The sequence below is a fragment of the Ictidomys tridecemlineatus genome, chromosome 1 (assembly GCF_052094955.1).
Source record: "Ictidomys tridecemlineatus isolate mIctTri1 chromosome 1, mIctTri1.hap1, whole genome shotgun sequence".
Taxonomy (NCBI): Eukaryota; Metazoa; Chordata; class Mammalia; order Rodentia; family Sciuridae; genus Ictidomys; species Ictidomys tridecemlineatus.
In genome coordinates, this window is record NC_135477.1 from 32,748,361 (window position 1) to 33,036,718 (window position 288,358).

The 288,358-nt window shown below is 42.3% G+C and overlaps 4 protein-coding genes, 2 long non-coding RNA genes and 1 pseudogene across 7 annotated transcripts; 2 read left to right on the forward strand and 5 right to left on the reverse strand.

Annotated features, from left to right (window-relative positions):
• The first annotated feature begins 620 nt into the window (after window positions 1-620).
• On the forward strand, window positions 621-8,578 carry Rbp4 (retinol binding protein 4). The gene is made up of 6 exons (XM_078037957.1): window positions 621-776; window positions 884-1,012; window positions 1,122-1,258; window positions 1,400-1,506; window positions 6,684-6,896; window positions 8,272-8,578. The coding sequence occupies exons 2-6, from the start codon at window positions 902-904 to the stop codon at window positions 8,304-8,306; spliced, it is 603 nt and encodes a 200-aa protein (XP_077894083.1). The 5' UTR covers window positions 621-776; window positions 884-901; the 3' UTR covers window positions 8,307-8,578.
• A 3,033-nt stretch (window positions 8,579-11,611) lies between these two features.
• Window positions 11,612-31,869, reverse strand: Ffar4 (free fatty acid receptor 4). The gene is made up of 3 exons (XM_078037948.1): window positions 31,136-31,869; window positions 22,177-22,305; window positions 11,612-12,256 (listed from the first exon to the last, which is right to left on the reverse strand). The coding sequence occupies exons 1-3, from the start codon at window positions 31,700-31,702 to the stop codon at window positions 11,867-11,869; spliced, it is 1,086 nt and encodes a 361-aa protein (XP_077894074.1). The 5' UTR covers window positions 31,703-31,869; the 3' UTR covers window positions 11,612-11,866.
• Window positions 31,870-37,166: 5,297 nt separating this feature from the next.
• Window positions 37,167-37,891, reverse strand: LOC144366211 (small ribosomal subunit protein eS6 pseudogene; annotated as a pseudogene).
• Window positions 37,892-52,855: 14,964 nt separating this feature from the next.
• Cep55 (centrosomal protein 55) lies at window positions 52,856-74,953 on the reverse strand. The gene is made up of 9 exons (XM_005333725.4): window positions 74,669-74,953; window positions 72,025-72,219; window positions 69,280-69,555; window positions 66,499-66,567; window positions 59,642-59,789; window positions 57,973-58,277; window positions 56,672-56,743; window positions 55,570-55,695; window positions 52,856-54,000 (listed from the first exon to the last, which is right to left on the reverse strand). The coding sequence occupies exons 2-9, from the start codon at window positions 72,205-72,207 to the stop codon at window positions 53,800-53,802; spliced, it is 1,380 nt and encodes a 459-aa protein (XP_005333782.1). The 5' UTR covers window positions 72,208-72,219; window positions 74,669-74,953; the 3' UTR covers window positions 52,856-53,799.
• Window positions 74,954-86,470: 11,517 nt separating this feature from the next.
• Window positions 86,471-87,912, reverse strand: LOC144375014 (uncharacterized). The gene is made up of 2 exons (XR_013434276.1): window positions 87,816-87,912; window positions 86,471-87,007 (listed from the first exon to the last, which is right to left on the reverse strand). It is a non-coding gene; the product is annotated as an uncharacterized LOC144375014 (long non-coding RNA).
• On the forward strand, window positions 87,309-238,555 carry Myof (myoferlin). Of its 2 annotated transcripts, XM_078037965.1 has the most exons (54): window positions 87,310-87,606; window positions 107,097-107,152; window positions 109,397-109,488; window positions 128,836-128,944; window positions 132,062-132,149; window positions 144,217-144,383; window positions 145,262-145,390; window positions 145,870-145,932; window positions 146,022-146,072; window positions 147,168-147,198; window positions 147,696-147,811; window positions 148,559-148,685; window positions 149,906-150,009; window positions 152,612-152,680; window positions 152,776-152,819; window positions 155,505-155,587; window positions 158,425-158,463; window positions 162,657-162,781; window positions 164,314-164,430; window positions 172,951-173,128; window positions 174,663-174,787; window positions 177,387-177,493; window positions 179,909-180,101; window positions 181,619-181,774; window positions 184,776-184,907; window positions 187,638-187,801; window positions 189,972-190,086; window positions 191,890-191,995; window positions 193,104-193,249; window positions 194,721-194,894; window positions 195,777-195,885; window positions 197,529-197,606; window positions 199,991-200,172; window positions 200,265-200,423; window positions 200,535-200,633; window positions 201,579-201,740; window positions 203,606-203,771; window positions 206,667-206,743; window positions 210,067-210,078; window positions 211,785-211,883; window positions 213,669-213,794; window positions 215,653-215,808; window positions 216,300-216,391; window positions 219,743-219,913; window positions 220,623-220,771; window positions 222,800-222,939; window positions 225,322-225,410; window positions 225,498-225,593; window positions 228,733-228,874; window positions 231,415-231,514; window positions 233,761-233,951; window positions 235,834-235,943; window positions 236,324-236,471; window positions 238,005-238,555. In XM_078037965.1, the coding sequence occupies exons 1-54, from the start codon at window positions 87,519-87,521 to the stop codon at window positions 238,041-238,043; spliced, it is 6,186 nt and encodes a 2,061-aa protein (XP_077894091.1). In that variant the 5' UTR covers window positions 87,310-87,518; the 3' UTR covers window positions 238,044-238,555. The 2 variants fall into 2 exon arrangements, with proteins under 2 accessions (XP_077894098.1, XP_077894091.1); XM_078037972.1 differs by lacking the exon at window positions 158,425-158,463 and having other exon boundaries at window positions 87,309-87,606.
• On the reverse strand, window positions 155,032-157,961 carry LOC144375013 (uncharacterized). Its single transcript, XR_013434274.1, has 2 exons — window positions 157,780-157,961; window positions 155,032-155,605 (listed from the first exon to the last, which is right to left on the reverse strand). It is a non-coding gene; the product is annotated as an uncharacterized LOC144375013 (long non-coding RNA).
• Window positions 238,556-288,358: the final 49,803 nt, after the last annotated feature.

The following is a 288,358-nucleotide window of genomic DNA, read 5'->3' on the forward strand; positions in this document are numbered from 1 at the left end:
GTGCAGCAATGTAAGTAAGCAACTAACCGCTCCAACACCACAGTTGCTAAAATATTTCCCCTCCTGACCGGAGCAGCGTTTCTAGAGAATATTTAACAGGGAGCATTTTAATGCTTCTAACGATGTTGAAACTAAAGAACAAATATTGACGCAGAGGGCACCACAACTCTCCCCAAAGAGTAAAATACATCCTTTATGAAAGGAAAAAGCACTTGGCCAAAATATCCCCCAAACCCTGCACAATTGGTCCTTAGAAGGCACAGGAGCCAATTTGGCACAGCCAGGACCTGGGCACTAATGCGCCAGGCAGCATCTTAGGTCTCTTCTCTCTCTGTGAGGCCAAGGTTTCCCCACCAAGCCCCACTGAGCCTCCAGCCAGCGCTACTGGGCTTGGAGGCCACCCCAGGCCGCAGCTGGCGGCCGCTGGCACAAGGGCTGAGTAACTGGGCCAGGACCTGGCCACGGGGCTGTAGAGTTTGGCCCAGTGAGGCCACCCTGCGCGGCAGCTCCACCAACCCCGGGCGGGCGGCCCTGGAGGTGAGGCTGGCCTAACGGGACCCTCCCTGCGCCCCGGGTGGCGGTGAGTCAGGGCGCGTTATGCAAGTGCTGGCCGGGCCAGCCCCCGGCGCCTCCCCTAGGTCCTTCACCCCGGGCGGTTACGAAAGCGCGACCCCCTCCCCCCGGGGCCATAAAGCCGCGGGGCGCCGGGCGGGCCTCGCCTCTTTTGCTCCCCGCGCGCCAGGACGCGGTGGCTAGGCTGGTGCGCGTCTCCGACGGTGAGCAGCTGCCCGGCTGTCCTCGGGGTGGGCGGCGGCGGGGAGGGCAGCGGCGGGCCGGGTGGTCCGGTCCGGGGCTGGCGGTCACGGCGACGCGTCTCCCGCAGGCTTGACTCCTGGGCAAGATGGAGTGGGTGTGGGCACTCGTGTTGCTGGCGGCGCTGGGCAGCGGCCGCGCGGAGCGCGACTGCAGAGTGAGCAGCTTCCGAGTCAAAGAGAACTTCGACAAGACTCTGGTAGGTATCAGCCCAGGAGGCCCCGGTGGCCCAGCCCCCGCTTCCCCTACTTCCCGGTGGCCGGTCGTGGACCCTCAGACACACCAAACCCCGGCTCTCCCTTTGGCAGTTCTCCGGGACCTGGTACGCCATAGCCAAGAAGGACCCTGAAGGTCTCTTTCTGCAAGACAACATCGTCGCCGAATTCTCCGTGGATGAGAATGGCCACATGAGTGCCACTGCCAAGGGACGTGTTCGCCTTTTGAGGCAAGTGGCCTCTGGGTGGCCGTGTGCGTAGCGCCGATCTGAACGCCAAACCCTTACTGGGGAGGGAAGGGAGCACCAGGGTGGGATGGAGGGAGGAAGCTCTTTGCTGGGTTTGGCTGAGGATCCCCTTGGCTTTTGCAGTAACTGGGAAGTGTGTGCAGACATGGTGGGCACCTTCACTGACACAGAAGACCCTGCCAAGTTCAAGATGAAGTACTGGGGCGTAGCCTCCTTTCTCCAGAGAGGAAGTGAGTAGTCAGCTCAGTGGGACCATTTTGGGGATGGGAGGCATACCTGCCAAATCACTGGGTTCCTGCTCCAGCTGCACCCTTAGGAAGAATGGCCTAGGGGAAGATGTGTGGGTGCAGGAAACCTCAGCCCCGCCTGAGGTTAAGGGATTGGGATTGGGAGCAGCTAGTTCAAGAAACCTGACCCAACTCAAAAGGATCTTTGGGTTGCCGCGTGCCAAATTCCAGTCATCTACTGTGCCAGGGTGTGTAACCTGTTCCACACTTTGTCCTCTTACCGCTCCTTTGGGCTGAATTCCTGAGACAGCTTGACTGGGAACCCTAACAAAGGCTGAGACCCCCATCCAAGTTTGTAGGGAGCATTGTGCATGGGGTAGGCTCACTCCTCAATGTCCTGCCTGTTGATGCCGGGGTTCTGAGCTAGGCAGGGTGTTCTGAGTGTCATGGCCTCTTCTCTTTCTCCCAAGTACTGGAGCTCTGATGCAGGGTGTTGAGAACTCTCAGCAGGGCATCTTAAAACTTGGCCTACTCATGAGAATACATTATTTGCTCTTTCTACTACCCCCCCCCCATGTGTCCTAAGTTTCGAGTCCGGAATCTTCTTGGTAGCTAGAGAAATTTCAGGCCAGGAAGAGGCATGTCATGGAATCTTAGAGGAGAGTAAACCCTAGAGAGGGGATTCAGTATACAGATGAACAAACTGAGACCCGGAGAAAAAAGTGCTTTGCCCAAGATAACACAAGTTTGAGAGAGCCAATTCCGGAAGTCAGACATTCCAACGTCCAGGCCCAGATTGGGTGGCTCTGAACTGCAGTCTCCTAATACAGAGGGACCTTTGCAAAGTACCACTTGTGCTTTCTTGTGAGATAGGACCCAGGGACTCCTGAGGGGCCTGCTCTTCCATTGGTGATCCAGGGCAGAAGTGTCCTTCATGTCATTCATTGCTCTGCATGTGATCTTTGACTTCCTATAAAGTCATGTTAAATGAAATTGCATTTTTTATCAAATTACATTTTAGTGCTGATTTACACTGTATAAGAGTTGCTTATCTATAAGGAGAGAGAGCTTTTTTACCTTTAGAAATAATAAAAGTTATTTCAAATAGTGCAGCAAACTTCTTCAAGTGATTCATTTAGAGTAAAAAATACATTGTTTTTCTGGTAATGGATTGCAAAAACCAATATTAAGAGGTACAAGTTTCCTAATTTTTAGAAAGAATAAACACATAATTCTCATCAGCACTTTGAGGTGTGCTCCTTAAAGGGACAGAATATGGTTGACAATGCATTTAGTAAAGGGATGGGGTGAGGAAGGACCTGATGAGGAGGTAGGGTTTTGTCTCTTCTCTCCTGTCCCTACCAAACTATATTAGCTCCACTTTTAACTCTTGTATATTGGGATTCTATCTAAGATTTCATTTGGAGGTGGAAAAAAAAGTATTGAAATCTTGAAAGTGATTGCTATAGATATTAAGTGAGATAAGTATAATGTAGAAGGCTTAAGGATGAATTCCTTCTTAGGTTGCCTTTCAGAAAAGAAACAGTGTCCTGCACAGTGGTTAAGCCTGCCCTGTTAAAGTTATGCTACCTGAGTTCAAATCCCAATCCCACCTGTGGGACCGTGGATGTTTTCCTTGGCCTCTCTATCACTCATTTCCCTCCTCTGCAAAGTAGAGGTGGCCATAGCACCTACCTTATGAAGTTATGTTATGAGGATGCCATGAGTTGACATGCAGAAAGCACTTGACCAGTGCTGGTGACACAAATTCTCTGTGCCTCTTTGATATTGTTGCTTCTTGTTACCTCTCCAGAGAGGAAATCATGGCTTTACTTTCTGAGTCTGGAGTGAGAAAACATACATTGGGTTCAAATCTCTTGTTTTACAAGCGAAGAAACTGAATTACTGGCCCAGGAGACACAGCTGGTTGGTGGCACTTAGTGACACCTCTTAGCTGAAGTAAAAGGGACCCTTGTCAGGCTGCATAACAATGTCAGCCTGAAATGTTTTCATTACTGTTTCTCAAAGTCAGGGTCCCTGGATCATCCATATCTAAATCAGCTGTGGTGCTTGTTAAATGCAGATTTCTGGGCCCCAATCCAGATTTATTGAATCAGAAACTCTTGGGGTAGCCCCTGAAGTATGCTCCTTGAGTATGTTCCTTCCACATAAGGCAGTTTGAGAATTGGTGTAGATATTTCAATCCAGAGGGTTATCTTGGTCACTCAGGTATCAAGGCTCCAGATACCACTGACTTTGCTGGTCCATTGGACTAGTCAAGAATAGCATAAAATCTGTCACCTGCCTGGCTCAGCTAGACTGTGAAGCCTGAGAACCTCAGGAAGCATCTCCCTTCGTATCCCTACTTTGAATAATTGGCAGGTGCAGGTTTAGGGAACTGAAGGGAAATTGTTCCAGAACTACAGCAATGAGTGTCCCAACTGGCAGGACACATCAACGTGGGCAGCGAACCTAGATAGGGAGGAATGAAGGGACAAGAGACACGAAGGGTGACAGCAAGACAAAAGTTCTGATCAAGCTGCAAACTTTTATTGTTCACACAGGGGTATTTATGGGCTGGGGATAGGGGGAGCTCTCTTACCGGCAGTTGCTAGAAGTCTTCACAAGGTGAGATAGCGCAGGATGTCTCAGGAAGACAGATGGCCGCAGGGTGTCTCAGGGAGATGGATGGCTGCAGGGTGTCTCCCAGGCGAGATGTCTCCTAGGGGGCTGTTTCTTGTAACTGTCAGGCTATTCTTTGAAGGAGAACTCCCTTTTGGTCCCTGGCAAATGAGTGACAGATTTTCAATAGAACCAGGTCACTAAGACAGTTTTTGATACCAGGCATTTTCTTTGATTGGGGACTAGCAGTCCAAACCTCTAAACCAGTGTATATAACCAGTACAGTTGTAGACACAGCTGTAATTCAGCCCCACTTCCTGAGGTAGTGGAGGGTAGACAGGGGCTCTGGCTACATAGTTGCTGCTTCCAGCACTCTGCTTACCTAGTCTACTGCATGCAATTATTAGATGCTGTCTGGAAACAGTTGGGGTTGTCTGGCTCTCCAAAGGACCCTGCCTAGCTGCTGGATGCGAGGAGGCTGGAGAAGCAAGATAATTGTTGCTGCTCATGCAGAGCCTCTCTTGCAAATACTCTTAGAAAGGAGAGTTTGGTCAAGGTTGTTAGGATTGAAACTCTTCATCTTTGAGTTATCCTACCAAAAAGAAGCTGGAGATAAACCAAACCAACTTAAGCTTTCTTTAAAAGCAAGAATAGTAGTCGACTTTACTAAAGCCATACATTGAAAGTTAACTTAGTTTCTATGTAGGAATTCACTCTGGCAACAATATTGGAAAAACAATTTTTTTCTTTTAAGCAGCAGATTTGCCAAGCTAATAGCTGCCTGGACCAGGAGTGGAGGTAACACTTTAAAGGCTGGTGCTTTTGTGTCTGAGGGGCAGATTTCTGGGGCACCCATGATGACACAGTGATCCCATAACCAGGGAAGAGATGATTTCATCCAGGGATAAAAAGACTGCCCAGATCTCAGGGGCCTGGGAGGGAGCTCGCGGTTAGGCTGAGGCCCAGCAGCAGGCCCATGGCTTCTATTCTTGGCCCATCCGCTGAATAACTTTGCGGTCACTGCTGAGCCGTCTTCCGTCTGGGTCATCCTCTGAGGTTGGCCTCTGACATTCACCCAGGGACAGCCTGGAAGGTGCGGTGGTGTCTCATTCTTCCTCCTGCCAGGTTGGATGTGAGCTGAAGAAGTGGCCCCTTCCCTGTCCTGTGTTAACTTTCTTTCCTGGGCCTGGGTTTGTACTAAATCCCATCTAGGCTGGTACTCCAGAAAGGCACCCCCAGAGGACACTTAGGGTGACCTCTAGAGCTGGCCCCACACTCTCCAGTGCTGAAGTCTCCATCCCCTCTGCCTTCCTCCAACATGGAGCTCCACGTGGGCAGGTCATCCCTTGGGTGCAAGACACAAAGGCCTTTGGTTTGTTGTCCCTTCTGGTCTCAATCTACCTAGTATCTGGAGTCTCTGGTGTAGAGGTTAGGTATGTGGATTCTGGAGTCGCACTCCTGGGTTAGAATTCCATTTCTGCTCTGCTTTCTGTGATCCTAGGTGAATTATTTAATTTCTCTTTACCTCAGTTTTCTTATCTGTAAAATAAGAAATGGTAGTATGCCCTTTGGGTTCAATGTGAGAAATAATCGAGGCAACACATGGAAAGTGTCCACACAGTGACTGGCACATAATTTAGTGCTCAGGAGGTAACAGCCACAGATACATGTCAATGAGAATGTCGAATTAAGTAGAGAGATGTGGCATTTTTATCCAAATATACTATATTTGGATAAAATATTCTATATTTGAATAAAACTTGAACACATTGTTCCTTCTCTGTGGTAAATCACTCACATATATTCATAGTATTTTCCATTCTGCCTTTGTTGATATTTTTACTACCTTTATTTATACTTAATCTTCATTGCTTATATCCAACATTTGAAGAATAAATGTGGTCTATTTATTATGCTACTGCTGGAAGTCCTGAAGTCCACACGTTCTTAGAAGGAGTTGCTGATGCTAGATAGTCGCCTTTCTGTGTCCCAAAGCAAAATCTTCTCTCTGGCTAGCACAAAGAGTTGGGCTCCTAAGCAGGAAAGAGGGTGGATCCAGCAGAGCCAGGATCATCAGAGAGGCGTCCTCCAATGGACTGAGGTGGGAGGGAAGTAGGTCAGTGAGAGGAGTAGGAGCTAGCACCTGTACATCATCCCCAAAGACAGGCCCTGGTATTGGGGCTAACATAAGTTGGTGGCAATCACACATTAGACAAAGACATAGATACTATTGGAGGGTAGATGGTGAAGATGGCGGTAGATAGGTTTGTTCTATGATTTTGATGGGCTCACATTCTCAGCGGTCTTTTCTCTTGGAAAGACGCTGTGTTATTTACCATCAGGGAGAGAGCGGATCCTGGACATAAATGTGGCTTCCTCTGTGCCAGAACTTTCTCCATAAAGAAAAGCAAGATCCTTTCTTGTTTTCCTGGTTTTGCAAAAGTTGTCAGAAATCTCCTGCTTCCTAAGAAAATGCAGTAGGGTCCAGGTAGTGAGTTTCCAGGACTTCTTTCCACTGAAGGCAAGGTGTCACTTAACACTGGCTTTCTGGCTTGCAGTTGATGACCACTGGATCATCGACACGGACTACCACACGTTCGCCCTGCAGTACTCCTGCCGCCTCCTCAACTTTGATGGCACCTGTGCAGATAGCTACTCTTTTGTGTTTGCACGTGATCCCAATGGCCTGACCCCCGAGATACGGAAGCTGGTGAGGCAGCGGCAGGAGGAGCTGTGCCTGGACCGGCAGTACCGGTGGATTGAGCACAATGGTGAGTGGCCTTTCCCCAGGGCTCAGGGAGACAGGTTCCAGCCAGAGAATGAATGCCTTGTGTCTGTAATGAAGAGAAAGCGGGAGTCTGGCGCCCTTCTGGGCCCTTCTTGGTCCTGCTTGATCAGGTCTTTCCTTGGCCTTATCCCTGGGAAGGTTGATCAGACACTTTTTTCCAAAACCCTGGCACTTTTAATTAAGTAAAACACTTCCCTTTTATTCTGCTGTCTCAAGCCATTTCACTCCTGGCTCCTCTGCCCAGAAAAACCATTCTGATTGAATGAATATTTGGGGGGATTAAGTGTCCCTGCTAGAGAACTGGGCAGTGAACATGACCATCAATGTAAAAATGTAAACAGAGACATCAACATAGCAAATGCAGACAAGAATGATGTCAACAAATGTTCTTTATTCTCTATGAAACCAAATAATCATTATATTGATTAGCTGGGTTTCCTCACTTTGGTTTTATGGGGATCCCCTGGAACAACCACAGGATCTTTTTATAGATATTACCCTTGTCTGATCTGGACTTAAAAACTAGAGTGGAAAAAAAAACGTGCTGTCTATTTTGAATCGACACTCACTCCTTTGGTTTCAGAATCCAGATAGGGTCACCCTAAAGTGTAGAAAAAGGGAGTGAAACTGAATGTTTCTGTTTGGTGTAACTGACCCATTACACCAAAAAAACAAAACAGACCAAACACATAAATAGGCATGGAAGCCTCACCCTGCAGGGCAGCCACGTGCAGGGCTGGTAAAGCATTCCTCACAGGCACCTCCCGGAGCCCTTCACCTGCCGTCACCTCCCTTAATCCTCAGGAACACCTTGAAGTTTACACTCATTATCCACATTCTGAGATGAGAAAATGGAGGCTAAGAAAGATCATGAACATTGCCCAAGATCTCCAATAGGTAGCTGAGTTGAATGCAAACCCAGATGTCCCTTGTTGGCACCACCTGTGACACAGGACATGGGACATGGTGAACACTATGGAACTACCAAGAGTAAGACTGAGATCAGGTTGACTTGGCCCTCATGTCCTTAAATAAGAGGAGCTCCCTGCACCCCCCCCCAACCAGAATGCAATGAGGCACATTTGACAGAAACAAAGGGAAGCACTGTTTCATGCAGTAGGTCCTGTGCTGTACGCCCCCTGACCCTGGAGACTTCAAAGTGGTTCAGAAACAGCCTGGAGAGTGTTTATGAATTGCAGCTACATCTGACTTTGAGGGTTTCCATCTGTTGTGGTGCATTTGAATGAAGAATCACATGAATGGAGCCGAGCTCCAAGGCTACCATGGTGTTCATTATTTACAGAAACACCTGGTCCGTCTTTCTGTTATTATTAATGGCTTTGTTTTCTGCATTTCAGGTTACTGCCACAGCAAAACAGAAAACCTTTTGTAGCAACATCAAGGACATAAAAGTTTCATTTGAAAATTTCTGATTAACTTTCAATCTTCACCTCTATTTATCTTAGGAGTTTAGCTTGTCTCCACTCCCGCCCCCCTCCCCGCCCCTCGAATCCCCTTGCCTTCCCTTGGTGAACATAAAACATCATTGCACATCAAAATCCACGTAGGAATGAGTGAATCTGCATCACTGTGGATCTTATGGAAGTTTCCTGAGACTTGGAATTCCAAACTTTGATTTATTAAAATATAGCTATCAGCTTCCTATGATTTGAGTTTTCTTTGTATTCACAGATTGCAGGTGGAGGTGCACTCTTCTATACCAACAGGGCATTCTCCCTTTGTGCTCTCTGCAGGACCTTTGACTAATTCTAGCATCTAACCTCCATTATTAAAGACCGCAGCTTCTCCCACTTCCTGAAAAGGAGGTTTCCTCATTAACCCAGGAAGGCCTTAACTACCATCCTGGCCAAGGCACTGAGGCCCAAAGAGGAAGTGAATGTGGCCAGACCAGGCCAGCAAGCTCAGGCAGTGCTGGGCCTCTGAGACTGGCCAACCAGCTGGGTTTGGGAGGCCTGGATGCACGGATGGGGTGAGTTCCAGGAAACAGCTCCACTCTCCATTGCCTCTGGCAGGTGATTCTCTTGTTTCATGTGTGGTCAACACAAGGAAGGAGGCAGTCTCAGGGTTTTCAGAAGGTGGGGAGAGAGAGGATATGGAAGATGGGCTCTGAAAGCCAGGTCAGTAGGAAAGTTCACAATGTCCCCCACCTGAAGTATGCATGGAGGGCGAGGTGGGAGCAGAAGCAGTCAGGACTGGGGCAGAACACTAGTGTCCTACACTGTTAGCAGCACTTGTGAGTTTGCATACAAACCCACTTGCCTCAGTTTCCCACAGGTTCCCACGGGTCTCAGTTTCTCATCTTCAAAAAACAGCTAGTCTTTTGTGCTAGATAATCTTGGTTTTAAGTTAAACTCCAATTTATCTGTGTGTTTGGGGCTGGTTACCTGGCTTCTCTGAGCCTACACTTCTCTTGAAATATAGGGAAGCAGGCTCTGCCTGATGGGACGCAGTGGATTCAATGAGGCGATGTCTGTTAGAGCTCTGAGGGGCTGTGCAGATCCTGGCCATGCCAGGCTGCATGTGTGAAATGCATCGGAAGGTGGGGGGTTGGTGCTGGCACTTTCTAGGGACTAGGGAGGCTTCTGTGTCCCCCACCTCCATTTGCCTTATTTGCCACCAAAGATAGGGAGACTGGGGACCACACATGGGAAAGCTTCTGCTTTCCATTCTCAGGGAACAGCAGGCTGTCACAGCCTGGGGTCTCAGTCTCAGTTTGGCAGCCCCAGAAATCTATATGATATCCAGGTATTCCTTCCCAAAAGAGCTTAAAATTACCAAGTCTACTAACTAAATCTTTTTTTTTTTTTAATGTGGTGATGGGGATTGAACCCCGGGCCACATGCATGCTAAGCAAGTGCTTTACCACTGAGCTATCTCCTCAGCCCCCAAGTCTACTAACTAGAGATGGGCAAAGACTCCTTGTCCGTTTGTCCCTGAGCTTAAGGTCGCCATAAATCTTCACGTCAGAAGCGAGCTACTCCAGAAACTTCACGAGTGATGGCAACAACCCTGGGTCTGATTGGCCTTGGAACAAAGCTTTACTGAGCATCTATCTACTCCATGGTGGCCCTGTGATCACCCAGCCATTGGCCCAGCCCCCAAGGGCCTGTTTGTCACTGGGCTGGCTTTGACTCTGATCTCTCCCCTTTCCCCATTTTCTGTCAGGGTGTTTCATAAAACTGTAGGTCTCCAAACACCATCTGCATCTCCCAACAACACTGTACCTCCAAGCCCCAGCCCCACAGCTCTATATACACTGCCTATTGTGTTTGGATGCCCCCAGGTTTCAATTTTCTTTTAAATTTTTTTTGTAGTTGTAGATGAACAGAATGCCTTTATTTATTTTATTTATTTCTTACACGGTGCTGAGGATTAAACCCAGTGCCTCACACATGCTAGGCAAGTGCTCTGCCACTGAGCTACAGCCCCAGCTCCCAGGTTTCAAATTTATAGGCTACTACTGAAACTTGGCTCTCTCACCCTGTTTTTCTCCCAGTCTTCTCCATTGATGCCTGCTCCACTATTCAACCAGTTTTAGCTAAAAATCTAGGAGTTGCCCTGGAATCCTCTCTTTCTCTCACATTCTACATGCTTTCCATCAATAAATTGTCTTTGTGCCACCCTCTCTAAGAATATCCAGGATCAGTTCTCATGATCCATCAGGAATGACACCCACCTCCAGATCCCCAGCAGCTGCCTAATTGCTCTCCATTTTCATTCCTGCTCCTCAAAGTCGGACCCTTGCATAGCAACCAGAACGATATTTACACTCATTCATCAGCTCACGTCAGTCTCCCTTTGCAAACCCCAGTGGCGCCTACTGAACACTGACTCAGCTCCTTAGGGTGGTCTCTCAAACCCTCCCTGACCTAGACCTGGACCCTCTGGCATCCATTGAAGGGCTCCAGCAGGGCACCCCTCCATCCCAACATCAAGGACAGTGTCTGGTACAGAGGAGGCTCAGTCAACAGTTCTTTGCTTGACTCAGTCCTCTCTTCTTCCTGTCCCACAAGTCAGTCTCTTTGTACCGACGTCTGTCTCTTCTGCCTGAAAAGCCCCTTCCCCTGGAGCCACGTGGCACACTCTTTCTTGCCAGTTACCTTTCCCCACCACATCTAAGTGGCCGTCACTCCCACAGCACCCTGTCCTGTCTTCCCGGGGTGCTGTTCACTCTGGGATACTATATTTATTCACTTCTGTTTAGCATTTGACCTCCGGAATGGAAGAAGCTCTCTGAGAGCAGAGGCCAGGGCCATCTGGTTCATCACTGAATTCCCAGCTCAAGAGCACTGTCCAGCCATAGTAGTGCTTAAGAGGCCTCCGATGGGTGGATCAATGAGGGGACTCACTCCAGATCTCAGTGCCCTTCTGAAGCCCACTCATCTTCTCTCTGATTCCATGACACTGCTTCTCCTCAAGGGGCCCATAGCATTTTTAATACATGAAAAATAATAATCACCTTTAATTATTCCTTGGAAATTCCTCAATATCAAATACCAAACACCAAATTCAGGGTTGATATGAATGAAAGACCCTGAGGCCTTTTGTAAGGAGCCCAAGTTGAGTATCCAGAGTGGCCCTGACCCTTTAAAGGAGAATCTGAGTCTTCAGTCAGTTCCAAGACTCACTTTAGAAACCATGAGGTGTGACCTTATATGCAGGAGATGTAATTGCTGAACAGGTATAAATAAAAATTTATTAATTTCCATCATATTACAAACACTGAAAAAGTTCATTATTTCAAAGGAACCCATCATGAGTCCTCTTATAAAGGAAAAGTATGTTTACATGGAATGATCGTCCCCTAATTTGCTGCTGCTGCAGATGTATGTTTGCATAGGTTGTTTCCGTAAAGCAGGGTGCACTGGTGGATGATCAAAGCACACCGTGGCTCACCACAGGGAGAGACTTCATGTGTCGAGAAAAAACGAATTAGCTGGAAATAACAGACAAATCATTTCTTCTGACAGATGTGTCTGTAAAAATGGCTCCTTTTTCTGGGAGGGAGAAGCAGCAAAAAAATTTCCGCCACTCGTTCCTAAACAGTGACATGTTGTAGAGAATGGGGTTCAGGGCAGAATTGGCAAATGTGAAGGCCACCACCCAGAAGAAGAGGGACGGCCAGATGACCAGGTCTTGCTGGAAGTTCTGGATCAAGATGAGGAGGATGGTGATGATGATGGGGCTCCACATGATGAAGAAGGACACCATGAGCAGGAAGAGGGTGCGGAAGAGCCGGAAGTCCTGCTGCGACACTCGGATCTGGTGGCTCTCCGAGTACGCCAGGCTCATGGTGAGCCTCTTCCGCGATGCCTTTGTGATCTGCAGGAAACCCAAACAGAAACAGAGCCACAATTTACCATGGATGCCAGAGATTTTTGGAGTTAGGAGCCCAGAAGCTGGAAAGTGCCATCCCGCTGCATTGGGGTGTCTGTCTTTGGAACTCTGTGTGGAAGGAGCTGCCTCCTCTGCAGCAGGCCTGCTGCCCACACCGAGGACGCACTGGAGAAATGGACACCTGGCTTGCTGCCCCAGGAATAAGGCAGAAAATCACCCACGATATAAAGAGAATGGATGAGGGGAAGTGAAGAGCCTGACTCGGGTGGTTTAGAGGAGCCAGGTGCTCAGAAGCACACCTTGGCTGTGACTGTGGCTTTTTAAAAGGTAAATAATTGTGCACAAGCAATACATGCCCAAGGCACAAACTCAAACTACAAACACTGAAGGGGAGCAAATGAAAAATACCAGGTCTCTTCTCTAGCCTTTGTACCCTCTATTTCCATTGCCCAGGGGTGACCAGAGGAGGTGGTCTCCTGCATGACCTTCTGGAGGGTCTACATACCAGCTCTACACGCCTTCCCAGGGATGGAATGTATGAGACCCTATCTCCAAAAAAAAAAAAAAAAAAATGGATTCTGGTCTTGCCTACAGGCCTGAGTTGGGGCCTTTGAAAGGTAAATGAGATTGGAGGCTGTTCATTTGCTTGGGCAGCTGCTGCCATGGTCAGCCCCAAAATGAAACCAAGTCTGGGAAGAGTCACCAACACCTATGGGGTGTGGGTGCTGCTTGGGAATGATCCTTTCATCAGCAGGACCTGTGGGCACCCCCACAGCCACGTGGACGTCAGAGTCAATTACCAACAGAAGGGGACAAACTCCTCACATGGGCAATTGTGAGTTCCTTGTCTTTAAGGGCAGTCAGGGGCACGGGCAGGACAGCCTGTCCTTCTCCATTTCATTCCTAGCCCTCGCACCAACCCATCCCCCACTGCAGGCACCTGAAGCATTGGAATGACTATGAGATCCAGGTTTTTAAATAAGTAGGCACAGGGATAGGAATGGGAAAGACAGTAGAATGAATCCAGGCCTAACTTTCCTATGTTCATACACACAACCAGTGAAACTATGTGAATACACAACCAGTGAGACTCCACATCATGTACAACTATAAGAATGGGAAGTTATACTCCATGTATGTACGACATGAAAAATACACTCTACTGTCATGTATAACTAAAAAAGAACAAATTTTAAAAAGCTTTTAATTTAAAAAAAAAATAAGTAAAATAAACAGGCACAATCAAAAAGCAATTGGAAAGTTATGGAATCAGATGTGTCTTTAAATGTGTCTGTCCCCAGCAAGAAGGAGAAGCTTGTCAGAGCATTTATGGTGACATTTGTTGAAAAATTACAGCCATTTGATAATGCATACCCCACTGAGGGGTGGGAATCAGGAGAATAAGCACCCTTAGTTACATCTTTCCACATCTATATGAGAGTATCCATGGAATAAATTCCTCCCAGTGGGATTTCTGGGACCTCGTAACATTTTGCACTGATGAGCAAGGCCAGCATGACAGCAGAGGGACTGTGGGTGATGAAGGGGACCCTGGTTGCGAGGGCTACTGCAGGCACCGTGCCCTGGATCTCCTGTCCAGTCTGTTCAGCTAGAGGGTCTTCCTTCAGCAACAGAGAGGCTTTAATTTGGCAGCAGGATCCTTGGACACAAGAATGGCCCATCAACTGATGTAGACTGGATAGATTAGAGTAAAGCCCTACGTGCACCCCCATCCCACTGCCCCACCTCAAAACACTGTGTCTGAACCACATGAAAACTTCGTGACATCTTGGAACCACAGAGCTGGAGAGGCACTCAGTGTGGTCTCCTTTATTTTAATATAGATTCTTCTTAAGAAGGTCTGGGTCTGGGGGCTGGGATGTGGCTCAAGCAGTAGCACGCTCACCTGGCATGCATGGGGCGCTGGGTTCGATCCTCAGCACCACATAAAAATAAAATAAAGATGTTGTGTCCACCGAAAACTAAAAAATAATTAAAAAAAAAAAAAGAAGGTCTGGGTCCAGCTGAGATTCTGCATTTCCAGCAAGCTCTTGTGGAACAGCAGCCACCCATGCTTCCCATCCAAAGACCCTGCTTTGAGTAGCCAGGGCCTCCGTTGCCCCTTCAATGCACAGGTTAGAAAACAGCTCCCTAAGAGATAGTTTGCCCAAGCTGCTTTCAAAGCAGGAGTCTTGCAAGTGTTCACTTCAGAGAGCAATAAGGGTTGAGTCTGTGAGAGAGCAGGGGCTGCCATTTAAGCCCTGCTCCTTGGCACAGGGTGGTGGGTGGCTGGGTGAGTGACCACTGAGGTGGCTGGAAAGTGTCCAGTACTCAGGCTCTGGATGTCCAGGGGAGAAGGAGTGTTTAATCTCTCTTGTGCATAATTCCAAATATCCTCTGGGCACAGCCAGAAGGGAGAAAGTCTGGCTGTTCCCTGTGACTTACTCAGGTTCCATAATGCCAGCGAGATGGGTAGGGTAGGGCTAGTGATGGTAGGGTGGGGCCTGGCTGTGAACAGCCAGCCTGGGCTGGAACAGATGCTGATTTTTTTGAGCCTGAAATGCCAGCCTATGACCTCTGCCCCAGAGAAGAGAACCAATGAGGACCATCCTGACCACAATGGCAGTCCTTGCTAAATTCCACTTGCTTGGGCCGGCCTTTGTCCTGCCTTTCCTACAGGAAGAGGCTTCTGGCCACACAGGGATGCTTACATCATCTGGAAACTGGCCACACTGTGGGCTCTGTGCTGGACCCCTGGGTCCATTCCCCTACGATTCCTGAATCTCAAGAGAAGTAATTAGAAGGTTATTAGCCACCTTCTCAATTTGGGCAAGTTTAATTCCAAGATCAGCATGGCTTAAACTGTTCTCCCTAGAATACTTCTAATTGTCTAATTAAAGGAGAGCTGTTTAATTGTTTCGTGATTCTCCATGGTTGCTTGCTGGCCCAGCGTGGCAGTTCAGGGCACCTGTTGGTGATGGGGGACGAGAGCAGCAGGTGTAAGGTGGACAGACCTCTGCCCTCCGGAAGCTCCCGACAACCAGGACAACAGGAATCAGCTTTCCCAAGGGCTCCCCACCTGTTCCATCCACTGTCACCTCTAATCCTCACAGCTCCTCTTTGCATTCTGTGCCATTGTTATTGCTGCTTCACAGATGAGCAAATTTATTCTCGGGAAATTTAAGTTACTTGTTGAAGGTCACTCCACAGATAATAAATGGTGACAGCTCCCATCTGTGAAAATCCAGCTCAGTGGAGTTAACGATTAGCTACATCATAAAAGGCTCAGGAGGGGTTGTATAGCCAGCCCTCCCCTCCACGCCCCTGCTCTGCAGGTGGAGTCACTCAGCAGAGGGAACCCACCGACTCGCACTCCAGTGCTGCAAGTCCTATCGGCACCTCCACGTCCGGAAGTCACTGTGTAGAGTCAAAGTTAGACCGAGCATCCAGGTGCAAGATGGGGTGATCTAAGGGCCAACAGGTCTGGAAGTGGGAAAGCTGGGCAGGCGGCACCTCTAAATAGGGTATTCCTGGTGAGTGCTCAAGGGCTGATTCCAATAGCAGTGTCATCCCTCCTGCTGCCCACCTTAGCCTGCCAAGAACAGTGTGCATCCAGAGACTCTGGTACAGTGTCTCATAAATATTTTTTGAATCAATAAGGTTGGTGGGAGCTCACTTTTACTGAGCACCTACTATGTGCCAGGTCCTTACCCATCACGTGGTTTGCCTCTCTAACCTCTCCCAGCATTCTGTGAGGTAGGTACTTGCTGATTCCCATTTTGCAGATGAGGAAGCTGAAGCTCAAAGAGGTTGGTAAACGCCCAGCCAAGAAGTGCAGAGTTGAACTTCAAACTTGGTTGTCTGGCTCCAGCCCGAGCTCTTGATCTTAAACTAGTTCCTTCCCACTCTCTACTTCCCATCAATGGAAATCCTTCTGCCCAGACTTTAATTCCAAGCTCTAATGCTAGAAACTCCTAGAAGCCTTGTTGGCTCACCTCCCGCTGCACCCTGCAGCGTGTTTCAGGTACTCTCAGCACCTGCCACAGGAACCCTATGGTAGACACATGAGCATCTTTCTTACCTCCACCCTCACCAGACATGGGCTCCCCAGAGGTTAAGACCTTAGGCAGGGCTCTCTGTTCCCTCTGGGGCCCAGGGCTCTGGCTGCTGCTGTGATGGTCAAATTGGGCTGACTCACTTTGGGGCCAGGTGCATGAGTCTTTGGTTAGAGCTGGTAGATGCTGTTCCCTCACAGTCTCCACAGCTTGCAGAGTCAGGGGCTTCAGAGTCAAATGTATAGCACAGGAAGGATCCCTGCACCTTCCTGTGCTAGGTTTCTAGGCTAAGTCAACATTTATCTAGCATTTCAGTCTCTGGCATTGGGTGGACGCTTGATGAGCTTCTACATTAAACTAAACACTCAATTAACTCCTGAGAATTAACTCTAATCCTCAAAACAAGCCTCTGCATAGGTTCCAGGGTTACCTCCTCAGGTGGAGGCTCTGAGAGATGAAGTGACCTATCCAAGCCTCATGGTCAAGAGGTGGGGTGTAGCCCATGCAGAGATGCTCCCAATAGTGTGGCTCACCACTGGGCCCATGATAAGAGGCAAATGTTTATTTGCCTTCAGACATTCTGATTCTGTGGGGCTGAGGGGACCCTGAGATCTGCATTTTTCCTAAACTCCTTTTTTTTTTTTTTTTTGGTACCAGGGATTAAACTCAGGGGCACTTGGCCACTAAGCCACATCCCCAGCCCTATTTTGTATTTTATTGAGAGACAGGGTCTCACTGAGTTGCTTAGCATCTTGCTTTTGATGAGGCTGGCTTTGAACTCAAGATCCTCCTGCTTCAGCCTCCTGGGCTGCTGGGATTCCAAGTGTGTGCCACTATGCCAGACTAAGAGAGTCCCTTTTAAAACTGTCTTTTTGAGTCTCCCTGCCTTTACACCCACATGAGCTTCGGAAGACTATGAGGGAACTTTCTCTCCATCTCATGCCCCTTTGTCACACATTGCCACCAGACCAAGGTTGCTGCCCAGGTGATTGCAGGTGGAGGAGATTCCTGCTGACAGAGGTTGACCCTGGGGGGTGGGGTCTCCTTTGGAGGCTGCCTAGTCAATAAACAGAATCCTCAGAGGAGAGACTCTGTCTTTCCAGGAGGTCTACCTCCCTTTCCATAGCCAGCACTCGGTCCCCAAAGCTGGGGAACAAAGACCAGGTGTGGAGGAAGGGCTTCATGTTCACTGCCTGAAACCTTCATAGTCACCTGAAATACATTGTTCCTCGGTGAAACTGAGATAGGCTGAGGGTTTTCAAACTGCAAGCAAAAGAGTCATTGGTTCTATCAACAAATGTTTATTGAGCGCCTACTATATGGCTGGGCTACAGGGGCTGGATGCGGCGCAGGTCCATTCCAGTGTAATGTGGGTAATGCTTGGGGGAAGCGGGGAGGGACAATAAAGAGACACAGTTCCAAAGGGTAGCACGGCCATGGTTGCTGGGAGATGATGTAAACCAAGCCCCAAACAGCTGGTGTTCACAGCCTGATCGAAGGCACTTAGGAGTTGCTGGGAGACTATTCCCTTGGGAAAACTGTCAATTGGAAAAAGCCACTAAAAATGTATGGCATGTTTGAGTCACAAGGAAAGAGGAAGCAGAGAAGGCTGACAGCAAATATGGCCACTGCCCCACTACATCAAACAGCTCTTGAAGGGTGATTGACAGCCTTGAAGGATGACCGTCAGGGGGAGACCCAAGGAGAAGCCCACCTGGGCAAGGTTTCCCAAAGAGGGTTCTACGGAGCACCGATCCAAAGAGAAGCTCCGTGGGAAAACGGGGTTCTGTGGTCAGGTTTAGCAATGCTGCCTGGTCTATTCCTGTGCCGAAGAGCCCCTGCCTGCCCGAAGCCTTACAGCAAAGAATCCCACGGAACTCTGATGATCCCATTATTTCCCACACTCACAGACTGTGACTCGTTCTAAAATTTTCCATCCCATGGAGCTGCAGAGAGCACTGAGAGGCTCTGCTTCAGAGCAGTAAGAGATTAGGGTGACTTCTAAGCCCAGAGAAGGGACCTGAGTGAGAGGCAAGAAGACAGGGGAAGGGATATGGCTAATGGACCCTGTTGTTCAAATGAATTTGACAGGTGCTCTTCACCACACACACACACACACACACACACACACACACACACACACACACACACAAAATCTTGGCCAGAAAAGCTGATCCAGCATCTCTGCATTGTGTCTATCTTCAAGTAAACTAGGAAATCCCATCCACACACAGCAGCTACCTAGGGGCAGTTTGCCTGCTTCCAAGTTACCAGCCTGCAAATTCAACGGGCACCAAGTGAGGACAGATGTCACAGTCCTCTGGGGAAATAGGCAACAGTCAGATTTGCTAGTGAGGTAGGAAGATTTTTCAAAAGTCTTATATTTACAGTAACATTTATTTTTGTTATTTATGTATTTTTTTTTGTACTAGGGGTTGAACCCAGGGCTGCTTAACCACTGAGCCACACTCCATCTCTTTTTATTTAGAGACAGGGTCTGACTGAGTTGCTTAGGGCCTCGCTAAGTTGCTGAGGTTGGCTTTGAATTCGCCATCCTCCTGACTCAGCCTCCTGAGCTACTGGGATTATAGGTATGTGCCATGTTCCCGGCTAACACTGTTATTTTTAAAACATCATATCTGCTCTTTTATTTTATTATGCTAAACCATCCACTGAGATATGGTTGGCTTCAGTGGAAACCGAGTCCTGAGTTTTAAGAAAACAGTCCAAGGTCGCATGGTAAATCAAGTTTGGTGAAGGACCCCAGTATGATGATTCTTTGTACTTTCCCTACTGCCCCCAAAGAGCACGCCCTGTAGACCCCTTCAGTGTGATCCAAGGCTTAAGCCTCACTCCTCCATGAGAATTCACTGAGCACCTGCCATGAACAAGCCAGGCTCTGGTCTAGGCACAGGGACGAGAAGCTTGCCTTCCCGTGGGTGAGACAGATGACTGATGCACAAATGAATTCACACATCCAGAAGGTGACAAGGGTTGGAAGTGTTTTGAAAAGAGATAAGTCAGGGATCAGAGATTGATAGGGGGTGTTTCTGAAGAAGATCCTTTTGAACAAGGACCTCTCTGAAGTGGGAAGTGGACCATCAGCAATTAAAGTAGGAGAGACCCGGGAGAGGAAATGGCAGGTGCAAAGGCCCGAGACATAAGTGTGTTGGCATGTGTGAGGGACCCTCCCCAGGCCAGTCTGGACATAACAGAGGGGAGAAGATGAGCTTAGGGGGACAGACAGGGGCCAGATCACATAGGGCTTTTAGGCGAGGGCTTTGGATTTTGCTGCATGTGGGAGGGAAGTGACAGGATCTAAATTCTCTCTGACCCATTACTCAATGCACCATTGCACCACTGTGAGTCACGACAGATGCCACCTTGCGGTGTGTGATGGACAGAAGGCTGGCTGTGGCTCTAGATGCAAAGGACTTGGAGAGCAGTGAACTGTTGCTTGGAGGCAGATGGAGAAGAAGAGACCTCTTCCAGTTTCCTGGGTCGCCTCCAATTGTTCCAGGTGGGCTTTGGCCTTGAGAATAAAATGATGGTGTGGGGATCATTCCTCCCTCAGTGGGAAGCTCAGAAGTGTGAGCTCACCAGGGCCCTCCCAATCGCTGAGGGGCTTGGGAGTGGACTCAGAAGAAGAGCCAGATGCTGCCACTCCCTCCCAATCAGCTCTGCTAAGTCTCAGGGATACCATTTCCCAGCACACTGGAGACAAAGCTTGGGAGAACAACCTTGCCTAACAATAACAACAAACACAATTCATTTGTCCCCTGCCGTGGGCAGGCAGACACTAGATGTCCTACCCATGGTACCTCAACAATCCCTCACTGTTGAACTACAATTGCCATTTTGCTGATGAGGGAATTGAGGCTCAGAGAGTGTAAGTAAGCTCGAGTAAGTGTAAGTAAGCTCAGGTTGCAGAGATTCAAAGTGGCAGATTCAAGACTCAAAGCCAGGTTATGAAAATATCCCTTTGAATCTCTGCAACTGTCTTCATGACCCTTTGCTCTCCTTTTTAGTACCCCTCATCCATCCTTTACATTGGTGCAGCAGTCAGCATTTTGCAAAGTGTTATACACTATCTTGGCCTCTACCTTGTGCTCCAGGGTTTCTTGCTTTAAATAGCAGCACCTTTGGCTTGTCTCTCCTCTTCCCCTTTTGTTTCAAAGTTCCTTCTAGAGAATGGAACTTGTACACTCTTGACCTACCTCTATTCCTCACCAGCACTTTGCACAGAGTAGACATATGTCTGAGGAACTAAAACTGTTGGGAATCTAGGGCTAGGGTACTTGGGTTTATGAGACTCTCACTTCTGAGCTACGTGCATGACCTTGGGGAAATTACCTCGCCTCTCTGTGCCTGGCGTTTCTCATCTGTAATGCTTATTGGGATTAAATGAGGTATTTCTTGATAACACATTAAACACTACATAACTATTTGTTAAGCAAATATAAAACTCTTCCCTCACTTCTTTGCTTTTAACTTAATGAGGGTAGCTAACAATTTTATAATATTAAAATATGCTAGCCCCCTTGGAAAGCCTGAATCTGCTCATGCACTTGAACAAGCCTCAGTCTTGTTCATCTGGTGGAGAAGATTCTAGGGAGTAACTTAGGGGGGGCCGACTTCCACAGGACCAGGGACTAGCAGACCCGGTTGGAGGTTGACCTGGCTTTGGTTTCTGGGCACATAAGAAGGTTACAAAGCCTCAGCCACAAAGAAAGGCTATAAAATTGACCAGACAACAAACAGGTCTTTCCACTTGAATATGTTTATTTAACAGATGACTCCTAAGTAATATGCTATAAAATTAAGATTCAGTGGCTGCATTTCCTCCAAGGGGACTAGGGCACAAATACATGTAGGTGAGGTTTGCAGGGCTGGCACCTGCTGTGCAGAGGGCTGCCTTAAGAGGTGGGGACAGAGGGGGTCCATCTTTTTCACACCCCTGCACATATTCGCTTTGAGGGCAGACATCCCTTCCTGTGTCAATACACATTTGAAATGGACATTCCCAGGTGGCAGGTGACCGGAAGTAAGAGGAGGGGCTTCTGGCAACCTTCTCTTTCGGGATCCGGGAGGTGCTTTTATGAGTGTGTTCAGTCTGTAAGGGGAACACGTAAGCTGGGTGTGCTTTTCTATTGGTATATTATACTTCAATAAAAAGTCTTAAAAAGTGTACATTCTCATCACTGCTGTGTTTGTGGTGGGGAAACGATGGACACAGCCCAAAAGTCCATAAGATAAATTATAGTATGTCGACCTGCTGGGCAGCCATGCAGCCATCATGAGATAAGATACAGGAACTGATATGGAAAGATGTGATATGGTGTTAAGAGAAAAAAGGAAGTTCTGGAGCAGATAGTGTGAGCTCATATCTGAAAAGAACAACAGCCAGCTATTGGAGATAGCTTTCAAATACACACAATGTCGATGATTTTTTCTGCAAATTTGTAAGTTTATCAAATACACACAGTGTCAATGATTTTTGTGCAAATTTATAATAAAAACTAACCTGCAAGGACCTCATTGGGTTGTTAAGAATGACAATAGGATCGATTTTCAGTTTCTGTGTTAAATACTTCTGTGCCTGTTTTCAATTTGACTTTTTTATGATGAACTTGAATTACTTTAGTGATGAGCAAAACAAAAACAAATAAAAAACAAGCAAAACAACAAGAAACTCCTTCCTCTCATGGCAGCAGATCTGGTGAGTGAATTAGAACTCAGGACTGGACTGGTTTGACTTCTACAGTATCTTCTGACCTGGAAGTTCTGAGAATCTACCAGAAACACTGCAATCTGAGTGAAATTCAGTGGCAGCACTGGAAACAAACATACCTGTAAGATTTTGGAGTAACTGATCACAATGACCAGTCCCGGCACCAGGAAGTTCAAAGTAACAAAAGACACATCCCACGAGATCTCTCCAGGGGTGCTGGGCCAAATCAGTGTGCAGATGGGAATTTCCTAGTTACAAAAGGGAAAAGGACAAGGATCACTGCAGTGCTGGCTTCTTCTTTGGCCTTTAGTTCAGCCCCAGTTGGGGGTTACCTGTCACTACACAGTGTGCCACACAACTGGAAGGCGGTACACCCCAGAATCCTTCTCCCTGACCCCCCTCCCCCAAACATATACACAAAGCACTCGCCTCTGGCCCTCGGGGTAGCCATAATCATCACCTCTGCTCTCCATTAGAGGCACCTGAGCCTCAGGGTTCCAGGCTAATAAGAACTAGGGGCAGTTCCCCATGTGGATCTTTCCACTCCGCTGGCTGAGATGCAAAGGGCTCTCAGGCTTTCTCTTCCAAGCCTACCGTTTTTTAAAAAAAAAAGAGAAAATTGCCCTGAGAGCAGAACTGATGTGCTACACACAAACACATGGAAACAGGATGAGGTCTCAGTGCAGTCATGCTTTGAAAGCTGAAGGCAACAGGATCTATGCCAAGGCACCCAAGTGCATCAAAGCCAGGCTTGGTGGCAGGTGTCCTTAAGTCCCAGCTGATTGGGAGTCTGAGTCAGGACAATTCCTGAGCTTGAGCCAAGAATTTGGAGCCAGTCTGAATAACATAGTGAGACCCTCTTCTCAAAAAAAGAAACACCCACATACATAAACACAAAACAAAACCAAAAAATGAGTGTGTCAAGCTGCATCAAAAAACCTGGCTGCTAAGAGTAGTGGTGCAGGTCTGTAATTCCAGTGACTCAGGAGGCTGAGGCAGGAAGATCTCAAGTTCAAGGCCAAACTAGGCAACTTATTAAGGAGACACTGTCTCAAAAAAAAAAAAAAATTAAATAAAAAAGGCTGGGATGCAGCTCAGTGATAGAGTGCTTGCCCAGCATGTGCCAGGCCCTGGATTTGAAACCTGATTCTGCAAAGGAAGGAGTCCGGGAAAGGAGGGCCAGCTACCTCTTACTCCAACAATGCATCTTGAGCCCAGAATTACAGCCTCTAATCCTGTGTGCCACCTTCACAGAGGAACACACTACAGCCCCAAAGCAAATATCAGCCACAATTCTCAGTTCCAGATGGAAAGCCACTGGAGTGTGACGGTTTGTGACCTTGCTTCCATACTGTGATGTGTTGAATTCAAGTGTTCAACTCTAGCTACAAAACTGCAACAGGTGGGAGCCTCACCCAACAGTTACTAAGAGCTGCTGCAACAGTTTCCTCCAACAAAGAAATATGTCAGTGAAAACAGACCAAGGCATTTGTGCCTGTACTTTCCCACCCACAAACTTCCCCGGCCCACTCCACTACAGGAACAAAGCTATTTGGAAAACAAGTCTCCCTAAACCCTTCTAGACATATAGACCAGATTTTTAAAAGAGTGTGTGCTATGTGAAAAGCCCACATATTAATTTTTTGGTGGACAAGGCATCTGAACCCATGTCCAGGAGAAACAATCAACCGAAGCACCATTAAATCAACTATTCGCTTGACCAATATTTATCGAATGGTATACCCTAGACAAAAGCAAAGAATTTTTAATATTTTCCAACATGTATTGTGACGGGTTGTTGATCTCAAAATACGGTCCACTGGTCACTCATTTTCCTACTCAATTTTAACAGAAAATAACAACATCTGCTATTTATTGAACATATCTTCTGCACTGGGAATTGCTTTACATAGATCATCTCATCTAAGGCTTACAACAACCTTATTGAGATGCACATTATTTTTTTGTTCCTATTTCACAGAGGAAGGAACTAAGGTTCAGAAACATCCTCTTCCAACTACAGCCTGAAACGGTAAAGGTGGGGTTGTTTTTAATCATAATACTTTTCCCAAAAAGCTATGTAGTTAGAAGGGACATCAAGGAGTCTATCGAGAAAACTATAAAGCAGGACAAACAGGGAAGAATGTCTTAATCACATTTGCTGTACCTTGAGAAGGGAAGTGTGAGTGTTGCTTCCTTTTCCTGCTTTGTTAAGTGGCTTGCAAATGGACTAGGCATTCTAAAAATTTGCTCCTCTACCCTCACCATCCACACCTGATGGAAGACAGTTTACTAAATCTTCCTGTGTTTTGGTGGTTGGAAAGAAACTTGGGTGACCCTGCTGAATACTGGTAACAAGGTTGTCACTGCTCTTTGGATGATCCTTTCAAACTCCTTATGGCTGGGGGCAGAACAGTAGGTCCCGAAATCATGTGCCTGTGTGAAAGTTGTCAGAATCAAAATGCAGTTGCTTGAGCTGACCCTGACCAAAATTAATTAATTGATTAAGCTAGGAGATTGTGAAGAAGGGCATCTCATGCACGGATGCCTGATAACAAGAACTGTCGTAATGATTCTACCAAACCACAACCTTACACAAAAATCCCTTGGAGAGTATTGGTTCAGCAACTGTCTGTCCAACCATGAACGGAGGCCACCCCTTATTTATAGATCCTTGTAGCCAAGGATTGCTGTTTCCAAATAACTTATGTAATCCTCATTTTTGCCTTTAAAAACTTCCCCTGGCTTCAACCTCATCGAACATGCACTTAGTTTGCCATAGTCCCCTATTCACATTTTTCAATTTTCATGCCCAAAGCCACTATCTTTGGAGAACCTCTCTCCAGCTGTTATTTAGGTCACACCTGCGGGATCCCAGTATTGACGTGTATGTGTGAATAAATGCCTAGACACCTCTGCTCACACACACACAGGCAGAGAGAAGAGACTGGGAGGGTCTCAGAAAAGACTAGAATTGGGACTCGTAAGTTATTTTTATTTTTCTGTTATCTAAATCATCCGCAATGTGTCTATATGTTTTTTATAAGAGAGAAACAAAAGGATAAAAGTTAGTTTTTATGAAAAAAGATGATAGAACATGAAACACACGTCACCATGAGGGCTGAGCCGACCTAACCAACAGAGACAATATGCTCATCCCAGAAAGCTCCCCAATTTCAATAAGGAAGGTGCCCTTTCACCTGTTTGATTTGTGGCTTTCACTCTAGGCAGGAAGTGTGATAAGGGAGTAAGATAAGAACTCTGCACAGCACTCCTCACCCCCATCTGAGCTAAGAGGCAGTAGGATGGGTCTTGCCGGGTGGCCTTGGGCATGAATTTATGTGCTCTTTGGGGGGCATCGTATGGTATTGTTGGTTAATTGCAGGGTCTATGCTCATTTGAAAATAAATAAACAAGGCACCATGCCTTGAATTGAATAACTTTAGGACTGTGGAAAAATCCAGACAACAAATGGTTTTCTCCTGCAGTCTGTGATTGATAGAGGAGTTGGGCAGCAGGTCAAATCTGGAAGGTACAGACAAGTGTTAGTATATTCTGGGGTGGTTTTTTTCCTGCATATTTGATACGTTTCCTGATTTTAAGAAAGAAATATGAAAACCAAAAGTGCTAGGCCTGCCTGCTTACTGATACATGGAAGCGGAATTGGCGGCGGTGTGGCGTCAACAGTAGTGTTAATTGATTTGCTCAACCACTTACTGACTGCAGGCACCGTGCCCAAGCCACTGAAAGGCCACAGTGAGGATGATAGAGCCTCTGTCCCTGCCCTCCAGGAAGCCACAGATACAGTCAGGGAGGAAAAACAAGAAATTCCAACAACAACAAGAAACAAGAAACTCCACCGCAAGACGGGGAGCCAGAACATCCAGAGAACCCCAGAGGCCAGGGGGCAGGTTTCTCAAGAGAGAAATTTCTATGTCCATGAGCACTGTTTCAGCCGGGCAGTGTGGCTTCTGGTCTAGTGGATCAGAAGTCCTCAACTCTAGACTCATGGCTACCTTGAGCACATCTCGGCAGGAGACTTCTCAGGCTTGTTAAGCTTTGAATATCTCACCCCCAAAATGGTTCCACCTCCTGGACATCTCCAATTGGGGCACGCAGCGGCCATCCTCCAGGCTGCCAGAAACAAGAGGACTGGCCTGCTCCTTTCCCACGAAAACAAACCCGCCCCGCCCCCACACACCTCATTCTCACTGGCCACCCTCATGGACCAGCCATCTCTCAGCAGGGGTGTCCCCAGTTCTTCTGCTGGTCCTGCTAACCCGCCGGCACCACCTCTTGCCACCCTAGCCTTCTTTGTGCTCTCTTGCCCCCTTTTGGGATCATTTCCTCTGCCTGTAATGCCCCTCCTGTCCCCCCAGGTCCTTGTCTTGCTCACTTCCTCTCCTCTCCACACCTGGTGGGGACACACTGTCTTTCAGTAGCCTTCACAGATTCTGGGTGTCCAGAGGAGTCCCTTCCAGAGCTTTCGAAACTGTAATAATCACCTGGCTTCCTCTCAAGATGCCCCACTGGAGTGTGCTACAGGGGACAGGAACCATGCTGTCTTATTTAAGGCAGCATCCAAGCACCTAGAAGATGCCTGGTGCCTGACACTGGGTGCTCAGTACAAAGTTACCCGATGTCAGGATTTTCTAAGACTTCCCCAAGGATGGGGACATCCATCTACAGGCGCTGCTCACGTGCCGATTCCTCCTACCACTGGCTGACTTATTGGCAAATGATACCTGGTTCCGACTGTTTCCCATGAAGCTTCTCTGCTGAGTCTTCCTGCAGAACCAGGGAACCCCTTGGTAAATCATCTCCCTGCCCTACCTCTTCTAATACAATGGAAGATTTCAAGGTCATTTTAAGGAATCCTCATTAGACATCTGCTCTTCTAGCAACTTCCCAACAGAAAAGAAAGAAAATACCAACATGAGAGCTGGACTTACTTTCTTTATATTTTAAAAATATTCTCTAGCATTTAGTAACGCAGGCGAGTGAACCGTACTTGTCTCTCTGGGGAAGCCTCACTCCACAGAGACTGATGACAACAGTGGCCTGGTATTAAATCAAGAAGGGAGCCACAGAAGCACCAAGGGCCCTAAAGAAGTGTGAACTCATTGGAGATGACACTAGAGCAACCAGACAGAGCCGGGCTACATTCTAGAACCATCCTTTGCCTGCTGTGACTTTGGGAAGTTCTTCTTTCTGAAAATAAACATAAACAAAAGCACAACAGCTGTGGGGTTACCATGGGCTAAAGAATCAAGCTAGGCCATCTGAGTGCTCAATAAATGCTCAATAAATGAGGGGCATTTGTGACATTAGGGACAGGGGTCAAAGAGGAGGGTGCACGGTAAATGTTTGTGGAGTGAATGGACAGCACATTCTGGCCAGGGTGGACATCTTCCCCACCTACTGGTGGAGGTCACTGCCCGGCCAGGGCCACGGCACACACTGGCAGGCATCCCTTTGAAACAGGCTGAGCTGGCCTGGCTGAGATGTTAATGTTGCTAAGATCATCTGTCCACCCTCTTAAAATGGCTGCTTATTATTCTACAGCAATCAGAAGAATTATAGTGTTTGAAGAATGTTTAAAATGTTTATACCCAAAGATAAGGAAACTTATCATAGCTAGCAATTCTTGAGCACTTAGCTGCAGGGGCGCCAGGTGTTGGCCCATTTATTGAACATAAATCCCCATGGCAATCCAATAGGGTTGACAGTGTCTTCATGTCTATTTAAATCAAGGAAAGAGAGACCTAGAGAGGTGGGGCAGCTCCCCCTCTGTCACGCAACTCTGAAGCGGTCCCGGGATAGGATTCAAATTTCAATGAAGTTTTAGAGTCTGGTCACTTTGGACTACTGGACACCCACTACCCAAAGGGACAAAGGTCACCATGTTCCTGTTTTCAGGGATCTGAGGTAAACAGAAAGCTCTAAGGAGCACTGTTTCCACACACTCTTTGAGAGGAAGGAGCCAGGAAGTGCTTGGGGTTACCTGAGTCTGTCAGCACATGGTTTGGGGAGGAAAAATATCCCTCCAATCCTAATCTTCATTTAGTGTCCTGCTGGACAGGATCTGTTAATATGAGAACTGAGAAAAGAGGCTTTTAATAAAAGAGATTTATCTCTGTCCCCACCCCCATTTTTAAGTGACCGCACTCCCCCCACCCCACTCATTCTTTTCAACTTATTTCTTTCAATTGCTGAGCCTATAAAGTGGAATGTTTCCTACATACCCAGGCAAAAACCCTCAAGGAACTGGGGAGTATATCTATTTTATTCCTTGGAAAGAATACAGAAAATACAGAAACAGAAGCTCCTCCTTACTCTTGGGGCACATTCCAAGACCCCAGTGAGGTGCTCCAAATTATAGATAGTACTGAATCTTCTATCTAGTAGGGTTTTTTTTTCTATACATCAAGTCCCTATGATAATGAGGCACATTAAGAAATTAACCACAAACTAAAACCAAAACATATCAATTATAACAATATGCCCTAATAAAAGATAATTAAAACTTTTAATTTTTTTTTTTGTTTATTTCTGGACTTTTCCATTTAATGTTTTTGGACCTTGGTTGTCCACAGGTTATTGAAACCACAAGTAACTAAAACTGTGGAACCCTGGGTAAAAAGGGACTGCTGAATAGTGTAACTCAGAGAGATAAAACTCGAGGAGATTGGGGGGCTGGGAGGGGGCAGCATAACAGACAGGTAGGGGGAAAACAAGGAAAATGGAAAACAGAAGGAACTGTCTCATTTTTTTTTTCCATTACAAGCCCTCCATGGCACGTCTACTAATTTGAATAGAGATCTGGCATGTAGTTAACTCACCTGGCCCCTTCTGAAGCACTTCTAGCTCATTTCTCTTCCAGTGGCTTTGCCCAAATCCCTCTCCAAAGGTCCTTAAAGCCAAGAAGGTGTTTCTTCAATAAAACAAGAAAAGGCTTGGTGTGTCCAACCAGGGAGCACAGATCTCCACAGAAGCACTCTGTGGTAAGATGCAGACCATTCTAGAAATGCTGTGGAGGGCTCCTGAACACACATGCCCTACCAGGGGTAGAATACAGGATGGACCATACACAAGAAGGTCCCCATCCATGCAAAGGCCTTGCTCAGTCACTGATGGCCATGTTAGCACACAGGAGTTTTCTCTGGGAGGGGACCAGAGCCTCCTTTCATAGTGCTGTTTGGCAGTAAAGCAGGACTATACCTGAAACAACTGTCAAAGGAAGGGTACAAAATACATATCTAGAAATTTAAGATACCCTTAAAATATCTTCTATTTAGTCTTTAATTCTTTGAACCTCATTTTTTTTTTTAATTCTTTGAACCTGCCTCCTGAGTAAGAGCACTTGATCTCCTGAGACCAATAGCACCCACTAGCTCAGCTAATCCTGGCTCTCCTGGGGCACCTGAGTGGACGTGGCCATAAGCATACACGTTCATTGATCACATGCCATAGGCCTGATTTCCTTCCTGCTAATGAGCCATAATCAAACACTCCAAAATGTATTCCACACACTCACAAATAAACTATTCAGAACAGATTTTTTGGACACACACACATCTGCTTGCCTAGAATGCAGCCTCCATCCATTCTACCCCCACCAAAAAAGGCTACGTGATTGGTCTGGGAAATCCTCAGGAGGCCACCTTTGTGTTCAGCCTCTGGGCAGGTCACACATTCAGATCTTCCTAGTGGACCAGTGTTCATCTCATCTCCAGAGTCTGAAACTGTCCCGCAGGGGACGTCCCCCTTGCTATTCTCCTCTCTGTTCAGGACTACAGTTTGTTTGTGCCTGGACTGCTCAAAGTGCTCCACTCTCCTTCCTATGGTCTGGTGTGAGAGTTTGCACCCCAAGGCCGGAAAACCAGTGGCCTGGCTAGGGAAAGGGACAGGGTCAAGAACTCAGCCTGGGTCAGATCTTCCTGGAGGCTGAGCCACAGCAACAAATCATGCCTTGAGGTATTGCTGTCACATATAAGTCAGACAGATACCCGTCTCTCTCTGCTAGGTGCTGAGGAGAATGAAACACATCTGGAATACAGCCAGTCAGGCTGCCACCTTCTCCTACTAGACCTGAGGCCCATGGCCCCACCCTGGAATGGGGCAGCAAAGAGAACAAACCTGTGCCCAGAATTCTAGACCATGGGACTCAAGTCACCAAAGCAAGTATTACACTGTCCAGAGAATCATTTCTAGATCATGAACCTCTCCATAAGTGACAACTATGGGCCTGCTATCCCGAACAAACCCCCAACTTCTTGAATACCCTGAAGCTACAGTCCAAGGCTCCCAGGGTAAGATTCTGTGGTCTGCTGTAATCCTTCCATCTTGCTGCTGGAAAAACTGAGGATTCTGAAGAGGAAACCAGAAGCCCTTCGGGGAAAGCCTTGGGTCAGGGGCTCTGGTTTTCCAATGCCCTTTCTCCCTAGCCTCTGCCTTCAGGCTTTCAATACAGGCTCCTAACCCTTACTTTCACAGAAACTTCTGCTCCTTCTCAAACTAAGGATGAGATACTCTGAACAAGTTATTAATCCTATGTGTCTCAGCTTCCACATCTGTCCTGCAAGTGTGATAACTTTAGGGTAACACCAGACCAGAAAGCAAAATTCAATATAATGTGATTAGCCATCTCACATGCATGAAATTCTATCTGACTCCTTAACTCCCCATTATTTAATTAATCTCACAGCACGCCCTTGCATTTTTGCAAGAATTGGGGGGTAGGGGCTGGGGATGTGGCTCAAGTGGTAGCGCGCTTGCCTAGCACGCATGAGGCACTGGGTTCGATTCTCAGCACTAGATAAAAATAAAATCAAAATATTGTGTGCACCTAAAACTAAAAAATAAATATTTTTAAAAAAGAGTTTGGTAGTGCCTTTAAATACATGCATCGCAGGCTGACACAGCCCTGGGCATCGTGTATGACAGTAGTGCAACAAAAAGTCCTGTTGTTAATCATCACCACCCTCGTTCACCCCCTCCGTTCACCCCCTCCGTCGGATACCCGCCCCTCCCCCAGCCTGCCCGCACAGGGGTCTCGGTGCGCTCACAGGTGCTCACCTGGTCGGCACCCGGGAGCCGCTGCGGGACCACCTGGAAGAAGATGAAGAGCGGCAGCGCGGCAAGAGCGGAGTAGCCCCAGATGAACGCCAGCATCGCAGCCTGTGCCCGCCGCCCCGGGCCGCGCATTCCGCGCTGCAGGCGCACGATACACACCATGCGCTCCAGGCTGACTGCGGCCAGCGTGAGAATGGTGACACTGCCGCTCAGGGTCATCATGTAGAAGAGCAGATGGCAAGCGACGGGGCCCAGCACCCAAGCCTCTGTCCAGCGTACGACTAGCACTAGGGGGATGGAGCTGGTGAAGAGCAGGTCCGCGCAGAAGAGGTTCAGCACCAGGCTGGTGGTGGCCCCTCGGCGCCGTCGGCGCGCAACCAGCACCAGAGCGTACACGTTGCCCAGCAGAGACACCGCAAAGATGAGCGCCAGCACGATTGTCTCCACGGTGCTCAGCACCAGCCGGTGGTCTCTCTTGACATCAGAGAAGAAAGGGAAGCGGGTGCGGTTGGCTTGCTCTAGGCTGCACAGAGGACCGGTGACTGTCGTCTGCGCGAACTCAGGGGACATGCCGCCGGGCACCCGACCTCCAGCAGCGGTCTGCAGGCGAGCGCGCTCATCTGGGAGGTGACTGAGTGCCAAGGCGGGGAAAGAGAGAGGGAGGTGGTTGCGACACCGTCCTCTGGACCCCTCCCGCCAGAGGAGAGCGAGCGTTGGGCGTAGGGAACTGCGTCCCGGACGCACGGGAACGAGGAAGTGCCGGGCCACACCAGCTGGGCTGGGAAGCGGCTGCGGAGGCGGAGGCCTCCAGCTCTGAGGCTGTTTGAAAGCTCCCAAAAGGCCAGAAATTCCCCAGCCCTCGCGGAAAAACCACAGCTTCCTTTAACCTACAGCGATACCAGGTGTGAAGCCAACTATCCTCCCATTTAGCTAAAATTGATTTAAGAATGTCAGAGCTGAACTTTGGATATTGTTTTGGACTGAGTCTTTCAGACTTCACTTAAGAAGCCCCGCTGTTGGAGGTATATCCAAAAACCACTTGTAATGACCCCAAATTTATTGGTAGGGGAGTTGTTTTATCATCACTTAATAATGTGTGACTTCAGATGGATTAATCTCTCTGTACTCCCGTTTTGCACGTGTAAAATGGGAATGATAATACTACCATTAAGTTATTGTAAGGCTGTCATAAAGAGTTTAGCACAAAACTCATGCACAGTAATCACTGATTAAATGTTAGTAGTATTAGTTACTATAATTAAAATGCATGTAAAATTTGCATTCTGAATAATGATATAAAACATTTTCTTGTAGAAAGGGTGGCCCTTCAAATCTTTGAATAAACTTGACGTGGAAGATATATTCCAAGACTGTCAGGTGCACAAGTAAGCTGTGAAAGTTCCTCAGACACCTAGTATGTGGAGCAGTGGGCAATCCAGTTCTGTTACAGATGAGGGAACTGAGGCCCAGCAAGAGTGACTTGTCTAAAGTGGCCCCTGGTCACCTGCCAGGTCACCTGCTCCTGCCCCCACCCCCACCATATCATTGCTGTCTAATAGATGAGCTGGTTAGAGAATGTAAAGTGTGCTGTGGACCAAGACCAGTTCCCCTCCTAGAACACTCTCAGCATCTATGACCTCACCCCTCTCCCCTTTGCCATATTCCCTGCCCTCTCCCAGTCGCCATGTCTTGCAGTTATCTCTTTGTGGGGCTGGATGTGTTAGTCTAAAGTGCTGACTGGGGAAGAGGTGTTATTTGTGTGTCTGCATATCACTGTCATGTAGGTCTGAGTTGACAATGTGACTTCTAACCTTAGGAGCAGATTGTATGTCAGTGGGACGTGCTCAGCTTGAACCTTGACTAGGTCCACATTGAAAAGCAGATTGAAATAAAGGAAACTCAGGGCTTTGGCAACTGTCTGATTGAGGTCAAGGGATATTAGTTTTTGTGTGAGGGAAAGATGAACTGGGCAGTGAGAGAGACAGAGATAGTGAGCAATAGACAGCTATTGATTGATTGTATTATCACAGGTTGATTGACATAGAAACAAAGAAGTTTCCCTAGAATAGATAGCCAGGGTGAGGTGTCTGATAGAAAGCCTTCTCTATCATTACACTAGTCAGTATCCTCATGACATGGTGGTTGCCTCCCCTCCAAACAAGTAATAACAGAGAAAGAGCCAGACAGAAGCTGCATCCTTTTTATGACCTAGTCTTTGAAGTCACATGACATCACTTCTGCTCCTAACATTCTATTCACTAGCAGAACCCCAGGAAGTCTCTCCACAGGCAAAAGGAGGAAAATTAGACTCTATTCCCCGCCAACCCCAGGACAGATTTTTTTTTTAATTTCATGTAGTTCATTTGAAAGTTCATTCTGTTAATTAGTGTGATAATTAAGAACCAATTATATTATATATATTTCATGCAATGAAAGTTTTAGCCATTTTCTTTCTCAAATTAGGTGCCATGTTTTGAAGAGGGGAGTATCAAAAATATTTTTGCAGCCATATTTTGTAACTACCATCATACCTTTTGGGATTTTAGTAAACATTGAATGAGTTAATACAAGTGAGTCCTTAAAATCGTGTCTGGAATATTTACCACCTAAATGATTGACTGCCATTAGTATTATTACTAATGTCACTATTGTTACTGATTTATCTTCCCTACCCATCCGGACAGGTCGCCTGCTCCTCACTGTTCCTTCTATCCTAGAGTCACTTTAGAAGTGGGGACTGATCCTTGCTTGATTTATTGACTCTGAAGACCTCTTCAGGGCAGCAGGGGCCCCTTTAGGACTGGTTTCCCTCCTTTTTTCTGCCTGAGTGACAGTCACACTAGGTCTCCATCCACAGTGGTCAGGTCTGGCTGTTTGGTGTGAAGAAATATTGGTCCACACAGTTGCTAAAGAGCTGGCCCTTGCTCTCCTTTCTTCATCTCTTCAGGGCAATATTCTAGAAACAACGAGCTTGAGAGAATTCCCAGGCCGGTGAGGTTGCCTCAGTGGGAGATGCACAGGGGCCCTTGACCAGGCAGTGCCAAACCCAGTGCCTCAGCTGCATCAACCCCGAGGAAGGGGCGCCTCCTCCTAACTGTTCTGCTCAGAGTGGGCACTTTTAAAAAACACTTACACAAAGTTTTGCGTGTGCTAGCTATGACTCCGCCTCCAGATCTTGTTTAAGGCAGGCACTGCATGAACCCTGCCATTGTGTGAATAAATCACACACAGGCAGCTGACCACTCACTTGTCCAGCATGGCTTTAGCCTTTTCATGTTCCCGCTTCTACCTGGACTACTGTTCTTTGGCTGTTAGGTATGATGTGGACAGGAGACAAGTCTCCAGCTCGAGGCACACGGAGCAGCCTTGCCCAAGCCTTACCATCTTGGGGAGCACATGCTATTTCCTTGGTCTGGGGCTCAGAGCCTTGTCTACCGGGGACCTCTTGGGTTCCTTGAGGAAGGGACACAAGGATCCTTTCCCAGAGTTCAAGAAGGAACCTACTCCATGCCACTCTGGCCTGGCTGAGGAGGCTACTCCTCTATGAAAACTCAGGGCAATGGGGTCCAGGAGTCTTGAGGAGATGCGGAAGCAGAAGGAGGAGGGGACTTAAAATCTTTACGGAGAGATGAGTATCCTTGGCATTCTGCTGGGTAATAGATCCTGTTTAGTTTTGAATATGAAAAGGAACTGAAACGCTGGCCTTCCCTTTCGCTCACAAACCAGACTGTCCATATTTACACTTGGCGGGTCCTCGTCTCTGTTTCTATGGTTTTACCTAAGAGTGGAAGAGGCAAAGGAGCACAGTAATAGGAATTAATGACCATGAGTGATAAATACGACTTTCACAATGAAGGCTCAGCCCTCCGCTGTCTAGTCTCGGAGGAACATGAGAGGTCGGTCTACCCTCGTGACAGTGTTTAGCTCTGGGGATGAAGAAGGGTTGCAGATGTGAAAACTGGAACCACGTCACAAAGCTGAGACTGACCTGGCAGGTTAAGGGGTTTACAGAGGCGGTGTGGAAACCTCTGTGGGAAAGATGATAACAAATCTAGCTTTTGCTTCTAGATGTGAAACCACAACACAGTAAGCAGTAAGAGATAAAGTCATGTCTCTAGAGTATAGGGTTTCTCAACATAGTGAGTTAGACAGTTTTTTTTTTTTTTTACAATAAGAAACAGGTTCTCACTATGTTACCCAGAATGGCCTTGGATTCAAGATCTCCCTTGCTTCCGTCTTCCAAGTAGTTGGGACTGTATGCAAGCATCACCATGTCCAGCTCTGGACAACTGTTTGTCTGGGGGTGCTTTCCTGTGCTCTGCAGGGTATTCAGCAGCATCCACTGGATACCTGTAACAATCCCCCAGAGTGAAACCAAAAGTGCCTCCCGGTATTATAAAATATCACCCAGTGAACCTCAAAGTTGAGAAGATGAACATTTAACTTTTAAAGTGGTGAACCTATGCTATACCTACCTATTGGGAGATAACCAGGTAACTGGGGGTGCTGCCCTGAGAGGGAACCCTGTTTCGTTCCTGTGAGAGTGAGTTGTTATAAAAAGAGCAAGCCTGGCCCTGAATGCCTCTGGCCTCCCGTCTCACTACATGATCTCTTCCACACTCCTCTGCCATTGTGATCCCATCTTCCATGAGGCCCTCACCAGAGGCTGAACAGATGGGACCACCTGATGTTGAACTTTCAGTCTCCAAAACTGAGCTTAAAAGCTCTTTTCTTTATAAAGTACTCTCGTGTTGAGGCAGACTCATTAAAATTGACTGTCCTGGAAATATGAGGGGTGGTGGTGGTGGTGGTGGGTTTTAACTCAGAAAGGAAAGCGGTGTCAGCCTGGTCTTCCACTGAAGTGGCAGTGTTTCTCTGTTGGCTCCTCTTGGCCAGGAGTCACAGTGGCTGGCCTAGTCAGGAAAGCGGATCACTCAACACGCACCGCCTGAGCAGTACTGCATGCCACCAGGCACCGGGCCCAGCCCTAGCAATGTGAAGATAGTAGGTAAGTGACGCTCGCACAAGCCTCGCAATGCCTTCTGCAGCCCAAGATGTGGCGTCACTGAAATCCTGCAAGTCCCAAGGAGACCACTGGCCAAGGTCTTGCACAGTATTACGCCATTTCTTGGGTTTTTTTTTTTCCCCTTGGCTTTTTTTTTTTTTATCTATTCTGTTTCTGATTACAAAATGTAAGAAGTAACTCGGAAAAAAAAATAAATTTACCCATCATTCTTCCATGTAGAAATAACCTTGTGGGATTGTGTTATATTAAACTTCCAGTGTTTTTTCTGCGTATCTGGGACTTGTGGGCATTTTACAAAATGGGGGTCATGGTGCATACATTATTTTGTAGTAGGCTGTTATGGTTTGAATGTAATCTTTGCAAGTTTGTGTTTTAGATGAATTTTTGGTCCATTTCTCCAAATGTATATGTTGATGGTAGTAGGAGGTGTGGCCTTTGGGGAGGCCTAAAGTTGGGCTTCCACAATGGCTGCTATGAATTCATAAAAAGAGGAAGAGACCCCCACAGTAGACACTTGTTTTATCTCGCCATGTGATACCCTCCACCATGTTATGATGTAAAAAAAAAAAGAAGGCCCTTAAAAGATGTTACTGCCCAGAACTGTGAGCTAAATTAACCTTTATTCTTTTAAAACACCTGATCTCAGGTATTTTGTTATAGCAACAAAAAATGGACTAAGACATAAGAATTTAAAAATATTTTTCCCCAACATATTTTATCTTTCTATTTCATCTTTCAGTTTCCTAGATGCACATAACTGTCCCATGACATATTTAGCCTGACTCTTACTGCCCAGGGCTTGGTGGCAACGTGGGAGGAAACAGGTGCAAACATACAAACCCTCCAGCAGTGGTTCCCAGATGTCAGCCTAGGATTGCTTCACTTTCCTCTGGTCTAAAGTAAAATGAGAAAGGTAGAGACCATGTAGTTTTTCCCAAGGCTAATCATCATATCCACTTTTGTTTTTTTTTCAAGGTCTGATCTCATTTGTTGCTCTTAAAAATTTTTTTATTTTTGACTGGACTCAGAAGTAGACATTTTCAGAGGGGACAGCCTGAGTCTCTAGGCCATCTGTTCCTGGCATTTTTCTTTGACTTCTTTCATTCTCTTGGCCAAAAGTCTGGCATATTCTGCTGCTGTTTCTCCAGAGCAATATGCCTGAGCTTGTGTTGTAGGGCACATGGAGTAACAAGATGCTGAATCTTCTTTGGTGCTTTGGTCCTGGATTTTTTACCTTCCTTGTTTAAGGTTTTTCTGACCACATATTGGTGGAATCATCTCCCTCAGAGAGATTGAAAAGTTTGAGGGTCCCAGGAGCTCTTTGGGGTCTCAGCCAATAAGGCCCCGTAGTATCCGTAAGTACAGGAATAGCTTTCTCTCCTTTTTTTTTTCCTCACAATAACCAAGTTGAGAATGCTCAGATTGGCATCCACAATGCAACTTTGAACAGATTTTTGCTTTCTCTCTCCAGTTCGCCTTAGTCTATAACAGGCATGCCCCTTACTCAGTAGCAGGTGAACACGGCCATGGGTCAAGACACCCTGCTTCATGGAGAAACCTTGTTTGTTGCTTCTGCTGGTTTTGGACCACATAACCCTTCCATTATTCACCCTGAGCATCAGCAGTAACTTCTGTGGCCATACACTTCTCATAAAAAGTATGAAGTTGCGTTTATCATCCACTTTGATGAGTTTCTGGCCGCCAATGGCTGGGAAGGAGATATTCAGCTTCATCTTGGTGCAACTGAATGCCTACCCCACATCCAACTGTTTTTTGTTTTGTTTTGTTTCTTTTGGTACTGGGGATTGAACCCAGGGGTCCTCAACCACCGATCCACATCCCCAGCCCTGTTTTATATTTTATTTAGAGACAGGGTCTTGCTGAGTTGCTAAGTGCCTCACTAAGTTGCTGAGGCTGGCTTTGAACTCACAATCCTCCTGCCTTAGCCTTCTGAGCTGCAGGGATTAGAGGTGTGCGCCACCACATCCAGCCCCACATCCATTTTTAATTGCAATATTATGTCCTGACTTTTTGTTAAACTCTTACTTTTGGGACAAGTGTTCATGGAAATTATTAAGGAAAAAAAAGGAAGGAAGGAGAGAAAGAGAAAGGAAGGAAGAAAAAAGAAAGAAAAGGAAAGAGATGGAGGGAAGGAGGAAGGGAAGGAATGAGGAGGGAGGGAGGTTGACACCTGGACAGTCATTGAGATTTATAATAGAAAAACTGATTCTAATCTGTGCTGTGGCCTCCAGGAGAACTCGGTCAAGGCACAACAGCCTGGCACATGGTTCTAATAAGGACACATATATTTATACAAAAAGACCTCAGAACTTTAAAACCCTTTCACATTCATGCTGCTACCTCCTCCTGAATTCAGAGTCTGCCATTTTATAGGTGAAGCAGTGTTAGAGTTGAGCATGGCTGGGATAGATGGTCCAGCTCATATGGCTTGTCAGGCCCAAGGCAAGCTGACTCAGGCTCCTCTTCTCAACTCAGTGACTTTGGAGGGGTTCATCCCTGAGCTGCAAGTTTATGGTGATGCTGCAGCTGCAGAATTGAGCTAGATGGAACATTCTGGAATTCCACTCCAGGACTCTCAGCTATAATGCATTTAAGGGACCAGCAACCCAGGCCTAGGGGCATGGGTCCCTGCCTTCTTGCTCATCCCTTGGCTCTTGGGGTTATGTGCTGTATCACTCTGTTGTTACCTATGAAGGTGCAGATGAAGGGAAAGAGTCCTGAGCCATAAGCCTAACATAGGACATTTGTGGAAGGGCCTGGTCATGTGAGTGGCAGCTCTTTGGTGGGATTCCTTGTTCTGTGGCTTACTAGTGCTGCTGCTCTGTGCAAGGGACATCATATCCCCAGTTTTCTGTTTCTTTATCCATAAAATGGATAAAGAATCAGTGTACCTACCTCCAAACCTGCGTAAAGATAATATAACAAATGTCAGGCCTTTAGTGTAGGAAGAACCTCATAAATGTAAAATTGTGTTAATTATTTAGCATCTGACACATAGCAGATGCTTAAAAACATTTTTAATATTTGAATAGAGTTAAGCAGATGAATGAACAAAAAGGAAAATTTGCAGTTATGTGTACCCGCCAGATGTCTGTCTGCCATGAACGGCATGGCCCTCAGGATGCTGCTATGAGGACAGACAGGGACAAGAAGGGGAGGGGGAGAGCCACCACCATACCATCACTCCCTCCCCCATTCTCCCCCCAAAGACAGTGGAAATTAAAAAGTAGGGCCAGATGAACAGTACGCAGGAGATATAAATTTCGGGATAATTTGTTGGGGGACATGTTCTGAATCTTTCCTAGAAAGTACGAGCTCAAATGAGAGGGGTCCCAAAGGAGAGGAGACATGTCATGGGAAGGTCTTAACCACTAAGGCTGCTGGGACCCTGTGAGGCACTGGGAAGACATCCAGTGATCAGGCCTTGCTTCTGCCCAGAAGGGAGCACCCAGTGGTCCATCTCTTCTATGCCATCTATGTGCACCAGCCAGTGGCCAATGGGCAGCCTCCCAGGAAGGGATCTGGCTGTACAAAAAGCTGCCAGAGGCTTGGCTGCATTGGGACCCTCAGACCCCATGGCGGTGGGGTAACTGTAGTAGAGCAACAAGGATCAGCTCAGGAACTGTGTGACTCTGGAGGGGATATGAGGAAGCTGGGGATATACAGAATCCATTTTCCTCACAAATGAAAATTTCAAACAAAATAAACTCTGAAAGTCCGCCAAACAGGGTCTGGGGAAGTGTAGGAAGGCCTTGAAAAAGCTTCTCTACACTGCCCCCTGGTGGCATTTGGCTACCATAACCATTATCGCTGGAAGCTCAGGTGTTCTTCCACCCACCCATCCAGCCACCCATCCACCCACCCATCCATCCTTCCTTCCTTTTCACTCAAAACCACTAATAGGCACTCTGCTAGTTGTTGAGGGCACCATGGCAAATGGCACACTTACAAATGTAGATAAATATGAGACTACAAAGTAAATATTCCAGAGTGATTTCGGATGAAATGTCCTGGCAGGCAGGAAGAGATCATAGCTTACTCCTGGGGGACTCAGAGCAGGACGCAGAGGACCTGGTCATTTAACAGACAAGCACTGAGTAACATGCAGAAATGAATTAGGAAATGTTAGCCTCCCAGGGTGGAGGCAGGTACAAATACAGGTCATGCTTCATGGCCATGGAAATTGCTAGAATGGCAGGTGTACATCCAGGAAAGCTGAGGAAGAAGAGCATCACCCACCACCCGTTTTGCCTCCTCTTTTCCAGGTCTGTGGGGCAGGCATGGCTACCTCTGGAACAGGGACAACTCTGGGGCATTACCTTATTCTGCTCCCTGAGTTTTTCTGAGCTAGGAGCCTGTTGGGAGCAGTTTCTCAACTCTCACCTCAAATGGGATTTCATCTGGGGTTAGACTAAAATGCAATGATTTATATTTATTATTTTTTTTCCTGTCCCTTGAGTTACTGGTAATGGCACTCAGGGGCACTCAACCACTGACCTACATCCCCAGTCACATTTAATCTTATTTTTATATTTTAAGTCTTGTTAAATTGCCCAGACTGTCCTTGAATTTCTAATCCTTCTGCCTCAGCTTCCCAAATTACTGAGATTACAGGCATATACCACCAGGCCCAGCAAAACCCCATGCCTTAAAACATTATTTGTCCCTGTGATTTATGTGGGCTAGCTGATTATTAGTATCATGGTGCTGGGGATTAATCCCAGACCTCACACATACTAGACAAGCACTCTACCGCCAAACTATACCCCTAGTCCTTCAATGGGTCCTCAGAAACCAGGGATTCTATAGAACTTTAATAAGGCCTCAGGTGAAACAGAAGGTTGAATCCTAAGGGAGAGGAAGTGACTAATCAGAGCCAAACTACCCTGTCCCACCAGGGGCCGTCTTCCCCATGGGCCTGCTAGATCTCTGCAGCATGTGTCAGCTCTTCCTTTCCCATATGGAGAAAAGGACCCAGTCCATGTCTGGGGCACAATGCCAACCTGAATGAGCAGGGCCACAAGAAGAGGGGCCAGATGGTGCTTGGAGCAATGGTCTGAACTTAGGACAAGTGACACCCAAAGGTGGGGACTAGGCTTCCTGCTGTCCATGACAGCCTGAAAGATGGTTCTTCGAATATTTAAGGATGAAAGCATCCTGGAAGGGGGATGGTGAGACATGGGTCACTGGGTCGCGTGTTGACTTCACACATGCACACACACATATATGAACACACTAATGTAGAAGTGTGATTGTGGAGGTGTATATTATACTTGATGATTGCCCATTTGAACTGCAGCCTGGGTCCTGCCTTCCCAAGGTACAAAGCTGACAGTAACTTCCCAGGCCCCTTGCAGCAAGGCTTGCACCCTAAACTTAGCCCATCAGACATACTGTAACAGTCTTGGCTTCACGGGAGAGGATCTGAGGAAGTTGGGGGGTGTAGAACCCATTTTTAGGCCAGGGTTTAAGGCACAATCACGGAGTTTCTGGCACCCAGGGTCCAGTACCAATGGTGTAAGTTGTGCATGGTGTCAGTGCTGTGGGGGAGCAAGAATGGGGGTGCACTGGAGCCTCCCTAATGTGTGGACACTGTCAGGCTGGGACACCTCTGAGACCATTCTTGGGGCCTCCTGTGGACAGCCTGTGAATTATATAATGCCCTTTTCTGTTTAATCCAGGGCATATGTGTGTCTGCTTCTGTGTGTGTTTGGGGGAGTCTTGCTCAGCCCCAGGCCCCTCCAACCTGGCAATATCAGACTCCTGATTTCCTGGCCCAACAACAGCCTTGACTGAGTGTGTCCTGAGTGCAGACACCATGTCCTCTTTTTCCAGCCCACACAGGACCAACGCTCTGAGTTCCAGCTAACTTTCTCCTAGTTTACTTTCCCTCTCCCCAAACTGCATTGCAAAATCAGCATTTCTGTCCTGCCAACCACTTTATCTTCCCTTTCTCCTCCTCTCTCAATTTCTGCAGTTCCTAATAATTGCTTACAAAGCAGTTCCGTTTTCCTTTGGGTCATGTATCACCAGCATCACCTGCCATTTAGAGTGTGTGTGTGTGTGTGTGTGTGTGTGTGTGTGTGTGTGTGTGTACATCCATGCCTGCATGCATGTGTGATAGAGAGGGAGGGAAAAAGGTGTGGAGTTGGTGACTCCTCTGCCATAAATTCTGGAATCTTGAGTCCCTGATGAACTCACCAACAGTGCTTTCTCTTTTCTTATAGCTTGTGCTATAGGAATCTAATCTCCTATTTTCTATATTTTTATGCATGGGGGATATTTTTCACTTCTTTTCTTTGAGAGAAGATGAAACTGTTTCTTAGAAATAATGGGTAGCATTTACTGACCACTTGCTAAGTGACAAGTGCTCATACTGACCCATTAAGTCCTACCACAATCCTGTGAAGGTGGTGAGTATCATTATTATTATTCTCATTTTACAGGTGAGAAAACTGAGGTTGGAAAGCATAATTGTCAGGAGTCTTGTTTATAACTAACAGGAATTTGACTCAAATAAATTAAAAAAGAAAAAGAGGAGAAAGGGGAGGAAAACCAAGGGAAAAAAGATGTACAGTAAACAACAAGTCCAGGAGGCAGACCTACTTTTGGCACACCTGGACCCAGATATCCAAAAAAATTGGCTAGACACTATCTTCATCTTCTGACCCTTTTCTCTGAATTGGCTTTGTGTCGGGCAGCGCACCCTTCCCCTGGTGGAAGTGAAGAAGTCACAGTGACTCTTGTCTACTTCCCCAACTCAGCAAACTCTTTGCTGACACCGTTGGCAAAATTTCCAAGCATGGCCCTTGCTGGCAGGGCTGGGGTCATAAACTTGTCTGGAATCTGCACTGAAATTGAGGGAGGACGGATTCCATAGAGAAAAATCTGAGTTCTGAGACCAAAAGACAGGGCAAGGGATTCTGGGTGAGCTAAAGCAACAGGGAGCCACACCAGGAGATGAAGCAGCACAGGCAGTGGGCTTTCCAAACTGAAGCCAGATGTGACTTCAGGGTCTGCTGTGATCCCATCTGAGGTCCATGAATGACTCAGGAGATCTGGCTCTTGCCTTAAATAGCTGGGTTGACCTTACAGACCCCACTTTTTTCCATTTGCAAAATAGAGAGAATACCTGTTCAATCTCCTTTACCAGGTTGTTGTAGAAATTAAATTAGACCTTGAATTAAAAAGCACTTTGAAGATTCAAATATAAGGTTTTATATTATTTCTCCCTCATACTTCCTCTTTTGCTTTTTGAAATCATCTTAAAATTCTCTACATTTTCCCTAATTCTCTTTCATATTTTCCTTTTCAATTCATTACAAAAGCAATACATTGCTGGGTGTGGTGGCCCATGCCTGCAATCCCAGCAGCTTGGGAGGCTGAGACAGGAGGATCATGAGTTCAAAAGCCAGCCTCAGCACAAGCGAGGTACTAAACAACTCAGTGAGACCCTGTCTCTAAATCAAACACAAAATAGAACTGGGAATGTGGCTCAGTGGCCGAGTGCCCCTGAGGTTACCCCCTGCCCCCCCCAAAAAGCAATATATACTATAAGCAATTTAAAAAATATTTTTAAAAAGTGAAATAAAAGAAAAGCCACTCATAGTCCACCATTTTGAAATAAAATCAGAATTTCAGAACTGTAATTTTTTCCCCTCTTCATTGGTAATGAATGGTCATATGTACATCTTTAATAAAAACAGGGTAATATAATATTCTCTCAAAACATGCTTTTTCTCTATAAGTTATGTTGCATTAATTATAATGCAACATTTTATATAGCACTAAATATTTTTCTATAACATCAATTCAATGACAGAACAGTCTCTCATTGTTTAATAAAAACCCTATTAGACATTTAAATCTTCCTACATAGCATACATTTCAGCCATACTGGTAGTGAAAATCCCAACTCAACAAGTGCTACCTGCATGCACCTCACTTATCTGTCTTCCTTAATTACATTTCTAACTACTGTGCACTTTTTTTTTTAACCCTGTATCAGCCACCATTACATTGATGGCTTCTATGGACACATAAGGGAGTCTTAACACTTTCAATTATAGAGACCTAGTTTTTATAAATTGTGAAGCTAGGCATTTTAAGTGGACTTCCAGAAGTCAGCTTCCTTAAAATAATGTTTTACCTAGATTGATGTCACTAATCAAATATTGACCTTATTTATGACCACAATCCTGAGGTCTGCTTTACAGTCTTGTTTACAGCCGTGTTTGTTTAAAGGTTGAATCATAATTCTCGTTCCTCAATGTTCTACTGGAAATTCTAAAAAATGCCAGGCATTTCTTAGATACAAATGGTCAAAGATCATTATTTCTTAATGACCCTCACTCATTTGGTCTAAAATCATCTGTTGAGGACCTAGGGACAAAGCCTAGGGATGAGAGACGGGAACACACCTTCTCTGTAAGAAGCTCACTGTCTGTAGGGAGGAGAGGGGAGAGAGTGACAGGCAAGTGGCAGACGGCTAGAATATTGAGAAAAGGGCGACAGAGTGCATAAGAGGCCATGAACCCCAGAGGAGCCCCTTCCCTGCCACATTTTTTTTTCCTGGTTGTATGACCAGGCTTCCTAGTTTGATGGAGGAGCAGGTAGAAATGAGTTGGGGGAGGGGGAGAGATTCCCATCCAGTAGCCATTCCCAAGCACCTTCTTTCATGACTCCTAAAGGTGGCCATAGGTGGCTCATGGTATCAGATGTTCATCAGACTGTTTCCTTTCCTGGGCAAGTTGCTCTTCTCAGCCACCTTTGTAGAAGGTGGGGCCATGGGACTAAGTTCTGACCAATAGGAATGAGAGCAGAGATGTGTCACTTCTGGTCTGGAGTGTACCGCTTTCATCTCTCTCTTCCCCTTGGAAACCACATGTTCCAGATGGCATAACTACAAGTTGATAGAGGGCCACCAGCCCACAAGAGGCTGTGAGGCAAGCAAGAAATAAACCTATAATGTGTTAAGCCTGGCTCGCCTGAATACATCATGTGTGTAGTTCTAGTCAGTGAGATACAAGGGACATGTGTGTGGAGTTTCTACACAAATATTACCATTTCTAGTAAGTAAACTTTCTACTAAAAAGATAAAAAGCCTTAACAGTACTCATCCATTACCCTGGTTAGCTGTCTTCTTCTGGATTCTGAGGACAAATTTATTAGATTTATTAGTATTTGGGACTGTAGCAGCCCTGATGTAAGCATGAAGAAAGGACCAACAGAATCAGAGATGAGCACCCAGAGCCCTCACACTGTGAAACTGCTGATCTAAGGTAGGATTGTCTGATTCCCTTTTTCTTTAAAAAATATTCTGATGGTGTGAGTCTTTTTCTGTTATTTGCATTTGAATACTTCTGTACTGATACTAGTTGCAAATGAAGATAAAGAATGTAGTTACCCAAAAACTGCATGGTACTGGTACCAAAACAGGCAGGTGGACCAATGGTACAGAATAGAGGACACAGAAATCAATCCACAAAACTACAACTATCTTATATTTGATAAAGAGGCTAAAAGCATGCAATGGAGGAAGGATAGCATCTTCAACAAATGGTGCTGGGAAAACTGGAAGTCCATATGCATCAAAATGAAACTGAATCCCTTTCTCTCGCCATGCACAAAAGTTAACTCAAAATGGATCAAGGAGCTTGATATCAAATCAGAGACACGGCATCTGATAGAAGAAAAAGTTGGCTACGATCTACATACTGTGGGGTCGGGCTCCAAATTCCTCAATAGGACACCCATTGCACAAGAGTTAATAACTAGAATCAACAAATGGGACTTACTCAAAAAGTTTTTTCTCAGCAAAAGAAACAATAAGAGAGGTAAATAGGGAGCCTACATCCTGGGAACAAATCTTTACTCCTCACACTTCAGATAGAGCCCTAATATCCAGAGTATACAAAGAACTCAAAAAATTAGACAATAAGATAACAAATAACCCAATCAACAAATGGGCCAAGGACCTGAACAGACACTTCTCAGAGGAGGACATACAATCAATCAACAAGTACATGAAAAAATGCTCAACATCGCTAGCAGTCAGAGAAATGCAAATCAAAACCACCCTAAGATACCATCTCACTCCAGTAAGATTGGCAGCCATTAGGAAGTCAAACAACAACAAGTGCTGGCGAGGATGTGGGGAAAAGGGTACACTTCTTCATTGTTGGTGGGACTGCAAATTGGTGCAGCCAATTTGGAAAGAAGTATGGAGATTTCTTGGAAAGCTGGGAATGGAACCACCATTTGACCCAGCTATTCCTCTTCTCGGTCTATTCCCTAAAGACCTAAAAAGAGCATGCTACAGGGACACTGCTACATTGATGTTCATAGCAGCACAATTCACAATAGCAAGACTATGGAACCAACCTAGATGCCCTTCAATAGATGAATGGATAAAAAAAAATGTGGCATTTATACACAATGGAGTATTACTCTGCATTAAAAAACGACAAAATCATAGAATTTGGAGGGAAATGGATGGCATTAGAGTAGATTATGCTAAATGAAGCCAGCCAATCCCTAAAAAACAAATGCCAAATGTCTTCTTTGATATAAGGAGAGTAACTAAGAACAGAGTAGGGACGAAGAGCATGAGAAGATTAACATTAAACAGGGATGAGAGGTGGGAGGGAAAGCGAGAAAGAAGGGAAATTGCATGGAAATGGAAGGAGACCCTCAGGGTTATACAAAATTACATACAAGAGGAAGTGAGGGGAAAGGGAAAAATAATCCAAGGGGGAGAAATGAATTACAGTAGAGGGGGTAGAGAGAGAAGAGGGGAGGGGAGGGGAGGGGAGGGGGGATAGTAGAGGATAGGAAAGGCAGCAGATTACAACAGACACTAGTATGGCCATATGTAAATCAATGGAAGTGTAACTGATGTGATTCTGCAATCTGTATACGGGGTAAAAATGGGAGTTCATAACCCACTTGAATCAAAGTGTGAAATATGATATGTCAAGAACTATGTAATGTTTTGAACAACCAACAATAATAAAAAAAAAGAATGTGGTTTCCATGGGCCAGTAAAATAGAGGTTCCTGGGGGCAGAGAATCTCACTCTCTTCTCTCATGTTTTCTCCACCCTCATCCACATGTTAGTTATTGCTGAAAAAATAAAAATAATCCTGGACAGTATTTCCCATCTGGATTGTTTATGGCATTGTTTCTGGGTTTGTGGTGATGCAAGAGTGGTTGTATAATGCAGGGTTAATAGCTCAGTCCCTAGACGCAGATACACACAGGTTCACATACTGACTCTGCCACTATTTCTGCTTATGGCACTTTGAACAAGTGACTTAAGCTCCCCAAACACAGCTTTCTCATCTGCATAATGCAACAATTATAGAAACTCCAATATAGCATATCATGAGAATAAAATAGCACAAATCATATGAAGACACTAAAAACGATACGCTAAAAACAATACCCCTGAAATTAAACTGCATTGGATATTCATAACATTCTAAGATGACAGCCGGGGTAGGCACTACTATTCCAATTTGGGGGTTCAGGAAACTGAAGCTCAGAGGGGTTAAGTGACTTGTTTAAAGTCACTTAGGTAGGTGACTTTCTCTCTACAGTGCTGGGCTTCCCTGATGTTGCCAAAGTTATAAAACAAAAAGAGCATTTAAAAATTGAGTGCCTCCCTTCTGATCTGCAATATATAGAATCATTATCATAAAGTTTGCTCAAGGGAAGAAATTATTACTACAGCATATACACCACACAGAGTAAAACTGATTTAACAGAATTGAATTCTATAAATTGGGGATAATATACTCTGCAAGGTTTTTTTTTCTTAATCCTCCATTATCCACTTTCCCAACTGACCCCCCCTTTATAGAGATCAAGTGAGGTGGATACTACTATCATCACCCATGCAAAGTGGCACGTGCTGTTCTTCATAATTTGGAATTCGAACAGCATTTGGCTTTTTTCCCCAAGTTTTTTCTTCTTCATGAAAACCTTTATTTATCATTTTCTCTAACCTTTATTTACCATTTCCTAAAACTTTGGCATTCAAAATTTGATTTTTAGCTGGGCATGGTGGCACATGCCTGTAATCCCAGAAGGGAGGCTGAGGCAGGAGGATCACGAGTTCAAAGCCAGCCTAAGCAAAAGTGAGGTGCTAAGCACCTTAGTGTGACCCTATCTTTAAATAAATACAAAATAGAGCTGAGGATGTGGTTCAGTGGTTGAGTGCCCCTGAGTTCAATCCCCGGGCTCCCCCACTCCCCAAAAGCCGTTTCTTTTAGCATCTTTGAAGCTATCTGGTTCTCAACGTCGAGTTACTAGGATATGGGAGAATGCCTTTCACCGGATTGGAATCTGGACCAATGCTATTTCCCGTCCCTTAAGACTTCAGACTTTGTCATCAGAAAGTGACCTGTATAACACAGGCTGTGTTTTCTTTTAAGCTTCACTTAATTATTTACTTGCAGCATAAGTTAGGAACAAACACTATTCATACTTGCATTGTCTTGTTTGGAAAGTATGTCCTCTCTCAGCCTTGGGTGACTTCTGATGGGGCCTTTATCTCACTGTGCTATTACTGATCTGGCCTTGGCTCTGCTGAAGACAGGTTCTGCCCTACTCTTTGTCATCAGAGCCTACACGGCACCTTGCCTGCTGTGGATGTGTTAAATATTTGCTGAATCGAGTGATGAGATCAGTGTGGCATATTCTCTGAAATGGGTGAGATTTCTTCAGGAAGTGTGTTAGTCAATTTTAGTCACTAGAACAAACAATTAAGGTAATCAACTTATAAAAAGATTTATTTTGGCTCAGTTTCAGAGGTTGCAGCTCATGAATCCATGGGTTCCTGCTTTGGGCCTCATGATGGGGAGGATGCAATGGAACAAAGCCATTCACCTTGAGATTGAGAAGTGAAAAGAAGAAAAAAAAAGTGATAAAACAAGAAAGTGAGGAGGGTGAGGGGGAGGGAGAGAGAAGCACCAGGGTTCTGCAAGCCCCTTCAAGGGAATGCCTTCAGTGACCCAAAGACCTCCACTAGGCCTTACCTTTTAAAAATTTCCATACCTCTAAATATTGCTACTCTGGGAAATAAGCTTTTAATACATGGGCAATTAAAGGTATTCCAGATCCAAGCTGTAGCAGAGAATTTACCTGTAACACCTGTTAAAATGTTTTAGCAGGAGCTGTGCTGGATCTTGGGGTTAAATCAATATAGTGAGCCTAGCAGACCATTACCAGATACTGACTCATTCTTTTTGGTCCATACTATTCCTTCTCTGGTTGGTTGGTGTGGATGACACTACGTGAATTCAACTCTAAGAGACCCTACCTTCTTCTGGGCCATGGAACACTCCCCAGGGCTCATCCTTTCTGCACTCCATGCAAATCTTTGCTTGGTTCTGATGTCTCACCTTGTTCGTGTGTCACCACTAGACTGGCAGGTAGTAGACCCCCCAGATGCCACCCTAATGTTTCCTACACAAATATTCAAATTCAAAATATCATTAGACTCAAAAATAGAGAGCACAGGATAGAAGATAAAGAAAAAAAGAGAACTAGGCCAATAAGCCACTAACTAGACTTGCCTTAGAAAAAGAAAGCACTGGGGATCTTGGAAAAAGCAATTTTGCTAGAATAATGCCACACAAGCCATGATGGAAGGGGCTCTAACCATCACTGTCTTGGAGAGCTTGGGCCTTCCTCTCTCGCCTGCAAATCCATTATGTAACTGGGGTAAGTCACTCCCCTCTCTGGGAGCCCTTTGTGTCAGTAAGTCAGTATTGGATTACATCAGCAGTCCTCAAACTTCAGTAATACACCAGAATGCTCTAGAGAGATTGTTAAAAATACACATGTTCCCTTATACTCTGATGTAGGAGATGTGGAGGAGGCCAAGGAATCCACATTTCAAAGAAGTTCCAAGGGTGAGGGGATTTCCTGGACCCGACCAAAGATACTAGAAGGTCTTGTGATTAGTGGCCCCCCACCCCTGACACTCCGTGTTGCTGGCCTGGAGGAGCAGAAGACAACCAGGAAATGTGAGCAGCCAGCTCTTTGTCTGAGAAGTATAGCCATTAAAAGCAGCCAGATGGCAGGTGGAAGGGAAAGGTCAGGGAGGGTCAAATTCACTGTGTCACCCAGACAACGCCTGTTCAGCTGAACTGGATGTGGGGAAACCTCAGCTGAAGATGGCAGTCAGGGACTGGGGGCCTATACCAGCTCTTTATTACTGGAAAAGGGACTAAAGACTTTCTCAGGCTGAGTAAGTCACTCTTTTGCTTCATTCAGATGCTCCAAAGGAGGGCCACAAACTGGAAATGTTGTAACGCACACTGCTAAAATTTTGTTTCTGACATTAAAAAATTATGGAGATTTCACATTCAAAATTCCATATTGCTGAGCAAAGCTGGCCTTTCCAGCCTCCACAGTCAGCACCAGCCTGTCTGACCTGCTTAGATTACTTGCCAGGCCCACACAAGAGGGTGCTTTTGAGGTGGCCCCCCTCACTCTAGAATTTACTCTGGGATAAGCCAAGAACAGCAGAGAACTGAGCATGACCTGGCCCTGAGTGCTATCGAGTTATCTCCGGGCCAGAGGTTTTTCACCTACATGGAAAGATTAAGAAATCAACAGTGTGGAACTCAGTGCTGTATTTATGACAGTTGTTGAGGTTAGAGACCATCACATGGTTTCTTCCCGTGGAGGCACCTGGAGAAATGAGTTTCTTTAGTCTCTGGAAAGTGCAGTCTGAAGATAGGTAACACCTATCTTATGACTCAGCATTCTCCTTCTAAGTATTTCTCTAATAAACAAAAATATTGTCCCACAAAAATACTTGATTAAGGGGCTGGGTAGGTAGCTCAGTAGTAGACTGCACATCTAGCCAGATCAAGGTCTTAGGTTCTACCCTCCACACTGCAAACAACAACAAAAACCTTATGCAAGAAACAATACAAATCCCCTTCAAAAGAATGGGAAAACAAATTATGTTGTATTCATACAGTGGCATAGCTATCATTCAGCTTTTAAAACAGAATGAATTTCTTCACATGCAACATGGAAGAGTCTCAAAGCACTGATGTGTCAAAAAGTCAGACACCAAATCTATAATCCCATTTACAGGAATTTCAAGACCATGCAAAATGAGTCTGTGGTAATAGAAATCAGATTGCCTCTGGGAGGAGACACTGGATTGGAAAAGGGACTAAAGACTTTCAGGGATAGTGATAGAAATAGTACATAACTTCATTTGGCTGATGTTTACAAAGGTTTTTATATTGGCTAAAACTCATCAATTTGTATATTTTACTAAGTGTAAAGTATTCTTTAAAAAACAACACAGCACAGAAGAGAGAAGTAATCCTGGTATAGCAGCCCTAGTATGGGGGTGTGGTGGGGATAAAACAGTAAAGCGGGTGAACTCTCCTCACTGGGGACGCACTGAGCTCATGTTCTATCCTTTATTTACCATTTATTATGGTGACCTTGGGCAAACTGTTTTATCTCTATGCCTTTTTATCATCTGAAAATGGAGCTGCTACCAGCACTGACTTCACAGAGTTGTAATAAAGAGCTGGTATAGGTAAATCAAATATTTAGCAGTTTTTGGCACACAGTTTATAGTCCTCCAGATCCAAACATGCCTTAATGGTAGGTGGTGATCTTCCATGAGAAAAGATGGGCAGTGAGGGAAGGAGAACCCCATCTTTGATTGTGAAGACCTTGAGGATTTTCAGGTCTCAGAAATACCCTTTATTGATCCTTGCTTCAATAACATGATCCAGGAAAGAAGTATTCTTCCTACTCTAAACTGTCTATATAATCAGAAATGTATAAAAACTTGTACATTGGGAGTTCGTCACAGGAGAAATACCCCATTTTGAGATTTTTCCAAAAGATATTTTTTATATTGGTGCCCAGATGTTGGTGGTTGAGGTGGGCAGGGCCAGTGCCTACCTCTAGTCCTCTGGTAAACTGAGGGTGAGGATATTGAAAACAAGCTCCAGGAGATCACCCTGGAGTCAGATTTGGGGGCTGTCAGGCTGGAGCTTCCAGATGTTTAAGTACTGGCCAGGTGCCCATGAGACACATCCCTTGATCCCTGCAGGCCTGATCACAGGCCTGGACCTCGCAGACTCCACCCCCCATTGAAAAACAAGGCATTTTTCACACCTACAAGCTAGAGGTGACACGTGGCTTGCTTAAAGACTCTAAGGGAAACAACTTCCTTACAGCGTATATTATAATTAGATACTAAGGTCTTTGCTGCAACATTGTGGGTTAGAATAAGAACTCTCTGGCTGAAGAGTATTTCTATCTTTTGTTCATCTATGGTTAAAGATATTGTAAACCTGGGATTATTAAAATAAGGGCAAAATTTTATCTCCATAAACAGAGCTAGACAATGTCTGTGGTCTTTCCCAAACTAAAAATCTTAGCACACTTATTATTCCACCTTTGTAACCGATAAAATCATATTTATTGATCATGAGTTGTTACCTGTTCAGCAAAAATGCCTGAAAGCATAGGCATCTTTAACCTCTTTCACAGAGTTGCTAGTTCTGGAGTTTTCTTAACTCCCTTATCATCATACAGCATTTGTTAATCTGAAACTCCCAAAACTCCTTCTGAGGTAAAAATCTTAGCATATCAATGTATGTACATATACACTAGACAGCAAAACTTATTAAATAATTTTATTCTTTTGTCTTTTATATTGCTAACAGTAGCCCAGTGTTAAGCATATTGAAAACCTGAAGAAGTAAAAAATTTTTTGGTTTGCATAAAGCATATATAAAAATCTATTCAGAGAAACAAACAGCTGATAATTATATTGGCCAGTTTTAAGAGTGACAAAAATAAGAATCAAAATAAAATATATTGATGGTTTTATTAAAATTCATTTGCACAATTTTAGCTAACCAATCTGTGCTAATGAAATCCAAGTTAAAGTTATAGCCAGACAATATGAGAGAAGACACTGTGTGTGGCTACTTAAGAATATTTCTCAAAGAGAATCTGCTTTGTGCTTAGAACATAGCTAGGTTTACCATTTCAACAATGAGCAGCAATGAACATTCTCAACTTTTCTAATAACCGTTCTATAATAGCAAGGAAAAAATAAAAATAATATTACCACCTTTTAACAATGGACATAGATATTGGAATTGCAGCTGTTCTAGGTGCTTAGATTAAAAAAAAATAAAAAAGTCAACATACTAAGATCCCTGGTTAATTATCTTTGATTTTTTAAAAATCACAAAATATAAAATATTTGCTTGCCATTGCAACAGGTTTAACCCACAAGCAATAACCTGAATATCTTTTCTTTATCAAATACTTTAACAGTGCAAATGTTAGTAGTCTCAGTACACACTGCTCACCACATTCTGTCTTTGCAGCCCGATGATGAATCCTCCCAGGAAGTGTCTCTGCCAAGAAAGATGTACAACCGCCAAAAAAAAAAAAAATACAATGATGTGCTCGCATACCAGAGTGTCAAAGGTAGAGAGGCAGTTTTTTTATATGCAAGCAAGAGGTGGAATGTATAATCCAAAATGTCATCAAGGCAATAAAAAATAAATACAATATTAAATCTTTCAACACAAAAACAAAAAGTAGTTTGCTACTTTGAACAGTACTCGACATGGACTAGCAGATCTCGATGCTCAGTGGCTGGATACTGTACACTGCACTTGGGACATTCCACCAGACTTTCGTTCAGTGCAGCAGAGGGACTTTTTGGTGAGGCAACCTTTACTCTGTTTTCAGTCTCTCCTTGGAAAGCGACTAACGGCTCTGTGAGGGCAAACTCATGGAGATGTTTCTGAAAAATAAATTTTAAATGAACACCATCTGTATATAAGGCACACTGTTCAGCAATTTTAACTGTTTCATAAATTCCCTAGCTACCTCAGCCCAGACTTTCTTCTGAACCTCTGCTCATCAATATTTTGGTGGTAATATATAAGGTGGTTATAAATGACTAAGATAATGACTATAATTACTCAAATTGCCAAGAAGAGTACTGGGGTTGGGGGTTCATATAAATGGGAGGCCCGTGTGTGAGGCTGACTACATTTGCTAGTTGGGTAAATTGGGAAATGTCAGCAACAAAGAACTATATAAAATTAAGAGCAGCAAAGAATTTTAGTATATCAAAGAGGCTATACACAGAAATGAATAAAATATTATATAATACCTTTGAAACTTTCCTATTCCCAATTTTTTTTCCCTGAAGAACTTAGAATAGTTCAAGTTTAAGGAGTATTTTTATAGCACACTATGAAAACCGTGGATAGTAGGAACATGAAGAAAAGTACAGGAAAATTACAAATTCACATATCCTCTGGTTTCCTATACTTTAAAAACAGGCATTAACAGAAATGATTCTAACCTTTAATTTTAAATATTATATAAGTGCCTGAAATCAATGACATACTAAAAAAATAAAGCCAGATATATATTTTATTTTATTAATATAGAAGCTACAAATTACTTGTTTTTAAAAATCTATTGTTTTTCTCTTTTGAAAATGGAGAGGTTATATTTGTAACATTTCACCTTCTACAAATATTTTGCAGTATTAGGATAAACTGTGACATGTGTATTAAAGGGACCTACACACACAGAGGTACAGACACACTCTCCCATCAGGTTTGATCTAAAAGCTTATTAGTAAGATGAAAATAATTGAAAAACTATTTCCTCATAATAACAACATTATTCAAAATGTTTATGTTTTTAAGTATTATGTTTTCAAGGTAATCTCCCAAAATATGCCTAACCTATAACATACCTAAAAAGCATATTAACAATAACAATCCATTATCCCTAAAATCAGTATCTCTCTCTCTCTCTCAAAACATAATTTCAGTTCAGGATTCTACAGCAACCCCACCTTGCACCCTCTCCCCTAAATTGGGTGCTATTTAGTGCCTCTAGAATCATAGCATCTGGAGTGGGTAAAGAACAACAGTAATGTAATTATTATTTTGTGGCACTGGTATTGAGTACAGTGCACTACACCACTGAACTATGTCCCAGCCTTTTTTATTTTTTTGAGACAGGGTCTCACTAAGTTGCTGAGTGTGGTCTTAAGCTTCAATCCTCCTGCCTCAGCCTCTACAATAGTGGGAATTATAGGTGTGTACCACCACATGGGGTCTGTAATATAATTATTACCAAGAGTTGCATAATGTCTCTCTTTCTGAGCTCTGAATTGATGTTCTATGGGTAGTTGTTTCAAACAAGGCAGGGGCTTGCCTATTTATTTGAGTTAAAGTTAGCTTTTCCTTAAGCTGTATCCTATTGGATTGGGAAATTATTTCACATACAAATAGAAAGACAGCAGAAGAGAAAGAGAGAAATGTTTTGTTAGCCATTCCAAACTCACCAAGGATTCCAACTGTGTTATCTGATTTCTTGCTTTTCGGAGTTCCTTAAGAATTATATGCAATTGATGCTGCATATTTTGACGATCAAGTTTTTCATTTTCAAAGTCTACAGTACATGCCTGCATCTGGCCAGGAAAGACAATTACAACTGAAAGACATTGTCTAGATGCTTGCATTTTTTGTTTTGTGGTACTGGAGATCAAATCCACGATTGTGTGAATACTAGGCAAGAGCTCTACAATCGAGCTACATCCTCAGTCTTAAATGCTTACATTCTGTATTAGTACAAGGAGAAAACATTTTTATACCACCATAATAAGAAACTTATTAGTGCACAGTGAGATGTTACTAAATGTGGCTGAGGACTGGGTTTATCCAAGAAGCAATGCCAAGGCTTGAGATACAGGTAATAAAGAGCAGTTCTGGAAATTGCTGGTTGAAATTATCCCATCCCAATCCTCTCTGTGGGGCGCTGGGGGAAGAGTGGGGGAAAGGAAAGAAATGGCTATTCCCTGTTTTGGAATATACTAAGAATCTCTGCTCTACATTTCTAGAACAGATAGTATATTTTTGAATTCTGCTTAAAGTTATAAGGTGGCCTGTGTGTGTGTGTGTGTGTGTGTGTGTGTGTGTGTGTGTGTGTGATACTGGGGATTGAACCCAGGGGTATTCTTCCACTGAACCCTACCCCCAGCCTCTTTTATTTTTTATTTTGAGGCAGAATCTCAATAAGTTGCTGAGGTTGGCCTCAAGCTTGCAATTATTCTTTCTTAGCCTCAAGAGTAGCTGGGGTTACAGATATGTGTCACTGCTGCTGGCAGAAGGTGGTCTAATTAAGAGACTTTTAGGCTACGTAGAAACTATGGTCACCGGGAAAGAGCAAAATTTACTAAGGTCAATATCAGCTGGTTAAATAAATTGCCATTTCACCTCAAAGAATCTGGTTTGGCTACCCATAGGAATATACGGGTACAAAAGTTCAAGTCATTTTAGAACACTTTTCACAACTTTCAAACAATTCTCTATAAAACAGTGGAAATATGAGGGAAAATTCCATTTCCTAACAATTGAACTAAATTTAGAAGCAACCCCAGTGAGTACCTGTTGTTCCAACAAAGCTACCCTCGTTTGTTCCTCTTGCTGCTTTAACAGAGACGTGTAAAGAAACTGGACCTGTTGGATGCAAAGAGAACCAACATTGTCTCAGCTAATCTTTCATCACTTGACCAGGGAAGCATGAGAAGCTCACATCACAAGTCACATCTCTAACCAGGACACCTGCTAGGTGGGTGACTCATTCCAGCTGGTGGTTTGATGGCTCTCTACCGAGTACTTCCCTGGCTCCTGAGTTCCCTGAGTCAACAGACTGGCCCCTGAAAACAACACTCAACTCTGCGGTGGCCACACCCCTTTCCTGGAGGTTCTGACATCTGCCATCATTTCAGAGTAGAAAAACACAGTGGGTAGTGCCTGGCTTCCTTGGCTGCAGAGCTGGAGCCACATTTAATCCTATCTGAGGAATCTTTCCCAAGTGTCACTTGTGGCTCACCCCATAGACAGAAGTGAGAGCAGTAAAGGTGGAAAATGTTTGACTATTAATTTTCCCTCCCCCGAGTCTTAACCTCTGGAGGATTTTTTATAATTAGCTCTTTTGATAGTAGTGTTAACACTGACTTTTATTTAGTTTACAGAGCACTTTTATGTTCCCTCCATTGCCCCTCACAAGAGCCCTATAAAGCAGGTAGAGGTTATTATTCATTTGACCTATGAGTCAGAGAAAGAGAAGGTAGGTGATCTGCTTAAGACCATATGTCCAGATATGGACTCCAAATGTTCTATTACTCTATGCTTCCAAACAAAAATTAATGACTTTCTGTCAAAGTAGTATTCAATTCTAATAATTCTAACTTAGTAACTCCAACATTACCAAGACATACTGGCTCAAAACTGTGAATATAATGAGACTATGGCAGGCACTATGTGGATTTACTTGAGCACAATCTATCAAGAAGCCAGGATCAACCTTATTCCTTTCCCTACTTCTTCTTTTGGCTTCTCACACATACGTACTTCCTTCTCACTCAGAGGGAATTTCCACAAAGTTACCTTGCTGGTCTTTCTTATCATCAGATCTTTTTCCAAATACCATTTCCTCTAACAGGCCTTACTCACCCCAATTTCTCTGTCATATCACCTAGTTTTATTTTCTTTAGTGTACTCACTTACTTGGGTCATTCTTTATGGTCTGTTTCCATGTCAGAATGTAAACTCCCATGAGGGGGCAGGATGTTATTTCAGTCCTTGCTAACTGGCTAGTGGTTAAAATACTCCCCGACACTTGGTAAGTGCTCAATGAAAACTTTGAATTATGAGTAATGAAGAAACTTTCTGGTCAAGTTTACCTGAGATAAGAGCTCTTCAGATCTCTTCCTCTCTTCCTCAAGCTTTTCCCTGGCAATATCATTCTCCTCTTTGAGTCTTTGTATTTTCTCTGTTTTATGCCTGTCATCTTCCAGATCTGCCTTTCTTTGTGAACACAACAGCTGATTTAAATCTTGAACTTCTTTTTGAGTTTCTTCATATTTTCTTCGAAATTCACTAAGTTCAAAACTCAACTGAGTTATGGTTTGTCGTTCAACTTCAAGATCTTTTTTGGCATTTGCCAAGAGGTGGTTGTAGTATTTTTGCTTCTCTTCTTGGAGGTAACCTATGACAAACAACATCATGGCAAAACTAATTTCATAAAACCCATAATATTCCTGAGATCTTAAAATTCAATCATGTTTCTATAAATGAGATCATACCATTTCTTCAGCTCACAAAATGAAGAGTCAGGAAAGGGAGCTATGGATGATATTTGATGAATTAAGAAATAGTAGTTCAGATACTTTATTTGAAGTCACAAAGAAGCACTAGAAACAGTTATATTCTATAGGGAGATGAAGTCCCTGATGTCTAAAGATAAGTCAAAAAAAAAGGGACAAAAGCTCATAATTTAGCATATGGAATTAATTACCAAAATTAAAGACAGAAGTATGAAGATGGGATGGAAAAGACAGGGTAGGACACTTCTGTACTGTCACTAGATTATTTTAATAAATGCTTATATTACTTTGAAAAAAAAAAAAACAGAAGGCAGGAGGACAAAGGAGGACAAAGGGAGAGAAAGCGGGAGTAGAGAGAGAACAGACTCTATTACCAAATGAAAAAATTAGACTTGGCCCAGAACGAAAATCCTACTTCCATGTGCATATATAAAGGTGCCACAGTAGTAACCTTGTCCCGTTAGGGCTCAACACCTTGAATTACCTCTAGAGATGTTCCCTTGATATTTTCCTTTTAGCATTAGGTTCATTTTAAATATTCAGATGTGAGACTTCAAGATGAGGCTCTGGCTTCCCTTGCTCTAGGCATCGCTTTACATAATTCAAGGCTGTGTTTCCCTCAGGGCTGTCAGGCTTTTAAGCAGTGCTTCTTTGCATGGGGCATCTCTTTGTCCTGGCCTGTCAGCTAGAACTACAGGACCTATTTCTTCATTGGTAAAATGAAACTAATGGCCCTTCCTACCCCACCTCTTAGAGCTGTTGTCACACTCAACTGGGATCAGTGTCAAGTGAACTGCAAAGCACATGGCAAAAAGATAGTACCATGAGTAAGAAATTTCATCTGAAGTCTGTAGTGAGGTTCAAACGACTAGAGAATAATCTACAAAACTTATTATTTCTCCAGGGGTTGACATGAATTGGTGCTGAAGGGAAGCAATGTAAAGAGAGCTGGTGACCAGGGCAACTCTGAGGGAAATCAAGCTGGAGGACTGTGAAGGGGGCCAAGGCATGCACAGGCAGAGGAGACATCATGACTTCAGAGGTGCCAGTCATGACCCTCCAACCCTATCTTGTGCCCTCTTGTCTGAAAACACAAGGCCTGGAACAGACCTGCAGAATGGGATTTCTTACCTCAAACTCAGAAGACTCTTATTTTACTTTTTAACACCTATCTATAAAAACCTAAATTTGATGAATCACTCCTTTTGGAAAATGTCAGGCCTGTCCCCAAAGAACATTTTTGTACCTTCTGATTCAGTCTTTATCTGTTGTGGGAGTGAAGGAGCAGCTGTTTCCGTTTTGTTTTCCAGCTCAAAGATCTTTGCTAAAAGTCCTTTAACGTAGGCCTCTCGTTGCTGATCATACACAAGCCACTGTTGATTTTTCTCCAGAGCCTTATAGTGAAGATGAAAGAAAATCAATGGTATAATAAAACCCAAAAATCTTCAAATGGACAAGGGGGTCCACCTGATGTAATGTTAGTCTTTTCTAACACTTAAAAATTTGTATGGCCCATAGAATAATTATGGTCAACCATTATGTCACACACCTTGAGAATCCACAACAGTACGGCAAAGTCATAATTTACATGGGATTGAGTCCTGTTAATTGCTACTTCCTATATACAGCTCACCTTATGTCTGTGGACACATCATGCTCTGTAAACTACTATGTCTTTGCAGCAGACAAAGAAAAGCTGCTCAGACCCCACTTCAAGAAAAAGCTTTGCCTGGCTGCAGGTAGAGGGGTTAGCTGGCCACCTCTTGCTATTAACTCCTTCAAGACTCTCTGTGCTTTGGGGCTGAGCTTAGCCAACAGCAAATCAAGGACCTGGTGATTTCTGCCCAACACGGGACATTGCTCAGGAGTAGTTTCAGGTCTGAAGTTCCTATGGAGCTGATAAAGACTTTGTCAGGTTTTTACCAGATTGGATGGTCCCCCATGTATTCCGGCCTCCTTCCTTTTCCTGTTACATATATTGCCCCACAATAAATTACCTGCATTTCTAACTCCCCTTTAGTGTCTACTTCCTGGAGTATCAAACTTCAATTGCTCCCTTCTCTTTATTACCAATTTCACCCTTTATATCTGTTAGAACTCAAGTAAAACCCCCAAACTGGGATTGTTCACCTTTCATACAGGGGCTTCATACTTGCAGGAGATTGAATAGTGTCCCCCCAACCTCATATCCATCTGAAACCGTAGAACGTGACCTTATTTGGAAACAGGGTTTTTGAAGATACAATTGGTTAAGATGAGGCCATACTGGAGAAGAGTGAGCCCTAAATACAACGACTAGTGTCCTCATAAGAAGAGAAGACAGACATCCAGTAGTCTAAGAAGGCCATGTGAAGGCAGAGGCAGAGGCTGGCTTGCTGCCACAAGTTCAAGGTGCCTGCAGGTACCAGAAGCTGCCAGAGGAAAGGAAGAGTCTCTTTCAAAGCCTTCAGAGAGAGTGTGGCCTTGCTAACACCTTGATTTCACACTTCTGGCCTCCAGCCTGAGAGATAATATACTTTTGTTATTTAAGACACCAATGTTGAGGCCATGGTGTTATGGCAGCCCTAGAAAACTAATACAGTGCTTACTGATGCAGATTTTAGTAAATGTCTACTTCCTTTTAAAAATGGTTTTTACTTTATCAACTATCTTCAGCTTTTTCTCTGTTGTTTCTCTCAAAAAGATAATAAGAGAAATGGATGGCATTAGAGCAGATTATGCTAAGTGAAGCTAGCCAATCCTTAAAAAACAAATGCCAAATGACTTCTTTGATATAAGGGGAGTAACTAAGGACAGAGTAGGGATGAAGAGCATGAGAAGAAGATTAACATTAAATAGGGATGAGAGGTGGGAGGGAAAGGGAGAGAGAAGGGAAATTGCATGGAAATGGAAGGTGATCCTCAGGGTTATACAAAATTACATACAAGAGGAAGTGAGGGGTAAGGGAAGAATAATACAAGTGGAAGAAATGTTTTACAGTAGAGGGGGTAGAGAGAGAAGAGGGGAGGGGAGAGGAGGGGAGGGGGTATAGTAGAGGATAGGATAGAGCGCAGAATACATCAGACACTAGAATGGCAATATGTAAATCAATGGAAGTGTAACTGATGTGATTCAGCAATCTGTATACGGGGTAAAAGTGGGAATTCATAACCCTCTTGAATCAAACTGTGAAATATGATATATCAAGAAATATGTAATGTTTTGAACAACCAACAATATAAAAAAGAAAAAGATAATAAGATCATGCTTCTCTAAAAGAATTCTCAATCTTCAAGTACAACATATACTCAAAAGTAACGAATACTAATAAAACTAGCAGAGTCTGTTTAACTGAGTGGGGAAATGAGAAGCAATTCACTTGACAATTACTGCTAATATTAGTTTTTCATTTCCATCATATCGTCCCCTCAAGAAACTGGAGATGCTCTCACAGCCTAGTGGATCACCTAGTTTAAGATTCAACTTATAAATCACAACTATGCTTGTCTGCAACAAGATATTGGGAAATACCTAAGAAGCTACATTAACTTTAGTGGCAGAAACAGAGTGGAATGGATATGTAGTTTTATGAAGCACCACACAAGCCCCAACTGTGAGAGCGAGCAAAGAAGGCAAGAGAGTCTATGAAAGAATCTAGCAGTTCCTCACACACTCTAGAACAATAAATTTGGAGCAGCTCAAAAAAACTGCCCTCAGCAAGTTCTCTCTTCTTACAAGCCACCAGTATTTTTACTGCCAATCCAACCTACTGGGCATGTAACTAGTGACCTTAATTGTGTCCCAATGATACATCTCATCTTAACTAGATCATGAGTCCCATGGAAGGTGGGGTCCAGGCTTGTTTCGGTGTTTGTTTTGTTTTATATTTCCATGCAAGCGTTCACTGCTTCCCCAGCAAGGGGCTGTTTGTGAACAATGATGATAACATTAATTGGTATACAATGGCTATAAGGACCAGCAAGCAGGACTGCACCCTTGAGTCTCCAACTGAAGTTTGAGCATTCACAGGAGACAGGAGAGGCCAAGAATGAATCTAGCAGTTCCTCACACACACTAGAACAATAAATTTAGAGCGGCTCAAAAAGAATCAAACACTTTCAGAAGTCTACTAAATAGTCACTGATTAATATACCAAAAATGCAATAAAACTCCTTTGTAATGAAATTAAGATAATTGTTTCTAAAAGCTTACAAGTCTTTAATATGTACTTCTTGTGTCATAATTTGTCTCAGATCTGTTGTACTGCATTATTATCAGGGGACATGGCAAATAGGATGTACAACTCATATGCTTCAGGGCTGCCAGAAAAAGATGACACAAATACAAGGGTCTTGACAAAAGAGTTGCATGGTGTAACTTTAATCAAATAAAACATACATACTGGAATGCATCTTCAAAAGGGTTCAATTCTTTTTGAACCACCCTGAATTTGTACTAGGTATACCAAGGAGGAGGAGCTCCCCCAGCCCACAAGCTTCCATCTCACTCTGAAGGGATATAAGGAGGGACAAGTGGTTAGTACTATTCTTTTTAAAATTTTTTAAAATTTGTTCTTTTTAGTGGTTAGTACTATTCTTTAACCTCTACATATATAACCAGACTTTTCCCCAAAGAACACTGGCTTTGTACAGCAGGAATTGGAACCTATTCATGTATATGCATTGGGATGGGCTATAAATCCAGGGTTCATGGTAGTTCACACCTTGGAGACCTATGACAGAATTCACAGACCTCATTATTAAATATGGATGTCAGATTACTAACTATTGGAAGAACTATACAAATAGCCCTCTTGATCTTAAAATGACCTATCATGCATGGATAAAATTCTATTTTAATCTCAATTTGAAAATAGAATAATCATATTTCCTTTGAAAGTAGCCACTCATCCCAGGTCCCTAGTTCCAAGATGAAGCGTGCTAAGGAACGTGAAGGTTTTAGTTGTGGATCAGGAACTCTGCTTTCTGGCAAGAACTTCTAACTCTTAAAGACACATGCAGTTGAGATTCATACCCACAAAGATCTGCATACATAGAAACTCTCAAGTCTAGAGGGTTCTCTACTGCTTTGTTAGGCTTCTTCTACAAGTCCAGGTATGTGGACTTAAAGGACTTGCAGTGTTTGCTTTTTGTAGGATTAGGAGAAGGGTTAAGTAAACAGAAGCCATCTCCAGAATCAAAGACTTAGTCCAGGCCACTACCCTGTGATATTCTGCTCTCTGTACTCATAAGGCAACTTTAACAATGGTTCTTTTTGCTTGGCTTAAGAGGTCACTATCAGGGTGGAGATACTGTATACCCATTCTGTATTATAACCTAAATGATGCAAAGTTCCATGAATGGATGTTTTCATTGTAGTAAACTGATTTAATGAGTCTGTCTCTTTAGTGAAACTTAGAGATAGATATACAATTGTCCAGTGTACTTTCTTTCAACTTTTCCGTGTGAAAGATTTCATAATAAAATGTTGGAAAAAAATAATCAGCCTCAAAGAAATATGAATACTAACATCTAGACTTCATAATAAACTTAGTATAGTTGAGAAGATGGCCAAGATTCATGGCTTATCTCAGAGTAGGCTGCAGTAATCACTTTCTTATTTAGATACACTGCAATTCCTAGTGAAGTTCTTGTTCATATTCTATGCATCTTTCAAAGAAAAGACTCACAAGGACCTTGGGTTCATGCTCAAATTTAGTTGCTATGAGAGGTAGCATTGTATATTGTGTATATCTAAATAGCTATAATTTACAGTATGTTCAACACTAAAGAAACCTAATTTTACATCAAACTTTACAAATTTATGCCTTTAAGAAGGAAATAATTTAAATCAACATCAGATGATTATGAAATATTTTCCTTTTAAAAGAACTGGTGGATACTTTACTGAAAAATAAAAGACAAAAATGCGCATTGGTATAAGATTTAAGAGGCTTTATCCTAAAAGGCCACATGATGGCGATGTTACTTCAATAAAGTAAATGTTTCTTTATTCCACACTCTGCATCTGTTCTTTCTTCTAATAGTGTCAATAAATGGATATCTATCAATAAATAAATATTGATGTTATTAGTTTTTAATCTCTAATATCAACATTGTATTAGTTATCCCTGTGTCATCTACACATTTGTGCGATATGTACTTAACAGTTTCATCCAATCAATAAAAACATACAATATGGGCAAAAGTGAAGTCCTGTGGAATACTGCTAATGTTCTCCCTCCTCTTTTAACAGGGATCCACTAAATATTCTGTGGGCAAAAATTCCAAAGTAGGTTAAATATGTTACCCTCTACTGGAGGAATTAAAAAAAAATGTGGGTCAATTGATAAAACTGGATTAAGGATGGTAGATTAGATAGAACATTATGTCCATGATAAATGTACTGAAGTTGCAGTTCAAGCTAGTCATGTAAGAGAGTATCCTCCTTCTTAGGAAAGATACATTGAAATATGTCAGCTTAAAGGATGATGGATATGTGAATCCTCTCAAATATTTAAAAAAAATACTATGTGTCTGTGTGGGGTGGAAGTAAAAGAGAAAACAAGAGTACAAAATGAGGCAAAATGATAGTAATGGTTGAATTTTGATAAAGAGGATATGGGCATTATATGTACCATTCTCATGCTTGGAACTTCTCTGTTCATTTGAATTTTTTCAGATTTAAAAAAGTTAGTTATTGTTTATTTCCCTAAATTCTGTTTAAAAATCAGATTGTTAAACTTAAGAGGAAGAAATACTTATTAAAACTTTCTTTTAGCTATTTGTTCTATCTAGCTTGGACATTTGACAATGTTTACAGCATCAACTCCAGGTAATGCATTATTTCAAAATGTTGGTCAGATCTAAATGGTAGCTGAGGAATGATACAGCTAGACCTTAAAAAAGGTATACTATTTTTAAGGGTTGTAAGTATAACAGATTGTAAGCTTCAGTAATACAGGATTGGGAGAGGGGGCAGAAAAAGGCAATAGGAACTATCTGAGAGCTATAATCTTAGACAAGGTGGCATTAAAAAAAACCCTGTCCCAGCCTCCCCCTAGAAAGTGATATTACAGAAACTTCATGAAGTTATCTGGGGGAAGAGCATCCCTGTCAGAAGGAACAGAAAGAAAAAAGGTGATGCTTTCAAGGAGTAGCTGAAAAACCAGCATGGTAGAATTAATGGGAAACAGAAGTTGTATAAAGTAAATCATTCACAAATATGCACATCTAGCAGGGCTAATACGCATAGAATGTGATAAAGTTCAGTGTAATATATAACACAAAAAAAGCCTATTTTGACAGTTTAAAAATTATATTGCTTCTTTATTTTAGTTACCTCTAGGTAAATCACTTTGAGAAAGGTACAGTAGTGCCCTGTCAGACACTCAGGAGATCTAAATTCTTTTAAAGATCAAATAGACTTCAAGGGACACTTATCAGATGAAATAAAGCAGGAATCTTAAGAGCATGCTTATCAGGGTAGACATGCCAGTAACATTTCTGCAATCAAAATATCTACCTACCTTTAATATATCTATTATTAAAACTTGAAGAAACATTGATAGCAGTCATATGTCCTCAGTTTATTCAACTCCTGGAAAAACTTACCTATCCATTTAAGATGTAAGTTTAAAATAACACAGCTTTACCAATATACTTAAAAAAAACTCATATCAAATTCTAGAGAAAAGAGTACTGAGTGTACACAGAATGTTTTTTCTTTTCAAACCATAAAAAGCAAATCCTGGTTCCAAAAGAAAGATTTCAAAAAAAAAGAGAGTATACCTTGCATGCATAAACAAAGAGAAGACACCATAAATTAAATTACATTATAATAATAAAATAGTTGGGCAAATTAGATTTAGGTGGAGAAGGGATGTTGTTGAAATATGTATTAGCAGCAGGTAATTTCTAGGGCTTTCTAAACTAAACAGAGCACTTAAAAGAAATGATTCTCTTGAATCATTGGGAAGAGACTTAGGCAACAACCACAAACCACTCAGTTCTCCTGTTTTACAACTATATTTTTTTCAATACTCATGTTTCAATTTCTATGAAATTTAAGAAAAGATGAATAAGTCCTCTTTACCTAGTAATTAACAAAAAGAAATAAACTTACATCTTTTAGCTGTACTTCCATCTCATGAATATTACTCATTGATGAGTTGAAGCAGTTTGCAGCCACAGTCTGTAAATAACCCAGTTATTAGTTAAAGGTATACTTTTAACAACAGAAGTTTCCTTATTATATTTATATTTAGTTCCATAAAAATATAGTATACTTCTCTGGGGAATCTCAAAATCCAGATCTGGTACGTGATGGTAAAACATCAAGTGATAGTTACCAGAGCACTACTGTCAGAATTAAGATCTCCTGGAAGCTTCCTAAGCAAGCTGTAAAGCCTGAGATTTCAAATCTCATTTGACTTCCAAGATGCTCTGGACCCCAGGATCACCACAACATCCTTTCATGCATAAGAATAAACTAGTGGTTTTTACCAAAAACTGTCAAAACAAAACAACTGCGCTACTTCAATGAAACCTGGAAAATATAAATTGTCAAACAAAAAATTAAAAAGTATTTTTATTTTTCAAGAATTATATTTTGTAGGCTGGGCACAGTAGTACATGCCTATAATCCTAGCATTATTGACATGGGAGTCCGAGGCAGGAGGATTGCAAGTTTAAGGTCAGCCTTAGCAACTTAGTAAAACCCTGTGTCAAAATATAAAAAGGATGGGGATATAGCTCAGTGGTAAAGCACCACTGGGTTAAATTCACAGTCTACAAAATAATAATAATAATAACAACATTAATAAAAATAATATTGCTATTTATAATAATCACAATAATTAGTACTAATATTTTAGATTATTACAGGTTATCTCTTATCTAAAAATGTTAGGACCAGAGGGGTTTTGCATTTCATATTTTTTTAGCATTTGGAATATTTGCATATACATTATAAGATATCTTGGGGATGGGTCTCAACTCTACACACTAAATTCATTTATGTTTCACACACACTTTACACACACAGCCTGGGGGTAATTTTGTACAAAATATTGAGTGTGCCCACATTCTGACTACCACCTTAGTCACAAGGGTTCAAGTGTGAGAATTTATACCTGTAGCATCTTACTGGTGCTCAAAATGTTTCAGATTTTGGAAGCATTTTGGATTTGGGGATTAGGATGCTCAACTTGAAATAATATTAATTAGTATTAGTTCATACAAATTATATAAAATTCAAAAACCTAATTTCTCTCCTCTTTTTTTTCTTCATTTTCTCATACAGGAAAAAAAAAAAAAAGATGGGAATGCACCCAGGCTAGCCTACAAACTAAAAAAAAAAACAAAAACAAAAAAAACTATATTTTGGAGTGTTTGGATTTTCTTTGGCTTTTTTTTTAAATATCATATATAAGGAAGCCCCAAATATTTTTTTTCCCTAAAGATGTTCTATTTGCTCACATTAATATATAGCCCTTTCTTGTTCAATTTAGCCTTCCAGGTAGGAACTATGACAGAGAGGTTTCACTAAATACTTTTCTTTTTTTCCTTGAACAAACTGTAGACTAGTTTCCCAGTCATCCCTAGGGTTAGTGGAACCATGTGATCTGATCCTGTCTAATGTAGTGTAGGCAGAAGTGAAATACACCACTCCCAAACCTGGCCCCAAACTCTCCCAGGCAATTCTCTCTATATCACAGCTGCACACAGAGCATCTAGTGGAAGACTCCCTCCCAAAGGACAGTAGAGCCACTAGAAGCTACTGGATTTCTGAATGATTCTGTGGAGCAAAGCCTCCTACATTCCAACTTGCCCTGGATGGTGACAGGAGAAAAAACAAAAATCAACATTTCCTGTGAAAGACACTAAGATTTGAAGGCTATTTGTCATAGCACCTGAACATACTGATGAGCAGAAATGAACACCAGACAACCCACAAAATTATTTAAGAATACATCTTTAAAAGTTAAGACTTCTACTAATGTTCACATCTCATATTAAAAATACAGAAACTAGCTGGGTGTGGTGGCACACACCTGTCATCCCAGCTACTTAGGAGTCCAGCCCTGGGAACTTAGCGAGATCCTGTCTCAAAATAAAAAGGGTTGGGGAATGGAGCTCAGTGGTAGGGGGTTTCTGGGTTCAATCCTCAGTACCCTCAACCCCATCACCAAAAAAAGGGAGAGGAAGATGGGTAAGGGACTAATTCTTAAACTTCTAGAAGAGATTTTAGAAGCATTTCAAGTCTGACTATAATGTTTCATAAGTTTCAGGTCTGTGGAGTTCTCTAGAAAACTTCAGCTCTTTGCACTCTTATGGAGAAACACTCAATTACCTATATATGAAAGTATGCACAAATGTAGAGGTCAGATTACTAAGTCCACTCCAAAGGTGAGATAAAGTGCAAAGACATGACCATTAATAGCATTGAGACATTATATATTTGAAAGCTACGATTATCTTCTATAGGTGGTATTAATAGCTTTATTAATATTAATCAAATTTTCAAATTTCCAAAAGAATCAAAAGTTTGATCAATAAGTAATCCTTTACAGAACACTCAGTATTGCCAGGTACTGCGGTAGGCACTTTACACTGTCACATTTAATCAGTATTCTTATCTTATTTTACTAATATGGACACTGAGGCTTAAGAAAGAGGTCTGGAGAACCCTGTCACTGTCTCTAAGGTAGAAGTTAAGGAATTTATTCAGTCACACAGCTACCAAGTAGCAAAAATCTTCTGGACCCAGGTAAGTGACCTGTATGTTTACTATGCTATCTCATCATCTAGCAATCATACTTTAATAAACTCACTTTTCCTAAGAATTACAAATTGTATTCTTATAATTTAGAAAAACCCTTAAGTTTAAAGAAATTATTAGCACCTGTGATACACGAAGTGTGCTGGCTTTGCTTTCAAGTTCAGCAAGTCTTGCTGTTGTAGCAGACAATTGTTTTTTCAAAACATCTGTTTCTTCAGTTAAGGACTTCAACAACTGTTCCCTCCTTTCACCTTCCTTTGTTTTCTCTTCCAGCTGTTCAAGCAATGCATTTGTACTATATCTGGCCTTCAGCTGGTCTCTGAGTCGATGTATTTCTTTGTCCTTCTCCATGAGGTGATAAGCATTTTTCTCCCTCTCAGCTTCAAGAACTCGAATTTTCTAGATATAAACTAAGAAGACTCTTAGAACAAAGCCAGGTCAAACATTCAGTGAAACAATGTAATTCAACAAGCATTTATGAAATGTTTATTATATGTCAAGTTGGTTTTATGATACCAGGATCAAAAAGGAAGATAAAACCAAGTTCTATGCTCAGCTCCCAGAGAGATAAACCAATACATCAATTTATGCTCTAGGTAACATACATATACAATGAATGGGCACAGACACAGAGAAAAGAAAAACCAAGGGTGGGGAGAGAAAGCTAAAGGAAAACTGGCACTCATATGAGTATTTTAGAATCTTCCCTCCAAAATACCAGCTTTTATAAACCTAAATGCCAAAAGTGGGTCCCCCAAGATATACATGTTTTTTAGTGAACTTGAACCAGAAGAGTGAAAAGTTATGGACTACAACTTAAAGATGAATTAAATAGCCTACTTATGACAGGTAAATGATCTGGTATTAAATCTAGAAAGTGATCTTTAAAGAAGTGTTCAACATTTTCCAAGATCTGAAAGTAAGTACACTATTATACTGCTGCTGGCTTAAGGGGAAAAAGCCAATAGAAAGATGATAGAAACAATTGTTCGAATGACTAAGCAAAGAATCAAATTAAAATTTGCATTTAAGGAGAAAAAAGCAATTATTCAAATAAAAAACAGGGAAATTAAAGTTTAGGTAGAAAATTAAGAGGAGATTTTAGTTGGCCACAAGCTTAAATCAAATCAGTAGTATGACATAGATACAGAGCCAGACAATTTCTGGTTTTAGTAGAGTAAGGTATTCAGTAAGTACATATAATAGTACCATTTCAATTTGTTTGCCAAAAAACATTTGGGGACTACTCTCAATTTTGGGTGCATAACTCAGAAGGGATACAGACAAACCACAAAGTGTTGAGGATGGTAAGCCAGAGAACGTGTTTTCTGCAGAAAAGCAAAAGGAAGCAAGATTGCTTCAAATGTCTGATAAAATGTATATTTGGATAAAGGATAGGCTTGTTCTGTTTAGTTCTAATGGGCACAATTACAACATATGGGAATAAGTAACAGAACTTGAATTTCAACAGCTTATAAAGGAACAAAGCATTTAGTGCTTGTCAAAGGAGCAATGAACCAGAAAGACATCTCTCAGAAAAGCTATAATATTCCTTTACCAGAATGCAAAATAACATTTGTTTATAAAATGGTGATAGTTCATTTCTCAGTGCTTAAGTAATTAATGTTGTATAAAAGTCAATAATAATTCAGTTCTATGATGTGCCTATAAATGAAATTTAAAAGAATCAAATGATACTCTTTAATCATTTGTTTACTAGATTTGAACAATAAGAGCACTTTTGTAAAATAGATGAAAACCAAACTTATGATTTTTAGATCCTCCCAGATCTAATAAGTTCCCTGTGCCATACAAATTAAAAATTAGAGAATCTGAAATATAGTTAAATAGCATGCAAAATGCCAATGCGTGGAATAATTTTATCTCAAAGCACCTAAAAGCAAAGGTTATGTGGAAAACAGCCAATATGCATGATAAAATAGGTTTTTAAACATTTACAAATAAATTTGAATACTATTTAACATTCTGAAATGAATAGAGGATTTAATATCCTAAATGGATAAATTTGATTTTTTTACTTTTAATGAACTAATAGAAAAAACAGATAGTATGATTATTGCATAAATAATCCTATAGTAAAAAGAGATATAAGAATAGTACAGTATCCTTAAAGTATACACCAATGAATAATAGATCCAGTATTCCAAAAAGCATGAAAATACAACACTTATAGACAATTAAAAAACAGGGGCCTGAAATGTTGCTCAGTGGTAAAACATTTGCCTAGCATGCTTAAGTTCCTCAAGGGGGGTTTGGGGAGTGAAAACATTTATATTTGAATATCTTAAATACATTGTGCCATAATTTGAATGTGTCCCTCCAAAATTCACTTAATCTTCAATGCAATATGTTGGGAGATAGAGCCTAATAAGAGGTGAAGGAGATAAACCAAATAAATCTTTTTCCTTTTTAACTTATTCAGTCTGTGACATTCTGTTACAGCAGCAACAACAACCAAAACAGACTAAGACACAGCAAAACAAAAATTATCAAGAATATTCATGTCATTAAGCTAAATAACCAAAAAGCTATAGGATGAATTATGAATTAGGTTATAACTTTATTTTACGAAACTGAAAAAGAGACTACAGTATTGTGTTGAAGGTGCAGAACTATTCTTTATTTCTGAAACAAACTTAGTATGTGATAATATCAAAACACATAAGCACTGAAGTATGTCTAACAGTTAGCAAAGTCGAACTAGGAATTTAAGATTCTAAATCCAAGGGTCAACTTTCTAAAACTAAAGAACTGAGTAGAACAAGAGTAATGGTGGCATCAGAAAATCATAATACATCATTTTCTAAGAAAGCTTATTACAACCTAAAGGGCTAAAAGATCATGTACCTCCAAAAGTCTGTGTTTGTCTTTATCAGTCAGTTTGCCTTTTCCACTTGCGATTTCATCCACTGATGTTTTTAAAGCTGCAATTTCTCCCTTAAATTTCTCTAATGCAGTTTCTGATTTCGAGTTACCAGGCTTTGCTCCCCATTTACTCTTCATCAACTCTTTGGGACTTTTGGAAGACATCTCTGAAATGGTCTATTAAAGACAAAATTCAATTGTATTTTATAAGTCTAAGAATTTAAATCTCAGGTTTGAAATTAAGTAGAATTTACTTTGGTCTAAACTGAAATAATATATCCAAACCAGTGGAGTATGAAATAAAAGATAGAAGAAGATATCTGGAGTGTTAGGATTTTTTTTTTTTTTAAATCTCAGCAGACACATGCAGAGTAGTAACCTTCTAAAAATATCAATTTGCATACTTATGTTTTATGCAGTATTCTGCACATGTGGTAGAGTTTGAAAAACAATGGAGGGGTCCCCACAATCATTACAATGAAGTCTGAAAGAAGTAGGCCACAATCAAGGACATATCATATCCAAGTATAAAAAGTGGTAGCAGGGCTGCGCTTGCCTCGAATGCATGGGGCTCTGGGTCTGATCCTCAGCAGCACATAAATAAAATAAAGGTGCTGTGTCCATCTACAACTAAAAAAAATTTTTTTTAAAAGCTGGTGGTAAATTATCTATTTCTGAATTTATTGGCATTGAAATATCTTTACTTAACATAATGGTATATCCTCTATTTTAGAAGATATGATTAATTCAGCTCTATCTTAATAGCTATTTGAGAAATCATAGAGGGAAGAATCGAGGAGAATCTAAGAGGAAACATTTATAGGAAAAGAGGCACAATATTCAGGGATTTAGGCAAAGAAAGGAATTAAAACAAAGGGTCAAATTAAGTCTGATAACCCTTCTAGATGACATTTTAGAAGGCCAAATATATAACACAAACTAAGCAGGCAAATATATTGTGTAACATACTATACATATAAATAGTACCTAATGGCTTTAGGCCTGGGGGTATAACTCAGTGGTAGAATGTTTGCCTCAAAAATGCAAGGCTCTGGGCTTGATTCATAGCATTATGAGAAAGTAATTCTTCATTAAGGAGATTTTAAAATGCCATGTGTCTCATGGTAAAATAATGGCAATGTGATTAAGGAATCTAGAAGAGTATAAGATCTTTAATCCATAGAAAAATTACTAAAGAAAAAAAGACATGTTTCCTGTTCTTGTGGAGCTTTTGATACAGTAAAATAAGCAAACAATAACAGGAAACAAACAGATTAGCAGATTCTTTTTTTTTTTTTTTTTTTTTTTTGGTACCAGGGATTGAACCAGGAACACCTAGCCACTGAGTTACATCCTCAGCCCTCTTTATGTTTTATTTTGAGACAAGGTCTTGTTATGTTGCTGAAGGCCTCGCCAAGTTGTTGAGGCTGGCTTTTAACTTGGGATTCTCCTGCCTCAGTCTCCCAAACTGCTGTGATTACAGGCATGTGCCACACACCTGGCTAGATTCTCAAATTGTAATAAATACTATACAGGAAATGAACAGAGTAAAAGTGCAGTAAAAAAAAAAGTGGGGGGGATCTACTTAGAAACGATGGTGGGGAAGTGACTTATAAAGTTGTTCCGGGTGAAATCAGAAAGCCTAAAAATACCATAACTGCATTGTCGACTTAATTGAACAAACCACATATCTAATGGTTGGTCCCAGACTTTTGCCCATTGTAAGGTTTAAGACTAAGGGAGCTAGTAAATCTGGTGAGTCAAAGGCAAGGTTATGGTGTCTCAGGAACCTGCTGTCATGTTAGTTCCTTCTTATGTGCTTCTGTTGATATCACCCTTTGAACTTGATACACTGGGTTACAGGACAAGTCATTAGGACAGAAAAAAATATGATCAACAGAACTTGAAATAACTGGAGATATTTGCTTCCTAACCTTTAAACACGGCCTGCAGTGAATGACTATAGTTTCCAGCCTCTAGCCTAGACCCCACGAGCATCTCCCCAACCATCTACAACTACCAACCACCTTTCCCTGAATTTTCTATTCTCAACAGGGTCCCGGTTCAGACCTTGCCTGGCAGTGTCATCTTCTTCAGGAACCCCTCCCTCTATTAACTCTAATAAGGGATGCCTCCCACAAAGCAATCTGGCACCCAGTAGTATTCTTCCCCAGCCTTTTTTTTTTTTTTCAGACTTCAATAATTACTTCAGGGGCTGCATTTTGAAAAATAATAATAATAATAATAATTATTATTATTATTATTATTATTAGGTTATCTATGTAGCCTGACAGCAGGTTCTCAGAAATAATTTGCTGAATGGCTGAAGTGTTCTATATCAATCTGGACAGAAAGGTAACCACAGAATTTCAATCCAGTAAACTGCACAAGGCATGTATTACAGTACACGTATTGCACAATTTAAAAAGTTTGTCACAAAAGATCTCACGTGGACAGAGAGACACGAAAAGAAAAGCTTCAAAAAGACACTGGTTTTCTCATCTCTAAAATGAAGGCGTTTGTAGAAGGGACACGAAAGGGTTTGCTGATCAGTAAAAGCTGTATACCAACAAAAAGACCCTGGCCAAGTCACTTGGCCTCTCTGTAAGGACGTGATAATACGCACCGCAAAGTCCAAAGGAGAAATCGATAATACGATGGTCGAGAGGCGCCCACCCCGGTGCCAGGCACTAAGCCAGCAACAAGAAAAGGGGTACAGATCAGAGCCGGCAGAGATTGCGTCCGGGGGCCGCGATATGCCCACCAACCCCGCCTCCCTCACGGTCTAGCCCGGCCAGCAGCCTGCGGCAACACGCCGCTACAGCCACCCTCCGCTGCCGACGCCCGGGGTTCAGCTAACACCTGAGGGGAAGTGCAGCGCTCGCGTCTGCCCCGCCACACCCTGCGGCGCGAACGCTGCTTCCGGGAGTTTGAATCCCGCGGCTGAGGGGCGGGGCACGTCACTGCCGGCGGATCGCGGCTCCTGGATTGGCTGAGGCTCCCCGAACGGCGAGGGGCGGGACCTGAAGTCTGAGGCCGGCAGAGGCGGGCCCAAGCCGAGGTGAAGCGGCATGGGCGGAGCCGAGGCGGAGCCAGGGGGCGGGGCCGAAGGCGGAAACTCCTCCTCCCGGGTACGCCACCCAATCAATTCTGCCTTTCAGTTCTCTGGGGACTCAGGCGTTACTATAATTAATGGGATAAATCTAGTAAAGTTGGACTGGTTCAGTGCGCTTGAGCATTATTCATTACCAGGACCGGCTCTGGGAGAACTGGATTGCACAAGGTAGCATAGCCTCCCTGTCTATCGCGTGGGCTGACCCCTTATTCTGCTAAAAATCCGAGAAGAGCAAAGGGGAGTTTAACAATAAAGAGCTGATAGGTAACGCCCAGTTTGAACGCTTAGATTATGAACCCCGGAGCGTCAGAACATTAGCTCCAGATTGCTGCCCGATGCCGCTCTATTGGTCAAGTCTGGATCTTGGTTAGCCGCCTTGAGAACTTTGTTGCTAAAAGAAGAAAAGAAATGGGCTGGGGTTGTGGCTCAGTGGCAGAACGTTTGCCCCTCCCATGTGAGGCACTGGGTTCGATTCTCAGCATCAAAGTAATGATATCGTGTCTCTCTCTCTATATATATATATATCTAAAAATAAATTAAAAGAAAATGAGGCACAGGAAAAATACCAAGCATAAACTCACCAGAAAATTAAGACTGTAAATACACAGTAGTAAAGCATCCTGGGAAGACTGTTGTTACAGGGGTTAAACTCTAGGACTATCTGAGTTTAGTTTCTGACTGCTTCTTACTAGTTATGTGAACTTGCTATTTTATTGAACCTCTCAGATTTTATTGTTTCCTAATCTGTAAAATGACACAAATAATATCTACTTCATAGAGTGGCTGTATGAATTAAATGAGATAATCCAGGAAAAGTGCTTAGCATTTAGTAAATGTTGAGTTGCTGTTACCCATTATCACAGAAAAGACAAGAGACTCATGTTACTGAATAGAATGGATAAAAAACCAAGTAGTGAATTTTATAGGATAAAAAAATGCAAGAAGATGTTGGTACCTGCTTCCAAGGAATTAAACATCTGGTGGGAAAGAACACTCTTGGATTTGCTTTATATCTATTGCATTCAAGTATCAGATGGAATTGAAATGGGAGAAAGCCTGGAAAAGTTAAATCAAGTTGTGAACGTTTTTCATTGCCCAGAGTGGCAAAATTTGTTTCCAGAGAAACTTATTAAGACAGAAAAAGAATCTCCCTGCTCACCTTTGATCTAAATGAGGAGCAAAGAATGGAGAAAGGGGAGTGGAAGGGAATGTGGAAAGGGGTGGTACCAGCAGCCTGACAGCTAGGCCAGGTGACATGCCCACTAGGCCAGACACTCCAATTCCACACCTGCTCTCCAGAAACCTTTTTTGACTCCCTCTGAGTAGGGACGCTGAAAAAGAGGAGCAAACAGGAGACTCATTGGCCTGGGAGGCTTTGTAAAATTTTGTAATTGCCCTGTTTAGACCATATTTGCTCTTTCCAGAGGCGTGCTGCAGTCATGAACTTGTGTGAAGTTGGTGGTTTCCACGAGGTCTCACAAGGCCATTGCACTTTGATGTTGACAGTTCACTCAGGGATATTCTAGGACAAGGATTCAAACTCATCTTTATTCATGAGAGAAATGGAACAGTCAAGAAAACTAGGTCTTTATCTCAGCAGGTGAGCTCATTATCTTCCCAGCAGGAAAGTATTCTTGAGAAACCCAAACAGTATCAAAGAGCTGCTGCATGGGCATAGAATTATTAAATGGAAATAGAGAGGTTGTTGTGATTGAGAGTGCCTGTCACCTTTAAAGGGTTACACCTTCCAGAGGGATGCTAATAAATGCACAGGGCCTCATCAGCTAATAGACCTGCATGTCCAATAGAACTTTCTTCAGTAATGGAGAGCTTCTTCCTGTTCTATCCAATATGGTAGCACTATTCATATATAGCTAATGAGTGCTTGAAGTGTGTCCACTGAGATTAAAGGACTGTTTTAAATGTACTTAATTTTGTTTTAAAAACTGGGAGTTGATTCAGTTGCTAGAAAACTTTTAAGTATGTTTAACAACTTGGATACCTATATTTTTTTCTAATTTTTAATTTTATAAAATCTAAATATAGATCAAGTATTTCTAATGAAACTTTTTGTGTCCAAATTGAGCAGATTTCAAAGATTTAGTATAAAAAGGAGTATAAAGTATTGCATTAGTACTTGCTTATATTGTTACATATTAAAATCATAACATCCTGGATATATTAGATAAAATATACTGCTGTAACCAAAATACATGATAATAATAACTTAGAAGAGGAAAAGTTATTTTGGCTCACAGTTTTAGAGGTTCAGTTCATGGCTGGCCAACTCCATTGTTCTAGTGAGGCAGAACATCATGGCGGAAGGACATGGGAAGAGAAGCTATCAGCTCCTTGCAGCCAGGAAGGAGGGAGAGGGAGAGGGAGGGGGAGGGGAGGGGAGGGGGAGGGGGAGAGAGAGAGGGAGGGGGAGGGAAGGGGGAGGGGAAGAGGGAGAGGATGAGAATCCCTAAGGGCATACCCTTAGAGACCTACTACCTCTAGCCCTACCCCACATCTCCAGTTACCACTAGTTAGCCCATTTTACAGCTCTCATAATCTAATAATTTCAGCTCTGAACATTTCTGCATTATCTCACACATGAGCTTTTGGGGGACTTGTCATGTCCAAACCACAATACTCCCCTATTGTGTTTTACTTTTTTAATTGACTGCAAGAACATTCAAAATGACAAATGTGATTTCTGTTGCATTTCTATAGTACAGCTCTTGAATGCACACAACAAAATTTCTTTAGATTCAGAACTTTTTTTTTCTAGGTTTATTTTAGAATACATGGGTTGAACGTGTAGTTCAGTGATAGGTAAATGGGTCCAATCCCCAACACCACCACAAAAGAAAGAAAGAGGGGAGGGTGCAGGGGAGGGAGAGAGAGAGAGGGAAAAACAAAGGAAGGAAGGAAGGGGGGAGGGAGGGAGGGAGGGAGAAGGTGCATTAGTAGCTCTTTAGAGAAGGTCGGATTTATTCCTGTCTTGTATTTAGCTCCTTCAAGTACTTTGAATAACAGTGTGATGAGGCCAACTGTCATGAAATATTTTGTCTTCTCCCATACTTTGCCCTCTTCTCAGTCACTGCCAACCACATTTTTAAAGGAAGGACATTCAAATACAGTACATACAGTCAGCCCTCCATATTAACAGGTCCCATATCCACAGATTCAACCAATTGCAGTTTAAAACTGTTTGAAGAAAAAAATGCATCTCTACAGAACATGTACAGACTTCTTTCCTTGTCAGGATTTCCTAAACAATGTAGTATAATAACTATTTACATAGTATTTACATTGTTTTAGGTATTACAAGTAATGTAGAGATGATTTATAGGAGGATGTTTGAGTGTTATATCTAAATAGTACCCGATTTTATATAAGGGATTTGAGCAGCTGTGGATTTTGGTATCTGAGGTGGATTTGAAACCAATCCCCTTGGATACTAAGGGACGACTGAATGAAGATTCTTAAAAAATAGTGTCTACCACTGTGAAAAACCCTATAATTAAACTACTAAAAAATAGTATTTAGTTCTACAAAGCATTTTAATTGTCAACTGAAATAATTCTTGAATAAAGTGTTTCAGCAATCAGATCTTAACAGTGGACCATCTATGTGTACCAGTTTGAAAATTGCTGTTAGGTAACACATCCCTAAAATTCTGTAAAACTGGAATTGGGATAAGTTGTTATGAAGTTATCTTCATTGCTTTCCACTAAATCCTCTTTGTTACCCCTGTTACTTTACTCCTCGTGTCTAGATTTGTGTGTGTGTGCATTTTCCTCCACATATTTTTTTTTCTTTAGTTCTCTTTTGCTCCAGTGTTCCAGGGCAGGCCTAAGACCTCTCACAGAGGGTTAGTGCAGTTTATTTAATTCATGGAGAAGTGAGGAATAATGAAAGAGAAAATGAGATCTCAGCTTCACCTCAGCTGAGATCAGGAGGATTAAACTCAGTTCAACTCAGAAGACACTGGGTTTGAATCCTGGTTTAAGATTTTAAACTGGGTGCACTGTGATCTCAGGCACTTAGAAGGCTGAGGCAGGAGGATCACAAATTCAAAGTCAGCCTCAGCAACGTAGCAAGGCCCTAAACAACTTAGCAAGATCCTGTCTCAACATAAAAAATATAAAAAGATGGGGATGTGGCTCAGCTTAAGCGCCCCTAGGTTCAATCCCAAATGCAAAAAAAAAAAAAAAAAGATTTAAATTCTTTGAGCCTCAATTTCTTTAGCTGTGAAGAAGAGCCCAGGGGTCCTATCCTATGGAATTGTTAAAAACATTGGCTGATAAGCCTTGTGAAAGTAAAGCATGTTGTCTCCATTAGCTGGGGAGCTCCATCAAGGTAGAACTTCATCTGCCAGTTCCTAACTCATGGTCTATCTCAAGAATTTGTTGAACAAATAAACCCCTTTATTGATGAATAAATGATTGATGTTCACTCTATGTCAATGTATTCTTTCATGATTTTTCCAAAAGGAAATACTTTGGCAGCCTCTGAGCACCTTGCTCATCCTTAAACACCATCTATGACTTTTCCTGCCATTGTCTCCTACTCTTTGTGTGTTTCAACGCTCCCAACCCCTGCTTTAAATGACACACAGCTCTGAACTCCTGCTGAAGTCTTGTATCTTAATCCTCCATATATTCCTGCAGAGCTCTCCCCTATCCTGAGGTCAGAAGCTCTGACTCCAGGACATATCTCTCAACTGTCATCTTTTCTGCCCCTTGGCTTTAAGTCACTACTTTCCAAATATCTTAAATTTCTCCTCATGTATTTATCCCTGATGATGGAGTTGATGGTTTTTTCCACAGCATAGCCACTGTAAAGCTTTTTAAAAAGAGGTCTGGTGCTTTGGCTATGTCTTACCTGTCTCCCACCACTGTTTATTGAGGGCTATATAAATCAGTGCCAAACAGAAGACTCCAGGAAATACTAGGGATTGGGGAGTGAATCCTTTTGATGATTTACTTAACAATTTGACAGGATCCTGCTTTTGGATATATCTCATCAAATATACTTAAGTGTACCTTATGCCACATTTAAAATAATATTTTTGCTGTAAAACGTTTGAAAGGATTTTAAATAATTATGCTGTTGAAAATCTGGATTTTGATTACTTATAAAGAGCTGTTATTTCTTGATAGTTATACATACTCTGGACTTCTTTCACAGTTTGAAAATCTTAAGTTCTTTTCAAATTAAATGAAATCTTTATGAATACAAAAAAAAGTTACTAATTAATGAATCAGTCCTTCTGGTTTTGTTTTTTTCCATATTTTTTCAATAGACTTTTATTTTTTAGAGCGGATTTCAATTCACAGTCAATTGAGCAGGAAGTACAGTTTCCACATATATCCAGATCCCTGAAAAGGTCCCTTAAACATCCCCCCCCCACCAGAGTGGTCCATTTGTTACAATCAATGAAACTACATTGAGGGCTGGGGATGTGGCTCAAGCGGTGGTGCGCTCGTCTGGCATGTGTGCGGCCCGGGTTTGATCCTCAGCACCACATACAATCAAAGATGTTGTGTCCGCCAAAAAACTAAAAAATAAATATTAAAATTCTCTCTCTCTCTCTCTCTCTCTCTCTCTCTCTCTCTCTCTCTCTCTCTCTCCCTCTCTCTCTCTCTAAAAAAAAAAAAGAAAGAAAAGAAACTACATTGATACATCATTATCATCCAAAGTCTATAGTTCATGTTAGGGTTCACTCTTGATGTTGTTATTCTATGAATCTGGACAAATTTTTATAGACATTGACCCACTATAATGATATTGTGCTAAACACTGTAGTTTCACTATCCTAATAAAAAATCCTCTGCGCTCTGCCTATTCATCCTTCTTCCCTCTGCCCCTGGCAACCACTGGTCTGTTTATTGTCTCCATAATTTTGCCATTTCCAGAAAGTCATATAGTTGGAATCATGTGACCTTTTCAGATTGGCTTCTTTCATTTGATATGTATCTAAGTTTCCTCCATGGCTTCAAAACTCAAGTATTTTTAGCACTGATTAATATTCCACCACTTAAATGTTTCACAGCTCATTTATCCATTCATCTGACACCTTTGTTAGGGGATGCTCTTTGGAAGGAGCATTTCCTGTGAAAGGGAAGGGAACATACCCCACAACTCATATTTTCCCCTTGCTGATTGAGGCCCTATGATGGTATGCCAAAGACCAGGTGCATGTCTCTTACAAGAAGTCTTGTATCTTAATCCTCCATATATTCCTGCAGAGCTCTCCCCTATCCTGAGGCCCTATGATGGTATGCCAAAGACCAGGTGCATGTCTCTTACAATTGTATATCCAGGGACTGGGGAGATGTCTCAGGTGTGTCTGTGAACCCAGTATACCCACTGTGAGCCAGACCTACGTAACATTCCATTTAACACTGGCCCCCATACGTCCCACTGTAAGGAGGGGAGTCAAGGTGACGTTTTGGCTCTCTAGGTATGAATGTTAACTTGAGTCTTGTATTCAAAAGTCCTCAAAATGTTTGAGTATTCCCTTGTTTTCCTATAGTTACCTGAGTAGATGTCCATAGGTCCCTTTGGAGATCACTTTATGTTTTCTTTAGTTAGTGAACTCCACGTCTTGTGGCTGGACCATGGGCAAGGGAGCCTGATTTCTTTTTCTTTTTTTAAGAGAGAGACAGAGAGAGAGAGAGAAAATTTTTTAATATTTATTTTTTAGTTGTCAGTGAACATAACATCTTTATTTTATTTTATTTTTTTATGTGGTGCTGAGGATCGAACCCAGAGCCCCAAGCACATGCCAGGCGAGCACTTTACCGCTTGAGCCACATCCCCAGCCCGAACCTGATTTCTTAAAGGGGTAACTGTCCTCAGCCTTCTAATTTATTTGGATTATATTGAGCAGGACGCTTGCTTGCCGTCCTCTGCTTCGTTCTGGGATTCTGTGTTCTGCTAATTGTTTCCATCATTTTGCGTGTACTGTAGCTCTCCTCCAACCTGGATGTTTATTCTAAATGCTCCTACCTGGCCTCTGACAGTTATGTACCTGCCTTCTATTATTCTAGTCTTCTTCTTGTTATTATTTTCATTGCTACTAGCCCAGCTCTGTACCAGAACCTCTGACCTTGGTCCTGGTCTACAGTGGACAGAATTTCTTAATGAAGATGATGCCCCTCCACCATCATGTTCTCTACTGCCTTAATGAATGATTATCTTCTAAGCCCCAGTAGGGAAAGCATAGACATCTGGATATCTACCCTATTATGCTCCTTTTGGAGCATTCTAATCCCTACTGTCTGCCAGAGCAAGCTAGGTATTTCTTCCTAGCTTAAGACTGACCTTTGCTGTTTCCATGTTTCTATGAGCCATTCTAGAAGCATACTTAGACCATCATCAGGATCCTTGCAGAATGTGAAATTCAGTATCCTGGGGAGTGCCCATATCCATAAACTCTTTTTTACCAAATTTATTTTCTGTATTTCTTCTTGATCCACCACTTTTAGAATTCAGCCCCACATGTTTTCTTCCAGCTCCTGTCTGTACCCGTTGGCTCTGCCTTACAATTTATTTAGGGTGTTGTTCCTTCCTGTCTGTAGGAGGCCTAGCCCATCCGCCAGGACATAGGTTGGGATTTAATTCTGAATATTGTCCCAGTGTCAAGCCCCAAATCCATATTAGAATCTATTTCCTTGATCCAAACTTTCTTGAACCACTTCTGGTACCAACTGTGACAGACTGAATTCCCCAGGGAAAAATTCTGAAATGTAGATTAGTCATATAAGACATTTCTTAGGACATATTCTTGAGATTGGCATCATAGAAGGGAGGAAAAGGAAGAAGGATTTGAAGTGATGCATTCCTGACACCAGCCTCATGTGGGGTCAGGGTCTAAGATGGCCCTCAGATAGTCACCACTTGGGATAAGGGGGACAAACCTTTATGTCCCTGCACTGATCAGCCTTGGGAGGTAGGCTGCTGCTGGAGGGAGACATGATCTTGGGTGAGACAGCCTTATCCAGGGCTGGTAATCTCCAAAGAGGTCTAATAGCTGAGATATCTGGCAGACTTCCCAGCAGCTGGGGATAAAAATTCTTAATTCCTGGAGGGTATGTGGGTGGTGTACTGCGGCATCTATCACACTCTCAAATTCCACTAAAGCCAGTCCCACAGCCATGTCTGCCACTAATGGGGTGGAGAACAACATGCTGCTCATAGAAAAACAAGCAAGTCACAGAGCAACAGGTGGAGAAGACATGTGATATCTCCTAGAGATGGGGAGCTACATGGGAAGCCAGAAGACAAAAGAGCAATGCTTTCAAATAATGGGAGGCAATGCTTTTGAACTTGGGTTTCTGTGCCAGCCAAACAGTTGATTAAATATAAAGAGAATGATGCTGTTGAGACATAGAAGGTCCATGCTTCAGCAACACAAGAAAAAAGAAGACATAGAACCCCAAATAGGGAATAGATAATGGGGAAGGGAAGACTGGGGTCAGTAGCCATGCAGCGGCTCAGAGCAAAACCACTCCAACCACAGGAGTTCAGAAGACTCTAGGAGCGGATTCTTCAAGAACATAAGATTGATATGATTCCTAACGAGCTTAGACATGTGGGGAAATTTGCACAATTGGAGAGAGTTTAAGTTATTAAAAAAAAAACTTCAGAAAGAAATAAACAGAAAAAAAAAAACCATGAAGCACATCATAGTATACTTCTCAGCTTAGTTGTGAATAGTGTTTACAGAGTCACAGTAATATAAACATTTGAGGGCTGGGGTTGTGGCTCAGCAGCAGAGCTCACCTAGCATGTGTGAGGCGCTGGGTTCCATCCTCAGCATCACATAAAAATAAAATAAATAAAACAAAGATATTAAATAAATATTTAACATCTTTGTTATATATATACATGCATTTGATTTAAGCATATTTATGATATATCTACTTAGGGGAGAGAAGATACAGAAAAGGTAGGCATACGTGGGCAGATTAAGGAGAGGTGGCAGAAGTTAAGTGGGTCTTCGCTTTCTTTATTAGAAAACAAATAGATGATCCTGAAAGGGAAAAATTTTTTTAAAGTAGAGCTGGGCATGATGGCTCAAGTCTGTAATCCCACAGTTTGGGAGACTGAGGCAGGAGGATCACAACCTCAAGGCCAGCCTTAACAATTTGGCAAGGCCCTAAAGCAAATTAGCAAGAACCTGTCTCAAAATAAAAAATAAAAATTAAAAAGCTCTGGGGATGTGGCTCAGTGGTAAAGTCTCCCTGGATTCAATCCCCAGTACCAAATAAATAAATAAATAAAATATAAAACATATCAATACCAAAATGATCTGAGGAAAGAGCTCAAAGTAGGGAACTCTGGGAGTGGAAATAGCTGCCAGAATAGAGGAACCACTGATTTTGTAATAACCTGGTAGGATTTCTTGATTCTTTAAAATAAATACATGTACAGCTCTTATAAAATAACTTAGAAATAATTCCAAATTCAAAAACTCTCCCAAAGAATAGAGGAAGGAGCAGCACATGCCAACTCATTCTATGATACTAGCATAACCTTGATTGATGTCAAAGCTTGACAAGGACAAAAGGAGGGAGGGAAATTACAATCAATCATATTCATAAACACAGATGCAAAAGTTATAAATAATATTTAAATATATTAGGAACCCAGATTTAGCAATAGGAAAGCATAAGATAAGAGAACCAAGTTGGGTTTATCTCAGGAATGCAGGTTAGTTTAACATCAAAATATAAATGTAATTCACCACATTAAACACAAAAATAATACGACCATCTCAATATATTGAGTAAAACCATCTGATAAAATGCCACCTCACTTATTTTATAAAGTTTTAGCAACCTAGGAATAAAAAAGAATTCCTTTAGCCTTAAAAAGGCTAATTATGAAAAGCCTATTGCAAACAACATGCTGAATAATGAAATGTGGATATCTTTCCCTTTGAAACAGGGAAAAAGTATAGGATGACAGTAATGAGAAATCTCACCCGAACAGAAATAAAAGGGAAAAAGAGAGTAAGCATGAGGATTGGAAAGAAAGAAGCAAAGCAGGCATTATTTGCAAATTACATGATTATGATGAGAGAAAATCTGTAAGAATCTACTGCTGATTGCACCACTCACCAGCAGTGTGTGAGACTCCCTGTGGCGCTGCATTTTGTCGCACTTGGAAGTGTTGGGCCTTCCCATATTTGGCCATCTGGTGACTATAGAATAGTATCTCTTTGGTGTTGGAATTTACATTTTCCTGATTACTAATGAGGTTGAGTACCTTCTCATATTTTCATTTACCTATTTTTCCATTGAGCTCTAAGTGTTTTTCTTACTAATTTGCTGGAGTTGTTTATGTGCTCTAGACACTGGCCCTTTGTAGTTTGTGATTTTTAGTATGATTGAATTTATCATTATTTCCTTTATGATTTTTTTCCTATTAAAAAATAATTTCCTACCCTGAGATCATAAAGATGTTCTTCTGTATTATCTTTCAAATTTTTATCTTCCTTATTTAAATTCCAACTGTAATTTATTATATATCATGTAAGGTTAGAGATCATGTTTCTTTTCCCCACATGAATAGGTAAAATGCAAATTAAATATCCAATGAAATACTGCTATATGCTCACCAGATGACCACATTGGTAAAAATCTAACATTCTTTAGTGTAACAAAGGTGGAAGAACTACCAGAAGGCTCATACACCACTGGCATTAGCATAAACACTGCAAGCACCCTGGAATACAATTATAATTGCCCAGTAAAGGTGAAGAAATGCTTGCACTCTTTGCTCAAGCAATTCCACTAAAACTCTTTATGTGTCCACTAAACTCAGTAGTGTTTAATGTGTTTAGCATTGGATAATTGGGTTCTTGCTTTATGTGAGTTTGTTTGTTTGTTTGTTTTTAATCAATGCTAGGGATTGAACCCAGGAATGTTTATCAGTAAAGGACTACATCCCCAACCCTTTTAAAATTTGAGGCAGGCTCTCCCTAAGTTGCTAAGACTGGCCTTGAATTTTCAATCCTCCTGCTTCAACCTCCAGAATTTCTGGGATTACAGGCACGTATGCAACCATGCCCAGATTGTGTAGGGCTTTGAGAAATTCACTGAGACAGAATTCTGTAGGTTAAAACATAGTTTTTCAGCACACTAGAAGTGTTTGCTTACAGATGGGTCTTAGGTGTATGTTCATATGAAAAGAAATGAAAAGAAGTTCTATGTTTCTTTACCATGATTTGTCCTTTTCTTCAGTGATAACCTGAGTTAAAACTAACTTGCATTAATGGTAATGCTATGAAAATCATGAATAAGCATGGACTTCCAGGGTTTATATGTATAATTGACTGCGTGCTTCGTGCCAGTCCCCACGTGACCTTTATCTTACAACTTTATGTCTACATTACAGACAGGGAAACTGAGGAAGAGTAGTGGTTTTGAAACTTGCAGAAGTGATGTAGCTCCAAGAGGTAAAGTGGGGACTCATGTGTTAACCCCACATCTTCTCTTGTGACCTTCAACACCAGAATGTACTGCTTCCTCTGGGACTGAAGACACTACTGGGAGTAGGTCCAGAAACAGCTCCAAGAGCCATTTCCTTCATTTCCATTTTCATAGAAGACTGTTAGCAGCATTCAATGGGCCAGGATTTGATGGATCTTCTCTTCTGAAGGTAAATCCTTTTGTAACGCAAAGGATCAGCCCCGCAAACACCAATTTTTGTAATCCCGTACACCCCTGTGCCTGGATTGGGCTTGTTTGCCATAGACAGTTGTTTCTTTGCCATACTGCAGGGGGCGACTTTTAACTGCTTTTCAAGAGTTGTCTGTAAGTGGTTGCCGGGTGGGTGTGTTCAACACTACGAGAAGAAATGGCAAAAGTAAGAATTTTTTTTTTTTAAAACGACTGAGCAAAGTTTGAAAACTGCATGAAACTCAGTGAAGAATGAAAGAGGTGTCAGAAAAGCAATGAATTCTGTTTCAAGATTTATTATTAAAAAGCAGCAACATTTAGTGGTTTCCTGACCTGCCTGAATTTATTAGCCAATTCCATTGAAGTTTCATTTGCTGCACAAAATTATTTTTCATTGAGGTTTTGTCCATTTCACTTCCACATTTTCTGAATTCGTAAGTCGGTGCCTGCGGCACTGCGCAGACCCGGGGAGCGTGGGTATCAGTTTACACACACTGCCTTCAGTAAATATTCCGTCAGAGATCCACCCATTCGCCTTTCCCCCTTCGCTCTTCTCTGGGAGAAACCCTCCCTTTCCTCAGGGAGACAAATTCTGTCCCGGGTGGAGGGGCCGGAGCTCCAGTGCCGCGCCTTCCTAACTTCGTTCGCTGAAACTTACTTTCTGCCAAGCAAGAGCCATGCTCCGGGTGATCGTGGAATCTGCCAGTAACATCCCTAAAACGAAATTTGGGAAGCCGGATCCCATCGTTTCTGTAATTTTTAAGGGTAAGGAAAAGTTTTCTTCTCTTGGGTCACATACTTTTAAAAGTCTGCCTTTAGTTGGCTGAGAAAGCACAGCCTGGGCAGGTGAGGGGAGAGGACTGTCTGCTGTGAAGGTTTTAGATTTTTCCCCAGGGCTTTGAGGCTCATTGAATGACCTGATATCTTAGTTTTAATAGTGTGATTTCGGTAAACCCTTGGGAGAAAATGCTTACTTGCTAATCCCTTAACTTCAGATGTCAGTAAAGTCTGCGTGGGTTCAAAGTGAGAGTTTCAATAGTCTTGCATGCATTTTTCAGTTTTCTCTGCCTTGGAGAAAGGGATAAATAGGAAAAAGAAGCCATTAAATAAACTGTTGGAGGAACCATTACTCTATTAAGCAGCCCCATGCTATTTTTATTGTCACTGGGCTTCTGGTGGGTTAGGTGAAGTTAACTTTTTGAATTAGTTTGTTTTTGCCTTATTTTGTGCCTCTTTGTACTTGTTCTCCATTTCTAAGTGGTTGGGGTGTTTTCATAGGTTCTGTACCTTTTAAACTGCTTAGAGCAGGAGCTTTGAACAGCACGTAGGTGGCTTGGGGATCTGGTTCTATCTTGTTGAATGACCTTGGGCAAGTGACTTCATTTCTCTGAGTTTTTCTTCTGCAATACCGGAGAGGAAAGTTTAGACTAGATCATCTTAAAAAGGCCCATTGTACTTGCAAGCATATTTTTCTGTAACATTTAATAGTGATGGCAGTGAAGGGGGTCGGGTGTGGCTGGTATGATGGCCTGTCCCCAGGCAGTGTGATTTTTTGGCTTTGGCTGGAGAGGTGTGTCTAAATCTGGGTTTGGGGGCTTTACACTTTTTCTGTTTGCCCATTTCTGTTTGGTCATGATAAGATTGCCAGCTCACTTCTTGGCAGGGGTCAGGGATGAGGCAGAGAGAGTGGGAGCTTTGATAGGCACATTTCCTGACTGCTCCTCTACCATTTTCCTCTTCCTCTAGGAGCTTGCCTACTTCTCTCTTATAATTTCTGGATAATGGATCCCTTTCTCGGTTCTTGTTTCCGTTTTTTATCCCTAGTTTTATTCTTAAACCTCTAATTCTCAGGATGAGCAAGAAAATGAAAGATTTGAAGTCTTTTCCTCCTCCTCCTCCTCCTCCTCCTCCTCCTCCTCCTCCTCCTTCTCCTCCTGCTCCTTCTCCTCCTCCTCCTCTTCTTCTTCCTCCTCCTCCTTCTCCTTGGACAGGAGACTGAAGCCAGGTTCTTGCACTTATTAGGCAATCAATCTACCACTGAGCTACATCCCCAGGCCTTTTTAAATTTAAATTTTATTTTGAGATAGTATCTGACTGAGTTGCCCAGGCTGTCTTGAACTTGAGATCATATTGCTTCAGCCTTCTGGGGAGCTGGGATTACACATGTATAACGCTGTACCTGGTCAAAATTTGCATTCTTAAACTAGGATGTGGTTTAAACGTCTGGCTAGCGAATATCTTGTAATCATGTTATGTCAGAGTTCATTTGCATGTATTAGTTATTTTCAAATCTTTTTTTTTTATACTAGGGATATAACATGGAGTGTTTGCATCCTTCACCATTGGCATGTAAAGACATGTAAAAATATATTGGGCTCAATCTGGTGATGTCATTGTTTAAAGCAAATGATATAGATTATTGAAATCTGATTTGTCAGATGTAAATGTCTTAGTTAAAATTTTTAAATGACTAAACCTATGTCTAAGGCTCTGAACATAAAAACACGTAGTGGAAAATGGAAAACTAATGGGAAAATACAGTCTATCCAAACAATTGCATTTGCTAGATTATTTAACTTTAATGTCTTTTCTGATATCTTTTGGTTGTACACATGGAATGGTAAAGTCATTCATTCATTCATCTAACAAGCAATCTGACACATGAAAGAACATTGAACTCAGTGTAGGAACATCTGGACAACAGCTGACTTTTTAGCTAAGTATATGATGACCTTAGTTAACACAGATTTAACAGCTGTATCTCAAATTTCTCAGCTATGGAATAGAGGGGATGGATCCCATGTATTGAACCTAAGCTCTCAGCAAGACATGGGAGATGTTCCTTAGGTGCTGGAGGGGTTATAGCAATGAATATGGCATTTTTCTTGCTTTCAATCTTCCCCAGTGGCTTACAATACTAGTGATAGCAAATCCTTCCCAGTTGTGCCCCTCACAACTTTGAGCAGTGTATAAAATTAAGTAATATTAAGTCTTAATAGTTCTGAGGATACTTACATTATATCATGATAATGTTTATCACTGGGAACTTGGAGCAAAGCCAGATGTGCATTGTGGTGTGGAGTGAGGTAGCGTGTAGTTTGGAAGATACAGAAGCCCTAAGAGAATATCAGTGTGTCACCAAAGAAAGTCCATGTGTTAACGGAAATGTGTAAACATTTTGCCTCTTGAGTACATAAAGCAGACAGATCCGAGCAGTAAGCAGCTCTTCTCAGACCATAAGATGACAGGAAGCACAGCCAAGAGGTGTGTTAGTGCTTGTGTAGACACTGTGGGGCTGTGTTAGTCATTTTTCTGTTACTTTAACAACTAAGCCTAGATGATCAACTTATGAAGAGACCAGATTTATTTAGACTTACAGTTTTGGAGGGTCCAGTCAATGACTGAGCAGATCTATTACTTGTAGACCTTTAACGATGGTGTCATGGTTGGGGCAGGTGGCAGAGCAAACCTTCTTACATCATGGGGAAGAACAAAGAGAGAGAGAGACAGACAGACAGACAAACAGACAGACAGACACATTAAGGGCCCCAACAATCTCTTCAAACGCATACCACCAAAGATCTAAAACCTCTTACTAGGGCTTACCTCTTAAAGTTTCTACCTTTTCCCAATTGCACCACAGAAAACAAACCTATAACATGTGCTTTTGAGGGGACACCTGTCCAAACCATAGCAGAGACTGTAGCTGCACTGCAGCTGAAAATGTGCTGTACTGACAACCAACTGATTTGGAATTGACCTCAGTCTTTTGTGTTCAGGCTCATCTGAGGCCTGAACACAAAAGTTGCTCAAGGTCTGGTATGAGCCAGGAGGATTTGGGGGCTACTGCAATCTCTGTTGTGCAACTGTCTTTGGTATTTAGTGGGGCCCAAGTAGATTATGGAAGCCACCAGGCTTCTCTCTCTCTCTTTTTTTTTTACTTCCTTGTCCATGCACCAGGTCAATGAATCAGCTCTGATCTTAAGGCCAGAAGGCCCTATGAGCCAGAGGTGGCCTTTCTCTCTTGAGTTCCACTTAGGTAGCTGAGCTACAAAGCCAAATCCAGCAGGAAGTAGACTATACAGGCTTCTGGGACCTCTATCAACTCTAAGACATTACTATGTTCCAAGACATGACAGGTTTAAAAATTTTTTAAACTTAAATAATACAATATTTTTGAACCTTTTAAAAAATTTTGCATTGTATTATTTTTCTATGATTTCAGACTTACAGAAAAGTTGCAAAAGGTTTATACACATATACATAGAGAAAGAGGAAAAACTGGAACAAAGATTCATGGTTTCTATGAATCCTGCAGATTCCTAACATGTCAAAATTTTACTACATTGTCTTTATTCTCTCTCCCATGTTCACTTTGTTATACATATCACGTACACATATTCATACATAAATGCAAACTTACATATATAGAGAGTCTGAAGCATTAGGGTAAAAGGACATCATATCTTCAAGCTATTCTTAAAACAGAGAAAAAAACTCACACATCAGTTAACAATGGGGACATATTCTGAGAAATGTGTCACCACTCAGCTATGAACACAGCTATGATGTCACTACGCAAGATTATCTTATGGGAATACCATCATATATACAGTCTGTTTGTTGGCTAAAATATCATTACTGACTGGGCATAAAATCATTTTTTAAGTAAAAACTAATGCGTGTAAAAATAAAGCAAATGAACAATCCAAAAGGGATTATATGTTCCCACCCCACCCTCCCTACGCTTTCTGTCTTCCTCAATTACTACCTGCTGACTGATTTGATTTAAATATTTCTCAGTCTTGTGCTATAGACATGCAAGTTCTTCCAGTCACTGCTACCTGCTAGCAACAATACAGCAGTGGATGTCCGTGAAGTGCCATTTTTGTGAATGTTTGCCTTGCTGAAGGACTGACTCTGTTGTCTGTGGTTTTGCGTGAGTGGATATTGCCATGAACTTCCATTTCCCCCTTGGCTCCTCATTGTTCTGTGTCAAATCTCTTGAACAGTTGGTCCAGAGGAACTTTCTTGTATACTTTATATTGTTGTGCATTCATGATGTGGCGGCATGTGGCAACATTACATTCATAAACAATGTTCATTTCCTGGAGAAAGTGGTGGTTGCCACTGTAGCAGTTTCCTCATTCTGTCTATTCCATCTGCCAGCATTTTCTCTTGCTTCTAGCTTCCTGCAGATCTTTTCTTGGAGAGATGACTGCTGCTACTGTCTAAATGGCCACCAAGTGTTAGGTTATTACTTATTTTTTGAGATTCTTATTATTTCATTTGGACTTTTTTGTTTTTAAATACCAGGGATCAAACCCAGGGATGCTTTACCACTGAGCATCCCCAGCTCTTTTTATCTTTTATTTTGAGACAGGGTCTCACTAAGTTGTGGAGGTCCTCACTAAATTGCTGAGGCTGGCTTTGAACTTGCAATCCTCCTTCCTCAGCCTCCTGAGCCACTGGGATTACAGGTGTGCACTACCATGATTGGCTTTACTTGGACATGTTTTGGGAGTGCAAGCCTAGATATTTCTATAACCTCCTTCTAATTAGTGTGTCAAACTTTGTAGTCTTCAGTAAACCACTTTACCTTCCTGAGAATCCTTTTTTTCTTCTTTCAAAAAATGGGGCAAGCCGGGTGATGTGAGTGCAACTCAGGAGGCTGAGGCAGGAGGATCTCAAGTTGGAGACTAAGCATGGCCTCAAGCAACTTAGTAAGATTCTGTCTTAGAAAAGAAAAGAAAAGAAAAAAGGTTGGGACATAGCTTGGTGGCAAAGCACCCCCAAGTTCAATCCCCAGCACCAAAATATATGGGTCAGTAATGGCTTACCTGAAAGGGATTAATTCTATAGATATCCTCAAAGGCTGTGATTTATCCAATAAAGACTTATCACTTCTCTATTTTTAATTAAATTATCACTTCTCTATTTTTAATTAAATTAACTAAATAATTTATTTGTGGTACTTGGAGTTGAACCCAGGGCCTCACTGATGCTAGACAAGTGTTCCAGCACTAAGCTTACATCCCCAGCCCTGAGACTTGCCTATTTTTAGCAAGAACCATTTTATTATTTGAAATTGTACAGTTGATTCTTTTTTCCACTTAAGGACATTAACACTGAGAGGAAACAAACAAACCATATATATATTCTTATTCCCTATTTTAAAAAATTGGTTTTGAATGTGGTTTTTTTGGGTGACACACAATAATTACGTATTAGTGGGGTTTAGTGCAACATTTCAGTACATGCATATAATGTGTAATGTTCAGATCAGGATAATTGGCAGATCTATCACCTTGGACATTTTAAAATTCTGTGTTAGGAATATCCAAAATCCTGAATACTTTTTGGAAAAAAAACTTTTATAGAAGCACAAAAGCTGCCAGATTCCATCTAGAACCGTTGGAGTATGATGGGAGAAAGAGCTCATGGATCTCGTTTGCTGTGGTCTGTGAAGGCTCTCAGTGAATTACCCACATAGAAATTTGGTTACCCAGGACACCTCAAGGAACTAGTCCAGAAAATTTCCACAGCTCAAATGAGAGCCACGGCATTCAGGTACTTTAGTAGGACCAACGTATTGTATTAACAAAACACTCAGGAAGGCAAAAGTGTTTCATCTACTGAGTCACTCTGGTCACTTCCGGAAGAACAGGGCTTGGAGACTCACCGCCAAAGGACAGCGGCCCCACCCTGTCAAAGAATAGAAACTCTCAAAGGTACACTTCCCAAAGGCACATTCTGAGACTCTCGGCCATTTACAAAGGCCCAATAGCCTTTTAGAAATTGATTAATATGCCTTGTTTTTCCTTTCCTCCTCCACAGCATATTTTACCTTCATCTTCTCAGCCAGAGATGTTGATATTTTTCGGGTTTTATGTTTCTTTTCTGATTATTGATGAGTTTTTCCATCCCCCTAGGATCTGGCCCTGTCACGAGGCATGGTGTTTTTATAATTTCTGCAACCCTGACACATCATTGATGTTATATAGATTTAGGTATCGCCCCTGAAAGCAAAGAGCTGGCTGGAGATTGGAGACATCTTGGTGTGATAAAGTCATTGATCCTTAGTTGTGAAAGGGACCATGGGAAGCTGGCCAAGCTCCTCATTCAGCCAGAATTACACTTACTGTTCTCTCAGGTGCTTTGTGGATGAGACTTGGCAAAGAGCCACTTCACACATTCCTGAACCCTGCACACAACCAGTTCCCAGCACCTGCTATCCGGGAGCAAACTAGTGTCTTAGACACTTTGCATTCTTGTTCCCAGCGAGAAAAATGTGTTGAAAATTCCTATGTGAAGCATTCGATGGTCTATAATACACACACTACTCATAACGCCATGATATGACACTAGTTACCTTACCCACTGTGTGATTTCCATTCAACAGCTGTTCTGTTGGACAGGGGTGTACTTTGAACACAGTTCTCACTAAGAAATAACTATGGGACATCTGGTACCGTAAGTCTTATCAGCTAACATCTTATTGGGCATTAGAATGCAAAGACTGAGCTTTGGAGCCTGGGATGCCTGCATGAGGATTCTAGTTGCTACCTCTTGCTACCTAGTTATTCATGATCAAATACAATCTCCAGCCTCGGTGTTTTTTAATAAGGCCTCCTATCTCCCAGAGTTGTTTGAGGATCAAATAAAAATACAAGTGACTTTACACATGAGAATCCCTAAATTGCCCTAAATTTATTTGATAACAGTTACTTCAGTGTGTAAGGAAACCAAGGCTTGAAAAATACTCACGACATGATTCTAGATCCAGAAGACCAACTAGTTAGAACTCTTGGATGAATTAGGAGACTAGACATGCCAAGATTATAATTTAAAATTAGATGGAAGAGTGAAGAGCTTTGTGAAGAAAGTGTCATTTGACTTGGTCTTAAAGGATGAAAAGAAGACATAAAGAATGGGGAAAAGAACCTTCCAGGTTTGGGAACAGCATAGAAAGTCCAGAGGCCACGTTCCTCTGTGATGAGGTTGACCATGGGGCCTGGTATGGTCATGGCTTGCACTGGACTTGTCAACCACTGGGGAGCCCCCAGGCAGTGATATATGAGTAACTGATGAGAAATAGTCAGGGAGACAACTTAGAAAGTTTACAAGTTGAGACAAATGTTTCCCAGGGCAGAGGGAGGTCATTCTTGGGCTGGAATCAGAAGGAACTAATAAAGGAAAGTTACGAAGGAAGAAGCTGATTGATTTAAATCAATAAGAAATCCATATTAGGCAGACTGAGCCTCACACTGCCTGGCCTCCTCTCAACCAGGTGGGCGGCACTGTGAGAGGTCAACATGGGGGCTTTAGCCCCCTGAGACAGGAGGGAAGAGGCCATCTGGAGACAGAAGAAAGGCTTAGAATTTGACAGTGATATTTGAAAACCAATCTTCTGTCTTCCCAAAGGTCAAGCTAAGATGAGGGTCTCATACATAGAAGATCCTCCTCTCTCTATGCCACTGTTGGACCCAGGACGGAAGGTGTCATGGTCTGGAATTGTTTAATGACAAGGGACACACTCAAGCTGGTTCAAGAAAATCTTGGGAGTTTTTCTAAAGTTAGAGAGAAATCTCTCAGAATCCAAATCCTGGGCCTCACGAGAGACATCATCATGTCCGGCAAGGAGTCATTAGTACTCTCTCCCTCTCTCCCAGAGACTGTGTAGCCTCAGGCCTCAGTTCTTCTCTACACATGGCAGCCATTACCTTTCTGCACATTGGCTACCTTACTGAGGCCGCTTGTGTGGGCTTTGGGTCACCACCAGGTGACTTGATCCTGACTGGACCCTAACTACACTGTTAGTGTCTCCTCATTGAGGTCTTTGAGAGACAGACTCTAGTTGGCTCTATTTTGATCAGATGTTCATACCTGGTCCAATCAGCTTTGGTTAAAGGACATGGAAGCCCAGGACAAACAGGTATACCAGATGTGTCTAATGCACAGGATGAGCTTCTGAGGGACTAGAACTCAGTCCATCTCCTAGTTTAAGGATTTGACCTGTTCTTTGCTCTGTTTTTTTTTTTTTTTTTTTTTTTTGTACCAGGGATTGAGCCCAGGGTTACTTTACCATTGAGGCATATCTCCAGCCCTTTTAAATATTTTACTTAGAGACAGGGTCTCACTGAATTGCTTAGGGTGTTGCTAAATTACTGAGGCTGGCTTTGAACTTGTGATCCTCCTGCCTCAGCCTCCCGCCTCAGTCTCCCAAGCTCCTGGGATTACAGGTTTGCACCACTGTCCTGGCTCTTTGCGTCTTCAATCTGCTAATTGACCTAACATCCCACACGAAGAGACTCCTTTTTTCTATGATCAACACAATAGATGGAAAAGGATGACCTTAGGAATAGGCAGATTAAATTTCATTTCTGGTTTTATTACTAGGAAATTGTCACTGGGCAACTGTATTTCTTTTTTTTTTTTAATATTTATTTTTTAGTTCTCGGTGGACACAACATCTTTGTTGGTATGTGGTGCTGAGGATCGAACCCGGGCCGCACGCATGCCAGGAGAGCGCGCTACCGCTTGAGCCACATCCCCAGCCCGGGCAACTGTATTTCTGAACCTTCATTTCCTCATCTATCAAGTGAGGGGAATAGGGTATAATTCATAGAAATAATGTAAGGACGGGGCTGTGGTTGTGGCTCAGAAGTAGAGCAGCCACCTGGTGTGCGTGAGGCACTGGGTTCCATTCTCAGCACCACATAAAGTAAAATAAAGACATTGTGTCCACCTATAACTAAATATTAAAAAAAAACAGTGTAAGGGTCAGTAGAGAGACAATATCTAAAGCTCTTACCATAGAGCCTGACACATAATTGTTATATGAAAGATGCTCCTTTTATACCCATTCCTTTCCCACTGCTGGGATCATACAGAACCCTAACGGACCTTTCTGAGGAGTGGCCTAGGCTTAGATTTCAAAAAAAGTGGGAAGCCCTTTGGTTGTGGCTGCACAGGCATCTTGAAGGCAGAGCCCATGTCTGATTTATTGATAAGAGTGCACCATGGCCTCTCAATTAGGCACATAGTGGGTTCTTTGTTTTTAGCTGTGGTAAAAGATGCATAACATTTATAATCTTAACCATTTTAAAGCATACATTTCAACCATCAACAACACCATCCATTCACCAACAGAACGCTTCACCTTGTAAAACTGAAATTATGTCTGTACCCATTAAATAATAACTGCCCATTCCCATTATCCCTAACCTCTGGCAGTGACCATTCTTTTTATCCCTATGAATTTGACTACTCTAAGCACTTCATATAAGTGAAATCAAACAGTATTTGTCCTTTTGTGCCAGACTTATTTCACTGAGCATAATGCCTTCAAGGTTCATTCATGTAGCAGTATCTCTCGGAATATTCTCCATTTTTAAGGCTGAATAATATTCCATCGTAAGTATATAGCACATTTGGTTTATCCATTCATCTGCTGACGGGTGCTTCTACCTTTTAGCTCTAACAAATAATTCTACTACAAACAATGGTACAAGTACCTGTGTCCCTGATTTCAGTTCTTTGGGACATGTACTAACATCCTAAAGAGCTGCTCTACTGTTTCCCACAGCTGCAGCACCGTTTTACATTCTTAGCAGATGTGCATGCACAAGAGTTCCAATTTTTCCACATCCTTGACAACACTTTTATTATTTTCTGGTTTTAATAATGGCCATTCTAATGACTGTGGGCATACTAGATTCTTAGCAACTCTCCACTGACTTGGACTTTCAGCTCACACTTGCCTTGTTAGCTCTGAGTGACAATGGCTGCAGTGTAGCCAGCCTTTTGAGGTCCATTTGACCAAAGTTGTGCTGGGTACCATAGCACAGCTGAAGGCATGTGGGAAATAACCTTGGTCCCCTGAAGTATCAGATCTTTTTGTTGGTCTGGGCTCCTGAGGACAGGGCTGGAACCAGAGTTCACCCTGCTCCTCCCAGAAGCACATTGTGGGGAGATCAGTTTTCCTAAATCAGTTGCCCTGACATCCTCTGCTCCTTTGTGGCTTATTGAATTTACACCGACCCTTTCCATTAGACCATAAGCTTTGTGAGAACAGGGCCCATGTCACTTTCCCTAGCACCTGGCTTGATGCCTGGTATACAGTAAATAATCAATAATAAGTTACTGAATGAATGATTGTGGCTCTTCTACTCATTTGGATCAGGGATTCATGGACCATAGGCACCATATGAGACCAGATCTCTATGCCCACAAACTACCAAACTGATCTTAAGTATTTAAGACTTCAGGTTTCCACAGGCTGGTTGGAATCCATGAGCTGCATCTCAACAAAAGCCGGAAGTCAGAGGAGCCCCAGCCTACCTCTGACCTTGACATAGGCTTTGGTCTTAATTAATGGCATGGAATCTGCAGTGGGGATATGATCTTCCTCTAAAGGTTATAAAAATAAATAACATGATGCACTTAAGGTGTCCAGACTTAAAGTAGATGTTTATTCTCCCTCCACTTCTTGAAGTCTGCCTCCCTTTGCACGTTGCCAAATGAAAAATTAATGCCCCCAGTTATGTGCTAAAGAAATAGAAAGATTACAAATCTAGTGAGGGTGGCCATACAGGACCTTTAAGCTCCTGTAAAGGGTGAAGCTGTAAGTCTGGAAAAGAGGTCTAGACTGGGTTCACATCGTGTCTAAACAACTAGTCAGTTTGGTGAAAATAAAACAGACTTTTTAAAAAGCTTTATTCACCAATCACTTTCTATATGTGGAAGATTATTAGAGCAACATGTTCACAAGAACTTCCTATGATGGGGGAAATGGTCAAGATCTGCCCTGTCCAATGTGGTAGCCACTAGCCACATGTGAATATTGATCACTGAAAGGTGGCCACTGTGACCAAGAGACTGAAAATTTAATATTAGTTTTAATTAATTTTAATGCACATAGCCACATGTGCTTATTGAAGACCTAAGCAGGCAGCACAGATAGCAACAGACAGCCACAGCAGCCCAGTCCAGGCTGCCCACTCACTGTGGCCCAGCACCTGTGGACCTCACTTGCCTTATCTGTAAAACGGAGTGGGTAATAGTCCCAACTGCAAGCAAGGTGCAGGGATTGGCCTGAGTACAGTGTAAGCACATAGGAAGGTCTACGCAGTTATTTTGATCTTTTAGAGACTATGGGCTGGATGTACAACCCGAGTAATAACAATTACTTGGCCTTCCACCATTTATTCAGCTCTTACTCTGCGCACACACCTGCATATAGTACCTAACCCTCATTTCATTCTTAGGAAGAAGGTGTTGTTTTATCGCCATTTTTCCTATGGGGGAGCTGGGGCAGAGACAGGGCAGGGTTTTACTAGATTCCAGACTGTATTTGCAGAGCTCAGGATGAATGAGGAGATGGCACAGTACCTGGACCACAACCACCACCGAGTCAAGTGAATGCTTCCGCCCCCTTCACTGAGTTGTTCAGTGTGGGGGACATTTGGATCCAGTCTGCAGGAGGAAGAAAGTGCACCAAGAACAAAAGAATTCTATAAAAAGAAAAGAAAAACAAAACCCAACCCTCCTGGGCTGAGCTTGCCACAGGGTAATGAAACCTTTACGACTTGCAGTGACTCAGAGGTTCAGAGGTGACATAGCTTAGGAGTGAATCAGTTCTGCTGGTAATCACATTTGAGCCATTTTATCAGTGGGAACTAAAAACCTAACAGTGTATGTAAAGTATTAAAAATCTAATATTTAACTGTCAGGATGAGGTGTCATTTCATTTTACCTATTTGCTGGTTTATTACCTTGATCATCTTTTTCATCCTAATAGTAAAGCTTAGAAATTGTAAAAAAAATTTCCCCTTATCTTTCTTTCTTATGCAAATAACATAAAAAGTTATATTTTTTGCTTATCCTTCCTCACTGTCTGAATTCACTGCCTAGCTACTTCCTGTCTCTCCCTGATTTGTGTTGTTGCTGCTTTCTCCTTTCAAACATGCATCCATTCAAAAAGCAATGATGGAGGCTTAGGCACAGGCCCCAGGAATTTAACCCAGAGACGCCCAACCACTGAGCCACATTCTCAGATTTTTTTTTTTTTTTAATTTTTGAGGCAAATTCTCTCTAAATTGCTTAGGGCCTCACTAAATTGCTGGGGCTGGCTTCAAACTTGTGATCCTCCTGCCTTAGCCTCTGAAGTCACTGGGATTACAGGCATGCGCCACTGCACCTGGCTGAGCTAGACACCCACCTTATGATGGCTTCCCATAGTGACATGCTTTGTGAAAGTCACCCCTCTCAGACCCCTTACATTGTATAAAATCTTTTCATGGGATTGATCTTCCCAACATCAGGTGGTGATGAAGACAGGTGCTTATACCCCCTTTTCAGGTGAGTGTATTGAGACTCAGAAAGATCAAGGGAGGTCAAAGTTGCATAGCCCACAAGAGGCAGGGAATAAACAGAACCTGGGTCTTGAGATTCTTAGTCCAATACATTTTCCCACTGCTTAGAAAAATGCATGGCTCGCTTTCCCTGTGCTTGACATCTCTCTTGCTTTAGTTCTACCCTCTGTCCCTGTCCCAGGCTCCACTGACAGACAACAGCCCACAAACACTCCCGACTCCCAGCACTCCTGCAGGTTTGCAGCAAACAACCAGCTCACTAAAGAGCCCAGAGGTCAAAGCCACTTACAGCATAGGAGGGAGGTCTGAGGAGAGTGGAATAAAACTGTTGGCAATAGCAAAAATCCTGTTTAACAAGATTATTAATTATGGAATGTCAGCATCTTAGGCCCAGGGCCCATGGAGCTCGTCCTTTTCTGCTTAGAAGGGATGGGATCTAATTTTCAAGATTTTTGACTCGTTCTTTGCTTTCAGAATTATTTTGTGTGACTGTTGAATCATGCTTGTCTGATGGAAGCCATTGCAGGTTGTGCTTCTAACCCAACATATAGCAATGTCCCTTGCATCCTGGGCACTTTCTTGCTTTCTCACTTGATCCTTCCTCTGCCAGTAGACTTTTTAATCCCCTTGTTATAGGACGTTCAGGCCTAGAAATGCCTTCTGGACCTCATCTCCTCTGTGGAGTTAGCGAATTTGCCAAGAACCAGCCTTAATTCATTCTCTATAAATTAGGTCTCAGAAACATGCCACCCAGAAGCTGGAGTGGCTAGGAGTCTCAGGAAGCAGAACGCCTACATTCAAATTCTGGCTTTGTTTCTTGAGAGCAGGTGGCTCTGGACATGCAACTTAACCTTATTATGCCTTGAAATAAGAATAATGATAATAGGTGACATCTACCAAGCTCTTAGAAGAGTGTGTGGCAGATTACAAGTCCTATATATGGTAGCTATTATTCCTGGCATTAGATAGCAATTTTTATTAATGAATAAATCTGGACCTAGGAAGTAGCCCAAAGTCACACAGCTGATAATGACTGAAAAAGCCACAGGTCGCCCTGGAGTTAAGAGGACAGGTTGGGAAATGAAGCAGACTTGGGGCTAAAGCTCGACTCTGCCACTTAGTAGTTCTGTGATCTTGGAGCAAGTCAGTTAATACCACTGAGCCTCAGTCTCTTCATCTGTCAAATGGGCATGCTGACACTTCCTGTGTTTAAAGTACCTGGCCCAGAACGGATGCTCACACACAAGATCATCACCGCAGCAGCCAATTCAGGTGTCTGGCTCCACCTGAGCCCTGCAGGTGGCACAGCCAGGATGGAACTGCTCCCTAGGGTTGGCTTTCAGGGAATAGCTTCCATGAGCCTTTCAAATTGACAGGCCTCACTGCAGTTGCCTGGGAGGATCTGGGTTTGATTTGAGAACTTGCTCTCCTGGAAGGGCATCTCCAGAGGCCTGTGGGGCATGGGGTGCAGAAAGGGGAGCAGGAACCTTGCCTGCCTCTGCCTGGGCGTTCCTGTGTATCAGCGCTATCAGCAGCTGCTAAATAAATGTACAAAACAGCCTTTCTTGGTATCATGGTTCCCACTTGGGCCAAATGTTTTTCTCCTGGAACCCGTTTGGCAACATCGTTCCAGAGCACTGGAGCAGACAGGATTGGAAAGCGTAAAGTCAGAAACACTACCCCAGTAGGTTCCCCTGGGTAGTCCACATGACTCTGTGCCCTTCCCCTCCCCTGTCCCTCTCAAGTCCTGAGGGATGAGACATCTCCTGCTTACCCTTCCCAGAGCCATCTCTGGGCCCTAGTTATTGTAGAAATTACCCCATGATCATGGCTTCCAGGCTATCTGCCAGAGAGGACGTCGCTGCCCACATGCCAGCTGCCCCAGGCAGCCTCTGAGGTCTGGAATGGAGCCACATGGAAATTATTCCATTAGGGCAGTCCCTGCCTCACTGGGCACACCCTGTTATACAACAGGGAACCCTGCAGTATGCAAAAGGGGGCTGCCCTGTTGCCATAAAGAGAAATCATCTAATAGCTCATTTGTTTAGTGCTTTCTGTAGGCTGGGGATTGAGCACTTTGTATTCAAGCTCTAACTTAATCATGAAAGCAACCATGGTCATAATACTTATGTGAATTTGTAAAGTCCAGTTCACTCAAATCATGGAGAAACTACTATCTAGTAAGCATTGGCTGAGGGCCGGGAGTGGATAACAATATTAATAAAATATACTCCCAGTCTTCAAAGAGTAACGGCCTAGCCTTAATCCTCCAATGTTGGAAACTGCTCTGTGTCTCTTATCTGCCAGGTTTGAATTCTAGCTCTGTCACTTCCTAGCTGGGATAAGCTACTGAATCTCTCTGTGCCTTGGTTTCCCCCTTTGTAACTGGGCATGATCATCATAGAACTTACCTCTTAGAGTTGTTGTGAAGATTAAATGAGATAACTCATGGAAAGTACTCGGAGCTCTGACTGGTTCAGAGCACTGAATAAATGCTAGCCACATGTGGATGGGCTTCAGGGGGTCTGTGAAATTTTAGGCAAATGGTGGATGAATTGATGCGTGACTGTTCCTCTCTCAGAAGAAAGAGGCCTTGACCTTGGAACCTGAAAAAGGTGAAATACTCCTGACATCAAGTTAAGACACACGGCTGATCCTGGAGACCTGGTTGATTCACTTCACCTAGTGAGGAAGGCTTTGAAAACAGCACTCCTTCTTCTCCTTGAGCCATTTCAGAAAGACACCACAATCTAACCACTCAGGACTTGGGGACACCTCCTGAGGTTCATGTCGCACTAAACTTGGAGGACACTTTAGATATTATCTCATCTAAAGTCACCAGTTTACACATAAGAAGTCTGAGCTGGTGATTGAGTCTTACTTCTTCCAAAGACAATAGCTCAAAAAATGGAGAGTTCACTAATTTCCAAGTCTGGTCAGGAGAGGTGGGCCAACATCTGTCCCTTTCCCTTCAGGATTATCAGAATCAGTAGGATATGGTGTATTTGAAAGGATATAAAAATGTGTTACCACTGTAGGTGTTATTATCTCCATGGGCTCCTGCTATTATTGGTTAGGTTAGACAGGATTCTCCAGAGAAACAGAACGAATAGAATGCATCAGTGAGAGTGTGTGTGTGTGTGTGTGTGTGTGTGTGTGTGTGTGTAGAGAGAGAGAGACAGAGAAGGGAATGAGCTTCTGTGGGGACTGGCAAGTCTGAAATTTGTGGTGCAGGCCAGCAGTCTGGAAACTCAGGCAGGGTTTCTATGTTAATGGTGTTGAGGTGGAATTTCTCCAGGAAACATCAGCTTTTACTCTTAAGGTCTTTGTTTGTTTGAATGAGGCCCACCTACATTATAGAGGGAAAATCTCTTACTGTAAATCAGCTGATGGTAAAGTGTTAGTCACATCTCTACATCATAGCTGGCCACCTGGCACAGAAGTGGCAGTTAGTCTTGGGAGACCTGAACTGCAAGGCTCTTGTGTACTGTCTGGTGGGTGACCAGCAAAGGAAAGGGCTCCGTGAAGAGGGTGAATTGGCTGTTCAGTCCCCTGGGGACCTCATTAATCACTGCATTTAGGTTAATCACTGCACTGTTGACCTTCACAGAACCTAGTGAGAGGCAGGCGTAGCTAATCAGAAAACAGGAAACGTCCCGAAGAATGCCCTCAGTCTTGGTCCAAAGTTTCTGCATTTGAGTCAGTTGTTTTGTTCAGGGCTGTAAGTACTTAATTCCTTTCCATCCTTTCCATCGGAAGGAACAGTCATCTTAATAAAATTAGAGGTGGCGGCAGAGGCGGTAGGTGATGCAGAGAAGGGAGGAGGGTTTCCTGTGGTTAATCAGATGTTTGGTACCTGCATCTTTGACCTTGAAGCATTTGACCAATCAAATAATTGAATAATAGTAATATCTGACTCTGTGGCTGCTGATAAGGAACTAATTCATCAACTTTTTTGTTTGCTAACTTTTTTTATGTGTGAGAATAGGATTTTAATAAAAGATAATGCATTCACATTTTAATTCTAATCAGAGACTCCTCCTTGGAAGGGTTTGGGCTGGGTTTCCCCAGAATGGGAGGAGCTCATGCTAACTATTTATGTTTTCCTTTCTAGTCAAGGAAATAGGAGTGTGCAGGGGGCAAATATAAGGGCTTGGAGTGAGACTAGACCTGGTTAGAGGGCTTCCTCCTAGCCCTATGATCTTGGGCAAATTACTTAACCATTCTGGACTACTTTACTTATCTGCAAACTAGAGATAATAACAGTGCCTACCCAACAGGTTTGCTAGAAGGAATAAGTGAAATGAGGCATGGAAAGGGCTTAGCAAAGCCTGGCTTACAGTGAGCATCTCCTAGAGATGCTTCAGCAGCAGCACCCTGCGCCTAGTGCCTGGAGCTACAGGAAGTTGCTCCTTAGTAGCTCCACCCAGTCTGTGGTCAAAGGCTTCTGCTGAGACTTGACTTCTCCCTTTTGTTCTTAATACAAAACTGAATCATATGTCCAGGAAATGTATTAAGAGTCGTTGGCAACTGGGTTTTTATCATTGAATTATGAATTTATTGAATTTTCTTAAGCCCATACTCTAATATCCTCCTCTTTTAAGTGACTCCTATCAGTCAAATGAAGCTTAGTGGAAATTTAAGACCTTACAGTATGACCATTACCTCTCCCGCAGCCCTCTACTCCTTTCCACAGCCAGTTGTGTGTGCAGAGTCCCCAGACATAACCAGCTCTCCCCTCCTCCCCAGCTAACCCACCCACCTGGTGGCCTCTATCTGGAATGAGCTATTCTTCTTAGATCTGCATTTTCAATCCCTCCTTGTCATTCATTCCCAAACTCCGCCTCTGCTTCCTGGGTACCCAGGTTGGATACATAGTTTACTATCTTCACCTTGATGGGAATTTTTGGATTTGCCCATTTCTCTCTTTGGACCTTGAAGGTCCAAAAAGACCTTCTTTATGACTTAGTTCTCACTCACCAGTCCTGGCTAGTGGTACCATTTTATGCTTGTTGAATGCAGGGATTCCTAACCTTTTTCAAAGGTCACTAACTCACTTGAGAATCTGTGAGAACAGCGAGTTCTCTCCCACGAAAAACTCAGAGGCAATATTTTGTATATTAGAACAAATACTCTTTAGAGAGTTTCATGATGCCCTGAAATCTGCTCATGGACTTCCCTGTGGTCACTGCCTAAGAATCCAGCTTCCTCGCATATATTATATGAACATATCTTCATTATCCAATGTTCTGACAGCCTCCAAAGAGGCTGTAGTGTGTGGAAAACCCTCAGGTGTTGGAGCCAGAGAGATGTACTTTCAAAATCTGACTGTTTCCCATTAATTGTGTCATCTTAAGCAGGTTGACTGCTCTTGGTTTTCTTGTCTGTAAAACAAGGATGACCTTGAAGGTATCATAATGGATAGACACTGCAGCAGACACACAGCCTGGCACCTAAAAATGATTACTTAGATGGAGTTGCTACAATTATGTGGAGAAATCATTTTGCCCAATTCCAATGTGGTTAAAAATTCTTTTCATGGCTCCTCTTTCTCTCAAGAACATGTTCTCCTCCTGTAACCAGAGGAGACAAGAGTTTATGTCAGATGAGAAGAGAGATGGGTGGGTCCAGTATGGAAGTGTGGGAGGGATAATTTCTGGACAGCTTACAGGTGGCAGCAGAATCAAATCCTGTGAGAGGCCCTGTTGACCTCATAGACAGACCACAGTTGGAACTAGCCAGTGAGGTTTAGGCACGAGCCCATGAGTAGGATCATGCTGAAGCTTAGAAAGGGAAGCCCATTGGACTATATGATGCCCACTCAAGTGGAAAAGTTAATGCTTAGCAGAGTGAGGGTCATGACTCATGGCCTTGCAATGTTGAGGTCTTGGAAGAATGAGGTGGTTAGTCCCACAGACAGCTGGGAGCCAAAGCAATGTGACATTCAGATGAACAAAACCAACTGCCTCCTATGCCCCACAGTGGCAGAGGGGAAGCAATGGCCCAAGCATGGTTCAAAGTGTCACCACTTAATGTGACACTGCCTGGGTTCAAATCCTAGCCTTGCCCCTGACTGATAGGTGATTTTGAATATGGTATTTTAACTTCTCAGTGTCCTTAGCTGTGAAAGGGGAGTGACAACAGTAATATATACCATTTTAAGAAAATAGAATAATACTTCTAGCATTTGTCATGCAGAGATTAGCTTTTATTTTGGTAAATCTTTTAGAGACAGGCTCCCAGGGATCCCAAGAGAAGCCCTTGCTCTTTGGACTTTGCTCCAAGGAAACTTGAAGCACTGGCTACATTTACTTATTTACTTCTCTAGGTAGGGTCAGGAGTAAAATGATCCCCAAATCCATCATGCTGGTCCTAGATAGTGCTCCTCTTCTAATTCCCTTGATTTCAGGCCTGTGGGAGGGAGTCTTATCTCATCTTTAAGCTGTGTTGAGGTTTTGTAACTCTGGAAGTAAGGCTGGGCTTCAGGGCTGAGATTCCAGGTTTCGATCAGGCATCCTTGCCCCACTGAGCTCAGACACATTTTGTAACTCTGAAACTCAGTCTCCTCATCTGTTCAGTGGTGGTACCAGCATCTCAAAGGTCATCTCTGTTGGCTTCTTTCTGCAGCAGGCAGGAGATGCAGAGGCCCCAGGAGACCTGCTTGAGGGAGGAGCAGAACATCCCAGCACTCCATGATTTTGAATCCCTTGAAGACCAGGGGATGCGAAAGATGTTTTAAGCCAAAATAAAATGTCATTTCATTGGGAAGGCAGATAGATATCAAGTGGTCCCCATCGTAGGCAGATGAATGAGGAAATGTAGGCACATATTATGCTCTTTCTTTCTCATTGATTGAATCTATAATTTTTTAATTTGCAGATGAGAAAAAGAAAACAAAGAAAGTCGATAATGAACTCAACCCTGTCTGGAATGAGGTGACTTTGTGATTTTTTTTTTTTTTTCAACTTTGCTTTAATGTATAAGCTACTTCTTTGGATCAGAAGCTAACTCTTTCCTTTGGAAAGAGAATTTCCACCCTATCACTCCAGCTCCCCTTCTTTCCCCAAGACAGTAGCACACTTCAAAGAGGTTGGCCCACCAATGACTGTCTCCTGCATGGGGTGGGGTGGTGAGCTAAGCCTGGACTGGGAATCAGGAGGGAGGAGGCCTCTCCTGGCTCAGCCCGGAGCTTGCTTGTGAATATAGTCCACTTCTGTGGCAAGAGGGAGGACTAAATCATCTCCAGAATCTCAGAAAAAAAGCTCATAATTAAAAACATATCTGCATGTGATTAATCAAGAGCATATCACATGATACTTTTTGTGTATCTAGCTGAGTAATAAAGTTGATTTTTTTATATTGAAAACAGTGATGTATAGTTAATATAGAAATTTTGAAAACTTCAGGTGAACATTATAAAATTAACTTTGATCCCACCCTCTAGAAGCAAGAAGGTAACATCTGTGTGTATCAATAAGTGTTTTTGAGTAAATACAGTTAATGAAATATGACTTCTGAAATACAAACTATCAAATACAAGTTCCTATCCTACTTTTTCTTGCTATTGTATCCCAAGCATATGCTTATATCATTCAATTCAAAAGCATTTTTAATGATTAGGTAATATTCTATTGAAGGGATATAATATAACTTACTTGTCTATTCCCCACCCCTCTGTTGACTTTATATCTATTTTCTAAATGGTTCTGTGTTTAGTATTTTCACAGATATGTGAAATTTTTTATTTTTCCTACTGAGTAGGATTTTCCTACTCTGACTAATTTTTCAAAAGTTGATCATCGGCACCATTGTTTATTTCAAAAGCTGGGGCCAACCTCCCTGCACAAGATCAGTAATAAATGTCTTTGTTGGTTTCACTGAGTCACCAGGCTATAAAAACTTCCCCTCCACCCACTCTGGATCCCTTCTTCCCCCAACTAGTCTCACTATCTCTCTAAGACTAGGGGAGCATGCTATCACAGAATGAGATAAAGATGAAAGCTTCTCTCTGCCTATCTGGAAAGCCCTGCTTGCCTCAGGCATGTTGCAAGGGAAGTCCACATCTCTGTGATTTCACAGGAACCCAGAGCAGCCAAGTGGACCCCCAGGTGCCACAAGAATAAGAGACCTACCTGATCGGTGGGTCACTGTGAGTCCCTAGCACTTGACACAGAGCTCCAAGAATAGAACAAAGACAAAATATGTTTATTCTGTGTGTTTTTATTGCTTTAGGTTTTGAATCATCCTGACATGTCTATTTTTGAGCTCAATCCACATGACCAGTGGCAGAGAGATGGGTTGTCATGTGAACTGGCATGTCTTCTACAGACTTCTTCCATCTCATTCCATTTTGCTTTCAGCATGGTTTTTGGTTTTGTTCTTTTGCTCATATTGCAAGTTTACTTATCAAGTAAACTTTCCAACTACATTTTATAACTGAAACCAAACCCAAATGAAATGCCAACCTCAAGCCCATGGGGATTGGTGTATGTGTTCTCATGTTAAGTTCAACACAAGTTTTCCTTCCATTCCAAACCCACTACAAAGAGCCTCAAACCATTATTTGATTTATTTAATGTGTTTATTACGTAGCCAATCAGAGGCATCAATGGTGCTCTCCTGATTTTCTTTGCACTTTTATTAGAAAGCAATCCATTGCATTTAAAACAGGAAACTTGGAAAGGTCTTGACTACAGCATTGACCACAGTGGAACTTCAAAAAGGGTCTGATGAATTTTAGAAAATGCTTTCTTAGATTATTCCTCTTCCTTGTGTGATAATGATATAATTAAGACCAGCAAATCACTTTAAAATAAGCTTTGAAGAAAGTATTTTCATAGATAATATTCCATCTTATTCTTGAAACAGCTGTGGTAGGTGTTAAGTCCAGTTCTGACCATGAGTCAGGGGTTCAGTGACCTGTCTGAAGCCACAGAACCGAGGACATGGGAAAGTTGGAGCCACCTGCAGGTTCTCTGAGTGGAAGGCTGGTTTGAGTCTCATACCCCTCAGCGGCCTCCAGGAATAGAATTTAATAGTTTCTACCTAATTATAGAATTGAGTAATTTGAGACACTGTTGTGGATGAAAATATTGTCCCAACAGGCAATACTGTGCATTTTATAATGTTCTTTGATGCTCTCAACAGCCTTTTTATTTTCATAACTTTTATGTGAACAGATTTTGGAGTTTGACCTGAGGGGTATACCATTGGACTTTTCATCTTCCCTTGGGATCGTTGTGAAAGATTTTGAGACAATTGGACAAAATAAGTAAGTTACTTTCAACAGCTTTTTTCATTCTACATATCATCTCAATATTGTTCATTTTGTTGACAATCACACTTGATAATATTTCCAATGTAACAGTGCTTTAATTCCATGTTCCTACTCCCTTAGGAGACAATATCAGATATGACTAATCAATCACAGCACTTTTTTTCCAATGACTGAAGTATGTCAAAGAGTCTGCAAACACCATGAGTCTATCCTGCAACTTCTTTGTTAACTATACATAGTTGCTTCTCACTTCGGGTTGTTTATCTGAGCTGTGGCTATATTGGACACAACACCAATTCTTCCTTCTTCTGATTATGTGTCGCCTATATACATCATTATACTGTATCTTTCAGATTCAAATGGGAGTTATCATGGTAGTGCCCAAGGTGACATCAAGGATTGTCTTCTGGGTAAATTTGGGTGGGGAAGTTCCAACACTGGTCCCCATGAGACAGAATGACCTTATTAAATTCAAACCAGTCCTGGAGCTGTACTTTGGTCATGTAGACTTAGAACCTAGACTTATTATCAGTTCAAACTAACCAAGTTCCCAGGAAACTAATACTTATAACCAGAATACCTACTTGTTGTTTTGTAATGGGAATCAATTGCCTGATGGGTGGGCATGGCTACCCTCTGATTCATGAATTTTTTTTCAAGCCATATTACATAATAAGCTAGATTACTCTGTATTCTTGATTGTAAGTATCATGGTTCATAAGATGTGCTATTAAATTAATAACAGGTTTGGGAAGAGAAAAAAGGATGAATATTTAATACCTACATCAACTGTAAGAAGCATTTCAGGTTTTTATAATTAGTGCATTTAAAAATGCATGTCTTATGGGCTGGAGTAGTGGCTAGTGGTAGAGCACTTGCCTGGCATGTGTGAGGCCCTGAATTCAATCCTCAGCACTGCATATAAATAAATAATATTCATTGACAGTTGAAAATATTAAAAAATATGCATGTCTTAGTTCAGGCACATTTGGTACAATCAGAAGGCTGTAATGAGAGCAATAAAGTAGGATAAGTTAGTTGAGTTAGAGTGACCATATGCTCTAATTTGTTTGGGACAGTTCTGGTTACTGTCACAGCTCAAGGATTAATAATGTCCCTTTTGCTGTCAACAGTAGCTTGGTTTGGACAGGAAATCAGGTGGTCACCCCAATCACTGGGGTCTTCCACTTAAGGGTGTCAGACTCAGCCTGGTCAGACATCTGCTCCCTAGAAAGTACACTTATAGAAACTGTCATGTTTGTCTTTGATGAGATCCTTTCTTCTGTGTTCAGTTGCCGGCCAATGCCTTTTGTGGCTGATTTGGGTTTTTTTCTTAAACTATATATTCTGGGAAGTTCTTATCCCATCAGTCTTACAACGAAAACTATTCTAGTTTTTTAAGGTTATATTGCACATCTCAGCTTTGAACCATTATGTGATTTTTTTTTTTAAATCTCCCACCCCAAATCCCAGAAGACAGTTTTATTTCCCATATTTCAAAGTTCTGGGGAAGTGGGCACTAGAGCCTCACAGTAACCTCTAATTGTTACTAATAATAGTCTTTTCTCTTCTTTGCTTTCCTCTTTCTGAGAATGGAACCACTGTTAATATTCTAGGTCAGCCCTCCCCAATAGAATATAGGACAGAGTGTACATGCAACTCAAAATTTTCTAGTAGCCACACTGGCAAAAATAAAATGAAAACAGGTGAAATTAATAATAATTTTTGTTTGCTTGTTTGTTTTGGTAGTTTTAGGGACTCACCCATGCTAAGTCACTGAACTACATACAACCCCAGCCCCTAATATTTTTAACCCAGTATATCAAAAATATTATCATTTTTTGATGAGACTCAAAGATGCCAAAGATCATATACTGTAGGATTCTACTTATATAAAATGTCTAAAAAAGGCAATTTAGAGAGTCAGTGAGCTAATTAGTGATGGCCTGTGTGGAAATAAGCAATGACTGGAAATGGACAGAAGAGAACTTTATTTTGGTGGTGAAAATGTTCTTGCATCAATTTTGGGGAAGAGTTGCATAATTGTGTAAATTTACTAAAAATCTTTGAATTGTACACGTGGAACCGATGAAATTTATGGTAAATGAAGTACTTCTTGGTATATCCATTAAAAAATATTATCATTTCTACATGTATCCATATTTTTAAAATCATCCAAAATATTTTACATGCTTTCTTTTCCTTATTAAGTCTTTGAAATCTAGAATGTGTTTTACACTTATAGCACGTCCAGTTTGGACAAACCATTCTTCAAGTTCTGCATACACACGTGTTTGGAGGTCACCATATTGGACTGGTTCCCTACCACTGGGCTCAAAACTCAGACCTCTCTGGATCCTCTCCCTTTTGCTTCTTGTCCAATATGTTTCCAAATCTTATGCTTCCTTCCTTTCTGTGATCTGTGCCATGTGTTTTTATCCCTGCCCATCACTGGCAGTTTCTGGTTCAGACCTCCACCATTTTGTGCCATGGCATTTAGCATGGGAGCAGAGCCTACTGGTCTGCCTCCCAGCTCCTATCTGTCTTCAGCTAAGTCCTTGCTTTCCTGTAAGTTACACATTTGAGGGAAAGACAGAAACAAATAACATAAATATGTACCTAGTCAAGTATACTGTGAAGTGCTATGAGCTTAGGAGGAAGCTGTTATATCCTATAAAGAAGAATAAAGTAGGGTAAAAGATTAGAGAGTGTTGAGGTTGGGAATCAAGGGGGATGCAATTTCATATGAAGTGGTGACAAGGTTAAGCAGAGACCTAAAATGAAGGAATGAGCTGTGTAGCTCTCTGGGGGAAAATAATATTTCAGGCAGCGAGAATGGCAAGTACAAAGGCCCGGAGGCAGGAAGAATATTTGAGAAACTTGAAGAGTCCAGTGAAGTTGAAACAATGAGCACAAAGGGGTGGAGTTGGGGGAGGATATGAAGTCAGCAAAGCTATGACACCCATGGCTTTGTGAGCCCAGCATGGGCTTTGGATTTCATTCTCAATGGAATGGAAATTGGGACTCCATTAAAAGGTTGTGAGTACGGTCTGACTTACATTTGTAAAGGGTCATTCAGGCCTTGTGTGTAGAGACTGGATTTTATAGGAACCAGTTAGGGAAGAGGGGAAATAATACCGGGAGCCTGTTAGGAATTTATTTTACACCACATGGAAACAGTGGGGCGCTGGGATGATGGCAGCGATGGGGAGAGGACAAACCCCAGCTGGGCTCACCCTGGCACCCTTTCAGGTGCTGTGTGCGTTTCTGGAGAAAGAGCTGATGTGCAGTTGCTCTGAACCTGGACATTTTCTTTTTCATTCTGAACAACAGCAAAAAAAAAAAAAAATACTATCGGTTCTGTTGTAAGAGGGTCCTTCTAAAGTTTAGGACTGTGCATCCTGGAGAGACACCACCATGTCTGCTGAGCACCGAGACCAAATGAGCATGTGGTCACCAGGGTGTTACGATGATGGAGGAATTTTTAGGTGTCACAGAAAAAGGTAAATTCTAGGCAAAATATAAAGTCGATTTCCGTCACTCTTTCAAAATTTCCCTCCCCATCCCCTCTTCCTCCCACTGATTTTTCCTGGGCACCCAGTGTCCTTATTTTCCAGGGCTTCCTTGGGGACACCTGCTCAGCCTGCTCTCTGAGCCCTGCCCAGCACTCTCTGCCAATTGCCTTTCCCAGAAAAACTCACTTGTCCTGTGGCCCAGCCTTCAAGGTCCTGTTTTAAGGTGCTGAGAAGTCAACCTGAGGGAAGGTGTAATGGTTGCTAATAGTTAACTGTGTGGTTTTTTTTTTTTTTCCCACAAACACTGGCTTTTGGACTGAAGCCAGTCGCTCACCTGGAGAGGTAAACAAACAGGACTTGTAGGCCCTGCGGCAGGGTCGCTGGGGCAGGTGTTTTTTGCTAAGAGATTTATTCTCTGTTCTGCAAATTTCACTGCATAGTGAAAGCCTGGCCCCAAGTCAGTTCTGTGATGAACAGAGCGTGATGGCACTATCACTCTGTCACCTCTGTCCTTACTGTACCAAACAGCATGCCCCCATCATCAGAGGGGTATCATGCCCTTTGGCTTTGTTTCCACCAACTGAACACTACACAGACCTTGGCCAAATTACCTGTGCATTTTAGAAAAAAGAAAACCCTCTAGGAATAAGATATATGTTTGTCTGAAATATTTGTGTAGTTTGGCCCTTTGGGTCCAGGTTGTCTTTTTGGCTTTTCTGCTAAAGATTTGGCCTTGAGGCCTCTGCCAACTGTCCAATGTGGGAATGCTTCTGTCACCTGAAAGCCTGGGGTGGGATGAAGCATTTTTCTTCCAGCTTAAGCAATGTCCTGCTTGCTGATTAGCCTGTTGCCATGGAGACTGGCTGCTGCAAACACTTCTCTCACTTGGCATCTGTTTGCCTGTCAGTGAACAGGGCCAGCGGCCTGAGTTGGCCTGTGCACCATGGCCACACCTTGGACAGATTGGTCCCGGGTGGTCCCTGCACTCACAGCTCTGGTGCCGTGGCACTGCCCCTTCTCAGGTGCCAGGAGACAAGTGGGTTGTTCAGTGCCACTGCTGCTGTCTCTCACTTTACAGTTATCCAATCAGCTTTGCAGACTGAAGAAGGGTGACAGAAGAGTCGGAGGAGCTTCTTGATCACATGATAAACAAAAATGATATTTTTAGCTATAATGACAGAGTGCAAGAATTTTCCCAGTGACTGAAGAATGAGAGTCCCCTTAGCAGACAAGGCTGTCACTTAGGACTAACCTATTAACTCATCTTCACACACACCCTCTGACACAGGTCTGTTTTTCCTTAGAGAGGGTTAGTAACTTGCTCAAGATCACACAGCACCACATGTGTCAGTCAGGTAGCTCAGGTACAAGCCCGTGCTCTTGACTTATGTTATACCGGAAGCCTCTGAGCACCAATAGGAACCAAAATGTATATTGAATGGTCAATGATCTCTTTGCTGAAATAGAAGTAGTTTTTCTTCCTAATTTTGAAAAAAAAAAAAGCTATTAATATCAGAGTATAGGTTCCTCTCCAGGTTAAAATCTCCAAAATTTTTGTTGTGTTGAATAGGAAGTCACATATGCTCATATTCTACATTGGACATGATTTGTTGAGAGTTTATATCTCATCTCACTTAATTTCACAATGACCTTGAGAAGTGGAGAGGAGACTTGAGGCTCAGAGGATTGAGGCTAGGACTCTGATTCCTTGGCACCCTGGCTTTGCTGCAATCCACTTGAGTTCCTCAAGAAGAACCACCTTCAGGAGGCTGGACATGTAGGAGTGAAGCGAATGTACAAGTTTGTATGTGTTTGCACACACATGTTTGTGAATGCATGCACATGGATGCCTGTGCAGGGGAAAAAAAGAGCCACCGAGCAGGGCTTCTGCATGTGGTGTTCTTTCCCTCACGCTGCAGTAGATATAAAATCTTCTCACTGGGCCTTAGCATTTCTGATCACCCAGCCCAGAACAGCCCCTCCTGGCTGCTATCCCTCTCATACCCTATTTTATTTCTTCAGAACCCTTCTTTCTGCGAAGTTCTAATGAGCATAGGAATGATGTAGGGAGTCTCAGTGGGTAGTTGGATGTTAAGGCTGGGGCTGGGGCTGAGACCAGTATTCAGAGTATGGGCTGGGGATGTGGCTCAACCAGTAGCGCGCTCGCCTGGCATGCATGTGGCCCGGGTTCGATCCTCAGCACTACATACAAAACAAAGATGTTGTGTCCGCCGAGAACTATAAAATAAATATTAAAATTCTCTCTCTCTTTCTCTCTCTCTCTCTCTCTCTCTCTCTCTCCCCCTCCCTCTCCCTCTCCCTCTCCACTCTTTCAAAAAAAAAAAAAAGTATTCAGAGTATATGTTGGTCTGCACATCTGTATCCAGCTCAGTGTTGGATCTGCAACGTTCTTATCTAGTTACTTCATCTGTTCCTGCTTTGCTGGACAGTAAGCTCCACACCCATGTTGCTCAATGCTGTACCACCAGTCCTGAGCAAGGGCCTGGCATATGGAAGGCTCTTGGTAAATGTTTGTTAAATGAATGAATGAATGAATGCTCTATGATACCACCACATGAATGAAACTTAACATTTAAAAATCACTCCATGGAGAAAATATTTACCACATGCATCTCAGATACAGCATTAATCTCCAAGATATATAAAGGACTCAAAAAACTTAATACCAAAAAAAACAAATAACCCAATCAATAAATGGGCTAAGGAACTAAATAGACACTTCACAGAAAAAGAAATACAATCGATCAACAAATATATGAAAAAATGTTCAAGATCTCTAGCAATTAGAGAAATGCAAATCAAAACTATTCTAAGATTTCATCTCACTCCAGTCAGAATGGCAATTAACAAGAATACAAGATACAATAAATGTTGGCAAGGATGTGGGGGAAAAGGCACACTCATACATTTCTGGTGGGATTGCAAAGTGGTGCAACCACTCTGGAAAGCAGCATGGAGATTCCTCAAAAAACATGGAATGGAACCACCATTGACTCAGCTATCCCACTCCTAGTCATATACCCAAAGGATTTAAAATAAGCATACTATAGTGACGCAGCCACATCAATGTTTATAGCTCAACTCACAATAGCTAAACTATGGAACCATAGTGCCCTTCAACACATGAATGGATAAAGAAAATGTAGTATATTTACACAATGGAATATTATTCAGCCTTACAGAAGAATGAAATTATGGCATTTGCAGGTAAATGGATGGAGCTGTTGAATATCTTGCTAAGCAAAATAAGCCAATCCCAAAAAACCAAAGGCTGAATGTTTTCTCTGATGTGAATGCTAATTCACAATGAGGGGGTGGGTGCTAGGGAAAAATAGAGGAACTTTTTTTTTTTGAGAAAAGGCGGAAAAAAAAGGTTTATTGCTTTGCTAGCAAAAGAGAAACACCGGGGACTCCTGTCCCAAAAGCTAAGATGACTGTCCCCATCAGGAGAGAGGGTGGGATGTTTAAAGGAACTCTTTAAGGGCTAACATTCCAGATGTGCTCTGGTAGGGGGTCTCTGGGCACCCTGATGGCCTGTTAGGATTCACTTGTTAATTTGGAAGTTACTCACTTCCCAGATCCTAAGCAGGCATCTCCTTCCTGTACTGAGTGTGTTCAAGGGCAATTAACTAGGGGAAGAAAAGATAACACTGTCTCCCTAATCTTGTTAGGGATAGGGAGAGGGGAGAAGAGAGAAAAAAACATTTTTTAAAAAGATGAACCTTTGACCAATGAGGGCTATATTCAGAAGGTGAGGGGACAACTGTTACATTTTCCCACTGTCAATTCTACCTTCCATTTCTATGGAAAAGTGGGTGACCAAGACATCTCCAAGCTATTTTCTGCAGAGAGGGCAAGTTGGGGGAAAGTGACCCAAAGTCCTTGTTTTCTGTCAGCTGGGGCATGGACAGTTAAGGGTATTTACCATCACAGCAATCCAAAGGCCCATTGTGGCAGTTGGCAGGTGACTGGACCAGGATACCTAGGTCAAGGTTTATGCTAGTACTACAATAAACAAGACAGCAAAGCATTACTTTTTTGGTAAACAATTTAAAATGAAAATCATTAGTATTTCAGCCAGTCTCTGAAATTCAGGACAAGCTTGTGTTTCTAGAGTTCTTTGTGATAGATAAATATTGGGCACTCTCATAATTACCCCTCCTTTATAGACTCCAGCTTTACTTACTTTGGTAGGGCTGACACAAGTGTCCATCTTAAGTTACATTAAAAAGCAACAACAACATTGTCTTTCCTTTTAACGGTCCATGTAGGACTGTGCTCAGGTTATATTCTCCTGCCAGGGGTTTAAGACCAAGTTGTTCAAAACTGACTTTGTTCCTATCTACTCTTAAGAGTCAGCTGAGATTCTAGAGGTACTTTGAATTAGGCAGAGGGGAGTGAAGGGAGGGAGTGGGTATGGGGATAGGAATGATGGTAGATTGAATCGAACATTATTGCCCTATGTGAGTATATATATATGACTACACGACCAGTATGATTCTACATCATGTACAACCAGAAGAAAGAAAAGTTATATTCTATTTATGTATGATGTGTCAAAATGTATTCTACTGTCATGTAAAACTAATTATTACAAATTGAAAAAAAAAAAAGTAAATTCTAACAAGGAAAAAAAAATCACCCTATGGCTGTCACAGTAGAACTGTTTCTGGGGGCTGGGGTTGTGGCTCAGAGGTAGAGTACTCGGCTAGCATGCGTAAGGCACTGGGTTTGATCCTCAGCACCACATAAAAATAAAATAAAGGTATTGTGTCCACCTGCAACTAAAAAATAAACATTGAAAAAAAAAGAGCCATTTCTGAGGAATCTGCCCCCCTTAGCTCTCGGAAACAGTTCTGATTCCATCTTGGGTTTAAACAGCAAGCAAATGCCTCTCATAAAGCTCCTGTCCCTTGGTAGAGAGATGTGAAACATCACCGAGCTCCCAGGAAGGTGGAAGAGCATGGTGGCATGGTGGATTCTGGAGTCAGACGGAGGCTGTTTAGAGACCCAGCTCTACCATCCTGTGTGAGTGACCTGGCGCAAGTTACTTCACCTCCCCAGGCCTCAGAATTCTCAGTCACTGTAGTGCAGCAGTTCCGCTTATGCTAAGATGACAAAATGGGGATAAGATTTGCCCACCCACTGACATGACTTAAAAACTAGACCAAATGCAGTCATTTCCCAATATCAGATGTGACTAGCAGAGACTGAAGCAAATGAGAAGAGCCTTATGAGTGACACCGAATGCCTAGCGAGACTGGTTCCTGAGCCACAGTGTGAGGAGAGGGCCCTGATTGTCTTCCAGAACTGGAGAGAGACGGGGGCGGGGGGACCTAGAGATGCCCAGGTGGCTCAAGGACCAAGAGGAGAGGGCTACCCAGAGAGAGGGGGACAGAGGGACAGAGACATCCAGAGAGACACAAAGCAACAGAGAGACAGAGACAGAGCTCCCCAGAGATTGGCAGAGAGTTCCCCTTGACTCTTCAGCTGATAGCTGATCAGTGAGGAAACTATTGATACAGGGGAAAGAGCCACCTGCCAAGAGGCATAGTCCTTGGGACTCGCACAGGCCTGGAAATAGTTTATGTTCTTACCACCTAGAGTGGAAAAACCTTGTCATTCATGGAGAATGATTTTATCTCAGTAATGTGGAGGGAAAAATCCCTGAAATGGCACAGAAGATAACATTAGTAGGCGTGGGAGAGTGAAGAGGCTGTGTATTACATTCCACATATTCAAGTGCTTGAGCATGAGACGAGGAAGATATAAGAAAGTTCTAAATTGAACTGATGGAGATGAAAATTATAATGTCTGAGATAAAATAACCATAATTAGCTCTCTAAGAGTTTGCATTTCTAGTATTCCTTCCCACCACATGTTTGTGCTTGTGCATGCAAAACCATCATCCCAGGCACACACACACACGCAGAGAAGTCAACAACAACATCTGAATGTAAGACACTGTGCATGACATCTGGTATATTGTATGTAAGAGGGAGATAACACAAACCTTAACAATATATCTACAAGGAAAATTATCTAAGTTCTGCATAAGAGGTGTGGGCAAGGGTCCACCTGTTGATCTTGAGATTAGGTAGGATGTTGGTTCTGCTACTTACTGGCTGGGTGAGTCTTGGCAAGTTTTTTCATCTTTATAATGGGGACTATAATACTTCCTCAATAAAAGCTAGACGGAAGAGCCCATCTGATATAATTAAGGAAACATTTCAATTTCCTGATGAAAACATAATAGCAAATGTTTTTGTGGGTTTACTAAGTACGAGCGGTTATGCTAAAACTATTCTACACATAACCACATTTAATCTTTATGACAACACTCAGTCAGACAGTCATATCCTCAACTTATAGATGAAAAAAACGTGGCTAAGAGAGGTTTGCCAAATGGGACAAGGCCACTCAGCTCTATAAGGGAGAGATCAAGGAATTAATGTATATTCAAATCATCATGCACAGAGCCCAAACCCTCCAGGTAAAATCCTTCTCCATGAATGACAAGGTTTTTCCACTCTGGGTGGTGAGAACATAAACTATGTTCTCCTTTCGTGTGTGTGTGTGTGTGTGTGTGTGTGTGTGTGTGTGTGTGTGTGTGTTAAGGTTGAAAACTAGAGTACCAGAATGTGAGAGGACAGCATAATAAACACACAGAGACATATGTAGCAATTAGGGAGCTATAAAATAGAAAGTGAAAAAGTGAAAGATTAGATTGTGAAATATGATAACTCCTTGGGTCAAGGTTTTTCTTCCTCCTCCTCCTTCTTCTTCTTCTTCTTCTTCTTCTTCTTCTTCTTCTTCTTCTTCTTCTTCTTCTTCTTCTCCTCCTCCTCCTCCTCCTCCTCCTCCTCCTCCTCCTCCTCCTCCTCCTCCTCCTCCTCCTCTTCTTCTTCTTCTTCTTCTTCTTTTAATTATAGAAAACAGAGAGTGGTTGAGTATGAAATTAGCTTGCTGGGGTGAAGTGTGGTACTACTTGTAAATTTCCATTTGCTGGTATGCCACAGATCTTGTCTTCCAACTTTTATTGCTATTATTCCTCCTAGTTCTGAGACTCATTCCTGACCTGGCCATGAGTCCACGTGACAGTCGGGTTTATTTAGGTGTCCCCTTCCTCTGCAGGGTGTGGTGAGGAGGCAGACAGCCGCGGCTGCTTTTCTGACTGGAGTAGCTCTCGGGCTGTGTACAAATCTGAATCAGAAGCAGATGTTACTGTGCAGCAGAATTCTCACTTCTTCTGATTTCTTTTTCATTCCATATTTGCAGCAGAGCAACAAAACTATGAGAAGATCATGGCTGGTTAGGGCTGGCTATCTCTGGAGGCTGGAGAGGTTGTACTGCAGTACCTGGGGAGCCCAATTAAGTAGCTGAGGTTCTGGGGCATCTGTTATACTCTCGTGAGTGATGGGGACCACGTACCCAGAAAAAGATGCCCAGGGAAAGAGAAAGGAATTTCATAATGACAGACCTGTAATTCTCTTTACATTGAGGAAGCTTTGTTTTGACAGTTATGGGGGATTGAATCTAGGGGCACTTAACTATTGAGTCACATCTCTTGCCCTTTTTATTGATTTATTTTTATTTTAAGACAGGGTCTCCCTAAGCTGCTTAGGGCCTCCCTAAAGCTGGCTTTGAATTTCCCACCTTCCTGCCTCAGCCTCCTGAGTCCCTGGGATTACAGGCATGTGCCATCACACCCAGCTTCATAAGTTTTCTTGTTTTATTTTTTGTAGCACTGACTGAACCCAGGGCCTTTTACATGCTAGGCAAGTGCTCTATCACTGAGCTGTATATCTGTAGCCTCTAGGACACAAAGCTTTTATAACTTGCAAGGTCATTGGACATCTTCAACAATGTACCAATTCATTTATTCATTCTATAAATATTTACTAATGCCTATTCTGGCTCATGAATGGCTTTGAGAACTCATTGGGGGAGACCTGTGTCTTTCATGGAACTAATATCTATTTGGCATAACTACACATCTAATAATATCAGATGGTGATAAGTGGTAGAAAGAAAATAAAGCAGAGTACAAAGAAAGAAAATGACAGGGTAAGGTGAATGTATGCTATTAGATAGTTTTTTTTAATTGTTTTTAGTTGTAGATGGACACAATATCTTTATTTTATCACTTATTTCTCTGTGGTACTGAGGATCAAACCCAGTGCCTTACACATATGCAAGGCAAGTGCTCCACCACTGAGCTACAACCTAGCTCCTGGGTTGAGTTGTATATTATATAAGGATGATTCTTCTATAATGAAACATTTTATGAGACCTATGACTTGAAAAACTTTATTCAGATTCCAATAAATTGGATTTCATGAATTTTCAGCTGCTGCTGAAATTTTTGCCTCTGTCTAACTCTGAGGGAAATAAAAGTTACCTCCCAGACAGATTTGTGGAACCCGTGACCCATGCGTAGGGCGGGGGCTGTCTGTTATGGGTAAGAGAAAGGGCTGGTCCTAAGAACTTGACACAGTGCTTATACAGAAATAGATGTGGACGGTTACAAAGGATTCTTGTGTGTTCATTCATACTCGTCCAACCGCTGTGTGATGAGGCCCCCCCACCCCCCCACCCCCCCACCCCGTGATTGGGGCTGGGCCTGGGTTCAGATCCGCTTTCCCTGCAAGTACTGGCCTGAGCCACATCCTTCTATGCTTTTTAAAAATGGCTTTTCTAGAATGATGTTGGAAGAAATAATAAAAGGTGAGTGTTAAACACTTGCCATATCATCCTTTTAACCCTTATACTGGTGCCATCAAGTAGAAGCTGTCACTATCACCATTTGCAGTCAAGTTAATAGGTCCACAGCCCACAGAGCACAAGGACAAGCTGGAGCTGGTCAGGTCTGCCTACCTCCACACCCAGAATCACTTTGCTGTGCTGCCCCCTTACCTCAGAAGGCTCAGGGGCATGAATGGATCAATAAATGCTCCAATGAAGGAAAAGCTATGACTGTGATTGTGATGGCTGAGGGAGTTGGACTGACCCCTCCAAGCGGGCAAGCGTGCATTGAGAACACTGAGCCTGACTGAGCAGGGGAATTGGCCAGACGGAAATAGCAAAATTAGCAGGGCATAGTCCTTTTATTTACAAAATACTGAACCAGGTGTGGTGGCGCTCTCTGGTAATCCCAGCCACTCAGGAGGCTGAGGCAGGAGCATGGTAAACTCTTGGCCAGCCTCAGCAGCTTAGTGAGACCCTGTCTCAAAATAAAAAGGGCTAGGGTTGTAACTTGGAGGTAAAAGCACCCCTGGGTTCAATAGTGATACTGAGTGTCTTTAAGCTCCCAGGCATTAGGCTGGTCAGTCTGCTCCTTGCAGCCACCAGCTAACGGACACCCACCTGGATACCTTGCTGACTGGGAGCTATTTGGTGAGGAGACCTGTGCTCCCACTCAGCTCTTTCCCCTTGTTAAAGAGATGCGACTTGTAGCATGAGAGGCAGGGAAAAGGAGAGCCGCTACTGCCATGCAACCATGACCTTTGGGCTGGGTCAGTGCTTTTACAACCAAGAAATGGAGTTTGTTGAAAGTATAGAGGAGACTTGTGCACAGCCAGGTTTGGGAAACTTTTGAGGACCAGTGCTCCTCTATTCTCTAAACACCATGCTTGCTTTTTTCTTTTTTTAAAATCTTTTTAAATTTTTAGTTTACATGGACACAATATCTTTATTTTGTTTATTTTTATATGGTGCTGAGAATCGAACCCAGTGCCTCACGTGTGCAAGGCAAGCGCTCTGCTACTGAGCCCCAACCCCAGGCCCCATGCTTGCTTTTGAGCAACGGGAAAGAATCCTCCACGTTCTCTGACAATTCTGGTATGGAGGGAAGAGGGCAAGCCCAGGGAAGGGCTTCTCATTGGAGAACTGTGCATAGAAAGCCAATCACTGAACGGAACAAACTGCAGTAAACAAAACTCCATCAACCTCTACTCAGCAGGCCTGCAACCCAGTGAGAATCTGCACTATGTTTTCAGAACTCCGCATGCCCCCCTGTCCCCTGGTCCTGTTTTGCCAGTTGCTTTCTCTACCCCCACCCCTGCACTCACCCTCCTCCTTCCTCAGGCTCCCATTGAAGGTTACTGGTCTAGCTCATTGTTTCTCAGACTTCCTGGGTATAAGAATTATCTAGGGAAAAAGTCTGACTCAGGGTCTTGGGAATCTACAAACGCCCAGGTGATGTTGATGCAGGGAGCTCCAGGGGAGACACATTCTGAGAAACAGCTCAGGAGATAATCCAGAGACTGACAAGGTTGGGATGAGGGACTGGGAGGTAGGATGGCAGGCATAGGCAGATGCTCTTAGATGGGATTTTGCCTTGACAAGGGATTCTTGCAGTGTTCTCTGCTGCCCTGGCTCTGTTAGAGAAAAAGTTATTCAGTGACACTCGTTAAAGCGTAGTAAGAAAAATCAGGACCATTGACACAGTCAGAGAGAGAGAGAGAGAGAGAGAGAGAGAGAGAGAGAGAGAGGAGAGAGAGAGACTGGGCTCCACTTCACAGACATCATGGACAAGGAGCAGGGTAGGAAATAGGGGATAGAAAAGTTCTAAGAGGAAATATCAGGGATAAGGGGGATTCTGGCTAAACCAACCTAACAGGATTCTTGTTGAAGGCAGGCCTGGGTGATCAGATGTCATGTGGGAGATGGTGGAAGATGAGGAATCTGATCAGATATGGAGTTGCTAAACTGACTTAGCAGGGTTTTTTTGTTTTTGTTTTTTTTACTGAAATGGCACTTTATAAGAAAGTACACAAGAGAAGGTTCCAGAGGCTGACTGCAGTCTGGCCAAGCAAAGAATGTGCCCCTGCCTTTCCTACTAGTTTAGTTCACAATAAGGGGTGTGCTTGGCTCTCCTACCTATTGGCTTGGGACACTGGCTCAGGGCGGGGATAAGTATAGGGAAGGGAGTTGGAGGCCTAGCCTTGGAGCCTCAGGGCCCTACAGGCCTGGGCAAAATGACAAGGCCCACCCTGTCAAGAGCCCAGTGCTTCAAAGGATGGGAGGTCGGTGTCTTCAGTTTCTCCACCAGGGACCTGGGGGCAGCTTGGGAACGTTTTTGTCCAAGTTCAGCTTCCCAGAGGACAGCAAGATGACACTCTGCTACAGTCCCCAGAGGCAGAAACAGCACAATGTGTGGTTTATTTCCCAGCCTCCAACTTGTTTTTCCTTTTCTTTGTGAAGGAATTTCCCTCCTGCAGTAATTAATCCATGTGGGCTGAGTCCCGGCTGCAGAGAAGTCTTGGTCTATGAGAGCTCCCCTGCTTAACAACTAGCCAGAGGAGGCCTGACTCACCACAGAGGCATGTGGCTCTCCATGTTTGCGCCAGTGCTAACGGGAGAACATTCTCCATTCCTCTCTCTCTCTTTTTTTTAAACAAACTACACTTTGTCTATTTTAAGATAAACAAAATATTTAAGGAGGTTCTTAACCAGCACTTGCACAACCACGTTGACTGGTTTACCATTAAACTCTTTTATTCTCCCAATCCCAATATCTAAGTTAGGATTGTCAAGTCGTTGCTCCCATTGCTAGGAATTAGTTCCATGCCACAGAGAAACCCAACTCCACATTATATGACATTTATGGATTGAAAGGAAAAGGAGCATGACTGGGTTTTTCTTCGTTTTAAAATACATGTGCAACTTATTAATTCCACAAGTAAAGCAGGGGAGCTGAAGAGCCTTTCACTGCAGTTTCCTGTTGAGCCCTGATCTGCCTGTTTTGGTGGGAGACTGATTTTTTCCATGAAATACAAGGCAATTTCGCCACTACTGTGGCACCATCATTTTGGCCTATTCATAGCAATAGTAATATGAAAGAAAGAAGGTTCCGGGTTCAGTGTCACCTCCTTTTAAGGAAATTGGCTGTGGTCGGACTGAGCTGTTCCAGTCCTCCGTGGAGGAGGCCAAGTCATCATTCCCAGTTTTTCACAATAATCTGTATCCAGGCAACACAGCAAATTGGCCCAGCTAGGCCTGCCTAGGAGTTCCTGCAGGGCTGGGGCTTGCCCATAGGGAATGACTCCTTTGATTTATAGTTAAAGTTCTTAGAAGTTGTAACTGTTGGCATTTTATCTCAACCAGCCTAGCTGTGACAATATCTCTGGGATTGTAGTTTTTTAAAGCTTCCATCCAAACACATCATCTTTACTTCAGGGAGAAAAAAAAAATGTAATTTCTTTTACACGTTGCCCACCAACAAAAGCATCAGAATTTTATGATGAAAACCACAGCTTTTTAGAATGGGACCGAAGGTTTCTAAAAGAAGGAATGGAGGTTAAACTTTATAATTGGCTTCTTTTTTACTTTACCCCATTCCTGGTCAGTGATCTGTTGCTACTGTCTCATGGGAAAGCAAAAGCAGAACATATTGGTTGAGTCAGATTGAAGGTTATGAAACCATTCAGGATCATAAATGATCAGCAGAAAGGCTCTGTGTTCTAGGTAAGCTTGTTCTCTCTGGTTAACCACAAGCTCCACCATTCCCTATTGTCTTACATAACGCTGAGTGTGTTCCACATTTCTATTATTGGCCTAACCTTTTCCCCTGACACCCTATGTGAATTAGTTTTGGTCTACAGCTTTATAGGCCAATATTCTTGAAGGCAGAAACCCTTCTTATCATTTGGGGTTGCCAAACACATTTTAGGAGGATCCCCTTCCCGTAAATTAGACAGGAAGAACTTCAAGATAAAGAACTTTTAGAGCTGAAAATTATTTACTTCCACCCACTAGTCTGCCAATAATGAAGTGGGCTTAAAGGGATGAGTCACTTAGGCAGGCCTCAGAGAAAACTGGAACTCAGAAAGTTAGAGCTAAAGCAGGAATTGTTCTTGACCTGGGGGTAATTTTATCCTCTAGGGAACAACTAGCAATGTGCTAGTTGTTGGTCACAGCTGGGTAGGGGCGCTATGGGCTTCTAGTGGGTAGAGGCCAGGGGTGCTGCTGAACACCTGCAAAGCACAGGACAGCTCCTCACTGCAAAAAAAAAATAAATAAAATTTTAAAAAATTAATGGGTTCAAAATGTCAGCAGTGCCAAGGTTGAAAATGCTAGACCAGAGGCTGGGGAAATAGTTCAATGGTGGGCTGGGGATGTGGCTCAAGCGGTAACGCGCTCGCCTGGTGTGCGTGCGGCCCGGGTTCGATCCTCAGCACCACATACCAACAAAGATGTTGTGTCCGCCGAGAACTAAACAATAAATGTTAAAAATTCTCTCTCTCTCTCTCTCTCTCTCTCTCTCTCTCTCTCTCTCTCTCTCTCTCTCTCCCCCCCCCCCCACTCTCTCTTTAAAAAAAAAAAAAAAAAAAAATAGTTCAATGGTAAAGCACCTGCCTAGCATGCGTGAGGCCCTGAGTTCAATCCCCGTGGCCACATTCAAAATAAACAACAACAATAAAAAAATGATATTAAAAAAAAAAACAAAAAGAGCCATTCATAAAAAAATAATAATAATAAGCTGGTTGAATCCCAGGCCAGGCCTCTTTTCTTTCCGCATGCTACGTGGTTTGTGCTAAGATTTATTTACTGCTGATCTAGAGAGTTAGGTCATTTTGAGTTTAGCAAAAGCAAATCAGTACATGTTCAACTGTGCAATGTCATTATCTTGATCAGAGTTAGGCTATGAATCATGCAAATGAGAGGAGTAAAGTCATGTTTGTTTCAGTGTCTTTCAAGGCGAGCATCTCGTTGAGACATTTGACAACAGCCAGATGACTTTTTAAAACATATACTTTTCACACTTCCTTCTTCTTTAAAACTAAGTTAGCCAACCCCATGGCTCTATTTTATTTTATTTTATTTTTGTGGCGCTGGCAATTCAACTCAGGGCCTCATTCCTGCTAGGCAAGTGTTCCACCGCTGAGCTATGTCCTCAAAGCTGACTGTTCTATTCTAACACCATAGAGATATTCTGAAAGCATAGACAGCAATTCTAGCCCTCTGTGGGGCCAAGGGAGAGATATTATGGCTCTCACCTTGTGTTGGAGGAACACTTTGTGGAGTAGCCAAGGAGAAAAAAATACTCTAAACAATATACCGAATGAATAGACTCATCTAAAAAATACTCTGTAAAATCACCATCAATTCTCAAAATTGCCTGGCAGATTTAATTTCTGTGTTGACTTGAAAAGAATGAATAATTCACTTTTATTTCTCCAGAGACAATTTTTTTTCTTTTCTGTTGCTAACCACAGACTGGGCTTATCAGATGAAAATCTGTCACAGTTGTTGAGCACCATGTGTAGTTCTCTGTATGAGAACATGCCCTCTTCCAAGAAACCATAACCACTGGGTAAATGGAGTAGAACAGCTCTGTAGCAATTTCCTGGTTTGTGCAATAAAGTAAATCTCTTCAGAGAAAGTGAGATCACTGAATATTGTGGAGTCACTGATGTATGTGATTGGGTGACAGACCCCAGTTCTACAACCTAGACCTTCTTTTGAGGTCTGAGTTGGAAAGAAGAAAATGGATTTATATTTGTCACTTCAAAAATTAGGTGCCCATGTTGATATCAACTTTCACTTCCTGATTTTTAAAGAAACTGTTACAAATTTTAAGATAAGTTATTTCTCCACAAAATGAAACTTTCCTGATGATTAGTTTTGCCCCAAAGCCTAAAAGTTACATAAAAATACTCAAATATAATTCCCTCACCCTGGATTTTTTTTTTTTAATATGGAGAATCTCTTCTATCACTTTAAGGGCTCAATGTTCATTTTCTATTTTAATGTTAAAAATTTCCTGTTCTATCTCATTTGCTATGTATTAGTGTAAGTGGTTGCAAAGGTAGCAAGGTCTCAGTAACATGAAGACATTCTTACTATTCCTTTTTCCTTTCTCAGTGTCCACACTGAGATGAAAGCATACCCCTGGGCTCCCTGGCCTTTCTGACTGCCTTCCACAAAGTGAACTTCTTCAACTCTCCTACTTTGATTCCCATTTCAGGTTACATACTATTCTCCATGGTTATGATTGTATGGTTGACCATCTCTCTGGCGATGTGTTCTATACATTTTCCAGTCATGTGCCTTACTATAAAAAGGTTTCAGATATTCTTTAATTATTATTTTTTCCTTCACCCTGTAAATATCTTTAAAGAACCTACCACGTCCCAGGTAATTGGGTTAGCGTAGTGGACAAAACAGGAATAATCCGAGCCTCTAGGAAGCTTCACTCCAGGGAGAGGGACACAGTGTGTTTCTGTTGCAATATGTACCATGGAGATAGGTGGGTGAGGAGTAGAGGTTCAACCCAGGCAGAGAGAATGGTGCACACATCCGAATTGGATTGCTATTCCAGTATTCATCTACTGTGGGGTAGCAAGTTATCCCCATCAGTAATCCACCAACCTTTCCTCAAAGTAGACATTCTGAAGGTCTATGGGGTGGGATGGGTGGGGAGAACCATACATTTTCATAGTGGGCAAACTTCTGTGAGTCCTTTTAAATTCCCATTACAGAGGAATACTTCTTTTCTTACTGAGTTTTGTCTTGCTGTTCTCTCTGGCTCTGTTGGTCTTTCCTGATGGTCCATCTACATTGGTTATGACTATTGGAATTTCATAGGCATTATAATTAGACTCTTGAACTGACTGTTTGTTATGGAGAAGTGGTGGCAGATATGTCATGTTTACTGCAGAAATACCTTGGCCCACATCTCATTATGAGTTGATTTAAATGGTAGCAATGAATAGCAGGGAGCTGGGAAGGGGTCCCATGATCCAATGGATGCCAGCCCCCTGCTTACACCACTGCCTGCTTTTTTTTGTTTCCCCTGCAGATTAATTGGCACAGCTACCGTCTCCCTGAAGGACCTCTCTGGAGACCAAAGCAGATCACTGCCCTACAAACTCATTTCACTGCTGAACGAAAAGGGACAAGACACTGGGGTGAGCATTTCCCTCTTGTTGAGAGGTATCCATGTGAGATGGTTAAGCAAAAGTTCATTCAGAAAAAAGCATGGGTTGACAATTAGCTCACTACAGTAAAAGCAGAAATCTGGTTTTGAGGTAAATGGGTTCATTCACATACCACCTCTAATGGCCTTGTCCTCTATTTTCAGTCACAGAACTAGAAACTTGAGATTTGAGGGGCTGGGGATGTGGCTCAAGCGGTAGCGCGCTCGCCTGGCATGCGTGTGGCCCGGGTTCGATCCTCAGCACCACATACAAACAAAGATGTTGTGTCCGCCGATAACTAAAAAATAAATATTAAAAAAAAATTCTCTCTCTCTCTCTCTCTCTCTTTAAAAAAAAATTAAAAGAGATTTGATTTTCCATAACAGAATTCTGTAGAGTGAAAGGGACCTCTCTGGGTTTGGCTTTGTGCTTATCCATGTGGACATTAGTATTTGTGTGGCATATTCTGTGTATCAGACAGTCCCTAAAAGGAGTGTAAATCATGTGTATTACCTTGAAATATCATGATCTGTATTATTGTTTGGGTAGCAATAATAAAGTTTGTTTTCTGATCCCAGCCTCTCTAAATAGGTACATATAGTCTGATGTCCAATCAGAATTCAAATATGTTTTTTAAAAATCAGCTTCATGTGGTTTACTAACCAGTGCTCATAGAGCGACCACACTCAGCCCATCACCTCTAACTGCTTTATTTCCCAATGAATTTATTTTGCTTGAAAGCCTGGGCAAACGGAAAAATGTATACATACCAAGAGAGGGTATCTCTCTAGGCAAGAATACAGGTTAGGCTTCTCAACATCCATGAGAGTGTCAATTGTGCTGGTCTGGTCTCCGAAATGACCAGTTTTCTATGATTCAATATTCTGATCAGGAAACATAAATTCAAAATGTCATCTGACATCCAACTACCCAAAACCTAGCTGAGAGAAATGATATTGAGGAAAGATGGTTGCCAGTGATCTTCCTGACTTCTTTTCATTTCTTAAAGCGTGGAAGAAAGCACATATAGAAAAATGGCAGAACTGCTGTGGTTGAATGGAGTAGGGAATGTGAAGGCCTAGAGCTCTGCCCCTGAGATCCCCTAATCCTGCTGGGGTCCTAGAGCACATCTGGGCATCCAAAGGCTATGTGGACCACAGCAGGAAAACAACTGAGCCAGCAGATGAGCTGCCATGTGATCTTCTGGGTTTTGATTCTTTAGACTAAGTTTAGCAACTGAGCCCCTCCGTGTTCCCTGTGTTTGACCTTGGTGCTGTGGCCTTGGTCTTGGTAATAGCATAAGATGCTGCTCTTACAATCCTGCTACTCCCCCCCGCCCCCGTCCAGGTTACTGGGGTTGAAACCAGGGCTACATGCATGCACTGAGCTATCTCCCCCACCTTTTGATTTTATTTTGAGACAGGGTCTTGCCAGGCTGGCATCAGACTAGTGAAGCCTCAACCTCCCGAACTACAGGATCACAGGCAGCCCTACACCCAGCTTCTGATGATTCTTTATTTGCTATAGGGCTGTGGACGTGCATATTTTTAAACTCCAGTATCTCCAAGATCAGTAGTTCTTTTGTTTTGTTTTGTTGGTACCAGAGATCGAACCCAGTGTTGTTTAACCACTGAGCCACATCCTCAGCCTTTTTTAAACTTTTATTTAGAGACAGGGTCTCACTGAGTTGCTTTATGGACTCCTTAAGTTGCTGAGGCTGGCTTTGAACTTGCAATCCTCCTGCCTCAGCCTCCAGAACCCCTAACATTACAGGCATGTGCACCCTGTGTGACTCTCTAGATCAGTAGTTCTAAGTCAGTCCATCCATGATCTCATTCATGAAGGAATATTCACTGAGAGCTGTCCAAGGAAAAAATAAGAGCAATGCAATGTATGTGTACATGCATGTGTACAAGCATGTGTGTGTATGTGTGTTTGTGTGACTTTGTGTGTTCATGAACATGCACACAACATCTTTATTTGCAAAGAACTTCCTCTGTTCTGAGGTTTGTTTTTCCCTGTTTTGGGATTACAATGCCTTTCTTTTATGAAATGACTGTGATAGTAAATGGTAGTTGTGAGCACATGTTTGGCCAAATAAAAATTAGCAAGCCTGTGCTGATTTCCCCTAACATACTTTTTTTTTTGAAATTTTGTAGGTCTATGAAATATAAAAGTAAATAAATTCTATCCTAAAATAATATCCCATTGGAAAATTTTTTTCTGAGATTTTTATAAGCAGGAATAACTTTATCTCCTGTATGGATCTAATATATTTCCTTCTTTCTGGTAATGAAAGTTACATAAAATGTTGTTTTCCTACTTGCTTAGGATTTGGGGATCATGGTTTAAGTGAGAAGGCTGGCAATTATGTTGAACTTTATAATCTGCATACTTGCTTCCTCTACTCAGACTAGACTTCCCTTTTTTATCCTATTTTATGAATCATGTTATTATATGCATTTTTATTGGACCCTTAAAATTCTTTTTTTTTAAAGAGAGAGAGAGAGAGAGAGAGAGAGAGAGAGAGAGAGAGAGAGAGAATTTTAATATTTATTTTTCAGTTCTTGGCAGATACAACATCTTTGTTTGTATGTGGTGCTGAGGATCGAACCCGGGCCCACACGCATGCCAGGCAAGCGAGCTACCGCTTGAGCCACATCCCCAGCCCCCCCTTAAAATTCCTTACTAGACAAAAATGTGAAAATAAATCTCAGCAATTAATACTCATATAAGTTAACTAGCAACAAACGAATTAGCCATTAAAATTGAGCATCTGCAATTGGAGCTCTGTAAGCAAAGGCCACCTCCACTCTAGGATGGAGCCTAGTTGTAACACTTGCTTGTTACAACTGGATTCCAGCCCTTTAGGGATGACACACTTGGCAACTGTAACAAGGTAGCTCCTTTCCCATCCCACCTTAGCTCAAGTGTGGGAAAATAGAAATAGGCCTGCACATGATGTCGTTGTTCTCCCTATCTTGTCTGGCTTTCCTACTTCCCTGCTCATCCCTTCTGGGCCGACTGGCATTGAATCAGTAACATTCTGATGCTCTGCACTGATTCTGATGCTCAGCACTGATTCTGTGATGAATTGTTTCTATGCAGGCCACCATTGACTTGGTGATCGGCTATGACCCACCTTCAGCTCCACATCCGAATGACCCAAGTGGAACCAGCATGCCAGGCACAGGAGGTAAGCTGATCCTTCCAAAGGCCAGGTCACCCCAAAAGGAATCTGCTAAGACACACCAGGAGGGGCCCTGGAGAAAGTCTGCAGCTGTAAAGCAGGTGGAGCTGCCCAAATTGGGACATTACAAGTATTTAAGAATTACCCTTCAAGGCAGAGGGGAAAGGTGAAAGAGTCTTTGTAAACAACCTCTTGTCAGACCCGCCCAGCACACACCTGGACTGCAAAACCATGTCCCAAGCACGGTGTTTCCTCTTATCTTTGAAATGTAAACACTCCGGAGAGTGTTCCAGCTTGTGGGGTTCATGGAGTGACCTCTCTGTTCTCTTCTGTCTTCTTGCTTTCCCAAAAGTGTGACCACTGGACTATGCTCTCAAGGACCAATCTCATGGTCAGTGCCCTTGGACTGGGGCCTCTTTCTCTGTCTCCCTTAGCCCTGATTCCCCTCCCATCCTCAAACAGCCCTTGATCCTCTGGTTAATTGCTTCCCTTCAGAACAACCCACCTCTTATCCTCCTTGATCTCTGACATGGGTTGTCAGTCTTTTGGGGTCATGAGATCAGGGTGGGGTTGTGTGAGGCTATCAGGGGAGGGATTTAGTCCTCAATTAGAGGGAGGGGGTCTACATGACAATATTTCATGGCCCCGAATTGTAGCTTGCCTAACAAAGAAGACCCTGAGCTCTATTGTTGCAGGGGACAGACAAGGAAAGACACCAAATAGGAACAGAAAGCAGGTTTATTTGGCTCTAGCCAGGTTCAGAGGACAAAGCTTTTGCTGTAATCAATCAATCCCCCTGAACCCCAAGTAAGGGGAGGGGCTCAAAAGTTCACAGTCTGCAGAAGTTCACACAAAAGCTTTTTCTTTCTCTGTTCTGGGCAAGTTAACCCTTCAAAGACAACACCTGAGAAGAGGGGAGCTTCTTCTCCCACATTCTTTCTTCCCCCTGGGAGTTGTTACAGAGGAGCCCAATTAGTAACTTCTTCTCTTATCTTTGAAAGTAAACATCTCAGTGAAGCTCCAGTCCAGGGCCAAAGGCCTAGTTAAAAGAATCTGGTTTTCTTATCATACTTTGCATTTGCAAGCACACTTCTAAAACCTATTCTATACGTTGTTATTTACATAAAGTAGTCCATAAATTTGTGGGAAAAACTAGTAAAGGGGTGTTCAGCTCCTAGGGTGCTGATCTCTTCCAAGTCAAGTAAGAGAGCAACAAGAAATAAGAAGTTTAAGTACATTGAACTCCTTAGTAGAGATTCTTGTGCTGATAGTCCTAAGATCAATTATAATGAAGATTTCTGGAGAAGACTAATTAAGATTTTCCTGTGTAGGAGGGGGTGCCACTACACCATCTCTAGTACTGCACCAAAAAAAAAGAACAATCTTTCACAAAGCTGACTTGACCTCCTTTAGTATTTTTCTAGTGTGATGATGTGATGCAAAAAGTGTCAACTTCTGTCCTGAGATGTGTTACCAAATTCCTGTTCAGTTACCCCAGCCTTGGCATGTGCCCCAGGAAGGAGGGACACTTTATTCCAGCACACTCAACTTGAAGTCCTCTCTTAGGAGGAAGCTCTGGTACTTGTTCCTTCTCCTGTGTTCTTGTTTCCCTTGCTTCTGAGCTCTGCTCTCTGGCCACCTGATGGTCTCCCCAGTCGAGAGCACCTGTCCTTTGTGCCCTATGGCATCTCTGCCCCTTTCTTGCCTGACTTCTTCTCCTATCTCAGCCTCATCTCAACTGCTGTCCTTGCTTGTGCATCCACTACTAATGTTTCAGTCTATTTCTTGAGTAAGTAGTTTGAGTTTCCAGCGAGGGTTAGCTGACCTCCTCTTCCTTGGTGTAGATCAGGACTGACAAGACCCCAGTATATCAGCAACACACTCCACTTGTTGCCTTCTGCCTAATGGCACCTTGAACATGTCACTTGGTCCCTGGACTCTCTATCCTTCAAGAGCCCTGTAGTGACTCAAGAATGTCTGTAACTTCTCTATGTCCATAGTAGGAATGACCAAATAAAACACCTGAGACAGTCCCAGACTGCCCAGCACACCCTCAGGTGTGGAACTGAATGGCCCCACCCTTTTCCTTCCCACCTTATCTGCTGATGATTGTTGTCGCAAACATTTGCATCTGCCTGGGAAAAAGTAGGCACTTTCTGGCCCTCTTGAGGCAGCTCCCTGGGTAGGCTACCTGAAGTAGCCTCTGATTAGGAAAATATTACGCTGAACCCTGTGTATTAGTTTCCTCTGGTTGCTGTAACAAATACCACAAACTGATAATTTAAAGAATGTAGATGTGTTCCCTCTCAGTTCTGAAGAGTAGAAGTCTGAAAGAAAGGTTTCTGTAGGACTGGTTCTATCCAGAGACTGACAGAAAATCTGTTCTAAGCCTCTGTTTTACCTTCTGGTGGCTGTTATCAATCCTTGATGTTTTTTAGTTTAAAAATGTGTCCCTCCAATCTCTGCCTCTCTGCTGTTCTCTCTGCCTGTGTCAGGGTGCAAATTTCCCACATCTTATAAGGACAACACTGTTAGAAATATCTGGGTGCTGCAAGAAATCAGACACACACTAAAGAGGTACTCAGCGAGGCAAAATTTTACTTTTGCAGAAGAGTGTGCTACTAAAAAAATCTGACAAGCAAGCATACTGGGTGGGATGTCTGCCCAGGTTTTTAATCCCTAATCCAGCACTGCCCCTTGCTCGGCTTGGAGGAGTTCCGAGTATCTATCTATGCAATTGACTAGTTTAAAATTGGGGAGGGTAAAGGGAAGGGGTATAGTTATGATTGTATCACCTAGTGCATGTAGGCATTATGATTGGAAGACTGAGGACAAAGGGGCCACTCAAAATGACTACATTTTATTGGAAATAAGAGGTGCTGCAAGAAATCAAACATGCTCAAATGTGGATGGGGAAGGCAAACCTTTATTCTGCCCAAAGGATATGCTTCAGGGTATCTGATTAAGCAAGCTCGACTGGGTGGGCAGTCTGCCAACATTTATCCCTGACGAGGTACTGCCCCTCTCTCTGGATAGGAAGAAGTTGGCGTTACAATCTACGGGATTAGCTAATTTTAGAATTAGGGTGGGCAAAGGGGAGGGCTAGAACTGATCTAATTAAGGCTGAATACTAGATTTTGAAAATGAACCACCAGACTTTCTATTCCTCACAATTTCAACCACATAGTTTTGTAATTTAAAAATAGTTCCATCGAACTACAGGCAGTGAAATTTAGGTTTTAGATTACAGCAAACACATTTTGCTACATATTAGGAAACTCAGACTAAGATTTAACATTGATGGAAAAGAGAACATTCACTTTACAATAGTCACTAGATTAGGGCCCACCCTAATCCAGTATGACCTCATCTAAGAAGCCTTTTCCAGAATAATTTATCATATTCTGAGTTTCTGGGTGGGTATGAATTTGGAGGCAAGGGGAATAGTATTCAACTTAGTACACTGGCAGATAAAAGATTACTTTCATTATGTCTATTCCATTTTAAGAGCCAAAATGTTAAATGGGTTCCTTGGTGCTATCCTTTCAGCCAGGCCTTTCAATAAAAGAGCAGACCTACAGAGCTTGGTGCCATACCTTATTAATATATGTGGAGTAAAAAAAAAAAAAAAGGATTTCTGAGTTTCTTGAATGCTATTGCTCTGTGGGGAAGTGCAGGGGGTAACAAATGCTTTAGGACACAGCTCCTGCCCTCCAGGTACTTTGAGTCAGATTTCATGACAAGACTCTTTTTTTATCTTGGAGATAAAACATCTCCCATAAAAGGAAGGGCTTTGAGGTCAGCCTGGCCTTGGCTGGATTATGTGTCCATTGTTAATTTGACATGAAACCTGGGTAAGTCCCTTAACTTCTCTGAATCTCAACTTTCCTTACTGCAAAGCAAGAATTTTAGTAGCATGTGAATTATAAAGTTATGAGGATTAAACACAATAATGGCTGCATTGATGGTACCTACTATTATTATTGTTGCTATTATTACAAAAACAATTGTGGATGACTTATAATCATAGCTCAGCTGGGTAACACAGTTTGTATGACATCCAAATTATTTCCTCAGCAAAGTAGAGCTTCTAGAAAAGAATGACTTTGTTTGGCCCAGAGTCAGATTGAGATGATCAAATGTTTTCACTGTAAAAATATTTTTTAAAAAAATGTTTGGTCCCAGTGGAGCAGAAAGTTTTTTGAGAACAAGCAGTTTGTTTAAGCTACAGGGAGAGAGATCCTGTCTTCTCAGATTAACTCAAATGAGCCCAAACCCAGAAATGCAAGTGCCACAAACATAAGATTTCCCTGGAGCAAATTTCTGCTTTCTTAGATATGAGCAAAGCAGCAACTCTTGAACTTTTAACCCCACTGCAGAGAAATCCTTGTCACCAGAGGCTCCCTTTACCTGAGGCTCCCTTCACCCAAGGCTCCCTTTCCCTGAGGCTCCTCCTCCTCACAGCTTGGCACAGCATCAGCTTGGACGCCTAACATCTTAGCAGCCCTGTGGACTGAGAAAGTCTGCCCACACCCTGGAAGCTGACCCCTGGCTGGCTCAGCAACAGGCCGCTGGGCCAAGGCACCTAAGGTCTTCCTTAGAAGCTCTCGGAATCCCTGATACCACTGTACAGACATGAAAATGATTCCTCACTGGGGTTTCTTGCATTTGGCTGTCAAAAAAGCATTGCTGCAAATGAGCCAGCTAGCTCTGCAGAGCAATTTGATTTTTTAAGTGTTAAGAGGACAAACTGAAATTTCTTTATTAAAAAAAAAAAAAAACAAGGTTCTTTGAACTGGAAGTGCTATTGTTTCTATAAAAAGAACATTTACCAAGGCTGGGTCAAGGGTGGCACTCAGAATGTGGGCTTTATGTTCAGGCTAAGAGAAATTTTCTTTGAGTTCTATACTAAGAGAAGACAAAGGGAAGGGAGAAAAGAAAGATGAAAACAACGCAGGGGAAGATAAAACCAAGAAGCATGAAACAGAAATAAAGCAAGAAAACCATTCCTCTTGCTATTGCTTACCTAATGCCATAAACAGACAACTGGCCTATATTATTTTTAGCCTTTGATAGATGAAATAAAGAGAGAAAGAAAGAAGGAAGGAGGAAGGAAGGAAGGAAGGAAGGAAGGAAGGAAGGAAGGAAGGAAGAAATTTAACTCCTTTATATGAAAGTAATGTCTGTTTTCTCTACCTTCAGATTTTTGAAATTTTACTTGTTTATCATTATTTGAATACAAAAGAACTATCTGCTCATTAAAAATGTAAGTAACACAGAAAAGACATTGTAAGACACAGAACAGGAAGTTTCTTACAATTCCATCCTCCTGAGATGACCACTGTCGAAAACTAACTGGTATTGATTTTAAATACCACCATTTACAAAGTGACTCCTGCAAAGGAGAAATGTAAAATATTGACAACAGAATACAGAAGTAAAGATTTTCTGGAAAACTGACCACTGCAAGTTAAAGGAACCAATTATGACCATAGACTAAGGAATTGAACCCCTCGTGGGCTTATTTAAGGAATGCTTTTTTGGAGTCTTTATGTCAAGATGACTTAAAGGTACAGCTTCTGGGCCACTGGGAGTTGACTGAAAGTGTGTGATGTCAAAGGTGTCCCTTTCCTTGACTAGCTTGGAGACTGCTGCCAAGACAGAGGGGTGGGCTGACCCAGAATATAGGTTTGGCCAGCTGAGAACCTGTTACCATGGTGACTTCACTCATCATCTTTCAATCAGTTTGATTGGAGCCTACCTTCCTGTAGCCGGAATGAACTATTTTTAAAACCTCATGTCTATTTTTGAAGAACCATCTGTTAAATTTGTGCTTTGTCCAACCTTAGGAATGTAAAAATTCATTCATAGCCAGACTTCTTTGCTTCAAATTTCTTTCTTTCCATGAACAAAATTCTTTTGCTTGAAACTACATTTGATCCAGATCAGAAAACACTTACTGACACCTGTTTATGCCACAAGCAGAGGTGAGAATGGCATTGTTTGGCCACCAAGGATCTTGTAGTCAAAGGATACAATATTAACATAAGTAATGATAGTCAGAGCTGAATGTAATAAATTTCTCCAAAGAAGACAGAGCAATTTATTTGTATTTACCTGGTTTACATTGTATTTCAGACAGAGCTCGTGGGGCTCACAGTTTTTCTTCATCAAAGGCAGATGCTTCCAGGGTAGCCCTACAAGCCTGTGTTTACATCACTGCATTTTAGAGGCTTTTCTGTGGTACCTTTGCATGGTCTAAATATTAGAACCATGCCAGAAGATTCTTGGGGCACATCTGGAGCTATTTGCCCAATAATTGGAGTGGGGAGAAAAAATGAATTGCTTACAACAAGACACATTTATTTATATAACTTCTAATATTTTAGAAACCCTCAAAAGGATTTATAATTATAATTATAATTCCACATTCCAGATGAGTCAGCATGCTATCTCCAAAACATTACATTCTTTCTTCCTTCAAAGCTAACTCTTTCTCATCCTGTGTTATATTTTTCAACTTACGCTGAAAATCATGTTATACCAGCCCTTTGTTCTAGTTTATAGTGACTTGATTATGCCTTGTTCAATGTAGTAAAAATTCTGCATTGACCAGTATCACCACCCAACAAGACCTGAGCATGAGAAGAAAAACCCTATCATAAGCAGAGAAAGACATTCCCTCTAGAACTCTTGCAAAACAGACTGAAACAAAACCAAACAGAAAATATTCTAGAAAGGCCTCTCTATTTAGGAATGGAAAGGAATAGGTGTTTGGATAAAGGGCTTTGCTGGTAGGGGTGGAGGTTCTGTGCTCCAGGCCAGGAGGAAGCCTGTGGTGACTAGGCAAACAGACCTCCCACTGTCATCCTAGGAGATGGCTTCACTGGGAACCTCTAATAGGTTCCCTTCCCTGGCAAGGTATTGACAGATGGGGGAGATGGAATAAAAAAAAGGGATGGCCTGCAGATCTGGTGACATCTGAGGGACGGATAACTCATTCTCTTCTGCTTGATAGGAGAAGTGCTAGAGGTGAAAAACACGAGATCCAGGAAGAGGGAGAGAAGTTGACATCCATGGGGAAAGGCATGATTGGGGGCACCAAGGGCAAACATGACGATAAGGTGTCCTAGAGCTGCCAGCTCTTCAGCACTGAGTGGGCAAACAGAAAGTGTCACTGACACAAGTGACTTCACACAGGGATGGCTTTCCAGAATATTGCTGTAGAAATTTGAAAAGAGGACAGTATATCTCAGGATTTATGAAGATGTGCTTTGTTAAGTTGCTGGAGTTGTGATGGAGAGACTTCTTAAATGTTAAGTGAAGCATTACTTGTAATTAAGTAAAGGTCACATGGGGGTTACTGACATTCAGGAAGAGGACAGAGTGTGACCCAGTGACACCATGATTCTGGGGGAGGCAGGCTGGCATTTGTACGAGGGAATTGTGGAGAGCTTGTCACAGCTAGAGAGGGACTGTAAGGACCCTGAACCATAGTGAGCCAGCAGATCTGAGTTTGAGGCTTGGTCCCACTGTCAGGCTGTCACTTAACCTCTCTGAGCCTCAAATTCCTTAGTTACAACATCAGGAGATTGGGTTAAAATGGCAAGCCGGGTCTCCTCCAGCCCTGATGTTCTAAGATTCTACTAAAATGGTCTGATGAAAGCCAAAGTTCATGTAAGCAGATGAGTTGATGGAAGTTCCCATGGTGGTTACCTCTTTCCAGATGCCAGGCTTTGTTCCAGATGTCTGGCTTTGTTCCAGTGGGTTGAATCCAAGAGCAGAAAGCGTTTCAGGAATTAAATGAACAAATGCTGTGGAGAGTCGAGGAGACTTGAGACAAGACCATTGAATGACCTGATGTGATAGCCTTTGGTGACCTTGGCAAGAGTAGTTTTATTGGAGCCATGAGGTGAAGACCTAATCAGAGTGAGCTGGAGAGAGGAAGTGGACCATGTGAGAAAACATTCTGAGCAGTTTACTATTAAGAGGAAAACAGCAGTGGCTATAGGGGGCGCTGTGGAGTCAGTGCAATTTTGCATGTATGCAGCAGGGGATGGGGGAATTGTGATAGTTCAGCATGTTTGTATTTTGATGGGAATAATCCATTAGAAAGGAGGAAACTGATGAGTGGATCCAGAGGCAGGTGTTGCAAAAGCAAAATCTTGAATATCGAAAGGAAAAAGGTTCTGTGCAAACATGGATGGCTGGCCTCAAGTTAGGGAGCATAGATATTTCAGGGATGGCAGCAGGAGAGAAGGCAGATGAAGGTAGGATGCTGGATTTGGAGCTGGAAGATTGTGGAAAGTCTCATCTGACTGTTATCTCAATGAAATAAGAAGCAAGGTCATTGGCAGACATTGAGGCTAAAGAGAAGCTTAAAGTAAAAAGTTAAATAAAAAATGGGGAGTTAGGAAAGCTCAAGTGATTGACCTTGTTGGTTAATTACAGCTATCTCAGATCAGGACCCAGCAAAGCTTTGAAACAGATGCCTTGGAGATGTGGTAGGATGGCCAGGCAACCCTGTGAATCCACTTTAGGTTTGTGATCATAAAATTAAAGTGAAACCCATCAGTAAGTGTGTGTCCTCAGCCAAGTTCAACTGCGTGGGTGTAGCGGTGGGGGAAGTACAGGGTCAAAAGTGAGAACATCGAAGTTACAGGCGGGGAGGGGTTAAGGGGAAGGTCGGGAGCGATTGCAGTGTTGGGCCATGGACTCCCATGTGGGATGGGAGAAAAGTGAAGACATGAAGGAGATGGGGGCAGGGAAGGTGGGGTGGTCAGTGGATTGGGGGCTGCCCGCGTGGTTGGAATAATAAAGCAAATGGGAAAGATTAGAAAGATTCAGGGGATTGCCTCTCAAGTGGGTTGAAAATGTTCCTTGAAAAATTCATGTCTACATGGAACTTCAGAATATACCCTCATTTGGAAATAGAGTCTTTGCATATGTAATAAGGAAGAAGAGGTCAGCCAGGTGTAGTAGCACATGCCTGTGGTGATTTGGGAGGCTAAGGCAGGAGGATCACAAATTGGAAGCCAGCCTCAGCAACTTAGCAACTTAGTGAGACCCTCTTTTGAATAAAAAATAAGGACTGGGAATGTAGCTAGTTGGTAAAATGCCCCTGGGTTCAGAAAAAAAAAAAAAAAAAAACATGAGGTCAGCAGACCATGATCCCTCATGAGAGGAGGCAAGGACACAAAGACACAGAGGGAAGAAAAGTCATGTGACTTTTTTTTTCTTCAAAGCCAGAAGGGGTGAAGTGGGGCCTCAGCATGCGAGGGATTATGGGAAGATGGTTAAAATGGCATTTCGAGTAAGAAAAGCAAGGTTTGCGAAGATATCCAGTTAAATAAGCCAAATTCAGCAGTGTAGAGACACCACTCGGAGCCATGCTTGTTGAGTTGGTTTGCTCCAATTGCAGCAATTGAAGTGATACAGCTGTAAGCCGAGTCATGCTAAGAATTGGCAAGAGCTCAGGGAAATGTGTCCCTACCAACGCCTTGAGTTTGGACTTCTCAATTTTGAAACTGTCAAGAGAATAAATTTCTATTGTTTTAAGCTACTCAGTTCACAGCATTTTGTTAGACTGTCCTTGGAAGCAATTACAACCAGCAACTTCTTTTTCGGTCAGTGGTTCCCAGCCTAGTGTTGACCTCTGGTCATAAAAGACTCATTCTTTGTAGATCCACTTGGCTATGATAAAATTCATGCCTGGTCTCATGAACAGGGCAAGCCAGAGCAGCCACTAATGTTTGGTAACGAAACAGATTATGCTGTCTATTTGGGGAGAGCTTAGGGCCCTCTCATTCTTTGTGGAACACTAAGTGTAGCATTGTTTAATCCTGTGTGGCTTCCTTGGCATAAAGAGATTTCCTGCCCAGATATCCCTCTACTGTGGGGCAGAGATTCTGGTTCCCCCTGATCCATCCCTTTGGCCTGAAGTCTGAATAGCAGAGGGCGTTTTCAGAAGCCTTGGGTTCTTCACTATCCACAGTCTGCTAGAGTATCCATCTGGAGCTTAATGAGTGCATGTCCAGAGTCTAGCCCTGCCCTACTTTTCTCCTGTTTGCTGCCATAATTAACCACCAACCTCAAGGGGAACAATTCACAGCAAGGAGGAAGTCCCGCTTGGGCTCAGAAGGATCAAAGGAAGTTAGGCTTCGTTGTCTAGAGGAACCTGAAAGCCATCTGCCTCGACCATTGCGCAGCCTGGAACAGGTTTGCAGAAGGAGTGCTGACCCTCTGTGCTTCCCTGAGGCTGAGCGAACACCCTTCAGCTTTTTCAGTTCTCTTTCCTGAGAACTGTGCAGGAGTTTTGCCAAACTGTTGAAGAACTCCAGAAGGCATGTGTCGGCTCAGATCTACCCCCTGCCCTCCATTCCACCCTCTCAAGCCCCTTCCATGTACCAAGATTGGGGTAAAGCCTGGGGGAAGTTACAGAAAGAAGGAAAGGTCAAGTTCCTGCTTTTGAAGAATATATGGGAGACGGGGAGGATGGTGGGTTAATAAGTAGGTACAAGACTCTGCAGTGAGGACCAAAAAGAACAGTGTGCATTGGGACAGAGAGGATGTGAGGTGAGCAAGGCCTATTGCAAGACAGTCTATATCAGCTGAGACTTGAGGGAGGAAAGGAACTTGTCTGTGGAGATTAGGAGGAATGACATTCTGAGAGCCTGGATCCATGCAGCAGGCAACCCCCTTTAAAGCCTCTTCATGAATAGGAAAAAATAGGAGCCCCTGCTAGATTATCTTGCAGAGGACAAAGGGAGCTGTTCTCCCTCTTTGGCTTCTGTGTGTCTCCCTGATATCTTAACAAAGATGTTGATGCACTAGGAGGCTAGCACCTTACTCACCTGAAGCCTGGGTTTAAACCTAGTTTTAAGTCAGCAAAGCAGGGCAAAGACTTGGTCCTGGGTTTAACTCAGCTCCCAATAACCTGCCACGGACAAGCACTTCAGCTTCTGGGCTCCAGTTTTCTATCTGTAACATGGGATAAATGGTCACTTGGACTGAGGGTCTCTTCTCGTCTGACATCCTGTGGAGTTATGGAGCCCTGAAGGAAGTGTGAAGTGGGGATCCAGAGAGTGTCCAGTCAAGGAGCAGAGGGCAGGGGAGGAGGTCACATGCATTGGTCAGGAGTCAGGAAGACGGGTCCAAGGAAGACCAAGAGGATTCAGAGGAGTGAGAGGAGAGCCACAGTGAGCCAAACATGCATCCATGAACCAGTGCCCAATGCTCTGGAAGACCAAGCATGAGGACCCAGAGCAGGCCCTGAGCCTAGCAGGAGGTCACAGCTGACCTTTGAAGAACAGGAGCCAGGTAAGGACAGGCTCAGCAAGAGTGAACCTACGAGGGGAGGAGGTTCACCCTGGCTCAGTGGTGAAGCAGGACATATGAGAGGACTCTTTCCTCCTCTGATCCCTCTCCTCCCTCTGCACCTCTTCTCCCCTTAATCTGTGCTGCTCACTGATTGCTCCAGCTTCCCCGAATCCCCACATTGCTGCTTCCCAGGAAGCATTCTGTGCAAACCAAGGGGACAAAGGGAGAGCAACATGACCACCTTGTTCTGCTTAGGAATAAAATGACATGGATTCAGCCTCTGCCACGAGGGTAAGAGGGTATTTGTGAATTAGGAAGCTCAGTTGTAAATGAGCCAGGGCAGCTCCTGAGCCAACTTCTGGAGGAAGACTCGCACCAGGAAGGGTGGGGCTGAAGTCTCTCTTTGCAAGTTCCAGTTTTCCACTGCATTTCTTCATCTCTGTGTCCCTTTGACCTCAAGCTAGCTCCTGAGAAGCCAGTGATTCCTGCTGGATCCACCCTCCTCTATGTCTGGGATCTCTGGCTTTCTCTTGGTCTCTTCCAAGGCACCTAGATGAGCGCAGTGATTCACCTTGAGCACATTTCCCTAAAGAAACTGTCTCTGAGCCCCAGGTCAGTGTTACCAAGAGCATCTCCTTTTGCCACCTTGGAGATTCTGAAAACCTAATAGTAGGCAAAACTCTCCGTGTCCAGAACTGAAGTGTTCAGACATTTTCAGGCCATGGACTAATTGGATTCTCTTTTTATATTTCAGGAGAAGAGGAAGAAGACGCAGGTGATGAAGACAGATTGGATGGTACAGTCAGGGGCCCGGGGCCTCGGGTGCCGGCTGGGGCGGTTTCAGAAGCGCAGCTTGCTCGCAGGCTCACCAAAGGAAAGAGCAACCGGCGGATGCTGTCCAATAAGCCACAGGACTTCCAGGTAGATTCAGCCCAGCTGCTCTGCATCCTCATTCAGCCACCCCATGGCCCACATTCCAGTAATTGCAGTGACACTGTGATGGACCTATTTCTATGGGCAATGCCTTATCTGGTAAAAAGGAATGTCAGGGCCAGACGCAGTGGCACACATCTACAAAACCCAGCTACTCAGGAGGCTGAGTCAAGAGGATCTCAAGTTCAAGACCAGCATGACAACTTAGAAAGACCTGTCTCAAAATAAAATAAAAAGGACTGGAGGTGTAACTCAGTGGTAGAGTGCTTACCTATCATGTCAAGGCCCTGGGTTCAATCCCCAGTAATGCCCCACCCCCCCCCCAAAAAAACAGGGAGATGTCAGAGTGTGAATCCAATAGGTGCTCTCCATCTTCGGCATGCAGAAATAGTTAATCAAACCAGATGAGGTTCTCCCCAGGAATAAAACTAGAACTTCCCTTCCCTTTGGAGGTAGGCAAGAGCTAATCATAGAATAGAAACACAGACATTGTGTATTGCACAGCTCTGGTTACTGCTTCAGACTGAGAGCTCGGGAGTAAGGGAGTATATCACCAGGACTCAGGAAGGCTAGATAAGGGCCTGGAGTCTGAGTAGTGACATCAGCCTCATCCCACCTTTCCCAGGCCAACTCAGAACGATTTCAACCTTCTGAATCGCTCTGGGTTTCTGCAACCCAATCCCAGTTCCTATCTTGGGAATGATCAAGGGAGGCTTCTCCCAGCATGTGAGCACTAGGACATGGCCAAGGTGTCCTGGCCTGCTTTCAGCCATTCTTATGGGCCAAAGGGCAGAAGCAACCCCCTAGGATTCTCCTGCACCACACACTGGGAAAGGATCAGTAACAACACCCCTTCTGTGCTGCAGATCCGAGTCAGAGTGATTGAGGGCCGCCAGTTAAGTGGCAACAACATAAGGCCTGTGGTCAAAGTTCACGTCTGTGGCCAGACACACCGAACAAGAATCAAGAGAGGGAACAATCCATTTTTTGATGAGGTAAGTGGGCAGAGAATGCATGCACCTGCTCAGCGGGCACATCCTGTTTATGTGCCTATCTCCCGCCTCCTGCCATCTCTGCCCTATCCGTGGGAGGGGGTTGCAGATATGTGAGCAGACGACATGTAAAGACAAGGTAAAGGTCAACAGTTAAACCTCAAAGTTAAGAACCACTTAGACATGGTATCACCTGGTGGGCTTCATCATTGATCCTCAGAGCAACATCTTTCTGATGTTTGTACAGCAGTTTCACCCCAATGATAGAGCATGTGATATCACTTACATCTACCTTTGTTTTTCTAATTACTGGATGTCTCTGAGGGATGACTCTGTGTAACTAAATAACCCATTTTTTGAGAAGTAGCAAAACTTCCTCGGCTATAAAAATAATACACGTTAGAGGAAAACAATGACAAGCAGATCCCACTAACCCCAAACCCCCCACTAATATTTAAACATGCTTTCTGTTGTTTTGACAGTTATTTTTCTACAATGTCCACATAACCCCTTCTGAACTGATGGATGAGATCATCAGCATCCGGGTAAGGGGCCCAGGGAGTGGGAAAGTGCAGCTCACTCACTAACTGCCAGATGAAGGCCATCATCTTTCTATGACTCTTCTTTCTTCCAGGTTTACAATTCCCATTCTTTGCGGGCAGATTGTCTGATGGGGGAATTTAAGGTGAGTGACAATAGTCTTCTTCACTGAACTTACATAAAGATAAGAACTTTCATGATAGCGAGTCTGCCTCCAAGCCAGGTCTGAGTACCCATCCTGGTGACATCTTAGGGTTATGTTTAAGGGATCAACAGCATGATCCGTGCTGAGGGCTGCCTGGGCCTGGTCTACTTCTAAAGCGGCTCTGGAACTGCCGCTTCAGGTCCCTGCCAGCCTTCTGCTATGAATGGAAGCAAATCCATGGCTACAAGGGGAAAGAGAGCTTGACCTTGGCAAATAGTCCACCATTGCACTCCCAGAACCCTGTCTACAAAACCTGTTGTCATAAATCTGGAGTCTGGAAGGAAAGCCAAGCTGGCCAAGAGAATCGGCATGATTGCCAACTATTCTTACTGGAATTAAAAAACAAATAGACTTGGTTGGCTCCTTCTTAGCAACTCTACAGGGAGTGTGCTGCCTCGTGAAAGAAGCAGCTCTGGTCACTAAAGTCCCACAGGATGATATGGGTCAGGTGGATCTGTGTTTGTACCCTGTCTGCCACCAAGTACCCCCATGTCCTGGGGGAACTTGCTTCCTCTCTGATCATTAGTTTCTTCATCAGTAAAATGGGATTGCTGTGAAGATTAAATGATTTATACATATAAAGCATCAGCATAGCACCTGCACATTAAAGAGCCTAATTGATGGTTATATTAATATTAGCCTTAGCATTAGCTGAAGGAGGAGGAATGGGCAGGAAGTTGGGCTAGGTAAAATCCTGTAGGGTGATTAATGATCTCAGTTTGCCCGGGGCTTTCAGTGCTAAAAACCAGGAAAGTCTCAAGCAAACTGGGACACATTCTTCACCCTACTTTCATGGTTCCTTCCAGCTTAAGAACAACTAATTTGTTCAATAACAAATTGTTGATTGAGGGTCTTCTCTGTGCCCCACATCAGGCATGGGGAGATGCAAAGAAGGTAAACTGGAAATATTGGGTCTCAAGCAAATTTAAGCCTAGTCAAGAACATTTCATTTAAACATGATACTGATGGTTTCTTTGAAGTGACTAGACTGATTTTAAAATCTACTTAAGCTACTTTAAATTATTTTTTCCCCAGATTGATGTTGGATTCGTTTATGATGAACCTGGTGAGTAATGTTCTCTTCATCAATCTGAAGTCTCATAGTAATTCCTCCTAACTCTGAGGGAGATGCTAGAAGTCAAGAAAATTTTAGAGATCAAGGGATCCAAAACCAAAGGAATTTTAAAAAAAAATGTTTTCTTATTGGGGAAGGATGTTTACTGGAAATGAATAACAAACAGTAGCTTAGTGTGGATGTCTATTTTTTTTTTGTCTTAATATTTAAATAGGCAATTTTCTATGTTTTGTGAGGATATCTTTATCAAGATCAAATTATCAAACCAGTTAATAGAGTTCAGAGAATCGTACTTGAGTCACACCAGGACAGCGGGAGGTGGGGACAGGGTGGAGAGAGCACAGAACAGAGGACATCAGCGTGCAGGCTTGCCTGGGGAACTTGATGTGTCCTGATGAAGCTTTCAAGGAAATGCTTCTAAGAGGCAAAATCACAGACCCACCAGCATCTCTTTAGAGTGTCCCTGTCCTTCTGCTCCTTTGTTTTAGGTCATGCTGTCATGAGGAAATGGCTTCTTCTTAATGACCCTGAAGATACCAGCTCAGGTGCTAAAGGCTACATGAAAGTCAGCATGTTTGTCCTGGGAACCGGAGATGAGCCTCCCGTGAGTCCCTAAATTCTCTGCCTTTTACTCGTTTCACGAAAAAGCAGATCAAGGACTAAAACTAAGCTAGAGGTCACCTGTGGTTGCCTTCAGTTCATCACCTTCCCCACTCCGATTCCTCCATTCCTGAGAAGCCGGTCTTTCCTCCATGATAGATGGTCATTCTAGCTCACTTAGTTCCCTTCCTGGTGTCTATAAGTGAGTGTTTAAATCAGGACACACGCATGTTTGCGCAGTGTCCTTGCAACATTAGAAAGATTGGTTTTTACCTACAGAGTGTGACTTACTCGCAGAATCAAGCAATGCTACCTAAAGGATTGTGATGATTCTGGGAAAATGGGCAGCAAATGGAAAGTGCCAGAGAAGAACACACACACACACACACACACACACACACACACACACAAATATGTGCTCACGTGTGTGCACACACACACACACACACACGAAAGTGCCTAATTGATGGTTATATTAATATTAGCCTTAGCATTAGCTGAAGGAGGAGGAATGGGCAGTGAAGAACACTTTAGTATTCGGTGCTCATAAGACAACAAACACACACACATATCAGCATTGATTGTATAGAACAGCTTATAGGTGGAAGGGAAACTGATGCCTGAAATCTTAAGCCCCAAGCATAGGAAATCCTAGTGGAAATTCTGATTGGGTTCATTTCACAAGCGTCGGGTTGGCTTTTTAGAAGTGCTGCTGCTCTGTATGTGTAATTTAATCATGTGCTTCCAACAGCCTGAAAAACGTGATCGTGATAACGACAGTGATGATGTGGAGAGCAATTTGTTACTCCCTGCTGGCATCGCCCTTCGGTGGGTGACCTTCCTGCTGAAAATCTACCGGGCTGAGGATATCCCCCAGAGTATGTATGGATTTAATTTTTCCCAGTCTGTCAGCTATGGGCATAATGAGATACTGATTGGTGCTCCCTATCATAGGTTTTTCTTCTGAAGGGTCTTCAAGGGCTTATTTTCATTCATCTGGCCCTATTGAAAGCTCCCTGAGCAGACTCCTGGGCAGCTAGTGCTGCTGATCCGTGGTCCTTGTTGGCTCATTCTGCCCTATCTCTTCTTCCTTCAATGCTCTGTCTTCTTCTAGAGAATGCTAAAGAAAGGTGAGCAGTCAGCACTTCTAAATCTCTTTACCCCAAATGAAAGCATGAAATTTTATAATCAAGTAAGTGTGTTTGCTATTTGGAGTGTTAAAAATAGCTGAGCAAAGGGTGATAAAGTGCCAATAACCAGAAGTCTGTTCCTATTGTAGTATGATATGTTTAGCAGGAGACTGTTCACATTTAAGAAAATGGTTTACAGTGATTCCATTTATGAAGACCAGTTCAGTCTCTCTTGTCCTTGCTGACAGCCAGCATCCTGCCTGCTTTGCTCAACCTGTCTGCTTCCTGCTGGGCTCAGGGACATCTAAATCCACTGGAGGTAGTACCCACTGCATCCACCATGGATCTCTTTTCCTGGAAATCCTTCTCCCTTCTTTTAGACCCTAGAATGTCCTCCATGCCATCTTTCCCTCCAAAATATCTTAAATAAAGTAAATTAAGCTTCACATTATACTTCCTATACTAACCTGTTCAGTTGGTCTCTGTTCTTTCAAGTTTGTTAAAACAGAGAGATCTCTCTGGTCAATTTGATGTGCTACAACTATGTTATTTACGAGTATGCCAAATCTTCTTGAATTTCTCTACAATGTCAGAACTGGACTTATGTCACTTTGACCTGAAGCATCTTTTCCAAATTAAAACCAGACCTAAGTTTGATAATTGGCTCTTACTCTGACTGGACTGTTTAAAATTCTACTTTCTTCTTCCATAAATTATCAGTTCTCAACATCATAATTTATGGGTTTATTTTTCAAGGTGCTCTATAGGTTTTGAAATTACAAGAAGACATTTTCTCCCTCTTCAAGTAAGACAAAGGGAAGTTCTGCCACTAGTGCTTACCACCGCAGGGAACGATTCTTACTGCATTTGTTTTCCCACATAGAAGAAATTTTACAATTTTACTGAATAATTTCCATTTTTTAAGAGGATCAGATTTAATCTCTGCTGTGTGACATATTCCTTTCCAGTGGATGATGCCTTCTCACAGACGGTAAAGGAAATATTTGGTGGCACTGCAGATAAGAAAAACCTTGTGGACCCTTTTGTAGAAGTTTCCTTTGCTGGGAAAAAGGTTTGTATGTGATCCTCTCAGAATAAACATTTAAAGCTTTCCTTGGAGTGAATTCCTGCTTATTCTTTGTTAAAATAGCCCCCTGATGAGTGGGCTGCTCTGCAGGAACACAGATTATCTGAATCGGAACACACCAGAATTCTCCACAGCTTTATTTTGGAGTGGAAAGTATGCAGGACTCAAATTAGAAAATTCAGCCTTTTGAAAGACTGGAATAGTGAAAGCTACCATGGAATTATTGGAATTATTTCCCGGGTCTAAGTATGATCTTTCTCTTAGGCAAGCTTCCAAGCCAACCACAGTCATCCCTGGTAAATAGGGTGGAGTGTAGCCCCCAGGCTCCCAGCTGCCCCCTTCTGCCACATTTCTAACCTGCTGTTTTCCCCCGCAAGTGGCTGAAACCGGAGACTTGTGCAGGGACACCCTATCCCAGTCTTTTGGAAAAAGCTGGAAGACTCTTGGTGTAAGGGAATCTGTAACCACCCAGAGTCACACACTTCTGACTTAGTGTTATTTCCTCAGGGAGTCACTGGGGCTGTGGAGGGAAAGTCCTCACCTCTAGGTCAATTTAAATTCAGGTCCGCCCCATTCCAGAGGCAGGTGGGAACATTTCTTAATTTCTTAGTTGAAACTTTCTGAACTGTGGGCAATAATAATCTTATAGGATTTTTTGAGAGGCTTAATTCATTTGAGAAGTAGTGATTGTGAGCCTACTAAGTACCAGATACTGTCCCATGTTCTGAGGCTGAACAAATGAGTCCGTGGGATAACCATGGTTCTCATGGAGCCTAACAGAGGGACTGACTTATGTATTTCCTGTTGCTACAATGAAATACCTGAGACTGGGTCATTTCTAAAGACTGTAAGTTTATTTGGCTCATGTTTCTGAAGACTGAAAGTCTAAGAGCATAGCACCAGCATCCGCTTGTCATCTGGTGAGGGCCTTCTTGCTATGTCATGGGGAGTTGGGGGGAGCATTATGTGGAAAGACACAGCAAGGATCTAAGCTCAGATCCCTCTCCATCTTCTAATAAAGTCATTAATGCCACCAGGGGGCCTCACTCTCAGGGCTCATCCAATCCCAATTACCTCCCAAAGCCACCATTTCAAAATACCATTAATATGAATTTAGGGCCAAAAGTGGTGGTGGTGGTGCACACTTGTGATCACAGTGACTCAGAAGGCTGAGACAGGAGGATTGCAAATTCAAGGCCAGCCTCAGCAACTTATCCCTTCAGCAACTTAGCAAGAGCCAGTCTCAAAATAAATAAAAAGGGATGAGAATGTACCAATGGCAAAGCAATCCTGGGTTCAATTCTCAGTACAAAAAAAGAAAAAAAGTAAGTGTATGTGTATGCATATATATGTGTTTGTGTAGATATGTGTGTGTGTGAGTGTGTATATATATATATATTTATATACATGTAAATATATGTGTATGCATATATTTGAATTTAGGTATTAAGTTTCAACTATGAAGTTTTGGGAAACACATTAAAACCATAACAAACAAGCAAAACAACAAACAAAGTAATTGAATAATTTTGTTTTCAGATAGTGTTTAGAACTACAGAAAAGATGTGATTGATGTGGGAGGGGTGTCTAGTAAGGTTACCAGGTGGGACACCTTTCAGGAAGTGACATTTGATCAGAAGCCTGGATATGAAGAGATCTGGGAGCAGGGGCTTCCAGACAGAGAAGAGTAATGGAAGGGGCCAAGGAACCATGTTTGCAGTGAAGGAATGTCTGTGGCTGGAGAGGAACAAGCATCAGGGGTGGGGATAAGAGACGAGGTCAGAGAGATGTGAGAGATGGGGCAGGTTGTGCTTTATTAGCCAGGTAGGGATCTGACCTTATTCCAAATGCACTTTGAGAGCTCACTGAAGATGTTACAGGTGGAGTGATGCGAAAGTTGGAAGGCAAGAGAGGAAGTGGGGATTCAGTTAGGAGCCAGCTGCAGGTGTCTGAGGGAAAAATATTTTAGGATGTACCCGAAGATACAATCATCAGGATTTACTGTTGGACTGGGAGGGACTTGTTAAGGGGAGAGGGATATTGTGCAACTTTGGTTCTAAGGCCCAGGGACTAAATGAACAGAAATGGAACACTGGGACAGGAGCTTTGGGGTAGTGAAGAATCTGTGAGCAAGATCCAAAATCTGTTTGGATGTGTTAATGATGAGCTGCTTCTCAGACAGCATATGATAAATTCTCAATAAACCTAACTCTTATTGTTACATTAATCTATTAGTAGACATCAGGCTATTAAAAACAAACTAAAGACATGAATAAAAACAAGCTATTGGTGCACAGAAGAAGCAAAAATCACTTTAAATCCATGTCACATTTTACCAAATCATTATCAAGAAAAATAAAATTTGGAGGCTGATAGTATAGCTCAGTGGTAGAGAGCATGCTTTGCCTAAACAAGGCCCTGGGTTAAATCCCTTGCACCAAGGGGGAAAATGTCTAAAATTTGACCAGGTCACTAGTATATAACTAATAACTAAGCTGATGATATCATAATCCAGTGTGAAAATATTGTTAACTTTTGGCAATTAGAAACCTGAATACCTACAGTTTTGCTTTGGTGATTGTTACAGGTTTGCACAAATATAATTGAGAAAAATGCAAATCCAGAGTGGAATCAAGTTGTCAATCTCCAGATCAAGGTTTGACTTTCTTTTCTTTCAGAAAAAGTAAAAATATTTACTAGCTACTAAATAAATGAAGAAATAATTACGCTTTCTCTGTTTCATTTTAACAGTTCCCTTCAATGTGTGAAAAAATAAAACTAACAGTATATGACTGGTGAGTTGAAAATAGACATGTCTAATTCAACAGTAAAGAACTAGACATTTGAATATTGTGGATCTTATGGTAGATGGTCTAACTTATACTTCTTGGAATATTTGCTTTTTTTCCATAGGAAGAAATAAAAACATGCTCCTGGAACTGGGAGGTTTAGTTTAAAAATAGAAATTATTTTTAAAAAAAGAAAGAAAAGAAAATAAAGGTTAGCAGAAAAGCTTTAGTCAGGGGCTGGGGCTATAGCTCAGTTGGCAGAGTGCCTGCCTTGCATGCACAAGGCCCTGGGTTCAATCCCCAGCACCAAAAAGAAAAGAAAACCTTTGGACATCTTGGTTCAATTGCTCATAACAGAAGAAGAGGGAATTATCTGAAAATGCTCAAAGATAAGAATCCCAAGGATTAAATATCATTAGGCTGTCCAAAATGACTTCAGAAATAAAGTAAGCCCTTTTTTGGGGAAGAAACACCAAAATATTCTGAAAGCAGAGTATTTGATAGAAATACTTTGAGCGTTGTAATTATTATTTTTTTTTTAAGAGAGAGAGAGAGAGAGAGAGAGAGAAAATTTTTTAATATTTGTTTTTCAGTTTTCGGTGGACACAGCATCTTTATTTTATTTTTATGTGGTGCTGAGGATCGAACCCAGCGCCCCGCTCATGCCAGGTGATCTCGTTACCGCTTGAGCCACATCCCCATCCCAATGTTGTTATTATTAGTAAGAAAAATGGATAAATGAAAGGCAAAGAAACACTTAAAAATGTTCTGATGGAATTTTGACTAAACCAGCCTCTCAGCACTGATTGGCTACAACAAGACTATTCTTAGAATGTTCTGACTAGATGGAGTATTCAACTCTCAGTCTTTGGATCTCTGAAAGTGGAACCAGGGCAAATATCACATTGTCTTCATCATCATCATCATCACAAATGCATATTATGTTGGCTATCATTTTCTGAGCACTGCCAAGTGCCTGGCCTACATTATCCCAGTTCGTTTTTAGATTAACCCTGTGGGAGGGGGGGTTGAGTTGACTCCTAGATTCATTTTACAGATGGGGACACTGGTGCTCAGAGAGGTCAGGTAACTTGCCCACAGTCACTTGGATGTTAAAGATCTGGTTGGGCCTGCCTGTCTCCACAGTCTCTCTTTTGTCCGAATATATTTGACTTTCGTTAGTACCCTATTATCATACTGACAAGGAGGTGTGTGGGAGGAGAGTGGGGCTCATTGGTTCAGTGACTACACCACAATTAATGGAGAGTCACAGTAGGGCCTTCAGCACAAAACACTCCCTTCTTTAGTGACAGAAAATTTTAAGGCATTTTGGACCCTCAGGCCACTATAGAAGGTGCTCCAGGGGCCTCAGGGACCCTTGGGAATATAGGTAGCTCAGATGACCACTCTGATCTATGGACTCTACAGTGGACCATTTACTAATTGAACCATCCCAGAGTTTCCTGTGGTCACTATAAAGGTGGGTTTATATCTGACCTAGGCTGCCCCTCTCCAAAGCAACTAGTGTAAATTAGAGTGAATAGAAAGACCCTGCTTACCTGAAGAACACTGGGAACCAGATCTTAGGTCACATATCCTACAGGGTATTTGAACAACTGAGGAAAAGCTAAAGATTCTTCAAATATAGCCTGAACCCACTGAGTGAACCAAAAATATTCAGACCCTATGCATGTGATTTAATACCCATAAATAACATTTTCTCCAGCAAATTATATTTTATTAGTCACTTCCTATAATCTAATATACTATTCTCTAATCCTTCCCCCAAATACTGAGACTTTGCTTCTTCCCATGGGGCCTTTGACTTCAGAGGGGACATGAAACCAGATGGAATAAAAATAAGAGATCTAAAGCAAACAATGTTCATAACATGTGCCCAACCTGAGACCATTTCATGGTTAGGCTCACAGGCTCCTCAAGATACCCACAGAAGGATATATGATATTTTATTACTTGTAGAGAGCGTGGACAAATTTGTCCCTACAACATAGGCAAGATTTAGGTTTCAGGCAAGCAGACACACTCAGAGAAACAGCAGCTATCACATAGTAGGTGCTTGCTAAATATTAGAATTGAATTAGAAGGGAATTTTTCTTCCTGTGATACGTCCTTAGATAGAGCCTGATGTGTCCTTAGATAGAACCCATTGTGATTGTTAAGCCATCATCACAGTTAGTATGAACATGGTCAAATAAGATACATAGAACTATTTTATTCGATATAATTACATTATGCTCATAATGTAACGTGGCTATAATCCATTGATTCATCTTATGACAATGATATTAAGTGTAGCCATAGAAAAATCCAGTGACCTTTCTGTAAAATTTTACTTTCGAACCTGTTGAATGAATTGTCCAGTTAGATCAATGTTTCTAAAGGGTGGTTAAAAAGCCATCTGCATCAGAATATACTTAAAATGTACACTCTTGGTGCTTAACCCAGGTTGACTGAATCAAAAGCCTGGACAGGAGATGGGGGTGGGGAGTTTTTATGATTTCTGAGGTCTGAGGTATTTTCCAGTCCTTTCTTTTAATTTTTTAAAAAATATTTTCAGTCTTTAGTTAATTATTCCTTCAGGTGGGTATGTATTGGTATCTTTTTCTTCTTTCTTGTTGAAATGAAGACATATTTTTATAGATCCGGGCCTTAACCTGTTCTTTCACACAGGGACCGTCTCACCAAAAATGATGTTGTTGGGACAACATATCTATACCTCTCTAAAATTGCTGCCTCTGGTGGAGAAGTAGAAGGTAAGACATTCAGCAGATCTGGAACGAGACAGGATACAAAACTTTGGAGGAAGAATGAACTGGGAGCCACCTGGAAGTAGGCTTGGTTTCTTAAAAGCCGAATATGATGAGCTTAATGATCCATGTCAGTGATATTTTGGTGATGACCAGAAGAATAATTAATAATCCAGTCAAAAAGCAGTTCAACAACTGTCTTGCTCCTACCCAAAGCCTTTTGTCCATATAGCTGTTTCATGAAGTTTTAATTGTCAGTACAGAGTGTCAACAGCTGATTTTTCAGAGTGGCATTGATACAAGTTCACCCAAATGTAAAATAATATTCCCATCTCAAAGGATTCTCTTGGTGGGAATTAATGAGGTCAGATGTCGATGAATCATGTCATCTCCCCTCCCTAAGCTGTGTTTTGTTTTCACTCTAACAGGTGTTAAAACCACTACATTTCTCCTTTTACCATTTTCTACACTTGAGCACTGTTTACCTGAACCTGGCATTATGGTTCTGTGTGAATGCCAGAAGTTATAGTAGATAATGAAGGAAAGAAAGCTAAGGTGATAAGAGGAAAACTTAATGATAATACATTAATACCATAAGCTTATTTTTTGTTACCAAAAAAAAATCTTGTAATTGCAAATATGTAAAACATATTGAGTAAAGTGGAAGAATTTGAGACAAAATTTTGTCCTGAGAAACTCACATTTCCTCTCTTCTCATCTTAAGACAGGACTCTATCTGGTTTTGTTTTGCTTGATTTTGGGGGGAGAGTACTAAGGATTGAACCCAGGAGTGCTCTAAATCACTGAGCTACATCCCCTGCCCTTTTTTATTTTTTTGACTCCGAGACAGAGTCTTGCTAATTTGCCCAGGGTGGCCTTGAACTTGCAATCTTCCTGTCTCAGTCTCTCTAGTAACTAGGGTTACAGGTATATGCCACTGCATCTGGCTAAAAAGACAATTTTTAATCCTAACCAAGAGCATGTATAAAAATCTGGAAGATATTCAAGAAATGGCAAAAAGAGTATCAATTACCTAGCTCAAGAGTTAAAAAAGAAAAGCAATTATAAATCCTCCCTCCAAAATCACAAAGAGGTGAACAAAACAGATATAGTTCAAATAAAAAGTCATGTGTGTCATTATTTTAAGCAAATGGTAGAAGGTAAGAAAGAAATCTTATGAATGTTTTCTACTGAGTGGCATGGAGATCATAACACCAGAGCTTCTCAGTAAAGAAGTGTAATCACAACCCTTTCCTTTCCTCTGCAGAGAACAATATTTATATGGCAATGAATACATATACATATGTATGTATATATTATAATATTTATACAATATATGTATATATAATATATAATATAATGTATAATAATAATATATATATAATACAATATAAGCACTATTTATTCTTTCTTTAATTTTTTATTGGTCCTGGGGATTTAACCCAGGGGTGCGTTACCATTGAGCTATATCTCCAATCCTTTCTTCATTTTTTATTTTGAAACAGGTTCTCACTAAGTTGCTGAGGACCTTGCTAAATTGCTGGGGCTGGCTTCAAACTTGGGATCCTTCTGTCTTAGCCTCTGAGTTGCTGGGATTATGAGCATATACAACCTTGCCTGGCTGTTAGTTTCTTTTCTTTTTTTTTTTTTTTTTTGGTACCAGGGATTGAACCCAGCGCCACTTAACCACTGAGGCAAATCCACAGCCCTTTTTCTTTTTTATGTGGTGTCAGGGTCTTGCTAAGTTGCTTAAGGCCTCGATAAATTGCTGAGGCTGGTCTTGAACTCAAGATCCTCCTGCCTCAGCTTCCCGAGTCACAGGATCACAGGTTTGTGCCACAGGAACCCATAGTTTCTTAATTTTTATAAAACTCATAGCCCAAGCTCTGAACAGAGTGTAAATGTCATTTCCCATTACAATGTAAAAGAAGGACAGAAAAAGAGAGGTTAGAAGGAGAAGGAGGTGGAAGATAGGAGCACCAGTACCCTCTTCTTAGAAAGTGAGCAATCCAGATACCACTGCAGATTCAATCACAGAGAGAACCAATAGAGGAATCTATAATCATGCTATGACTGTATGCAGGGAGGGTAAAAAGGACCTAAATCCATTTATTATAGTAGGAAGATATCAATTAATATCTAAACATACTTATTCAAGAAATATTTGTTAACTACTTCATTTAGTTTAACAGACTCACCATTTAGTTTAACAGACTCACTCCCATCCAGAAGAATTAAAACCAGAAATGGTTAAAGCAGTTTCAGCCCCTCTCCAAGACCTTCTCACTGTAGGCCCTGCAGTCTGTTAGTGTCTCAAAATAACAATGAGCTGTCATCCCGCCCTCAGAAGAACAAACCATGCTTTGAATAACACGATGTGCCATTAACTACAAGCTTAACTACAGGCGTTTGCTTACACAGCCTCAGACTAAATTAACTTGGATATTCTGGCTTTGGTCCCAACTAAGTCAGCCATAAGACAAGTAAATGTTTTCTTAAAAAAAAAAAAAAAAAAAAAAAAAAGGAAGCGTTGGTAACTTCACCAGACCTTCCTTGGTGGTAGGAAGCTGGCTCTTCTTAGATACCTATTCCCTGGAACTGGGGAGTGGGGTCATTTGTGTGTGGTGGCTCTGAAAATTGTCACAAAGTCTTGAACCGTTTTACATTTAAGCCATAAGACATGTATAAATTACAAGAGTGTCATGTGATTTGGGTCTGAATTTGGGATTTTTCTGTTGTTGCTTAATCACTTACCTGGCACAAGGTTTGATTAACTTTTCAGTGTCTGTTTTATAATGCCATGTTGCTCTTGTTTTTTAACCAATCATATTTTTACTATATAGATTTCTCATCTTCGGGAACTGGGTCTGCATCATATACAGGTTTATGCTTTGTAATTTTGCTGTCTATTAAAGCTTTCTATCTACTATTACCTTACTAAGAATATATTAATTGATTGCCTTTAGAACCTTTTTTTGACATTTTGCTGCTTCAAAAATAGTTTTGCTAAAGTAATAGTTTTCTTATGAGTATATGGGTGTGTTGCATGGCTAAACTTAAAACAAATTTGCTAATCAGACATTGCCACATCTTTCCTATTTTCCCCTAGATGCACACACCTCTCATGTGGTTTCATTGCAGATAATTATTTGTGAGATGTAACATTTTTTGTCATTGTTTAGGTTCAGTAGGTAGAAATATGGGGCACTAAATCAATTATTCTGAAATGATGATGTAGCTTTTCCCCACTTCCAACATGGATCTTTAGGTTGGAAGATATGAACATTTTCCACTTTTTACCCTGAAGGTCACCTCCCGAATATAAGGCATCATGCCATGTACTTTGGGTTGTATAGCACTCGCCATTTTTTGCAAGTTTGCTCAGTCTTAGCTGTCACAGTTCTCCCAAGGCAGATGTTATTGTTTCTCTAATTAACGAAGATTCTGTGATTTGGAGAGGTCATCTGGCAGATAAATTTTTTAAGACTTGCTATGCTAATTGCCCAAGGTTGTGTGAGAGGGTGAAAAGATATTGCACATGTAAAGCTTTGCAAACTCTCAAGGTCAGTGCTCCTCTAAAATGATATCTTCTGCCTTTATATAGCTCACACAATGCCCAGTTCTTAATTGTTTTAAGAAATAAATTTCATCATCTTGTAATCAGACTTGGGAGGAACACAGAGCAGTCCTTAGGTTTGCAGGTTGGACAACACTTCAGTCCTTCATTTGTTCATCCAACTAACAGATATTTCTGTAGCAGTACTCTGTAGAAGCAGTACTGGGTATTTAACCTGCTTAAATCCTGCCCACTTCCCTTAAAAGGAGTTTATACCCTAGTCACAGGGAAAAGCAGTATCTAAAGTTCTAAAAACTAAAATGTATAGTAATAATTTGTAGAAGTCAAAAATGTCAATGGCTTCAGAGAGGCATGAAAGGCATGAAAAATACTGCTTAAGAAGTAGATTGTAGGGCTAGGGTTGTGGCTCAGCAGGAGAGTACTTGCCTAGCATGTGTGAGGCACTGGATTCGATTCACAGCACCATATAAAAAAATAAATAAAGGTATTGTGTCCATCTGTAACTAGCAATATATATATATATTTTTTTTTAAAGAAGTAGGTTGTAGCTAGATCACAGGAAACTCAATGACCAAGATAAAGAATTTTTACTTTATTTTTTATGGGCTCTTCAGGAAGGACACTGGGAAGTTTGAGGTGACAACTATGCATAAAATGGGTTAGGAATATTTGATGGCAGGAGGACACTTAGCTTGTGAGAGAATATCTTTCCCAAGAGACCATGTTGACATGTTTTAGTCAGGTTTCTCATTGCTGTGACCAAATGACTTGACAAGAACAATTTTAAGGAGGAAACAGTTTCAGGAAACAGTTTCAGAGGTCTTAGTCCATGGACCACCGACTCCACTGTTGTGAGCATGAGGTGAGGCAGCGCATCATGGCAGAAGTGTGTAGAAGAGGAAAGCAGCTCAGGAACGTTGCACCAGAAGCAGAGAGAAAGAGAGAGTTTGTCTCATCATGAACAAACTATGAACCCTAAGGCATTCCCCCAATGACTCACCTTCTCCAGACATACCCTACCTGCCTATAGTTTACACCCAATTAATCCTTTCAAGTGGATTAATGCACTGATAATGTTAAGGCTCTCCTAACCCAATCATTTCACCTCTAAACCCTCTTACATTGTCTCTCACATGAACTTTTGGGGGACACCTTACATCCAAATCATAGCAACACATGAACACATGGAAGGAGGGTTCTTCATGTGAGTACCCAACTGAACAAGTCAAAAGGAATTTTAAATATTTTAAACTGGAAAAGCAATTTGGTTGGACAAAAAGAATTAAGCCCTGGGTATAAAAGTGACCTGCAGTGGGTCATTATTGACAATTTGTGTCTCCATCCCTAAAGATCTCTAACAAAAGGCAAATATTCATGACAAACAGCACAGTCACCCTTGGGAACCAGGTGGAGATGAGAGTAGAATGGAGGACTGGATGGTGGTGAAAGGAGATCTTGTCTGAGCTTTGAAAATCAAGATCCAGACCTTAATCTACCAATTTGTGAGGTCTTTTGACAAGTCACCTCACCTCTGTGAGCTCTAGTTGCCCATCCACACTATGACATGAAGGGAGCAATAGCTTTAGCGACCATTCCAACATCAACATTCTGTAATTCAACATTCTGATATTCATCTTCTATAAATTACTTCTTTTCTTCTTTATGAGTCTCTGCTTTAATCCCTTATTCCTACCCAACTTTCCTCCCCCACACTGAAATATTTTAGCATAAGAAAAATCTAAGTCCTACTTATTAATAATTTGCAATGTTCTGGATGAAGCCAAACCAATTTGTATGATTTGATAGAATAGTCATTTATTTCATCCAGCTTATTTTTTAAAAAATATTTATTTCTTAGGTGTATATGAACTCAACACAATGCCTTTATTTTTATGTGGTGCTGAGGATCAAACCCAGGTCCTGCCGGTGCTAGGCAAGCACTCTACCGCCGAGCCACAATCCCAGTCCCAATCATCCAGCTTTTTTTTCTAGAAGACGATAACATGATTTACAGAAATATCTGTTAGGAAAACTGTTGATCCTGATTGTGTTTCACAAAAAATTCCCAAACAGATATGAAATGTTACACCCAGGATGTTTACCAAGAGTCATTCTTAAGCTATCATGTGTTACTTTTCTACATCTTAAGTTAAATGCCCCTCCCTTGCCTCTCTTCACTGAGATTTTTAGTTGGCTAATTTCTTCTAGTGTGCCTGGTTTCTATCTCCCTCTGAAAGTGCACACTTCCATTTAGACATGCAGGGAGCTTCACCTGGTGAAAATGACAGTGAAATACATCTATATGGTTAGGTCAATTATTCATGGTCGTACCTGCTACTTCACATTTAACTTTCACCCTTAGTTTTGAACTTTAAGTGGCAAAATTCCATTGATGTGATCAGGTCAACCTCACATCCATAACAGGAATTATCTTGACAGACAAGAAAGCCTGAAAGACAGAAATCTTTGCTTCAACACGTCTTTTGATTACCCCAATGTCATTTGTTCATTGTTTGACATCTCTAATTCATAGAACATTCTTCCTTACACTGAGTGGACCAAAGTTGGCCTCCATATATCTCCCAGAAGTGGTCCTAACTCTGTTTTTGTAGACAAGTTTATCCCTTTTACATAGAGATCATTCACATTGTTGGAGATAGTTCTTATGTTTCCCGGCCTTCACTACAATTTCCTCTTGATTTGACTATTTCCTTACATTATCATTGCTCTTTAATGGTTAGTAGTCTTGATGAATCCAAACAGCAGAAATTTAGAGTTTATCAGATGATAATCAGATATACAAAGTCATGAAGGGTAATTTTTATACACCTCCATTTTATTTATTTATTTATTTATTTATTTATTTATTTATTTAATGTGGTGCTGAGGATCCAACCCAGGGCCTCACACGTGGTAGGTGAGCACTCTACCACTGAGCCACAACCCCAGCCCTGTGAAGGGTAATTTTTATATCACTTCTGAATAACACTTTATTATTACCATAAGCAGGTGGTTCATTGTTACACACAAGTTTTTAAATGTATTTTTAGCAGCATCTGCCAGATTTACACTAACTGCTTGAGGTTAACTGACATCTTTTTGGAACAAATTAAGTTAATCTGATGTTCAATTTAAATGACCTCTCAAAACAATGTAATCTTTTACCCCAATTTTCAACTTTGTGTTTAATACCATGCCATTTATAAACTTGCAAAAAATGTGATCAACTTAAAAATCTTGTTATTTCTTCAACTGAATAGCTTTATCTTTTTGTAGGAATATATTTGCCCAGAATACCCCTAAAATGTTTTTATTTCATATCATAATAATAACAGAAAGGATATATGGCAAGTCTCACGAGTGCTTATAATTTTCACTAATACAACTAACTCATGAAGTGGAGAAAAATAACCTCTCTTAACTAGCTAATAACTAACATTTATTTCAATATATTGAATGTTAAAAGTCTGAAATCCAATGATGATGTCCATCTCTCAGCAAATACAGGAGAAACAGAAGTGGGCTTTGTTCCGACATTTGGTCCTTGCTATCTGAACCTTTATGGAAGCCCCAGAGAGTACACAGGATTCCCAGACCCCTATGATGAGCTAAATACTGGAAAGGTTAGTCTCTCAATTAAGGAACTTCTTATTAATGAGCACTGGGTTGATGTGATTCCTTCTGATAATGTTGTAATTAATATCCTATTTAGGTAGTATCCCCTGCACACACGTATGCACACAGACCCACCACACAAGTGATCAAGTGTTGAAGGGTTAAGTCTTGCACTCCTCAAGTCTTAGCATGTGAGAATAGGAAAGAATCCTGGAGATCATCTAGTCTAATTTGGTGACAGCAAATGACATTTCTTCCCTTCAACTTTTACACTTACAGAAGACATCAAGGGTCAGTGTTGGCTCTCTTTTCTCATAAGACACCACGCTGCCTTGCAATTCTTTTCAACACCATATTCCAGGAATTTGCTAACAATTGCGGTGACATGCATTGCCTGCTGAAACACTTTGCTATCCCTGACCTGATCCAGCTCTTTCCTTTCATAGATGAGAAGATGGGGCCCCAGAGATGAGAAATGCTCTTTCTATTATAATAGAAGCTGAATGTCATTTCGTTATCTCCCATGGTTCAGGAAAGGGACAAAGCTAGAGAGAAAAAGTCCTAGGAAAGAGAGGTGGGAGACAGCTGTGGAATTGGGGTGCTCTCTCCGTCTCCAGAAGATTCTACTGCCAATGCTGCGGTGTACTGTGAGACGGGTGTCCATTTTTCATCCTCATTCTCCACTACACCCAGAACTTCCTCCTCCTTTACTTCCTGGCTACTGAGACTTGCCCCAGTGTCGAGCATGGCAGCCTCCTTATTCTAAGAAGAGGGAAAAAAGAGCCAAGTTAACACAGATAACTGCAGAGCTATTCTGCTTGAGTAAGATGAGGGAAGCTTATTCTCATTCACCTCCACCTCCCTGCCTCTTGGACCCCCTAACAGGTTCAGAGCAGGGCTTAAAAGCCTCTGTCCTCAGACATGGCTAAGATTGCTTTCGGCCCTAGAACCCCATGGCACTCTTTGGGACCCTTCTTCAAGTAGATGGCTCTTCTTTCAGAATCCAAGACATGATCAAGGGCTTGATTGGTAAAGTGCTTGTCCTGCACGCACAAATCCCTGGGTTCAATCCCCAGCACCACAAAAAATAAAAATAAATAAAAATAAAATACCGGATTGTTTTCTTTTATATGTGGAAGCTAAGGAGAAATAAGGAATTAAAAAACATGAGTAAGAAGCCCCATGAAACTAATAGAAAGGACAACCCTGTAGAAGAGGAAGGGGAATTAGGGGTAGGAAGGAGGGATGGGAATGAGGAGGAAGAGAAGAATGAAATCAGCCAAACTCTGTCATGTGCATGTATGAACATATCACAAGAAATTCCATTTTTATGTATGACTATAATGTACCAATTAAAAATGAATCAATTAAAAAAAAAAAACCAAAGACCTGAATCTAGCTGCAAGAGTTGCTGACAGATCTATTTTGGAGGTTAGACCCATGAGAAGGAGATTGTAGCAGTATTAGCCTGACCAAAAGACAGAGTTGTGTTTGCTGTTATCCATGTCTGGTAGGATAATCTTGTGTTCTTGCCTTTCAGGGAGAAGGTGTTGCCTACAGAGGCAGGATCTTGGTTGAATTAAGCACTTTCCTTGAAAAGACACCACCAGATAAGAAGCTTGAGCCCATTTCAAATGATGACCTGCTGGTTGTTGAGGTAAATGTTAGAGTATGAATAGTTCACCGAATGGAAAAGGGTATTTTAGAGGATGGGTGGTAAAAGGGCTGATATGGGCCTGCCTGAACAAACATACCTAGAGGGGACCTCCAGGGACTGAAGGGTCAACTGTGGAAGAGCTGGAGAAAGACTTGCCTCATGGCAACTGCTCAACAACCTCTCCGTGTATGTCCAGCAGCCCTATGAGAGTGAGGAGATGTGAATCCTTTGAGATGTGAGTACTCTACTGAAAACAGGCAAAGAGGAGAGAGATACCTCAAACTGAGTGTGCCCTGTTTTCTAACTGAGGCTGCGGAGTCCTGAGGAGGTTGCCATAAGAGCCACCACTAGTCATTTCCATTTTCATGGGCAGCTGGCATATCTCTGAGCCCCCCTTTCTCCTTGAAAACAGGAAGTCTTCCAAATTCACCTTCCTAACTATTTTTGAGAATCCCAGGTCGATGCTCTTGGGTCCCACAAATCTGGATTGTTGGCAAGAACAGCCTGCTCACTGCCACTCCTCTGCTCAGGGCCACTTCTTGCTGCTTCCAAACCACCTGGCCTGCCAGCTTCCTCAGGCTGCTCCTGCCCTCTCTTTACCCTCCATCCAAACACAGGACAGGCCTTGCTCTCATTTTTTATGGAGAAAACAAACAGTAACTTTCCAAAAGCTTTCAGCTCTGGGATAAGAATAGGGAAACACAGTGGAATGGAAACCACAAAGTAGCAGATTTCTGGGTCTCCCAGGCTCTCCTGTCTGCTCCCAGCCTGCCTCAGCTCTCATCCTCTCTGGACTTTGGTAGTGCCCTGAACACATCATTTCAGAGTCCAGTTCCAGCCTCCATGAGTTCCCAACTGAGCAAAGGCTGTTCTCTTCCTTCAAGTTCAGGCTTTTCTGGATGATTGACAGGGAGAATGTTCACTCCCTTGAGAGAAAACTCTCCCTTTTCTCCCTGAACAATGTAACTTTGCTTATTGAAGTCCAAGAAGATAATTGTATCGGGTTAGCATCCAAAGCAGTATATTCTTGGATCCTACAGTCAGTCTTCCAGCATGTTTGGAACATCCTTAGTCCAATTTTCGAGCTGCACCAATTTCAGTTCTTTGTTTCCTCCTTTAAGAGGAAGGGATCATGTTCCACATTCTTCCTGAGATTGCTTTTTTCCACCCCTCATTTTGCCTCACCCCAGAAGCAAGCTGCAGGGGATCATCCCAACTTTACACAGGCAAAGAAAGATTTCTCCCCATCGAGTTAGCAAAGATTATAATATAGCTCTGGCTAAAACATACGCTTGAAAATTTGTGTTCCCAAGTTAACGGTTCAATTCAGGTTATTTAAATTGTGAAAGAACAATGGTAGGCATTTGCTTTCCATTATAGTTAAGGATCAATTCAGTGATTTTTTTTCTAAAAAAAAAATAGCAATGGTCCATCTTGATGTGAATTTATATTTCTGCCTCTAGAATCAGAAATTATTCACAGCTTTTACATGATAGTTTTTCTAGTTTTTTACATTAATGCATCTAGTTTTAAAGTCTTCAGATGGATTTATTTACTGAACCAACCTCATACAAAAGTGAATATAAAGGCCAGGTATTTACAATAGCTCAATGCAGGATAACTCTCAAAAAATTAGTGAGTCCTTCCACATCACCCTACTCCCCATGTCTTCTTACACAAACACATATGCAATTATGCAATTAATACCATAATACTTTTCTCGGATTTAATGTTAAGGGTTTTGATACTTTTGAGTTTTCCCAAAAATCCTTGATGTATAATAAGAAACATTAAGAATTTTGACCACTCCTGATTTGTGCTAATTTGAGAATTTAAATCAGAAGTGAGAGACTGGCATACGAAATGCTAATCGGTACACCTAGCCCACCACCAGGTGTGCACAGTGAGTGGGAGGCTGGTATTCACTGTTCTTGGCACTGGGCCAGCAACTCTAAATTAAGATATAAAAGTCCCCCCTCCTCCAAACTTTCAGTTAATTTGTTATGGTTTCTAGGGAAATATTAGAATATTATGATGCTCTTGAATTTTGAGTATTCCTGTAATCTGGGGAAGATATTCCTTACAAATTGGTATGGTCTGAATATTCGCGTTCATGTGTTGAAACCTAACGCCCATGGAGATGGTATTAGGAGGTGCATAGATCATGAGAACTCTGCCTTCATGAGATTTGAACCCTTTTAAAAGAGGCCCTAGAGAGCTATTTTGCTCCTTCTACCAAGTGAGCACATAGTCAGATGGCCCTTATCAGACACCCAATCTTCTGACACCCAGATCCTGGACTGCCCAGCCTCTAGAACTGTGAGAAATACATATTCATTATTTATAAGTCACCCAGCTTATGATATTTTTGTTTATCAGCCCAAGCAAACTAAGACACAAAAGACCAGTCCACGTAATATAATACCACAAAGGACCAAGAGCAGTTGAAGACCTTGAATGCTGGACTTATCCTGACTTTTTAAGCCAAATTCTGAAGGATAGGTCAGATACCAAGAAGAGCCTCCATAGGGCAGATTCCAGGAGTTTCTGCTGTGAGATCACAAAATACACACCTGTTTCATGTCCTTTTTTATGTGCTAAAGAGACACAGAACCAAAAGCAACAGATCCTCTGGTCACTAAGGTCCTGGTCATCATCTTTTTATCCACTCCACAGTACTATCAACTCTTTAAAGTCTAGGAGTTACACTAGACCTTGAAGACAAATTAAGAAAAAAGAAAAACAGGAGAGGGCAGATGGAAAGATGAGGCAACTTCATGCTGTTTACTGCCAGGATCATGTAGAAAGATGGCTAGAAACCATCTATAGGCCTCCAAGGAAATGCACAGAGACAGCATGTAGTTTTAGACTTGAGTAGTTATGGACTGAAGTTGGCTCTTAAAGATGTTAGCTGGAATTAAAGGTGTGAAGAAATACCATGTCGGATGAACATTCTACCATTATGATGTCTCTCTCTATTTTTTTGCTCCATCACCTGAATATAATTTAAGTCCATGCTTCTTCTCTTTGTTTCAAACAACCATAATGAGAGGAGGGGAAACATGGCAAGGAGAGGGACCAAACAAAGGATAAAATAAAAACCCTTTGTTAACTGAAATGCAAAATCAAATTAGTTTTCTTTAGTGCAAATAACAGCCACACACACATACACACAGGCAAACACACACTTCATTCATTTAATGAAAATAAAAGCAAAAAAAAAAAAAAAAAACCCAAAGAGCCAAAAATATATATTGTCCACAGTATGTGTCAACAATATAAAAGAATAGCTTTTTATTAACTGGCATATAAAAAAGAATTTATTTTTTTAGCTCCAAATTATTAAACACAGACAACAAAATAGCTTTTTATGAATTTAACAACCACAACAACAAAAAATCAGATATAAAAAAAAATGAAACGAAACAGAAATGGAGGAGTCTAACATCACTAAAAGGAAAGGAACTGAGATTCTGAGGACATGTCCACACTTGAAGCAACCAGGAGCCCTAGAGGAGAATGAGACTGGCACATTTGTGCCACTGCCAGGAAGATTAAGTTAATTCAGTCAACCTAGAGTGCATATGTCCCTTGTCCACCTTACAGAGGTGCCACATCCTGGGTCATATGCAAATACAAAAATTTTTGGTGTGGCTCAAAAGGCCACAACAAAAAGGCAACATGATTGCTAGAGGATCAAGAACTCCCCCATCTCCCTAGAGCAGAACTGAGCTTGCTCCAAGTGGGTCTGGGCAGGGGATCTTGCAATGCAGTGGGTATCACAGGGGCCAACCTGGCAGCTTCTACAGAAGGAATCAGGCAGACATGAGATCAAATGTTGCAGACCAATTATTATTCAAGCACCTGCTGGCTTCTGGAACCTCTGCCCTGTCCCAGAAGGACCCTGTTTTTTGGTCTCCATCTTCAGGAATGTGTTCTTGAACCACATCCTCCCTGTTCCTCTTTCCCCAACTCCTGTGTGCCATTTAACATAGCACTTTTTATGGAATCGCATTTTCTCTCCCCCTCAGCTGAAGCCTCCTTGAGATCTCTCCTTGTTCTGGCCCACTTTTAGGGATCCATAAATATCATTTGAAACAGCATGTTCAGATTCTTCCACCAGCTCCAACAGTGATCAGCCACCTTTAATAAACAGGTCAAAGATGTCAAGTTGGGCAACTTTCTTTGGAGCATATCTTCCTTGTTATTGACCTTTAATGTCTCAAGTCTGTACCCTCAGCCTCTTTCAAAAACGGTTACCTTGTATCAGTAACCCGCTTAGCAAAAAATCACCTCCTTCCCCAAAATGACTTCTGAAATCCTGCCCTATACCACCTTATCTATTGTGTTTGCTTGTCACTGAAGATTAGAAGCCTTACCCAATAAAGAAACATCCATCCATCTGGGTCCAACAGACTATAATTTACATTCTTTAACTTTCCTTTGCAGTAAGCAATTTTGCCCCAAGGCAACTAAGGGAGGGTCCTGAACAAAAGCTGAGGCTCACGGCTTCTCTAAAATGGTGCTTATTGTTTTTTCCTTTCTCCATCTCTTTGTGTTCTTAAGGCAGAGGGGAAGTGGGAAAGGTCTGGAGGCAGGCCCATTTTTCAGCTGCCCTAATGTAAGGCAGTGGGGCCCCGGGGCAGAGGAGCAGATAGCAGGGATACTCTTCCTAGACTCTGGACTTGGCAGAGTGTCTGAGGATGCTCCGTGGATAGCAGTTTGCTCACAGTGTGTTCCTCTATTGGGAGTTGTGATGGCCAGAAGCCCAGACTGTACTTTTCAGAGCTCAGAATCTCCAGAGTGAGGGTCCTATCAGAGCTTCTGTGGGTGGCTGCAAATTGTGCATGAGAGCATCCAAGAAATTCTAATGGAATGGCAGACCCAGCCAGACACAGCATCTCCACCCTCCCGAATATCCCCATGAACTCCGCAGATTCTGGCTTAACAGCTAGCTGTGGCTTAAGTACCAGTTATTTTCTTCTGTGCCCTGACTCAGGCCCCAAATTATGTTTCCTATTTTTAGCTCCTTCCCTTCTCTAGAAGTTATACTGACTAATACAAACAACTTCCTACTTTTTAATTTTTACACGATTTAGACTCAAGCCCACAATTTCTACACAGTTCTGAAGTATGAATAGTTCAAAGGGCTTAGTTGTGAGCAGTTAAAATAGAGATCCTGACAAGTAGCTTCAATCCCCCAAATCCCCTCTAAAAAAGTGACAGTGGACCAAGATAGGGAAGCTTTTAAACTCACAATGCACAGAGTAAAGCCCCACAGGTGATTCAGTGTGCAATTGAGAGAAAGACTTTTTCTTCTGTTTTGGTACCAGGGAATGCACTCAGGGGCACTTGACCACTGAGCCACATCCCTAGCCCCCCCCCCCGCCCCTTTTTAATACTTTAATTTAATTTATTTATTTATAAGTGGTGCTGAGAATCGAACCCAGGCCCTCACACGTGCTGCATGAGCACTTCACCGCTGAGCCACAACCCCAGCCCCCCCAGCCCTTTTTTTGTATTTTTGTTTTGTCTCACTGAGTTGCTTAGCGCTTTGCCGTTGTTGAGGCTGGCTTTCAACTCACAATCCTGCTGTCTCAGCTTCCTGAGCCGCTGGGATTACAGGTGTGCACCATCACCGTGCTAGAAAGACTTCTATAAATACTAAAGCTCAGAGGAGTTTCTGACAAAGTCTTATTGGAAGTTTATTATGCCATGTCAAAAATTTCCTTTAGCCAAAATGAAGACTCTAATGATGGAATGTCCAGGGATTTTTCAAGACTACAAGCTACCTGCACGGCCAGAGTTTCTTAAAACAGTCCTCCAAAAATGAACAATAGAGTTACCCTATGATCCAGCAATCCCACTTCAGGGTATAGATGCAAAAGAATTGCAAGCAGAGACTCAAACAGATATTTGCATACCCATGTTCACAGCAGGATCATTCACAATAGCCAAAAGGTAGAAGTAATCCAAGTGTGCATCCATGGATAAATGGATAAGCAAAATGAGGTATAGTCTTACAATAGAATGCTATTTGGCCTTTAAAATGAAGGAAATTAGCTGGGTGCGGTGGTATATGCCTGTAATGCAGTGACTCAGGAGGCTGAGGCAGGAGGATTGCAGGTTCCAAGTCAGCCTCCACAATTTAGGAAGGCCCTGTGGAACTTATGGAAACCCTGTCTCAAAATGAAAAATAAAAAGGACTGGGGATGTGGTTCTATGGTAAAGTGCACCTGGGTTCAATCCCCAATACCACCCCCCCCCAAAAAAAAAAGAAAGAAAGAAAAGGAAAATTCTGACACATGCTACAACATAAAAGATATTGAGGACATGCTGCTAAGTGAATTAAGCCAGATGCAAAAGGACATACTGCCTGATTCCATTTATGTGAGGTATCTAGAGTAGTAAAATTCATGGAGACAGATAGACTGGAGGGAGGAGGAAATGGAGAATTGTTATTTGAGGAGTACATAGCATCAGTTTTACAAGATAAAGAGTTCTAAGTGTGGATGGTTGGTAATGGTAGCACAACAATATGGAACCCACTGCCATTGAACTGTACACCTAACAAATTTTTTTTTTTTAGTATTTTACCACAATTTTTAAAAAGTTTTGAAATGATTGCATGAGTACTTCTACAATTATATGACCACATTCTTGCTTCATACAAGTCAGAAGACCCACCTATAATTGTGATTCATTTAATTGAATAAGAGCCAAGGTACACATGGACAACGAAGGAAAGATAATCAGTTAGCAAACATCCTACTGAGTTCAAGTAATTTTTATTAACATCCTGGAGGTGAAATATGTCACTACTTTCCTATTTAGATTGTAGCCCCAAAATTGCTAGTGAGGTAGCATTGGAAAGAAAACAAATACAACAACAAAAAGTCATTCTCTGCCAAAGTCTGATACCTGTGTCACCTCCAATCTCAAACTACAAGTCTGGATGCTTCTCTAAGGGCTTTTGAATTAAACTGGCTACATTGAGAAATTTGTCAAGTCATTTGTGGGTCTCATAAGTTCACCAGTGGAGCATAGAATGTGTGGCTCTGATGATAAACACTGACGTTTTCACCTCTTACTGGGACAAGTGTGCACAGAGACTGGATACCAATAGGGTTCCAGGACAGACTCGGGATGCAGGCAATAGTAAATGGCAGAATGCCTCACACATGGCAAAGTATGGCTACTTAAACCATTGCGTAGCTATTTGACTGAAGAACGCAAACTGCCTAAAGTTCAGTGAGGATATAGGCCAACAAGAAGGAGAAATGTCATGTGAGCAAGGATTTGGGGCAGCATGTAGATTCAAGAGATTTTTCGTACCCATGAAGGAGAGCCTGAGGGCTCAGGGTCATTTCTGTTAAGCTGATAGACTCAGTGTGGTTCTTGTCGGCTGTATCTTCAACTTCCTCACACACATGCCCACAGCAAACCAGTAATTTAGGGAAGGGAAAGTTTACCTATTTTCACTTATTTAAAAAATCTAACATTAAAAATCTTTATTGTGATTTCTTTTTATTATAATTATTATCATGTATTAGCTATACAAATCAATGATTTTCACGGTCATTGATCTTCTCCCCCACTCCTTTCCTTTCCCCCCACTTCTTCCTTCTCCCCATCATTCCTTTTCCAGACCATAATAGTCCCTCTTCTACTTTCAGGGCATTTTTGTTTTTTCAGTTTCCACATGTGAGAAAAAACATGATATTTGTCTTTCTGTGTCTGGCTTGTTTTGCTTTATTGTTATTTCTAGTTAGAAAAAAATAATACTTAAGCAATTCCAATAAATTAACACATATAAATTTAAAAAGTTTACATAATCTGTCTTCTCCAATATAACACTGTTAAAAATTTGAGTTATATTCTTCCAAACCTCCTTCATGACACTATTTAAAAATATATTTAGGGCTGGGGATGTGGCTCAAGCGGTAGCGCGCTCGCCTGGCATGCGTGCGGCCCAGGTTCGATCCTCAGCACCACATACCAACAAAGATGTTGTGTCCGCCGAAAACTAGAAAATAAATATTTAAGAAAAATTCTCTCTCTCTCTCTCTCTCTCTCTCTCTCTCTATCTCTATCTCTCTCTCCTCTTTCACTCTCTCTTTAAAAAAAAATAAAATAAAATAAAAATATATTTAATGAATTCACTTAAGATATACCCTTTTTCTATTTTGCACTTATGGATACACTTAAGTCTTTGTGAACTTTATTCATTTATATGACAGTAACATGATTTGCTTAGCCTGTGGCCTGCAGATAGACGTGATATGTTGCCACTTTTTACCCTTATTCCAGTCAGCACAGTGATGTACATCTTAGCACTTCTTTCTTTGCTCATTTGTGAGAGTACAAGGGGAAACTCCCGGGTTCAAGAACATTCTCCACTGGTATTTAGTTCAGCACTAATCAATTGGGTTTATAAAATTACATCTGTTAGAAATCCGTGTGCAAATATAGGCAAAAGGAACTTCACTGAACTTCACTATGTCTGCTCATACTGTATAGAAATATCAGCGGAGGCGGAAGTACAGCCTGTCTGCCGTGTTCCATTCAGCCACCATGCTGCAAGATGTTGGCGAGGCCATCCAGTTTGAGGTCAGCATTGGGAACTACGGCAACAAGTTTGACACGACCTGTAAGCCCTTGGCATCAACAACTCAATACAGCCGTGCTGTCTTTGATGGTAAGATTGACACTAACCATTTGGTCCTATGCTTGCTAACAGTGAGTGCATCACAGGACAAGAAGCATGCACTCTGCTCTCACTCTGGCAACCATTATCCTCAGCACTGCATTAGAGGAAATGCAAAGGTTAAAAGAGGAAGAGAGTGTGGCTGGAGTTTAGGCATCTTCAAGAAAGCTCTAACCCAAGAATTTGCAAATCCCATTGTCAGGAGCTGCCCCCACCAACATGCCCGGCTTTGACACCAGCTCTGCCTTTTAAAGTCCCAAGATGGCAACTCTGATTAATACTGAGCTCCTAAAGCAGCTCCTACCCCCACAATCTTTCTTGGATGGAATAGGTGAAGTAGATGGGACTCAGGCTCAGGCACTGGAAACATCAAGCCTCTGGTCTTCACCAGCACTATGATCCTGACCACATCACCTAATTCTAACCCTCAGTTTCTTCGTGTTCTTCAGAAGTGTTGTCAGGATGAAATAGCAGTCAGTATTTGAAAAAAGATAAGTAAGAAATGGTCCCTGCTTTTAAGGAGCTTCTATTGTAGTATGTAAAATAGAGTCAGCCCTCCATATCCACAGGTTTGCATCATTGGATTTGACCTATTATGGACTGAAATATTTTGGGGAAAAGCATCTGTACTAAACATGTACAGACTTTTTTCTCATCATCATTCCCTAAACAATACAGTCCAACAACTGTTTATAAAGCATTATATTAGGTCTGGTAAGTAATCCAGAGATGATTTAAAGTGTACAAGAGGATTGCAGGGGTTACATGCAAGTCCCACATCATTTTATCATTCCCTGTGAGGGACTTCAGCATCCCTGAATTTTGGTATCAGTACAGGAATCCTGGAATCAATCTCCTTAGATACTAAAAAGCAACTGTAAACCATAGTAGAAGACAAAGGTATAAGAACACCCCAATAAAAGTATCAACAAATGGTTTGACAGCATAGAGAAGGGAGAGATGAATCCTGGTTAAATACCCCAAAGGCATTGCCAATTTTTTTTTTTACCTAGCTTTTGCATAAGCAGTTTTACAACAAAATGCCCTAGAAAACATTAGCTATTAATTCTTTACCACAATATAGTACTAGATAATACCAAACTCCATGCAAGCCCTACAAAGAACATGAAAAACACTTTTTTTCCTCCTCCAAATAAAAATATTTATTTAAAATTAGTTTTCAGGGACAAATACATTCAACCTAATCTCTGATGTTCTATATTTTCTACCTCCATGCTTTATAATCATCATTGATGTTCAGATGCATGATCCCAAATAACTAAAAAGATCCTGAGGTCGCTGGGCTCAGTGCACAGGGATAATTTAGAGAAATGTTCAAAACATGCTAAATGAAAGAGAGCTTTCTATTTCTGTTACTTAATTGAATAAAAATAAAGAACCCAATTATCCCAGGTCCTCCTGCAAGCACATGGATTAATCAGTAGCTCAGTCTACACATCTCTTTAATAAATATGTTGTCTACCTTAAGGGTCCAGGGTCCACTGACTCCTCATGTCTATACCAGGAAACTACTATTATTACTTGCCTTGGGCCCACACAAAGCCAGTTGTTACCCTGACTTCATACTGGGAGGATATTAGTCACCGCCTGGATGCAGTGAACACGCTCCTAGTCATTGCAGAACGACTGGTAAGTTTATCTTTTTGGCATTTCCTTTTCACCAGAGTGAATTATGTGTCAGGATGCAATAGGCCCCTGTAACATGGATCTCTAAATGCAGTGGTCCAAGAAGGCAAAAGTGATTTCTGTAGTAACAGTTGAGGTAAATGATCCAAAGCTGATAGGGAAATTCAATGATGTTGGAGACCCCCTTGTTGCTCTGCCATCATTAAGAATTAGCACTGTCTGCAGCTCACCATGACATTCACCCTCAAGCCTAAGGGAAAGGGAAAAGAGGGGACATAAGATGACAGAGACCTTACTCTAGGAAAGACCCAGAAGTCACACACTTGATCTCTACTCACTTTCCATTATCCAGAACCCAGTCATGTAGACATGTTCTAACTACAAGGAAGATGAGGAATGCAGTCTTGTGCCTGGGCAGCATATGTTCAGATAAAAGTGTTCTTATTGTGGCAGAGGGAGGATGCAGGGGGTGAGGTGACTCATAGTTTCTGCTGCAATTTGTGTAGGAAGAGTGGTTCATTCCAGTAGCAATATGGAATTTTTAGGGCTTTGCTATTAGTACAGTAGAAATCTTCACTATAAGAAGAGATGGCTTAGGGAAACCAGCGCCCGACATTTTCTATTCTTGCTACAGACTGGAGGAACTACCTTGTTTGGAAGTTGGGAGTTGGTTTCCTTTGGTGGAATTGCATAGACATGATATCTGCCATTAGCCATCTTGCTGACATTGATCAACTAGGTTAGTAAGGAAAAAGAAAATATGTTTGGGATATTTCTAATTAAGTCTTAGATGCTAAGTTATTCCTATCATGTATAGTTAAAACTCATTGAGCATTAGTATTTTAATTTCAAAATTAATGTTTCGTGTAGTAGGGTGTGGAAAAAGCGTGGTTATATATGATTAATGCATGTATAGAAGTATCCCTACTAATATATATAATTAAAATGCACAAATAAACACAAAAATGTGTATTATTGTTAGTTTTTCATAAGATCTCAACTACCAGAGCTGGACCAAGACATATGGGATTATACTTGATCTAAAACTCTGACAAAATCTAAAAATGTTGTTTGATGTTATAAAGAAAATATGGAAAGAACATTATGCAATTTAAATTAAGTATAATTGTTACCACTGATATGCAATGTATTTGGAATATTAATTTCCAATCCCCTTTCTTAAGGGAATTTGTGGAGAATTAGTCACATTTTTATTCTGGAGAGTCTTCAGCTTTTTGCACCTCTTTGTTCTTATAAGCTCTCTCCATCCACCAGTCTATCCTAATTCCATGCTAATCTGGCCAGGATGGTAGCTTTTCCTTGTGGTGGGCATTCCTTCACCCTCTGTGTTGGCAGATGCTCAGCATGACTCAACTCTAGTTCTGGGAATATCTTGTATTTTGTATGCTCCAGCCCTGGAACCATGATTTCTCTAAGGACTGTGGCTCCTTTAGTGAGGAATGACATTTAAAAAATAAGATCTGGTGTGGGCTCGGGCTGTAGCTCAGTGGTAGAGACCCTGCCTTGCACTTGTGAGGCTCTGGGTTCGAGCCTCAGCACCACACACAGACAAAAAAAATAAGTAAAGATATTGTGTCCATCTACAACTAAAAAAATATTAAAAATAAATAAATAAGATCTGGGTACTAAGGTGCTTACTACTCCTGATAGATCATTATTTCTAGGACATCTTGCACATGAACACAGATACACATAAATATGTTTGTTTCTATATTTATATAAATGTGTATTTATCCCTTTATCTATCAGTATACTAAAGACTATGGGTCATAAATATACCCCAATTCCAGTCCAATACCATTTATCCTCGTATTTCTTAACAGTGAGAAATTTGGCCTCTGTTATCCTTAATATATCCAGTAAGTTCAAACTTAAAATCCACAGATAAACCATGGTGAAAAACAAGCCTACTAATTAGAGTTTGATATGTTTGTGGTTGTTTTTGTCTTTCACTGAAGAAGTATAGTCAAAATATTGTGTTTGAAACAGTTACCTGGGTAGGATCAGTGTAATTATGTTATTTTCATCTGAAGTATGATTAGGTCCATTTTGTTTCTGTTTATAGTCCTTTTAGGGTTCTCTCTCTTACTCTTACTGGTTTCTATTTATTTATTTATTTGGGTACCAGAGATTGAACTCAGGAGCACCTGACTACTGAGCCATATCCTCAGCCCTATTTTGTATTTTATTTAGAGACAGAATCTCACTGAGTTGCTTAGCACCTCAATTTTGCTGAGTCTGGCTTTGAACTTGCAATCCTCCTGCCTCAGCCTCCTGAGCCACTGGGACTAGAGGTGTTTGCCACTGTACCTGCTCTTTTAATTTATTTTTTGAATACATAAAATACTTACATGGTTTCAAAGGCCAAATAGCATTTTAACGTTATTACATTTTGAAGAAAAATAAACACTGCTAAACTATGGTGAGTATTCTTAAGTGGGAAAAAAAATAACTCTGACTTTTCTATAAAAAGTTTTTTAATTGTTCCCCCCCACCTTGGAAATTTAAGTGAAGACTTTGCTGAATATAATGGCATAATGCACAATTATCAACTATTTTTTTCTCTTTATAAATTCTTTAGCAATCCAACATAGAGGCTCTAAAATCAGGCATACAAGGTAAAATTCCTGCAAACCAGCTGGCTGAACTGTGGTTGAAGCTGATAGATGATGTTATAGAAGACACAAGGTATAGTGATCTTATTCCTATCTCAGCATTCCTAGCCCATGCTCCCCTTCCTGAAATTCTTTTATTCTTTTTTTTTAATTGGTTGTTCAAAACATTACAAAAATGGGAGTTCATAACCCTTCCTGAAATTCTAAGAGTGCAAGAGCTTCTAGAATTGTCTCAATTATTTGTTTAAACAAATGAATTTGAGCTATTTGGGCCTCTTAAAAGGCCCTTACTGGGAGGAGTCTCAGAATCACCGCCAGGAAAAGCTCTGCTTTGTGATTTGGTGCCAGGGGAGGTAGAGGCCCCACTCCAGGAAGCGGCCCTGGGCAGATTGGGGAGGGGTGGGTGTGGGGAGGAGGAAGCAGGTCTCTGCCTGTGCTTCCCCAAGATCCATGATGCCCACCGCCCTGACTAAGGGAGACTCCTGGCTCCCTCAAAGAATAGCATCTGGGGGTGGAGGATCCATCTGGCTTTTAGAACAATATTCCTAATCCACAAACATGCTTTTAAAAACTTTTCTTTTTACTTGCTCTTTTACTGAGTGCCTAGTGAACACTGTGGCAAAACCAGTAAATAGGACCAGAGCCAGAGGACGACGCATCACAGCTGTGACTTGGGGAAGCAGCTCAGATTTGTTGCATTTGGGAAATCAAAGGGGGAAGTGATTCACTCCAAGATCATTTTACATATGTTAATGAAGCAGTGGGCAGGGAAGTTTTGAAAGAAAAGCATTTTGAGGACTTTTCCTTTAACAGCAGGAGTCCTGCACTTTTCCCCCTCTAGGGTACTGCCCTAAGTCACCCTGTCTTCTGGTGCCTTCTAGTGGTTTAGCTGGGTCATTGAAAAGTAGTTGAAATCAAAATAACCACCAGGGAGCTTATTTAGCACTCAGAGAATTTTATAACTGAGTCCTAATGGATCCTCTCTTAGTCTCCTCATCTTATGGGTGAGAAAGAAGCCCAAAGAGGTAAATTGATACCTGGAGTTGAGTTCACCCTCCCAGGCCTTCTTCCTGCCCTGTGCTTCACAGTATCTATTTTACACAGGTCTCAAGTGTGACTTCTGAACCAAGAGCTTTCATGTATATTTTTGCCTTACAGAATCATCCAAGGTCTTCATTTGCCTATATTGCCATACTTATTAATGAAATAGTAAAACAGAAACAATTAGTAACTTTCATGTAGAGGGGCTGAGGTTGTGGCTCAGTGGTAGAGCACTCTCCTAGCAAGTGTGAGGTTCTGCGTTCGATCCTCAGCACCACATAAAAATAAATAATAAAATAAAGGAATATTAAAAAAAAAACAACTTTCATGTAGAAAATTCTTGGGAACTTTAAGGTTTGCTGAGGCAAACGATATGAGCTGTTTTTGAAGAATGCAATTGGAATCCTTTTTAACTTTATGTGACAGGAAATTCAGTGTTTAAGGGAAATCATTCGAGGATTTCCTTCATTTAAGGAGCTGGGTGAAATTCAAATGATTAGAAATTCTAGGTGGAGACAATGTGCTTAGGACTTCCTGGAGTTGGTGACAGCCTCACCCCATGGTCCTACTAGCTGCCATAATGAGAGGGAAGGGCTGGTGGCAGAAGGCTAGTCTGGGCCCCATTTTCTGTAACCCTCTGGGGTTACAGAAGTCATTAGACTTCCCAAGTCTTATTTTGAATGAGGTCTTGGCTTGCACAAGTGGTTCTTACTCTTTTGGAACTTGTGGGCCCCTTTGAGAATCTGATGAGATGATGATAATGGTGAAGACCAGGGTGAGATGACGATGGTGGCGATGAGAGCAGTATTACTTAGACTTATTGTACAGTAGGCATGGATCTGAATGTTCTCCATAAAAATAGATATCATTTTCCCACATTTGAAGATAGTAGAATAAGAGATTGAGTCAAGAACCCAGAACTAGTAAATGGTAGAGCCACAATTTACTATCGTACCCAGAGAAGTACCTCCAAGGCTGCCCATTATTAATCGTAAGTATGTCACCTGCATGTTTTCACAGACATATATGCTTTTCTTAGACCGTCTGAGGCCCACCTGTAGACAGCCTAAAGGTTCTTGGTCCCAAAGTTTACACTTCAGCTAAATGACCTCTAACTTCCCCTCTTCCTCCATCATTTTGTGGATCCATACAAATACTCTAGGAAGCAAAAAGAAGGAAGGTCACTTTCTCCCAGCTGCTGCCATATTCATCTTCTTCCCAGTGTGACTCCATGGGCCTTAGGTCAAACCCAAGGAATTGCTTCAGAATGTTAATCCCCTTTTCTGCTCTGCATATGCAAGATATCCTCAACTGCAGCTGAAACCAGGCAATGCTTGTAGAATCCCTGAGGAGACTGATGTGGTTTGCAAGATGCAAACCAAAAGCAAATGACTGTTTTTCGACCTAGAGTGTTATTCTTCACTGTTTCTTCTCTTTCCTTCTTTAGATACACCTTGCCCCTCACAGAAGGAAAAGCTAATGTCACAATTCTTGATACTCAGATCCGGAAGTTGAGGTACAGATCTCTATCCCAGATACAGGAGGCAGCTGTGAGGATGAGGTCTGAAGCCACGGATGTGAAGTCCACATTGTTAGAAATTGAGGACTGGCTTGATAAATTAATGCAACTGACTGAAGAGGTAAGACTTTTAAACTACACACAACCATGGAAGGAGGAGTCTGTGAAATGGCCCCAGCATAGGGGTGGTAGATGGTATATCTAGGATGTCACATGGGATCAGTGAACACATAAAAAAATAAAAAATTTATTGGACTTGGGAGGCTACTGGGTGGGGAGGGGGTTAAAGTCAATTGAAATCAGAGCAGGAAAATAATTTTGAGTTGGTTTCTGGAAAATTTTTTCAAAAGGGACAAATTATGATTTCCACAGTACTAAGAGGATATTTTGAGTGATACTTTGAGTAGTAGCAGATCAGTGTAGTACAGAGGATTAAATACCATCAGCTTTGGTTGAGGTTAGAAAGACGTGGATTTAAATCCTGAATCTATCATGTATAACTTAGGGCAGTTTATTCAACCTACCTTAGCCTCAGTTTCCCCTCTGTAAAGTGGAGATGGACATAGTACATGGCATTGCTGTGTGAAAATTTAAAGATGGTCATGTAAAGTTTTAGCACAGTGTAGGGCACGTGGTATAAATGTGGGGTAAATGCTAGCTACCACTCACCTTGGTGGCCCAGAAGAACAAGAGAGTAAAAGGAACTCTCTTGTCTGTCAGATGTCAAGGGATGTCTTAGTTCCTCTTGCTATAACAGAATACCACAGATTGGGTAATTTGTAAAGACCAGAGACTTTGTACAGTCTAGAGGTTAGAAAGTCCAAGATTGAGGGGCCTGCCCTGGTGAGGACTTTCTTGTTGCCTTATTCCATGGCAGAAAGCTGCAGGGCCAGAGAGTGTGAAGGAGAGAAGCAAGCAAGAGGGGGCTGAACTCATGCTCATAACCAACACACCCAAGTTATTGAAATTAATCTGTTAGTGAGGGAAGAGCCCTTGTGACTTAATTATTAGGACCTCTTATTAGGCCCCACCTCCCAACATTGTTAAACTGGGGACAAAGTTTCCAACAGTGAAGTTTGGGAGACACATTCAAACCATAGCAGGTACATGGTAATATATTTGTGGAAAGAAATATATTTTAATTATAAGTTAATTTTGTTTCTGATTTTGTATGCTTTGGTACTTTCAAAGATTTCTATAGTGATCAGAAAAAAAGAGGGGGTTAAGAACGAAAATTTTTAGATTTGGCAAATATTGGATTATGGGATATAGATGCTCTGTGTTCTATAAAATATATGCAACCTGTAGCCCTTTGCTGCTGATGACTTTCTTCAAATGATAAGAGGGAACATTTCCTAAAACACCTCCCAGAGCAGAGCAGATAGAGCTCTTTCAGGATGAAGCTCCCTCTGATTCTCTCTATTCCCTTTGGCCAGCCTTGGCCTGCCTCCCTGCCCTGCATGCTCACAGTGTGGTTCTAGAAGATGTGAATTTCAGGAACTTGGGACAGAGCCCTTATCACAACACTTCTTTGCTGAATGAGGCCCTGGGAGTCCAGCCTACTGCATCTCCTCCCATCTCTCTGCATCTAGACTAACCATTGCTTTGCTTCCTTTTCCGTCCATCTCATATGCCCAGCCGCAGAATAGTATGCCTGACATTATCATCTGGATGATCCGAGGAGAAAAAAGACTGGCCTATGCACGAATTCCTGCACATCAGGTTTTATACTCCACCAGCGGTGAGAATGCATCTGGGAAATACTGTGGGAAAACCCAGACCATCCTTTTGAAGGTACATGTCTTCCACTTGTAGTATAAATACTTAAGTGCAAAACTGTTATTCTGGAGAAGAGACTTCTTTATAATTTACTAATCACTGGGTGGCTAGGGTGCCTGTCATCACTTCTAGTCCATTCTGGCTAAGATGGCAGCTAGACTGGGCCAGAACGAGGGGTGATAATTCTCAGAGTGATTTGAGGTAGACAGGCGGTTATGGACACCTCCCTAGATGTCTTTGTGTTATTAATATCAACATGGCATTGTAAGTGCTTTGCTTTCTGGCACGAATTGTCTACTTACTCCATAATGTCTCATGTCAAAGCATGCCTTTCTTCCCTTCATTTTAGTGAGTGTTTAGGGGAAAAAAAGAGAAAGTGGTATGCTAGTCTTTGGAATCTGTTGCTCTAACCAAGCAAGTCCTCGAATTGAAAATTTTTGAGAATTGCTATGTTAGGGCAGAGTTCTGAACTTTTTTTAGAGTCATAGACCCCTTGAAGCACTTGGTAAAAGCTACTGGACCTCTTCCCCAGAGAAACACATGTCACCCCTGCACCTGACATTTTTGCCCCAGCTCTGAGAAAGTCCCAGAACCCTGATGAAGAACCTCTGTGTGCATTTGGAGAACCAAAGGAAAGAAAAAAGGAGAGTTGAGGAAGAGGGTTCTCTTAAAATAAGGAGATATCTGCTAACTTTTAATAAATGTACTCATTGCTCTTTATTCAGGAAGGTGTAAATAGAATCCGAGTGATTATCTTCTTTCAAGTGTTTTTTGCAGAATAAATCTTACTTAAGATAGAACCACAATGATAATTGACCTCAGCAGTGGGTAGAAGCAAACTGATTAATAAATAAAACTTCACAGGGGGCAGGAGACAAGGCAGAGCGGCATTCTCTGTATTAGATTTTGGAACTCACTGGATAGACAGCAAAATGCTTTTAAGAAATTGCTTCATAGCTTTTCTTTGTTAGTACTCATTATCCAGCTTAAGAAGCCATTTAATTCAGTGGGTTTTTGGATTTGAGACTCCTATAAAACTTTTAAAAAATTATTAAAGACCCAGAGAGCTTTTGTTTATGTGGGTTGTATATATCAATATTTGCCAAAATAGAAATTAAAACAGAAAATTTAAAAATTTTTATTAATTCATTTAATAATAGCAATTGCTAGGGCTGGAGGTATAGCTCAATGGTAGAATGCTTGCCTAGCATGCACAAGCCCTGGGTTTGATCCCCAGCACCACAAAACAACAAAATAACAACATAAACTTCTTGCATGTTAACATGAATCATATATTTTTATGGTATATTCTGAAAAAAATCAGAGAACAGAGTGATACTGTTTTACATTTTTGCAAACTTTTTAAATGTCTTAGCAGAAATAAAAATGGATTCTCAAATCTGTGCATTTAAACTGATGGGATAAGTTATTTGATGTATAGGAAGAAACGCTGGTCTCATACAGATATATAATTAGAAAAGGAAGGATTATTTTAATAACCCTTTCAGATAATTTTGGATCTTCATCTTTGATAGAACACTAAGCTCAAGGGGTAGCTTTTAAAACATTAATTTCAATGTGGAATTGAAGCTGTATCAATCAATTTGCCATCCTAAGCTGTGTTAAAATCCATTAGTCTGTCCAGAACTTTGACTCTTTCATTCAAGCATATTTTGTGATGTTACCCATGGTCATTGGGAAGATATTTGTTTGCTAAGTTGTGCAGATCTTCCTGAGGTTGGAACTTTTCATTGTACAGTATAAAACAAATTGAGAAAAATCACATTTTAAAATATTTGTCTTATCAGAGAGCCTCTATGTGTTGGGAAGCTATCCAGTTCACCATGCCAGATACAGTTTTTCTAAAACTCTTTTGTTTTTACTTGAAAGCTTGAATTTTGTCATTGGCAAATTTTTCTTGAAATGATAAGCTCACTTTGTTTACAGTCAAGAAAACATCTGCTCCATATCCAAATCTAAATGGCCATATTTGTGTGTCAGTTGTTACTTCAGGTAAAAATGGTATGTCATTTAAAAAAAAAATGTAGTTCAATTCACGACTCACACAATTGTACAAGTTTTCTCAAGACAAACATCATATATCAATATGCAGCTGAAGTGCTATCCATTTTATTATGCCAAATATTAAAAAGATATTGTACTCAAGTGTCAAGATTTAATAAGACTAGTTCTTTTTAGCTTAGTTTTTGTTGTTTTGTTTTGTTTTGCGGTACTGGGGATTGAACCCAGGGGCTCTCTACCACTGAGCTACATCTCCAGTGTTGTTTTGGTTTGTTTTGGTTTGTTTTTTGTTTTTTCATTTGTTATTTTGCTAAGTTGCCCAGCTGGCCTTGAACTTGGGATTCTTTTGTCTCAGCCTCCCAAGTATCTGGAATTACAGGCATGTGCCACTGTACCCAACTGAATTTTCTATTTTAAAAAAAAATTCAGGGGGCTCGAGATGTTGCTCAAGTGGTAGCGCACTTGCCTGGCATACGTGAGGCACTGGGTTCGATCCTCAGCACCACATAAAAATAAAATAAAGATATTTTTAAAAATTCAGGAGAATTCTTTAGTAAAACTGACATTTCATTTTTCTTACTCAAGTTATCATACTATTACTGCTGTCACTACTGGGTATGGTCTGGTGTTACTGCCTTGATGCCTATTGTGGTACCAAGAGTTTTATCCACCATTGCTTTGCACCATCAGTGCAAATGTCAATATAATGAAGAAGATAAAGACTTTTGTTTGCTCTCTTAGGAAAATTATTTCAACCTTGTGGGCCTCCTAGTGGGACGTACAGGAATCTGTGCATCATACTCTTGGGGAGATCCACTGCTTTAGTTGTTTTTCAGTTTTTGCTGAAGGGTCATTTGGAAATATTTTAACTAAAGCAACAGACAATTTGGCCAGTGAGAGCAATGATTAGATGATGTTCGGAATGCTTTTGGCTTTATGTTAATGTCACATTGCATCCAACGCATAACATGACCTAACATCGTTCCTCCCACAGTATCCTCAGGAAAAAACAAATGGACCCAAGGTGCCTGTGGAATTGCGAGTGAACATCTGGCTGGGCTTAAGTGCTGTTGAGAAGAAGTTCAATAGCTTTGCAGAAGGAACTTTCACCGTCTTTGCTGAAATGGTACATTTTATGACATCCTTATCTTGTCCAATTTGGTGGGGAAGAACTTTTGCTTTTCATCCTTAGGGAAAACATTCACATATCAAAAATAACTACAGCTGTCATTACAACCACTTAAAATCCCATGAAAAAGACCTTAATTTAAGAGGATGGGAGAAGATCCTCTTGAGGTCTCTCAACATTAGAACACATGAAGGTGATTAAGACCCTTGTGTGATAGATCCAAGAGATGCTCTCAGCCAGCAGTACTCAAAGTGGATGCCCTTTGAGCTCTTAGAACTTGAACTCAGGAATACCCAGTCATATTGGTGCCTGATGGTAAGACACACTGAGTACACACACACACACACACACACACACACACTTATGAGATGTTCAAATCTTAAAACACTTGCTTGGAGTGAGAGGTCTTTAAATCACAGAAAACCCATTTCCCACTTAGGGGAAGCTTCCAATAGGTTTCAAGGGCAAAGAATACGCTACTGGAATATTTCAAAAGCAATAGAGATAACTTGTAAAACCTTCACTGAGGTTTAAACTTACTTAGTTACTTAAGTCTGATTACAATTAAAACAATAAAAATAATTTCATGAAAATATAAAGCTAAGAGTAGAGTTATTTTGATTTCCTTATTACACCATGTTTAACTTCAAGTGCTTCTTGATTTAAACTTACTATATGTATTTGGTGGGTCTCTTCTGATACATTCTTGGATGAACTCTCTTCTACTTCTTCTGTGGGTTTTTATGTTCAAATAAAAGGAGGGGAGGACTATCTTCATTCTAGCTAATTTATAAGGGTATTCCTGCAACAGCCATCTTTAATTTTTACTTTTCGATCATTTGGTAGTACCTGGAACATAGTAGGTACTTATGAATATTTATTGAATTGATAAATGATGATTGGATTCATTCTCCATTCCTCCATCCACCTATTGGTCCATCCAAGCTTTTAAGGAGCAATGGTTTTCTGCCAGGCACTGAGTCAGTATTGAGGATGACCAAGAAGCCAGGCCTTGTCCCCAAGGATCTCACAATCTGTTGCAGTGATTGCAGAAACTGGGTCTTTTATTGAACATGCAGACTCACAGGGCCATCCTGGGGATTCAGATTCTGTAGCTGAGATAGGGTTGAGCATCACAGATAATTTCAATGTGGAAGGTATGGGGCATTTATGGGTCACGCTGTGAAACAGTGGAACACATAGTCGTGCTCATGGAGACAAATAGAAGATGTGCTGGAGTCCCTGAGTGGAGGATGTTAATGTCCAGCCACCTGAGCAGTGTGGAGTAAGGACTTCAGGGCATATCTAGGAGAGGCTGCCTGCAGGATTTCTTGGCATCCACCAGCCCTCCAGCTCTGTGGCTGCTAATAATCCCCGAGAAACAGTCAACCAGCCCAGGGCTCCTTTCCACTTTTTTCTATTTCCAGACACTTCCCTACACAGAGCCAAGCTCAAGCATCAACTCATGTAGAGAGATTTTCCTATCCATTTGTTTTGTGTGACTCTATAGTTTCTCCAGGCTCTACAGCCTGTGAAGACCAGGGTGGGCACATTAGTAATGATAATGGAAATATCACCATGTCTTACCTTCATGTGCTAATACCAGAGTTTGCTTCTCTGCAACATTTTACTCCCAAGACTTCTAGGAGTTCTTCAGGTGTTTCACATGTGCTTGTAATGAATATTTTTTCTATTATCCTGCCTCCACTGCTGCTAGCTAAAGTCCATAGTCCTCAATTAAGTTTCCCACCTCTACTGATATATTGTCCTTTTTTTCATGTTGAGGTCCTTGCTTGGACTTTACTAGAAACCATGCTGGCTTCTTAGCAGAAGTGGCAGGAACATCTTGTTCCTCCATTTCTAAGTTTCAGGGCCCCTTGTGACAACAGCCCATTTAGTTTCTGTTGAAGCGCATCTCCCCTCCAGGCTCAGAGCCCATATCTGAGACAACATTACTGTGCTCTTACTCAACCAATGGGCTCTTACTCAAATTGCGTCCCTCTTCCTTCAGCCCCAAACTCTCCTATGGCTTATGAACTCATCTTTTCAGTGAGGTCGTCAGTAGAGAAATAGAGATTCCAGTTTGGAACCAAACAGGGATACAAGCCAAAGTCACTAAACCTGCTTCCTAGAAACATCTTGGTCTACCCGCCAAACTCTAGAGAGAATTAGGGCTCAGAACTTTTAGAGTCCATGAGGTCTGGGTGCCAAAAGACCGTCATGTTTCAGATGTGTTCTTTGTGGAATGCCTGGGAAATAATCCATCAATTATATATTATTTCTGTAGGGGAAGGTGTCTCAGATTCTAAGCAGTAAACTTAAAAATAGACTTTATGGAACCTGCATATTTATAAGTTAGGGATTTTGTTGGTTTTCAGAAGAACTACTTGGAGCCATTAAAATAATAAAAATAACTAGTATCAGATAGCAATATCTAATACTATTCACACTTACCTGCACTTCTGAATTCCAGAATAACTTTATGAGGATGGCAGTATTATCCTCCGTTTATAAATGAGGATAATTTATAAACTTCAGCCCCAAACTCTCCTATGGCTTAGAAAAATGAATGGTTTATCCAAAGCTGCATGATCAGTAACAACTCAAGTTAGGTCCTTTTCACTTCCTGTGGTTGTCTAGCTTAATCCTAGATGGACTTGAAAAATGTATGGACTGGCTTTATTTCTTGCTCTCTGATAGTGTTTCACTAACTTTATTTTTTGACAGTATGAAAATCAAGCTCTCATGTTTGGAAAATGGGGCACCTCTGGATTAGTGGGACGTCACAAGTTTTCTGATGTCACAGGAAAAATAAAACTCAAGAGGGAATTCTTCTTGCCTCCAAAAGGATGGGAATGGGAAGGAGAGTGGATAATTGATCCTGAAAGAAGGTAAGTTTTTCATTCTCTGAGAAAAAAGAGGATAGCAGTGAAACCTTTCCTTAGAAATTGCTAAATGGGTTGTCTCCATCATTATTCTTCAGGACATTTATAAAATACCTGTTGAGCAGGAGTAAGTCCACAGAAATTCATAAAAAATTAAAAGATGTCATCAATGTCCCATAAGACAGACAAATATAAAAAGTACCTGATAAATGACAATTGTCACGATTTATTATGTGTGACTGTGCCAAGCAGTGTGTTGAGCACCAACACTACGTCCTTACCAGATAGGTAGAGGCAAGAATTGTGAAGAGCCTGGGGTTTTACATTATTTGCACCAACTTGCCTGCCACAGTTTTATGGATACATGACTCCTCATTCACAGACAAAGAACCTTATTGCCCAAGCAATAGAAATAGCAGAGCATCAACTTTTGCTCTAGATCTCCATGCCCCAGTTCCCACAGGTTGATGTAAGAGGGCCTGATGACATTTGCACCTAATGGTAGATTGCATTGCAGAAGAGGAATCCTGAGCTTAGGGAATCCAAATCTTTTATAATGAACTGTGAACTTGCTGGCCCTTTGCTCTGGGGAGAGACACTATCTTTGCCTTCCAGGCTGGTCTCTATATAAATATCCTTGAAAAGGAAGTCCATAATAAAGGCAATCAGCTCAGCTGCACCTCAGTTGGTAAGATGTGCAGAAATGAAAGATGTTCATGGAGAGATTAAGTAACTTGTCCAAAGTCACAGAACCTGTAAGTGGTATAGCCAGGGTTGGAAGCTAAGACAAGCCAGGTCATCCAAGTCAGCACTCAACCATTATGCTGGAACATCTGCAAGAAACAGTAGAAGGCAGACATTTAAGGGTGAATCATAAGGTATGTGAATGATATCTCAAAACTGTTATTAAAAAAGAAAAGAAAGAGTAGGGTCCTGGAGTCTGGAAGAAACTAAAGCCTGATTCTGGAATGTTGCCAATAGCATTAGAACCTGAGCTTGAGTTTGGAGGAAACAAAACTGTAAAGTTGTATTTTAAGGCACCCAACTGGAGTCTGGCCTCTCTGGCACTTGTTTCTTGCCATTGCGTAGCCATTAAGGAGAGAGGGACGTGAGCAAGCCAGCCTGGTAAGAGCCAGTGCTTGCACATCAATGATTTTGATCCAAGACAGATCAGCTTGCTTCAGGTGGATTTGGGGGGTTAGTGAGGAGAAGGAAAGTGGGATTTGAATGGCACAGAAAGAACAGTGGGAGGAATTGTGGTTGGAAAAATAAAAGGTCAAAGCATGTAAGGGCTGGATAGGATCCTAGAGGGAGCAGCCAGGGTTTTTATTCTCTTTCTCTGGGGCCATAAAAGTGAGGGATGAGCCCACTTTATATAAATAGTTGGGATTATTTATTTTTTGATACCTCTCCAGTGTTTGATTCTAGAGGAGGATACAGAAGGAGAAGATGCAGAGATAGTAAAGAAAAAAGAACCCTCATTTGAGTTGGTTACCTGGCAGAAAGCTAGAATCAAACCTCTGTGTTTCTTCTGTGGGTTTTTAAAAATGCTTCCAAATCCAAGAGGAAAACTGGCAAGATAGAGTTATTATGGATTACTCCAGGGTCCAAGTGGAGTTTGGAGTCTTAAATGACTTGGTTTGGCTGTCAACTTAGGAATCATGGAGAACACTGAAACTCCTCCCTTCAATTTGTGTTGCGTAGATCAAGCAATCCATGAGTCCACATTTCCATACTTGGCTTTCTGACAGTCTCCACTCCATTTTTTAAAATAGGAGGGATACAAAAAAATGATTCCCCATTCTTTTGAACTGTTAGCCAAAAGTTTCGCTGAGAAAAAGCTGAACAGCCCTGTATTTCTGGAACAGAAATGGAAGGCGCTGTCTGGGATCCCTATGAGAAGCTGCCCACAACAGTTTTCCTTGTCCTCACCCTAATTACTAAGAAGGAGAAATCACACTCATCTGAGCTCTCTGCAATTTAGGTCTGGTTGTTTCAGCAGGCCCTTTCTCCAAGGAATTGCAAAATCTGATAGTTCAAATGGGAGTTTGGAGCAGAGAGCCCACAGGGTCAAGCGGGGAGGGAACTGGTACCATTCCCAGGGTGTAGGTGCCTCCCCACCATTGGCAATAACTGGGATTGCGGGTTGATAACATGAGTGCTTGCCCGCCCGCAGCTTACTGACTGAGGCGGATGCTGGTCACACAGAGTTCACAGATGAAGTCTACCAGAATGAGAGCCGTTACCCCGGGGGCGAGTGGAAGCCCGCAGAGGACACGTACACGGATGCGGTGAGCTGCCTGCTCTCCAGAGCAGTCCTCATGTGTCATCTCTAAAGCACGAGCTGCTGGGAACCCACCACCCCAGGCTTGGGCCTCACCCTCTTTTTATACACAATTTAACTGGCACTGCTGCACGATCGCTACTTCTGCAGAAAAGAAATGGGACCTAGGTCACTAGATGTTGCCACGTGGTGATGTGTAGGTTGTACAGATTTTTAGGCTAAATATTCATCTATCGTTTAATTAGTTTTTAAAGCCGTAACAACATCCAAACATTTTTAAAGAAAACTATGATGAGTTCTTCTCCCTGACTAGTATCTCCCCAAAGGTAACCATTGAAAGTCGTTTTCTGTTCATATGCAATTCTATAACTTCTTTTTTCCTCACCTGAATGAAATTGTGTTGTATACACAGTTCTACAACTTGATTTTTCACATATTAATATATCTTGGTTAGCTTTCAATATCAATACATACATATTATGAGCTTTAAAAAATGCCTCTAGGGTATTTTATTATATGCACCTACTATACTTAATTTAGCTAAATCTCCTTCTCATAGGCCTGTAGAGTTTGGAAGTGGAGTGTTGTTTTGTTTTGTCTGGTTTTTATAAACCATGTGACAGTGAATTGACAGGTGACAGGGGGGATTCATTATATCATATTTGCATATGCACATAACATAATTTGATCAATCATTCCCCAGCACCTTCCCTTTCTTTCTTCCTTCCTAGATCCTCTTGCTTTAACTCTACTGATGTCCCTTCTATTATTGTTATTGCTTTAATTGTTGCATTATAATTTTATATATATATAAATACATATACACATACATGGGATTCATTGTGGTCAGTTCAAACATGAACATAGCATAGTTTGGTAGATTTCTTTCCTCAGTACTCTGCATGCCCTCCCTCCATTTCTATCCCTCTCCCTTCCTCTACTCTATTTTAATGAGATGCCCCCCCCATTCTCTCCTTGTCTCTCTCTCTCCCTCTCTCTTACTTCCACATACATTTTTATTTACTTAAGAAGGTTTACCTCTAAGAAAGATCTTGGATTTGCTTGGTCAAAATTTAAATTCATGTAAGATTTTTATAAACATTGCTAAATTGCTTTTCAAAGAGGTTGCATAAACGTGTTCCCAGCAGCAGTGTGAGAAGACATTTGCCCAAACACTCACATCCCACTGTGTCAGCTTTGCCAGTATGTGAATAGAATGCACGGAGGCTGTTTCAGTTTCCAGTTTGTTAATTTAAAGTGAAGCTGAGTGTTTGCCCATGTTTATGGGCCACCTTTATTTTCTTTAGTTATGAACTTTCTTTTTCATGACTCTCTTAGTTTCTATATAAACTTAAGTCAGTATTTTATATAAACTTTGCTCAGTCTTACATGATCGTGAACCTCCGTGGCATTTTCCTGTACTTGAAAACAAGTGTCTTCAATGTCTGATCCATCCTCTGATGGGTTCTTTCCTGTAGAACCCCCCATAAAAATCAGTTGTGCCATTTCAGAGTTGAACCATGTGAAATTGCTATTCTTTATTTATTTTTATGTGGTACTGAAGATCGAACCCAGTGCCTCACATGTGCTAGGTAAGCGCTCTACCACTGAGCTACAACTACAGCCCTCAAACAACTAATTTTTATGTAGCAATTGTGCATTAATAAAGATTGGATATTTTGCTGAGCTAAATGAATCTCTAAGATAGCATCTATGTAAACATATGGATACATAGTAAAGTCTAAGAAAACGTACCTTTGATTCTTATTACCACTCTCTCTCTCTCTTTCTTTATTTTATTTATTTGAAGAATGGTGAAAAGGCAGCATCACCCGCTGAGTTGACTTGTCCTCCAGGCTGGGAGTGGGAAGATGATGCATGGGTATATGACATAAATCGAGCAGTGGATGAGAAAGGTAACATTTTGCATCTATTTAGCTGAATGCAGATTAACCAGAGTAAGGGTTTCTTGAGAGGAAAGTCCTACTTCTCTTCGTCTATGACAACCCCATTATGTGTTGCTATCTGTGACTATTTAGATGCAGAATCTAAGGAATAAGCAAATATCTTAGCAGGTGTTGGGTGGGAGATGTTAAGAGTGAAAAATAGCAGGTGCTAGGGGATCAACCAGTTAGGCTTTGAGATACCTGGGGATCCAGGATGAGAAATTAGGAGAGAGCTGGGTTTGGATTTTCTCTGTCCTAATCATATTTCGTGATCTTCATGGGAACATAACACTCACGGTCCCCAGATCAGAAAAGAGAACTGTAAAATGCCTTAAAAGTCATCATATTCAGAAATAGGGTAGATTATTGACATAGCTTCAATTAATAATAGCGTTTATCTTTTTCTATGAAGAGTAATTCTAAGTTGAATTATCAAGAGAGAAAATTTGTTTGTTTTTCTTATAAAAAGGCACACAGAATAGAAAGGACTGGCATTGATGTAGAAGATTTCAAATAAAAATTGAAGTTCTTTATTGGTCTTGATGCTCACATCTGATCTTATAGTTACCATTGATTAAGTAATACCAGCATGCTAAATATGATCCTGGTATTTGTACACATTACTTTGATTGTTTAAAAATAACCCTATATAAAGGTATATTTTACCTTTATGATGCAGAAACTGGGCCATAGACAGGTTTAGCAAGTTTCAGGAAACTTAATAAACAGCCAGCACATGGGAAGTCCTGGGATTGAACCCAGGGCATGGAACTACACGGTCCATACCCTTATTCTGTGCCCCTCTGCTCCTTGAGCTGCGCTTTATTCTTAGGTGCACTCAATTCTCATGAGTGACTAGAGCGTGCAATAGAGGAGAATCCCGTGGCCACTACGGAGGTTGCCAGGGAATGAGGCTGCTTCAGTTAGGCTAAGTTGCAGCATGTGAAAGCAGCACACCAGTCATAATAGCAGAAAGCACGTGGGGGCAGAGACAGTGGATGTTTCTGGAAGCTTACTTGGAGATCTGGTAAATGAATCTCTTTTGAGAAACTGAAAAAAAAAAACAACTCTGTTCCAGGCTGGGAGTATGGCATTACCATTCCTCCTGATAATAAGCCCAAATGCTGGGTTGCAGCAGAGAAAATGTATCACACTCATAGGCGGCGAAGGCTGATCCGAAAACGCAAGAAAGATTTAACACAAACCGCTTCAAGTACTGCTAAGGTAAGAGGAGCAATAGGGGCAGGAGATGGGATGTGGATAGGGGTAGGCGTTGCCTTCCACACAATCAAGTTTCAGTGGATGAGGCTCCTTCTAAGAACTATGTGCAAATCAAGGGTCTGAGGTGCTCCAGGGTTCTCCAAGTGCCCCTATCCCCGACAATACCATCATCATTGCCTGGGAATTTGCTACAACTTCTTCACCCCCAACCTACTTCTTTAGAATCTCGGGGGGGGGGGGTGGACCCAGCAATCTGTATTTTGACAAGTCCTCCAGATGATTCTGTGGTAAGCTAAATGTTGAGAATAGCTATGACAGTAGTGATAGACACTGAAATTATTCACAGAATAGCATAGTAGTGGCAATAGCTCAGAACTTGGAACAAGATGCAGAAAGATTCAAATCCTGACTGTCTTTCTCATCTGCAAAATGGGAATACTATCTATACCTATGTAATTGGGGCATTATAATGCTTCAAATGGAATAGTAATATCAGAACAATAATAAATGACATGTTTTATGTGCCTTCTACCATGCAAGGTACATAATGTACATCATCTACAATCTGTAAGCTCTGGATTTCACGCCCATTTTACAGATGATCTTCACAGAGATGAAATAGATTTCCTCTAATCATTTGTCTAGTAAGTGTCAGAGTTGGTGTTAAACAGGATTTTCGAAACTGAAATGTCAGCTACCTGAAGGCAAAGGCCCCATCTGTCTTTTTCTTCATTGCTTTCTCTGACTTTAACACAATCCCTGTCAGGTAGCAGGTGCTCATATTTGTTGAACAAATAGAATAAAACATTGAAAAACGACATTATTTATGTATAAAATAGTGTTTAAGCTGAAAAATACTAAGTAGTTGTTACAGATGTAGTATATTCTAACCTATCATTTAATTATGAATTCTGCAAGACATTTATTGAAACCTTGAGGAGGGAGTCTGTCATTTATCCCCTTTGTATATAAGACTGAGATAATAACATTTTCCAAACTGTAGCACAGTAGCACTTTCTAATGACCTGATGAAGTGAAACAATACAAAACAATTTGAGAAAAATCCACTTGCTTTACCCCATCCCCAGGTCCCAGTGAGGAGCCCATCCATGCATTTCCTGTTAGTTAGTTTGTTTTTGCAGTTCTAGGGATCAAACCCAGGGCCTGGCACATGCCAGGTATATGTCTGCCACGGAGCTACATCTGCAGACCAAGGTGCCCCTCCTATGGTATATCCACCACATGCCAACATTTCTTTGCACTTTAATTGTCTAGTTTTCTCTCTGTATTGTCACAGTCCATCAGCTCTGCAAGAGCAGAGATCCTATTTTGTTCTTGGCTGTATCCCTGGCTTCTACCATATGCTTGACAGAGTGGATTTTTATTACTACATGTTTTCCGATTGACAAAATAACCTGATTTTTCAATATAAGCAATATAGTTACTATCCTTAAATGTTTTACCTCTGTTTTAGGCCATGGAAGAATTTGAAGACCGAGAGGGATGGGAATATGCTTCTTTAATTGGCTGGAAATTTCACTGGAAACAGCGTAGTTCAGATACTTTTCGCCGCAGACGCTGGAGGAGAAAAATGGCTCCTTCGGAAACACATGGTGCAGCGGCCATCTTTAAACTTGAAGGTGCCCTTGTAAGTAATCAGTAGCCAAAGCCCAAATAAAATAGAAAATATATTAGTGTTGGGTGCAGCACCACCAATTCCGTGGAGGCGCCTGTAACCCCAGAGCAATAAGACTACAGATAGGTTGAGGGAAAGTCACACATCCTAGGTGTCCAATATTCTTCTAGAATAACTAGACTATTAACATGCGAAAGGTTCCAAGAAATACTACTGTAGACACATCTATTCCACCTAGCATTTTTCAAATATATCAGTTCCAGAACTGTTTGTTCAGTAACATCTATTAACATCCAAGTCACAAGTTGCTTGGATCATCCCTTGGAAATTGCAACTGTCCACCCAATCAAGGTTAAATATACACATGTGAAGGAACAGAGGGACAGCTCACAAAATTTGAAAACAGTTCAGATAGAAGCACAATAATAATAATATGCAGGGATCTAAAAAGAAAAAAAAGTAGGCAGGTGGAAAGAATGAATAAAATAATAGCAGTGGATGATCTAAAACAATATGGCGGCAAAAAACCATCTCCAAACATAGCTGGGTTTTTTATTTCTGTACTGTGACGCCACTATATTCTTCTGCTGTTTTATCTACCTCCTTTCATCCTTTTATTTTCCTTCCATATTTCCCCCTGTTTTCCCTTGCTTTCAGCAGCAGGGTTTGGTAGACCTGAACTTGAGACAGAGGGGACTTTGACCTCCTGCTCTCGTGCACTCCTGCTAAGTGATTGGGGAAGTCACTTGCTGTCCTGCATTTAATTCATCTTCAACAATGGGGTGATTGAATGATGTAATCTCTTTTAAAAGCCACAAATCTATTTGTGATTCTCGACTCTTGGTTGGTTTGTTTTTAGACCATGTTAACTGATTTTTCTGCCTCCTACTTCAGGGTGCAGACACCACTGAGGACCAAGATGAGAAGAGCATGGAAAAGCATAAGCACAGCGCCACCACAGTGTTTGGAGCAAACACTCCCATTGTTTCTTGCAACTTTGACAGTGAGTTTTAAATGTGTCTTTGTGAATTCTGCTTCTAAGACTTTTATCTCAAAGAAATTTTTCTAATCACTAAATATGATAAAAATCTCTTTCTGAGAACATGACTTTCAAATTCATCCCATGATGAAGAGGAGTTTTTTTAAATATAGTTTTTAAAACTGTATCATATTTGGGGTGAAGGGTGATCAAATTGCTGATTTTAACATGTCTATCCATAGCTATTCATTCAATTTTGTACATACTCCAAATTATTATTTGATTAGGAAAAAAGTTTCAAAGTTTAAACATAGGTTAGTTTCAGAATTTCGGAAGGAGGCAGACCTTCTCTATAAAAATAATAGCAAATACATAGGCCTTAGCATGCACCAGGAACTGTACATACAGAAGCTCATTTAATTCTCATAACAACCCTTGAAGGTAGGTGCTGTCATTGACTCCATTTTTGCAGATGAGGGAACCAATGTACAGGATGATTCAATAACTTACTCAAGGTCTTGAGGCCTATAAGTATTAGAGACAAGATTTGAACTCAAGCATTCGGGGTCCCAGAGTTCAACATTCAATTACAGTGCTCCTCTCTCCCTCTCAAATTATGTGTTCTTGTGTGTGAGGGGGCTGTGTATGTGCATTAATATAATAATAAAGAGCAGGAGTATATGGATTTTGAAATGTCAAAGAAACTTTTGGTAGATAACCGTATTTCTGATCTGGTGCTCAATTAATACAGATAGCCCTATTTTTATAACTGCTAAAGACCCACTCTCGCTTTAAAAGTCTGTATTCTGACAAGGAGTAACCCCAATTCAGGTCTTGTACAACAGGAATAATGTTTTCCTAATTGACACCTGTGTTGGGCATGCTGTACTATTTTTTAAAAAATGGAATAGTTCCCCCCTTCTCCATGAAATATACTGTTCTGAGACACCCCAGTGGATGCCTGAAATTGCAGATAGTACTAAAACCTAAATTACACTAACTTTTTTCTTATACATGTATGCCTATGACAAAGTTTAATTTATAAATTAAGCAGAATAAAATGTTTATAACAGTAACTAATAATAATATAGGATAATTAAAACAATGTATTACAATAAAATTGATATCACTACTCTTATTCTTTGGAGCCATTATTAAATATAATAAAAGGTACTTAACATAAGCAAGGCAATATTGATATCAGGACAGTCACTGATCATTGAGATAGATACTAACAAGTGGGCAATGTATACAGGATGGAAACAGTGGACAAAGGGATGACTCACAATCCAGTTGGGATGAAGCAGGATGATTCAAGATTTCATCACACTGCTTAGAATGGCATGCAATTTAAAACTTGGGAATTGTATACTTCTAGAATTTTTCATTTAATATTTTCAAACAATGGTTTTCAGTGGTAGGCCACTGAAACTGTGGAAAACAAAACCACAGATCAGGGAGACTACCATAAATTTTATTTTACCGATAGCAGGACTACTTTCAGGGGAACACATCATCACTATTATGTGTGCTCTTTACTCTAGGGGGCTACATCCAAGTGACCCACTTCTTCAAAACATGTATCACCTCCATAATATTCCAGAAGAAAAAAAGCCAGAATACAGTGTTATAGTTCTTGTATGTAATCTCCATTTTGTTCTTTTCAGGAGTCTATGTCTACCATCTGCGCTGCTACATCTATCAAGCGAGAAACCTCATGGCTTTAGACAAGGATAGTTTTTCAGGTAAGGGAAAATAAACCAAAAAAACATGCCACACATAATTACACAGCCACTCCTTTTCATCAAGTGGATGTTTTCTGTCATTTCTAACAACAACGAAAAACCATTTTGTGTGCAACTAGTTTGGTGTGGTGGAGGTAAACTGCTCACTCATTAGATAAACAATTCCTGAGTGCGGGAGACACACAGGAGATGCATGGCCCTTTAATGCAAATAACACCTGATTAATTAAAAGCACCAAGAAGAGCAATTTCTGCTTTCTATTCACCTGGGTGTGTTTTTATCCCTGGGCCTTTGGTTGATTGGTAAATTAAGATCCTTTATGTTATTTGTAGCTCCCTCTCAAGGTGACAAGAAGAGCACACATTTACCCATCTTCCTATGTAGCATCAGGATTTCAGCACTGTGGAGTCCCTTTTGACCTCCTCTGCTACCTGCTCCTTAGTCCAACACCATGAAATCATAAGGCTAGCTGGGCCAGATGGCATTGACCTGTAATCCTAGTGCCCCTCGGTGGGAGGATTACAAGTTTGGGAGGATCACAGCCTAGGCAAATTAGAGAGATCTTGTCTCCAAAATAAAAAAAAAAAAAAATACAGGTCCTGGGGATGTAGCTCAATGGTGGAGTACCCCTGGATCCAATCCTCCATATCAAAAAATAATAATAATGATAATATATAAGCTGGGTACGATGGTGCACACCTATAATAAGGGACTCAGGAGGCTGAGGCAGGAGGATCATGAGTTCAAAGCCAGCCTCAGCAATTTAGCAAGACCTTAAGTAACTCAGTGAGACCCTGTCTCTAGACAAAATATAAAAAAGGGCTGGGGATGTAGCCCAGTGGTTAAGTACCCCTGGGTTCAGTCCCTGGTAATAATAATAACATATGAGGTTAAGCATCCTTCACACTGAAACCCTGGGTGATTGTGTTGCCTTTGGCCTAGTTATAAGGGGAAGGTTGTTGGGAGGGGAGGGATGGTTGAGGACTTTCCTGCCTTTGGATTTGTGCTCTTGGCCCTGAAGCTGTGATTGTTCCCAGGGCCATCCTGGGCTATCAGGAAGCATTCTACTTTGGGACTTGAGGCTCAGCAGAGCTTCCCTGTATCCGCTATGGAAACAGTGTTTAAATCATTTTCCCTACATTCCAGTGCCCTCACATTAGTTCTGGACTGCATTCCAAGCAGAATATTAACTAAAATATGTTAAGGGATAAATTAGTTATCCCTACACTGTATTACACAGCTCCAAAATGGTTTGGGGGGGACATTTTCAAATATTGTCCACCAGGGGGCACTCCATCACTAAAAGTCAAAGTTCGAATTCTTGCAAAATTCTTGACCAAAGTTGCATAAAACTCTAAGCAGTTTGAGATGTGTAAGATTCACCATCAGGGCAAAAGCAAATAATTTTATTCATAGAATTATAGCTGCCTGCGATACTAAAAACAAAGCACCATTTGACATATATAAGAGCTTCAGGTAAAACATTATTTTTATTTATTTGTTTTATTCTTTGAGTTGGGATCTTGCTATGTTGCTCAGGCTGGCCCTGAACTCCTGGGTTCAAACCATCTTCCCATTTTGGCCTCCCAAGTATCTAGGACTACCAGCACATGCCATCGTGCCCTGCACTTACACATTATTGCTCCAATAGGTGAGCCTCCAGCAACTCTAAAATGGGTTGCTGTGATTATTTATCATGGATGAAAACACAGATTACTTTTTTTGCACATAAATTTCTTTCCCTGCATTTTCTAGTACATGGAAACAAAGCTTTCTACTACCATACATTGTAAACGCTATGCACATCTGCGTCTTTCTTTTTTACTACTACATTCTTGAGCCCTGGCACTCAATAAATATTTGCTGAATAAATGGATTAGCAGTGAGAGTAGAAGCAATGATGGTAACTGGCTTTTATCAGTTGTGCCCTCTATGATGAGCTCGCTCCTAAGCAGTTTACATTGTTTACTCCATATCATCCTTTGAACACTATGAAGCAGTTACTACTTTTATTGTATGGAGGAGGGAACCAAAATTTAGGAAGGTAAAATACTTTTCCCTGAGATCATATAGTGGGGTGGAAGGGTTTGAACCCAGGTGTGTCAGACTGCAGAGCCTATGCTTTTAATCATGAGCGTGGAAGATTGTGTGTCCAATTAACCTTGGTGGGGATATACTCCAGAGAGGGAAAATCTTCAGCACACATCAGGGCCTAACATCAACATGACGCCCACTTCTGCCACACCCTGCTCCCCAGAAACCCAATCCCCACGTGGGCGGTGGGAGTTCCTGATGGTTGTATCCAGAGGAAAATCATGAGGTTGAGATGAATGATCCTAGGGAGCTAGACTTTCACCATGGCTCCACTTTTATTTCTATTTTAGATCCATATGCTCATGTTTCCTTCCTCCATCGAAGCAAAACCACCGAGATCATCCACTCAACCCTGAATCCCACATGGGACCAAACGATTATATTCGATGAGATTGAAATCTATGGGGAACCCCAAACAGTTCTGCAGGATCCACCCAAAGTTATCATAGAACTTTTTGACAATGACCAAGTGGTAGGTGATTTGGAATTTCTGAAGGACTTGGGGGATGAAGGGGATTTGAAGAGGTGTTTGTTTAGGAATTTGAGGTTTGTTTGTCTTTCCAGGGCAAAGATGAATTCTTAGGACGAAGCATTTGCTCTCCTCTGGTGAAACTAAACTCAGAAATGGATGTCACCCCTAAACTTCTCTGGCACCCAGTCATGAATGGAGAGAGGGCCTGTGGGGACGTCCTTGTGACTGCAGAGCTGATTCTGAGGGACAAGGTACACTGCTGCTTTCCCACTTGTGTTCTTTCAGCTGCTTAGAATACTTATGGATGATTCTAGGCACTCTGAACCAAGGGGAGGCACTGACATTCCATGTTTGTTTCACAGGATGGCTCCAACCTTCCCATTCTTCCATCTCAAAGGGCACCAAACCTGTACATGGTCCCCCAGGGTATCAGGCCTGTGGTTCAGCTCACTGCTATTGAGGTACGCCACTCTCTGGGTTTTATTTGATCAAATCAAATGGATGTAGCTACAGAACATAAATCTTTTATAAAGGATGACATCCTGTGGCACCTTTTTTTTTTTTTTTTTGCTATTCTCTAGCTTTCTATAAAAATTTTCCAAAAACTTGAAATATTTCATCAAGGAAATTGAAGGCTTGTTAAAGCAACTAGAAGTCAATTCCAACATTATCAAGGGAATCTAGAGTCTTCATCTATTGAGATTCAGCAGAGCTTTTCAGGTCAGTTAGAGAATTGGGAAAGCAAAGGTGGCCCACGAGAAGGTGCCTTGTGTGTGTGCAGGGTGTGGCAGGCAGAGAGGACAATGAGAAGGGAGGAATGGGCACTGGTGACATGTTAGACAATTGGGTCAGATACAGACTGATGGAGCTGACCAGGTAACTTGAAGGACAATGGAGGGCCTGTTCTCAAGGCCTCCCCCATCCAGTTATACAGCAGTGACTGAGATTTCCCTTCTCCAGCTGCCTTGCTAGAAGTTCTCCAAGACTGAGGCAGGTAGCTTTAAACAACAGCTATCATTGTTTAAAGTTTATGTGTCAGACACTGTGTTGAGAAGTTTCCACTTGATCCTCAGAGTAGTCCTGTGATAGATGACACCTTCAGGCCTGTTTGTGAACGAGACAGAGGTAAATTTGTCAGCATTCACTTGGCTCAGCTATGGTGCAGCCAGGGCTTGATTCCTACACTCTGAGCTGCTCTGCTTTTTCTATCAGCTCAGGCAGGAGAAGGAAAGGGGCAAAATTCTGCATTCTAGGCTTTCTAGGTTAACATTGACAATCACGTGAGGCAAATCTGTACCGACCAATCTTGAAAACTTTACTAGTGAAGTTAAATCGAATTTTTCCTTGAGAACAGTCTTTCTTAATATGTTGAGTTTCTTTCGCTTCTCTTCAACTTGCTTTCCCAGATTCTAGCTTGGGGCTTAAGAAATATGAAAAACTACCAGATGGCTTCTGTCACATCCCCCAGTCTTGTTGTGGAGTGCGGCGGGGAAAGGGTAGAGTCTGTGGTGATCAAAAACCTTAAGAAGACACCCAACTTTCCAAGCTCCGTTCTCTTCATGAAAGTGGTACGGAATCCAACGCGCTGCAACAGTGTGTGTTGAGTAGCTGAATTTTATTTGAAATATGAATGTATATCCCCCCCACACAGTATATTTATTTCCCAAATTTGACAAACAGAAAACGCCTGCCTTGTGTTCAGCTTGTCGGTGACTTTACCCTCTTACATTCTCTCACTCTGTCGTGATGGTTTCTTAAAGCTTCAAACAACTCCAGGGATATGGAGGCATCTGTGACCAATATTTACTAATTTCTCCAGTAAACCTTCCATTTATTCTGTTCTCTATTTATTATAGGCCCTTGGTCGGCTCCCCAAAGGTGGAATATTAACCCCCATTGTGCCTCTACAGAGGCACATGGACCAGAACCCTCTGGATAGGGACTGTCTGTCTGGGGAAGGGGCAGCTATGGGGGAATCCCTAGCGGGTGATGGGCCGTTTTCTTGACAGCTCGTGACTGTGTCCCTGGGATGTACCTTCTTTATTCCATCACCGTTGCCTATGGTTATGAGAGGTGGGAAGCATCAGAGACACTTCACAGTCCTCTACCAGCGACCTTGTATTACTTGGAGCAAGAAGAGGTCACCAGGACTTCTGTTTTTAAAGCAGATAACTTTTACAAAATGAAAAATCCTCCTTTTTTACTTCACTGTATAAAAGAGGTTAATTCCAGGCATCTTCTGAGCTTGAAGGAATGGAAGGCCTAGAACCTTCCATTTCTTGCCCCACCCCAGTCATTTTCCTGCCCGAGCGGTGTCTCCAGCACATGCCCTTGAACACTACAGCCACGTGGCTTAAGCTCTCATTTTGCAGATGAAGAAAGTGAGACTTAGGAGAAACGACTTGTCCAATGTGATTGCAAATGTCAGGCTGCATCTTCCAGGTGACAGTGACTGTACCCTAATTTCATCCACTGCTGTGGCTCAGTGCTAGGTGAAGGCAGTTGTTAAACTGGCAGGGTGGACATTTTTACCCCTCCTCCCTCACTTTGGAGGCAACAAAGAGCTTAACTAGTGTGCACATGGCTAGCAAGTGGCTGGCCAGAGTTTGGACTCAGGTTCTTCCAACTCCAAAGCCTATATCTTGCCCCATAATGCTGCAGATGGGGAGCCATGTAGATGCTTGGAGCCCGAATCCCTGGTCTCCCTTGGGCCACTGCACTCATTCTTGTTTACTCTCCACCCCTCTTCTACCTTCCCCCGTCTAGTGAAGTCAGCAAAAAAGCCACTCAGTGAACCTCAGCTTCTATTCTTGTATGAAGTCAGAGATAGAAATTCACCTGAATCACAAGGAGACTCATGAACCAGCCCATGATGGACAACCATCAAGGCCCCCAAATTCCAGGAGTGGGCAAGGAAAAGTGAGCACCTCACTTTGGCCTTGAACTTCTAGGGCTAAAAGACTCCTGACCACTGTTATTTCCCTGGGAAATTTAGTTTTGTCTCGATCATTTCTAAATTCTGCTCAGGACTTGGCTAGTAGTTGACCAAAGTTCTGGGCTCATCAGTCTCATACAAATCCCCGCTCAGGAAGCAGAGTACAGGGTCAGTGGTAAAGAAAGCCAATTCCACATCCTGTTACCCAAGACACATAGTGTTATCGTGGGCCAGGTACCGTTCTAAGCACTTCACGTATATTAATTACTAGGCATGGGGTGGAGGGTTTTAGAAAAGTTCCCTGAAGTCCTGCAGTCTCCGGTGGCAGAGCCAGCCACTCGTCTAGCACATAACTTACTAAACTACTTACTCTTCGTCCCTCACGCTGTGCATAGTGGGCAAAAATAATCTGGGTTGGTCCCTTCAGGGAATTTATTAGCAAAGCTGCTTTTGTTGCGTCTTGCAAAAAGAAATGACACCCATTCTTTTGACCCCCAGTTCTTGCCCAAGGATGAATTGTACATGCCTCCTCTGGTGATCAAAGTTATTGACCACAGGCAGTTTGGGCGGAAGCCAGTGGTCGGACAGTGCACCATTGACCACTTGGACCGTTTTCGCTGTGACCCTTATGCCGGAAAAGAGGATATTGTGCCACAGCTAAAAGGTAAAATGTGAATCTGTAAATTATAGTTGGGGGCTTGTCATGCATGGTCTGATTTAATCTACATGAACCTTCTCTAGATGAGTATTCATTGTCTGGATTCTGCAGAGGAGGAAACGATAAAATTTTCCGTGGACCGTGTAACCCTCCCAAGGAAATGCAGCTAGTTAGTGGTGGAGCAAGATTGGAATCCTGGCCTCGATGTGGGGCCCAAGAAGCATCTTGTCTCTAGACAGACATCAGATGTCTTTTGAGGAAGTGTGAAGCATTTCATGAATTTTTTTTCTTGCCTTTCAAGAAGCAGACTGTTCAGGGACAACTGTTCCCACATCAGTGACAAGGATGAAGTAAATTCCTTCAACCTTCCGAAAATGGTTATTAAACATTCATCAAACAGCATTCATCCACCTAAATTCTGGGAGCCCGAGGAAACCAAGACAGCCATGTTCTGACAGTGCAGAGTCCAGCAGGGTAGATAGACTAGGAAAGGAGTGATTGCCATCCAGCATTATAAGTATTTTGATGGAGAGATTCAGGGAATCACCCGCTCCATGAGTATTGAGGGAGGAGGAGATTTTTATTTCCAGTTACTTTTCATCTGTTGATCTCACTTTATTAATGCATGACTGAGTGCTGTGAAGTATTTGAAAGATATCTCATGGTTATCCATAGAGGAAAAGTTTAAGGTTTATCTGATCTTGGGCCATATAATTAATATGTAAATTATAGAGCAGGGCAAAATGCCTTAGATTTCCATATTATATGATAGTGATATACATTTGCTATTACCTATTCAATAGTTTCTTTCTTTTAGCTTACCATGTGCTCAGGAATGTATTAGAGGATGGGGGTTCAGTCACTTTAGTGCACAAGATCTCAGCTTCATGAGATTAGAAATCAATGAAGAACTAAAACGCCCTTCACAGACCAATTCTCTTTCAACTTGCATAAGTTTTTTTTTTTTTTTTTTTTTAAACAGAGCTTCTGAAACTGATCTTCTGTGTGGGTCTAAGCATTCTGTTTCCCTGATTCAAAGAGGTGGAAAAAATCCACAGTCACATTTAAGCAAAACCCTACATGGGCTTATCAAAAAATATCCCAGGCCAAAACATTTTATGTTGAATTGATGGTGCCTAAAACTGCAACATTTTTCATAACAATGAGGCTTGTTGTAACTGAAGAACTTGTTTCATTTGGGATTCCTCAATGGAGAGAAACAATTTGCATATAGTATTTTCCCTAATTTTTGTGACAGGTAGTTCTTTGGTCCAAATATGGGAAATCATTAGAAGGTACAAATGTTGCAGACTTTGGTCCCGGAACACTTACGTGGACCGGTTTTTCTCTACTGGTCAAAGGTCGGTTGGACCCAAAGGAGAGCTCTCCTGGTTAGAGATTAAGGAGGAGTGTGGGCAACACTTCAGAGAGCCCCAGAAGAGGGAAATCTGCTACGTTCTTAAAACTGATGATAGGGTAAGACTTGAGGAGTGAACCTTGCCTGCTCTGATGCTGGGAGCACACTCAATTACCTCTCCCCCAGGCCTCCAGGTTTTGTTTACATGAGGACGATAGAGAAATGAAATGTAAGGAAGAACTTGCGTTCAGTTATGTTCATGCGTCCCTGCCCACGTGATTCTCATGTTCCGTGTTATTACATATTGTCTAGAGTTGCGGGTGAACTCACCTTGGAAGAGACTGGTTATAAACCTGAGCACAGCAACTGGTGTATCATAGATGCTTAATAAGTATTAGTCTTCCCTGCCCCCCACATTCCTCTGAACATTTCTCTGACATTTATGGAGCATCTACTCTTCTCCGGGTTCTTTTGAATGGTTAAAATACAAACCTTAGGGTCAAAAGGACCATTCACTTACTACTAATGGTTTAACCTGAAGCAAGTGACCTTCTTTCTCTTAGCTTCAGTTTGTTAGTTGTTAAATCTTTTAAACAGAATTAATGGTAGATATTCTAAAGGATTATTGAGGGATTAAATGAGATCATCTAGGTAAAGTGCTTAGCCCATGCCTGGCACATGGTGAGTACCTAAGAAATGCATCTTCCCTCCCTCCTTTATGCCATATGTCAGCTGCCTGGGTGGCTTAAACAGAAAGTTCTTTTGGCTTGGCAGTGTTTGTTCTGCCTGGGTTTTGGCTTTCTGATGAATGTTTGATTGCCTGATGCCTCTTCAATAAAAGGGAGAGGTGCACCTATCCCCCCAACCCTGGCCCATGCTGAGTCTCTGGCACCCGCTTTCAGCTGAACCAAACCTGGGGAGCTCAGCAGGGGTCCTGATCCCCAAACCCTGAGTCACAAATACCTGAGGAATTATGCAGAAAGTCAGGGCTTGTGCCTTTTCCCCAGAATATTCTGTGAGGACAACTTCAGACCCCAAATATGCAACTGGCCACCATGTTTTCCCTCCCTCCCCTCCTCTCTCCTCTCCTCTCTCTCTTCCTGCTCTCATTCCCTCCACTCTCTTCTCCTCTCCTTCTATTATTTTCTTTATTTTATGTGTCTTATGAACAAATCCCCAGAAAAGAAGGCTCCTTAGGATGTGGGTTTCCTCCCTCACCCTGCCATCCCATGAAGATAGGTATGACCCACTGTTCTTTTGTGGGTACTTCCTATGTCTAAGGATTATGCTAATTGTGCAAAGTGGAAGAAAAAAATGGGCCATGTAGCCTTCTAGGAAAAGTCTATAGCCATATTACATTTTGGGGAAAGTGATGGATTGTTGAGTTATTTTCTATGTTCAGATGTGGTCCTCTCCATTCAGAAAGCCTCATTCAGGAATAAACTCGACCATCCATCCTGTGGCTGTTCAACTTGAACTTGGAGGAGAATGTTCACTGCTGTATTTTTCTAAATATCTCAGATTATGAACCTATTTGCTTGTAGCCTCCCTGATGACTGCACCCCCCTGCCGGGATGTCATTGTTGAAATAGAAGATACCAAACCGCTGCTGGCTTCTAAGGTAGGCTTCAGAACTGACCCTCAGATACTGTCAGTTTTATCTTCCAGATATCCGAGCATTTGGTGAACTCAATTAAATAACCATGCAGTGATATTAAAATAATAGTCATGGAACCAATCGATTGAGTACTGAGTACAAACATCTGAATCATGCATTCATCCATAGTTTAGATGATGTTGTGTAGACTAGTGGCCCTAGGCCCTCACTAATGAGTCACCCAGCATACTTAGAACATTATTCACACCCAGCCCCCACCCCACCCACCAAGAGGGAGAGACACTCAGACACAGACATCGGTGTATTTTCAAACCTCCTGAGATGATTCGGATACATGCATGCAAGTCCGAGAGCCGCTGGTGTGGGACCTTCCAAGGGACGCCATTCTCTGGAAAGACAAGTTTCAGGAGTAATTTAACAGCATCGCAACATTCAGAAGAACAGAGACACATGAGGCAACCCAGGTTTTTGTTTTGTTTTTCTCCTTCCTGAAGCAGAAATGTCATAAATTTAATGTCCCTATTTGTCAGTATAAAGGACACCCGAGACTTCATATTCACTGTGGTTTTGAAGTAATGAAACAGTTGGAAATAGTCACTCAGGACCCTATTTTAAAACCATTCCAGCCCCTTCCATAAGAAGGAAAGAAAATCTTAACCTAGAAAAAAAAGGAAACACCAACTATCTTGCTGTTTCTTTTGGCATTTAAGATAAACTCTCACAGCATGTTTTAATATGCAAACGGGCCAAAAAATGCACATGATTGAGCTTTAATATGTTATGACCATAAACAGTGCCTTTAAAAAAATCCACTTCCTTCCCACTATGTTAAACTCACTAGCAGTTGGACCGGATTACATGTGGTCTCCATAGCCAGCGCCATGGCAGCCGAGCATTTGATTCTACTATCTGGAAATTCTACACGGTCATAAATGAAAATATCACATTCTCCATTCCTTAGAGTAAAATGACAATGTCCACCTTGTAAATAGCCCCAGTCAGTCTCAATAAGACAATAGTAGCCTTGGGATAAGGAAAGCATAAGATATTTAAGATTCCTTATGTAGATTTTCATAATTACTCCAGAAAAAAAGGTAGTGTCAGATCTTGCTCAATAATCTACTTCCAACTTTACCATCTAACGTTGTCAGCCAATTATTACTGCATGCTTTCTGGGTGCACCGTGGCCCTAAGTACCACCGGGAGCAAAGAAAAGAATACATCAATATTCTAAGTCATTTATTGACAGTAGTTAACAGATGACTAGGCTACTGTAGCAACCCATCGTGAAAGGTTAGTTTGTAGCATAGCAGGATTGGGGATGGGAGTCGTTCCCGCTGCACAATATGTGACTTTAATCAGCTTGCTCTCCTCAAACCTAGTTGAGGTACACTGTGCTGGTAAGAAAGGATTATTAGAATCTCCTCGGAACTCCTGAGCCCACCTGTTCATCCAGGTAGACATTGTACATCTCTGTAAAGTCAAATGAGCAGCCAATGACAAACTTGCTGATGTCCTTCGTGACACGTATATGTAATGTACATAAATTACCACTAACTGAATTCAGGCCTTGTATCTGGGTAAAATGAGGGAGTAGGTCAAAACTAACCATGCTATTGCTGGGGGCTGGAGACTGTGGCTTTAGGTGACAGCATCATGTTCTGGATACTCATGGCATTACCCTGTGATGTTCATGAGAGCTCTTAACAAGTAGGCTCAGCACTATCATGAGAAATAAGAACCTGGGGCAAAGTGCTCAAGTGCTAGCCAGATGACATGGACATGTCTACATGCCATCTCAACAACTGCCTTCCAATTCCAGTGCTTAAGCAGTATGTCAACAGCACTCAGCAAAATGGCTTCTCCAAGGACAGTGCATGTATGTATGATAAGAAAATGCATGAAGCTGTCTGGGACTGTGGGACTTGATCTGAAGACTCTTATTCTTTCGGATTCTTTCTACTGGTAGATTTTGGAGTGAAAGGTGATCTTTAAACACATAAGATTGTTTGAAGACTAAGGGAAGAATCCCCTGTGCCCTTTAATAATAACTTGACTCTGATTGTGAGTCCCGTATAGATATAATAAAGTGTTTCCCACAGGCTGCTTCTGTTACTTTTACAACAAATAATGAGCAAGTGGGCACAAATGAGTCCTCCCATACTAATCCTAGATTTTTAAATCATCAACTTGTCTTGAATGACTTTCTTTTAAAAAAACAATTTAAAAAGGCACACACTCTTCTTTGAAGCAGTTTGGTATAACTGAAAATAAATGTGATTAAACCCCCTCTCTCCAAAATCTCAGTCAGCTGTGATGATTTAACCCTTCATCCTGCTTTGGAATGAATCTAATAGAAAGGACTGACACATCTATCTTTCTCTCTGACACTCTTAGTAATTCTGTTGTGTGGGACAAAACTCAACCTGGACGTGCAGAAGGGAAACCTGCGGAGACCTGGTAGTCCTCTCACACAGCACGGTGGGAAGTGCCTCTAGCAACAAGTTGTTCTCTCCACATGCTAGAAATTAACTTGAAGTTAGGATTTCTGAAAGGGAATCTAATTAGCATTTCTTCAAACTGCCCCTGAGGGTGAGCTTGGCTAATGTCCCAGAAGGTGCCAAAAAATAACTCAAGTTCCTACCTTCTAGTTTTCTCTTCTCACGTCTCCTGGATGTGCCTCTAGATCAGGGGTGAAATCTCCATGCAAAACTCAAATGGAAAGACTTGGCCAATGAGAAACTTGACATCCTCATATTAAAACAATTCTGACGAATGAGCATTTTATTTGGTGCTATAACATAGGTACGGGGGGCGGGAACAAGAAAAAGGTACCTACATGATAATATTGCAATCACACACATCTGTGACAGGAGAGCTGTTGAAGGGATGAGAATTAGAATTAGACCAGGTTGGGGACATACTTCAGGTGCTAAGTGGAATGAAAGGTTTGGGGCAGGAAGATGAGCAGCTGCGCAACTCTCTCCTGAGCTGACCATTCTCACAGACTGTGAGACTGTCCAACTTCTCTGAAAACATGCAAAAGAGTTACACACAGTAACAAACAAAAGGCTTAGCCGTAGTCACTCACATGCTCTGCTTTCAGCTGGGTGAATGTATATGTATATGTGTTCAATGATGAGAACACCTTGATTAGAATAATTTAAAGAATGTCTCAAAATGTGGATAAACATAAAGCATGAGTGAAACATAATTTCTCCTTCTCTCTTTCTCCTTGAACCTAATGTTGGCGGGGTCTTAAACCTAATATCTGCGTGACCTGTTATATGGTTTGCCCTCTTCCTGGCCATACACGTGCATTGCAGCTGACAGAAAAGGTAACTATACATTTTTTTTAGGTTTAAGATTCATGTATTTTAGCCTATAATTGATATACAAATAAAATTTTTCTAAATCCAGGGGAGGTTGCTGATCCATAAAGGGGAAATAACTCTTTGTAACTATAACACACACATTAGTGTGTGCCTTTATATATATATATATATGTATGTATTTATAGTATGTGTATAAATGTTAGCATGTAATGTAAGTATATACCTGTATATACATATATGTGCATATATATTATATTTACAAACATAAATAAGAAATAGACTTTTGTGAGCTTTGTTCCTCACTCCCAAAACTCAATAGGAGCTATATAGTAGGTGACACTTGTATTTTTGGCAACATCACTATTTCTGAGACAGATTAAAATAAGCAATGAGTGTCTGATGGTTTGTTTTTTGCTTTTTTTTTCAGTACTGAGGACTAAATCCAGGGGTACTCTATCACTGAACTACAAACTTTGCCCCTTTTATTTTATTGCTGAGACAGGGTCTCCCTAAGTTGCTGAGGCTATTCTTGAACTTGAGATCCTCTAGCCTCAACCTCCCTAGTAACTGGATCTGTTCTTGTTATAAATCTGAGTGGGAGGGTTTCTGTAGTTGAAAATATTCTGCAGGTGACTCTTATTGTCCCTTTTGCCCAAACAAGAGCCATCAAAACCAGAGATTCCCTTGGGTTAGCTCAATAGTGCTTGCCCAGGCTGGAGATGTGGCTTAAGTGGTAGCGCGCCCACCTGGCATGCGCAGGGCACTGGGTTCAATTCTCAACACCACATAAAAAATAAAATAAAGATATTGTGTCCAACTAAAACTAAAAAAATAAATATTTTTTTTTAAAATAGTGCTTGCCTAACATGTGATGGGCCTTGGATCAATACCCAGTACTGGGGAAGAAAAACCCTGAAATTCTCAGGCCTGACTACACATTAGAATCATCTGGGGAACTAATGAGAACATTCTGGATGCCCAGGTCTTAGCCCATGTTGATTGAATCAGAATCCACAATGACAGGTTGGGACCTGGTCTAAATGAACCACTGCCTTCCTACTTGTGTTTCACGCTTAAACTTTTTGAAAGCTCTTCCTCTTAATGATCTTATATGATTTCCAAATCAACTCTCTGAGATAAATGGAGAGATGGAGGCAGATTGTTATTATCCCACTCAGTGGATGAAGAAATCTATGCTCAGAGATGTCCAACAACTTGTCCAAGCCAGTGTGGTGTGTAACATACGGGTTTGGTTATAACATAAAGATGGAACTTGAATTAGAACCAGTTTTTCCAACCCTTAGATTAGTGTACAGTGTGTTACAATACATCACTGGCTAAATGAGTTGGGGAAATGAGAGAGGAAAAACCATACAGTAGAGGTTTTATTTTAATTTATTTTCATATATAAATATCATCGGGTAAAAAAAAATAATAGATTTTATAGAGAATGTAAGAAGATCATCTAGTATAGCTGTGGATATTAAAACCAAATGCATCCCATTGTCTGGGGTGGTCATTTCTCTAACTTCTAAGCAGAAACATCATGAATGTTTTGTCCACAGTGTGCATTAATAAAGGTATATAAGCTCACTTTAATTGTGTCAGAAGTACCTGTCTCTCTTACCTATTTCATTTTTTTCCTGCATAAATTGGAAATTCTAGTCATCGGTTAAAACAATTTTTTTTTCATTTTGACTTATCTTTAGGAGGAAGAAATTGTTGACTGGTGGAGTAAATTTTATGCTTCCTCTGGGGAACATGAAAAATGTGGACAGTATATCCAGAAAGGCTATTCCAAACTCAAGGTATGGACCCATGCTCTTGTGGGTGGAGGACTCAAGATCCATTAACTGGCCCCAGGCAGAGCTAAGAAGACTAAAGGGCCACGGCGCTGCTGCTGATGGGGAGGGGCCAAGCATACCTCTGGCCTGCCAGAGAGCCCTCTCACAACAGGTTTGGCTTTGCCAAGATTCCAGGGCTTGAGGATAGCTGTTGAGTTAGGGTTGCGTGACTGCCACTTTGGAGCCTGGGGGCATCTGGCAGAGGGTTGGAAATGGGTTGGTACCACACTAATTAGGCGAACAATTATCCATTTTTGACTCAGGGAGACCCAGAAGTCATGGTGCTCTTTGCATTGGTTGTCAACATGCTTCATTCTGTTTCCTGAATGAGGATGGGTTTTGCTGGCTGAAAAGTTGATTCAGTTACATGTATCCAGCATAAAATCACAACCATGGGCACATGTGTCCAGGAGAAAAACAAGCTATTGATCTAGGCAGGGCTGTCTCTCTCTGATCCGTCTGTTAACATTCTGAATTTTCTAATTCTTCACTCAACTTCTCAGACTCTAATGTGCTCAAGTAGAAGCAAATGGGGGCTGGGGATGTGGCTCAAGCGGTAGCGCGCTTGCCTGACATGCGTGTGGCCCGGGTTCGATCCTCAGCACCACATACCAACAAAGATGTTGTGTCTGCCGAAAACTAAAAAAATAAAAAAAAGAAGCAAATGCTAAAGTAGTTTGAGCAATGTGTAGGAGGAAAAAAAATTAAATGAGAAATAATCATTAAAATACTTTTCCCCATCAAAGTAGAAACACCGAAATCTTTTTATGTTATTGTCATAATGGCTTATTGCAGCCTAAGAGTGTTAAAAAAAAAAAAATCACTAATTTAGAAAAAGGATCCAACTGGGTTGGGACATCCATCTCACACTCCAGCTCCCTCCCTCCTTCCCTTCCTTTCTTCCTTCTTACCTTCTCTCCCTCTTTCTCATCTTTTCTCCTCTCCTTTTCTATACTGTTTAAAATCAAGGTATAATTTGCATGCAATAAAGTCATTCATTCAACAAGTTTTGATTGTACACACCCATGAAAACCACCGCCCAAAAAAAGACAAAGAACATTTCCATCACCATAGAACACTCCCTTGTACCCCTTTGCAGCCAACTCCCCGCAACCTTCAATCTTTTTTGAGGCAACCGACCTGATTTCTATCACCAAAGATTGTTTTTGCTTGTTTTTATACTTTATACGAATGGAGTCACACAGTATTCATCCTCTGTGTATCTGGCTTCTTTTTTTAACATTTAAAAATTTTTTAGTAATAGATGGACACAATATTTTTATTTTGTTTATTTTTATGTGGTGCTGAGGTTTGAACCCAGTGCCTCACATGTGCGAGGCAAGCGCTCTGCCACTGAGCCATAACCCTGGGTGTCTGGCTTTTTTAGTCCCATGTGTTACTTTTGAGACTGATCATGTTGTTATCTCAGTAGTTTGTCCTTCTTATTGCCGAGTAGTATCCTTGCTGTAGATACACCACATCGTGGATAATTTGGACAGGTTTTCATTTCCTTTCGATTAATACTTAGGAATGTAGTTTTGGGATCCTACCATAGGTAAATATTTAACTCCATCAAAAACTGTCAGACATTTTCCAAAGGGGTTGTATCATTCTACACCCAAAGCAGCCACAAGAGAGTTCGGGTTGCTCTACCCATATCCACGTGACCCTTTGGTACTGTAGATCCTTTTGGTTTTAGGTTCTGTCTGTATTGTAATAAGAAATGAAGAATCTCTTGATGGTTTTCAGATATATGATTGCGAACTGGAGGAAGTAGCAGACTTCGAGGGCCTGACTGACTTCTCAGATACTTTCAAGTTGTACCGAGGCAAATCAGAGGAGAATGAAGATCCTTCTGTGGTAGGAGAGTTTAAGGTGGGTGAGTTTATTAAGCATGCTTTCACTCTGGCTTACAACCCACCTTTATTTTCTTCATGAACCCAGAATAGAGGACACCCAACCTCTGGGCACCATCATGTTCTCTGACCTCTGAAGGAAGAGAAACTGCTAAGGAGGGAATGGCACTGGGGAGAGCCAGGTTGCCCAAAGCCATGCTGACTGCCCACTTCTTTCTGCCTGCTCTTGCCAGCCAGTCTTGAATCCCAACGATGCAAACCTTCCCAAGACCTGGTTCCTCCTCCCCATTCCACTGCTTTTCAGGCTTTTAGCAGGTCCATTATGACCATCTCCCACTTGACTGTCCTTGCTCCTGTGAGTCCATCCTCCTTGCAACCAAATCTGCTTCTGCCTCTTGATGGCTTAAAGACATCACTTGGGTTTCCACAAGATCAAGTCTCAACTCCTTCCAAAGGCAGAGCTGGCCTTTCATAAGTGACATGTCTCCCCTCCACACCTCCCTCATGGCCCTACCCTCCTGCTCAGAGAACCTCTCCCAAGCCCCAAACACACCTTGTGTCTCACAGCTCAGAGCCTTGGGACAGGCTCTTCTTCCTTCCCTGGATGCCTTCCTTCCCTCTTTGTGGTCTGACAAAGTCCTACTCTTGCTCTAAGCACCAGCTCAAATGTCATACTCTTTGTCAACAGTTTCCTGATTGCCTCAGGTGCTGTGACTCACTCCTGCTCTGGGCTCCCAAAGGTCTGGGTTCCCTTCGCAGTGAAAGCACCTTTCACATTGTGTTGGGGTTTATGGCTGCCTCTCCCTCAACCACACTTGGCAAAGCCATGGCAGAGATGCTGCCTCTTCCTAATCCTTTGCCAATAGCAGACATGGCTGATGGATCAGGGGATTATACCCTACACACGATCTCAAATCCTTCTTACAGCCTCCCACCTAGCAGTCAAGAGGGCATGAGAATCAGGCAAAGCTAACAACCCTATGCCATCTGCACTCCTTGAGTTTTGGGTCCTCGACATCTAGCACATAGTAGGGGCTTCCTTTATGCCATTTGCCTTAATGAAGAGAGATGGAACTTAGGCCCTCATATTCCAATTCCATCTTCAGTAATTTCCCCTGTACTTGAGCTGGTTTCAGGATAAGAGGGATGACCTCTCCCACTGTCCTCTCCTGCTGGCCTGCTGGTGCGTTGACTCAAAAAGCATTTGTGTCCCTACTAGATGCATATCCCCAAGTTAGACCCAAGATGGCCAGAACCTAATGTCTCCACCTTAAGTAGCTCCCAGTCTCGTGGAGGACGTAGACAACAGATAGATCATTTCATCATGGGTTCAGTGCGGTGACAGGCCTAGCACAAGGTTAGAGGTGAGCACAGGAGAGGCACACCCACCCCTGGGCAGTCCAGGAGGTGTCCTGGAAGAAGTGGTCCTTTTAGCTGAGACCTGAAGGCTGAACAGGAGACTCCTAGGAGTGTCCCTAGGTGTACAGGGGCGAAGGGAGAAAAGGGAAAACACCCTTTGTTCCTCATTGAGTTTCTTCCTCTCTATGTGTGTAGCTTTTCATTTCTTCTTGCCACCACCACCCTCACCTCCACCTGCTGCCCAGGTTACTGCTTGCTCTTCCTGCTCAGTCCTGCCCTCTCTTTTCCCCTGCTGTCCCTCAATGACTTGATAGTCATTTGACTTTCCCTACCAGAAACACACAAAGAGCCATGTGGGTTTTTTTTTTTTCTTTCCAAAAGACAGCCCCTCCCTCGCCTAATCCCACCACCCTGGCAAGCTATCCCCCGAGGGCCCTGAGGAGCAGGGCACATCTCAGGAGCCCTCTACCCGGGTTGTCCAGGGCCCTGTGAGTCAAGCCTGCGTCTTTTTTTCCTAGGGCTCCTTTCGAATCTACCCGCTGTCGGATGACCCCAGCGTGCCAGCCCCTCCCCGGCAGTTTCGGGAATTACCTGACAGCGTGGCTCAGGAATGCACGGTTCGGATTTACATTGTTCGGGGCTTAGAGCTCCAGCCCCAGGACAACAATGGCCTGGTAAGAGTTTGGGTGTGGGGCCTTCTCCTGTAGCAAGATAATTACAGTCATCAGCCACAATAATTGTCACGTTCTTTCTTTCTGGGCGTCTGTTATCTCACTAGGGGAAAGATACTCTATCAAAACAATGTATTCAGGAGGATTGTCCCCATGGGGATTTACCTAAGACTCGAAGGGGCTTAAGGCCCTCTGGTTCATCCTTCTCGGTTTACAGATGTGACCTGGGACACATTTGCTCCAGTCACAGGGCCAGCAGGGGCAGAGTCAGGACCCCACCCCCACCCCCCATGGCTGCTCTGCGGGCCCGCTGGCTGCCTGCCACCCAAAGGGGAACGTGGCTCAGGGCTCCTCCCAAGCTCATGGGTGCCACAGAGGCCACCCTGTCATCAGTTAGGAGAGGGTGTGGCAACAAGCTCAGTCTATCCCAGAAATTGACTTCCACTTGCACCCGATGTACATGACATAACATCTCTTCTGTCTTGTCCCCGCAGTGTGACCCTTACATAAAAATAACACTGGGTAAAAAAGTAATTGAAGACCGTGACCACTACATTCCCAACACTCTCAACCCCGTTTTTGGCAGGTAACGTACATTTTTAAACGTTTTTTTTCTTTATGGAATATGCCCTGAGGATGTAATGTGTGCTTATCCCTGGGCTAGGCCCTAAAACTGTGGTGATGAATTCAATATTGTAGTCGGGGAAGAAGTCAATAAATAGGTAAATGCACAAATGAAAGGATTTCATGAAATTGGAAAGTGCCTTGAGGAAAGTCAGTCAGGAGACGCGCTTCCCTGAGGAGAGATTTGCTTTGAGACCTTGGGAGGTGGAGGGACAGGGACCATGGAAGGCCCAGGAGCTGGATAAGCTTGTGCATTCTGCACCAGAAGAACAGGTGCAGAGCTTTAGCTGTAGTGAAATTCTAGTCTCTCTTCCGGAATCTAGTTTGAGCTCTCTGTTTTGGTCCCACCAATTCGATCCAGAGACTGTATTATTGATTCTTTCATCCAAATCGAGGAGGTATGCAAAAAGTTATAGGGTTGAAATGTCCTGCTCCATTTGTCTTCTGTTTCCAACGTTTCTTGAAATAGCATTATTTTCTTCGTGGTTACAACCTAGGGCTTGTTTCTGAACTTTGCATTTATTTCATGGGAACCATCTCAAATGATCGATATGAAGTCATCTCTAAGTAGGACCAACAGTTCTCACCTACAAACGGCTCCACATTTAATAACAGTTGTTATTGACCGAGCATACAGTGTGCAGGCCCCATGCAAAGCCACTCAACTAAAACATCTCAAAAGTCTCACAGCTCTGAGGTGCTGCTTTTATCCCTATTTCACAACAGAGGCAACTGAGGTTAGAGGGGATCCGTGCATACCCTACCCAGCTGCTAAGGGCAGAGGCAGAATTCAGGCCCAGGTCATATCACCCCAGCACCAGAGCTGCTTCATCACAGAACTCTGTTGCTTGCCACCATCTGATTTTTAAACAGGTCAAACTTATTAATGGGGCAGGGCAGGGTTTAGCAGCCCAGCTTCACAGGTGAGGAAAGAGGTCCATCACAGAGCCCAGGTGTAGGTGGAATTCCTGACTCCAAGCCCCAGGCCTTTCCAGCACCCTTGGCAGTGCTTTACATTAGTAGCAAAGTCATCACTTGTAGAAAAATGTTCTTTGTTCAAATATTTGTGAAGACAGTGTTATTTGTACAGAACCTTGCTGAGTGGAAGACTACTCAGTCTTTGTCTTGTGTCCTATATTTGTTGGTTTGTGCCCTTATGCATTCTCTCTCTTTCTCTCTCCCATGCATATATGCATGCACACACTCACACACATGCACATACACACTCACACACTCAAGAGTCTGCCACTCAAAGTCTCTCAGGTTCAACACACTCTTCTCACAGTCAGTAATACACTGTGCACACAAGACCACACACTCAGCCCCCAGGCATGCACAGGGGCGCGCGTGCACACGCATACACACACACACACACACACACACACACATACACACACACACCCTGGGGCCACGTGCTGGAGCCAGGGAGTGGAAGTAATCCTCTGGCATGGCAATGTGATCGTTTTCCTTTTCTTCCTCTGATCCAACCCCAAGGTCTAGACAGGAAAAGGCACGCAGGGCAGGAAGGAGGGCCGGGGAAGTGGGGAAAGCCAGCTTTGAAGAGAGAAAGGCGGCCCTGTCTGGTGGCTCGTCTCAGAGGAGCCAAACACAAGCTTAATTAAGTGGCAGGAAAAGTCTTGCTCAGAGTCACCCTGGGAGGAAGTGATGCTGTCAGGGTCTGTGGCCAATGGCTGTCTGGCGGTGCGCAGACTTCCCCTCAGCCAGCAGGGTGGAGCCAAGGAGACGCTGGCTTTGCAGTCCCTCAGGTGGCTCTGGTCCATGGCCTTAGACTTAGGAGGTAGCTTTCTTCTTAGCAGAGACTCTTGAGGACTCTAGACAGGAAATCAGGAAGGAGTGACCTTTCCTACATGCTCGGCCATCGTTCCCCATATTCCTCTCAAATCATGTCATTCTCCAGATTACATTCAACAGAATATCAGTGTTTTTGGTAAGATATTGATGGATGTTCCAAGGGGTAGGGGAAATATTCCTTAGTCAAATCAAAACACCTGGGTTAAACACATAATAATTACAGGGATCTTTTTAGAGCCTATAGTCCAAAATAAGTGGTTCTCAACCTTATTTGATCAAACAATTTTATTTTCTCAAAGGACACATATGACCTATTCTTTGGATTCCAGGATTGGAAATGTGACGCTATGGGGCATCAGTGGGTATGATGCTTCCTTCCCCTTTCTCCTGTGGTTATCTGCCTCATGCAGGCCTCAGGGAGCTACCACAGCCTAGAGAAGTCACTCAGATTTCCCTAGGAACCATTCTGGAAGTTTTTCCAAAGCCACATTCACATACACCCTTCTGCTAAGATGGATTAATATCCCTAGCTCCTTGGGCAGAAATCAGTCCACACATCAGCGTGCATGCTACACGGGACAGGAAATACAGGGGTAGAGGGGCCTTGCACAGTCTTTCCTTCACAAAACTTATCGATCACCTTCTATGAACCTAGTAACTCCGTGGACAGTGCAAATACAGAGGCCAAACCCTGCCCGTTTGGAGCAGATGTGCGCAAATTAGCATTCTCTGGATCATGTTGCTCACTTGCCACAAAAAGTACTTCTGGTTATTTCTGTATCTCAGAATTGTCTGCATTTTATAGAAAAAAATCTTGAAATTCCAGAACTTAAAGCAGAACCAGGGGGTGTATCACACTGTATTGATGGAATTCCACTCACACCCCTCCCCCACCTCTGTGCTCTTAGGGTGGATCCACTGAGTTCCATGGGGGAGGGATCTCTGTTGAAGCAGAGGAAGGAACAGAGTAGGGACACAGATAAAGGGCTGCAAGACAGTGTTCTGGTGCCATACTCCTTTCCCTGCTGTGAGAGATACTCAGGTGCCCTGGTAAATAGGAATGAGATAATAGTGAAGTTAATGATATTATGATACTTTATCATTATTAAGTAGGTTATAATCCTGCCAAATGCTTTCTAAACATTTTTTCACTTAACCCTTCTAACAATGTAGATGGTGTGTATTCTCACCATTTTACAGGAGAAAAAAAATGAATGCAGAGAGATTAAGTAGGTGGCCTGGAGTCCCACAGCTAGCAAGCAGGAGCTGGGATTGGGAGATAGGCACTTCAGCTCATACTCTCTTCCTGAGTGAGCATGTGTTCTCTTGTTTATTACTGTCACTTACCACCTGTCAAGTCTCCTCACCCATCCCAGTTGTCCTGGTCTATTGTTCTCCAGCAGCCATAGAGGCTGCCTGGGAATTCTTTGCATGGAGCCCTGGTTCTGGTGAGTTGCCTGGATGGACTGTGGCGATTCTAATCTGACATTTCCTTACTTAGAATGTATGAACTGAATTGCTACTTACCTCAAGACAAAGACCTGAAAATTTCTGTCTATGATTATGACACTTTTACCCGTGATGAAAAAGTAGGAGAAACCATCATTGATCTGGAGAACCGCTTCCTGTCCCGGTTCGGGTCCCACTGTGGCATCCCGGAGCAGTACTGTGTGTAAGTGACTCCACCCACATTAGCTTCTGTGGAGGCTTTGCCTCTCCACCTCTGCGCCTTTCTTCACTGGGCCACTGCCCCTTTCAGTAAGTGACATGCCATTTCTAATGATAAGCTTACTTTAGGGAGAATCAAGGCCACCACGTTTCCCAATTCACATTGTAGTCTGTGTAAGTTGGTGGCCACTGGAGAAGAGCAGTGCCCTTTGGGAGCAGAAGTGGCAGCGCTCAGAGAACCAGTTCCCCCTGCCCCTCTCTGAGCCCCCTCTTGGCTGTCAGGGACTGAGGCTGGCAATGTGTAAAGGCAGGAAGGAGTTCTCTGCCCTGTGGAAACAAGGATTCGCTGTCCTCCCTCCCCCAACTCGATCGGTTCTGTGATGTCTCTCTTCCCCTGATGGCTACCCTTTGCCTTTCTAAGTATCTAGAAAATTTGGAATCTCTATGAATAATCTCAAACTCCCCATTTCTATAGTGGAGGAAACTGAGAACAAAAAATAATAATGATGAGTAAATAATGATGGATTTGGTTGAAGCCAAAATAACATGTGGATTTTAGGCTTCGAAATAGATTTCTAGGCAAAAGTCAAAGTGTATAGCACATTCCCTGCTCTCATTATGCCTAATGCTTAGAAGCACATGGGTACAGTACATGCCTGTTGAGAAAATCTTGGGGCCCTGCAGTAACTCTGGGCATATGATGTTATTTGCAGTTCTGGAGTAAATACGTGGCGAGATCAATTGAGACCAACACAGTTGCTTCAAAATGTAGCCAGATTCAAAGGCTTCCCACAACCCATCCTTTCTGAAGATGGAAGCAGAATCAGATATGGAGGGAAAGAATACAGTTTGGATGAATTTGGTGAGTGCAGAGCTGCGGTTTGTAAGCAAACTCTAATAACCTATTTCTGTTGCTGGGTTTGGGGAAGGGAGATGGATGGAGCCAGAACCCTAGTTGTACTCTATGAGACCCTGCACACGTGACCCTAACTAACAAAAGCCACATTACAGTAGAGTTTTGCTGTCTTGTCAAGCACCAGCATGGACATTCTCCTGTCTGCCTTATGTTTCATTTGCCCTTTTCAGGTCACAGCCATTTGAGCTTTGAACATCAAGTTCTGGTAATTAACTAATTTCTATGTAATACATAATTCATTCAAAAATGCTCAGATGACAGGCCAAGAATTTCTCTTCTATGTTTATTCCATCATTTATTCCATCCCTTCTCTAAGATGCCTCATGGATGTGGGAGATGGTTCAAGAGCCAGCTAAGTTCCATATGGCTCATGTCCAAGTTTAGGGTCTTTCTCTTTGTCATGCAATAATTTGTAACACAACCAAACCATCCTGACACATAATCAACTAGCCACACCATGACCAAGACTGAAATTAAGTTCCATAGAGCATAAGAGCTACGGTATGCTTCCATGTTTTGTAAGGGGAAGGACTTCCACATGGGATCCTGGTGGGGCCAGCCTTGAGGGTACATGGGAAAGGTGAGCACAGATACATAGGTGTAAAAGGAATTCCTGTGCCTCAGCTTGATTCTTGACACTGTAAGAAACGAGGTTTTGTCTTTCCATTTTGAAAAGGACTTAGTCAAGTGCAAAGATGATTAGATGTTTAAGAAATGTTGGTGCTGCAAACACTATTGAGAATAAAATGGGAAACATCATGGTCTGGTAGTTAAGGTTACCTCCAAATAATCAAATAGCTATCCCCGCCCCCCCAGAAAATTCTACCAGTCATGGGGATTGTTTACAGACCAAATCACCCCAGAAAAAAATTAACAACTGAAAACAATCATTTTTGCTTTGCTCAGTTGTGTGGGTCAGAACTGCTCAGTTGAGCAATTCTTCTTTGAGTCTCTCATGGGGCTGCATTCATCTGAAAGCTCAGCTGGTGGGGACTGGCCAAGATGGCTCACACACATGGCTAGCAGAGGATGCTGGCTCTCCTGAACTTACAACCATAGCACCTAAACGGGCCTTTCCAACTGGGCAGTCTCTGGTACTCAGACTCCTTACCTGATGGATGGGTTCCTCCAAAGTGAGTGTCTCAAAAGAACCAGGCAGGAGCTTGATGGTCTTTTATGCCTTATAAGTCACACAGCATCTTTTTCCCATACATTAGTGTTTCAATATGTCTTCAGATTCAAAAGGTAAGTATACAGAACCCAACTCTGGCTGGGAAACTTGTCCAAGAATTTGGGGCCATGTTTTTAGAATGCTACAGTGATGCTAGAAGCACTAACAATTGAACTCCAAAATTTCAGGGGCTTAACACATTAGAAGTTTATTTCTCACTAATTCAAATTAAGCATTTCCACAGGTGGATGGCCTTCTCCCAAGCAGTATTTCATGGACTCAAGGTCTTTCCATTTTATAGCTCTGCCATTCTTCAGCAAAGGCATCTAAGGTGGCTGTCCCCCTCCATATCCAAAATAGAAAGGCATACAGAAGATCCTACATGACAGATATTTATGGGCCAGGTCCAGAGGTGATATACACATCACTTCCACCCATGTTACATTCTAGTTGAATTTGGTAGCGTGGCCACATCTAACTGCAAGGGGGGCTGGGAACTTGGCTATCAGCCTGTGCTGCAAAAGTAAATACAGACTGCTCTTGCCATCCTGGGTGTGTTTTGGTCCCTTTGTCCCTTGGGAGTCGAGTGTGTGAGTGTGAGCAAGTTGAGTGTGAGCCTGAGAGAGGCAGAGCCCCTAGTGAAGAGCTTTCTTTATCCACTGTTCCTGCAAGTCAAAATTGACACATTGGCAGTGCCTGTCCGTTGTTGCAAAGTCTGGGGTAAAGTGCCGTGAGCAGCTCAGGTCATTCTTACTAACCGTCCCAGATACCTATCTCTGTTTCAATGCCATTTTCCATTCCAGAAGTCAACAAAATCCTGCACCAGCACCTTGGGGCCCCTGAAGAGCGCCTTGCCCTTCACATCCTCAGGACTCAGGGGCTGGTCCCAGAGCACGTGGAAACAAGGACTTTGCACAGCACCTTCCAACCCAACATTTCCCAGGTGAAGGAGAAGCCTCAGCATCCTAATGCAATGGCTAACACAGATTTACCTCTTGTACCATGATTGAATACTTGTAGATACACGAGAAGTAGAAATGACAGTCAAATTAATTTCATCCCTAAGGGGAATGTATTGTACAAATTTTCAGGGAACTCACTAAATGTCAATGGAGATTGTCTGTGACTCAGAACAAACTTGATCTGGACTCTCCCTCTTGTCCCTGTTTCTCTGAATCTGTTTAATCTCCTTTCTTGCTGTGGTGACCTTCCTGTGTGTTTAAATATTACAGATAGTTCCTGAGTATTTTTGTGTTGTAGCCCCATGTAGTTCCAAATGTATAGGCACTAGCTGTCCCAACCTGGCCCAATTGTCCACCAAAGGACCATTTAGCTGTAGCCAGGAGGACAGGTTCTGAGAAAATGACTGAGCTACATCAGGCCTGGGGAGAAGTTACCATTTGAGACTAAAGAGTCAGGGAATCCCTGCTCCCCTTCCCCCCAAAAGAAAGAGTCAGGGAAGCAGTCCCACAGGACACCAGATGGCAGGTCACAGGGACCATGTGCACAGTGACGGAAGCAAGTCAGCTCCCAGAAGATGGGGAGCACTTTTCAGAGACGCAAAGCAAGGCCTGAACAATGCCAAAATAATCTAAGTGGAAATGTCTCATAATGAACATTTCTAGGCCATTTCTGCAGATATATGGATCCAGTGAGTCTGGATTAAGGCCAGGAATCTGAATTTTCACAAGTTCCATGATGGATTCTGATGCAGGTGGCTAGGAGATCCCATTTCAAGAAATGTCAATCTACTGGATGCACATACTGTTAAACCTACTGCAGGACTAGGCACAAGATCATCACGGAGGAGTGGGCATAATTGGCTGGATTTACTAGGTCATTTTGTCACTTGCCTCTTGCTTTCATTTTGTGCCACATTTTCATTTTTTTCCATTTCTTATTCTTTTTCCTTCCACCAAAGAACCTATTCTTCTTTCTCTCTCCCCTCCTCCCCCTCACTTGCATAGTCTCAAGAAAATGACAAAGTGAAGGTGGAACGACAGACCATTATGTCAAGCAAAATAAGTAAAAACAGGACCGCGTGGGGAGGGGAGGCTAGAAAGTGACATTGACCAAATTATATTGTGTGCATGTATGAATAGATAACAACAAATCCCATCATTATATATAACTCTAATGCAACAATTTAAAAAATTGGTGAAAAAAGAAATGACAAAGTGAGGAAGATTTCTCCCTTGGAATCCCCCAACCCACTGTCATTTCTGCCTACAGCATTAGACACGGACTGGCTAGGTCTTACAGGACACCTGTACGCCTCATGTTCTGCAACATGTCTGATGTATTGTAGAGCCCTGAGCCCTAGACCTTAGTTGGAAGAGAATCAGGCTCATAGTAAAATGTATCTCCCTTCAAGAGCTCCGGGTAATTCATTTTGATCATAATGCATTAGGAAGCCAATCTAGTGGTTTCCTTGGCAACCTTCTTGAAGACCAGTCTGTTTTTGTCTGAAAGTAGAGTCTACAGAACATCCAAAATACTTTGGAGACTATAAATTGGTTTGTATGGTTGATATAGTTTTAAGTGGCATTCCCCGCCTGTCTGGAAGAACGTTCCAGTCAGATGAATAGGCCCAGTCTGCGGCAGCCAGAGAGTTGAGCAGGGTCTCGCCAAGATGGCAGCACAAGTGTCAGAACAGGCCTTCGCCCTTCCTCCCTATGAGCCTCTTACCAAGTGGTGGGCTTTGATGAGCCAGTGTCTGGGGAACAGTAACACTCTTGTTGTTTGAGTCCCACCTTTGAAAGAGCCTTATTGTAAGTTTTGGGGTTTTTTTTTTTCATTTACATTTATATTACTCTAATTTTGTATCTTGAGGTAAGTGGAAAATCCCTTGAGTATCACAAAACTGAGACAAATATCAAGAAGTATTGTGGTGATGCATAGAGTGACAGCCGGAGAATTGTGAGAGGGTGAAGGACCCAGTTTTAAATTGTTGTGAGAAGGGATGTGTGTGTGTGTGTGTGTGTGTGTGTGTGTGTGTGTGTGTGTGTGTGCTCGCTTTAGTGGGTGTGGTGTTGGGTAAGTGATGGAAAGTCCCTCATTTTACTAACCAGGAAAAACTCAAACTATGATACAAATGAGCCTGTGCAGCCATCAGATCCCATGGTGAGAATGGAAAGTGGGCGGCCTAAATAACAATGCAGATATAAGATTAATCTTGGCTGGCTGTCCTCCTCTTGTTGCTGCCCATCTGGACTAACAGATCAGCACACTTGAAGCACTAGTTTAACTTAAGAAATTGTATGATAGATGATTATGATTGTTTTACTTACAACTTCAGTCTTCTTTTCATTTTTGGATGGTTTAGGGCAAACTTCAGATGTGGGTGGATGTTTTCCCCAAAAGTTTGGGACCACCAGGCCCTCCTTTCAACATCACACCCCGGAAAGCCAAGAAGTAAGTAATCTCCAGATTCTGCTGCCTTGGACTTAGGGTTTAGTCCAGAACCGGAAGAAAAATAATTGAAAAATGTGCTCCTTGCAGATACTACCTGCGTGTGATCATTTGGAACACCAAGGATGTTATCTTGGATGAGAAGAGCATCACGGGAGAGGAAATGAGTGACATCTACGTCAAAGGGTGAGGTAGCATGCAGGAACCTTGGAACAAAACAGGTGTCCTCCTTCACTGGATGCCTACTTCATTAGAGGCCCACTCTAAGATTCTTGGCTACCTGAAGCTATTTTATCTTATTAATTCCCTCTGCTTAGAAAACTCTAGGAAAACACAGGTGGGAGAAGGGGAAGAAATCAAAGATAAAATTATATAGACCTTGTATATGAGCAGGAATAGCTAATGACTCTAAAAACTGATATTCACTCCATCATTTCTCAAAGTAGATTTTCTTCAGTTTATTAAGCAAATTTGTTATTTCTGAGACATTTTAGTCCTCTTTGACACTGTGGATAACTAGCCTCAGAAAATAAGTAAAGTTTTCAAAATTTGTTTTTCTTTATATTTTATTACCAGCAACCAAATGTCAGGAAAATGAGGAAATGTTGGCATATTTTTTAAGAAAATCATTCCTCTCACTAATATTTCCTGAGTGCATCCAGTGCATAAAATGCATAGTTGTTCATTACCCTCCTTTTGTGTGTGTATGTGTGTGGTGTATGTGTGTGGATTGAACCCAGGACCTTGTGCATGCAAAGCAAGCACTCTACCAACTGAGCTATGTCCCCAGCCCAGTTGTTTGCCACTCTCTTGCTTGTATATTCATTTCAAACAGTCCATATTGATGTTACTTTCTTGTTATGCCTTGATCAGAGATGTTGAGTGCAATACAGCATTGTGATTAAGAAGTCAGACTTTGGAGTCAAAATATCTGGGTTGAAATCCAGACACTTTCCCTGCTAACTGGGCAAGCTCATAAACTCACTGTCCCTTATGCATAGAATGGAGATAATGGTAATGCCTGCTTCCTTGGGCTATCCAGAAGAATCAGTTACTCGAAACATTCAGGATGGTATCTGGCAGATGGTGTGCACTACGTGGGTGTTAGCTGCAATTATTGCTATTATTCCACATGGACGGAGTTTGGTTCTTTGCTATGTAAAAGATAAGACTTCTTGAAATGTAATGTATTCATAAAGTGAGAACAAAGTTTCACTTATGATCCCAAGTGACCTTCAATCAAAACTTAGTTCAAGACATGATTATTATTATTTAGGTTCAGTGTAAACAGGGAATGTTTCATCAAGTTCTTCATTATTCTTTCTCATTTCAAGATCTCATTACCATTCCCCGAGGAAAACTAATCCCAGCTAATTATATATATGCAAATTCATTTGACTATCATAAGCATTACTTTTTTTTTCCAAATCAAGAAAACAAATTCAAGTAATACTGGATCGAAGGAAAATTCCTCTAAGCAAAGAGTAAAGCTCAACTTAAAGCACCATGTAAAATTTGGAATTAAATCTAAATGCTAAAGCTAGGAGTATAGCTCAGTGGTGTAGGACTTGCCTAGCATGCTCAAGGTCTTGGATTTGATCTTTAGCACTCGAGAGAAAGAAAAAGAGATGGGGAGGGGATTCTAAGTACTATATAGAAAAAAATGACCCATGCATAAATACCATGCCTAGTACTACATACATTCGGGTATTATATGCAAAGCTATAATGCATGCACACCAATGCATACAATTAGAGTTGTACATACTTGCTTAACTTGTCTTAAAATTAAATGTGAAAAAATTTACCAAAAAAAGAAAAAAGGCAGCACTGCCAGAGTGAGCAAACTAGGAAGGAATGATGGTGACATTTTAGGGATGGGTCAGGAGGTGAAGCCATCAAGATCATAGCCAAGAGAATGTAATCTCTCTTGAGTTAGTTCAAAAGTTAACAGAAGGAATCTTTCAACTAACTTATCTAGTCAGTGAATTGACTAGCAAAAAGGAAAATAATTGTAGTTGATGGATATTTGTACCACTACTCATACTAGGAATTAATATTAGAACAAGACATTATAGTCCCCATGGTCCTTTGAGGCAGACTTTGGAGTCAGACTGACCTAGGAGTGATACTTAATTCCATCAATTACTGGCTATGTGAATTTGTAAAAGTTAAATCCTCTCTGAAGCTGTTTCCTCATCTGTAAAATGGAGACGGCTGCACAGTTGTTGAGAATAATAAAATAACACCTGCTAAGTACCCAGTTCATAAGTGATGATCAGAAACCCTGAGTTAAGGATTTCCCCCTTCCCACTCTGCCCCTTCAAGGCATGATTTCTCCTGTCCTCATGTTGACCATGGGCAGAGAGCGCAGGTGGGAGAGGAGGCTCAGAGAGCGTCACAGCCAAGACCACCTTCTACCAGGCCTGGTCCAGGCATCAGTACTTTTAAAAGCTCCATGGTGATTCTGATACAATTCTAACGCACAGTGTAGAGAGCCACACATGCATTCCACCATTTTGCCTGTCTAAAACCAAATGTCACCACCTGGTTCCAAACCACGACTCTTCCCGGTAGCAGGCAGATGTGACAACAACTTCCTTCTGGTCCCATTCATTCATTCATTCAACAGGTCCATGGGGACTAGAATCATGTTTATTTAGTGTCTACTGAGTGCCAGGCACAAGCAAAAGGAAACATTTCAAAATGTTACAAGTTAAGATGTGATGTTGTTACCGAAATGAATGCTCTTAAAATAAGCCTGTGGAAATAACAGCTTACATCCTCAGTGCTAGTCTCATTAATAAGATCAGGCGAATTTAAGAATAATAAAAAAGGAAGCTGCAAGATTACTTGATTCATGCCCCCCCCTTTTTTTTGGATTGCTTAAGTAAGATATGGAAAAGGAAATGCTAACATTTTGAGCTAACTCCATATTCATTGAGCCTATCAGCAGTGATGACAGACGCTAATGAGTCATAGTTGTGAAGACAAAAAATCATAGCCAGCAAGCTTCAGTATACCCGAAATAGAAGCTACATTGTTGATATTTTCCAGAAAACTTCACCTTAGCCCTATTAACTGAAGTCTAAAGGGTTTCCTGCTTTGGTTTTAGAGGAATTATATTTTATTTGGCTCCAACCTGTGTTGGATGCAATAGAGAGCCTCCCCTTCATAAATCACCCCCGGCTCCGTCGATAACTGGAACCTGCCCAAGAAAAGTGCATTAATTCTCTTGCTCTTCTCGCCCCTAATCACTGCACAATTTTGCGGCCAGATTACTTGTCAATCACATCAAGCTAAGTCTGTTTGCCTCTGCTTTTCAGCTGGATTCCTGGCAGTGAAGAAAACAAACAGAAAACAGATGTCCATTACCGGTCCTTGGATGGTGAAGGAAATTTTAACTGGAGATTTGTGTTCCCGTTTGACTACCTCCCCGCCGAACAACTCTGTATTGTTGCTAAAAAAGTGAGCTCTGAAATAGGCCAATGAAAGTAGATTCTTGGGCCTTCCGTAGCTCAAATATTCAGGGAAGGTCCAAGCTGGTCAGGACTTTGGAGGTCACTGAGTCCAGCTCCCTCTTGGTACAGATGGGGAATCTGAGACCCACAGAGGTATAAAGCTACTTGCCCTTGCCCAAGGTCACACAACTGACAGGTATTTGTGTGATTAGGAAGTAGATGGGAATTTAACTGGAGGTTTGTGTGCCCATTTGACAAGCCCCTATTAAATGACTTTCTTCCCCCTGATATATTTCATAGGGCAAAAGATAAAGGATAGAAAAAAGAGTCCTTCATCAGAACATACAATGACCCATGAGTGCTTTTTATGTCATGGGGAAAATGATCTTTCCCATGATAGGCAGAATTAATCAGAGACCAAATATTAAATGCCCCTTTTAATCCTCCTTATTAAGCTTCAGTATCTGCCTCACTTCCTTCAGAAGCACTTCCGGGAAGGCTCAGGGTCCTTGTTGTCTTAATTAGTAAGAATTTCAGTTACAGGACTCAACTCAAACTGGCCTAGACTTAAAAAGTGATTTATTGGTTCACATTCCTAAAAATTCCCGTGTTGGCTGGCTTTAGCCACATCTGGATCCCACGTTGAAGAGATGTCTTTAGACACTGGTCCCACACTCCCTACCCTCTGCTCTGCCTTCCTCTGTGGGCCTCCTTCTAGGCAGGCTTTTCCCTGGTAGAGGCAAGAGGGCAGCCAGTAACCCCTCTTGTCCTGTCCTCTCAGAAAACCTCAGCAGAAAGAGAAGAGAGTCCCCAAGGCACCAGCCAGCATTCTGGAACTGGGCATTGCTTTCTATGCCTGTCTGAGATCATGTGCCCTTGTGAGTCTGTGCTCTGATTGGCCAAGCTTGAAGTTAGCCATTTAGTCCAGATTGAATCCAATAGTGGGGCCTGAAAGCTGGACGGACAATAGCAAATGTCCCCTGACCCATTCCTTTCTCCTATATCCATGGCACCACACCCTATCAAAACACACCTGCTGGCCTGAGGATGTAGCTCACAGGTAAAGTGCTGGCCTAGTACACATGAGTCCCTGGGTTCAATTCCCAGGATCACACACACCAAAAACAAACCCTGCCCTCTGCCTGTGCCCCATTGGGTCAGGCTCTACTCAGTGCTGGTCCTACTCAGTGCTGATGCTATCGTGAGCACTTTTTCTGTGCCTGGGGGGATGGATGTCTTCCAAAGGGACTTTCTAGAGGACAGAGGCTCAATATGATATTGAATCACATACACTTTCAAATGATGAGGCAGAATGGCAGGGGATGGCATCTGAGTCAGGCAATGCCCTTAGGTCAACTTAATTTTCCTCTTTGCCCACATCTAGAGTTGGACCTTCTGTGCCCTGAATGGTACTTGAAGCATAACCCTACAGGACAGTCAGGAGGATCAAAGGACAGTAACAGAGAGGGTTTCCCAGTCCCTCAGAGCCAGGCCCTCCCAGTTCTGCAAAGGAGAACATTCCAGGAATATGAAAAACAGGATATAACCCAATGATCTTCGTTAAAATTCCCAAAACACTGGGTGTATTCCTGTCCACCAGGGCCAGAGGAACTTAGTCATAACTGGGCTGTGGAGGTGTTATTCTTGGTTAATATTGTCTGAGCAGAGGCAGGGATCACAGTTGAGAACTTAAAGACCCTTTCCTAGTCTTCCCTCCGAACTTTCAGTGTGAGAGATCTGAGGGTCTTAGGAGACTACAAACATGTAAAAGCCAGAGATATTTTTCAAAACCCCAAAATATTAGGACTCTGTGTGTGTGTGCGTGTGTGTGTGTGTGTTACTAGGGATCGAACGTAGAAGTATTTTACCACTGAGCTACATCTCCAACCCTTTTTATTTTTTTTATTTTGAGACAAGGTCTCACTAAATCGCTTAGGGCTCCACTAAATTTGAGCCTGGCCTTGAACTTGTGATCCTCCTGCCTCAGCCTCCCCAATAGCTGGGATCACAGGTGTACACCACTGCACTCTGCTTAGAATGTTTTAAATCTGTACTGAGAAGAGAGTAGAATCTGGGCCCGAGTCTCCACTGCATGTTAATTGAGAGTACGCTCTTACATCAAGTCTAGTAGGATGGGTGGGAGATGGCTGCACAGAGGGAACACCGCAGTAGGTGCTGCTGTGGGCTGGCCTAGAACATCTGGCCTTGGGAGAATAACCTGAGCAGGCCATAGTGGCTTTCAGGAAGGAGATCAATTTCTTCCCACCCCCTGGGGTGGCAGGAGGAAGTCACACTGATAAAAACATGGCAGGCAATCTGCTTTTGGGAATTGCCTGGGACATCCTTTTTGTCACTCAGTTGGTGGCCTTGAGACTCTCTGGGAGGCTGACATGAAGTGGAAGAATGGGGCGAGTGGGAAGGGGTGTTGGGGAGGGCAAGGAGATAAAGGCCCCATGCCTTAATGCTGCACCCGGGGACCAAAGGGGAGGGCTTCAGATCCCGCTAATCACTATCATTTAGGTTTGTCCATGTCTCTTGTCATTTTAGGAGCATTTCTGGAGCATTGACCAAACAGAGTTTAGAGTCCCACCCAGGCTGATCATTCAGATATGGGACAATGACAAGTTTTCCCTGGACGACTACTTGGGTATGTAGGCTTACTTACTCACTTAGAATCGAATAATTCTAAGAAACTTGGCATTAGTGAAATCAATTAAAGCTTGAATTGCTTAAATCTCTACTGCTGGTCAGTAATAGGAGAGGGCTGTCCTCTGGGCAGTGTGGCCTGAATGGGGAGTGTCACCCTTTCCATGGGCCCTGCCCACCCTCAAGGGCTGTCATGGAAGGGCTCACACCAGCTCCTGTCTCCCCTAAAAGGATCGAGTCTGTTTACTGGAGTGGGGGGAGGGTGGGATGCCACAGTCCCACCACCTCACCCTGCTGCGTGTTGACCTTCCCACCACTGCTCTGCCCCAGGACATCTCCTCTGTGGCTGAAGGCACCAGTCACAGGCCCCACTCAGTGCCCTCCCTTCTTGGCTCTTTCTTCCTTCCACCCTTTAAAACGCAGCCTTCCCTGAAGCGTCCCGGGCTCTTCTCCAGCCACCCTCCCCACTCCAGTGATTTATGCCTTCTCACCTTAGTTGAAGGTGGAGTTCCGTCCTTCAGCTTTCAGCAGATTATGGCTCCTGCCCCAGGAGGTGTAGCCTGACCTGCCTTAGTGCCTCATAGAGTCCTAAGAAACTATCACGACGATTATTCCCAATTCATCCATTCACCTTGTACTTGTCTGTCCCCTAAAATTTACCATAACTGAAATCAAACTGGGCATTTCTTCCCTGACCTCAGATCTGCTCTCCCCATGAAATTATCTCACCCCGGGGTCCCTCCGTTTCCCAGCCACCCAGTGGAAGCACTGGGTCCTCTGTGACTCCTCTTTTCCCCAGGACCTGGCCACCACTCAGTGCTTGCAATGTAATCCGCCTTATCATGCACAGTTCTTTTCTTATTTCTGTCTTCCACTTGCCAGTTCATTTTCTCTTGGCTGACCGTTGCAGTATCCCCTGACTAGCCTCCCTCCTTCCAACCTGCTCCAAGGGGCTCTTCCTAGCAGAGAAATGTCCACCAATAGCTATATCTTACTCCTCCCTTGACCCATCACGGCAAACCAATAAAATTCTTTTAACTTAGTGTTTATTAAGAGTAGAACAGGGCTGGGGTTTGGGCTCAGTGATAAGGCACTTGCCTCACACACATGAGGTACTGGGTTCGATCCTCAGCACTACATAAAAATAAATAAATAAAATAAGGGTATTGTGTCCATCAGCAAAAAAAAATATATATATATAGTTATTATATATTTTTTAAAGAGTAGAACAAACAAATGAGTATAGAAGTATGCTATGTTATAAGAGCATATGGGTGGAACATTCCAGAATAACAGAGAATTTCCTCCTAGAGTTTAAATGAAGCAGTCTGATGACAAATAAGGGGAATGACTATTTCAAAATGGCTAGCAAGCCAGTCACCAAAAGCAGAGACTGACATGAGCAGGCATAAGCTCAGAAGAAGCTGAGCAAGGTCAGCTGTGGCCTGTGCCTCCATGATACACAGAAGGGCAGTATCTGAGCCTGACAGTTTAAAGTGAATCTACCACAACCTCCTTATTGCCGCTCCTCCTGACCAGACTCCTCAGACTCTTGTTCTATTACTGTGGAGTTCACCCTACATCACAGACTCCATTTTCTTAAGAAAATGGCTCTCAGGAGTCCCCAAACCCAAAAGACACTTTTCACCTATTGCCTCAGTGGTACCAAAGAGTTAATGCCACCCCATCATAGAAGAGGTGTGCTTCTCCAGACACCCCAGTCCTGGCCAGGATTCTCAGTTCCTGGTGAGGGTTTTCTGTTGAGTTATGTTCCTTCAAGCCCCTATTTCTGAGGTCAAGAGAAACTTGAACTTGAACGTTCCGTGGAGCTTCCCATGTTCCGAGTACCCGTTGTCTTTACCCACAGCCAAGTGACCTCCCTGTTCAGGGCAGCACAGAACTAAAATGAGTACATTTCAAATACAAGGGCTGTGAGTTCAGTGGAGATTTTGTCTATTGATGTTGAATTGCTTTGAATTTATAGAAGAACTCTGTTTATGCTCATGTCTTGGAGAAAGAAAACATGTAATCCTCTGTGAGAGGCTGAGCAGGGGACAGTTATTTCTTCTGCCATTTTCCATCCTATCTGGAAAGAATTTAAAAGTCTTCCTCTGTCTCTTTCTCTAACTCACCCATCACCTGTTCAAAATCACTGTCTGCTTCTCTGACAAGAACGTTCTGTTCACTTGTGAACAATGGCTGATCCTCTTGAAGCTCATTTGGATTTCACGTTGTTTCCTTGGCTAGGTTTCCTGGAACTTGATTTGCATCACACGATCATTCCAGCAAAATCATCAGAGAAATGCAATTTGGACATGATTCCAGACCTCAAAACCATGAACCCCCTAAAAGCTAAGACCGCCTCGCTCTTTGAACAGAAGTCCATGAGAGGATGGTGGCCATGCTACGCAGATAAAGATGGCTCTCGGGTGATGGCTGTATGTATTTCCTGGTTGGGACTGTTTATTCCTTTTATCATTTAGGTTTTGCTCTTTATCGGTAGATATACTCCAGGTTAGATAGGGCAGTGTTAAGTTTGTTAAAATGTTTGTACCTGGGATTACAAGAAAAGGTGGGAGACGCTATGAATATGTGTTTGCAGGGCGGAGGTGAAGAGATTGAAATGATCCAAACAGTAGGAGTCTAAGTGGTTGCACAGTATTTCTTTGGGACACGCCTTCACCAGGGAGGGTTAATTTATGCTGAGCTTTCATGACTACTCAGTACAGAAAAAGAATCTTCAAATTTGAACTTCTCTCATCAAAAAAAAAAAAAAAGTTGGAAAAAGTAAGGAGTACTGAGTAAGAAGGCGGTAACTTATAAACATGTTTGGGGAATTCAAGATATATTTTGAGCCAGGCACAGTGGCACACGCCTATAATCTCAGCTACTTAGGGAGACTGAAACAGTTAATCATGAGTTTAAAGACAGTTTGGACCACTCAGCATGAGTCTGTGTTTCAAAATTTTAAGAAAATGAAAAGATCTGGGATGTAGCTCAGTGGTAGGGATCCCCTGGATTCACTCCTTGGTAACACACTTGTACACACACACACACACACACACACACACACACACACACACACAGAGGCAGTATGGCAAGTTATCATGATCGGTCACAAAAGACTAGCTCATTTGTTGTATCTAACATCTGTGATCGTTAATTATGAACCAGGTAACATGCTAAGGGTCTTACATTCATAATCTTCTTTTTAAAAACAATTTTGGTATATATTTCTCACAAAATAAACTTCCCTCATTCAGAGGACACAATGTGGTGAGTTTGGGCACATGTAGGCACCCATTAAACCACCACCATCAACAAGAGCCAGAACCTTCCATCACCCACAAAGAGTCCTGTGTCCTCTGCAGTTGGTTGCTTTCTGTCACTATAGATTTGTTTGCATATAGTCTTTTTGAATTCTGCTGACAACCTTGTGAAGTAAACATCATCTCCGTTTTATAGGTTCAAACATAAGCTGGGCCAGCTCAGGCAAGGTGCCCCAGCTTCTTCCAGCCCATACACAAAGTAGCCATCTGAGTGCCTCTGCCTGAGTGGGTATCAGGGTCAGCACTTCTCAAGTTCTCAGGAACTTAGCCCCTTCTGGGCTTTCTGAGGTCCTGGAAAGTCTGTTACAATCTTAGTTAAAACACCATATAAAAGTGGACATGTTTCTAGACCTCTGACAGCCTCAGGTCCTCCTGAGGACCAGCATAGTACCTTTTGAGACTCTCGTGAGCATCACATAAGATTATCCATATAGAAAGCATAGATGGAGCCCGGGCATCCCTCAGGAACCTTGTCATCAGGGAGGCAGCATTCATTCGTCCACCCATCCATTGACTGATTTGGCTAATGCATATTAAGTACCTACTAAGTTCCAGCACTACTGCACACAGTAGGTCTACGATACCAAGTGTGGGGAGACATGGCCCTGGTTCCTTGGAGCCCATAGTTAATGCTCCATATGTGTTAACTATTGTCTTTAGCAGTGCCACGTTAGTCTGGGTCCATGTAAAGTTACAAAGGAAGGTGTGTGAGACGGCGAGATTGATGTGGAATGCTGTCATGTCAGGAACACACAGAAGAAGAAGCACAGAAGAGAGAGAGCGGTGTGTCCTCTCAGTTTCCCACATGGAGTCAGTTCAGAAACACACATGGCAGAGGAAATGTGAAGAACTCTCTTGAGGAAAATTGAAGGCAATCCAAGGATTGTTTTACAAGAATAAAAATCTTTGCTTGGGGAATACTCCTTGGGTTGAAATGAAAATATTTGTGAAACGTGATGTCATGTGTTTACCCTGTTCTGCTTTACTGAAGGGGAAAGTCGAGATGACATTGGAGGTCCTCAACGAGAAGGAGGCAGACGAGAGGCCAGCTGGGAAGGGGCGGGATGAACCCAACATGAACCCCAAGCTGGACCCACCCAAGTGAGAGGCCCTCTTTGTTCTCCTGGTTGTCTGATCCCCAAACACCTGTGGTTTGAAAGCCCCCCTTCTAATTCTGAATGGAATAGATTAGCTGCTGTCCTAATTCTGTACTTGAAAGTGGGCCTTGGAGTGGGGGGTGCAGAGAGGTGGGCGATCTGGCTGCATTTTAACTGTTCTCCTTCCCCACAAACCAAAGCTCCGTGTCCTCAGCATGTTAGGAGGCTGTACAGGGTCCCTGAGCCTTTCTCAGCCAACTACAGAGAATAGCATCTTTTTCCTGGCTTTATAAATGTTATGATTATTCCTGAAACTGTGTTATGCTCTGAGGCAAATCAGTCCCTCCCGAATTGGGTAGGTGATACTCTATTTCTGCATTTCAGCCGACCCGAGACCTCCTTCCTCTGGTTCACAAACCCTTGCAAGACCATGCGGTTCATCGTGTGGCGCCGGTTTAAGTGGGTCATCATCGGCCTGTTCATCCTACTCATCCTGCTGCTCTTCCTGGCTGTGCTCCTCTACTCCTTGCCGGTAGGAGGCCCGGACCTCTTGTCTCGGCTCTGTGTGAGGGTGGACTGGACCTGGGCATCTAACTGTGTTTGCCTGGACCACTGCTTAGAACAATGGGCTCTGAGCAGTTCTAGTGTCGGGACGGTTCTGCTTCTGGAAAATCTATTTGAAGTGTCCAGTGACTAGAATTGCATTCTCAGGGCTTCACAAATCACAGGCAGAACTTTATGGTCTGGGGGGAAAAAAAAAACAAACATTGACTGGGAATTGGAGGAGAAAGCACTTAGGACTTCATATCGCGTTTATTTGGCACCTGGGCAGTGTTTCCAGCTAACCTTCCTGCCTTCAAGCTTTATTGTTCTAAACCATCCTGCACCCTAACTCCTTGCCCTGGTATTTGAAGATCCCCAATCCTGACTTATTAAGGTCTCTACAAACCCCATACTCTATACAGCTACAGAGTTGACCCCAAATATTTATTGCACTTACCTATCTGAATCCCTTTTCCCAGTTTGTCGATCCAAATCTCATTCTCTAAAGCCCACGTCACATATAAGCTCTCCTTAAATTTCACATGATCACCCTGGTGATAACTGGTACAAGAGCTAGCCATGTGCATAGAAGTTGCACCTTCATTCCTCCACTCAGGGAATTATTGAGCATCTACTGTAGCCTAAGAGTTAGGATGTAGAGGTAACCAAGGCATGATTTCTGCCCATGAGCACTCCATACCCTGGGATCAACCAGGCATACGATCAAGTACATTCCTGTGGGAAGCAAGCTGTTATTGAGCAAATGACCACAAAGAGCCCATTGCTGAGGATGTTTTCATCAAGGGGAAGGAGAGTGGCATTTTAAACTCAGTTTGGTGAATGGTGAAGGAATGGTCGGCCCAGGCAGAGGAGATCATGGGCAGCAGCAAGGTATGAGGCACTGATAGCTGAGAAGACATTCAAAAACTCTTGCTCCAATTCATATTAATCACAATACACATGATTTTGCGCTTAGTTACGTAGTCCTACAGGCACACTAGGACTGTTTGTTTCAGTGTTGGGGATCAAACCCAGGGCCCGAACATGCCAGGCACCCCCTCTACCTTGAGCTATGCTCCAGTCCAGTAGCAGCTTTATGTTTTCATTGCCCCCATATAATACTTCCATTTGCCAGTTGTAGAAAGTCCAGTCCATCTTTTTCCCGACTTATATTCTATGGACATAGACCAGTGGTTCTCAACTGGGGGTAGGGTGTTGTTCCCTCAGAGGACATTTGGCAAGCTCTGGAACCACTTTGGTTGTCATAATTGGGGGGATTTTCTGGCATTTAGTATGGAGAGACCAGGGATGCTGCTCAACGTCTTGCAGGGCACAATAAGTGCCACTGCAAAGAGCCATCTGGTCCTGAATGTGAGTAGTGCCAGGACTGAGAGATCTTAACTTAAATGTGTTTTTAAAATTTATTTAACATTTTAGATATATAAAAGCTATATAACATTTCATATAAATATGTACACACACAAACGTACTCTTTTATGTGCTGTTTCTATTTCCTTTCTAGAACTATTTATCAATGAAAATCGTAAAGCCAAATGTTTAATAAAAAGTGAAGACAACTTCTCACAAGTCCTCCAGCAACGAGGGAATCCTGTCTCCACTTACGGACCAAATCTGCATCTGATTTGGTTGGTGGCAGAAGCTCCAGCCTAGCAGCAACCTACACTACTTGACCACACTAAATCCTGGAAAGTCAGGCCAACGAGCAACAATTTTACCTTGTTACCTTTCAAAGTATTAAAAGTTATATTTTCTAAAGTTTTAGTCCTATTTTTAAGAGTATTTTTTCAAGGTGGCTGGTTCCATTTATGTGTCCTCCATTCCTTGATTCAAGTTTTGGAAATTGCTGGAATGGAATTTGAAAATTTCCATATCTTGACACCATAGATTTCTTATCTGTAATCAGGAAAAAAGACTGCATTATAAAAACAGCTAGAATGGAGTAATTCTTCCTTATGTCACAAACCACTGTTATGATATTTTGTATGAATAAACATCATGAGACTCTCTTCAATCTCTGTGATGAATGCAAATAAAACTATTTCACTTTTTACACATAGTTGTTTGTTCTATCTGTGGGCCAAGCTGGGAAGGAGGAAGTTTCTAGCCCAGTGGTCTCAGTGGACCAAATGCCATGGCACACCACTTGACCTTAAAATGTGCTGCAAAATTTTGGCCAGTGGGTCCAACTGAGGCTAATATAATATATAATAAAATCTAACACTTATTAAAGGTTCTTAATCAGGGCATAGCATCATTGTAAGTTGATGTTTATTAACTCAATTGGATCCTCAAGGTAATCTTACAAACTTAGGAAACATAATTAAATCCATGTTATAGTTGCTTTTTGTTGTTGTTATTGTTTTTGTTTTTTGTGGTGCTGGGGATTGAACCCAGAGCTTTGTGCATGCAAAGCAAGTACTCTACCAACTGTGCTATATGCCCAGCCCAGTTTTTTGGTTTTGTTTTTGTTTTTAATGAAGCACAAAGAGTTTAAGTAACTTGCCCAAGGTCGCACAACCAATAAGTGATACAGCTGGGATTTGAAGCCAGGTACTCTGGATTCTTTTTCTCAACATCTCTTAATCACAACAATGTCTCCTCAGAGGGAGGTTAAGAGAAACATAGAATTGAGGTGCTTAGATAATGAATGACAGGAGCAGCACAATGTGACTCCCTGCCAGCACCAAAGACAGCCAGCATGCTTGTGAGAACATTGTTTGTTGACTGACATATTAAGAGACCAGCGTGAAATCAGAAAATGGTTCTATTTAAACAGCAACCTAGGGCTGAGGGGAGCAAGAAATGGTGTGATAATGATAATGCTTTTAGACGTTTTAGACTAACTGATACTACAAAGACTACTGTGTTGGCATTATTACTAAGGTGTTGCACTTTTTTTTTTTTTTTCCATATGGAGGATCAAACCCAGGGCTTCGTGTATGGTGGCAAGTTAGGCAAGTGTTCTGTCACTGAGCCACATCCCCAGTCCACATTTCTGATATTTTAATTCCCTTCAGAATTCTGCCAAAAGTCTTAGCAAAGCATGTTCAGTCACAAAGATGTTGAAAGTCAGGTACAGGGATACTCACATGTAATCCCAAAGACTGAGTCAGAAGGTTGCAAATTTGAGACCAGCCTGAGCAATTTAACAAGACACTCAGGTACTTGGTGAGACCCTGTCTCAAAATAAATAATGAAAAGGACTGGGGATGTAGCTCAGTGGTAAAGTGTCCCTGGGTTCAATTACAATACCAAAACAAAAAAACAAACAAAAAAAAATTAAAAGACACAGCCCTAACTGAATGGGCAAGTTCGCCATGCCCCATGAACTTTGTACCCTCCTTCCAATGAGTCTGCTCATGTCATCCACCTGCATGGAGCATAACCTTCAACTTCATACCTTAACTTCATGTCAGAACTCCTGCCCTCCTCGCAGTTCCATTCAAATATCACCTTCTCCTTAACACTCCTTAGGTTCCAAAGTGATCCCTCAATCTCAGAAGCAGACAAAACAGTATAGCCTTTCTGGAGAAATATGTATATTAAAAGCCTTAAAAACATTGGGTGTGAGAGTGCACGCCTGTAATCCTAGCAATCTGAGAGATTGAGGAAGAAGAAAGGCCAGCCTAAGCAACTTAGTGAGACCCTGTCTCAAAATGAAGAATAAAAATGTTCATGTATACAGGGAAACATTGAATATATGGTAAAAAATAACATGTATTAGTGCAAAAATGAAAAAGCATCACTTTTTCTAGTTTTTTTTTTTTTTTTTTGGTCCTTGGGTTTGAACTCAGGGGCACTCAATCACTGAGCCACATCCCCAGCCCTATTTTATGTTTTATTTAGAGTCAGGGTCTCACTAAGTTGCTTAGCACCTCGCTTTTGCTGAGGCTGGCTTTGAACTCACAATTCTCCTATCTCAGCCTTTCCAAACCACTGGGATTACAGGCATGCGCCATCACGCCAGGCCACCTTTTCTAGTTTTGTTACTAGCATAGGAAAATGCCTCGTGTATGAGCAATAAATAAAGAAAATACAAATTTACATTAAATAAGGACACAAATGTGTGTATGTATGTAAAGAAATGCATCAAAATAGTAGAGATACCAAGAGTTTATGCAAAATTTGTTTGTGTGCATACTTATGTAATAAATTATGTTAGTCAACATTGGAGGGTCACTTTTTCTTCCTATAAAACTATGAACTGAAGTTTGACAAACATTGCTATCCTTTGTTTCACCTGGTGACCATGTAGATATGGCTCATCTTCACAACTAATGTAAGATCCTTGAGGACAGAAGTAACGCTTGTGAAATCTGCACATGAGGGCGTCACAGAGCAGCAGACTTGGCTTTGCTTCCAGGACCACGCCTTAGACTCATCCAGCACATGAGCAAAATCATGCTACCTCAACCGATTGAGGTGAAGACTAAATGGAATCCCTTACATAAAATGCCTTTACCAATATGGAAGGTCAAGAGGTGCTCAATATGAGGTAGCTTTGGGTGTGACATGAGACTCCGTAAAGTCAGATGTCTTAGTTCCAAAAGCAGAACTAAGAACAGGGGTTTTTTTTCCCCCTCTATCCAGGTGAACTTTCAACAGGAAACAGGATCACCAGATTGAAGGAAAGCAAAAACCAGATAAAAGTCTGTTTCCTACCTTCCCAAGACCCAAAGGAAGGAAAAAGGACCCCAAGTTCAGTGGGTAGGAAAAGAGCTCTTAGCCAGGCACAGTGGTACACGCCTGCAATCCCAGAGGCTCTGAGGCTGAAGCAGGAGGATTGAAGGTTGGAAGCCAGCCTCAGCAATTTAGCAAGACTGGAAGCAACCTAGGGACACCCTGACTCAAAATTATTTTTTTTTTAAAAAAAGGGGGGGCTGGGGATGTTGCTCAGTGGTTAAGCACCCCGAGTTCAATCCCTATATCGAAAAAAGAAAAGAAAAGGAAAAAACAGAAAGCGGTCAGCTTTTGCCACTGCAGGCCCTGCTGTGCAGGTTCCCAGGGGGTTCCGTGGGAGCAGGCACTGGCATTGTTCCAGTGGAACAGAAGGTGTATATCCTGTTTGTTACTTTGGACTTTCCAATAGACCCATTTTGGAGCTGACTGGAAGATACTCTGGCTCTTGTTAAGAAGGGCCAGCTACCCACGGGTGATGCCCCAGGCATCCATATCCTTCCAGCTTTTTCAAGTCGCATTGTACCTATACCCACATTACTACTCTCTAACAACATCCATCATTGTGCTTAGACCTTACCTGAAGGTCTGCAGCTTACCATTCATTTAGGTGACACCCTAAGGACGAAAGGGAGACAGTACTTTTTTTTTTTTTTTAATTGGCATCTTCTTCGAGCAAAAGTAACTTCACAAAAGAGCATTGTTCGAGGCCAAGATGTCATTTTAAATTTTTTACCATGAGTACGGCACTGGCACAGACCAATCAGAATGGATGCTTCAACACATCACAATAGATAAAGGCTATTAAAAATGAAACAAACAAAAACCTTGAGCGACCATGCCAGTATGCACAGGCTGAATCTTAGCCTTCGTTCCAGGGAGCCCTGCCAATAGGCTCTCCACAGTGTCTCACTCAAGAAACAGCTGCTGAGTGGGCGAAGGAATGGCTGAAAGGAGTCTTTTCCTTCGTTGTTGTCTTCACTGTTACCAAAATGGAATCCATGAGTGTCCATCCTTTGAGTAAAGGGCAGCAAAGCTCTGTTAGGAATGAAATATTTCCATGCAGAACACTGAGCTGGGCTTTCTGGATACACCTCCACCCACCTTCTCCCCCAGAAAAAGCTTCATCTTGTCAAAGGATAATGGTCCCTCAATTGAGGTTGTAAGCTGCCTGGTGACCTAGAAATGATAGCTAAAAGCTGGAACTAATCATAGTCCAGTCAGATTGTTGCTTCACTATGAATTAAATAACACTTAGTCCTAACTGATGGTAGCAAGTGTCACCATTAACATCGGAGCCTTCATTAGGAAAATAAATCTCCATCAATGCCATGGGGTGACGGGGAACTGAAAATTCTGACAGGCGAACACTTGATGTTGTTTTGTTCTTCATTTTAAGGCGGCAGGGCAGGGAAGGGGGCGGATGTCACAATTAGACATTCATGTTGCTTTAAAGAGCTATTTGAAAAGTAGACGGAGTTCTGAAATCTATTTTGGAGCAGAAGGGAGCCGAGCTGTTTGGTTTTCCAGGTGCTGGCCCAGTGGCAGCTCTTTGCCCCTCCAAGTTCACCCTGGCTCAGAGGGCTGTTTGCTCAAGGACCTGAGCTGACTGGTTTCAGGAGGGGAGCAGATGTTATTACAAACACTAGAAGGTACGTGCACTTTCCAGAAACTGCCCGTTCCGTTCAGGGAGACACAGATAGAGCTAGCACAAAGTACAACTTGCCTAAACCACCAGTGAGAGTGATTTCAAAGCTTAAAAACCCCTCTGATTTAAATGTTTCTTGCTAAATAGATTCCTTTGGTGAGGCCGATACCTCCAGTACCCTGAGCCATATGCACGCTGCTTCTGAAGGCAGATGGGAATTCCAGTCGGGAGAATGCTTTTGACGGTCTGCTGGATGTGGAAAGAGTTCATAACGGAGTCGATGTGATGTTGTAAATAGATTAAGCACCCGCCATCTCTGCAGCTCAGTCCTGTGTTTGTTCAGCGCTGAATGAAAACTCCCTAATCTTGCTTAGGTTAAACATGATGAGGTCCCGAGGCAGATCAAAGGCAGGCTACTTTTCCCTTGGATATACATCCATGAAATGAAACGCCAGAGTTCATGAAGTTCAACAAAAACACGAAAGAAACGTGTAACTCGGACTAACTGCAAAACCCAACTAGTCGGGGACATAATGAAAAACGCAGGCCCGCCATGTGTCCAGGCTCACTCCTACTCCAGGGGTGTGGGCTTATGGGAGATGCAGACTCCAGGTTTTTGCCATTTGAATCAACTGAACAAATATATAATTTAAAAAAAAAAAAAACTATGGATTTTTTTTTTAAGAGAGGCTCCTTCACATGACACCGAATGCTTCTCAGGGTAACCCAATTTTGCCAAAATTTATCTCAGCTTCTTAAAAAGGCTCTTTCAGTCCTTGACTAGTATTAATGGGCTACTTCCATGTGTTTTCACAAAATCCTACAGCCAAACCTATAATCCTCTCCCATCATATTTCAGCAAAGTCCTGCCCTGGTAATTATCAGAAAGAGGACCAGGAATATCCAGCTGGATTCCGACGCGGCACGGCAGCCTCTCAGATGAGGTTTCACCTGGGTCAATGGGATAAACAAAATAAATTGATGGAATCCTGTCTTAGAGCAGCAAGAGCCGGGGTCAGGGGATTCCAGACGTCTGGAAGCCTGTGAGCTCACCCCAGCTTGGTCACGATGTAACCCTGTGACTTGGGGCATCTCCTCTGGGGGCCTCCATTCCCTCGTTTGTGAAAATAAGTCCCGAAATTAAATGATCTTGTCGGCCCCCACATGGTTTTATGGTTATACTTCTCTGCAACTCTGTTTCCTTGTATGTAAAATTGGGATAATAACCATCGTAGAAGCTTCATAGATTGTGAAGATAAAATGATTTAAAATATGCAAAGGAAGCCGGGCACCATGGTGCATAACTATAACCCCAGCTCCCCTGGAGGCTGAGGCAAGAGGATTACAAGTTCAAGGACAGTCTCAGCAATGTCCGGAGACTCTGTGGGCTGGGGATGCAGCTCAGTGGTAGAGCTCTGGCTCTAGGGTGGGGGTGAGATCTTTCCCTTTTCATCTTAGTCATTATCATCATTATTAGGGAACAAGATCAGCTAAACAAGTATAGTTCACAAGGGGACAGACGTGTTCTGCCTTTGAACTGAAGCCTTAGAAAGGGAATGCAAATCATCCCTATCCCAAATGAATCTGATTTTCCCTCAAGTCTTAACTGTACAATCCTAATTAAAGAAAGCAGGTAGATGCTGGGAGTGTAGCTTCATGCTAGAGCATCAGCTTAGCATGCAGGAGGCCATGGGTTCAATCCTTAGCACAAAAAGAAAAGGAAATTTTTCCCCCAGATTAAAAGTAGGATTTTATGATACAGCAATTCTACTTCTGGGTGCATATCCAAAAGGAAAGAAAGCAAGGACTTGAAGAGATCTTTGTCTTCATATCCACAGCAACATTATTCACAATAGTAAATCAATGGAAGCAGCCTGCTGTAGACTGAAAGTTTGTGCCTCCTCACCGCCAAAATTCATATACTGAAATCCTAACCCTGAAACTTCGGTCATTAAGAAGTGGAACCTCTGGGAAGTGAGTAGATTATGTGCGTGGTGGCCTCAAGATTAGTGAGGATTAGTGTCCTTATAAAAGAGGCTCAAGACAATTTAATGAGACTCTGTTTCACAAAATAAAAAGGTTGACTATGTAGTTCAATGGTAGAGCACCCTTGGGTTCAATTCCCAGTACCACAAAATAAAACAATAATAAAAGAGGCCCAGGAGTAGACCCTTTTCCTTCCCCCATGTGAAGACACAGTAAGAAGGTAGCAAGTCCTTACCAGACAGAGCATCTGCTGGTGCCTGGACCTCAGACTTCCCAACCTCCAGAACTGTGAGAAGCTCATTTCTGCTGTTTTTAAGCCAGCCTGGCTAGGGTATTCTGGTGTATCAGCCCAAGTGTTTCATTGATGGTAGAATGGATAAATAAAATTCGGTATCTATGTACAATAGAAAATTATTCACCCTTAAAAAGGAAGAAAATTCTGACACATACTACAACATGGATGAGCCTTAAAGATATGCTAAGTGAATAAGCCAGACTCCAAACAACAAATATTATATGATTCCACTTATACGTGGTCAATTGAGTAGTCAAATTCATAAGACAGAAAATAGAATGGCAGCTTCCGGGGGGAGGGGGGGGACAGATGGAGGAAAGGGGAGTTGTTTAATGGGTACAGAGTTTCAATTTTGCAAGATGAAAATGTTCTGCGGCTGAATGAAGGCGATGTTTGCACAACAGCATGAATGTACCTCATGTCACTGAACTGCACACTTAAAAGTGGTAGATTTCATTTTATGCATATTTTAACACACACACAAATATGACTAAGTAAATGAAGTCTCCAATTCCTATGAATTTAGAGACTTAACTTTTTCTCCTAATCCCTACATAAAAGTAGGTCCTCAGGCCTCAGGGAACAGGTAACATTGCTAACTGTCAAACAGGTGAACCCTGTCTCAAAGGTCACTACAGGCCTTTTGACTGCTAACTCCAGCACCCCAGAGACAGGTGGTTTGACCAAAATTGTCTTTTAAAAAAATAGCTGCTGGGCTGGGGACATGGTAGAGTGCTTGCCTAGCATGCACAAAACCCTGGATTCCATCCCCAGCATCAAAAAAAATTTGTTTTTTAATTTTTTAATAATTAGCAAAGGGTATGAACATATTTAATACCCTGCAAATGTATTGGCAATTGCTTCCTTAAAACATAGAACACATTTACACATACACAACCCCTGCAGAGTCTGAGAGGGTTCAAGCCAGACCTGATGGCCTTTCCTCAGCCTCTCTCCATCCCTGTGGGGGGCCTTTCCCAAGCTCTGATGGCTGGACCTCAAGAGCAGCATGGGGAGAAGAGGGGCTGCCACAGGTCTGCTCTGAGGACCTCCTATGGGGACAATCGTCTCTCCGCTGTGTCTGGAGAGGCAGAGAAATCCTCCAATACCCTTCAAAAAAGAAAATGTACTTGGACACTTTTCACTTAAGAATGTGATTTCTACTAAAGAAACCCTCAATGCACTTAAAATACCCTGAGCAAGGATCCCCAACCAGTAAACGAAGAACTACAAAACAGTTTTTAGAGTCTCACCAATTTTTAAACTTCATATTTCTTTTAAAAAGAGGAGGAAGGAGCTTCAAGTAGCTTGAAAGAAAGAATTAAAAAGAAGAAGAAGAAGAAAGCAAATATGTCCATTCTGAGTCAAGACAGTCACTCAGATTTCGGTTTGAAAAGTGATTTGGAATTTTCAGAAAACTCAAGGAAAAACTGCCATATGGTTGTGTTTACCCTGGTTGGTAAAAACATACAGGTACTCAAGAAAGGGAAAATAAAGTTACTTCTTCTACCAAATAATAATAAAAATGTCCACTGTGGATCTGAGAAAAGTTCCTACATTTGCTAAGTTTGCAATCAATGTCAGTTGGTATTATTATTACTATTTGTAGAGTACAGAAGTTCTTCTTATAATGACTTTTAATAAAAGTCAGAGCATACCAAACACACAATCCTTTGAAGGATAATGTTGATATGGCTGACATATGTACCTACTAGGAAGAATTTAGCCTTTAAATTCTTTCCCAAATATTATGCATTTCCACCAGACTTTGGATAATGAGCTGGGTGGTGAACAGATCAAAGCCTGGCTCTCTGGGGAGGTCTGGCCTCCAGGTCCTTTGCTGCAGACTGGGGACATCTCTGTGAACCCTGCATACAGATGGAAATGGCATCCAGGGGTCGCACTGGAGGAGTGGCAGTCCTCTGTGCACTGAAGTGGGTCCTAGCCAGTGAAGTGGCCATGGGCCCTGTCAGTCTCTGACAGTTGTCCCTGTTTCAGATGTTGACTCTTGCCATTAGCACCCCTTCTTACTTCGGGTCTGGTCACATGCCCGGCACCTGTTGTCCAAAGGCTGACTCCTTCAGAACTATATGATGATGTAAAAATGCAAATGATAAGGGCTGGGGTTGTGGCTCAGCTGTAGAGCACTTGCCTCGCATGTGCGGGGTCCTGGGTTCCATCCTCAGCACCACATAAAAATAAATGAATGGAATAAAGGTATTGTGTCCAACTACAACTAAAAAAATAAATAAATATTTTCTTAAAAATGCAAATGATAGTGACTCTAGTTCCTCAGCAATACTCCTGACATCAGACCAAAGATACTAGTTCTGGAGACACACTAAAAGCTGATTGGGGGTAAGAAATGTAGCTTAATGGTAGAGCACTTGCCTAATATGCCTGAGGCCCTGGGTTCCATCCCAATACTGGGGAAAAAAGAAAAGAAAAAGAAAGGTGGGTCAGATTGCTTTTAATCTGCATTTTGGAATAGAAATCCCAAAAAAGCAAATATAGCTCTTTTTGGTGATAAGTTCCCAGTAATTAGTGTCACCAGCTCATCTGGGGGTTCTTTTGCTCAATCTGCGATAAAAATCATGAAGAGGCCATCAATGCCATCTGAACAAAGCATTACTGGGGTCTGTGCACAGACAGTGCAGGGGGTAGGGTTCCCAGCCTGCTGAGGATGCAGGTAGCAAAGCTTCTATAGATCCAAAGGGTAGACTCCCACGGGCGCGGTCGGCTGTTGCACATCCCATCAGGATTTCTCCAATCTTGTCAAATCTTTGCACTTGACACAGCAATCTTCACAGGCCTTAGTTTCTCATCTGTGCTCTGCTGGCAAAGGATGACAGAGGTGCTCACTACCGCCAACCCAGAAAGGTCATGTATTGGTCAGGTTCTCGCCTGTTGCACCTGTGGGGATTGTGGGACAGCAGCTCCTGAACCTGGTCAATGCTGAAACTTATTATTATTATTATTATTATTATTATTATTATTATTATTATTTTTAAAGCAGCTTGCCTTACAAGGGAGACGTTGCTAACAAAGGAGAACAAAGCCCTCCCTGCTTTGTCTTAAGACCTCTTTGGGGCTGGGGTTGTGGCTCAGAGGTAGAGTGCACGCCTAGCATGCGTGAGACACTGGGTTCGATCCTCAGCACCACATCAAGTAAAATAAAGACATCATGTCCACCTATAACTAAAAAATAAATACTAATTAAAAAAAAAAAAGACCTCTTTGCCATAGCTCTGGATAGTAACTTTGTGGTAACTCTGGGAAAGCCGTGGAAACTGGCTCCTGCCAGGCATTTCAGAAGGACCCAAACAGGACTTTTCATGTGAGCTGAGTCCAGGCCCTAGGAACATTTCTAGGGTCCTCCAAGGCCTTGGGGGTCAGCTCTATCACCTCCTCTGAGTCTCCCTCTGCATCTCCTCCCCTCTTCCATCTCTAGTTCTTTCTTTGTCTCTTTTTGCCATTCCTGCAGGCTCTAGGTATAGGTGATGCTGCTCTTTAGAGCTGGGAACTCTACCCGTCCCCACAGAGCGCAGACTCTTAGATCTTCGTGTCCCTGAGGCCTCTGGTTTTGCTTGGCTGTTGATGAGCATGCCAAATCTGGTTCTTGAATAAAATAGAAAGGCCATCTGTCCTGGGTTCAGTTCATTGGTGTGAGGCTGCCCCTGTATAAAGGAAAGACACGCAGGCACTTTGGAAACCATTCCTCCAAAGTACCCCGATACACAGGGTAATGGACTTAGATCTCTAGGGCTTTGTCTATAGGTTTGAAGTTTTTTGAAAGTCTTGCTTTGGTTTATAAAGGTATTCTAACATTTGCACTCCATTTCACAAGCCTTTTGATTTCAACAGCTTTTGATTCTGTCTAGTACTGCAAAGAACGGAAACTACTTAAAAGTTTTCATCCAACACAGAGGACATGTTGGATTGTCCAACTCAAAATATACTCTCTATGGCATATGTGAGATTCACTGTTGTGTCCCCTTCATCCAGGAGAGAGGTCATTGCTCCTTCCTCCCCACCCAAGCTACAAGTGAACAGCTTCTCACATGGACAAATCTTTATCAAAACCCCAAACTAAGCAGCAAAGAAATGTGTGCAGGTATTAAATTCATAATGGTTCACCTGAGAAGTTCTGGGAGGACAAGATTGCATAAAAACGAGGATGTAAATAACTAGTAAAACTACCAATGGTCACCCCACTCACAACCTTTGTCAATCTAATCACAATATATTCCAGGAACATGCTGCAGGTCTGTTCCATGGCTTGCATACCCCCGGCACACATACACTGGGGATGCCTAACCCCCAGTTGAACAGATATTTGTATTTTTCTAATGTAGCACAGCACCTTGTGCCCAATTGGTGCACAGAGATCAATACCATCTCTGTATTTAGGGGCCAGGATGTAGTTCAGTGGTAAAGCACTTGCCTAACATGTGGGAGGCCCTGTCTTCTCCAACATCACAAAACAAACAAGCAAACAAACGAGACAATAAATAAATAAATGGGAAAAAAAACATCAAAAACAAAACAAATATCAGTACTCAGTAGCTGTGATAACCCCCAAGGTGCTGCCTGTCTTGTTGGAGAACAAATTACTGTGATGTGATTACAGGTACCAATTTAGTGTCACAACAGAAGAGAAAAAACTAGAAAAAGGAAAGGGTGACATAATGGTCAAGAGTTAGAGCCAATAGGCTGGGGCTGGGGCTCAGTAGGAAAGCATTTGCCTAGCACATGTGAGGCACTGGGTTTGATCCTCAGCACCACATAAATAAATAAAATAAAGGTATTGTGTCTGTCTACAACTAAAACAATATATACATGTGTGTGTGTGTGTGTGTGTGTGTGTGTGTGTGTGTGTATGGAGAAAGAGAGAGAGTTAGAGCCAAGCAGCAGAGCCAAATCCTGGCTGTCTTATGAGGACAGTACCTCAACCTCAGTAACTGTGAGTTATTATTATAATCTCTACTAATGATTGAACAGTAGAAGAGAAATAGGTGAAGGATGGCTCTGGAAACAGGGTCTGATACACTGTAGAGGAAAATATTCCAGCATATCATTGAGCCAAGGTCTCTTTGGGAGAAGCGGGTGACACTTCTGTGTTTCAAAATACTGCCCACAAGATGGCAGCAGCGGCCTCGGGTTCTCACCAGGGCTGAAAGGCATTCCATGCAGTCTGCATTCCACAGAACCCCGCCCCAGACAGGCATCTTTGGGACATATTTTAAGTGGAAGGTGACCAGCACAGCATCTCAAAGATGCCCTTCCTTTCTGTAATTCTCTGGAAGTCCTTGACTAGACAGACAAAAAATGCTCTGGGCTTGTGAAAGACTGGAAACCACCCATCCATCCATCCATCCATTCATTCATTCCTTCAACAAATATGTGCCAGGACCTGCCTCATACCAGGCCTCTTGCAAAAGGACAAGGGAGAGAAGAACTGCTCTTGTGACCTCACAGCCAGTCACACACAACTGAAACAGAGGCAGATCCCAGCAACTAAACATGGCAATCCCACAGACTGTCGTAAATACACAACTGAAGGCTAAGGAGAGAAAAATAGACCACATGATAGGACATCCACAGACACTCTGCCTGATACACTGCCGAGGGCAGCAGGGAGTTCCAAGTGATAGAAGTTGGTGAAATTAAATTATGATTGAAGGTTTTGTTCCCTGTAAAATTACTTAAGTTCTTTTCTTCCTCCTCCTTTCAGTTAGAAATCTGGGCTGGCTAATGGAACCTGCCACCTGGAATGTCTGGGGCAGCCGTGCAAGGTTACATTCCAGGCTCTGAGCAAAAAAAAAAAAAAAAAATGCCAGCAATTTGCCTTTTGTCAACTGCAAATTAAAGTAATTTCCACGCAGAGGGTTTCTCCTGCTGGCGGTGAGCATCCCAAAACACCAGGTCTGTTTGTGGCAAGCCTTGACCTGGCCTCCCCACCAGGGCCAACACACCTGAGGCTGAAGGCATCTTGGGGTGGAATCAGGGCACGGTTTTCTTGGCTCTTTTTTTTTTTTTTTTTTAACTGAAGCACTAAACTAAGGGAGCCTTAGTGGGACCTGGAGGTGGGAAACAGGGAGTCTGTTTAATTCTATCCCTAAGCTTCCTCATAGAACTTTCCAGAATGTGAGGCAAAAAGGCTTTAAATAAATGCAGAAAAGGTAAATTTTTGTGTGTGGCCATCCCTAGAGCTATGATGACAATAAAAAATAGCCACCATTACGAACAGCGCCAGGCAGGCTCCGCATTAAGAACATGAAAATGACATATCCCCCAGTCATTAAAATGATCCTAAAGTGAAAGAAATATGACTGTCCTCCTCTTATAAATGAGGAATTTGAAGCTCACAGACGTTTCGTGGTTGGGAGAAGGCTGCCAGTTATAAATGATAAAGGTGGGATTTAAGCCCTCATTTGTCAAACTCCTCGTGACTCAACCCCCATGCAGTGGTCCAACTGCAGAGATCGATAGAGAGACCCGTCTTCACCAAACCAAGAAGGGTTTGCCCCTCCACTGGTTCAGAAAGTGTTGATAGAGCACATACTCTGTTTCAGACACTGGACCTGCCAAGGTAAGTGCTGTAACTGAAGAGTAGAGCGGTTTCTACCCAGAGGACTTCTGCGCTGACACTGTCCAAGCTTGGAGACTAGAGACGTAAATAGGCCCTACAGATCCTGTCCACCAAGGAGGAAGCCCACTGCCAAGTACCTTCACTTGCTCATGACAGGTTCAACTGGCTGATTAGAATGCCACACACACGTAGAAGGCAAGCTTTATGTCCTTGGGTTCACTAGTCACCCTGGAAGGAGATGGCTCACTGCCACCCCCACCCCCATCCCCGCCACTCCTCCACACACACATATAACCCAGTCTGTACCCAAATGTCAGGTCTGGCTGGGAACCTTGCAGATTCTGGAATCTGGAATCTCTCCTGTCCTGCACCCCGCTCCCTTTCATGACTGCCACCAGAGTCCTCTACTGTGTGACCCCACTGGGACTCTATCATCTTTCTCCATCTGAGTCTCCTTTTCCTTGTCTGTAGGCAGATGACCTGAGGTCTTTTTCAGCTGAGATATCTGAGATATCTGTTAAAGCTGCTGTTTATGGTTCCCTCTGCCCTGTGCCTGGGCTGTTCCACATTCTTCACAATCATTACCTTTTCCAGTCTTCACAGATACACAAGGAGTTTATAGATAAAGAAAACAAAACAAAGATACACCAAGTGACTTCTCCAAGGTAACACAAATAAGAAGCCAGGATTAGAAGCCAGGTTGATCTGCCTTGGTCCTTTCTGGCTGTTATAACAAAATACCCTAAAGTAGGTGGCTATGAGCAACAAAAATGTGTTCCTTACAGTTTGGGAGACTGGCAAGTTCAAGATTAAGGCACCAGCAGATCCAGTGTCAGGCAGCGGCCCCCTTCCTGGTTCAAAAATGACCATCTTTTCTTTCTTTCTCTCTCTCTCTCTCTCTTTTTTTATTTTTTATGTGTGTGGTGTTAGGGATTGAGGCCAGAGGTTCTCCACCACTGAGATGCATCCCCAGCCCTTTTTATTTTTTATTTTAAGGCAGGGTCTCACTGAGTTCCTGAGGCTGGTCTCATACACGCAATCTTCCTGCCTCCGTTTCCCTAGTCACTAGGACTACCGGCATGAACCCACACCCAGCAATCTTTAGTTGTGTTCTTGCGTGATGGAACAGAGTGAGAGAGCTTCCTGGGGTCTCTTTCATAACTGCACTAATCCCATTCAGGCAGGCAGAGCCCTCTCAAAGACTCTGTTTCCAAATACCCTCACATTGGCAATTAGGTGTCAACATACAGATTTGAGGAAACAAACATTTCGTCTATAATAACAATCCTCAAAGCCCCAATATTCTTACTGTATCTTAAATAAAGAGGCAATGTTTCCCTCTTGCTCTTCAAATCTTTAAACCACCAGCACTGTCTCGACTCTTCCATTGGAAACCCTTCCAAATACTTCCTCAGTTCTCACCCTGGTGTCCATCCTCTTCTACCTCCCTTGGCTTTGATTCAGGACCTCAGGACCGATGGTCGGCCCTTGTCTGCCATCATCCATTCATTATTCATGGAGATGACCCCTGACCCCGTGATCTTTGACCTTCCAAGATCCTGTAACTTTCAATCTTGCCCCACCCTAAGTACCTTCCACCCGTGGCCCAGACACCACTCACATGTTATGGAAAATTTCCACCTCCAAAGTTTGGCACTCCAAGCTCCTGGTGTCCCATACCCTCCAGGCCCTGCAGAGTTAGCTCATCACCTGCATCAGGACCCCACACCGGCTCCAGGTTCTCAGCCTTTCTCTACAGACAGCACTCCTGTTACCATTTCCCCTCCACCGGAGTCCTCCCAGCTCTCTTCTCCTGCCCCAAAGGGCCACTCTCTTTCCTAACTTCACTTGCCACAGTAACTCCACCAACCTCTGCTTCATCTTTGTCTCAGGAAGAGTCAAGCACTCCCAAGCCTATCTCCTTTAGAGCTGCAGGTGCTGCAGAAAAGCCCTGTCTTCCCCAAACATTCCCTCCTCTTCTGGTATCTTTGATTTCTTCCTCTCCTCAAGCTGCTGACATCAGCCTGCAAACCTACCTAGGTCTCCCAGGGCTTGGGAAACTTCTTCAAGTAGAACGTTGGCAGTGCTCCTGTTTCCCCATTGAAGTTTGGGGAAGACTCTTCACATGGGATTTCCCCAGTGTCTGACCTCCTACCTATATCACTCCACTGAAATGCCCCTCTCCAGCCACTGGACAAATCCTCATTTCTAAATCTAATAATTTTCCTTCAGTACTTACTCCTTGTGACCTAAGTGAGTAGAACCTACTATCAAACCCAGGTCATCTTTTACTTGAGAGCCCCGGGTCTCTCCTCCACACTGCCTCTCAGTTGCAGGTTTCCTGACTTCATGGAGTCTCCGTTTCCCTACCCCTTAAAGGAGCAAAACACAAGTCGGAGCTCAGTAAATGACAACCCAGAGTGTGGGCCTTTGGCAGGCTGAGCACTTGGAAATGCAGGGAAGAGGCTCAGAAGCAAGATCTTTCCAACTCCCTCCTTCCCTTCTTTTTCCTGTGCTCCCCTTTTTTCTTTCCCAAGGTTTTCAGGAACATCAGAACCCCTCTTCCCCAAAGCCAGTCATAACACCTAGAAACATTATTCTAAGTCCTCCCTGCCTTTCTATGTAAGAGCTGGCCATGAAGGAACTCTCAGACCCATCTTGTCTGATAATAGGTCATAGCTCTCATTCCAGAAGCATTCTGTCCTCTACCTGAGGAATGAATGCAGCCCAGAGAGAATCCAAACAGGGCCAGCCTTGCTGGGTTTCCCCTGTTACCTTGAGGTCATATCCAATCCCATTTCTACACAGCTGCCCATTCTTCATTGAATTCAAGAGTAACAGAGAGTTTTCCATGAGTCTTTGGGTCTTCTTTCTGAAAGTTCCTGTGCCAAGTAAGACTTTTATTAAGTATGTTTGTTATGCTTTTCTCTTGCTAACCTGACTTTGTGTAAGAGTATAGACTATGACCCTTAAAATGAGTGTATAAAGGACTCACACCTTTCCACCCCTATACCAACCCTGGAGGGTTGTTGTGAGCATTGAAGCAGACATCGTGTGCCTGGCCTATGGAAGACCCACATACTGTATCTTAGTTATCATTAGTGTTGCTCTCCTCTCTTATGCTGATAGAATCTCTCTGAATTCACCAGTCTTTGACGGACTCTGCCATAGCAATCATTGTAAACCTGGGCTCCACGCCTCACCCCCTTTGCTGTTGGTGATTGAACCTAGCAACTTTACCACTAAGCTATGTCCCTAAACCTTTTTATTTTTAATTTTGAACAGGTTCTCGCTAAGTTGCTGAGGCTGGTTTCAAACTTGTGATCTTTCTGCCGCGGCCTCCCAAGTTGCTGGGAAAACAGGCCTGGGCCACTGATGGTCTATTGTCAGCCTCTTCAGAGCAGAGACCTTTGCGGCCCTATGAAAAGCCAGGAATGTGCTTTGCACACAGTAGGTACAGAATAAGTCACTCTTGACTGCCTGGTAACCTCCAGCTATTTCCCAGCTTTTAATTTCAATAAACCACAAATGCTTTTTTCCACCACAGTCTTCTTGGCTACTTAACGGTTTCAATCCTTTGAAAGGAAAATGACTCCCTTATTTTTCACTTACTTGCTGTGGAGCAAGAGCCCTTTGATGTTCCAAAGGCCTTTCAAGAACGCCTCCTTAGAAATAGGAGCTTGGCTTTTGCCACAGGGAAGTGAACTTGAACCCCAAAGGTTGGGCTGGGACCCCGGAGTCCCAGGCAGGCGTTTTCCTTACGGGCTCCAGGCCTGACCCCAGCCTGGAGCTGGGAGAAAATGCTATTTGCAAGCTCTTCATCCTTCTCAAAGCCGTCATTTTCGTCAGGCCCACTGGGCATTTTGACAAATGCCTTTGCTAATTACTTAATTATTTTGGCCTGTTTTTACCAAGTGTGGGAGCTGTTTTCTTAAAGAAAAGAAGGCTTAGGCAGTCCATTCTTATCCAAGGAGGCCGGAGAGTAGCCTCCTTCAATCCTATTAAAGTGTTTGGGTAACTAAGCACCCCCACCAGTCAAATTAACTCGAATACATTATGATGCAAGAACACAGAGAAGTCTTCAGGTCCCCCAGCCCCTTTCCAACCAGCCCTTGTTTTCTTATGCCTTTGGCTCATTTCTTCTAGTTCAAGCTTCTTTTGCATGGGAAAGAAACCAGTGCTTATCTTGCTGGCTTTCAATTAAAGAAACAATTAGGCTAAATGGTAAATGTGTCTCCGCTGGAATTAGCCGGGAGTGCGAGCCTGTCACCCAGTCATCAACGCAGTGGGGTGCAGGGGCAATAGGAAAGCACGGAAAAGATTCCGCCCTGGGTGGGAGGTTGAACTGGCGACCCTGGGCTGGCCAGCCCTCACCCTCTCTCTAAGAATCTTAATCTCTCTAAGAAATGATCTCGCTCTAAGCATCCTCTCCCTCCCGTGCTACCCAACAACACTTAGATCTCTCCACAGGCCCTGGCTGGCCGTGTCTTCTTTGAAGCCTGGAAGAAAGGTCTTTAACTTTCTTTTAACTCAGGGTCTCTGGAGGCCCAAACTATCTTACAACCAACCCCCAAACACAAATTGCATTTTGGAAGCCTAAATGATCCAAAGTGGTTGTTTACCCTGATCAGAGGAACAGCCAAAGATCCCATCCAGTAGCCACCATGGTGCCTGGTAGACACCCAATAATTCATGCGGAATAAAGCTGGTGCCCAGGCTGCAGGGCAAGTCTGGGGTGCAGTCCCCTTGAATCCTTGCAGGGGCAGGGCACTCACAGAGGGCTCCAATTAGGGTTGACCCAGGTATTTGTTTGCACAGCTGGGACCAGAGAAACTGAGCTGACCCTGGGTCTTTCTCATGAAAATGCAATGAGGGCAAAGCTGCCCCCAACACCAACATTTTGCACGTAGCTAAGGACCAATTCATGGACACCTCAGCTAGCTTTAGGTGAAGGGATCTTAAGAGATTCTCTCTCTTCTTTACAGATGAGGAAATTGAGACATGGAGAAGATGTCTAAAGTCACACAGTCAGTTAGAAAACAGGAGAAACATAACTGGGCTGGGGACATAGCTCAGTGGCTGCGTATTTACCTAAGGTAGTGCATGAGGTCCTGGGTTGGATCCCCAATGCCACAAGGGAAAAAAAGAGAAAGAAATGAGAACCATACATGAGAACCATGTATTTCATTTGCTGAAGGAACTGAAAGGGTAAAATTCCTAGGAATAAATCCAGTAAGGAGCTTGTAGAATCCATAAAAAGAAAACTTTAAAGCTGTAATGGTTCATAAAAGAAAAGTGAGAAAACATGCTCTTCTTTTGGATATCTCCCTAAATTAACTGAGCTAGAGCTCAATGCATTTCCAATTAAAATATCAAAGAGACTGAGGGGTTAATAAAATAATATTAAAATTTATATGTGAAAATGGCTAGAAAAAAGTTCAAGGAAGGATAATGTAGAAGGGTTATTCCTACTCAATATCAAAACACAATATAAAAAAAGAACACAATAGTGTTCGGTGGTACACGCCTGTAATCCCAGTTTGTAATCCCAGCAGCTCGGGAGGCTGAGGCATGAGGATCATAAATTCAAAGCCAGCCTCAGCAAAAAGCTGGGCACTAAGCAACAAAGTGAGACCCTATCTCTAAAAAGGTACAAAACAGGGCTGGGGATGTGGCTCAGTGGTTGAGTACCCCTGAGTTCACTCTCCAGTTACCAAAAAAAAAAAAAAAAAAAGAAGAAGAAGAAGAAGAAGAAGAAGAAGAAGAAGAAGAAGAAGAAGAAGAAGAAGAAGAACACAATAGCAGGGCACAGAGCATGGTGGCACACACACTATAATCCCAGTGACTTGGGAGACTGAGGCAAGAGGATCTCAAGTTCAAACCTGGTCTCAGCAATTTAAAAAGGCGTAAGCAATTTAGCGAGACCCTATATCAAAATAATAAAAAGGACTGGGGATGTGACTCAGTGGTTAAACACCCCTGGGTTCAATCCCTCCTATAAACAAAACAAAACAGTATGTAACAAGTTTAAAAGCTGTGGTGAAGAAAAAATAGAGTATAAGAGAATAGAAGGGGACCAAAGATAGATGAAATACATATGGAAATGTAGTTAATGCTAAAAGTAGCACTTAATGAGGAAAAGAGAGATCCTTTGGGGACCATTGATAATCAGCTGGAAAAAATAATGAAGTTAGATCCCTACTTCAATCCTTAACATCAAAATAAATTTTAGTTGGATCAAACATTTAAATTTTAAAAATGACAGCGCAAAATATCTCAAAGAAAACTTGTCAAATTTATCATCTGAAAATAGAGAACTTTCGAAATAGACCATAAAACCCTGAAGCCAAATGAAACAATTGATGCATCTGACTATATAAACATGTACAATTTCTGCATGGCAAAAAAGAAGACTGTGGTGGGGCCTGTACAGCACACATCTGTAATTCCAGCTACTTGGGAGACTGAGGCAGGAGGATTACAAGTTCGAAGCCAGACTGGGCAACTTATCAAGATCCTGTCTCAAAATATGATTTTAAAAAAGGACTGGGGATGTAGCTCAGTGGTTGAGCACAATGTTTAATCCTCACACCCAAAAAAACACTTTTTTTTTTTTTTCTGGTGCTGAGGATCCAGCCCAGTGCCCTGTGCATGCAAGGCAAGCCCTCTACCAATTGAGCTACATCCCCAGCCCCCAACTATTTTTTAAATGAATGCTCTGAACAAAATAAATAACACTGGTTAAAAATTGTTTGTAACCTGTAACTGATAAAAGATTAGTTTCCCGTTTTACAAAGAGTATGCATTGATCAGCAAGATCTACATGTACAACTCAATAGAAAACTACACAAGAGATGTGTGTGAACAGGCAGTTCACAGAACAAAAGAAACAGAGTAACTACGTAGAACTTACAATGTGCCACTCCGGCTCATTACACTATCTTTCCTCTGATTTATCTTCATCAGAAAATCCATCACTGGACTTTTTAGTTTTGTATTTGCTTAGAACTGCTGAACTATTTTTGTTCCCCTTGAGCCAGCTCTTCAATGGGAATTGTCCCAGGTACATAGGTGAAGGCAAAGCCAGCGGATGAATCCCTGCCAACCCTACTGGAAGTCTCCAGATAAACAGGTGACCAGGCTTTTCAGGTTCTATGCTGAGTGGAAGAAAGAGAAGCCCTCTAGGTAGGTGCTGGGCTGCACTTCTGCACTTGAGAAAAGGGACAAACCTATACCATCTTAATATTAGGACACAAAGCATTCACTCGTCCCATGTCCTGCTAATTCGTCATGACTCTTGGCTCACATAAATGAAGTAGACTATTAGGCCTAAGCATGGGCTTAGACTTCATGCAACTCCAACAACCCAACTGATCCTAAGTGCAGGCCAAAGAAAGGTTTATCAAACAGTGGTCACTCTTTGCCCCATACGATCAGCTCCCCATGATCCTCCTGGGTTCTTGCTTTATGCACAATCTGTCAAGACTGGTGGCCCACGCCTGTAATTCCAGTGGCCCAAGAGGCTAAAGCAGGAGGATCAAAAGTTCAAAGCCAGCCTCAGCAACTTGATGAGATTCTGTCTTAAAAGAAAAAAAAAAAAAAAAAACAGCTATGGCTGTGGTTCAGTGGTTAAGCACCCTAGGTTCAATCCTCAGTACCAAAAAAAAAAAAAAAAAAAGACTGATAGTTAATGGCTTTCTCAGAGCATAGCATGTTAAATAAAGACCACAGACTAGAGCTCTCTGACAGCAAACCGACTGGTGGGGGAAAGGCTGATCCAAGGCATAAAAAGCAGAGGGCGATGGTGAAGCAATGACTCAGGGACAGATGAAAAGAAAAACCAAATGAAGCTTGTGGTGCTGTGTTCAAGAAACAAGGTGGTGTGTCATCCTCGTGGGAAAAAAAGAAAAAGAAATTTTACCCTGGAAAGAATCATCTTCAAGGACTACCTTAAAATGTGCTATGGGGGCTGGGGATGTGGCTCAAGCTGTAGGGCGCTCGACTGGCATGTGTGCAGCCCGGGTTCAATCCTCAGCACCACATACCAACAAAGATGTTGTGTCCACCGAGAACTAAAATAAATAAATAAATAAATATTTTTAAAAATTCTCTCTCTCTCTCTCTCTCTCTCTCTCTCAAAAAAAAAAAAAATCATGTGCTATGGATTATCAATAAAGGACTGATGAAACTGGAGGTCAGTAGCTCCCCCAGGGAGATCAGTGTGGAATCAAATAAAACACTGACCTGATGCACTAGGTGTTCCTTGGCAGCAGGAAACTCAGGGGACAAAGTGTGTATCACTTGCAATGTTTTCCTTTTACAAATTAACAGGTCTCGGTTTCCTCATTTAGACAATGGGAATAAAAACACCTGCTTTCAAAGTTTTGTTGAAAGCATTAAGCAAGGCACGTCAAGGGCCTGAGCAGCATCTGGCACCTGGCAGACAGGCCAGAAGCAGAAGTTGCTGTTGCTGTTTTTATCACATTAATATCCCAGGGCCCAAAATGCACCTCACTCACCTTTTTCCTTGTAACATTAAATCCCACCACCCTCCTCTCTCTCTCTCTCTCTCTTTCTCTCTCTCTCTCTCTCTCTCTCTCTCTCTCACACACACACACACACACACACACACACACACACACACCTCTTACACACTTTAAAACACAAAGTTTCATGATCTTGGAGTTTTCATAGGTGATCACAGTCTGAAATTTTTCATGAATTTTTAACCCGCACCTTAATAATAACAGTTAACACTTTCACAGTGCTCCCCGCACTTACCAGGCCTGGTCTAATGACTTTCCCTGAATTAATTCATTTAATTTTTTAAAAAAATTTTATTTATTCTAATGTGTTATATATGACTGCGGAATGCAGCTCAATTCACATTACACACATAGAGCACAATTTTTCATGTCTCTAGTTCTACACAAAGTAGAGTTGCACCATTTGTGTTTTCATACATGTACTTAGGGTAATGATGTCTGTCTCATTCCACCACCTTTCCTTCCCCCATGCCCCCTCCCTTCTCCTCTCTCTAATTCATTTAATTCTAATTCATTTAATTCTCACCACAGCTCTAGGGTGGTGGTGGGGAGTATTTCTATTATTGTCCATTTTTTTGTAGGAGATGAACACAGGACAATCAATAGCATTTACAGGTCTCATGACAAGTCAGCAGCAGACCTGAAAATTAAAATTTTGTGGGGAGGAAAAAAAAAAGCAAGGTGAACGAGTGTGCTCTATGGACTGCCATTAATGCAGCGCATATTTACATGTATGTGTACCTATACAGTTTTGAATTTTGTTATGCAAGTTTTACCCATCAAAAACACACACACACACACACACAAACACACACACACACACACACACATTTATACAGTAACTGAGAAGTTCTCTCAACTTTAGCTGCATCCCTCCTCCCTGGAGTCCCCAGCCCTTTAAGCAGGTCCAGACCTGTTTCTGCACACACAGGCTGGTCTGGGGGCTGGGCGCCAGGCTGGGCCTGGCCTGCTTTGGGGAGGAGACAACAGGGCCCCAGGTTACAGACAGCCAGGCAGCTCTGGAATGGAGCTCCCTTCCAGAAGCCTTGTGGAGTATGGGAAGGAAATCAACTGTTCTGGGTGACACCCCGCCCCCCAATTAGCTTTTTCATCTGCACCAGGTTTGGAAGTAGAATGTTTGGAGGCTGGCACAAAGCAGACCCCCCTCCGCTGTCACCCGATTTCCATCGCCTGCCCTTCCTTTCACGGGAGACAAAGCCCTGCATTCTACAATTAGTGACCAGGCTTTAAAATGCAAATACCTGCAGGACTTTGCAACCCCTGTGAAAGAGTTTTCACTTAGGTGTTAATTATTTCCACCTCCTTCCTGGGCAGGGCAGGGGGAGAGGAAGAAAGCCTGGTTCCCCCTTGGCCAGAGGTGGTTCCAGGGTGGAGGTGAGGGTGAGTCCCTAATCCTCTCACACCCATGCTCTCCAGGCTCCAAGCAGGACCCCCAAGGATCTCATTCCTTGTGGCTACCTCTCCAGTCACCATCTTGGTCACAAACAAGTCTCCAGGCAAAGAAAGTTAGGGCCCCAGAGGAGGCAGAAAAACAACCACCCGCTGGTCTGTTTCGCAAAGCCTGATCCCACGTAGAGAAGGTGCAGACCCCAAATGGGAGACCCTAGGAACCAGAGATAGTTCATCTAATTGAAAAATCTGTTTCCAGTTGCCTCAGAGAATGGAAGTTGGAAACAGTGGAAGGTACCAGCGGTGACAAGGAACATGCTCCCTTTAGTACCCAGGCATTATAAATTCAGTAAATGGGCTAGGGGCCATAAATTCAGTGGTAGAGTGCCCTCACCTTTTTATATTTTGATTTTGCTGTTTACCAAATAGTTCGAGATTCACAGCCTTATTCTGTCATCTACCTATATATACATTTCTATCCATCTACATAGGATACATGTATCTTTATAACTAAGTTTGGGGGAAGCTGAGTCAAGGAAGATAGCTTTTGTTGGTTGTATTGTTGGTTGGTCTCAGTGTGGAGACCAGGCCATTCCCCATGTGGCCTGGGTCTGCCAGACTTTCTCTCTTGAAGGCTTAGCACCCTCTTCTGTAAATGAAGGGACTGCACTCCAGTAGCTCTGTGGTTTCTTCCAAGTGCCAGGCTTTTTGATTCTGGGCTTTGATGTATATTTTCATTATAACTTTTCATTCTGAAATGATCTCTCTCCTTCTGCAAAGATTTTTGTGAACCTGAATTCCTGGGTGCAATTCTAAGATGTTAAAATTGGAAAACAGAAAAGGCTTTCATTTATAGAACTGATTTTCAAGGAGAATTCCTGAACTTGCTTCTTGTTCTGGATCGAGTTGGACTTTGTGATGTAGAGAGACACAGCACGCTACTTCTCAATGGCTTGATAAGAGTTGGTGGTGGCGTCCTCATCCATCCCTCTCCCCCTTTGCCAAGAAATTTGGCTTCCTCTGCCCTGATGCTTAGACTATCATGGTTGTCAAAGCAAACAACACCTTTGAGATCCCTGAAGCTCTGAGACCTCCAGTTGCCAAAGCTTTCTTATATTCCTTTCCGCCTGCCACCCTTGGGTCCAATCACACCAAGCCCCTGCACTGGAGGCCTTGCCTCTCTTCTCCTCTTGACGGTCATCCCTCAATCTTATCTATGGAACTGTGATATGTTTAATTTCAGTTCCCATATGCCCTATTTATGGAAGTTCCATTTGGTTCCTTTTTCATACCTGCTAGATTTTTAGAGTTCGTTATTTGTTTTAAATAATGCCCAAGTTAACAATTTGCATAAAGAAGCATGTTTATAAGCCTTGCTGACTTCACTACCAGTGGAAAGTGCAGGTTTGTTTCTGCTCTCGGTTGCTTCTCTTAATTTTTCTTCCTGTTGCATTCCTTGTGCACAATCTTAAGGCATAAAAATAGCTTTAAGTGACACAGAAACAAGATTTCCTAGATATTTCTTAAGTCCCAGTCATTCACAATCATACTGAAGCAAGAAAAAGGGATGCATTTTGGAAATCTATGCCTAAGCCCAGGACCATCTGTCAAGGTCTGCTGCCGTTTAATCTAATGAACTGTTGATCTCATCTCTTTGTAGAGCTGACTTCTTGCAACCCCTCTTCCTCATCCTTGGCCATAACTCACCCACTGCCCTCAGGCTTACATGATAATTGTATGTGATATTTGCAAAGTTGACATCCATTACTGCTGTGATTCTCCTTGCAACCTTTCAAGATAGGCAGAACTGGAGGTTGTTATACCCCCTGTTTACTGTTTCCATGAGGTCAAAGGTCTTGCCCAAAGTCAGGGGGGTTAAGAATAGAGAAGGAGATCCCAGCCACCTGAGCCTGCTCCTCTGCCTCCATGGAACCTTACTTGTTTGGCAGATAGTGAATCTCCAGCACCAGGTTGCAGGCAACTGACTTCCCAAACCACTGCATTGCTCATAAGACATATTTCCTTCCAGCCACTGCGTTGAAAAACATGTTATGGGAATGAGCCTCAGCTTCCATAGCCAACTGAACCATCTGAAGGGTGAAGCTCCTCCAGCCAGGCCCTGGAAACCAGGGTGAAACCAGGGTTCCCGAGTGAAACCAGGGTTCCCAAGCCCAAGCAGCCAGAAATTCCCATGATTTCTCTTGTGCCCCTGCAAATGAGAGGAAGACAATCATTCAGCAGAGATGGAAGGAAGGAGGAGGGACAGGTCTTATTAGCCTGTTGGGCCTGTTGGGCTCAGACCTATTTGGGCTAAAAGCCCCCGAAAGAAATGTTGCACCTACTTGTAGAAATCTTTACAGCAGGAAACGAGAGAGACAGGCCACTGAGTCGAGGGCCTAGAAAATGCCTGCAATAGCCTGAAAATGGACATTTTTTAACCCTCCCCTGGGAGGCAGGAGGTAGGGGATAGTAAACACCTTTTCAAAGATGCCCTGGCCTCTCTGTCAGGCTGCTGGCGGCTGGAAAGAGAGGACTGAGATGAAACGGACCAGGCAGTTACGTCTCAGCACAGAAGTCTTGTAGGATAAGGTTATTTTCAGTTGGGAAAAAGAAATTGAAGCCTTAAAGGCCAGGCAGGTAATGTAAGGAAACAAGGGGGCCTGGAACAAAGTGGCCTATGGCCAATGGGACAATACCTGCCTATCCCAAGGGGCAGATGCCACCTACTTAGAGTTGCTCATTGCCATAGGGGAATTTAAGCATGGTCCTCCCTGGTCTTTTGATTGTTTCCAAAGAACATCTGAAATATGTAAAGCGTCCTTACGTTTACCTCTTGGTCACTCATATTTTTAAAGACTGTATGACCTCCACAAAATATATCTGTGTACCATTTATCACAAGAATACCGTGAGTGTGGTTTAATTGTGAGCTTACTGTGTGTCTAGCAGTGCCCTATAAGCACTCTGTGCATTATATTTGATCTTGCAGAAACATTCTGAAGGAGAAATTATTTATTTAGTTCATTTACCTTTTTAAGAGGTGGGGGTCTCATAACGTAGCCCAGGCTGGTCCCGAACTCCTGGGCTCAGGAAAGAAATTCTCCTGCCTCAGCTTCCTGAGTAGCTGGGACTATAGGCACATGAGACCACGCCAGACCAAGAGAAACCATCAATGACATTTTACCAATCAGGAAAGTGGAGACTCCCATTACAATATTAGATATGTTGGTTAATGTTCTACATGTTAATAAAACTGACCTTTGAGGCTCTTATTTTTCCAAACAGTAATAATTTACATCTTTACTGGAAAAAAAAATCCCACAAACAACTTATCAATCTTTTACAGGTTAATATTCAAAGTGAAACAGTCTGGACTTTAAGCAATTGTGTGTTAGTCAATTCAGACTGCATAACAAAGTATCACAGACTGGGTGGCCTAAACAGCAGAAACTTATTTTCTCACAGGTCTAGAAGTCCAAGATCAAGTCTTGGCTGATTTAGTTTCTAGTGAGAGCCCACTTTCTGGTTCTCACATGTTCACCTTTTTATTATGTCCTCATCTGGCCTTTCTTTGGTGTGTATAAGCTGGTGTCTGTTTTTATAAGAACTTAATTTTAGCAGATTGGGGTCCCCTCCACTTTTTTTTTTCCTGAGGTACTGTGGACTGAACCCAGGGGCACTTTACCACTGAGCTACATCCCAGCCCTTTTTATTTTATTTTATTTTATTTTTATTTTGAAATAGGTTCTAAGTAAGTTGCTGAGGCTGGCCTTAAACTTGCAATCTTCCTGCCTCAACCTCTCTCATCAATAGAATTACTAGTGTGTGTCTCCACATTCAACTAGTACTCTACAACCTCATTTGCCCTCATTAATTATCCTAGAGACCTATTTCCAAATACAGCCTCACTGGGGAGTAAGACTTCAGAGAATAGTAAATAGTCAGTAAAGCAAAATGATAATCCCATAGCATCAGCTTCTTAGAAAATTCTCTGCTGTGATATTAAAACAAGGGCACACAATAACTTCTTTAACTATTTCTAATTTTTTGGAGGACTTTTCTTAACAAGAACTCTGGGAATTGAACCCAGGGCCTCAAATATGCTAAAAACATGCACATGACCACCGAGATACACTCACATTCCCTAAAAGCAAAATTCAATGAGCAATAGCTTCATAACTCAGGAAAGCCATCTTGTTCACATGAAAATAAAGTGGGCACTGAAAATTACCAAAGGGACACCAGCAAAACTTTATCAACTGATTTTCCTTTTTAAAATACTCTTTGTACCAATGTCTTTCTGACATTACAGCACTTTGGTAGGACAAGCTGAAATTTCCATGCTTTTAGCTTCTCTTTCATTGGTTACACTTCAATTGGTACTTCCTCTTGCTAAGACTTCCTCTTGTAGGCCTCTTGCTAAGAATTATGCAGTGCTCCAATGTCATCCAACAGACTGTGCACTTATCAAGCACACACCACATGGCAGGCATTATACTAGGGCCTTTTAAATAGGCTACTTCCATTTAATCCTCCCCATAGCTCTGTGAGCTAAATGTCACTGACCCCATTTTAAAGATATGAAAATTGATACTCACAGCTAGTAATAGTAACACCACGAATCAGTCTCAAGCCTTACTCCAAGTCTGATGTACTTTTTATTGCTTGGGAGTTTGGGTGCTACAAATATTTCCTGGAAAGACAGCAACAGTGACATCCTAAACAAGAATATGTTGAGCATTGAACGTGATGTTGCTTGACACTGAGAATAAAACAGCGACTATGATCAAGAAGAGGGTTTGTGTCCTCACGGAGCTCCTGGTCTAGAGGTTTGCTTATTCACTTTGGTCACTTATCCTTTTAATTTCAAGATAGTCAAATTTTATTAAGTTATCCTGGGATCTTAGGCAAGCACTATGCTAGGGTTCTTCAGTCTCCTGAAACTTAAAACATGGGCAATTTTATCAAGGGAGAGCAAGAACTCCAGAGCCCCTGACACACCTGAGGATGCAGTCACCCAATGGCACTGGTGCCAATAGTCTCCAGTGCTGGACTAGCTCAGGATCCTCTATGCATAAGAAAGGGATCTCCAAAAATATTCTCTTCTTAAACAAGGACTATCTTTCTGGGGTCCACTGAAATTCTTCCTGTCACACTGAAGGGCTGATTGACAAATACTGTTTCCTTGGACTTCCAAAAGAATGACTTTTCAAGATAAAATTAAAAACAAAAATAGAATTCCTTTTCAAAGTTGATTCTCTGGGGGCTGGGATTGTGGCTCAGCGGTAGAGCACTCGCCTAGCACACGCTAGGTCCTGGGTTCGATCCTCAGCACCACATAAAAATAAATAAATAAATGAAATAAAGGGTTTGTGTCCAACTACAACTAAAATATAATAAATATATTAAAAAAAAAACAAAGTTGATTCTCTGGCTCATGCCTGTGAGCTCTACATTAGAATGATACTTAGAAGAACAACCACATCCAGATGAATTCCCACAGCTGGACAAAAGTCTCAGGATCGGTTGTCTCTATAAACAAAAACAAAAGCCTGAGGAATATTGAAATGCCAAAACTCAAACCTTAGCAGTTATTTCCAATCAGAAAGTCGTTTCCAGATTGACTAATTCAATTTCTCCATGATGGGAGCTTTACAAATGTTTGACAGATGGGTGAGAAAAAGGAGGGGTGGATGGATGGAGAGATGGATGAACGTATAGATGGATGGAGGATTAACTGAACTAACACTGAGGGTGACTCAGCTTTCTTCTGCTACAGAGATAAAATGGGAACATTTTTTGGTTTAGCCAAGCATAACTTAGGCAGTCTTGGGAATTTGTGTTCAGTACCAAGGAAGCATCTAAGGGTTTGCCAATGCCCTCCAAGGGGCAGAAGTAAATTGAACTTGTTGCTGCCGGTCCTAACACACATGAGTGTACCCTGACTCATGCCCATGAGTTCAGTGTCCTTTACGGTATTTTTACTCTTTATTTTGTATCCATGGCACTGTTTCCACAATCCTGAATAACTGGGCCTACTTGATTATATTTAGGATATGTCTTTACTGGCGGTTTTATTGCCATATTATTGTTCTCATTAGCCTGTTGATGCCATAGAACGAAAACACTACGTTCTGAAAAGGGCAGTGTGTTTTTTGCATAAGGGAAAGAAAGAGTCATAATTGGTTTTGATTGTTAAACATTAAGAATAGGCCCTGTCATTTCTATTTAAACTCAGTGAAATGAGAAAACGATGTTCCAGCTCTGAATGAATAATCTATATTGCTTAAGTACAGTAATTATAAAGGGATAAGTGGAGAAAAATGGAAAGAAAAATAAAGGCCATAACCCAGCACACACCGAGGAGCAAGAGCTCTGGTCCCCATGATGCCATTGACTAGCCACGTGTCCTTGAGCGAGTCTGGGAACTCCTGAAACCTGCTTCTTCATCTGCACAAGAGGGTCTCTTCCTCTTCCAAGACTTTCCTTTTCTTTCCAGAAACTTGCTACTTACTAGCATTATGGGGTTTTCAAAGGAAAAATTTTACAAGGTCCTTTTTTTTTTTTCTTTTTAGGTAGAAACTAGGATGTTTTTCCTCTTCCTTTAACACCCTTCTTTCTTTTAGCCTCAAGCCATCTTGTTATATTTCAGTTCCTCCGACTGTTCTTGTTGTCCTTTTCTTGGTCTCCTCTTCCTCTTGATGAGCTGTCCAGGACATTCCCACAACTTACTACACTGCAACACCTGCCTAAGAAAAAAGAAAATAAATAAAAACAAAAAGGTTGCAAGAGTTGTAAACCCTGGTGTTGGGTCAAAATAGAAAGCATATCCATGGAAAAGGTACCTGAGGTATTTACCTGTGAGGGAACTGTCATTAGCCAGGGATTCACATGATCACTTTTCTAATATTTGAGTTTTTAAAATGGAAACTTTATGAGCATGCTTTGGACCCAGTCCTTCTCCTCTGGGAATGTATTTGTGTTCAATACCAAGGAAGCATCTAAGGGTTTGCCAATGCCCCTCATAGGGCATATAGCCCCCCATAGGGCATATAGCCCCCCATAGGGCATATAGCCCTCCTTAGGGCTCTAGTTTCAGAAATGCTTTTGACAGCATTGCTTGGAGGAGTCAAATGGAATTAACCTAGGTACTCTACCGAGGTTAGGTAAATCACGGTATACCCAGGCAGTGGGTAATCCATCTCTGCTCTGGGATAATGTGAGAATGAATGTGAGATTTTGAGGGTTGTTTCTAGGATATTGAACAGCTTGGGCACCTTATTCAAAGTCCTTTGAGGAACCTAAAAACTATAACAACTTTCTTTGCATGGAGCACGAACATGAGCTTTGTTTTTAGATATTAGTAGAGCCTTAACACTCTACTGTTTTCTGGGTAAGTGTTTATGTCTATGAACTCCTCGTGGCAAAGAACTAATGTATAGTCTCAGCGTGACCTTAAATTCTGGCTCACATTAACTCATATTTACTGAGGCTAGGGAGGTTAGGTACCAGCAGGAGCCACCAGGTTACCAGCCTTGAAAGAGTCACACAGACGTAGGCAATCATTGTACCCTGTAGCATGTGCTGAAAAAGAGTCATGGGGCTATGGGACTATTTGTGAGGGAGAGGGAGATAGCTAATCCAGGTTGGCAGGGGACAGCCAGGGGTGAGGGCAGTGAAGAAGGGTTTCCTAGAGATTCCACAGAGTTCAGGCTAATTAGAGAGCTTGGTCTTTCTGGGGTCATTCATGTGGCACTGCCTTGCTCAATGTCCTCTAAGTCTGCATAATACCCCATCTCTGTCCATAACTTCCATAATGCCCATTTTCCTCTTTCAACTTAGCAAGGGTCCATCCTGTCACCTGGTTCCTTTCTGCTTCCCATTCTGGCACTACAAGGACAATGTGGTACAATGGGGGTAAGATTTGAGCCTCAGTTTCCACATCTGTGAAATGGCATTTAATCTAGAATCTCACAGAATTATTAAAAGTGAAAGTCAGCACAGATGGCTTATCATGCATGGAACACTATCCTAGGCTCTTCCCACACCGATTATCATTTCATTTAATTCCTACAACAACCTAGTGAGATTGCTACAATGTTATCCCCATTTTGCATACCTGGAAAATGACCACAGAAGGCTCTAATACTTTGTTTTAAGGATTAGGTGAGATGGTATAAATGCTTGGCAGACAGCTAGCATACAGCAAGCACTCAATAAAAATTGTGGTTGAAGAGGAGTTCCATTTAGTACAGAGACTTGACTGTTTTAGTTTACTGCAGCCCCAGTATTCTCAACTAGGCCTGCATCTAGTAGGTGGTCAAAATATGTACGTCAAATTAGTTATCCAAGAGTACTTGCTCCTGGTTTTTCTGTAGCAGATCTCTTCCTTCCCTTTCAGAGCCTGAGGTTAGGGGAGTGTGACTCCTTGGGGCAATGTTGGGACCTGATGAAATCACTGATGTGAATTGGCTATGGTGGCTTGTTCAACTGCCTTAACTTTAATTTTCACCAGGATGTCTAAGAAGAGTCTTTGAAGAGAAATGGTGACTTCAAAGACTAAAGTAATAAAGCCCAGTAGTTGAGAAGGATGGGTTCTGGAAGGAGCATTCTCTGAATTCAGATCTTGGCTCTGCCACTCTATAGCTCAAACAAATTACTTAGCTTTATCTAAGGCTCAGTTTCCTCATTCTGGTTTTTTTTTTTTTTTTTTTTGGTACTGAGGATTGAACCCAGGTACACTAACATAGAGCCTCATCCCCAGCACCACCACCCCTTTCCCTTTTTAATATATTGTTTTTAGAGACACAGTCTCACCAAGTTGCTGAGGCTGGCTTTGAACTCACGATCCTCCTGCCTCAACCTCCTGAGCCACTGTTCTTATTCTTAAAACTGAGATCATGAAAGTACCTACTGCCTGCAGGTGGAGAGATGAAATGCAACCACTGAGTTCAGTATCTGATTCAAAGAATGGCAGCACAAGTCCTGAGGCTGCTTCAGAACTTTTTTCTTTTTTTGTGGTGCTAGGGATGGAACCTAGGGCTTCGTGCACGTGTGCTAGGCAATCATTTCACCAAACTGCACCTCCAGCCCTCAGATTCCTTCCCAACTGGTAAGATTTTCCTCTTGCTCTTTCAAGGTTGAAACTCACCAAGGGGAGTCCTCTTGCATCTGCAGGTTTATATTTGCAGGTTTGCAAGTAAAGGAAAAATGCTTTTAATATTATCATATATTATTAATTCTTTCTGCCATTAGAAATTACTGTAACCAGTGTTACGCTGATAAATGTCCAAGAGATTTCCAGGCTGTCCAGGCTGTCCAGGAAAAAAAAAAAAAGGAAGAAGAAGAATCCCTGATTAAAAGCATTTGTAAAGGCTGGGATTGTGGCTCAGTGATAGAGTGCTCACCTTGCATGAATGAGGCACTAGGTTTGAACCTCAGCACCATATAAAAACAATTAAATAAAAACCAAAGGTATTATATCCATTTACAACTAAAATATATACATTTTTTAAAAAAGAACATTTGTAATTCTGTGGATGTAGATAGGCTTTCCATGGCTGATTTCAAGCGCTGAAATCAAAGTCACTGAATTAGAGTCGGCAAGATGCTAACAGCCAGCTTCGAGCCAGCTCCAATGACTTGGAGTGTTATTTCAAACAAAGATACTCACTTGAAGAAGTATTGATTACAGCCCTCAGCTCTGCTTGACTTTTTCCTTGACATTCTAGGAAGAATGTGATATATTATACACAAGAGGCAGAGCTCAGATTGAGACTGGCTCAGTCTGTTGGGGTCACATCTTGGCTCAATCATTTACTGACTCTGGAACCCTATCTGGGCTAAATTACTCACCATCTCTCTTTTAGTTTCCTCATTTGTTAACTGGGACTAAAATGGAACTTACCTCCTATGTGCACATGGATGGTGTGTGAAGTGCTTAGCCAAGTGCCTGGCCTATGCGTGCATGACACATGTCAGCTGTCATTATTAACATTACATTAGCACAGAGAATTTTTACTCCCAACCTAATATTTAACAGCTTGAGTTTGTCTAGCATCTCATTGTTCATAAAAAAGATTTTCCACACATTACCATATTTGACTTTCTTAATAAACCAGTGTTGAAGATCACACCCTGCCCACAAGTGAAAAATGTGACAGCCAGCATACTATTAGTGATGCCGTGGCTATTCCATGGAACCTTGTCTTTCAACACTTGTCCTAGATTCTGACTTATATCCTACTGAAGCACATTGGAGAATGTGAATTTAAATGACAAAATTGAGTCTATGCTGGAAACTCCTATAATATCTTCAAAATTCTCAGAAATGAATTAAGGAACACATAATACACTATGTCAGAGACCCAGAGGAGAATTAGCCTTGTCTTAATGGCTCAGAGAATTCCTGTAGCTAGGCATGAACCAAGTTACAATACAATTGTATTTGTCAAGGCCTTCTCATAGGCATGAAGGAGACTCGTGGAGAAGACTCTGTGTTCTGTTCAGGTAAGATTGCATGAGGAGCTCCAGATGGAAATATTATTGCACTAAACATCAAGAAATTAAGTTGCCAAGAAAGCAAGAACTTGAAATGTGCTTTTATGTTTCTATTTAAATATTTGTTCCTTGGTGTGTGTGTGTGTGTGTGTGTGTGTGTGTGTGTGTGTGTTGATAAAAGAAATGTAACATTCACCACTTTAACCTCTTTTTTTTTTTTTAAGTCTCATGCATGCTAAACTCTTCATTTTACCTTTGTTTTTTCTTTTTTCCAGCACTGAGGGTCAAACTCAGGACCTCATCCATCTAGGCAAGTGTTCTACCATTTGAGCTCTATCCCCAGCCCCATTATTTCAATATTTTTAAAGTGTACAAGTCCATGGGATTTACATATATACTATGTTGCAAAACTGCCATGTTACTACTATGTAATTCTTGAATATTTTGATCATCTCCAAAATAAACCTTGTATCCATTAGCAGTCATTCACTATTTCCTCCAGCCCCAACAGCCAACAACCACAAATCTGCTTTGAATCTCTTTGCAATTTGGCTGTTCTGGACATAACATATATTTGGAATCACATAATGTGTGGTCTTTTTGACTTTTTTTTTTTTTTCCAATTAGGATGTTTTCAAGGTTCATGCATGTTGTAGCAAATATCAGTACTTTATTCCCTTTCAGGGGTAAGTACTATTCCACTGTGTGAATGCTCACATTTTATTTATCCATTAACAATCAGGTGTATGATGCTTTCTAATGTCTCAGACTCAGAAATACAAGAGGGATTTCTCAGGCATTCTCATAATGAGGATGACATTTGGCTTATGCTTCAGACTCAAGATAGAAGTGATGTAAATGAGGTAAATTGAACGTTTATAGTTGATTCTTGCCAATTATCAAATCATCACCCCCCCCCCCGTCTGCTCATCAAATTAGGCCTTGCTCAGCATCTTTCCTCTCTCCAACACTTATTTTCCAGAATTCCCAAGGGAACCTGGTTTCCATATATAGCAGAGTGGGGTATAGAGTGGCCTCGCCTCTGTGATACACTATGCCCTGTCCCCAACATTCCACGGCTCCCTGTGGAGACGCGGAGAGTAGCCCCTTTGGGTAGAATGAAAAGAGTGTAGCGGACACTAGCCCTCTCCTGCTCAATGTGACATTCTGACCCTCAGGCTCTGTGCTTGGCACAGCCTCCTACATACACATCTCCTTCCTACCACTAGGCTAATAGTTAAGGTCTGGTTGGGAAGACACGGAGAGTGGCTCATGCCCTCCATTCTCCCCTCCCCCCAAGCCCTTTCCCACTCTTTTCCCTCAACCAAGAAGTACAGTGGGGAGCACTTCAGCTAGTGTAAACAGGCCTGGGGGGAGGAGGCCCGGCTGGGTCCGCTCCAGCTCAGCTGGGACAGTGACTTTCAGAAACACTATTTCAATCAATCCACGACCAGCTGAACTGGCTAGGATTCTCTCTTCTCACAGACCGTTAAAAAGTATTACAGCACGAGATGTTCACCATTAAGATGGAACAGACCAAATCTTTCCAGCCTGCAGCAAGTTTAGTGAATTCCCATCTGCCCCCCTGAGCCCGGGATTTAGTTATCTTAAGGCACATAGCTAGGATGCCTGGACACCTGCATATAAACGGCCTTTGGGGCTTCCTTTTTCCAGCTAATTGTTTAAGAATCTCCCTGCTGATCCCCTATCTCTGTTGGCTATAGTCTTTTATGGCCCCTGATAGGATCCCAGACCACCCCCTGGTATGTAAAGGTTTTAGACAACTTGGGGTCTGGGAAAACAAGATGCCAATCTTGGCTCCCGAAAGACTGAGATGGTAGGAAGAGTGGAGTCTGGCTTAGTTGTGTTGTTTACTCTGGAGGGCAGGAAGAAATGAGGCCCTGGAAAACATGGATGTCAAAAGCTTTCTATCCTGCCATCCTTTATGGATGAAGAAAGGGATTTTGAGATTTAGATAATCCTGGGTCACACCAACTGGAATGTTCGCAGTAAGTACCTGGGACTGTCATCAAAGGAAATCATTGAATTTTTTTTTATATTATATGCAAACTATTGCAGATATCTTAAAATAGCATTAACACTCATGGCCGTTTCAAAATGAAGGTAGTGAGGCTGGGGGATGCATCTCAGTAGTAGAATGTGTGCTCAGCCTGCACAGGGCTCTTGGTTCCTTCCCTCTCCTACCCCAAACAAAGTTAAAAGCAAAACAAAATTAGGTTTTGTTTTGTTTTTCAGTGCTAGGGATTAAACCCAGGGCCTTGTGCATGTGAGGCAAGCATTCTACCAACTGAGCTATATCCCCAGCCCCAACAAAATTAATTTTTAGGACTGCTGCTAGATCTTCTTTACTGCATTAGAAATAATATATTTCTAGGTAATCATTTGTCTTTAAAAATATAATGATAAATCTGTATCAATGTAATTGTTTTCCTTTGTAATCATGTTACAATTTATATATGTATCCACATTTATATACACATATATATATATGCACACATGTGTACAATTTATGTTTTAAGACATTACTTGGTACCTTATTTGGAATAGTTGAAAGGTTTAAGCAACTCAGTATCCATCGATAGATGAATGGGTAAACAAAAGCTGGTATTTTGATACAACTGAATATTATTCTACCTTAAAAAGGAAGGAAGTTCTGACACCCGCTACCACATGGCCGACTCTCGAGGACATCATGTCAAGTTAAATAAGCCAGTCACCAAATGACAAATATGGCATAAGAGTCCACTTAGGTGGGGTTCTCAAAGGAACCAAACCCGCAGACACAGAAAGTAGAAGGTGGCTGCCAGAGTTGGAAGATGTGGGGACATGGAAATGGGTGTTTTAAGGTGTAGAGTTTCAGTTTTGCAAGATGAGAGGAGCCATGAGGATGGGTGGAGATGATGAGTGGAAACAAGGTGATGGACCAGCTGCCGTAGAATCATATGCACACCTGAAAATGGTCAAAGTGATAAAGTCTACCTTACATGTTTTTACCATGATTTAAAAAATAAAAACCCTTTTTTTTTTTTTTTTTTTTTTTGGCTGAGAGACCCATAACTCTCCGACTGCCAAAGGATCTGGCCCCAAACAGGTTATGAAAACCTGCTCTTAAGCAAATAATGAAAATTACACACTTAATGATACAAGAGGGTCAGGGCCTTCACCTCCCATATTCTACACACCAAATTTCCATAATTCCTTGTTGCTTCTAAAATGGAAGGTGTCCAAGAGCCCGAGGACCTCTTTCTGTCACTTGGTACCTTGGGTAACTCACATAGCCTCTTTGAGCTCCAGCGTTTCAAATGCAGGTGTCACCTCTGACCTCATGGGACCGAGTGGAGGTGTTGGAGTTGACAACCACCTTCACTATCCATTGTGTCCTCTTGGCTGGCTCCTCTCTCCTGCATGAAAGCCCTCCTCCTGTCACCCCTCAGAATCTCCCCTGCATCCTACCTCTCTATGAAACCTTCTTTGGCCTTTCTGGATAATTCTATGGCTTCAAATCCATCTTCACTTAGTGGATTATCTTTCACCAATAACTGTACTCCCCACTCAACCAGCAATCGAGATCAAGGGCTTTGGGGTTAGACAGTGGCTAGATATGAACCTTGGCTTTGGCAGTGCCCTGCAGCTGTATGCTTTAGAGGGGCAGCAAGCTACTGAACCCTCTCTGAGTCTTGGTTTCTTCATCTGTAAAATAAGCTGATAATAGCCACCTCATTGCAATAATAACAATTCAGTGAGGTCATGAACATAAAACGCCTACTACACAGTGGGTTTATATGTATATATATTAGCTGTCGATGGACACAATATCTTTATTTTATTTATTTTTTTATGTGGTGCTGAGAATTAAACCTAGTGCTTCACACATGCTAAGCAAGTGCTCTACCACTGAGCCCCAGCCCCAGCCCAGCAGTGGGTTTTTAAAAAGCAACAACTGATACTTTTCTCTTATAGTCATTGGTATTAGACAATAAATACTTTCAAAACATAGATGGAAAATTTATATCCCCTGCCAAGTCTTGAACATAGAAATAATAATTTACCAGGCTCATAGTCACATAATAAATACTAGATAACTGGATGAAGTCAGGAGAACATAATTGACAAATTATTTGTCCAAATCTTTGTCCAAGGTTATCATTCTTAGACTGCAAAACCACCTGTAGTGCGTTAAGCAGGACTATGAGATTCCTCTCTGGGAGGCCCGAGACTAGGGTTCTAAGTGCCCTGTTCAGGACTAACCTCTGTTTAAGCCCCAACCTAGCTAAGTGACTTAATTTTCTAAACATTTGTCATCTGGAAAATGAGAACCAAGCATAAACTTTTTCTTTCTTTCTTTTCTTTCTTTCTTTCTTTTTTTTTTTTGTGGTCCCCCACCCCATCCCTCTCAGCAGCAGAACCCCCACCTTCTCCATCTGGTCTAATTGACCCCTCAAGATCTCCTCTGTCCTGTCCAGTGTCCCCTTCCCCAAGGTGCCAGGCCAGGATGCATCCTCTTCAGGCACAGGGCTAAGAGGAACAAGGCTGATCAAGGACTTGCTCAGCTGGGTCAAGCAACACCTTCCTCTTTAATCTCTAAGAATCGCCCCCACCTCCACACCCCTCTGTCCACCCACCCAGCAGGAGCCTGAAGCTCCAGCTGGGAAGATAATTAGCAGCCACCATAATTGATACTAGGCTTACTGAGGTCCCAGAGAGGGCCCCCTGCAAGGATATGAGCCCATCTGGCCTTGGCTAACCTGTATCTCCCCTCGCCCCACCCCCTGCCACCAACTCACACACAGGGGAGGGGAGAGGTACCTCTGGAGGCTGGCCACAAAATGTGTCACCCTTTTTGTCAGTGAGGGTCCAGGCATGGCTATAATCATTCCCTCTGCAGCCCTCCCTCCCACCATCCAGTCGTCATTTGCCCTCTTCCTTGATACGTGCATCCTTCTTACAGACACTCTGCCACCGTTGGCCATTTTTTTTTAAATCAGGTCTTCACACCTGATTTTAAAGAAACTTGCAAAAATCACGATGATGATGATGATAGTGGTTAACTGTTTTTGATTGAGATGCTTATACTTTTTAAAAAAATATATATTTTTTATTTTTTAGTTGAAGATGGACACAATATCTTTATTTTATTTTTATGTGGTGGTGAGGATCAAACCCAGGGCCTCGCACGTGCTAGGTGAGCGATCTACCACTGAGCCAACCCCAGTCCTTGAGATGCTCATACTGTGCTAAGCATATAATTGCCTCATTATTTATTTAAAAAAAAACTATAAGGTGTTATTGTTACCCCAAGAGAAATTAAGCAGGGAGAAGGCGATATGCTGGGAGCTGCATAGCTGAGTGGTAGAGCTCTGGGCAGCCTGTCTCCAGAAACCACTTCTTTTCTATACTATCTGGCCTCCTATATGGGCATAAAATGCTGCTACAGTAAATGCTGGAGTTGGACGCGTCATAAAAGAAATAAGAAATAGGAAGCATAAAGCCCTTGGATCACACTTGTTCTATTCCTGTGTATATAATCTTGGACAAAGTCACAGACTCTCTCAGCCTCCATTTCCCCTGTAAAAGAGATAACGCTGCTTAGGTTGCAGAGTTGATATTAGGATTAAATGGAATAAGGATGCCAAGTGTTTGGCACAGAGCAAGCATTTAATAAGTAATTGTTGCTTCTCCCCAACCGGAGTTGGAACCTCTTGCCCTTGGCAATATTGGGAAAGAACTTTTTTTTAAAAAAAAGAGTGAACAATATAGATTCCTATTTGATGGAACCCTGGTGTCACATGCAGAAATCTGGAGGCAGAAGGAAGGGGGAAGAACAACAGCCTGTGTTGGCCTGGATCCAGGGGTGCAGAATTTGACACTGTACCTCACGGAAGGCACATTCCTGGTTTCCTGGAACCCTATTTTGGATTTCCGATAATTTGTGTTCACAGGCAAAGAGCAAAGAATGAGAAATGGGGCTACTGACAGGCATGTGTTCTCTTGGCCAGAGATAGGCATACAGGAAAGGAAAGGTGGAGGGGAAGAAACGGGCACTTGAAAACCGGAATAGAGCCCAGCCTCGAGTCATAGCTCAATGGAATTTGTGCAGTTTCGTGCTTTCTTCAAATAGCCTAGCTTTTTACATAGGTTCCCACACCTGCACGCTGCCCATTGAACCATCAGTCTTACCAAGGCAAGCCCAGGTCTCCCCATCACTCCACCATGCCCAGCTCAGCACCCGGCATGTCACTCCCTACCAGTGGAATTGTTGACCTGTGATCTCTTTGTCTCTCCTCTTTTTTTTTTTTTACACGACTCCATATAGAATTATAATGACTTCAAGAGGTCAAAACATTCTTTCTAGATGGCCTCAGACAAGAACACCCTTACCCATGGCTTCCACAGGCCTTCTCTGGAGCTGCACTTGGTGCAGTGTGCAATGGAGAAGACCTGTGAGGACCGTAGGGTTGTGCTCTGGAAAGGAAAAATATAAATGTGGGTTGAGTAGACATAAAACTGAAGTTCCTTGGAGTGACAACCTGGGAATAATTAATATCCAAGCCAGGCATGCTGGATCAAATTTGCTGGGGGGGGGTACACTCCATCATGAACATTTCTAAAGCAATCTCATCTCAAGACTGATGAACTCTAATATTTGAGGACCACTGCCTTTGACCTTAACCAATTCACTCCAGAATTGGCTTCCAAAGACAACTTAGTGCATTGTCCCCATTTCCAAAAGGGGTCATTTCCATGCCCAAGGTGCCCATACCTCCCACATTGCTGTGGGGCCCCCATCCTGTTCTTGTCATCATGTCCCCTTACCCATTTAATTTCCCTACTGTCTTCTCATGTCTAACTTGATTGCATGTAAGCCTCAAACTGAACTTAGTATTTTAGGAATAAGACCTAGAAATAAGAATTTCTAAGGAGAAGGGGGGAAGAAACTGTAATCATAGTTTCTCGCAAGGGGGAATATAAAAATGGATATAAAAGAGCCCTTTCATCTCGAATCTCTATAAATGTTTTAAATAGGGTTGGTGATAATTAATGTTTCTATAAGTATATGCTTAAGAAGTTGCTACAATCAGCCTTTGTCTGCTCCGAGTTGGCAGCCTGGACCACTGTGTTTCAGAAGGGAATGTTTGAGGGTCATTTCACATTGCCTCACTCCTGGCAATTCGAGAGCTGCTATAATTCTGCCAAAGAACATAGAGGGTTTCCCAGTCAAGTTCCATCCTGATTTTGATTATTGTTTATCTCCAGTCCCTGTCTGAATAGTCGTAGTAAAATAGAGGAAGTTTTACTCCTGAATCCGAGGTCAGCTTGTAATGAACCATGGTTTCAATTGCAGGAACAGCTGCTTCTTTTATAAGCAAGGAGGGTTCACTTACAGTTCAGGGTAACACAGAAATAATTTAAAGAACAAGGACGCTTCTATTCATTTCTTTATTTTTTTATATATTTTTTGAAACGTTTTGACATTTGAGTGGCTGTAGAATGTGGATTATTGACCAGACTCAACAGGAAAAAAAAAAAAAAAAGCCAATAAAGGTTTTTTTTTAAAAAAAGAAATACAATATTTCTTGACCCACCTCCCACTCCAAACATTATATAAAAGTTTAATTTGTATATGGAGAGTTCAAATAGTAGCCACCTTTTTTTTTTTAAAGGTATGTTGGATGCTTTCAATACTTACATTAAATACCTTCAAAAAAATAAAGAAAAAAAGTTTAAAACACTGTAGTGTAGACAGAAAAAAAAAAAGTGGCTCTTAAGTTTTAAAATAAATTGAGAGTGTTTCTTCCCATGACTATCGTTGGATAGAAATGGAAATAGTTTAAGCTTTCATTTTTATGTTATAAATATGTCTGGCACTAAGCTAATAATAGTATGGAACATATTCATATCCTGGGTCCATGAGGACTTTGCAGATCACATAGCCCAGCTTTCCACCTGCAGAAAGAATTGCTGCCACCACATCCCTGAGACTGAGTCACACCATCCACTGTCTAAATAAGCACATCTAGCTAGCATCAGTGGTCACTAGACAGTATTGGTCCACTTCTGCTCATCATTATTCCCCTTTTCAACTTGGTTTTATCTCTTAAAATTAAGAATGCATGTATCTTTAAAATTAAGAATGCATTTCTAGAAATTCATCCAACAGATAGACCTGTTCATATGCAAAACAGCATTATGTACAAAGTTCTGCATTCCAGTCCCATATAAAAACAACCTAAAAAGAAAACCAGTTTGAGAGTCTGAGACTCTCAGACTGCATTGGGATATTTTAATAGTAAGAGCCCACATATAATAAATGTTACAGTGTGCCAGGCCCTGATCTGTTTTATATGATAAACTTTATTTAATCCTCATGCCTATTACACTATTGTGCAAATGAGGAAGCAGGGGAAAAGATTTAGTAACTTGCTCAGTTTTATAGCTAGTACATGATGGAGATGGGATTTTAAACCAGACATTATTTCATCCGTTTATTTGTCCAACTGTTTAACACATATTTTGTGACTACTGCAATGCACCCTACCTGGCAAAAGAACAAAGTCCCTGCTATTACAGAGTTTGCTATCTAGTGGGGAAGATGAACCACAAACAACTAAATTGAATGCATACATATTAGGGCAGGTCTTGCAGGGAAGATGTATATCTAATACAGGGCAGGGGACAGAGGAAGATGGAAAGAAACATTTTTGGATCAGGTGGCTTTTTTGTCTCCCAAGTCTGAGAAGAGCAAAGGACAAGTTATGAGGCTATCCAAGGGCAGTCTGACTCCAGAACAATCTTTCTCCAAGCATCTCAGCCATCAAAATGGTCAAGGCTACTCTGTGCAGGTTTGCAAAGTTCTCCAAAGCATATGAGGTTTGTGAAGCAACATGTGGGACTGTGTGCAGAGCATGCAGTCTCCTCTGGACTCACACATACATGTCATGTTTGTAAACACACAGCCTCTCTGGAAGGACCCGCAAGGGGCAGAGAACACTAGCTGCCTTGAAGAAGGGACACTGGGAGGCTAGGCAAAGGGAGTGAGACCTACTTTTATGTATGTGTTCTTATACATTTGGTAAAAAAAAGTTTTATTATGGATTAGTGACACCTGTAAAATAACAGGTGCAACATTTATGCAATTTGTATAGTATTTTTTTTTTTTTAAACCAAGAACAGCAACGACTTCATCCCCCATCAATACACCCATAGAGTGAACCTCACATCTAGGACATTTCCAGCTCTGAAGAGTCTACCTGGAGGCTCTTCCTCCATCCATCCTTGCATATTCCCTCCCTTACTGTCACGTCTGATATTCTTTCATGACTTTTTATAACAGCTCTATTGAGATATAATTCACATATTATACAATTTACCCACTTAGAGTATAAAATCCAATGGTTTTTAGCATGCTTGTACAGTTGTACAGCCATCGAAGTTTCAGAACAAAAGAAACTCTGTATCCATTGGCAGTCACTTCCCCTATCCTCTTAGTCCTCCCCACCATCAGCAATCTACTCTGTGTTTCTATGGATTTACTTATTCTGGAATTTCATGGAAATGGAACCAAATAATGTGTGGTCCTTTGTGAATAGCCTCTTTCACTAAGCATGTTTTCAAGGTTCATCTGTGTTGTGGTGTATAGCACTACTTTGTTTCTTTTGATTGCCAAATAACATTCCAGTGTATGAATATACCACATTTCATGTAACCTTTCATCAGCTGAAAGACAGTAATGTTTCCATCTTTGGGATATTATGCATAATACTATCTCCTGCTATTTTTTAGAAATAATTTTATATATTAATAAATACTATATTGTTTCACCTGGCTTTGCATTGGGACATATAAAGATTATATCAGGCTATATGTAGTCTTCTACAATCTTTTTTCATATCAACATTAAGTTTCTAAGATTTTTTTTCCATGTTGCATGTATCAGTAGTAATTTTTCTCATTTGTCTCTACCATATACCATCCCATTATATAAAAATATTGTAGTTTATTTATCCATTTTTCTGTGGGTGAACATCCAGTCATTTTCACATTTGGTACTTCCAAAGAGTTTTGTCCAGAATACTCTCATACACAATTCCTGGTCCATGTATATAAAAATTACTCTGGAGTACAAACCTCCAAGGGGGATAAGTGGGGTATAGAATATGTAAATAATGGCTTTTCCAAATGGCTACCCCACCAGCAGTTTGTAAGATTCTGTCTGTCTCTCTTTCTTTCTTTCAAACTGGGTATTAAACATAAGAGTTGTTTTACCTCTAAGCTACATCCCAAGTCCTTTTATTTTTTTAAGTTTTGAGACAGAATCTTGCTAAGCTGAAGGTCTTGCTAAATTGAGGCTGAGACTGGCCTCAATCTTATGGTCCTCCTGCCTCAGCCCCCTAAATTGCTGGGATTACAGACATGAACCATTATGTAAGCTGGACTCAGAGTTTCTTGACACACATTTTCACTTGGTAATAACACCTTTTATATTTTGTATCATGTGCTTATAATGTCTTTTCCAAAAACAAGATAATGAAAAATAATTCTCTCATTCATAAATAAAATCTTCTTTTCTGGAATCTAAACAGCGACCCCCACTTTATTCTTTGGAGCTAACCAGAACAAATCTAAGTGCCACTGAACAGTGTGCCAACCCTCCACCCATTTGAAGGCAAGGATCTTATTTGCCAAATGCTTCTTCTCCAACGCACCTAGATACTAAGAACAGAGAAGTAGGTATTGAGTGTAATCTCTTCCTTGATCAGATGTGGAGCAGAATTTCTAAAGTGTCCTCCTGGTTCCTCAGGAAGCTGATAAGATCTGTGTCAGAAGAGGGTTTCTGCAGGCAACAAACCAGAACTGTTGAGCTAGATGCAGAACTCCTCAGAACCTCTAATTCAACCAGTTCACACTACACATTTCTTTCTTGATTTTTTTTTTTTTTTGGTAGTACTTGTGATTTAACCCAGGGGCACTCTACCACTGAGATACACTCCCCAACCCATTTTATTTTTTATTTTAAGATAGGCTTTCATTAAGTTGCTGAGTCTGGTCTCAAACTTGAGATCCTCTTGCCTCAACCTCCTGAGTCACTAGGATTATAGGCGTGTGCCACTGAGGCTGGCAGATCACACACATTTCTGATAGAGGTCACAGAACTTAAAATAGCACTTTTTGAGAAACACTTAGGCCAAGCTGAGGACTTGGTCTCTGATTCTCTCCACCTGTTTTCATTCACATTTGCTTCTTTTAATTCAAGTGAGTTCTTTCCCAGCAGTTCAGCCCTCAACTCCAAGACAAAGGTTTTGAGCTCAGATTAAAGAGAATTCTAGAAAGAAAAAGTAACCTCAAAGGAGGTATCAAAAACATTTTCCTTCTCTGTTAATTTCTACTCAGTGTTGTGGTCAAGAAATGCAGCTCTAAAAGGGAAAAGCCAAGTGAAATGCTGCATGGTAATGAGTTTCATCAGTGGCGGCAGATAGTCATGATGATGATGATGATTGCAGTCAGTTTAATAACAGCTAACATTTCACCTTCACAGATAACATCAGATCTCACCTTCCTCACAACCCCGAGAAATAGGCATTATCTCCACATTCCAGATGAGGAAACTGAGATTTACTCAATCATGGAACTCCAGAAGTTTCTGTCTGGCTCCAAAGTCTGCACTCTGGCTCTTGGTTCACCCTACTTCACTGCCCGCACAGGTCCTCCTGATTGCCAGTTCTACAGAACTGTTGCACATCACCACTTACTTGATCAAAGCACAAAGGCTCCTGATTGGCTCTCCTGTCGTCATCAGCCCACTTGGGTTTCTAAAATGAAATCCTCAGTTACCCTCTCTCCCACAGGAGGAACACTCTGAGCTTAATATTTGGCCTTTTATATTTTTCTGTTGGCCCCACCATTCTCTTTAGACCGATTAAACCAAAATTTCAGTATCTATACTTTAACTCACCCCTTGATCCCATTCTAAGCAGAAATCTATTCTAAGTAGCAATGCCAGTAGGATCATCATGAGCTCACCTGAAAATTGCTGAAGAAATGTCTTTTCTTTTAACCTCCACCAAGAGTCCATCTTGGTCCAGACTTACCTTGAACCCAGATATTTGAGATTCCAAGTGGATTCAAAAGCAGTCAAGGATTCCAGGAAATACTCCTTTTTCCCTATTTTGCTTACAAAACACCACGGTTAAGAAAAAAAGGTGGGGGGCTAGGGGCATAGCTCAGTGGTAGAGCACTTGCCTAACACGTGTGAGGCCCTCGGTTCGAACCTCAGTGCTGCATAAAAATAAATAAATAAAATAAAGGTTTGGGGGCAGGGATTGGCTCTTTGGTCTAGCTCTGTCTTCTTTGGGGGAAACTCCTATCTTTTAACTTTGCTTAAGATACAACAGGTACCCACAGGGTTCAGAACTGGCCAACCATAGATATCCCCAAGGTCTCTGGACCTAATGGTAAATACCATAACATTACTAAACCGGTTTTAAACTTTGCCTCTCCAAACACTGCCTTCTGGAGGAATCTGCCTCATTTACAAGCACTGCAGTCCTTTTCTACACCATTTGACTCTGACGACAACCTATGGGAAATGGAGTAACATCTGACTCAAGGAAGAGACCAACCACAAACCAGTCAGCAACCTACAACTTGCATGGCTGGGCTTGATTAAATGGAACAGACCAGTGAGCTTTCCCTCCTGAGAATTTAAACTAAGAGCCTCGTAAGGAAGTGGACAAGTAGAAGAGATGGTTACACTGCCATTGAAAAGTCAGGCTAAACCGAGGCTGGGAAGCCCTTATGGCCAATGAGCAAGGTGAGATTTGGAGAGAGGGGACATTGAAACCACACAGAAAAATCTAGGGGGAGGCAAGAGGCAGAATAGTCATGCTAAGAAAAGCCGAGAAGTCAGGGCAGGGATACGGGAGAGGCACCCTGTGTCAGGCTCTGGTTCTCCTAAGTTTTGTCGTTTCCCTTTGGGGTTCTCACCATAAGATTTCCCACACTGAAGTCTCTTCTTTGTAACTGTAGAGACTCCAGGAATCCCCCAAACTCTAGGACGAGTGTCTATTGCCCTAGGGAGCTTGGCCCAAAGCAAACACTGCTAATCCCTTTAAATCCTGGAAGCCCCATTAAGAGAAGTAAAATTTCTAGGAAACTTAAGACCCAGGTCAATTTTTTTTTTTTTTTTTTGCTTGTTAGCTTTTTTTTTTTCTTTTAAAGAAACACAGGCATGCAGCAGTTTTATCCAGTGTCTTGTAATTCCAAAGTCTTGTTTTAAGAATAAGAAAATGTATCATAAGATACTATGTTTCACGTAACATCATTGGATTTCACGGTTAACATCTAAAGTTGTATTTATTTAGACAATAACTACAAGTTGGCAGTTGTACTCATCCTCACCTCTGTTTTATCCGCTGGACTGCAGTTTCTGGGAGGTAAGGGCTTTTGGGGGTTTTTTGTTTGTTTGTTTTTCCCCCCCTTCTGTATCCTTAGTACCTAGAACAATACTGAGGACATAAATATTCGATTAATGAATTTTAAATATCCATTTTTAAATGTAGCTAGGAGTCAACAATTTAAAAGGATTTCCTGTGTGAGTTTTAATTTAAAAGGATTTCCTACCCGAGTTTTTGGAGGTTGTTTTTGTTTTTAGTTCACCCAAATCAGTCAAAACCTGAAAACAGAATTGTTTCCACTATCCTGAAGTCCTGTCTCTCTCTCTACACACACACACACACACACACACACACACACACACACACACACACACACATTTATTTATTTATTTATTTATTTTGAGGACAAACATACACTCAAAGCATTGATTTTTTTGGGGGCGGGGGGAACGAGCCCCAGGAAGAACTAAAGGGAGGGAGCAATCCCAGAACTTATTAAGCATATTTTGCCATGGAGAACATGGCCTAAACTTCCTGAGTTAGTGCTCACAGCAGTCTCCACTTTACCCAATGCTTGACTTTTATTATCTTCACATAGACCTAAAAACAGGGTCGTTTCAACCAGAGATAAGCTAGGGATCTGTGGGATTGCACTGGAGCCCCTCTGAACTCTGAGTCATGGTGGAGACCCTCCTCTGACACTTCCCAGACACGTGGCAAAGCTTTCTGGGGCTCACAGCTCTCCCACCTCTAAAACGGTCAGAGGGAAACGCCTTCATGGTTTCTGAGCTCTAATCACCTCTGATTCCAGACCCCGAGCTTTCACAGATGGATTCCGTGCTTTGGGATATTTTGTGTTTCTAGACCTAGACGGTTTCCTTCCCACATGGCAGAGATAACTTTCTTAGAAGCCAGGGGAGACAAAGGCTGGGCCATGCTGAGAAGCTGCCAGCCTGGCACGGGCAGGCTCTGCCTGGAAGGCACCCAGACCACATTCCTGATCAAACACCAGGCGTCTGTGACACTTGAAAGTACCTTTCCAACCTCCAGACCCAAGCTCTGGCTCAATTATTTAATCTGCTCAGAAGTAGTAAGTATTACATAGGTGGCCGCCTTTGAATCTTACAAAGAAGAGGTTTGTTTTCACATGGCTGGATGGACGAGAGAAAATTTCTTCCAGTTTCTTAAGTGTGTCTTTATGTTTTATTCCCTATTTTTACATGGCGAGGCACCTGGAGTAAGGAAGTTCCTCAAAGGTCACCCGACTTATGGTTGCAATACCCATTTACAAATCACACGCACCTGGGCATTCCTCTCAAAATGTGGATTCAGATTGACTGAGAAACTTGGGGTGAAGGGCCCAGGGGTCTGTGGTTTTATAAGCCCTGTGAGTGATTCTGATGAGCAGCTGGGGTCAAGCTATCTGACCATGGACCTCATCTGAGAATTAATGAAATATTCGTGTGAGAATATTTGTAGCACTCTGTGTGGTGGAGATTGGATTTATAGAAACTCAGTCTGGAGGCAGCACTTGGGATAGTGTCAGAATCCCTATTCTGGGACAGAAGGTGGGACTCATTCAAGGTGAGCTTCTGCACCTACCAGGTCCCAGGGGCTGAAAGGACTCCACCCAAGGAACTTGTGATTGGGAACTGATCTCTTGGAAGATTTGTATTCTTTGTCTCCTCCCAGAAAGTATGGCTGTCAGGAGCTGCCTGCATGGATCAGCCTCAGACCCAGGCTTGACTGGATGAATGAGATTGTTCTTAGCATTCCTCCAATATAGTCATTCTAGCCATACGCTTGCTTTCCCCAAAACTTAAATACATTTTTTTTTAACCATTTTCTTTTTCTTTTTGTGGTGCTGGAGACCGAACCAAGGTTCTTGTGCATGCTAAGCATGCATTCTACCACCGAGTAGAGGACACCAACTTTTTATTTAAAAAATTCTCAAGTCGACAGGAAAATTGAAAGGAAAGAATGCAACCCACGTCAATATATCTAGACATTTGTTTAAAATTTTATCATATTTGTGCAGAGTTGTTCCCTTCTTCTTCCATTATCTTCACATGAACAATTTTTCCTTCTCTCCCAAATCAGTGGAAAGAAAGTTGCAGACACTACAGTGCTTTTTATAGCTAAATACTTCTGCATTTATTTCCAAAGAGCAGGAATATTTTGCGACCTAAACACATAATCAGCTCATTCCAGAAATTTAATATCACAATAGAAGTTCATTGGATTAGACAAAGGGGAAGAAAGGGAAGGGATGGGGGATGGGAATAGGAAAGACAGTAGAATGAATCGGACATAAATTTCCTGTGTTCATATAGGACTATATAACCAGTATAACTCCACATCATGTACAACCACAAGAATGGGATCCCAATTAGAATAAGTTATACTCCATGTGTGTAAATATGTCAAAATACACTCTACTGTCATGTATATCTAAAAAAAAATAGTATCATATGTAATATGTGGTTTCTATTCATATTCCCCATGTTGTCCCAAAATGCCCTTATAGTTTTATTTTATATATCCAATCTAGGAATATACCTCACATTTGGTTATTATAAAATTTCCCTCTCTTTTATAACAGTGATTTTCTTAAGCATATGGGTAAGTTATTTTGTAAAATGTCCCTCAATTTAGACCTTGTCTGATTGTTTCTTTGTGATTAGGTTCAAGTTGAAGATTTTGGCAGGAATATAAGAGAAGTGAACATGTGTCATCTTCAGTGCTTCACATCAGGTGGCACATGTGGGCAGTTTGTCTCATTTAGGGGAT

Coding starts and splice junctions, on each gene's coding strand:
- Ffar4 (XM_078037948.1), bottom strand. CDS start 31,702: ATGTCCCCTGAGTTCGCGCAGACGACAGTCACCGGTCCTCTGTGCAGC. Junction 22,306..31,135: donor GGCTCCCGGGTGCCGACCAG/GTGAGCACCTGT, acceptor TTTTGTAACTAG/GAAATTCCCATCTGCACACT. Junction 12,257..22,176: donor GTTACTCCAAAATCTTACAG/GTATGTTTGTTT, acceptor GGTTTCCTGCAG/ATCACAAAGGCATCGCGGAA.
- Myof (XM_078037965.1), top strand. CDS start 87,519: ATGCTCCGGGTGATCGTGGAATCTGCCAGTAACATCCCTAAAACGAAA. Junction 132,150..144,216: donor CAGCATGCCAGGCACAGGAG/GTAAGCTGATCC, acceptor TTTATATTTCAG/GAGAAGAGGAAGAAGACGCA. Junction 200,634..201,578: donor TTCAGCTCACTGCTATTGAG/GTACGCCACTCT, acceptor TTGCTTTCCCAG/ATTCTAGCTTGGGGCTTAAG.
- Cep55 (XM_005333725.4), bottom strand. CDS start 72,207: ATGTCTTCCAAAAGTCCCAAAGAGTTGATGAAGAGTAAATGGGGAGCA. Junction 59,790..66,498: donor TGGAAGTACAGCTAAAAGAT/GTAAGTTTATTT, acceptor CTTCACTATAAG/GCTCTGGAGAAAAATCAACA. Junction 55,696..56,671: donor TAGCTTTGTTGGAACAACAG/GTACTCACTGGG, acceptor TTTCCTGGCCAG/ATGCAGGCATGTACTGTAGA.
- Rbp4 (XM_078037957.1), top strand. CDS start 902: ATGGAGTGGGTGTGGGCACTCGTGTTGCTGGCGGCGCTGGGCAGCGGC. Junction 1,013..1,121: donor AGAACTTCGACAAGACTCTG/GTAGGTATCAGC, acceptor TCCCTTTGGCAG/TTCTCCGGGACCTGGTACGC. Junction 1,259..1,399: donor GGACGTGTTCGCCTTTTGAG/GCAAGTGGCCTC, acceptor TGGCTTTTGCAG/TAACTGGGAAGTGTGTGCAG.